The 235547-nt window shown below is 43.1% G+C and overlaps 3 protein-coding genes across 10 annotated transcripts; 1 reads left to right on the top strand and 2 right to left on the bottom strand.

The window, feature by feature from the left end:
- Positions 1-12743: 12743 nt before the first annotated feature.
- On the top strand, positions 12744-51217 carry HDLBP (high density lipoprotein binding protein). 2 transcript variants are annotated; one of them, XM_078873218.1, is made up of 28 exons: positions 12744-12854; positions 21648-21723; positions 23505-23625; positions 25524-25666; positions 26205-26429; positions 28013-28219; positions 28996-29211; positions 29647-29853; positions 30743-30850; positions 31490-31594; positions 33031-33109; positions 33826-33965; positions 35571-35675; positions 37771-37884; positions 39114-39200; positions 40152-40283; positions 40640-40858; positions 41587-41808; positions 42213-42431; positions 43114-43330; positions 43651-43820; positions 45606-45710; positions 46329-46463; positions 46786-46929; positions 47397-47576; positions 48491-48607; positions 50044-50172; positions 50341-51217. In XM_078873218.1, exons 3-28 carry the CDS (start codon positions 23541-23543, stop codon positions 50431-50433), a joined length of 3903 nt encoding a protein of 1300 aa, XP_078729344.1. In that variant the 5' UTR covers positions 12744-12854; positions 21648-21723; positions 23505-23540; the 3' UTR covers positions 50434-51217. The 2 variants fall into 2 exon arrangements, with proteins under 2 accessions (XP_078729344.1, XP_078729345.1); XM_078873219.1 differs by lacking the exon at positions 12744-12854 and adding an exon at positions 12858-12946.
- A 3215-nt stretch (positions 51218-54432) lies between these two features.
- ANO7 (anoctamin 7) lies at positions 54433-107486 on the bottom strand. 4 transcript variants are annotated; one of them, XM_078873214.1, is made up of 23 exons: positions 107196-107486; positions 102294-102384; positions 98106-98293; positions 95313-95420; positions 93551-93687; positions 92854-92911; positions 89940-90050; positions 88851-89016; positions 84349-84439; positions 80820-80916; positions 78450-78593; positions 76920-77057; positions 74887-75174; positions 73775-73877; positions 72442-72553; positions 70960-71014; positions 69838-69935; positions 68770-68906; positions 64536-64741; positions 63733-63875; positions 62917-63007; positions 61638-61769; positions 54433-58016 (listed from the first exon to the last, which is right to left on the bottom strand). In XM_078873214.1, the coding sequence occupies exons 2-23, from the start codon at positions 102361-102363 to the stop codon at positions 57990-57992; spliced, it is 2700 nt and encodes an 899-aa protein (XP_078729340.1). In that variant the 5' UTR covers positions 102364-102384; positions 107196-107486; the 3' UTR covers positions 54433-57989. The 4 variants fall into 4 exon arrangements, with proteins under 4 accessions (XP_078729340.1, XP_078729339.1, XP_078729342.1 ...); XM_078873213.1 differs by having other exon boundaries at positions 61635-61769; positions 107196-107485; XM_078873216.1 differs by having other exon boundaries at positions 61635-61769; positions 75076-75174; positions 107196-107484.
- Positions 107487-113000: 5514 nt separating this feature from the next.
- On the bottom strand, positions 113001-163444 carry IFT140 (intraflagellar transport 140). 4 transcript variants are annotated; one of them, XM_078873208.1, is made up of 31 exons: positions 163404-163444; positions 160957-161120; positions 159804-160022; positions 159345-159466; positions 158597-158742; positions 157156-157331; positions 153763-153854; positions 152695-152801; positions 151450-151598; positions 150537-150740; positions 148627-148699; positions 148165-148256; positions 146816-146943; positions 142690-142807; positions 141612-141748; positions 140083-140230; positions 139206-139337; positions 135521-135556; positions 134821-135029; positions 131276-131453; positions 130390-130580; positions 128400-128495; positions 125857-125989; positions 125084-125227; positions 124796-124924; positions 122252-122434; positions 119210-119416; positions 118296-118508; positions 117395-117561; positions 114862-115003; positions 113001-114065 (listed from the first exon to the last, which is right to left on the bottom strand). In XM_078873208.1, the coding sequence occupies exons 2-31, from the start codon at positions 161095-161097 to the stop codon at positions 113877-113879; spliced, it is 4401 nt and encodes a 1466-aa protein (XP_078729334.1). In that variant the 5' UTR covers positions 161098-161120; positions 163404-163444; the 3' UTR covers positions 113001-113876. The 4 variants fall into 4 exon arrangements, with proteins under 4 accessions (XP_078729334.1, XP_078729335.1, XP_078729337.1 ...); XM_078873209.1 differs by lacking the exon at positions 163404-163444 and adding an exon at positions 162979-163048; XM_078873211.1 differs by lacking the exon at positions 135521-135556.
- Positions 163445-235547: the final 72103 nt, after the last annotated feature.

Raw genomic sequence — 235547 nt, 5'->3', positions numbered from 1 at the left:
ACCACATATCTCGGGCCGACATGGCACAGTGAAATAACGGACAAGCTATTTTTATCCAACGCAGAAATACGCAGTGTTGTACTATACTTCAATGCTGCCACGTAGAGCATATGCCTTCAAGGCTGCCACATCTATGCCTACACAAAGCCGCACTTATCAGCACGGTGCAAGTATGGTCAAACAACCCCAATGACCCCCACGGTGTGGAGAGGCCCTCATCCAGCAGTGGATTGACAAAATGGGCTGTACATGCACATTTAATTAATCACAATGCACGTGCTCCCCAGATTATATATATAGATAAACCTCGACATATTCGTAAATTATATTGCACAGTCCAATATATAAATATATTGTACTTCACTCTTTGGTTCTTTCGGTAAAGTCACGTATAAAGATAAAATAATAAATTAAATACTAGCATACGACGTTTAGATTGCAACACAAGCAATCATCATCAGGTATAAGTGAAATAGCAACAAAAATCTAACCAGAAAACTATAGACAGACATATAAGCAGACAGATATCACCAAGATACATAGAGAGAGTAACACAGGCACAGAGAGGGGTGATCGTCTCTGTGGGGTGGCCTTAAATAGACAGAGGGGGGGCGGAGGCAGAGAGAGGGAGGGGTTAGAGAAAAATTAACATGTCAATGAGTGCGGTGACGCGTGGCCAATTACGCAAGCTTGAACATTATTCACATTATACTGCAGGTAGAAAATGCGGTTTGTTATTTTCACTCATTTTCATTGCAAGTTCAGCGATACAATATTTACCCTGTAAATATACCGCAGCTTTGTATTGCTGCACCTGCTTGCCAGCCCCATAGCGTGACCTCGCTTCATACATAAACTGAAGGCGGGGGGACACGACAGTCAGTGTCAAACAGAGTGAGTGATGATACGATCTGCCGACGTCGATCGTGCATCGTGTTCCAGCTCGCACCAACTATGTATTCAGGTTAAGGCTGTCGCGTCCGTTGCTCGATTATACCGACGTTTGCGCTTTGTCAAACCCCTTCCGTGTATTGCAGGCAAATTTCAATCCGATTGAAGTTTGCAAAAATAAAATAAAACCCTAATTTATGTAAAAGTCACCACTATAATCAGCGGCTACGTATTTGGTGGTTTTATCACTTTAGTGGTTCGGAAACTAAACGTTTTATTTTACCAGATAAGACCAACTGAGCCATACTGGAAAGCTCTTTTTTAGTAGTGACCTGTCTACAAATGATAGCTCAACGAAGTGGCTTATAATGTGGAAATTTATAGCAGCCAAATACTCTAAACGCATGATTTTAAATGTGGAGGGAAAATCGGAGGACCAACAGACAAATCCACTGGGAGAACACACAAACTCCAAATATACAGGGGTCAGGGTCGGGATCGTTACCACGGCCTCCTGTATACCAGGCGAGGGATTTGACATCTCACCACCGTATTAGCACTGGCTGATCGTTGTGTGGTTTCAGTGGATTGGTGCGACTAGAATTCAAGAATAGATTCTTTGCCTCGTTTATTTGTTTTACTAATTTCGCTTGTATCGTTCCTCGTATCTTCCATCAGGTTTCTACAGTAATTTTCGCTCTATTCGCCTAAATGAAACAGATTGATTTGCATGTGATTTTCACGCATCGTAAATCATTGATTGTGACTCGTACTATTATATTTATGTATTCTGAGCACAATAATGAATTGTCGTAGCATTGTATGCCTACTCAGTGGTATTTAACGGGTTTAAGTATTTAACTCGTATCGCTAAAAAAATATACCCACACCATCGCTAGTCTTTATATAATTGTGTAAAGAACTATCCCAATGGCTATGGCCAATAGCATCTGTCAACTTGACGACATTTATTCAACGAGCCTGAAACTGCTGACAAGACTGAGAAATGTGAAACTATCCCAGAGTTTTCTTGCAAAGACAAATACTGCGACTGCTGCAGCAGCAGTCCATTAGCCTATTGTCTGTAAAGTCTCTAAAGCCAATAGGCGAATGGACTGTAAACGAAAATATATTATTTACGTGGGGCGATGGCCTTTGTTTAATTATTTAACCATTACCCGTGTTCTCAATTGTAGCGTGTTTTGTGATATTAGCTGGGCTACACAATGCAATCATAAAAGAATCATGGTTTTGTGTTGATATTTGTTCCACCCTCAAGGGTTTCACACGTTATATATACAGTGTTGGTGGAGAGACACTGAATCCATCATTTGAACAGTTGAAAAAACACCACCGTTTCAATTTGTAGCGATAGAGGCCTGTCAAAAAAAAATGTTGTAAATACCAACTCTTTAACCGTTGGCTAAAGCTTGCATGCAGTTCTGAGACGTAAACGTTTCTGTTTGATTGACAAGTGACAAACACTTTTTGTCAGGGCATATGCAATGTGCGGTGCCAGATGTAGAGCCCTATTGAAGTGATTTCACTCGTAGTTCTTCGGCACAGGGTGATGCACTACTAGCTGCAGAAATCTAAAGCATTATACCGACAGCACAATTGGAAACATGTAGAGAATAGTATATTTGTTATGCCAATTCTAACGAATATCATTCAGAACACATTTCTTCAGTGAGTCAGGAAGCGTTGTTTAACACTGGGTAATAGAGGCATCTTTGTAGCAATTCAAAAAAATATATATACTATTCTGCATTGTGATGTTATGTTCCGAAACAAACTTGTTATAATAAAAACTTTGTTTCCCGAGGCACTTTTGCAAATAGGGTTTCGTTAATTTATGGCATTGATTGAGAGCATAATCGGGATCGACGCACCCACGGAATTTCCACGTTTGGAACTTCCACAGTGGAATGTTCGATTACGGCATGCAGAAGGATGCACCATGGAAATGTTTCAGAAATCCGTAAAAGTTTACTTTGTCATCAACTCGAGATGCCCTGGCTCGAGATGCATGTTGCCACATCGAAGCCCAACCCATTTTTTGAATTCTCAGAACTGAAACTTAGTAAATAAATAAATGACACCATCAAACTCAGGGCACTTGAGATCCAGGTGAATTGCACGTGGGCATAGCTCAGATCAAATCCAGAATATCAGCAGTGCCATCTCAGCGCTTGGAACCCCTTGCAATCCGCACCACACAGGGTACAACTTGATCAGTCTCTTGAACACACCATTTTAAAAAACATGTGTGTCATGAAGAAGGGTCGTTGTTGAAAATATCACCCATTACATATATTTTTTACTTTTAATTAAGTGTTCGTGATGAATGTGTTGATCTTCTTTTTGTCATTTTGTACCTTTAAACCACTGCCAATGCAGTCGTAGCACCAAACAATGCGTTTACTTTTCAAGGAGGAGTTAATGATAAATAATGCATAAAATTTATGAAGTGCCTCTCTAATAGGTACGCAAGGCCCTTGTACACCAAACAAAAACAAGTATAGGCCACGGGGGACCGAAAGCAAGAGACAATCTATGCATCTTGAAGCGGGGGGGTTTAAAACCCCACCTTCAATAAGCACGACTAACTGCGTACGGTGCGAAAGAAGTTCAAGTTCAGTTCACCGATGTGCTTGTCTCAACAATCGTAAACAACGCTTGGCAAGGTGGCTCGTTCCACAGCGGGAGGGGAATATCAGCGCAACGGAAGGCACGGAGACGCGTCCGAGGAGTTCGTGTCTACTTTCCAGAGGCTCACGGGGTCAAGAGGAGAATCCTAAACTCCAACGTGTAACAATAAACCCTTTGTGGAAGCCATAACCGGACTAATACGTTCTCACGCCGGGACTCGGATTCGATACGATTCTTGCAGCCGAACTCTGGACGCATTGCAATTGTACCCAGGACCTGGGCTTGGGTTCACTCCAATGTCCCCCGTGAACGTTGCTATGCGAGCTGGCCCCGGCTGGAGCATGCCGTTCACATTGCGTCGTGACTGCCACGCGGTTTAGTCATCACCGACACGCACGAGGAAGTGCGCGTCATTTGTTACCACGTCTGCAACATGTGTAATTCTCAAAACGCGGCGAATATATATATTTGATTGCCGTTTCACATATCTTGTGAGAATAATAAAATAAAAACATAATAAAATTCTCACGAGGTTTCGGCTTGCGTTGTGGCCGAAACGTCGTGAGAATTTAATTGTTTGATTTTTATTATTTTATTATTTCCCTTCTACGTGACTTTACCGAAAGAACCAAGAATATGAATCGCTGCGGTCACGAAAGCTTTAAATCGAAACTTGTGGGAAAAGAACCTCTCTTGTGAGCATCTCTTCAGGGTTATTCTGATGTATTCCACCGATAACAGACAAGCATGCAGCCATACACATTCGACGCTCACATGACGGACAGCAGTTGGTCGACATTCTTCCCAGTTTGCATTAGGGGCCGTCCATAAATGACGTCACGCACCTGGGGGGGGGGGGTCAGACATTTGTGACGATGTGTGACGAGGGGGGGCGGGGTTTGAGAAATGTGACGTCACGCCAAAATGCGCAACTTTAAATAAATATAGACAGCACGTTCTACTTAATAAAATAGACGTTTTAATACATGTTTTCTCCTACAACATCAGAGTGCAGCGCCACATTAAATACGCACTACAATGACAATAGTTTAAAGCGATTTGAAGCATGTTTTTTTTTGGGGGGGGGGGGGGGGCAGAGCTTTGTGACGTCATATTTAAGGGGGGGGGGGTCCAAAAATCGTCCAAACTCGCGTGACGTCATTTATGGACGGCCCCTTACCCGACCACACGCGACCTGTCGACTAACTGTGCACAGAGGCGGTGGGAGATCATTGAACAGGCCACCTCAGAATTGCCAGTCTGCTGTGCTGACCAATAAACCAAGACGGTTCGTGTGGCACGTGCTACACTAGAACCCATTGGTGGAACAATAATTGGTGTTGGATTCATCTTCTTGGTTCTTTCGGTAAAGTCACGTAGAAGGGAAGTAATAAAATAATAAAAATAAAACATAATAAAATAATTCTCACGACGTTTCGGCCACAACGCAAGCAGCCGTCCTCAGGTGAAACCAGGTCTGTCGAGGCGACAGCGTCTGAATGTTGGATTGTTTAAGCTCGCAATACTCTATGCACATTCAATCACTGCATAAGAGTCTAGATGTTAATCTTACATTTAGGATAATGGGGCAATGAAAACTCATATAATTAGACAATACATAATATTTACGTTTAAAAATATATATTATAATAGTCTTAAAGCGAGGCAAATATGAAAAACACGGGATCAACATCACTTCTGTCGAATTTCTGGGAGTGGGGTGAACCACGACACCCACAATTCGTATGCAGTCACTAGAGGCGCTACCATTCAGCACATTGCTCAAATCATCAATTCCTCAATGGAATAGGAGATCATTTCATATTGCTCGTGGTGGACCGGTCGAGTACCGCTGTAAACCCGACAAGGCAGTGGATGGGAGGTTGGCAGCAGACGTGATCGGAACGTTTAACGTCATCGCTGAACGCTCTCAAAACGCAGCACTGACTTTCGAGACCCTCCGTGGACTTGCCCCTATATCCCTGCTACTGTACAGTACCCTCCTTCCACTCGAGCAACCATAATTGCGTCCTATTGATTTACCTATTCGAACTCTCTGATCGAGTTTTTTTTAGACAGATCGCGTAACTATAAATGTGTCATATTCTTGGTTCTTTCGGTAAAGTCACGTAGAAGGGAAATAATAAAATAAAATAATATTAATAACATATTAACAACATATTAATAAAATAATATTAATATTATTTTATTGTTTCCCTTCTACGTGACTTTACCGAAAGAACCAAGAATATCAATCCCTGCAGTCACGGAAGCTTTAAATCAAAATATAAATGTGTCGTTAAACCCGTCAACACTCGACACAGCCAATTAGTAAGGTTTGTCACGTAAAACAAAACATGGCAATTCGTTACTAGTTCAGCACACCGGTGTGTTGGAGAGTAAACCCACAACATTTATAATTCGAGTGCCGTGACGTTTCGCCGGTAATTATTCCAACAACCAGCATCATCAGGCGACAGCCAAAGCCGTGGAGAAATCCTCCTGTTTCGGTCTTACATGGAGGGATAAACGTGATATCGTCACTTGCGAGCCAACCAGGCGTGAAGAAGAAGAGGAGGGGCGGTTAAAGTATTCATACATTTACGCAGGGCCGGCCCGAGGCATAAGCGAACTAAGCGGCTGCTTGGGGCCCCCTGGCCACCAGGGGGCCCCCGAATCGTTTTTTTTTTACAATTAAATAACTTAAACAAGTGATATAAATGAATTAATGAATGAATGAATAAATGATTCAAGACAAGAAAATTCTGTCGACAACTGCTGCTTTGTCACGGCTCACGGATGTCACGGGAACAATGTGAGCTTCTTGGGGAAAAACTCTCTTGTGGAGAGGAGGCTGATATTGATGGTAGCGCACTGGCAGTAGAGATAGAGAGTCTTCCTGAACTTCCCCAAACTATGATGACTGCCTTTGAGCTTCTCACATACCTCTCACAAAATGAGATGTGTGAGCTTTACCCAAATCTTTGGGTAGCTCTCAGGATAGCCTGCACTCTGCCTGTGTCAGTTGCCTCAGCAGAGAGGAGCTTTTCCAAGCTCAAATTGATAAAAACATATTTGAGATCATCAATGGCCCAGGAAAGACTAAGTGGACTTGCAGTCATTAGTATTAATAACAAAGTTGGCCAAGCAATACCATACAATGATGTCATTAGTGACTTTGCCTCCAGAAAAGCTAGGAAGGAACGATTTTGAGGTCATTGTTGTACAGTTGACATTGTTGAACCCTTGCTGTTCTTATGTTTGCTTTCATTATTTAAGTATCTTTTTTTTGTAACATTCTATTTTTGATTAGATTAATGTTTGTCTATTTTGGTTTTATTTAAAAGATTGCACATTTAATGCACATTTGCAAATAATTTATTTAATATGTTTTTTGTGACCGTTTGTATTCAGAAGTTTTAATAAAAGAGTGAAGTATTTTAAGTGTTGTTTTTATTTTTTATTAATACATAACCTCACTGTATTCGTTTATAATATTCGCTATAACATTATAGTGTGACATTTGTGTCAATAATCTTCTAGCACAGATGAGTCTGCGTGGTGGGAGGGGGGCCCCCAAATCAAATTCTGCTTAGGGCCCCCAAGAGGCTCGGGCCGGCACTGCATTTACGCGATTCTAACCCAAAAACCTGTATATTCTGCATAATATCGGTCGCGAAAGCCGACGTGCTAAACCGGGAGGTGCTTTTTTCCTTCTCTGCTACTGCCCCCTTGCGTCTTGCCGCCTGCACTGCCGAGAGAGAACCCGTCACTGCCATTCATTACCCCCATTGCACATGACCCAAAGGCACCTAAACCGCATGCGGCTCTTTGGCTTCCCCCTTGCAGACAGCCGGTTGAAAAAAAACAAACGTAAAGATAATTCCATTGGACTCTCATTTGCCAGTAAAAAAATATGATAATAGTTGTTTTGCCCTTCTATCTGGCAACAAAACTGACACCTTTTTTACAAGTAAAAAACCAATTATCATATTTTTTTACTGGCAAATGAGGTTCCAATGGTGTAAATGCTTACCCCGAGCTCTCATACTCTGATGGTGCATTGTCTTTGAGTTGTGCGCCTTTTGGCGTCATCTGGTCCAACCCATGTGAGACTAGGCTCTAAGGAAAGCTGTCTCGGGTGTGGACCAATCAACTTCAAGGACAGTGCATACATTATCAGAGTTATGTTTTTTGTTTGCATTATGACTGCAGGTATTGTGGTCTATGCAAACATGACTCCTTGTAAAAAAGGTGTCAGTTTTGTTGCCAGATAGAAGGGTAAAAAAACTATTATCGTAAAGGTAATTGATTAAATATGGCTGGGAATGGGTCACTGGTGGGATTTTCCTCCTCTTCCGAAGGGACGCATGAACAGGGCGAAGTGGCAGACTCCTTCACAACTGTGCTCCTCGCAGAGTCAACTAGCGACTTTGCTCGGAAAGTTAAACGTTATACCCGTGTCCTCCATGCATCCACATTGATTGAGAAAATGTCTGTGTGCAAATAAACGGTTGTTCATGTTTTTGTTTTTTTGTTTGTTGCGGTTGCACCCGATTCAAGAGCCGAATGGCTCACAGGGCTATACCGAATAAATGAACTTGAACTTGTCTTGGTGACAACAAAATGTACAGTCAAACTGTATTGTTAAAGAACAACTAAGTGGGGGAAATAAACTAAATAGACGCAGTTTATTCCATCACCTATTTTGTTTATTTAATTCAGAATGTGTTTGTCATTTGCTGTATTTGTAGACAAGTAGCTCTACGTGTGATGCGGCTTTCGAAATATTTTGGTCAAAGACAAAAAAAACTAATCAAAATGTCTCTTCTTCTTCTTTGAAAGGTTGCCCAATGACTTGACCGTCCCTTCCTTTCATCAGAAAATGAATTTGCACCTTCCACACACGGTGACTCAGCACCTGGCCTGCAAACTAGTTAGTCTGCCAATAAGGGGACGATGATTGCTCTGTGTCATACAGTTTGTGTATTGTGTGGGTAATTTTCGAATTTGGAAAATGTGGAACATGACCTCGGTTAATGACGTTGGGCTTTGTAGCAAAACGTTACCATATTGCCTGTAGCACGGTTGTATCAGTTGTGTGTTCATATAGATTAGATAACTATTTAGAAGGAACATTTTGTCAGGGTCCTGCAACGATGTACGATAATAACGAGGAAAGTTAAGTTGTTTGCTCCGAGTGGGAAGCCAATGTTTATTAAATTTAGAAACTAAAGACAAATTAGTGTAAAGGCAAGATTGTTTTCATGATATGTACACACTTACCTGTACTCTGTATTTGCATGTGTGTGAGCTGTGTGTTTCTGAGACAGCAGAGAGCAACAGAATCAGCGGAAGCGAGATCGGTCTGAGAGTCAAATATTAGTTTGACTGTCTTGCTGCTGATGTTTCCCTCTTTAGCAAGGTGGCTGGGAAAGTGCTGCTACGTTCTGTGTTGATCAGATCAGGTGTCACTTGAAGGGCTTTCAGAAGTTCTGTGACATCCACTTCTGTGGGCCGCTGTGGCAATCGTTTTTTCTACTCTTGATTCAGAATCGCTGGTGGAAGACTGGATACCTAGGATATAGTTGTGTGTCTCTGTGCACGTGAGTTTGTACATGTGTGTATATGATTGTGTGTATGCAGACTCAAATGAGTTCCTGGTGCGGTGTGTAAACATCACCACTCAGGAGACAAAGGCGGTCGGGCGTGGTGCTGGCTATCCACCCACTTCGTGCCCCGTGCCAGCCTTCATAGGTGCTCGCTAACAGCACTTGCCCCAACCGCCTGTTAAGACTATACGGGGGATCTTTGTCTTTGTATGTGGCAGCTTGCATCCACTTCCGTTGGCTTGGACTTGCATGTGCTGAGGAGGGGGGAAAGGGTGCCCCTAGCAGAGGTCGCAACCGGGTACCCGATACTCGTACCCCACCCGATACCCGGCTACCCGTACCCGGCCGGGTACGGGTACCCGTTTGCGACCCTGGTGCGGCCGGGTACGGGTACGGGTAGGCCGTGAGTCACTGGTGAGTCACCGTTTGTCACTCATTTCGGGTAGGGTACGGGTAAGGAATCAAAACCCGCTTGCGACCTCTGGCCCCTAGCCTGGCACAAACACCATGATGACACCTCAAGCCACTTAGTAGGAAACCTACGGCTATTCACATTTGCAGGCATCTGCATGTCACATGGAAGAATGGGAAGAAGTGGCAGCAGTGTGCGTCCCAGACCTGTTGGCCGGATTTGCAACTGCTGATGGAGAGAGAGGAGGGTAACCTGTACGTGTCGTCGGAATTGCTGCTTGTCCGTTTGCAAGCATACGCATTTGGGTGAATGTACTAAATGGATGGCCCCTTAAGGACTGCTTAGTGACGTTATTTATTCAAGACCATCTCGTATTCCCATGCATTGTGGCTCTTGATAGATTGAGTTTCTTACCGAATTCGAAAAATATGGCCGCTCTTGTTATTTTGGTTGCCGACACCTGATCCATTTGGATTTGTGCCCGTGTCTTTGTGGGTGATACTGGCCGTTCGGAATGCCAGATTCCTTAAGTTCCTGGTCTTTCTTGTTTTTCCTTTGATATTCTCAGCATTTTTTTTGCGTCTGGTAGAATTTTTCTTATCCACGCCTTAGCCGAAGGGATCATTTTTCTGAAAATGTTTAAAACGCCAATGTCAATTTGAAAAAAATAAAATCCATGAGACAAATTTCATGAAAAAAAGTGCCTTCACGTAGTTGTCATTCATTAATAATTATATCACGAGGCTTCCCAATGATAAAACGTTTTAGTTCCACAAAATATTAAAATAAAATGGATGAAATGTAACTCTCCTTTTCAAATAAATAGGAAATGTAATGCCATGAGTAAATAATAATTACTATTTTCATTTTGGACGTGTACGACTGTACGCTACCATTTCAGAGACACTGCCACGATGTAATGGTTAGCACACTGGAAACCCACCTCGACCTCTTGGAGTGGCATTTGAAACAAATGGAAAAGTTTATTTTCTTAAGGCCCCTCCCTCTGTCCACCCAGCAGTACAGTATATAAATGGGGCACAACCACAGCCAATCGCCATGTGGAGTGTGGTGTGTAATTCCAACCTCTTCCAAGATGTCTAGCCACTGGAACAATAGGTCTTACAGGGTGGCCCATATATATTGTGACCCCTATTTAATTCTAAAAAAATGTTGGAATGTTTTTTTTAAAAGTAAGGTTGATTTAAAACAGACATGAATGTGTAAAGGAAACAAAACAGGTAGGGGTCGGTCATTTGGGAGTCACGTGGCATCTGGATCACGCTGTAGAGTGGCTCTCTAGAACTCCCTCTAGTGGAGGCCTTTCCACCAGCAGTATATAGACAATGGCTCATGATGATGATGATGACATTTCGGATGAAGGTCTCTCCATGCCGTTTCAGTCACGGGGTGACCATACTTCACCGCACAGCTCAGTGCGGGTTAGTGTAAGCAATAGATACATGTAAAGTGACCAGGTGAAAATGTCCTTCACCTTTGGCCAGCTGTATTAACAATTGAAAAAAAAGCACTCATTGTGCGGTATTGGAAACCATGAGTCCTCATAAAATAAACAGACTTCAGCTCCACGGAGTTATACGCTGGTGGAACAGAGGCTCACTTTAGTAACTTTATTAAAGGATGTCGTGTTTGGTATCTCCTGCTTGCAACGATCCGAGTCCCACCCCCAGCAATGCAATGGCCAAAGCAGAAGCGGAGTTTCAGTTTTATTTATTAGGTATAGCCCTGTGAGCCATTCGGCTCTTGAATCGGGTGCAGCCGCAACAAACAAAAATCAAAAACATGAACAAGAAAACAATTTAAAGTGACTACGCGCAAACAGAAAAATCCAGCAAAAAACAGCAAAGTCTTCCAGAAAAAGCACCGTACACCAACGCTGCGTGCAAAAAATCCCAGTGTGATGCAAGTCAAACAATAACAACCACAAGACAATTAATATTAAAATTATCAGTCTAACTCTGTACTACAACACACACATATGGCGAGGTGGGGTGCCACCTCGGACAGAGTGGCAGCCAAAGAGTTTGGAGCCATCGACAGCAGAGACGGAGCAATGAAAGTCGAGCTCGTGAGCTATTGCCTTGTGGATTGAATCAGAATATTGATCTATATGATCTATGATCATTTTATATTGTATATTATAGCTATTGTATATTTTAGATTGTATTTTATTCAATTTTTACATACTTTAGCTCCTTAGTATTAGTTAGACTTGTACCTTTAGTATAGTTAGACTTGTAAACCACTTATTTAAGATTTAAGATTCCTAAATGTTGAATTTATGCACCTTCCAGCCAAAGTAAATTCCTTGTCTGTGCGAACTTTCATGGCGAATAAAACCCTTTCTGATTCTGATGATCTCTGCAGGAATCCGATGATATATAAAGCTCTTTTTAACAGATGTCCAGTAGTTGCACAGATGTCCAGCGGTTACAATACAAGGCCGTGAGAGATGGTGATAGCTTTGGTGGGCGAGTAGGATGTATTGATCCAGCAGTGGGTAGATAATGGCTCATGATGACTCAGCTGGTATATCTTCAGTGGTACTAATTTGTTGCAAATAACCAAATTATGTAACAAAGAATTCCTTTGAGGTTAGCCCATCTTAATTCGCTTGTATTGGCCGCTCAACAAACTGGGAATGATAAAAGTTTGGCGACGATTCACCTCCCCCTGAAATTCGATTCAATAATCAATTTTATTTATTCGCTTTTGTACCGTTTAAAATGTTACATATCATTTGCATCGTGTGTAACATGCGAGCCATCCAATTTGTATACGATTATAATAATCGATCAGCGCATTCTAGATTCCAATAATCGGTTTTAATAGTCGAATCGATACATCGTACCACGCCATGCCACGCCATGTGGGGTAATAATTAATTATATTATTAGAGGTACCCCCCTCCCCCCTTTAGCGCCGGATAGATTCGATTCCTTAAATCCGCACGCCGTTTGCTGAATCGATTCAGACCACGCCCCTCCCCCTTTTTCAAATCCCTCCCCGCGTCTCCCTCACCCCCTTGCACGACCGCTCCGGCCCCCACCCCCCTCCCTCCCAAAAGCGTAACCACGTGGTACTGCAACTCGCGCTCTCGTTGGTCGAGAGGTGCCACGCGCGCACGAGTCCCCCCCCCCACCAACCAACCCCCCCCCACATCCCGGAGGCTGAAATCCCTCCGCGCCGTGACGCGGTCTCTGCCCGAGTGGTGAAGCGGCTCCGACCGACACGGACGGCGTTGCCGCACTTGTTTCGCCTACGTGGTGAGTTTTTTTTTGAGGAGATGAAGCGTCGTTTGAATTTATTACGCGATAACTTTTTACGAAAAAAATTGTGTACATAACGAAGAACCGTGGTAATAACACGGCGGGTGACGTTATGCGCTGTGGTTTGAGTTGAGCGAACGGTGTCGTTTAAATGGATGGGGACGGGGGGAGCGTGGGCATGCGAGAGGATTTCGCGGCCTTGCTCCATGTGTTCGTTTCTATGTGCGGCTGTATGTGTCGCGTGAGTCTTACAGGCTCACACAGTCTTGTGTGTGAGACTCACAGTCTTGTGTGTAAGACTCGAGGCGGGGTGAGTCTTGAGTCTACGTAAGCCTGCGGCTCTGCGCGACTCGTGTGAGTCTGGGACTATCGAAAAGCGACTCCCCTTCTCTGTCCACATGTCTCCATTGTCCTGTCTGCCTACGTCTGTGTCTCTACGTGTTATATATCGCCTGTCGATCTGCCTATTTTGGCCTATATCTGTCTCCGTCTATGTATGTGTGTCCCACCTCTGCCTGGTTTATACTGTGTATAGTATATCTGTTGCTGGGTGTACGTGTCTGTCTGTCTCGGTCTGTGGTGTCTACTTGGCTGTCTATGTCTTTAACCCCCCTCCTTCTCTCCCCAGCCATCTTCGTCTCACTCATTCTCTGCGAATGTGGTCATCCTCTCCGCCCATATCTCTGCTGCTTCTCTCCCTTTTTTTTCTTAAGTCGTTAACATTCCTACGCACCGGCCGCTTGGCTTCCTTTCGCCGTCTTCTTCTCGCTCCTGTATTTTGGGTGCTTCTCTGTGCCTGCCTGTGTCTGCCATCAGTCCGCATGTGTGTGTGTCTCTCTCTCGAGTCGGTCATTGCTCCGTCAGCCTTTCTCTTCCTCAACCCGTGCCTCCTCGCGTCGTCGCTACGTGACGCCGATGGATGGTGAAGTGGTGGTGTGGTGGTGGTGAAGTGGTGGTGTGGTGGTGGTGAAGTGGTGGTGTGGTGGTGGTGAAGTGGTGGTGTGGTGGTGGTGAAGTGCTGGTGTGGTGGTGGTGAAGTGCTGGTGTGGTGGTGGTGAAGTGCTGGTGTGGTGGTGGTGAAGTGCTGCTGTGGTGGGTGGTGAAGTGCTGGTGTGGTGGTGGTGAAGTGCTGGTCTGGTGGGTGGTGAAGTGCTGGTCTGGTGGGTGGTGAAGTGCTGGTCTGGTGGGTGGTGAAGTGCTGGTCTGGTGGGTGGTGAAGTGCTGGTCTGGTGGGTGGTGAAGTGCTGGTCTGGTGGGTGGTGAAGTGCTGGTCTGGTGGTGGTGGTGTGGTGGTGGTGTGGTGGTGGTGAGGTTCTGGTGTGGTGGTGGTGAAGTTCTGGTGTGGTGGTGGTGAAGTGGTGGTGTGTGTCGTCGTTCAACAAGCGATGGTGGTGTGTGATGTTGAGTGAACTCTCTCTCTTGACGGGCCAGGCACCCGAGGCTGCTGACGTGGTGGTTGTTGCTGCTGCTGGGAGGTTGATGTGTGATGGTTGTGGTGTGTGTGGTGGCATTGATTACTGTTGGTGGTGGTGTTATTCGAAGGTATTGAGGTGGTGGTTCCTACCTGTGATGTGTGTGATGGTAGTTGTGACTGCTGGGATGGTTGTGGTGTGTGTGGTGGCATTGATTACTGTTGGTGGTGGTGATGTTATTCGAAGGTATTGACGTGATGATTCCTGCTTGTGATGTGTGTGATAGTAGTGGTTAATGATTATGGTGGTGGTAGTCGTGCTGACGTGGTTGTTGGTCCTGGGCTGTGATAATGATGGTATTGGTGGTGATGGTTGTGGAGGCTGCTGTGACATGGTGGTGGTAGTGATGTGCGAGATGGTGGTGTTTTTGGTTGGGTGTGTGAGTGTTTTATTTTTAGTGGTTGTGGTGGTCTTGGTTGGTGATGGGTGAGTATTGGAGGCTGCTGACGTAGTGGGAGTGATGTGTGTGTGATTGTTATGTTTTGGTGGTGATGGGTGAGCGTCGTGATGTGGGTGGTGGTTGTGGTGGATTTGGTGGTGATGGGTGAGGGTAGTGATGTGTGTGGTTGTGGTGGTGTTGGGTGAGGGTAGTGATGTGTGTGGTGGTGGTGGGTGAGGGTAGTGATGTGTGTGGTGGTTGTGGTGGGTTTGGTGGTGGTGGGTGAGGGTAGTGATGTGTGTGATGGTTGTGGTGGTGTTGGGTGATTATAGTGATGTGTGGTGGTGGTGGGTTTGGTGGTGATGGGTGAGGGTAGTGATGTGTGTGATGGTAGTGATGTGTGTGATGGTTGTGGTGGTGGTGGGTGAGGGTAGTGATGTGTGATGGTTGTGGTGGTGGTGGGTGATGATAGTGATGTTTGTGGTGGTGGTGGGTGAGGGTAGTGGTGGAGGCTGCTGACGTGGTGGTTGCGAGGCTGTGAAGACGTGGCGCAGCTTCGAGCTCCGCTCCCCCGCCCCGCACTCCACTCCCATCACACGTGCGCCGCCTGCCACCCACTGTACGATGCGCGCACTGTACGCACTCTCTCGCAGTTAACTCTACACCGTGCACGGTGTACACGTGGCACATGTGCAGGGTGCAGTGCACTGCGCGTTGTGTGTACTGCTCATTGTGTGTACTGCACTGTGTACACGTGCAGTACACTGCGTGTTGTGTGTACTGTACTGCACTGTGTACACGTGGCACATGTGCAGGGTGCAGTGCACCGCGCGTTGTGTGTACTGCTCATTGTGTGTACTGCACTGTACTGCACTGTGTACACGTGTGCAGTGCACTGCGTGTTGTGTGTACTGCACTGTACTGCACTGTGTACACGTGGCACAAGTGCAGTGTGCATTGTGTGTACTCCACGGTGTACATGGGCAGTGTGCTGTGATCGGCGTGTACCGGACTGCACGTGGTACATGTGCAATGTGTGTACTGCGTTTACTGTGCTCTGATCGCACTACTTGTGAATTATACATTGCGTGCATTGTACTTTCAGCAATACACACGTGAAGTGTAATTCGTATCATGTACATAAACGTGTACTTTGTGTAATGAAGTAGTGTACCATATGCATTGCGGATATTGTATTGTGTACATACACATGCGTGTGTACTGAGCAGTACGCAACATGCAGTACAACGGACACACGTACAAAAGTACACTTCACCCGGATGTGTGTGTGCTTGCCAGATTAATGTTTGTGTAGTAACGCTTATGACTCGTTCACACCTGCATGAGTAGGTGCATTGTACTTTCGCACACACTAATCGATGGGCCTCGGGTTCCATCTCTGAACATTTGCATCAGCTGCAGTGACGTGTTCGCGGTTGGCCCGTGTATTTTCTTAAGCGGGCATTGAGTGGTGCTCCTCATATTCCACTTGATTCAGAGGTAGGGAATGCAAATTGCATTATTTCTATGGCAAGACCATGCGTTCGACAGTACAAGTTGCACAGCAACAGTCGAATAAGCAGTGCGTTAGATGCGTTTTTGGAATGTCCGCAGTACCCATGAACCTTTCTAGCATTACCACAGCTGACTTCCTACAAAGTGGTAGTTTTTTTCTATCTTGGAGGGATGATGGTGAACCCTTGAACCCCCATCGCAAGTTTTAGTTTGGAAACTTCAGTGCTTTCATGCTGAACACTTTGTACTGTACATGCATATAGGATTTATGCTGTTGTCACCCCCCATAGCCTCGATTCTTGTTCAAGAATGTTCCGCATTGAGATGTTTGGCCAATTCCATTTTAAAGAGGGAGGAAATTGAGGAATGAAGAAAACTTCGGATTTCCAGGGGAGTAACGTTAAAAACTCTGCACAGATAGATTCAGCAATGCCTTGCAGTGCTACCGTCTGGATACCTCTGCCAAGAAGAGCAAGCACTGTATGCTATACTCCCTTCCACTGTTTTAAACACAGCCATTTTCATTGCTAATGAATGAAGCGTATACTGTAATGAACATGCTGTGTATGATGAACTTGCATTCATAAGACTATATACCATCTAACACGTGTGCAGGGTAGAACATATAAAATGCATTATGCGTTTGTAGATATCCTGTGTATCGGTTAAATTCACTGAATCTCAATGAGACAAACTTCGATAAATGTATCTACACGGCACAGTGCTGAGAGATGCACAACGTGATCATCCACGATCTCTCTGCTATTGGATGAAAGCTATTTCCCAAGCTGTCGCCATCTATCGCAGTCTTGAGATGATGGTGATGCAACAATCAATCTAAAACCACACGGCTCGCGGTATAAATTCACACGGCTCCCCGATTGCGTATGCAGTAGCATACAATGCGGGTGTGATGCCCACGCTCTTTTGTTGGCAGAGCGGCATTTTTAAAGTGTGGATTTGTTTCGATTTAAAGCTTTCGTGACTGCAGGGATTCATCTTCTTGGTTCTTTCTGTAAAGTCACGTAGAAGGGAAATAATAAAATAATAAAAATAAAACATAATAAAATACAATTCTCACGACGTTTCGGCCACAACGCAAGCAGCCGTCCTCAGGTGTCTCCCAGACAGACCTGGTCTTCGCCTGAGGACGGCTGCTTGCGTTGTGGCCGAAACGTCGTGAGAATTATTTTATTATGTTTTATTTGTATTATTTTATTATATTATTATTTCCCTTCTACGTGACTTTACCGAAAGAACCAAGAAGATGTGGATTTGTTGTTTTATTGGGGTGTCTGGGCACGAGGTTATGCTGTTAAGAGGCAGCGCTAAGCAGAGAGCCTCTGTTCGGCGTTCACACGGGAGGGAAATGCGGAGGGGGGGGGGTCGTTGGGAGGCTCTGTCTTTGGTTGCGTGGCACATGGCCCAGCAGAAAGTGCCACGTCGCCTGGCTGGAGCCCTATGGGCGATGAGCTGTAATGCAAACAACTGAGGGGTCGATCCTGCGCCATTGCTAAAGAATGGACCCCCCCCCCCTACACTCGAACTTGAGTGCCTACTTAACCCTAAATGGCTCCTGCAGTGTTTATTCGTAGGTGCTAAAATGTGGCACGAAATATCATCATCCATTGTCTATTCCCTGCTTGATGAAGACCTCCTCCCTAAGCTGCTTGCATCTCTCACAATCCTAGAACACTTGCCCACCGTCTATCACGACGTAATAATCCACCCAGCATCAGCAAACGAGCTGATTGTATTGCTCCATCTCTCTGGTGAACGTGCTCACGGATGCATGCAATTCCTTGGCTGCCGTTTTCTTATTGTTCTTGATAATCGGTTTCCGTTTAGAGATGTGTATATTTTATATATACAGTATACGAGATCTAACCCAAAAACCTCTATATAATATTGCTCGCGAAAGCCTACGTGTTAAACAGATGTGGCTTGATGTGAAAAGCTATTTTGGTAATTATTTAAGATGATTAGTTAATAGCATTGTGAAAGAATAGACCATCCCTATCATTCACGTCATACTAGAGTATGTTATAGCAAACAAAGTTCTGCTGCCTGGCATATCGATGGGCCAATGCACTATGGTGACGTCACCCCACGTCTGTGTGATGACATCACCCGCATCCCACAGCGTTGAGCCAGGTTCGTGCGTTGCGTTCCCTCCACCATGGCCTTGTATCCCACGCAAATGTGTGGGCATTGGCAATTTAAACTCTAGCTCACTTCACCAGTGCCAAAGTTAGAATGTGATTGTGTTTGAATTGTATGCCATTGTGAATCTATGGTATTGTTACAGGAGACTAGCCCTAAAATTATCTAATAAAACAGGCAATATGGCAGAAATGTGTATTGTTGACAAATGATGTGCATTCTGGCCTGTAGCCATTCCACAGTGGCAAATGATGACAACAGTTAAAATAATTTGATGCAAAAGATAATGGAGTAAAAGAAAATTACTTCTTATACATTAGCAAATGGTAATCCTCATTGTGAAATAAATTAGGTGATGCCAATTAGTGACCTGGTGAATGGTAATGCAACCTGTCAACCCCTTATCAGTGCCAACCTTATTACAGACTAATTCAGTCCTTATTGGTCACCCCGCACCCTTATACATCTCAGCGTTCATCCTACAAAGTCCCATCACAAGGTAGAAACACAAACAAATGGACAAAAATAATGTTTTTTTTGCCCGTATTCAAACGGCTGTACGCCGTATGGACCTAAACTCAATGTCCCTGTGCAAGAATACGTGTAAACCGTATGGGTTGATGGATATGGTAATGCATTATAATGGTCTGTGAAACAAATGGGCCACTTGTATGGTTTTTGACCTATTCCCCATGGTAAGGAGCAGACCCCAAAACCATTCAACTAACTTTAGAGATAAGCCAGTGCCCTTGGTAAAGAATGGGGCTGTTTTCCTGGATCACTTTTCCACATGGGGGTCACTTTTAGCATTCCAGCACTGCCAAGCGGCATCATGTCTCCCGGAAACGCTGCTTCCTCCCTCCAATTCTGCAAGATGATACCGCACCGAGCGGCATTAAATACTGCAATATACACGCAAGGTTAAATTGAGTTGCATTTCATGGGGTGACTGAATAGAAGGGCATGCATACAATGTACGTTTAACCGTTTTCTTCATTTACTTGGGACAAGTTGGAACATTTTCCCCTTTTTGAGCGAGGTATGCATTCTATATTTTTATTCGGATAGGAAATTGTCATGGCTGCATGACTAGTGCCTTGTTTTGAGATCCACGTTTTTCTTTTTTAAAAGATAAAGGAATACAATAAATCGGTAAGTATTTGATGCTTTGAATATTACATAACTTGCGCATTTTTTTCCGCGTATTTTGCGTTAAACTAAAAATGCATTGGCTCGTTGATTTTAATCTTATGCTACATGCATCAATTTGTGGTCGGTAGTATTTATTATACTAACCCCCCTGCTCCCATTAGAAGCCGCTGCATCCAATTGTGAACTCTGGTTGCTGGGTTTGCGGTGCCACGCGCTAACCGCTGCACTACCGCTCCCCTTATGCCACCCACTCATTACAGTGCCATGGTGGGATCCCCTTTCCCCACACGGCCAAACACGCGCCCCCTGCTGCTACAGGATGGATATTTATAGATCGGGTTCCACTCGTTAAGCAAACAATTAGCCGGTTTTGTGAACAAATGGGTCTCTAATCGAGATGCACCTGTAGAAACATCTGTTAGAGAGGTTTCGGCCATATAATGCAATGGTCCAACCACAATATTTTGGTCATGCTACTACTCGTATATGTATGTGTAGTGGGTTCAACTGAGTCACAGACGCATTTCTTGGAGGCAATACATTTATTAAAACCAACGCACGGGGTACTACCCCCTAACAAGATAACCTATGGTGGTGGGACCACCAGGATAACTACACTAATTACACTGGAACTAGCTACAACGGACCGGACCCCAGCTTGGGTCCAGGTCCACATGTTGGTGACTCTTGTAGGACGTAGATTCTTCAGGATGAACAACAGTAGCCGGGTCCCTCCTCAGGGACCCGGCTTATATTCTCTGTGGCGTGGCTGGCTCCGCCCTTAGCCACGACCACCTTCTCGAACCCCCCGAGCAGGATCTTGACCCTGACACGTGACCACCCCTAGCCCCCACTTGGGGCCCCTGTGTAGACTTTACCAATCACGTGTCCTCAGGTCAACCAGAGTGCTATGGCCCTTAGTAACCCCATTACCTTGGCCAGCATCCTGACACCCCATCCTGTAGGGGTCAGCACTGCAAGTCGCAGCAGACATCGTGCTGCTCGCAGCAGACATCAGCGGCTATTGTGATTTTCGCCTGAAGACGGGCGCTTGTTGCGTTCGAAACGTCATGATTTATTTTGTTTTGTTTCTACCTACGTGACTTTACCGAAATAACCAAAGAGTATGGATTCCTGCAGTCACGAAAGCTTCAAATTAAGGTTTAATGATCCGTGGGAAAAAATCATTTTCCATGACTGTTGATAATAGGATTAGTAAATTGTTTTATTTCAGTTGTTTGTTTTAAAAGATAAAGAACATCGTCTTGTGTTCATCTTTCTAATCTTAAGTCTGCTTAGGCACAATCTACAGCATGTATTTATCTCGTGAATTTCTGAGCACGTTGGAGCTGTGGGTGCCTTCTTACCACCTCTGCATCGTCATGGAAAGATGTCTCCTTAGATCTGGGCTATCTGCGGCTATCCGCTTATCTGTTGATGCATTGAATAATAGGAAAGTTCTTTAATGCCGTTTATGGCTCTTAACTGGCTACATCTATTTGTGAACTAATGGATAAGAGAAAAGGGCAGTCTGCTGATTATGGAAATAAAAGCATATTAGCCCAAGTCGTGTATTTAAATCGTTTATTTTTTCACCCCTGCTCATAAAACGTAATTGGTTTAATGGCAATCTATACATACATATTTCAGACCTCTGAATAAGCTATATTTTTTGTCACATCCACAAAAGTACCAATGAAAAGTGGGCTTCTGGTACGGAGTATCAAGCCACTGACCCTAAAACAAACTGGCTGCATAATTAATCCGTTGCAGTCTACTCTTGGTCTTAAGCCTCACCTTACCATATTAATAAAAAGGTGTGCCGTTCCTGGCCCTTCCCCCCTCAACCATTATATATACGGGGTAGTATTTCTTGTGATCTCTCATTTACTTGATACAGCTGTCGTGGCTGTGACGGTTCCACCTGAAGACGGAGGCTTGTGTTGCTTCCGAAACGTCGTGAATTGTTTAATTTGTTTTATTTTACTTTTATTAATTAACATTTTTTTTACCTACGTGACTTTACCGAAAAAACCTAAGAGTATGAATCCTTGCAGTCACGAAAGCTTCAAATCTAGAATTAATCTGTTTGTTTCTTTTGTCTTACAGGGCAGACAAACCAGCCACACTGAAGCCCATAAGGTAGCTGAAACCGGACGGACTCTCTGGCAACAGTAACCATTTTGTAAGTATGACTTGTACATTTTATTTATCGTTGAGAAATATGTTCTTAAGGTAGCATATGATGTGAAACGATAGCCTAGGGAACAGGATATTTGCCTCCGAGTTTCCACAACCACCCAGTGATTTCTGTGGGGAATTATCCAGTGCATGGTTCTGTGGCTGTGAAGCGGGGAGTAAAATCCATGTGACATCATTGTTTGGAAATGTAGGCCTTTATGCACCGCAGCGGTAATCCGGAATCAAAGTTTGGAAATTACGCCCAACTAAACCGCTGCTTTCAAGAGTTTCACCTTGATGTTAGAACATAACTTCCTTTTTATGCCAGAATTTCAGCTAACGCTGAAAGTTTGGACAGCCTGAGAGTTGAATTGATGCGACATGGCTTGCATTTCGTTGCTTGGGGACTGCTTTTCATTTTAAATATTAATTCAATTATTTAACAAATTTAACATAGCAGCGCCCATGCCCGAGGACAAGAGAATTTCACGTGGAAGATATTTCTGGTTGGACTTGAACAAAACAAAAATCCCAGTTATTTTTGTATTTTTACACATGATTGTCAATCCGTTGTTTAACATTCTCAGGGCTGCAATTAAGCCACATCAAGTGGAAAAACCAACTCTTGTGTTTTTTTTGTATGCCCCTTGGTTGGGAACGGGTTGAGACGAATCCACTTGCTGCAGGAGGCTGTCGGGATTTAAACTCCCGGAGCTCAGCAAGTGCCAGCTCAGTGCCCTGACCTCTTGAGCAAATCCAGCGACCTTGGTATAAGGAGCACGTTTTTTGAAGCCCTTCCCTTCAGAGTTTCTCTTGTTTCATTTGTGTTCTCAATTCAACGTTAATCCAAGTAAATTGGAAACGCGCTCGCACGTCTAGACAAAATACCGAATAATGTGCCAGGACAGACCAACACGCTGCGTGCCTTATTTTGGCATGCCAAGTGCGTACCACACCACATTTCTCTTTTTGCAACTCTTAACATTCCAAAGATTGATTAACCTTTTCATTTTTGACACACCAAACACAAAAAGAAGCACAATTATTATAAACACTGCCTTTTTACTGAAATAAATGTTAAACGGCTGGACTCAGAATTAGGGCTATTGTCCAGAAGATTAGCCGATGATATGTATATTTATGTTAATAAAGCAGTGTTATAAATGTGGTTTTGTGCGATTCACGATTGTGCGCCAATGCAGTTAATTTAAATACCAACAAGCAGTTTAATTGGCATTGTGTTAGATATTGTGCTATTTAAAAAGATTTACAGCTGGAGATGGTCGTATGGCTTAGAGGTCAGAGCACGGAGATGGAACCACGCTTTTCTAGTGCCTAGGTTCAAATCGAGGTGACTGTGATTAAACTGGGTTCAAGCGTTGCTATTGATGGTTTCAGCTGGGTCGGCAATGAATGCACAAAAGCCAATGACTCCACAAAAATACGTCGCATTAAACGTTTTGCATTTTATTTGGATGATTTCCACCTCACGACTCTTGGGAAACATTACTCTGTAGCAAGGGGGCAAGGAAAATGCTGCCCTCTACTGTGTAGACTAGAGGTCGCTTGAAGGGACCTCGGGAGCAATTCTGTGGACCATCCTCTTCCACAAAGGGCTGCACTAATGTGCGATTTATCCAAATGGCTTCCTTGTCGCAAGGCATGACTGATGGCATGCAAATGCATTTGTTGCCTCTTGACAAGACTCCGATGGCACAATCGAAATATAAAAAAGACTTTCCAAATGCTGTTCTGTTGAGTGTTGGTTTTTTTGTATTTTGCCAGTGGTGTACTGTACGACTTTGCAACCGGATATCGACTATGAGTTCGGACGCAGTGTTAGCACCTGAAGGCTTCACCGAACAGAATGGCAACATTAGCAGCCCGGAGTTGGGAGTCACTAAAGGTTAGTAGCTTGCACACACTGACATGCACTGGTTTCATCGTTGTGGCGTGCATCAGCTTGTACGTGTAAATGTTATATGTTTGCTTAAAAAAAAAACACTCGGGTGTTTAAACATTTTGATGCGTAGGTGAACTTGATGTTCGGACAGAAATTAATTGTCATTTTTCTAAATTATGAACATTTAAATGCAAAATCATCTCGACGATACGACAAAAAGGAGGACATGGGAGTTGTAAGCATGGTATAGATTTGTTTTGCTGGTTGTGCTTAGGTAAATTCGATTCGATTTTTAGGAGTATAAAAAAATAAAGATTGCACTCTGTTAATTTTTCATCCTTAATGTTCGGAATGTTTAATGGTTTTTTCAACTTCCTAATTGGCACAACTTCTAAAAAGGCAGTTTTATAATCAAATTAATTTATGCCGTAATAAAGGTATTTTAGCCTTAAGTGGTGAGGAGACAAGTGTGTAATATCACTTCATGCCTTAGTACGTAACAAATGGGAATGCTGATTTCCAAGTGTAAATGTTTAAAATGGTGCTTGTTTCAAACGTTGAAATATTAACCCTTCGCAAAACCCTTGTGTTCAAATACTCCTAATGTCTTATCCAAATTGCCGGTTCAAAAATATTGTGTTGTTTTTAATAAATTACATTCGGCACCAGGTCGCATCCTTATCTACTCCCAGCATGCGTGCATTGTTTACGAATTTTATTAATGTAAAACATTACCATTACGTACAAAAGGGGTAAACTTACAATACAACGCTGCCAAAAAAAGTCACTGTACAACCAAATGTGCGATCTAAATTTAGTGCACAGAATTTTAAAACGGTTGCGCACATACACACAGTTGCACATACGGCATGTTCTTTAAGTTGGAATTTGAACATTAAGGGTCTGTCGGCCATCCCAGAAGCTTGGAAGTAATGCATTCCACATTTTGTGACCTGCAAGTGCAAAAGCAGCTTTTTGCCAGAAGGCTGTTTTGTGCATGGAATGTCAACGAGGCATTGAATTGTACCCCCAAAGGTCAATCTTCAGAGCGGCAAGTCAGAAAAGCTAAGCCACGTCAAGTCTTGGTGGCCATAAGCTACATTCCACGTTTAATTCCTTGCCAGAAAGCTGGAAGGCTTGTAGTAGGAATGGCACAGCATGAAAATGCGTCCCCTCACAAATTTAATATTTCTTCATAATTCATCGTTCAGGGGATGTTTATTTTTCCGAACCCGTGAAAAGGTGCAGTTTTTAAATGTGGGCCAATATCCGACTAATGACACGTGCTAATATAACTCCTCTTATTAATGCCTGTCGTTGATGCTACTAATATGATGAATTCGTCATGCAACTCCTCTGAACTGTACTAAACAAAGTTACTTAGTAGGTTTTCACGGTTGTGATGTATAGCTCTCCGCTGTTATTTTTGCATTATACTTTGTGTTGTTTGGCATGACCATTTCACTCCATGTGCTGAATATTGAGTTGCTGGAGTAAATGTCGAACGTCATGCCGCACAGCATGTGGTACAGCACAAAAATGCACTGGAGAGCTGTAATATAAAATAATTAACAGGAAGGTCTTGTTTTGTGCATGTGCCATTGCAAAATATTCTGACCTACCTAGAAAAAGATAGTTTTTTGTTTAAAACTAGTTAGTGGGATTGAGGGCCGGTCTGTTTTGCAATGCCCATTTAAGAAAGAAAAAAAATGCGATCGGTTTGCCTGTGCTTAATTCAAAAGCTTGTGCAAAGTTCAGTTTAGCTTAGGGTAAGCAATAACATAGTTTGTCACTTTTTAATTTTACAGCGGTGCGATAATTTAAAAGCGTTTAGAAATGACAGTGACGTGCGTGGAATGTTTGTGTGTGCGCGCGCGGCACGAACCGCGTGGTCGCCGCAGGAGGGCTTGATGACGAAGCGTACATCCCGACCTACTTTGAGGCCTTCCCTCCTCTGCCGGAGAAGAACCAAGCTGATATGCCTACAGCCCCAATCGGGGCTTGGAATAAGATCCGCCCACTGCGCTCGTCTGTCATTACTCAGGTGCTGGGAGCGTTCGGTCTGTTACAGCTGTCTGTTGGCGGAGTGGGGGAAGGGGATCGTTGTTAACGTTGGCTGTAAACTTACATCGGCACTGCATTTAATCATGAGTTGCTTGTTCATAATAAAGGTGTTTGGGTCCAGTCGCGTAAATATAACCCACCACCACCACCCATCGCAGCCAATTAGTAAGGTTTGTCACGTTAACAAAACTTGCCTATTGGCTATTACTTCACATCGGTGTGATGGCGAGTAAAGCCACAACGTTTGCAATCGAGTACAACGTTTATCATTCGTTGTTTGGCCCTCCCATTTAACGTTACCTGTTTACATCATGCGTGTCACATTTTGCCTCCGTGTTTCACAAAGCTCATTCTTTATCCTTGCCGGTTGGCATTAGAATATATGGTTCTGTATATTTTACAGAGGTGGATTTGATTTACGACACCTCGCACACTCCTAATTTATTACTGTAAATGAAATATGCCAGTGTAACCAAGCGGTCATCTGAGAGGCTTGCACTCTGCTCCGATTTTTTTAGGTGTTCCATGTACCGCTTGAGGAGCGTAAGTTCAAGGAAATGAATCAGACCCAGTTCGGAGAGGGGGGAGAGCAGGGCAAGATCTGCTTGGACATCATGCAGAAGACCGGCGCGCATATTGAGCTCTCTCTCGCCAAAGACCAAGGCCTCTCCATCATGGTTACCGGGAAGCACGAGTTTGTCATGAAGGCTCGCAAGGAGATTTTCGCCAAACTGCAGACCCAGGTACACGTTGGTGACTGGATTGCAGTCGGGAGTGTTGTGCAATCCGCAGTGAAGGGTGGAATGGTTCACGACTTTCCCCGTTTCTCATTGACATTGAAAACTTCTAAATGTTTCAAGTGAGTCTGCTATTAAGATTTGACATTAGTAACGATGATAATGATACCGATATGACCCATGAATGCCTCCACTGAGTCTCGCAGACCTGTTCAGGAAAAGTCCTGCATTGAAATGTTTGAAATGGCCATTGGTGAATGTTTGACATGTGGGAGGACACTGGGAGTACCCACGGAAAACCCACACACATGCGGGCGGTGACACCTTTCACGACCATCTCCTGGCCTCCCCATAGTGCCACTCTTATAACAGCTGGCAAGCCCTGGTGGTCACCGATCCAAAGTACCAAGGAGGTTGAACTCTACTTCGATCTGATAGGCTTGGTCATTTGGTTGTATTTTTGATTGTAACATTGCAGTTTGAGAATTTGGCATTAACGAATGCTACCGACTCCTTGAAGCTATCTCCTTATGTCTACGGCATTAACACTGAGCCAAAAATGCCGATAACTTCTTGTCCGACTCTCTTGGCCTTGGGAATAAAACTGAACCACAAACATTTTTAAGATTCTTAAGTCTGGCTGTGAGCCTCAGGCGTTGACACTGAGCCAATAATGATACCCATCTATACGAGGGACATACGTCTGCCGTCTGGGAGAATAGAAACCGCACCGGTGCGGCCTGTGACCCAAAAGCAAATGGCGTATGTTTACAATATGTTTAAAGCTCCACATGGTGTTTTTCACACAACCTCCAGATAATGGCACATATAGAAGGACGTTTTCACAAAAGAGGAACAAAGTCAGCTGCCATTGTAAACATGTGCAACATTTCCCAGTCAAATAGCAGTTCTGTCCCAAGATACTATTTAGACTGATAGCTTTTGTAAAGAAGGCGATTGTGCATATTTTTTCTGTAGAAGAACCAGAGTAATACAGGCCGATCCATTTTAAGATACCCCACGAGTTTCTCACGACCCTCTTCTCAATGGGTGATTGAATATACGGTGAAAGTGACAGCTCCATATCTCACACAGGAACATTGAAAGATATGATGACTTGAGATTGGTGGAATGCGTGTAGAAGCTTTGAAATTAAGTGTCGTTTTCTCAAATTTTCACCTACTGCTTTCGTGGGGTATTAATATAATGTATTGCCCTGTGCTTGTACCTATGTAATGTTCAATAAAAGATCTTTCGAAAGTAGTTCCGTGAGATTTCTATTTGCAGGATATTCTCGAAAAATTGGTGGTTCATTGTTCTCCGGCAGTAACCAATCAAAACGGTTAATTTCACGGCTGGATGTTGATAGCACGATTTGGAACAAGCTTAATTTTAAGAAATATACAATTGGTAAAACTTGTAGGATTTAAACCGTAGTTCTCTGAACTTCAACCCAAGTTGTAAGATTTGAGTCTGGGTTCTTACAGGTATAGGTTCACTGCTCCGAAATGGCTGTGAATTTGGTAATAAGATGACGAAAAGATGACCAGTGACAACTGGAGCCTAATTGATGCTGCTCTTGAACGCAGGCAACTGCAATGGTGGCCATCCCCAAGGAGCATCATCGCTACATCATCGGACGCAACGGAGAGAAGCTGCAGGATCTGGAGCTTAGAACGGCAACCAAGATTCAGATCCCCCGACCTGACGATACCAGCAACCAGATTAAGATCACCGGCACCAAGGAAGGCATCGAGAAAGCCCGGCATGAGATTCAGCTAACTTCGGCAGAGCAGGTATTCACATCGCTGCACATGTATGGGCTCACCTGGAACCAGTGGTGTGTGGTGGTTTCGATGCATTTAACAATGTATTGATTTAAATCTTGACTTAAAGCTTTCGTGACTGCAGGAATTTATATTCTTTGGGTCTTTCGGTAAAGCCACGTATATAGAAAAAATAATTAAAAAGAAATTGCTTTTTTCACCTGATGACGATTGCTTGTGTTGCGATCGAAACGTCGTGATGTTTTAATTATTTTTTTCTATCTACTTTGCTTTACTGAAAGACCCAAAGAAAATGTATTGATTTGTTGATTTTAACATCTATTCTTCCACTTGTACATCTATAGACTCATTTGTGTGTATGATACTACTTGTATTTCTATCTCTAAGACACCAGACTGTACCGAATGGTGTTAGAACTACACGTGGGAGGTGTAGCTAACTTCATCCATAAGCAGGCGATCAATGAGTTGCCTAACTGTAACTGCAGTGAAGTGAACTCCATTACTCAAGATCCCAGATGCCATCAAATGGCATCTTCAAACTCAACATGCAGTTATCAACTAATCCGTTGCTTTTCAAAGTCGTATGGAAGAATAATAATGTTTTAATCGTATACGTTCTATATGATTGGTTTCACGTGACTCAAGATCTTGAGTCTGCTGCCATTTTTAAAGGTACCCACGGTAATTAATCATAAAAAGTAGCCGATTACAATATTGAGCCAATTTAACCGACTGATCGTCCCAGGGGTAATTGTGACAATGGTGGCGGCGTTGTGCGTCCAGGACAAACGCGCTGTCGAGCGCATCAGCATCGACAAGGTGTTCCATCCGTTCATCTCGGGGCCGCACAGCCGGATAGTGACCGAGCTGATGCAGGAGACGGGAGCCCGTGTCAACATCCCCCCTCCGAGCGTCAACAAGGACGAGATCGTCATAACCGGCGAGAAGGAGGCCGTGGCTCAGGCCGCCGCGAGGATCCGTGACATTTACGAGGAGAAGGTGAACTTTTTAAGGACCTAATTTTTTTAATCGCGGCGTTGCATTCACGGTTCATTTATCATGGCACGAAAGAGCACATTAGGTCTCGCTTGTATAAGAAGTGGAATGTGTGGTGTGATAAAATACAAAAAAAACACCTGTTGTTGTTTTAGACAAGAGTACGCAACCCTGGTTGTACATCTACCCTCTGTCAATCCACTGCTCGATGAGGGCCTCCCCGCGCCGTGCGGGGTCGGTGTTATTTGACCGTTCTAACACCACACCGGTCAGTGTGGATTGGCGAAGGCGGGATGAGCATATTACAGCACAACAGTGGATTTTGCTGCACCGTCCTCCGCACTGCCCCACGACGACAATCATTGTGGAGCAATCGAAAGGAACGAACGCGAGTGGTTCTTCGAAGCTCGACTTAATCTCTTTGCAACCCGTGTGCAGAAGCGCAAGACTACCACCATTTCCGTGGAGGTGAAGAAGTCCCAGCACAAGTACATCATCGGGCCGCGTGGCAACACGCTGCAGGAGATCTTGGACCTGACAGGCGTGTCTGTGGAGATGCCCTCGGTGGAAAGCAACTCCGAGACCATCATCCTGCGCGGCGAGCAGGAGAAGCTCGGCCCGGCTCTCACGCAGGTCTACGCCAAGGTGCGGGTTTGAGGCTTAACGCTCGTGGTCAGCGGTTAGTGATGGTGCTAAATGTACTCTGGTGACCTACCGCTCCCCTCTTACCTCCATTCTACTCCCCTCCACGCACTCTCCTTACTCTCACCTCCCTTTTCCTCTTTGCACACCGAGCTCTCACCCTCAATGTACTCTGCTCAATGTACTTTGCTACCTCTCCTCTCTCCCCTTACTGTGTTCCCCTCGATGCACTCTACTACCTCTCCACTGTCACCTTACCATATTCCCATCTGTGCTCTCCTTACCCCCTCTCCACTCACTATGCTCCCCTCTGTGAATTCTCTTCCCTGCCCCATCGCATCTTCCACCTTCCATAAGTGAAACAAATATTACTCGAATGCTACGAGAGTATGCATCGTTTATAAGTGCTGCAATTACCAACTGGTGTATATGGCACAATAGACTGGGGATTGTTATTATTCACCTCGTATGTTGGTTACGAAAATTACAGTGGTATTACATTTTTGATGGTGTTTAATAAAGCATTAGTATTTAATAATGAACACTTGCTTTCTCAAAATTTCTAACAGTGATATAAATTATTGGCAGAATTCTTCTCCATCCTCTGCAACGCTGATAACATTTCACTGCAACGAGACAAGTCGACTATCAGATGGGTCGCAGCTGCTTAATGCGTCCTAACTGGTAGTTCATATGTCATTTACATTTTTCGATCATTTTCTTGGGCACAAGACATTCAAGTATGCTTTAGGTTATTTCAATATATGCCTTTTATTAAGCTGTGGTACATTATTTAATGCTTTGTTCAGTAGCACTGTTTCTAATGTGATTTGAGTAACAAGAGATGTGTTCATGTACCGTGCTTGTGGTATTTCCCGTTGTTGTGGCCCAGGCGAGCAGTGTGGCCTGCATGGATGTGTTTGCCCCAGCCTGGCTCCATCGCTTCATCATTGGAAAGAAGGGGCAGAACATCAGCCGCATCAGTCAGAACCTACCCAAGGTAAGTGTTGCCTCCCCTAGAGGATATACATCAATACCTTTTTTTCCCCCCACTGTACAACCGGAACCATGCTGGGGTTGTGCTGAATCAGCCCAGCTGCTGACATCTCACGGAGTGAACAGGAACAAGAAGCATATAGATAACGCATTGATGCTGTGTCAGAGTTGTTACCGAGCGTGACATCACACACGGAAAGAAACGTGTCATTGGCCCAGCCGCCTCTGGCCCTTCATGGAGCCAATGTGTATCGGTTTGGTTCTATAACTCGGCTCCACAAACGACTAGTGAAATACCACTCGGACCGTGAGGGCCTGTGTAGGCAAACTGATCTACCAGTTGTAAAGGGGTACAACTTGCACCAACTTGCACAGCTGGTTTCTCCTGCGACAAGTGCGTTGTGCACAACTTTTAATATTTGTACAACCATAAACAAGCGTCTCATCGCATAATCTTAATGCAACCCCCTGGCTGCTATTTGTCTTCCCACCAAATAAAGGTTACGAGGTGGGTCGTAATTTGAGCAATTCCCAGAGTATTTGTATGCCAAGTCGACCCTGATTTAGGGGTGAGAACTAGCTATCGGACTCCCACCTCTGCTGACCACGTGATGTTGTTTTCCCCACTGTTGCGTTGTATCAGGTGCACATTGAGTTCACGGATGGCGAAGATAAGATCACCATCGAGGGACCAACAGAGGAGGTGCATCAGGCTCAGGCTCAGATGGAGGAGATCATTAAAGACCTGGTGAGGCCCTAAGGGTTACTGGGAAACCAATGGAAGTTATCTTTTACATGGATATCTAAGCTGGAAACTTTACGTGAAAACTAACAATGAAGATAACCTTGGCTCACAACTGAAGTGGAGAGCGGTGTTTAAAAATAGTGGTGATTTTTAGCAAAACATTGATTTGCGCTATGACCGTGTGTGTGGTTATTACACATGTACAGATTTGCCCCATCCGTGGGCGATTTGATGGATTTCTCTTGGTTCCCGATCCCCAATCTGTCGAGGGATTATTTTTTCTCTTGCTTTTATAATTTTCTTTTGTTTGTCTTATTTGTACATACATTGTTTGTTGTTGTTGCTCTTATATCTTAAATGTAGCAGCATAGAATTTGCATAGTTTTTTATGAATAATTGATTCTTGCACACCCGATTCTGTGCATGTTTTGCGAGCGTAAGAATACATTTTGATTAATAAATCGATGCATTGTTCATGATGAGTAATGATTAATCGAAGGAGTAGTACATGTTTTTGCCTTGATAGAATTAATTCAAATATTGTTAAGATATGAATATATTTGTCATCAAATTGATCAAAATTGGTCAATTGTGAACTTTTCTGATGGGTGTAACTTAATATTCTTTATCCGTCAACATAGTTGTAGAATTTTAAAGATTGTTAAATTGTTACGTATCATCACGTTACCCTTGTTTGATTGTTTGGCCATTTATTAAGTGACATAGTCCTGTCATATAATTGGTAATTTATTGATTTATAACACAGTCCACATTTAAAATTTTGGTCCTAAATAGCCTTGCGCAGCTTTAGAAGGTTTACTAGATTAGATATATTTTTTATGTTCTACTACAGTCACAGACTAAATTAACCTTGGTGACAAAAAAAAAACGTTTACCATAATTACAATTGGACTACAACTGAAATGCAATTTTTTACAAATTATTTGTTATAAGGGCAAGCTGTAGCTAAACAACCAGGTGTCTATATCTTAGTGTTGGTCTGATGTACGTTTTACCGACTCCTGAGACTGCTACAGTGCAGACGACAGGCGCCATGAGAGGTCACAGAGAAAGAAACGCAATCCCCCAAAGGGTTCGTGGCAGTGCTGTGAAATTGGCACGCAAAGAAAGGGGACTTTTTAAAAGCTTTGGTTTAGTGGGAAAAAAATATTCGTAAAATCCGGACCAAGCAGGGTTGTGATATAATGTGTATGGAACAAAGGGAAAAACGCATGCAGCATGAAGCTCATTCATTTCATACAGCCGATGTTATTTAATTAGTGCGCACTGCCAATATGTCCTTTTGTCCTCTTTCGGTGCACTGACTAATGTTCTTTAAAACCGTTGTTCCTAAGCAGTTTTTCACACCTGACTATGAAATTGATTGGTTGGTTGGGTGTGAGCCAAGACACCAAGCATTTTCATTTTTGTTTTCTCAGTGTGGCCGTATGGATTTCACGGAGATTACAGTCGATCAAAAGTTTCATCGCCATCTCATAGGAAAGAGTGGTTCAAACAGTAAGTGCTTCACATTGGCAGGGAATGTAACAGGGTTTGAGTTAAATTGCATACGTAATGTTTTTTTCTTTAAATTACCTTGCCTAACTGTAGCGTATTGGTGCCTGGGTGTGTGGGTGTGGATGATAAGTGGGGAGCAGTGGCACACAGTTGATGGTGCACTACACTGTAAACCTCGTAACCCCGGTTCGATTCCCTGCCACGGCTAACATCATTGGCATTATAGCTGAACCAGTGCTGGGTCTCCCTTGGGTTGATGCCATCTTAAATAAGTACCTGGTGTGGAACCAAAGGCACTCAGTTGGGTATGGTGCTGGTCATCTTGCCCCCTTACTGAACTCAATGGGTGCTCGCTAACAGCATTTGCGCCCATCGTATATAAGGCTATACTGGTGATCTTGTCTTTTATGCATGGTGTATATTAGCAATGCAATATGTGGCCATGCATTGCAATTGTATTGATATTATATATGGCAGCAAGGTTTTTACAGTTCAATCACAAAGCTGAGTTGTGTATACATCATGTTTACCAAACTGCTGGTGTTCTTATCACCATCATATGCTACAATGGAACATATATGCGAAAACAAGCCTTTTTCTACAAACATAATACCTAACCTTTGCAATAATTTATTCTCCTGGTGGGGTCAGTTGTGTTACCATGTTAAATTCCATGCAACCCTTCTGTGAACACGTGTGTGTGTGTATCCTTCAAGTTAACCGCATAAAGGACCTTTACAAGGTGCTGGTGCGAATCCCACCGGACCATGACAAGAACAACTTGATTCGTATCGAGGGAGACCCGCAGGGGGTGCATCTGGCTGCCAAGGAGCTGCTGGAGATGGCCACGCGTATGGTAAGGGGCTCTATGGAAAAAAAGGATATTCTAGATTTGAAGCTTTCGTGACTGCAAGGATTCATACTCTTAGGTTTTTTTTCCGGTAAAGTCATGTAGGTGAAATAAATAAAAAATAAAAAATTTCTTACTAATAATAGAAATAAAATAATAAATCACGACGTTTCGGAGGCAACACAAGTCTCCGTCATCAGGTGGAACCGTCACAGCTAAATTTATTGCATCAAGTGAATTAAATTTAGCTGTGACGGTCCCACCTGATGACGGAGACTTGTGTTGCCTCCGAAACGTCGTGATTTATTATTTTATTTCTATTTTTATTTCTTTTATTTTTTATTTTTTACCTACGTGACTTTACCGAAAATACCTAAAAAAGTATATGTGTACACCAAATCATTATTATATTCTCATGGCACAAGGCTATCATAAAGGTGCTTTATTTCAGACAATTATAATCTGCAGTAGATTCACATTAGGGGGCAATGTTGCCTGTGTTGTGGCTTTACCCAATTTGAATTATTTGTTAACTTTGTGGGTAAATTTCGAATTTGGCCAATTTGGACCATGATGTCAGGACACGTGGCTTACTCTTTGAAATAACGCCACAGGATCTTTTGACATCCGCTGTGAAGCTGACGGCGCATTTTCTTTGGTTTAATGCACCCGCAGTATTAACCAGGGCATCCACTGGGTCCGAACCACGAACATTGCCAGCTTGTCCGCAAACACACCACTCCTTGACCTTGTTATCTCCCTCCATAATAAGCACACTTCACATGGGAGAGAGGGGCTTTTTTACATTACGTGTCGGTGCCTGTGATGCTATTTCTGGAAATGTGCCCGATTTTCGAATCTTGAAAGCCAAGCAGGTTTGAGCCTGCATTGGCTGATTACCATGCATTACACTGGTGTCATAGGCTGCTGCAGGGCTATGTTGACAGTGCAGCAAACGCCATAGTAATACTGTACGTCTATGCTTTCCACCTTGAACTCTCACGCAGACGAGCTCAGTGAAGCATAGATCTTATGACCCCCACCATCCGGACGGCGTGGGGAGGCCATCATCCAGCAGTTGATAAACAGCCCTTTGTTAATCTGCTGTGGGATGAACGCCTCCCCACTCGGTATGAGGTTATCTGACCCTACTTCACCTTGCTGGTCAGTGCAGGTTGTTGAAGTGAGACGAGGCTAGAAACCGTTCAGATATTAACATCCACGGAGGTCGGTCGTAGCCAGGAAGTCCATTTTCTGTCGACAGGTTTTTTTTTGTTTAGTCTGCTAACCAGTGCGCCACCGCAACCTTCTTAATGCATCTCATCCGCAGGTCCACATTTAAATTGTATGTTTAGTGACAGTACTGTTCCTGAACTTGGTCGGGTAGTGACAGTGATGTATGGTTTAATTTAGCAAGTGGATTTTTATAACTCTCATTCGTTACCTGGGTTGGTGCATTTAATCAGCATTTTGTATCGTGTTCCCTTAATCTGTCTCTGAGGACGCATACTGTAGGGAAAGTTAAGCAGGTATAGTTTTACTCATCTGGAAATGTATCGTGTAAAAAAAAACGTGTTCTAACCATCATTGCACGTCTCTGTTTCTCAACAGGAAAATGAACGCACCAAGGACCTAATTATTGAGCACAAATTGCACCGTGCCATCATTGGCCAAAAGGGAGAGAGAATCAAGGAAGTCCGTGAGAAATTCCTTGAGGTCAGTGCTGAAATGTAAAGGTGATGGCGTACAATTAATTTCCGTGGTACAATTGCATCGCCTAGGTCAGGGGTCGGCAACCTACGGCTCCGGAGCCGCATGCGGCTCTTTACGGGCTGCTTCTTGACAATATGTACGTATGTACAGTATGTACACAGATGCATTGCGGCTCTTGAAATACTGAATTTTGTACCGAATTGGAAAGAAATGGCTCTTCTTGTTATTTTGGTTGCCGACCCCTGGCCTAGGTGGTCTCTCCGTTGTACCCACACTTTACCCCATCGCATGCGACCTGCCGACTGTGGTGCCCCCATTTATACCCGTTGGGTGGACAGTGGCGGAGGGGATTTAAGAAACCTTGCACTGTTTGTTTCAACTGCTGCACAGGGAAATCGAACTGGTAACCTCTGAATTGCAAGTCCAGTGTGCTGACATTTATACCGTGGCGGCATTCTCGGCTTGACTTTACCAACGTTTTATTTTGCGCTGTCAAATGTTTGGTGTGTTTTTAAAGGGTTTGCTTGCCATGTGTTGTGTGAAGTCCCCTCTGAGTCGACACCATTTGATACGCAGTACCGTATTATTCATCTCGCACCCATATGAATACATTTTCTTCAGTTGCCCCTTTGTGTGCGTTTCTGCTCTTGGCTATCATCTAAATCCGTTAGATTATTGGAGGTTGGTATTTCTTCTGGGAGTGTTCTATGCATAACTATTAATGTCCTCTGCAATGTGTCAAAATAAGTATTGGCTCATTTGCCTGTTTCTCTCTTGGTTAACTTAAGCATGCACCAGTTTTTTACATATATAAAATAAATGGAGACATTAAGATTAGCTGAAAAATAAGCGGAAACGTACATTCACCAACATGTTAATTAAACCTTTATTTTCAACATGAAAAGTTCCCTTGTATATATTTTCATCTTGACTTGTAATCTCTATATTTTCCCTGTGTTCTTCCAAGTGTTGGGCAGCACTCCCTCTCATTTTTCATTCTGAGCTCGATGTTGGAAAAAATCCATACTCTCCTTGTTCCTTTATCATTGCCCAGGCTTTCCCGTGATGTAGCCTTTGTTAACGTCCCAATAAGAGGGGTCTGTTCCAAGAGGTGTACGCATTGTAAAGACCTAAGAGGGATAACATTGTGGCTGAGCTGCCCCCTTAATGAGATTCTCACGACGAACAAGCTCACTTTTTCTATCGACTGCCGTCATCAGGGTCATTAACACGGCGTAATTCGGTCACGTAAATGCACCTCGACTGTATTTCTAATCGGTTTACGACCTTTGGCTTAGAAGCAGGTTTAAAGCCCTCATTAGACAAAAAAATGTCCGTTCCAGGGGAGAGATCACGGAAACGTGGTGTTCTGTTTTTTTTGCCAAATCCCATGATACATCATGGACTATTATAATCCCCTTTTATGATTGTAAACATCTTTCACATTTTCTCATTCAAGTAAAACATTTTTTTAGTCGTGTTACATGTACATTTATCTATTCAATAGGTCAGTTTCTGTTTATTGCATTACTTTTTTGTGCAAAGAAGACCTCTGCGAGCTTCGTGTGTGAGGACACAAAGCTCGACAAATTTATCCATAACACTGCCCTGAAAGTGGAATACTGGACAAGCATTTTAATAAAGCTGCTTCGGTCAATGGACCGATTTAATATCGGCTTTGAAAGGGCCATTGCCAGAAATGGCCTGTTAAGGGTAGTGTTATTGATGAGTGTGTGTGTTTTTGTTATATGCGCTTAAGTACCACTGCCAACGTTGTTATCTCACTTCTTTCAGTTTAATGTGCATGAGGGGACTGTTATTATTTGTATTTGACTGGTGTCCAGAGGCCATAATATTGACACGCACATAAAGGCCTACATTTGTGAATGTTGCTGGTCTTATGTCAACTGTGCAGCTGTTGTGGCATGCTTTGGTAATTGGTTGCACGAATGTTCAGGCATTTGCAAGCCGTTAAAACTGTTGATTCGAGTACAAAGTCGCGAGTGTGCCGATATTGCGATGCTGTTCACACATGCACGGTTTAAACCGCAGCGGAGAATCGCCTCTCACTTAAAGTGATTCTCTTCTGTTTTTCTAGGTCATCATAAACTTCCCAGATCCAGCGCAAAAGAGTGACATTGTGCAACTGCGGGGCCCCAAGAACGAAGTGGAGAAGTGTGCCAAGTTCATGGCAAAACTGGTTGCCGAGTTGGTGAGGATCTTTTGGCAAATAGATTTTGAAGTATTGGTAGTTACAGCGCTGAAAATTGTAAATATCTTGTATAACCACAATTCAATATTTGGCCAAGGAATAAGACATTGTAATGAGCCGTAGTTGACTGGTTCTCGCAACTGCGCTGTCTACCGATAACCTGGCCACGAATAACATCGGTGTCTCGTGGTATCTGAACCTGTCCTACGGCTCGCCTTGGTCGGCTTCTTGTTAAACAACGACTGGATGTGCCGTGTAAACTTTAGCACTGGCAATACAAAGGCATGGTCCCGGCCAGACCATCCTGTCATGTGGCTTGTCGGCCTCAATAGATCTGCAATAGGCGGACCAGTGCCCCCATCTGTTACGAACGCCAATTATGAAACACAAGTTGTTTAACACGTAGGCTTTCGCGACCAATATCATCCAGAAGAGGTTTTTTGGGTTACATCGCGTAAGTATATAAAAGTGTCGTTAAAACCTGCCACCACCCGACACAGCCAATTCGTCACAAATCTGGCTGTCGCCTGATGAAGCTAGTTGTAATTACTGGCGAAACGTCGTAATCGGATTGTAAATGTTGTGGCTTGGCTCTCCAACACACCGGTGTGCTGTACTAGTGACGAATTGGCCACGTTCTGTTTACGTGACAACCCTTACTAGTTGGCTGTGTCGGGTGGTGGCGGGTTTTAACGACACGTTTATATATTTACGTGATCTAACCCAAAAAAAACTATTATGGAACATAAGTTGTGTTGTATTTTTGTGAATGTCCTAAGAGACAGGGGATCCACATGGTATAATTTATTTTTGTTTAAAGCCACTATTCAACATTTTAGCAATGCTATTAACAAAATATGTGATGTATCTCTATGGTACCCTTTTTTGCCAGTATCATGAAGAAATGAGAAGAATAGGCTTTTTATGTATGTTGAACTTCTTTCTGGCAATGACACAGGTGTTAAGATGTTCAACCACCAAATGGATACCTATTGCATGGCATCAAGTCTGTATTAACCGCACATACTGGTGGCAAAATATGCCACAAGTGTTATTGCCAGAAAGAGTAAAGCCTATTCTTCTTTCATCATGCGACATGATGCAACCGCAGATCTGTGCTTGTATTATTAGATTGTTTAATCGAACCGTGCAGGTAATATGTAAGATTAATAAAATGACGTGCTATCTTTTTATGCTAATGTGCGCAACATCTGACCGTTTGATTGCAGATTGAGAACAACTACTCCATCAGCGTGCCCATATTCAAACAATTTCACAAAAATATTATTGGGAAAGGTGGTGCCAACATTAAGAAGGTAAGATGCAATAAATTCTGGACAGCATCATGATTTGTTAAATCCACTCAAAATGAAATGTAATCCATAAAAACATTAGTTAAGTAGACAATTCTGTAATTTGAATAATTTAGCGGCGTTAGTTTTACAAAAACACTTGAGCCATATGAACGAACGTCAGCATTAAAAAATTAACGTTAATTGTTGGAACATATTACAGTGCTTACAGTATGCATGTTTTGTTGATGTACGATATTCGAAGAAAAATTTTAATTAAGGGGTTAATGATTACATAATGCTAAGTTATTGGTAAGCTTGATTTCCTAACTATTATGCATAATATTATATTGATTTCAAAGAACGTAGAAATGATTTTCTTAGTTATTTCAGTAAAGTCATGTAGAAAAAAATTCAAATAAAAGCAAAAAACCTACGACGTTTCAATCGCAACACAAGCGGTCTTCATCAGGCGGAGAAGACCGCTTGTGTTGCGATCGGAACGTCGTGGGTTTTTTGCTTTTATTTTTATTGAATTTTTTTATTCTCTATCTACATGACTTTACCGAAAGATCAAAAAATATGAATTCCTGCAGTCATGAAAGTTTTAAGTCAAAATTTTACTTGGAAATGTGGTCGATTTTTTTCACCAGGTGTCGTTTTGATGTAATCCTATTATCTTACGTAGACAGTGCTAGTTAATTGTGTGAAAGTCACTTTTGCTTTGTAAATTTCTGAGAAAGGTGCAATGCAAGATCAGTTCATAAAGCTTATTTTGGATGACTGCTTAAGCCCCTCAAAGTGTAATGGTGCTAGGTATCAGCAATGTGTATTTGGTTCAAATAGTAATTAATAGGGGGGTTAAACTTTTTGGTATACATCGTTAATTTAGCTGTTGCCTTGTCAGTCTGTTATCTTGCTTGCCAAACCAAACGCTCAAGTCAATGTTTTTTTGCTGCGACCATTCCCTTGCAGATTCGCGAGGAAACCAACACCAAGATTGACCTGCCGACCGAAAACAGCAACTCTGAGATGATCGTCATCACTGGGAAGAAGGCTCACTGCGAGGCGGCTCGTGAAAAAGTCCTGGCCATTCAGAAGGAACTGGTAAGGAATAGGGATGTGCCATTTGTTGGTCACGCAGTGTCATTCAAGCGGTTACAAGTGTCGCTTATATTGTCGGAGATGTTACGATGAGAGTAATTCTTTTCGTAAGCTTTCAATGTTTCACGAAAACTGTTTTTAAATCCTGCATTAGCTATTCTACAACCAAGACTTGTCTATTCATATGGCTGTCTGTAGTGTTTTGCAAGTGACTTTTCAAAAGGCGAGCCATTTTTCAAATGAAAGTTGTACACTTTTACACAGTGACTTGGTCGCACGAAGGGCCTCGGGCTTGCGAATTTCCACGCGTGTTTTTACGTTTTTAACGCCCGCCCTTCTTTCTCTCTCTGCGCTCTCAGGCCAACATCAAGGAGGCTGACGTGACCATCCCGGCCAAGCTGCACAACTCTCTGATCGGAGCCAAGGGCCGCCTGGTTCGCGCCATCATGGAGGAGTGCGGTGGCGTGCACATCCACTTCCCGTCCGAGGGGTCCGGCAGCGACAAGGTCACAATCCGCGGGCCGCAGCCGGAGGTGGACCGCGCGTGCAAGCAGCTGATGCAGCTTGCCGAGGAGAAGGTACCGGCGCTAATGTCCCGCAGGCTTTTTAACTCCTCGCTTTCGTCATTCTTACCTTGGTGCCTTCCCGTCCCGTGCAGCACACCGGCCAACGCAGCTTGGCCACAACTTGTGGTGTTCAGCCAGCTCCAGCTACGTCGCTCCAGGATAATTCGATGACCGCCCGTACTTGGACATCGGTGAAAAATAGCTTTGTAGCTCATTGGATTTCTGCCAGGATAAATAACGATTCTGATTCTGACCTTTTTAAAATCGTTGTTGGGCATGGTGCGTCTCAAGTTCTTTCTTCGTAACCCTCTTTTCCGTTGTGTTTTCTCTGTTGCATTTCATTACCTGCCTTATGATACAGATCCCCAAACCATCTCTTTCATCATCTTGCTCGTCATCATTATTTAAAATGAGGCAATCGGGCCATTCCTGTTCAGACCAAGGTTGTCTTTTGCTTTGAAGATGAGGAATCGAACTCCGGTCACAGAGTTCATTGTACTATGTTAACTCCTATTCTACTCTTCCCCTCTGCCATTACATTAATTTGTATTCATAACTTTGCCTCCATTCCAACTTCCTAATCCTTGGCACTATACTGTTGACCAAATTCCAGTGACTCAACCTCAACAGCTGCCACATCAGTGCCTGTAAATATCGTAAAGTTTGGCTGCTGTTAAAAATAGAAAACGCCGAGTGATCCAGTGTCCTCACGGGAGGAATTTGTGCTGTGTGCGTTGCAGCAAGTGAACAGCTTTACGATTGAGGTGCGTGCCAAACCCGAGTACCACCGCTTCCTGATCGGACGTGGCGGCGCCAACATCCGTAAGGTCCGAGACAAGACCGGCGCTCGCATCGTGTTCCCGGCTTCCGACGACAAGGATCAGGAGCTCATCACCATCATCGGCAAGGAGGACGCGGTGAAGGATGCGGAGAAGGAGCTCACGGCTCTCATCAAAAATCTGGTGATTAACAGAGCGGTAGAGTGCTCCTTGAAAAATGTAACGTGGATTTTTAGTCTCTGAAATGGAATTTATTGGTGTCTTGCGTGACTTGGGAAGCTGGTTTTGGCATGGGTTGGGACAATCTAGCTAGCATTGTGTTACAGCGTTGGGTTCGAATCTCAGGTTCCTACCTGTGGTGAAATCAGTTGCCTTACAGATAACATTCTGGTCTTGAATACCCAGTAAATATATGCTAGGTACGTATGTTGAACTTCTTTCGCACCGTACGTAGCCAACCGTGCTATTTGGAGGTGTGGGAAATGAAGGCACTCCCTAGCAAGTATGAGCGGCAAAATAGATAATGGCATACCTCGCAGTATACCGAAGTTTGTGTTTTTTTTATCAAAATGTCTCGCCGGTGCCAGGATGACGTGGTGGAGGACTCGATGACCGTGGACGTGAAGCACCACCGCCACTTTGTGGCCCGCCGCTGCCAAGTCCTGCGCGACCTTGCCGACGAGTACGGCGGTGTCACCGTGAGCCTGCCGCGCACCGGCGTCAAGAGCGACAAGGTGGTGCTCAAGGGAGCCAAGGAGTGCGTGGAGGGGGCCAAGAAACGTATCCTGGAAATCGTGGATGATCTGGTAAAAGCTCGCATTTTACAATTTGAATGTGTACGTGTACAGCACATGGCCCAAAAGCTTGGTAATGGCCCAGGGGTGCTACGGTGGCGAGATGTTAACTACCTCGCCTGGTATACAGGAGCTCTTGGGCTTGATCGCGACCCTGTGACACCTGCTGTATATTTGGAGTTTGCGTGTTGTCCTCGTGGTCGCGTGGATTTTTCTCTGGGTCCTCTAGTGTTTTCTCTCCACATTTAGAAACATGCGTCTCGAACATTTGGCTGCCCATAAATGTCCACGTGATAAGCTGCTTCGTCCATGCTATCATTTGTGGCCAGATCGTTTCTGAAAAAGAGCTATATAGCTCTGTGGCCCTTCCCTGGCAATAATAGAAATAATTTAAAATTGAATGGAGGGAATTTTACTTGGTCTCATAATGTCACTTAATTCACAGCAAGGAATGGCTGTGGAAGAGACTGGTCACCGCACTTAATTCTGAAACAAACCTTAAAGTTGCCTTTTTCTACTTTATACGTTAGCGGGGCACATTTTTGCACAATATAGCTTATTCGTGATGGTGCTTATTTGTTATTTATGTTCTGTTTATTACGATATTTAGCTTGCGTATTTCTTGACTAACTGTACAGCTACCTATTCTACTGTTCCTAATCAACCTATTTTTCCACACATGCCGCGTGTGCAGGAGTCTCAGGTGACCATCGAGTGTGTGATCGCTCAGAAATATCACCGCACGGTCATGGGAGCCAAGGGCTCCAAAGTGCAGCAGGTAACCAAGGACTACGACGTGCAGATCAAGTTCCCAGAGCGGGAGGACCTGCAGCAGCAGCATCAGCAGCAGCATCAGCAGCAGCATCAGCAGCAGCATCAGCAGCAACAACAGCAGCAACAGCAGCAGCAGGGTATGTTGAGATCTTAACATAAGCTTTCTGCTCTCCGTTTAAATGATGAACGTTGAGTTCATGTAACATGGGTCAGACCATTTACCCGCCACATTCTAGGCCGCCAGCGTATTTTCTACTGCAACTTATTTTAACGTTAGCATATGAAGTGCTTAAGCGACAATCAATTTTGAACAGATTTTTTGTGAAATGCCTACTATTGTCACTGTTACGAGTGATGTTACATGTGGCCTTGGCTTCACTGGATGAAGCCATGCATCCGACGTTTACCATAGACAGTGGCTCGGTTTTGTGCGCTGCGCTCGTTGTTGTGGGTACAGAAGTCGCGGAACAGCAGCCGCTGCCGCCGCCTCCACATTCGGAGCAGGAAAACGGCGACGTTAACGGAGAAGCGGCCACCATCACCGACCCGGCGACTCTGAGACGCAGGGACGTGATCCTCATCACTGGCCGCCAAGAGAAGTGCGAGGGCGCGCGTGATGCCCTGCTGGTGAGGCCTGGCGTGCCCACACACACACCCAGAATCAGACTATGAATTGATACTGAAGGAATCCGATGAGCTATCGAGCTGTTTTTTTCACAGATGTCCAGTAGGGGGGCAGGTAATAACGTGAAAACGACAATACAAAAACATGGTAGTAGTGCTAAGTACAAGAAAGGTAAACAAATCACCGAAATGTATACAAATAAAGCTAAGCCATCCTCATCCTACCAGGCAAAGCCAGTGCAGCACAATCACTCCCACCACAGGGCTTTCTGCATTTACCCAGTGTTATTTAAATTGTCCTATTAGCGTCATGTCATGTAATGAGGTATGTCCCGGGGGTGTACAAGTCTGGTCCTCAAGGGGCCCCCCACGGCATCTTCTGATTGTCGTTCCAACTGGGCTCTCTGATTTCATGTAACACTTAATAGAACCTGTTAATTAGCTCAATCAGACCATTGTTTTTAGCTGCTCCGCACTTGGAGATTTCAAGCTGCCCATAAAACGTTCAAGATTGTGGACCGTTGCGTGCCGGAGTTTTGTGCACCGCTGATAAATCCATTATGGAATTTGCAAAGTAGTCAATATGTAATGTCCCGTTGAAGATGATACCACACAAGTACTTTTCTAATTTTTCTTCAAGTGACCCCCGATTTCACACCATAAGGCTGCACTTTCACACCTGCCTTGCTCCAGATAATTTTTATTTTATTTTCTATTCATGACGTGTAAAGTTTTTGCACATTACATAATTTTATAACAAAATTAATGTGTTTTTTTTTTTGTACATTCATTGGAGACTGGGCTAAAAACCATCAACTCAATGCACTTGAGAACCATTTTACTCGCGTGCAGCTAAACTCGCAATGATAGCTTTAATTATCAGCCAAACAGGAGCCATGTGCCACAGAAAGGCATTGACTCTTGGGGTTTTGTTTGTGGTACACGTGGGAAGCTCGCTCATCACGGAGCCATTTGCTCTGTTGACGGTACAACTCACTCCCTGTGGCCATCTGGTAATTTCATGTGGGGATTACCACGGCATGCATCATGCTTAAAAATCGGCATTAAAAATGTCACATCATTTGCAAGAATGTAATATTCTGCCAGCATTTTAGAAAAAAAAAAATATTCCTTAACTGACTGAAAACTGCCCCTTTCTGTAAATATCCTCATAAATATAACTCGTATAACAAGTGCTGACCAACATTACTCTTTAGTCCGACTATATTTGGTGGTTGGTCTTATGATGGTAAATCGTTCCTAACATTGGAATAAAATGAATTTATCAGACTTGCCAATGACAATGAGTGCCACCCCTGTGCTTATTTAAACAGGAAGACCTACTTTTTGCTTTATTTATGAAAAAGCACAGTCGTGGTTTTTTGTAGAAATTTTCTTTTTTATATTTTGCCATATTTATGCCAGTACATTGGTCATTTGTCTATTTTAGCAGCTTCATTAATGATTTACACCAGTATTTGTCAGCGGAGGTCAAACGTTTAGTTGTCTCTGTGTGGTGTCGTGTGTGTGTGTGGTGTTAGCAGTGCAGTCATTAGCGCGCTGTGATATAAACCCGGTGACTGAAGTTCGATCTCCGGCAATGACCACAATAACAGCAGTGAATATTTAACAGGTCCTATGCATCCCCGAGATGAGTCGCCGGTGTTGCCTGTAAACGCCACCCCCTCCATGTGCCATGCTGGCCGCCTTCATAGGTGCTTGCAAACAGGACTTGTCCAACAGTTTGTTAAAGGATATACGTGCATTCTTTGTGTGGGTTGTGTGCAGGCTCTGGTACCCATTGTTGTGGAGGTGGAGGTTCCCTATGACTTCCATCGTTACATCATTGGGCAGAAGGGTACTGGAATTCGCAAAATGATGGAAGAGTACGAGGTGAGCATTGCAAATTAATGCATTTTGTATACTTTATTTATAACCAGTTGAAAGCCCATTGAGTCTCTCTAATTGGCTAATTTTTTTTTCATTCTACTTTTTGTAAATAGGTCAGAGCCTTTTGAGACTAACCTTCTCTTCATTTAACTCAGTTATTCAAGTAATTTATTTATAAACTGGTGAAAGCCAATTAAAGGAGAATCTAGATTAAACAAGGCAATCGAATAACCATATAATAAAAAGAAACTACAATGTGCAGCATCTTCTTGGTTCTTTCGGTAAAGTCACGTAGAATGGAAATAATAAAATAATACAAATGAAACATAATAAAATAATTTCTCATGACGTTTCGGCCACAACGCATTATTTTATTATGTTTTATTTTTATTATTTTGTTATTTCCATTCTACGTGACTTTACCGAAAGAACCAAGAAGATGAATCCCTGCAGTCACGAAAGCTTTAAATCGAAATGTGCAGCATCTTCATTAATAAAACGCGTAGGTACACAGTTGCAATGCTTGGTGCTTGGCTGAATTGATGTGTATTTTGTACATATACATCAACTGTATTGACATTGTTAACTGAATCTGAATGTTCTCTCCTGCCCCACCTACAGGTTAACATTGCTATTCCACCATCGGATATGCAATCGGATGTGATCAAGGTGACTGGGCTGTTGCCCAATGCTGAGCGTGCAAAAGCCGGGCTTCTGAGTCGGGCTAAGGAGCTTCTGGCAGAGCAGGAAGATCGGGTGAGCATTCTTGGATGAAGACATTTTTCTTCTTGGTTCTTTCAGTAAAGTCACGTAGAAGGGAAATAATAAAATAATAAAAAGAAAAAATAATAAAATACAATTCTCACTAAGAGAATTGTATTTTCTTATGTTTTATTTTATTTCATTGCAGTAGTATTCGCAAGCATCAAAATCCCTTATTCTTGTTTTGGGTCTGGGTTGGTACAACCGTAATCTTTGTTCATGTCACGAAAGTCACCGTCTCATTGTGCACAAGTCTTTGAGGCTCTCATTCTTTTGGTTGAGCTTCACCCAACAAAGTGACTTCCCGCTCTCCTAGGCTCTGCGTGGTTTCAAGCTGACGGTGTCTGTCGACTCAAAGTACCACCCCAAGATCATTGGACGCAAGGGGGCCGTTATCTCCCAGGTCCGCAAAGACTACGATGTCAACATCCAGTTCCCGGAGAAAGACGGCGAAAACCAGGTGACCCGTGCATTGTCTTTGTGCTGGTGGCCTTTTGCCATTCTCTGGTCTGACATTGTTTGAGACTAGGCTCAAAAGAAAGCTGTCTCTGGTGTGGACCAATCCGTAAAAAATATTCTGGTGTCACTTATGGAATGATGTTGAATTGGCGAGTGGTCCCATTTGGCAGGATAATCTGCATGAGATTGAATAACCATGTCGGTTCTCAGTATCATTAATCTTTATTACGAGGACGTGCCAGTGGTGGAATGAGTTGGCCGTACCTCCGTGCTAATCGGAGATGTCTGGGAAGGACAACAAACTAAACAATTAAAGCAGTTATGATGAAATTAGTTTTAATACTAGATTTAAAAGTGCGCAGCTCCAGTGGGTTCCTAATATTGGAAGGAAGAACGTTCCAGACGGCCACAGTAGCGCATCTGAAAGCGCGTGCAATTCGGTGACCGTTTGCACCGTTTTTTCCACAGGATGCCATCACCATCACTGGCTATGAGCGCAATGCGGAGTCTGCGCGTGAAGCCATCCTGAAGATCGTGGGCGAGTTTGAGGAGATGGTCAACAGGGATGTTACGCTGGACCGCCGTGTACACTCGCGCCTCATCGGAGCACGCGGCAAGGCGATCCGCAAGATCATGGACGAGTACAAGGTGCCCTCGCGAGCAATGACTTCCTGGGGCGCCACTGTGGCGAGATGTTAACTATTTTGCCTGGTATACAGGCAGTTGTGGATTCGATCCCAACTCTGATGCCTGTATTTGCTGTTTGCACGTTCTTCCCATGATTGCATGGATTTCTCATCCGGGTCTTCCGGTTTTTCCCTCCACATTTAGAAACATGCGTTTAGAGTATTTGGCTGATATAAAGTTCTACAAGATAAGCCACTTCGTTGAGCGAATTTTTGGCCAGGTGACGTAGACCAGTGGGTCGTACCTGTTAAAATAAAAAATACTTTAGAGTTCAATCGTTTTTTTATAGTTTCTACTTTGTTTGCCGCTCATTGAGCTCGACTATCCTATAATTTAAGGAATTGATTGCTCTCCTGACTATCGTTTTGATTACTCGAATAATTGGATAAGACACAGGGGTTAGGGGGGGGTGGGAAATAAGTCTCACCTATGTCCCCAAGTGCGCCGCTGTTGGTGACGTTATTCGTACCAGAGGCAACATCATGCTCGCCTGTGGATTGTTAGGGTTGTTTCCCGCACTCAATATTCAACACCAAAAGAAATTCGTCAAAGGAGCGATCGTGCTTAAGCAGGACAACCACCATAGGGAGCGAGTGATGATTATTCAGAATCAGAATCTTTATTTTACCTGGAGGAATCAGATGACCAATGTCCAGTTGGGGCGGGTCTGCGAGTTACAATTCCTTATGCTGTGGTTGGATGTATTGCAGCATTGCAAGTACTGTGAAGGGTTTGGAAGCCATCATCCAGCAGTGGATAGAAAAGGCTGATGATGTAATGCGGTTACTGCGTCATTAAAATGCACGACCAATGCATTTGGTGCGCTGTTGTTTCCCGTGATGACCAAACCTGAACGCTGCCCTTGGCCTGCGCAGGTGGAGATTCACTTCCCGCAACCAACTTCCGATGACCCAGACCTTGTGACTGTGACCGGTCTGCCTGAGAACGTCGACAACGCCGTGGACTACCTACTCAACCTCGAGGAGGAGTATGTAAGTCCTCGCATGAAGGTCCACGCGTCGCAAACGTCTCTTGGGGCAGGAAGAACCGTCGGGTATTTATTGTCAACGTTTAACGTTAACATTTTGATTGTGTTGTTGTTCCCCCCCTTCCCCGTGTCCGACAGTGCTGAATGATTATATTGTATTTCTAACATTTATATCCGAGCTGGCATGTGGCTGAACCGTGCGGGGATGTCCTATTGTTGTATCTCATCAGGACGTTTGGGTGAATGGTCTCCACCATAGGGATGCGGAGGTTTTACGCAACTTTAGTTTAGCAGTGCCAACAGATAATGAGCATCGGGAATGGTGGTTAATATTCGAAGTTGAAGCATTTGTAGAGCAGTGCTTAATTGGCTCTACTGAATTTGCGATGGAGTGATGATGGTTGTTAAATTACATTGATGAGGGTTACTTCCAAAGCACAGTGACTGAATATTAAACTTAGAAGTGTGCTGGCTCAGAAAATATTTTACGACAAGCATTCCTCTCCTAGAGTTGGTGCCAACAAGTTGGATGAAAACAGACCATTTCTAGCAACAAAGTCATTTGTCAACACAAGGAAAAAAAAACTTTGACCATAAATATTTCTGAGACTCATATTTAGTTTAGCTATAAAAAAAACCTGACCCCTTTTATGTGGATATTTAATACAAATTATGCGTACATTAGATTCGATTGTATTCAATAAATGCCTGTATAGTCTGAATTGTTAACACGGGTTAACTAAATTAAACGTCACCAACATGAAAGAGAACTGTACATGGATACTCATCCAGAATAAGTCTAAACCATTGAGCATTGGTGGCTATAATTTACAAAGAGTACTGATGTATTCTAATAATAATGAAACTGGTCTATTTGTCTAACACTGCATCACTGCTGCCTGTCACTCAATCACATTTGCTCAAATTTATTGCAATGGTGACACGACACGAGGACCACAATGCACCTCATCATAAAATGGTGTTATTCTTTGGGTTTTTTTTCCGGTAAAGTCACGTAGGTAAGAAATCAAATCAATTAATGAAAATAACTACATTTTCATTTATTTTATTAGATTTTTTACCTACGTGACTTTCCCGAAGAAAAAAAAACCAAAGAGTATGAATCCTTGCAGTCACGAAAGCTTCAAATCTAGAATTAATGGTATTATTTTTGCATGAAGCTCAGAAGCAGAGTGCTTTTTGTTACATTTTTTCGTGTGTTCGAAACCATTATTGATAAATTCGTTGGCTCTCCATCCATCGTGCTTTCAGGATAGATAAAATCAGGGACCAGTTTTGTAAGATGTCTTTTGAGCCAGAATATTTAACCTGAACCACCCTGTAGCTAAGAAGTTATCGCAGTCCCCGCGTGGGCTTGTGATTCGGGAAGTTTTTTTGGACGAGTGCTGACTTAGAATATTCGCTGCGTGTCGTTCTCAGCTGATGGATGTCTCGGAGAGTGAAGAGGCGCAGTCTTACGTGAAGCCATCTCGCCACGTCGAGGCCCCCAAGCCTCCTGCCAAGGGCTTCGTGGTGCGAGATGCCCCGTGGGACCAGTCGGCCTCACAGGTCAGTGTTTTGCACATATGGCCCCATTCTGCTGCTTGTTGTTTTTTTTTTAAAAACACTTACTGATAAAACCCAATGACATTGATCCTTCGTAGAGAAAGTGACCACTGAAAACTGTTTTCGTCATTCGCTGACTTGTGGTGGGCATGTTGTGGTGTGTGGCTTTAGGCTCCTGACATGACCAGTTCCGAAGAGTTCCCAAGCTTTGGTGCCGCCATCGCTCCCCCCAAGTCTACTGTGTGGGGACCAAAAAAATTCTAAACATTGAGATTGCTTGTGGCAACTCTCACAGTCAGCCATTGTCGTGTTTCACCCCCCCCTCCATCCCCCAGTTCCCTGCCTCCCCCCCTCCCTATCCTCTACCATTTGCTTGGGGACTAGCTTATTCCTTTAAAGACCCCTCTTACGATTGCTTAAATCTTGAACAATTGATTGGTTGGCAGACACATGAAATAACTCTCTTTACCCCCGTTTGACCAGTTTCTTGATCGCCTTGCCCCAGTTGGCATATCTATTCAATTGGCCGAAAAGTTGGTTCTGTTTTATTTTCAAAAACGAGAAGCAAGGCCATTCACTGCCACAGTGTGTGGGTGTACCTTGTGAGCGTAGCATGTTTTGAGCCTATGATCTTCCATCTTCCCATTACCCCCATTCCCAACCGAGTGTTTACTCTCAGTGCGTAATTTACCCTCACTACTGCGATTAAAGCAGAACGGCTACAGCAGACACGTCTTATGACGGAAGACGAAGTGAAAAAGATAAATCATGCGGAGTGAGTGGGCACAACACTAAAAGCAAAAGTTGCAATCATGTCAATGTCCTTTCATTGAAATGTATTTTGGGATTATGTGAATGTTTTGTCCTTTTACTTATAAAAAAAAAACATGTAATGTAAGGAGAAGAACATAAATTCCAGTAGCCTTAAACCTGAAGTGAGACGTTGTTGGAAATATGCACAATAATAAAAAAAAAGCTAAAAAAATTAAAAAGTATTTCTGTATGAAAAAATACTTCAAAATACTATTAAAAGTACAATTAGAGAAGCGCTTGTGTCTTGTCATCAGTGCCTTGCCACTATACATGAACACACACACACACACACGTTAAGATGTTTAAAATATATTTGATATTCCTACAGCTTGGTGATTAGTGGCAATTGCCACTAATTTGTGCATGGGGTGTGTGGTGAGCTCGATAACCAGGACTTATTCGAGTATTGCTGTATTTTTTATTTTTCTGGAATTGGATGTGTCTGACCATCAAAATAGAAAACGGCTGTTTCCACCATAATACGTGTGCCTCATCTCATTGGATGAGAACTCGTGCTGTCCATGATGCCAGCCAGTTCAGATTGTAACTTGAGCAGGTTACCAGCGGACAACTTAACCCTACTTGTGTTGGCAGTTCAGAGTTGGGGGCCCCAATTCCAAGTGGCATCAAAGCCTCACCATTTGGCTGCCTTTTGGTGAAACGTGTCAACTTCCATAAAGCACACTCAACTCCTCTTAGCCCGCACAGACATGGGGTACATCTTCACATTTTCTTTCTCATTTGTGCGAAGGAGGGAAGAAAAATTATTTGCTATGCTGAATTTGCAACCACTTCTAGGTCCATTTCATCTCATAACAATAGTTTTTACCCTTTCTGGCAATCAAACAGGTGTTAAGATGTTTAAACACCAAACAATCCATTGTTCAAGGAATCTTGTCTGCATTAACCACACGTGCTTGTGAGTTGTGAACATGCAAACAAAAAATACGCTATAATATGCATTGACTGATAATATACATAATAGCATATGTTATTCATATATATATGTATGCATATATTATCAGAGCATGTGTTTTGTACGCATGTTCAAAAACATGCTTTTACAATATATGCATTGTCTGATAATGATATGCATAATATATAAATATATTATCAGAGCATGTTTTTTGTTTGCATGTTCGCCACAAGTACGTGTGGGTAATGCAGACGGATTCCGTTCAAGTAGATTCTGTTTGGTGTTTTAACTTCTTCACACCTGTATTATTGCCAGAAAGGGGTCAAACCTATTGTTATATTTTGCGGGCAAGCATGGCCGATAAAAATTGGCGTGTGTTGTGTGATAATTGTGGAAGCCACTGGAGCTCTATGCACTTTCACATTTTGATTAAAAACCTCATTTCTTTAGAACTTTATTTTTGTGTTTAGCTTGTCCCCCCACCCCTCACCTCCAATTAACATGGTTGGCTACGTACGGTGCAAAAGAAGTTCACCGTACACAAGGTTAAGCCCTAAAGACTGCAATGCTGGTGTCTAGATAAACTTAACAATGGAACATGGTTCATAACATGGCCACGTGCACACTCCACATGCTTGGAAATTACAATTCGTCATTAGATCAGAAGTTGCCCAGCAAATACTAAGGCTGGAGCCTATACAAGATAATTCAAATATAAGCTTCAACAAGCGATGTATGTAGTAGGGCGAATGCATGAATAACTAAATCAAAGGCCGAGGGTAATATGTCATCGCATAATAGTCTTAAAAATAGTTCAAAGCAAAGGCGCAAAGATAAGGTATTCATTTTTTCAAATCTAGGTTGAAGGAATCTAGGCAATGGATGTGGAGAAGCCTAAATTATGAAATTAACTGAAATTGAATTTGATACTAGCAGGTGGTCTTACAGGTATCGTTGAACAACAAAAAAACAACACTGATATGCGCGGACACTTTAAACATCGTAACATTGCATTTATTTCATGCACACACAAGGCAATTATCAAAGCGTTGTAAAATTGTGGTTTTACATGTCAAACATGCGTATGTTAGTTACAATGCCGCCGTATGCAAACCGCCCTTTTTGATAATTTGCATCGCGTTAGAAACTAAAAAGTGCTTTTTGTTGCTGACCATCGCGGATTTATGTCAGAAGCTTCAAGATAAAAAAAAACACCAGTGATCTACTATAATAACTTGGCCAATTTACATTGCATCAATGTTTTGCATGCTTATAGGAAACGGCCGTTCTTTAAAATGTACATATCGCGGATATTACGTAGCAATTTACAGTCGCGTATTATTCAACAGAGTAAACGTTTCGCTGTGCACATTCCGTATGATGGCGCTAATGCGAACGTGCCCAAAAATGAGAAATGTGTGTGTCCAACATTTAGTCCGTCTCGTGCGAAAGGTCCTGATTGTTGCCCATCTCCATACCTAATATTACAAAGCATAAAAAACACGATTTCATCATTTAAGTTCTCCGACGACGTCCGTTATTTACGTCGTAACTCCGGTTAGTGCATGTCTTTTGTTATTGCAGCATTCGTTTTGCGCACGTGCAATTTAGAATGATGACCAGCATGCCTCTTGCATAGATATCCCAGCATTCTTCCATGTTCGAATTTGTATATATACAAGTGTACTGCGCGATGACGCGCCTTCTGCGTCTGTCCTCACGAGGCTAACACTCGTTGCTGTGCACATTGCCCCGTTATTTCGCTGCGTAGATTATGGATTGTTCTACCTCCTTGAGAGGTGATGCATGCATGGAAAGGGCATGGGGGGCGGGCTAGGTTTGGTTGCCGAACCTTTCGTGTGCTTGTCACTGAATCAAGTTGCCCACAAGTGTGATTCCGTTTCAACTTGGCAAGATCGGGAGGCCGTTAAAGAAGAATTGTTGGCTTTTCTGACGTGAAATGGACGTTGATGTTCCCTTGCAACTTAGTCTGAACGCGAAGACCGTCGTTTGCCCAGAATAATAACCACAAACTCAACATGGTAAATTACCTGCAGTTAAGTTGCGTAAAAAGCTAATATTTTAGAATACATATTGATGTTAACGTCTCCTTTACAAAATATAGTGAATCTCAATGACCGTGCAACCTGGTTAACATTTCGTAAAAGATACCAGGGAAACCTGATGTTGCATAGTCCTGCATTTTGCCAACCCTTGTAAGCCACCACAAAAATAAATTGTCATACTTGGTAAGTTAGGAGGAAGAGTGAAATGTCTTTAAAGATCCTTAAGTGAATTTCATTGTTTTGATTATTCGTTTCGTTACAGCAGGAATTAGTTTACAAATGTGGGCTTTCTTACTGACATCTTATGCATCATTATAATTGCTATAAACTATAAGCTAAATAAAAAAATACCGGGTAAGGCCCACTGAACTATATAGCTCTTTTTCAAAAGCGACCTAGCCACATGATAGTCGAAGTGCCTTATGTGGAAATGTATAACAGCCACAAACTCTGAACGCATGTTGATTCTAAATGGGGGGGGGGGGGGGGACTGGAGGACCCGGAGAAAAAAAATCCACATGACCACGGGGAAAACCAACATGCAAACTCCAAATATACAGCAGGCATCGGGATCGAACCCACAACCTCCTGTATACCAGGCGAGGCAGTTAACATCTCGCCACCGCGGCCGACCACTTTTAATTTGATTGGTGTCTACAGGCTAGATCGTAAAGAAAATGTTCAATTCATGTATCGTAAGCTGAAGAATCTATCAACTGACAAATCGATAAATAGTTCCACTCCTAATTAATCATGACCATCCACCCCCCTTCTCAAATACCCTATATGGGTCCAGATTGTTTGGATAAGGCGTTTCGACTTGTGATTCTGCAGCGTGGTCCGTGTGTTTCCTTCTTGAGTGTCCTTCCCTCCGTGGCTGTTGGTCAAACATCACAAAGCATCATGGGGAAAAAATAGCGTTGATGTTCAGTGAAGCCCTTTGTGAACCCTAATTATATTATTCAACACAATTAACTATTGATGGAAAGTGCAGCCAAACCTTAATTACTTCTATTACATATAATTGTTTTCTCACGTTACCCGTTGTTCATAGTACATTTCTACAGGTTTTATTATCTTAACATTTAAAATGCACACAACTTCATATTAATGTATTGCACCATCATAAACTGCGTTAATGCGATTCAGAGTACAGGGTATTAACACTGCTTGCCTCGCAACAGACAAAAAACACTTTCAGAATATACCACGCAGGCTCTGTAGCTCTTATACACCTGGTGTGCTCCCTGCACAGGGTTCCTTCGTTGAATGCGGTAGATGCGTTTTAAAAAAGATGGGGCGCACAAAGCGGAAATCGCATAGCATAGACCACAGTCACTCAACCCACAATGCACCGCACGAGACAGCTGCCTGCCGAGTACACACACAATGTTGTCCTACCACATCCGACCCACGTAGCTGCATAACGAGTGAATTCAATCCGCACGAAGTGAGTTTTGGGTCTACGTTGGTTGGCCGCATTTACGCGAAATCGCACAAACCGAACCCGGATAAAGCAAAGGAAAACTCTTTCGGTAAAGTCACGTAGGTTTATATATATATCTACGTGACTTTACCGAAAGATGGATTCCTGCAGTCACGAAAGCTTCAAATCAAAAAGTAAAACCTGTATGTGACCTCATCTTAACCTCGGATGCTTTTTCCGAGTCCGTTTGTTGTTGTAATTTCCGCCCGAAATGTTGTTTATCCCGATTGTGCTATGAGCCTCATCATGTCCCGAGAAGAATTATATTTTCATATCCCTCGCAGAGCAGTGCAACTGTTCGTGTGGGATTACGGCCCGTGGAAGTGGGTCTCACAGAGTTACCTCTGAGATCTCTTCGAGTGACCTCCGGTCCACACAGTAGGGGCACCACTTCCCACCTGCTCGGCAAACGAGGAACGATGTTCGTAGCGTGACGGTAAAAAAGTGACGGTAAAAAAACTATATTTTAATTCCGAGAGCTGGAATTTGGCCAAATTGAAGTGCAAAGCCAAATTGAATGTCGTGATGGGGTTTTTTGTGTGCAGTCATTTGGTGGCCGGGTTGAGAACATCAACTCGCTACACTTGAGGACCCAGTTTAATCACACACAGGTAGCTGCCTGGAATCGAACCCAGACTAAGGTGGCAGTTTTGCACTCTGACCTCTGAGTGACCTCTTTTTTTTGTAATAGTAATAGCCTCCACCACACACAGACTTCCACTCTTTTACTTTCACAATGGCTTTCCATGCACTCGCTATATATTTGTAAAATATAGAATTAAAAAATATCCATAGGAATTTATCCTGAAATGACCATGTGGATAATCCACAAAGTGAGTCGCTCCTGTACACATCTCTCATATAATTATGCTAATTGAAGTATATTCCTGCTGCAAGTCTTGATTTATTGTGACCCCCCCCATCAGTTTGTTTTTAGTGACATTGTAATGTTTAGCGTGTAAGAGGAGGCCAGGTACTCTCTCTCAGGGCTCTCTCTCTCAAGCTCCTTTAAGTGGGGGAGGGCCCCTTGCGTCAGAAGCGGGTGCGAGCAAGCCATTTCAGGGCTGCGCCTTAATCTTCACCGAATGTACAACAGTGCAATTGACTTGTACACGTGGGGAAATGCCAAGCATTACATTCCATCACTTCCTCGTTTGTCGTAGCAGGAAGGTACAATGAAGGAATTCCCATTCCATTTGTTTTCGGGTTGTACCACGTGTTGCTTGGCATGACGCCTAAACTTTCTCGCTCCACGTGCTGGGAGCTTCTTCAGGCACTGAAAGAGTTCCGATTGGCTGCTGAAGAAGCGCCCGGAACGTGCAGCGAAACGTCGGACATGCCGAATGACGCGCAGGTACGACCTGAAAACACGTAGAAGAGATGCGGAGCACAACCGTGACAAACTATGCAGCGGTAAGAGACAAATGTGATCGTGTTTAAAATCGACCCATAGAGCTTAACATTCACGAACCCACCTGTGTAAACGTAACGCGCACCCATTGCATCTTGACGACAATACGGACGGGTGCCTTAAACATTTGAGTGCAACGGGAGAAGACGACCACTCGAAGCAACGGCTGCGTCCGGCGAAATGTTAAATCGGCGGAGTGCGTATCGAGCGTGACCGACAAACATCGGCAAAAAATGTGGCGATCCTCGCGCTGCGTTTGCGTCCCTATCCACCATCGAAGGAACCTAACTCGAGATTTAAAATAAAAAAATTTTCAACGGTTTTACTTAACTTGATTCCTCTGTTTGTCGTGGTCAAATCTTGTCGTCAAAATTTCGTCCACTTCCCGTTGTCCAATCAATTACCACATTTTGCACACGTACTCCGATCCGGTGACAATGCGTGCCTGTATTAAAATCGGCATTAATTCATCAATTAATTGCCTCCTTTCAAGCAATTTAAATTTTTGTATGGACGCCTTATTAATTATATAAATTTGTGTCGGTCAAAAACGCCGCGGTCTCTAAACTGTAGAATCGGCTCACAAAACGCATTCGCCGCGTGTCTCAGGCGCAATTCACGCACTTTATCGACTGCGAGTTAAACCAAGTTGTTAATAAAACCGTTTAAAATTTTTTTTTTTTAAAACGAGTATATTTAGAACTGCTTTTTTTGCGTTGAGTTTGTCCTTCCCTCCGCACCTCCGATTAGCCATGGTTGCCTACGTAAGTCGCAAAAGAAGTTCAACATACAGATATATCCTCTACAGCGTGCGCGTAGTGTCCGGGAGAACGTTGCTGCTGCTGCTGCTCGTCGTCGTTTTCGTAGCTGTGCTCGGTCATTCGCAGTGCGGCAGCGTGGAGAAGTAGGAGAGGGGGGTGGTGGACAACGTTCGCCAAGGTCAAGAACGCTGCGCTGTTCACGGGGATCTCCGTTTGGCTTGGGAGCCGTGCGGTGGAGCCGAGGACACTTCACGGCAGCGAGAGAAGGGGGGGAGAGATGGACGTTCGCTCCACATGTGTATGCAATTTGCCAGAGAGCAGAGGGAGGGAGCTGTGCAACCGCTTTGATTAGCTTCGTTCCACTCGCTCATGCAGCTGGGTGGAGAAGGCCATGCTGCAAGAGAGAGAGAGAAGAGCGAGGCAAGAAAAAATATAAAAATGTTAATTGCCTAACGACGACACAACACAGCACAATGTTTTCGTGTTACTAGGCACCTGGACACTCGGGCGGGATTAACAATTCTCTCGTCCACCGATCTGACCGAAAGTTACCCGCCTTGTCCTGGTTTCCCCAGGATCATCCTCTTTCGTAGCTACCCTGGGATATCTCACAAGTTCTCCCGGCACATTGGCAGTCGCGCAATAATAGACCGGCTCGAGACGATGCATTGACATGAAGTTCACCCCCTCGTATTTGACCCCCCCTCCCCCTCGTCACACGGCATCACAAAAAGTCAGACCCCCCCCCTCTCAAATATGACGTCATAAAGCTCTGCCCCCCCAAAATATATTATGCTTCAAATCGCTTTAAATTATTGTCATTGTAGTGCGTATTTCATGTGGTGCTGCACTCTGATGTTGTAGGGAAAAACATAGAAAAGTCTATTTAATTAAGTAGAACGTGTTGTCTATATTCATTTCAAGTTGCGCATTTTGATGTGACGTCACATTTCTCAAACCCCCCCCCCCCTCGTCACACATCGTCACAAATGTCTGACCCCCCCCCCCTTAGGTGCGTGACGTCATTTATGGACGGCCTCTTAAGAGATACCCTTCATCCCACGATATGTCCCGGTTTTTTGGAGCTCACGAGTGGCACGATTCAGGTTTGATTCAACTCAAGAATCCATTCCTCCTAACGTGTCAGCAAGTGGTCTCGCTTCCCCGTGAACCCGAACTCACGTATTCATCTACGAGTATAAAAAACCAGTGTCATGGGAAGCTTGTATCTGGAGCTGAGAGAACTCGCATAACTCCATGCAGCTTGCGTTGCTTTCCACCTATACTATATAGCAGTCATTATTAACCTGTACATTTGGAGTTTGCATGTTCAACCCTTGGTCGCGTGGATTGTTTTTGCTACTTTAAACTATTAAACTATTTCAAAATAGTTTCGCATCTGCGGTGTCTCCTCGGCCCTGCTCCGGGGCCCCACTCCCTGGCTCTCAGCCCCCCCCACCTCTGCCCCCCAACTCAAAATGCAAGACATCCGTTCCGTACAGGCAGCTGTAGGAAATTACAGACACGAAGACTATCATTGCATTGCCCGAAAGCACGGTGGAAATGCCACTGGCGTATCGGGTTTCCAGCACTCCGCTGTAAGTTATTCAGTGCGGTGGTGGTTGGGGGGGGTGGCAGCTCAGTGGTCAGAGCACTGAGCCGGTACTGCTGAGACCCTGGGTTTGAATGCAGCAGGGGAGGGCAAGACACGAAGCACTGAGATCCATTCCGGTGGCCCTGTCAATAGGCTCCGGCGACACACCACAAAGCTATGGCCAACAACTAGCCGAATTTTAACCCTGTAATGCCCAAGCATTTTTTTTTTATGTGGGAAACCAACTTTATTTATGCGACTTCATCTATTTTAAATTCATAATAATTCCTCGTAAAGGTTTTTGGGTTAGATCGCGTTATTTATAAATGTGTCGTAACCCTCCACACGGCCAAACAGAGCGCCTTCACTCGAGGCGCTTGGACGTAGCTTAGAAAACGATGACGCAAATGCTCCAAGCTCGTGTGCTGTTTCATTCAGGCGCTGTCTCCCCGACAGACCTGGTTTTCACCTGAGGACGGCTGCTTGCGTTGTGGCCGAAACGTCGTGAGAATTATTTTATTATGTTTTATTTTTATTATTTTATTACTTCCCTTCTACGTGACTTTACCGAAAGAACCAAGAAGATGAATCCCTGCAGTCACGAAAGCTTTAAATCGAAATGGAACGACGTAGTTGCCAGTGGCGGACAAGGATTGAGGAATGAGTGACACCGATAGAGGGGTAACGTGTACTTCGGGATCACGAGAGGCTAGGGGAAGGATGGGAAGGAGTGGAGTGGGCAAGGGGAGATTTTTACGTTTTTTCTACAAAGCACGGCTTTTCTGCTGCCCTGCCGCAGTGTAGCACGTGTGGACCACTTTGAATTCGGAGGCTGCGTTTTTGAAATAATAATATGGAGGGGTGGCTCAACATTTTACTGTTATCATATTTGCTACAGGTCTATACGATACTTATCGCCATCTAGCGGTAGACGCTGTTACATTTTGAATTCATGAAATATCAGGGATTTTTATTGACCGTCAGCCGTAACGAGAGGTTGTTGGCTGCTTTTGTTAGGGTTTGTTCCGATTTGTCCTGAGATCAACCAACATTCCTTAGCGACACACGGGTGGATCGCGACCCACGCCTTGGCCACTGCTGGAACACTGATGGCCGTCTGTGCATAAACCGGGTTCTTCAGCACAGGCAGTCCTTGATTTACGAACAACTCGACTTACGAACGGGACAGGAATAGAGCTCGTTCGTAAGTCGAGGACCGCATGTACAGGAATGGATGGTCTCAGCCCAGTCACCAGTGTGGGTCAGAGGTCGCAAACGGGTTTTGATTCCTTACCCGTACCCGTACCCGGCCGCACCAGGGTCGCACACGGGTAGCCGTACTCGGCCGTACCCGTACCCTACCCGTTCCCGGCCGGGTATGGGTAGGGTACGGTTATCGGGTACCTGATTGCGACCTCTGGGATGAAGCCACGTTGCAGGCGCGGGTGGGTTGATTCTAGGAACTTGAATTGTGAGAAGAGACAAGACGTTGGGAAATGAGTGACAAACAGTTACTCACCAGTGACTCACGGTCTACCCGTACCCGGCCGCACCAGGGTCGCAAACGGGTACCCGTACCCGTACCCGGCCGGGTAGCCGGGTATCGGGTAGGGTACGGGTATTGGGTACCCGTTTGCGACCTCTGGTGTGGATGGGGGAAGTACTGCCCCCTGTGGACCAGAAGTGACTAGGAAAGCATCTCAGAAGTAGTTCTTTAACATCCACCTCCACTGGCCGTTATCTAAAACCCGGGGGTGTGTTTCTCGATTTTCTACGAGAGATCCGAATGGTTATTTTGTATAATGACAGGATGCCGATACATCAATCTGGGTAGCAAAAAAGATGATAATAAAAGTTATTCACTGCACGGCACTTTTTTTTGAGTCCTCGTACGGATCAGGGGAATGATTCATGAATGCAGAGGATTTCCCAGAAGGCTAATGATTGCTGCCCTGCCTCTTGGTGCATTAGGCATTCAGGCACGCGGAGAATGATCTATAACACCATCGTGATGTCCACTTGTAAAACTAAAAGTTTAGATTCCTTTTGTGCCGGATGCCATAACATGTTTTGTTTTATCTCGCCGCCTTCCTCTCATGTGACCTTGATAAAAACGAATTTAAACATCACGCACCGTCCGGCCGTTTCATTGGTTGTCATCTGGGTCCTGATCCATTAAGTAATTCGTGATGGCTGAGCTAGTGTGGTTAGAATCATCAACTCCCCTGGGAAAAAAAATCACAAGGATGTTATTCATTGATCAATGGATTTATCTGTTAAGTCTCACGCTCTCAACGTCACTTCTCCTTTTGTACGACCGCATTCGCGTGCAGAAATTAATCCTCTTTGTTGCTCCATTGCCGCAGGGAAATAAGTGTAATGAGATGCGTGTGTGGGAGATTCATTAACGAGGCCTACCACCAGAAGTTTTTCCTGATTGTCGGCCAGGGCCTGCTTGGCAAGGTAACGCTCCCTCTTCATCTTGATCTCCAGAGACTCGGGAACATCGGGCACCAGCCAGTCGATCATGCGGGAGATGAAGAACACTACATGCTTGACAAAGACAAAGATCCCCCCGGAGAGCCTTAACAGACTTTTTGGGGCAAGTGCTGTTAGCGAGCACCTATGAAGGCCCGCATGGCACACGATTGGGTGGGTGGCAAGCACCACACCCGAACGCCTTTATTTCCCCAGTGAAGATGTTCATACATCATACCAGCTACTCGTTTAAGACGGAGTCATGATGATTGTTAGTCATTTCATTTTTTTTGTTACAAATATTTTACTTCCGGGCAAAATATTTATGAAATTCCAAATTCAATCGTTGGGCGTAGATAGCTATTGTCTATTAAATTAATGCTTTGCAAAAAGTGATTAATGGCGTGGCTAGCGTGGCTATTATATGTCATACTCGTTGACTGCAATGCATTTGTTTTTTCATTATTTTATTTATTGACCAGTTGAGTAGCTACGTCAGTTGTTGGTACCACTCATGCTCGTATAACGTTGCGTATTTTGACGATAGTTCACAGTGAAATTCTGCATCCATTTTGATGTGGGAGGAGCAGTGCCGGATTATCCTAGTAGCAAAAGTAGCATATGCTACGGGCCCCGCGCTAAACGCTTTCAAGCTATCAATTTCGGTTAAGTGATTCTGCACTTGCTCTATTACTATAGTACTATACTGCCTTCAACTTTTATGAACGACTGGGTGTTTAAGGTGAACGATTTGTCGTATTATCTGGCTGTATAGCAAATGCTAAAAATACGATTACTTTACTATGCACGTAAAAAAATATTTATTTAATATTTATGTGTTTTTTTTTTAATTTAGTGTCCCTTTATAACATATGTTGCAGGCCTCGCACTAGCTTAATCCGGCACTGGGGAGGGAGCACTCGCAACAAAGCCTATTACGCGTGTTTGTCTGCATCAGTGACCCCTTTCATGTGCATAGTAAAGCAGGTTGATGAATACATGTAATAGGATCAAGCTGTCACCATTGACGAGTCACTGCAATTATCCCATAAATGGTAATTGTGAGAATATGAGGAACACTTGCTGTTGCGGATCGATTCGGGTACGGGGATAACAGGCGGAACGGACGATAGGTAGAAGCACAGGAGGAGTTTCGCCATGTCGACAAAAAAATCCACGTCGGATTAGCGTCGCGATCAGTGGTGTGAAGGAGACGCTATACCTCAAACGCGATGATGAACCCCAGGCGTATGGCGAGCAGCTTCCAGTAAAAGAGGGTGTGCTTTCCATCCTGGTCTCGATAGTCCTTGTACCTTAAACAGCACACAGCACACGGCCAGCACCATCACTTCACCTTTATATATAGAGCCATACAAAACGTTAAGTCGCGGTTAGTGCAGTGCTGTACGACACCACTGACTTGAGATGTTAACTACCTTGCCTGGTATACAGGAGGTCGTGGGTTTGATCCCGACACTGATGCCTGTATATTTGGGGTTCGCATGTTCTCCCCGTGGTCGTGTGTATTTTTCTCTGGGTTCTACGGTTTTTCCATTCACGTTTAGAATCAACATTCGTTTAGAGGATTTGACTGCTATACATTTCCACGTGATAAGCCACTTCGTTGCGCTATTATGCGTGGCCAGGTCGTTTCTGAAAAGGAGATGTATAGCTCGGTGGGCCTTACCTGGTAAAATGAAAATAGTTTAGCTTAGTTTTAATTCCCGATCGTGGCGAACATCAGTGGTGAGTGACATCTTTATCTTGATTAGATGTTTGTTGCACACAGGAACATAGGCCCGTAACAGAACGCTGGGTGACAAAAAAAATCATACGTGGATATCTTCCAGGCCTACATACCCGACGCGTTCTGTTTGATCAAGGGGGGGGGGGGGAGGGGCAAGTCTCTTTTTTTTAAGTCTACAGACTCAGAGATCCCAACATCTCATGGGCGAGCATTCCAGCTCGGCTTCCAATTCGCTCCCAGCGGTGACGTTGACCACGCAGCTGCTGGAAGCTGCAAGGGCCCGGGCATCACCTGCAGTGTGTGTAGTTGTTGACAACGTAGTCGTCGGGAGCGTACGACAGCGTGAAGTTGATGTACCCTCGCAGGTTCCTGTCGTACGTGTACTGGTAGAGCAGCTTTGGCAAGAAGTTGGACGTGAACGCGATGAGGAAAGCCTGCGCGACACACGGCAGGTTGTCAGTTGTGGCCAAGCGAGAGTGCGTAATGTGTCACATGCATTGGGCCTGCATGGCGACGGCAGGCGCTGTCGCCTTCTCAAATGGAAAATAAAAATAATCGCCCAAATGCCACTATGGCGCACGGCAATAGTGGGATGAATCGTGAGTTCGTGTCGTGTCCACTGTGAGACTATGGGTCTCTGTGTTAGTTTATAGGCCTCAGTCTGAGCCTATTGGTATCTGTATTGGTTTAAGTGCCTCTGTGTGAGCCTATGGATCTCTGTGTGATCCTTTGAGTCGTCTTTGAGCATTCCCTGAGGGCAGGAGCAGAATTCACCCATTGTGCCTGGAAACCAGCAGCTGGATTTCCAATTACACGGATTTATGGTCGCTACTTCAATTGTACCCATGGTATCCCCAGTGCCAATGGACATCTCCAATGCCAATGGACAATAAAGGTGTGAAAATAACAGTACCAAAGTTGCGGTAAAATAATCTCGTGACAATCTTCATACCGTGAACTTTGCCATCGTACCATATTGCATCGCGAGCTACGATGTCGCACCTACGATTGGCGCTTTTGGCTACGTACGGTGCGAAAGAAGTTCAACATACATACACACACATGAGCCTAGTGATCCGGGAACACCGACTCACGTTGATGATGACGGAGATGTTCACGAGGGCGTCGAGGATGTTGAACCAGACCCCGATGTCCTGAGCCCTCTCGGCCACCGGGCGCCGGTACTCGCACACAAACTTCTGGGCGTCCAGACGCAGCTCGACCCAGTTGTTGAGCAGCGCGAAGAGCGGCGCGAGGGGGAACGCCGCCACGAAGATCGTGATGAAGCCAAACTGCAGCACTGGGCCGGGAGGGACACGAGACGGAGATGGCTCTATATATATGTAGGGGTGTCAGGGGAAGGATCCCCACCAATAGGAGGGTTAGTGGGAGGGATAATCGAGGAGATATAAGGAAAGAACGGGTGGGAAGAAGGGGCCTTTGGCGGGAACGAGATTGGGACGGCTGGGGACAGGTGTGGATGGGAAAGAAGGATTAAAAGACGAACCCCCTGCAACCTTGTGTCGGCTCTCCTTTACATATATAAAAAAAACCTATAACTATAATTTATTTTTTATTTTACTAGGTAAGACCTACTTAGCTCTATATCTCTTTTTGAGAAGTGACCTGGCCACAAATGATAGCTCAACGAAGTTGCTTATCGCGTGGAAATTTATCGCGGCTAAATACTCTAAAACAAATGCTTCTACATGTGGAGGGAAAAACCGGAGGACATGGAGAAAAATCCACGCGATCACGGGGAGAACACGCAAACTCCAGATCGGTCGAGACGGTGGTGGTGGTGGTGAGTGGCCAGATATCTGAGTCAGGCAACCCATGGCACCTGGGTCTGACCCGTGACCTCCTGCCAGCTAGTTTTCGACACTTCACGTGGTTTTAAAGTGCACCTCTGGGCCTGGCACAAGCGCAATGGAGAAGTCACCGCCACTTAGTGGCAAATGGCGGTTGTTATTGTTGTTGATGAGTGGCAACCCAAAATGGTCAGTGCTACGCGGACTTTAAACAAATTGTTTGGTAATGCTGCTGCTGCTATGGCAGTGGTGCATAAGGACAATTAACATCAACAAATTCAACACACTTGTCAAAATCACTGCAATTTTTTAAGAAATAAAAAATATATTGTTGATATTTTGGACAAACCTTCAAATAATTGTAAAGTATCACGAGATAAACAATGTAAATAATATAAAAAATATGGAAAAATGTTGATGGCACATTGCGTTACGGGAGGATGAGGCACAATCCACCTAATAATGTGTTCCTGGGCCCAATCACGATTTCAATGAAATGATTTTAACTGCCCTAATTTCCGAATACACTTGAGGCCTTTTAGTAATATTATGTTTCGTGGTTGTTCTCTACACGTTTCTCAGACTTTTCTGCCTCAGAAATACAGGACAGTTACATTCCTTTTGCAATGGCGATTGGGACCAGGAATGCCCTGCTAGGTGGATTGTACCTCGTCCTCCCACAATGCAATGTTCCAGCAACATTTAATAAATTTGCTCTTAATATAAATGTAGTTTATTTCGTAGTAATATATTTTTTTATTATTGAAGGGTTTGTCTGCTACTCAAAAGCTACGATTAGGTCAATATTGATATGCCTATTTAAAAAAACCTGGTTATTAGAAAACGTTTAAAATGTAACTTTCATCAGGCTCCATGGTGTTAAGTGCAGTCTGCAAACATTATTAACTCTGCCTATGGCACCGGCAGTGGTGTGCCATGAAGAAGGTCATTACCCAAAACGGCACCAATCTTTTTTTATAAAAATACTTTTTTCGTTATTTTAGGGGCACAGTGTTATTGGTGGATGTTGTTGAGTTTTTGTTTTAGCTGAAGTAACGTTGTAAATGGTCTGTAGGCTGCACGCTGCCTGCCCTCCTTTGAAGATTACCAACCAATCTTGATTTGAAGATTTCGTGACTGCAGGAATCCATATTCTTTGGTTCTTTCGGTAAATTCACGTAGGTAGAAAAATAAAACAAAAATAATATGTCACGACGTTTCGATCGCAACACAAGCGGTCGTCCTCAGGCGTAAAAAACATATAATCCAGCAGTGGAACTGCTGAACCAGCGAGAAAGATGTTACAACAATAGGTTATTTATGTGGCGATGGGTAAGAAAGTTAGCCAGTTCGCCTCAACAATCCCACACAAGTGGGTCGACAGGGTTCAGGAGTTGCATGAGGTGGGGTTCGACACTGACACGACAAGTCTTTCATCTACAAAAGGTCAGTAATGCAACAATGGTGGCTATATTGCTCGATATGTTGTAACTGTCGCTCCTGTAACACTATGCTGTCATGTACTTACCATGAATACACGACAGAGCCCTATGGTCAGTGTTTGTCCTCACAATAGGCCCTGGCAGGGGCCAGTCAATGCGCCAAATATATTAAATGTAAAAAAATGGTACCAACTACACTGGCAGTAAAACTGGTCATTGGTATGTGATGTAAAACGCTGTATGAAACTATTTAATGGCTAGGCGTGCGACAGGGGTGTGTGCAAGGGCATCGCAAGTCGTTCGCTGTCAACAGACTTCCCCACGAGTTGTTTGAAATGACTTTCCAGCAAGCTCTACACCGTAAAGAAGAGGTCCAATTCTGCACGCGCGCACGCACGTGTGTGTGTGTAGCAGCCAGCGCGCTGCACTACGAACCCAGCCGCCCGAGTTCGATTCCCGATCACGGCCAATAATCAGTGACGATTATCCGAACCGGTCCTGGGCCTCCTCTAGGTCGACTCAGCCTCAAATGAGTACCTAGTGAGGTGTAAGCATCACCAATGGGGAGACAAAGGCGGACGGGCGTGGTGCTGGCCACGCACGCCCTCGTGTGCCATTCTTGGTTTTTCGCTAACAGAACATGCCCCATTAGCCTTTGAAGCCTGTACGGGGGATCTTTGTGTTTGTATTTGCTGATAATGCTCTCTGGGCCTGTGTAGGATCAAAATATATGAAAGCACATTTTTCCCAATTTCATGTCATTGGTTAACCGGCCTGGCAGTGCTTCCAACTCACGCCAGAACAAAGCCTGTTTAATATCGGACGTGACCTCGGGCTTAAAACCACCATCTCGGGCAGTGCTGACCTTGCTGCTTCCCATGTGCTTCGGGCCCTCTGGCATGTCAAGGCACATCACAAATCAACGCTCAAAAAAACAACTCTGAAATGTTATAGTCGAGTGATTACAGGGGGTCCCCAACTGTCACAGTGGGTGCCAATAAAAATGCAAAACTTGTTTCATCTGCCAAGCTTTAGTGTTCCACAATACACTGCATCCCCATGAATTATTAAAGACATTGTTACGGCGATGCTGCGTTGCCAGCGATGCGCAAGCACAAATATATATAAAGTTATAAACATTTTAACACTTTGGTCAAAAAACACTGCCTTAAAAGGAAAAATTCTAAACATCAATAAAATATGAATTTTCGTGGTCTCAAAGGGTGAGTGAGGAGTGATCGCCAAAATCGCCACCCATTTCCCCCCCTGCATCTACCACCGCTATCCCGACTCAACTCCGCGTTGAGCTCCCACGGTCTGACACAGTGGCGTGGTCGCTACATTATCGGCTCAGCGGTGTGCGGCAATCAGTCAATGTTTCATCGGTCTCGCACGATTGCACCTCGGCTTTTGTATATCGCGGCTCATCTTGCCTACCAATCACATCATCACGTTCACGGCCTCGAACATTTCACGCTGTGGGGCCGCTCCGTCTTCGCTAAAATGCAGCCACTACAGCTCCGTCGTAGCTTTTTTGCAATATCCCCTTACCGCTCCGATGAAATAGAAATAAAACGTGGGAACGTAAAGGAAATACATTTTCACGAAGATAAATTTGAACCGCTTTTTAAATAAATGTTTGTTGTTTCACAATGTTGAAAGCGTTGTTGTCTTGGAGGGCCCCCAACTCGTAGTGTTGGCCACCAATTGGGGGCGGGGGGGGGGCAAGGCACCCCCTCTCCCCACACGGTAAGTTACGCTACTGGTCTAACAATATTCTTTCGGTCTTTCGGTAAAGCCACGTAGATAGAAAAAAATCAAACAAATATCACGACGTTTCGATCACAACGCAAGCAATCGTCATCAGGTGAAAAAAACCCTATTTTTTTAAATTATTTTTTCTATATACGTGGCTTTACTGAAAGACTCAACGAATATTAATTCCTGCAGTCACGAAAGCTTTAAGTCAAGATGGTCTGACGATATCGGGAAAGCGGTCGGGGGCGTGGGATAGTTCGGACTGGAGGAGGTGGCGGGTAGCGGTGAGAGTGGAGCCGCGATCGCCGGCGGCTCACCCATCTCGAGGTACTCCTCAAAGAGGCCCTCGCACGGGATGAGTTCGTAGTCCTCCTCCCAGCGGCTTGACTCCGGCGCCACGTGCGAGCCACGCAGCGCGGCCAGCTTGCGCTTCTGCAGCCACGCCTTGATCTTCCTGCGGCAGGGACGCGGGGGGCGCGCGAGCCAAACAACTGATTTCTTTTAGAACTGCTTTGTTGTCAATTTAACACGTAGGCTTTCGCGACCAATATTATTCATAATATAGGTTTGTTGTGTTTAAGTTTGTTGTCCTTCCGCTCCCCTCACCCCGCACCTCGTCCGATTAGCGCGTTCGGCTACGTACGGTGCGAAAGAAGTTCGACACACATGCATCGTACCACACGTGCGAAAATCGAAAATAGAATAACTACGCAGATTATATGAAAATGACATAAAAGGGATAAGGTAGAGAAGCAGCCATGCAATCAGTTGCTTACACCACTGCTGACGGAAGGGACTCCACTGCAGGATAGTCTCGGCAGCCCCACTAGAAGGTGTTACTAGAGGCTATGTTGGGACAATCTTCCACGCTGGACAGACGTTTGGCAGACGTGGGAGCACCCGCACTTTACCCCGCCACGCGCAATCTGCCAATCGACTAACTGAGGTGCCCCCACTTGCGCTGCTGTTGGCCGTCGCGTATGATCGACGGTGACTGACTCAGCGACGGCTAGTCATGGTCATGATTATTATTATATCCATGCGTCTTCGCGTGGCTCAGTGGAGCGACTGCGGACCTCGCACGCGGAACATTGAAGAGGTGGCTCACTGACCCATTTACGCTGCCGGGTGGACAAAGGTGGTTTGGGTGCTTCCATAAGGAACTTGCACCATTGTTTAATGGTGCCGCGCCAGGACAAAATTATCTGTTTTAGCGTTAGGCTAATGGAGCGGGGACAAAACCGTTTGGACAACGAGGGGGGACATGTGAGAAAACGATACAAACGGAGGGCGAGGGTAACGGATGCACTTAGCCAACGACGGGGATCGCAATCTCGAGCCGGCTAAGCCGGTAGCCGGGGACGGGGCGGGAATGCGCTACTCACGGGAATACGAACTCCTGGATATTGTTGATCACCTGCTTCCCCACCATAATGATGATGAGCTGCTGCGCCAGCTCAATGAGGCATCCTCCAGGCCCGCACTGCGGCGGCACAGACGACGGGCACACGCGTGTCCACACGCCACGCGGTAACGGGAGAACATCAAACGCACCACTCTGTGCTTACACTGGGCTCTCCTCGGGAACTCTGGCTTCTGTGTGAACTCATGTCCTCTTTGAGCATTCTCTGAGGGCACAAGCGGGATTCGCCCATTGTGCCTGGAAGCCAGCGGCTGGATTTACAATTACACAAATTGCGTACTCGGGTTTTCCTTCGTATTCACGACTCGCGAGCTTTCCTCAGGTACTCAGTACTCCTGTCAGTGGCCAACATCGGCCCGCCGTTGTTAATAATAATAACAATTTGAAGTTGTAACATGCACAGTATTTTCTCACTTTGGAAAAGCGGGAACGACTCGGAGACACGAGGAATCACAGACGAGCAGTCGGCGGCAAATTCCCTTCCCCCTAAGCTCTGTGGTCCTCCATATATGAAGGTGTTATCAGTCAATTAAGAAAACCAGAGAACCCAGAGGAAAGCCACGTGTATGAGGAGGAAACACTATCCCATGCAGACGAAACAGATTGTAAATGTTGTGGCTTGGCTCTCCAACACACCGGTGTGCTGTACTAGTGACGAATTGGCCACGTTCTGTTTACATGACAATCCTTACTAATTAGCTGTGTCGGGTGGTGGCGGGTTTTAATGACACATTTATATATTTACGGGATCTAGCCCAAAAAACCCCATCTATTATGGAAACAGGTAGAGTCCACATCATTGGTGTACCGCCTTCTGGCGAGCCAGGGTATGGCACCTCAACATCCAGGCGCAGGGAATTTCGTAACATTTGTGCGATTCACCAATCCTCGCCTCCACCAGTGCTGGACAATCCATGAAAAGAGTTTCATAGCTCATCGGATTCCTCCAGTCTAAATAAACACTCTGATTCTGATTCGGTGCCGATTACAGGTGTGCGTAGCCACCACCCGGCAGTGTTTGTTGACGAGCGTGATGAGTTGTTGTTTTCGTGAGCGGCCGAACAGAGAGGTGCAAGGAACGTACGTCCTCATTCCTGGTGCCCAGCAGCTTCTTGTAGTGGCCAGGGTAACCCACAAACCTGTGCAAGGGCCACATGTCACCATCATCGGAACAATTAAGAAAAGTTGAACAAGTATTCATTTAACACGAGGCCCAGCCACCGGTTGCACTTCTTCTTCTTTTGTATGTCACGTGGGTGGGGGAGGGCGAATCAACAGTTTGTATTGACGATGTCATAGTTAAATGTTAAGGTCCTTCAACCAATCCAAGGCAGCAGTAGAAGCGGCATGGATTGCAGCGATAACGTCAGGGTGTGCGTGGATGGCGCACTTGTCGGTGATGCGTTTGATGGTTTGTGCACGTGCCCTGACCAGTGACAACACAATACTTAAGCCCGTCATCTCAATACTTTACATTTGGTCAACCGGCGCGGAAAAATCTATCTAAAAAGCAGAATTGTCTACGCGTGTGATCATTTGAAATGTATTAATTTTAACCTTTCCACAATTATGATGACAACTGTGCTACTGGTCGGATATCAAGTGACAAAGTCTCCATCTGGAACTCCTGTACAGCAGTCGTCCTCTGCAGGGATGAGCCTTTGCCAAGGCAATGTTGAATGTCCACACTTGGCTCAGTGCGACAAGATGAGTACTGGCCTATTGCACATTTTGTGGGGAGTCACTTTGACTTGGCCTTGGCTGGCAAGAAAATGCATTTCATTATTGTTCCTTTTCACAACAAATGTCTAAAGGCAAAGGTGCAGCCCTGCAATTGCTCACTCACTCCACTGCTGGCAGAAGGACCTCTACTAGAAGGAGCTCTAGACAGACCATCTAGAGCAGTGTTCTTCACTCATTTTCAGTGGGGAGCCGATAAGACATCAGCGTGTGAGGGCTGCCACATATTTGAAACCAATGGGTTTGACAGCACGATGATGATGGGATGTTTTCACATTTGTGTACTGTCGGGGGCCGCAAGTCAGGGGCCGCACTGAAGGTCACCACGGCCGTCAGTGGCCCGCGGGCCTTGCAATGAAGAACACTGAGATATAAGTAGTTTGGCCTACACTACCACGCTGGCCAGACGTCTTGGAATAGGTGGGGGTACCCACACTTTACCTCACCACGTGCAAAATACCGATCAACTAACTACAGTGGCACCTATTTTCTGTACACTGCTGGTTCAACAATGGTGGGTTAACTGAAGAAACTTGCGCCAATTGTTTCAACCGCCAAGCCAAGAGGTCGAATCGAACCGGCGAACTTCTGGATTGGAAGTCCAATGTGCCACACGTTTGCACCACGGCCGTTATCCCAACGAGCGAGCGCTCGTGTTGAAACGGTTTCAGAGAAGTGGGTATGGCGGATTTACATCGCTGGACACAAGGACGCTACACAGTAAGTATGATGAACTTCCTTCGCACCGGTACGTATCCCCACCCACGCTAATCAGGAGGTGCTAGCCACGATGAGCGGTGGGACGCTGTTGCACGGTTCCACGTACCGGCCCTTGAAGAAGGCCACATAGAACGGAGAGGAGTAAAAGTTGACGAATTGGAAGACGAAAACCTTGAAGGTGAAGGCATCCTCGTACTGCGTCTGTGTTCGGTGCATTTCTGGTGGGCAGGCAGAGGGACACTCGGATTAGAGAACGTATGACGGTTAATGACAACGTTCAATTTGTGTTTTTGTTTTTCTTGTGACTAAACAGGAGCCCAGTACAAAGCACCGGTCACAATAAACTTTAAAAATACACTTAACTTTACCAGGTAAGGCCCACTGAGCTCTTTTGCAGAAGCGACCTGGCCACAAATGATAGCTCAACGAAGGGGCTTTTGATGTGGAAACTTATAGTAGCAAAAATACTCTAAACGCGTGTTGATTCTAAATGTGGAGGGAAAAAACCGGAGGACCCAGATAAAAATCCACGTGACTACAGAAGAGAGAGATACCACAAACTCCAAATATTCAGCAGGCGTCATCAGGGTCGGAATCGAACCCACGACCTCCTGTATACCAGGCGAGGTAGTTAACATTTCAACACCGCGGCCCGGTGGCAACATGTTAACTCGCTGTCAGGGACAGAAACTCTGTGAGAAAGTGTGGACCGCAAGTGGGAAAACAATGAAAGTTTACATGGGGAGGGAAGGATGAGGGGAAAAATAACTAACACAGTGAGGGTAGAGAAGGGCGCAGGAGGCGTGTGATGCTCGTCTCTCAAACGGCGTACCGATGTAATGTGAGGATATATCCGGCTCACCGACGTATCACAACTCGTCATGATGATTGGCTCTGCCGGTCCTGGTCTATAGCTAATGGGGGGAAGCCTAGGGGCGTGGCCCTGACGTAATGGAAAGGTGACAGCTGTAAGTAGAGGATTGGTTCTGCTGGCTTTGGCCACAGCCAATGGGGAGATGAGTCGGGGGCGTGGTCCCGGGAGCCTACGAGGGAGTCTGGAATATTCCATGGAGGCTAACCAGGATTAGTGGAAACATACTACGTGACCCGGGTATTGAATAGGTGTGGAAACGAACGACACGTGGTCAGAAGGGGAACGAACGGAGGAGGGGGCCACGCGTGAGCGGGGCTCCAGGTTGCCACGTGGCGGCGCGTCTCTCTCTCTATCCCTCTCACGCTGCCTGTCAGCAGCGTGAAGGAAAGCTGTAATGCAAAGTGAATAACAGACCGGATTCCAGAAGTCGCCTCAACGACCTTTATTACACTAGATTGCCACTCGTTACTTTGATAACGTGTGGCTGCCCGCCAACGGTAATTCAGCGTTCCATTCAGCCCCCCGGTTAAAGGAGAGGGTGTCCCGACCGCTGGCGCGAACGTACCCCACTTGGTGAGCTGCTCGGCGAGAGACGAGTAAACTTGGCCCATCACCAGGATGAGGATCAGGTTCACCATCGAGCTGCTGATGTTGGCGATGTTCGCTGCCTGCAAAAAAAACACATCAGTAATGTGCACTTTCCATTACTTATAAAATATAAACGGATCCTTAAGCCAAAGTAAAACTTCATTCGTCAGTGGGTCAGTCAGTCATGGGACTTCAGGAATATTTGTTGTAGACATAGACATGAGACAGGTGGCATCGTCACAGCAAAATTACTGCCCCCACTTGATACAGTAATTTTGCTGTGACGGTGCCACCTGAAGACGGAAGCTTGCGTTGCCTTCGAAACGTCGTGATTTAATTTCTTTTTATTAAATATTTTACCTACGTGACTTTACCGAAAAAACTAAAGAGTATGGACCCTTGCAGTCACGAAAACTTCAAATCTAGAGACATTACGACGCTTCGATCACAACACAAGCGATCCTGATGACCATCACCTGTGTTGTGATCGCAACCTCGTAGTTTTATTGTTATTTTTTGTTATTTTCTTTTAACCTATCTATGTGATTTTACCGAAAGACCCAAAGAATATGAATTCCTGCGATCACGAAAGCTTTAAGTCAAGATTTAACATTTGATTTACGCTGCAAGAAACCAACGAACAACTTCTACGTGGGCACCGGTTTAATCACGAGCTACTCCTCACTCGTCGAGGGTCGGTGACACAGTTCCTGCAAGACTGCCCCCACGTCACCAAGTAAACCGGTGATAACAAAAATAACACGACGCATTCTATGTGTTTATCCCCATCATACGCTGGTGAAAAATAAATACACTCTATATCCTGATTAACATACGTTTTGCATAATCTGTATTTTTGTTTCTGCCAAGCCTCACCTCACCTCCCTCCCACCATAACTCCGGATAATCGAGGGTTAACTGCCGCTGTTGGGGTTGTGCTCCGTTGTAAACGTTCACAAGCTCAGCACTTGATGTACAATTATCGACCTAACAATGTCACAGCCGCTCGTCGTACAAGTGCGGGTTTTGTTGAGTTGGGCGTCGACCGTCTCCTTTCTCAAAGCTTTCGCCACGCACAACTGCGGGCACCTTCGGGAGTTGAACCGCGACCGCCCGGCGACCCACGACCTCGTTCAACTCCTGCAGTTGTCCGCAGTGGCGTGCGGCGAGACCTCGAGACGAGAAAGGCTTTAACACGCGGCCCAATTGGAAATGCCACACGCGGACGTCGTCATCGTTTTGCCGGTCGGTCAAATGGAGAAGGGAAATGCGACACACCTGGGTCATGAGCACCGCATTTCCCGTCTTGTACATGACCACGCTGACGATTCCACGATACATAATCACCGTGACCAAGAAAATCATCACCACCGAGAGCTGCAGGCAAAGAAAACGGTGAAAGGTCAGTGACGGGTTTGTATGTCAGCACAACTATACTATGATTTAAATAAAAACTGTTAAATATCCAACAGTTAGGCAGATGATTTATTATTTCATCTCCCATTATAATTCACAAACGGTGCATAATAATGGTCCATGACTGTTGTAGCTAAGTAAACGAGTGAGCTTGAAATTACCATCGTAGTTAAGACATCAATACTAAGCTGCCTACATATTGATAGAAACTTGAATATTGTGACTAATCGTCCTGGATTGGCCAGGACAGTCCCGGTTTCAAAACGAATGTCCCGGTGTCGATTTGGAGAAATAAAGATTTCAGATTTTTTTTTCTTCTTCCTGGGTTAAAATGTTTCTGGCCTCATGCTTGACCCTTACCTACCTCATATTCTTGGTTCTTTTGGTAAAGTCACGTAGAAGGGAAATAATAAAATAATAAAAAATAATTGTATTTTATTATGTTTTATTTTTATTATTTTAAAAATAAAACATAATAAAATGAGAATTATTTTATCATGTTTTATTTTATTATTTTATTACTTCCCTTCTACGTGACTTTACCGAAAGAACCAAGAAGATGAATCCCTGCAGTCACGAAAGCTTTAAATCGAAATTCCTACCTACCTAATTAGTGGGCATGCCTGGCAGAGTTGTAGGCATGGTCTATGAACAGTAGGCGTGGCTAGCATCAGAGCGAGGCCACTCCCCTCGTGTGGGCGGCACTAGCGACTGAGTGGGCGTCTCTAGATTCAAGTGGGCAGCACTAGCGACTGAGTGGGCGTCTCTAGATTCAAGTGGGCGGCACTAGCGACTGAGTGGGCGTCTCTAGATCCAAGTGGGCGGCACTAGCGACTGAGTGGGCGTCTCTAGATCCAAGTGGGCGGCACTAGCAACTGAGTGGGCGTCTCTAGATTCAAGTGGGCGGCACTAGCGACTGAGTGGGCGTCTCTAGATTCAAGTGGGCGGCACTAGTGACTGAGTGGGCGTCTCTAGATTCAAGTGGGCGGCACTAGCGACTGAGTGGGCGTCTCTAGATTCAAGTGGGCGGCACTAGCGACTGAGTGGGCGTCTCTAGATTCAAGTGGGCGGCACTAGTGACTGAGTGGGCGTCTCTAGATTCAAGTGGGCGGCACTAGCGACTGAGTGGGCGTCTCTAGATTCAAGTGGGCGGCACTAGCGACTGAGTGGGCGTCTCTAGATCCAAGTGGGCGGCACTAGCAACTGAGTGGGCGTCTCTAGATTCAAGTGGGCGGGGCCGAAAGACTGAGGGACGGGCCGTCAGCGCAATGTGGTCCTGGTTCACCCCCCCAGAAATCCGGCGGCCTTCACGTTGCAAACGTTTTTTTTCCCCCCTCCACATTTAGAAACATGAATTGAGGTTATTTCGATTATTTGGCGACAGCTATAAATTTACACATCAGCCACTTTGTTGCGCTATCATTTGTAGCCAAGTTGCTTCTGAAAAATGAAAGAATACCTCAGTAGGCTTTACTTGGTAAAAACATTTTTTGTTTTATTTGTATATTTTTAAGTGATTTGTTTATCTTTTCCCTATACTTTGCACTCCTATCGTGTTTTTTGTATTGTTCGTTGTTGCAACGTTCTGACCCGCCCCGACTGGACATGCGTAAAAAAGAGCTTTATAGCTCATCAGATTCCCCCACTATAAATATTCTCATTCTGACGCGGGTTAAACCACGAGGCGGACGCTGTGCTGCCCTGACCATGAGTATGATGACCATGGTGCCCGTGATGATGCGGGAGAGGCGGTCTCGCTCGGGGAAGTATGGCTCCTTGACCCCCGTGATGGGATTCCGCTCCATGCTCGGCGCCATCGCTGCAAACTCCGGCCGAGGCCTCTCCTAGGTCGGGGAACACGGCCACACCAACGCCAGCAGTGTGGTGGTGGTGGTGGTGGGCGAGGGGGCTCACGGCAGAGGTCGCAAACGGGTTTTGATTCCTTATCCGTACCCGGCCGCACCAGGGTCGCAAATGGGTACCCGTTCCCGGCCGGCCGGGTACGGGTACCCGTTCCCTACCCGTACCCGTACCCTACCCGAAATGAGTGACAAACGGTGACTCACCAGTGACTCACGGCCTACCCGTACCCGTACCCGGCTGCACCAGGGTCGCAAACAGCTACCCGTACCCGGCTGGGTACGGGTAGCCGGATATCGGGTAGGGTACGGGTATCGGGTAGGGTACGGGTATCGGGTACCCGGTTGCGACCTCTGGCCCACGGGGTCATGCTATTTGCCGTCATGGATGCTGCACCAGGCCACCGCAAAGGAGCAGCTAGAAGGGGCAGCTCTCAGAGGCAGCTGGGGGGGACGGGTGGTGACGTGGCCCAGCAGTTGGGAGTTCAAAGCTTGTTGCAGAGGCGCATAGTTCTAATCCAGCAGTAATAACCACGATAATACGTACACAACTACGTGTGTTGAGCTTCTTTCGCACCGTATGTAGCCAACTGTGCTAATCGGAGGTGCGCGAGGGGGAAGGCCAACAAACTTAACACACAAAGCAGTTATAAAGAAATCAGTTTTCGTTATACCACACGAGAAATCTGCTTCACAGTGGACGTTAAAGATCCCCCGTGACGTCCATCGTTTGTCGGCGTCATGATCAAAATTTGCCAACCTTCAAAATCGCCCACAAATAACTCGGTCGGGGGGTTCACACGTGTCGACCACCACCCCCAACTGGCAGACTAAAGCATGCTGTTGCAGGCTTGTATCCAGCGTCCAGGCACAACCCCTCCTTAAAACCCCCCTCCCTTCTGTTCCTCTCTTAAAGCCTCGCCTCTTCTCCACTGCCCATTCCCTTCCTCTTACCTCCCCTCTTAATTTCTTCCCCCCCCCTCCCCTTTCGTAACCCCTCGGTAACACCGCTCTATCGTGTCCACCAACTCCTCACCCCTTACACGCCCCTGCCATCCAGATCACTTCTTGCTAACACCGTTTAAAAAAAGTTATGTTTTGCGCCGTGATGAAAAGCGATCTAGAAATAAACAAAAAAACATTCAAGAATCCATTGCTGGTCCTGTCACCTGACGGCAATGTGCTGACACCTGTCAGCAGTATGTTGACTTCACCTTCTATTCCCTAAACACGCAATCACTAAGCAGCCTGCTCAGCGTGTTGTCCTTCCCACCTCCAATTAGCACGGTTGGCTACGTAGGGTGTAGAGGAAGTTCAAGCTACACATCAAGATCTGATAGGATTAGGCAGAGGCTTTGCACCGCATGGGAGGTGTACCTCCTCCTCTTCAAAGTCCATGCAGTCCCAGTGGTGAGCGAGGATGGCGTTTTTTCTCTTCCAGTACTCGAGGAAGGTGACGGCCCAGAAGGACATGAAGACGCTGAAGAAGACCGTGCCGGGGTGGTCGAAGAGGTAGCCCAGCTGTGGCAGAAGATTCACGATCAAAGGGCTCGTTTTTATTAAATCCTTTATATTAAGTTCGCTTGCTTGCTTAGGACCGTGCAAATCTTTCGGTCGTTTTTTAACCCACTTCCCGTGATCCAATCGAGCTGACATTTTGCACACAGACTCGTTGTGCGTGACAATGCATTTTCGTGAAAAAAAAATTCCTAAATTTTACACTGTTTAGGGAAATTATTTTTAAATATTTAATTACCAATTGTTTAATGCTGCCAGACAATCATCTGACCCATAGGTGGCAGCCATCTCAAGCCAGAGGACGAGAGGACTCTAGCCGCCACGCATATAAAGGATTTATAGTGAAAAACTTTGTTTTTACGGGTTATACTTGTTTTTCTACCTACGTGACTTTACCGAAAGAACCAAAGAGTATGGAATAACGCATTTTTTTTTTAAGATATAACTTTTTTTGACGGTTGCTGAGCACAGGCCCCCAAAGGCCCAAAACGCCAAGCGACCAGCAACAAACAGCACTACCGAATGCGTAATAGACGAGTTTATAGATTTCCTGAATTGAGCAACGTTGTGAGGACTTGGTCCAAGAGGGAATTCTTATGGGAGGGAATTACAACGTTGGGGTTATCACATAGCAAGGTTTATCGTGGGCAGCAGAGGACAGAGAGCAGAGGGCAGTGTAGCAAATATATGATCGTAGTGCTCCATGCTCCCATATTTGATGCTCCCTGCATTCAGCAGCCTTGCAGGGATCAGTTTGGTCAAATAATTTCCCCTCGCCTGGAAGCGGGATTGACAATAGAGCTGGTCGCAGGCCTCCCCTGGCGTCACGAGCCTGTGATCGGAGGCGCGTCGCACCATAGGGCTCTGATGCAATGGGATTCTCAGGTGGAGTCTGGACACGATTGCACGAGGACATGGGCTGGACGGGGGTTGGGAGAGGGTGAAGCAGAGGCGGGGAGACGCGGCGAGACGGTGGCTCTCGCAGCCACAGCCAGCGAAGCCTCCCAGGTGCGATTTGTACTCTCTACATTGAGTGGCGAATTCACCCTTTCCCATTCCGATGGCGTACGTGCACGTTAAGGTGGCAGCACTCACACTTTACGCCATTAGTTTATTGAGAAAAAATAATAATAACATTACGTATTTTTGGTTCTTTCGGTAAAGTCACGAAGAAGGGAAACGATAAAATAATAAAAATATAAGACAATCAAATTATCTCGACGTTTCGACTGCAACACAAGCAATTATCATCGGGTGTGAAATCCACAGCAAGAAATTTTGAAAAAAGTTTAAATTTGATTGTCTTATCTTTTTATTATTTTATCGCTTCCCTTCTACGTGACTTTACTGAAAGAACCAAGAATATGAATCCCTGCAGTCACGAAAGCTTTAAATAAAAAAATAACATTACGGTTTAAATTGGGAAGAAATAATTACGTACTAAGTGGCAAAAAAAAAAATATCCAAAAGTTTGTATTGCCTACTTGACTCATTATACCCACACTGGAATCAATGCCTAAATGACCAAATCATTGCACGCAATGCGTCCGGTCTCATCAAGTCTCGTTATAGTGATGACGCTAACGCCAATGCTCACGTGGTGCAATCGTTAACGGCTCAAAGGTCATCGGCTCCACCTCGCGGCGCGGCAGTTGAAGAAACGGCGCGTGGATTTTTCCGCGGGTCCTCCGGGTTTTACCCCCACATTTAGAATCGACACGCGTTTAGAATATTTAGCTGGTATAAATTTCCACTTGATAAGCCACTTCGTTGAGCTATCATTTGTGGGCAGCTCACTTATGACAAAGAGCTGTATAGCTCGGTGGGCCTTCCTTACCTGCTAAAATAAAAATAGTTTAGTACATTAGCACGGTTGGCTACGTACGGTTGCGAAAGAAGTTCAACGTACACACGCACGTCACGGCGGTCGATCGGCAGGTCGCGTGTGGCAGGGTCAAGCGTGGGTACTCTCGCCTCTTTCAAAGACGTCTAGCCAGCGTGGAAGAGTAGGACAATTACCCAGCCGCTACAGCTTCTCTCTCTTGAGAGAGAGAGAGAAAGAGCTCCCTGCAGTGGAGCTGAGGCCCTTCCGCCAGTGGTGGCGTGCGCAACTAATTGCGGGGTGTTGGCCCCTTGACCTGAACCGTCGCGGCCCCTACGCCTGCGACCGCTGCTATCGCCGTGGTCGCCGCTAGCGCCCTAGCGAGAGGGATTTTTCGCGCCTCGCACCTTGGCCATGGGGCAAATGTCGGAGAGCTTCCACACGGTGCACGCGTCGCACAGCGGGCACATGAGGAACTTGTGTCCACTGCTGCAGATCTCCTCCCTATGGGTGGGGACGTAGGGGGGGGGGGCAGGGGAGGTGGAGGGGAGAGGGATGACTGCGATGCACGTTTTGTCAGAGGCGGACGCAGCTGTGTCCCCGCGGGGCAGGGATGAGTAATGTCTGCCCTGCGCACAGTATGGGCGATACAAAACAACGTGGATTTATGTTGTGCGGTGGCGATTTTAAAAAATTGAAAAGGTTTGGAGGGCTGGACATTCGTTTCCATCATCTGTACGTTGATTGAGTGTCGCCCTCCCTCCGATGCGTGGGTTGTTTTTTTGGGTACTCTGGTTTCCTCCCACACTCATTAAGAGAGTTAGCCAAACATCTCAATATAGGGCGACAGAGCTTGGGCAATGATTGGTGCTGGTTCTGGCTGCCTTCCCACTCGTCTGTGGTTGACTGAAATGCAATATGTTCTTGTCTACTAGACCAAAACTAAATGCGGACTAATTAACACTGAAATAGCATCCATATTCCACTGCGTCCCAGGACGCTGCTGCGCAGAAACAATGTGCATGCTTATTTTACAGACCGGCAATCTGTTACAGGCAGGGGGGGGACACAACAGCTTGAACTTGGGCAGGGAGTCGACAGTGCAGATGGCTGGATGAAGGAAGTTCCAGGCTTTGCGAGTCGCTCGGGAGAATGAGGAGCCTCACACTGAATAAGACATCGGGTCAGATCGACCCCACTGTGGCTGGGTGGTCACGTTGCTTAGCGATGGGGCAGAGCACCTTCGCCATTTCTGTTTAGGAGCTTGGCTGCCTCTACCACAGTTGAAGGCACCCACACTTTAGCCCACCGTGAGTTTATGCACCGATCTATTTCCTGCAATGTAACCAAGTTACCGTTCAATCTTGATTTGAAGCTTTCGTGACTGCAGGAATCCATACTCTTTGGTTCTTTCGGTAAAGTCACGTAGTTAGAAATAAAATCAAATGAAACAAATCACAATTTACCGTTACTTACCATGAGTTGCTGTTGTAACCACATTGCCTAGTCGAAGGGTGGGTAGTTAATAATAATACTTTCATTTTATATAGCGCCATTCATGCTAATAGCATCTCATAACGCTGTACATTAATCACACACAAGGATGAAATCTCATATACAGCCAATTTTTCTAGATCAATTCTCCAGCTCACGTTAGGTGCGCTGGATAGTGTGGGGGACTCGTACGTAATTGGGTTAAGGTGACCTCTTGCAACCACCAGTGTCTGATATATTTTACCGCAAGGTTTAAAAAAAAAACGAATGCTCTTGAATGGAATAGCGGCCCTGAAACCGTGAACAATTCGTCAACTCGCTGCAGACGTCGGTCGTTGGGACCCTAGCTGATAGCGAAGGTTGAAAATGTTTAACTAGAATTGATTCAGAGCACGAAAAAAAATCTTTACAAGTTAGGTTATGGAGTAAATTGCATATATGGTAGGACATGGGGAAGGGAACAGCGACTAGTTTGTGCAATCAAAATCGGTGACCATATATGGGGATGGGGGAAAAATTAGTTTTTTATACAACTGTTCTAAACGTTTAAACTTTAATCTTCCCATGATCATTATTAATCGATTCTAGGGTGAGAAAAATTATAATTGGCAAGATGCTCAACGTGCTTTTTTTTTGTTTCAGTAAGAAGTTCAACGTGGAGTGCTCATTGTGACACACCAAGGGCGTCCAATCGATACGTTCCGAGGTTTTAACAAAACCGGACGGATTGTACGGACACTTGGCGATGACACCTTGGGCATTTGAGTGATTTTGCAAAAATACGGCTCCCGCGGAGAGAAAGTAGTTCCGAAAATCTCACCGCGGTGCTTTTTTCTCTCTCGGAAGAACACAAATCCAAGCTTAAAACGAGTAAAAAACACTCCTGAAAAATTGAATTATCCCCCTCCTCCTCCACCCGCGGGAAACAATATAAAAGCATAGGCTGAAAATATCTGAACTTCCACAAACCTGCAAAACTCTGATCTAACGTCCGTTACCTGCGACCAACGGTTTCCTAAAATAGCACAGAAGAGCCCCTGCTGCGCATGACGCGCGTGACGCGCACACTCGGGGCGCTCGCTCGTGAACGGCACATCCCAACCCCAGCCTCTGCAAGTCGCTGCCGATCAATTTGAGCGGAGCCTCGTGAACTTCAGCCGCGAGACCCCCGAATTGCCACGGTGGCGTACAGCAAACGGCTCTTCAACGATACTTCCTGGCAGGCCACATGGTGACAGCAGCCTGCGCCGGCGGGGTGTCGTACAATACGTGGACAAACACTAACTCGCATGGCGACGTGAGGTCATAATGCTTGTACATGTGACCACTCATTTATAACCTCTTGTCTGAAGGTCTCTCATCTCCTCTCTTGTTTATCTCTCTCATCATGTTAATTGTTGTTTAATGCCCACAGCTCTCTCGTATATATATGTATGTTGAACTTCTTTCGCACCGTACGTAGCCGACCATGCTAATCGGAGGTGCAGAGGACAACAAACTGAACACAAAAAGCAGTTCTCAAGAAATTAGTTTTCAATCTAGATTGAAAAGTGGCTTCCTAATATCGGAAGGAAGAGCATTCCAGACGGCCGCAGAAGCGCATCTCTCAATCTCCACCTCTTGTTCATCTCTCCTTTCATTCCACAAATCTTTATCTTTTGGCGAGCCGTATTTCGGCCACTTCTGGGCTGCGGACTGTCAGTTGAAGATCACAACGATCTCGGTGTAACAGAGAATGCACATGAAGAGTTAAATTTGGGCCGCGGATGAGAAGAATTAATTTGGTGGCTAACGCGAGCTGCCACAAGCAGATCTCAGACACCAGCAAATAAATTCTGCATCACCGCCCACTCTTTTTGAATGTTGACGTCGCAGGTTCAAGAGAGTTCCACCGTGCCATTACGATTTAGCAACAGTCAAACGCCATATCCTGCAGGACGCGATTCGCTAAAGATTGTGGGATTACACGGCGAGACGCAGGACGACGGGTTCAGGGCAGACGGGAGGCTTTGCTGAGTCCGATGTAATCCCACAAATTGAAGGCATTTGTTCTGCCGCTGCTTCATCTGACTTCAAAAAGTGAAATTCGCCAATAATCTGATCAAATCTGGCTGTCACCTCATCAAGCTAGTTGTAATTACTTGCGAAACGTCATATTCAGATTGTGTGCTGTACTAGTAACGAATTGGCATGTTCTGTTTACGGGACAAACCTTACTAATTAGCTGTGTCGGGTGGTGGCGGGTTTAACGACACATTTATTTACGCGATCTAACCCACAAAAACCTGTATTATGAACTTTCATGTGTCCGTTCAGCATTAAATATACAACCTCCGACTAGCACGGTCGGCTACGTTCGGTGCGAAAGAAGTTCAAAATACGTACATAAGCATACAACGCACGTAACGATACGCGCGGGCAGCATCCGTCCCACGGACTCACGCGGGAGTGTTGGTGCTCATGGACATGAGGCCGGTGAGGAAGACGAGCGTGCCCACTACGGCCGCGGGCAGCAGCCAGCCGGTGTAGAAGCCTGGTGGCGACAAGCAGCAACACAGACAAAGATCCCCCTCCACCACCCCCCGTGTAGCCTTTAACAGACTGTTGGGGCAAGTGCTGTTCGCGAGTGGCACCTATAAAGGCCGGCTTGGCCCACGGAGTGGGTGGTGGGTGGTTAGCAAGCACCACGCCCGGCCGCCTTTGTTTCCCTAGTGGTGAAGTTTACACATTTGAGGCTGGGTCTACCTAGGGGAGGCCCAGGACCGGTTCAGATAATCGTCACTGGCGGTGTTGGCCGTGAGCGAAAATCGAACTCGGGTCGCCGGGTTCATAGCGCGCTGTGCTCACCGCTACACTACCATACCGAACCACACACACAGAGGTTAGGGCAACACAGTACGGTAGGTATGTGTGTTGAACTTCGTTCGCACCGTACATCGCTAACCGTGCTAATCCGAGGTGCGGGGGAAGGACAACAAACTAAACACACGGAAAAGTACTGTCACACAGGCATGTGAGGATTGTGAGAAATTTACATGAAAGCATAACCAAGGTGGGCCAAAAGTCTGGATATATATTTATTATAACACTTGCATTAAAACATTTTTAGTTTTTTAAGTCAGAATTTTACATTTTTATTGTTTATTCTTTAATTAAATATTTTTTTCTATTATCATTATTCACATTTATTTTTCGTATTCGTTTCAGATGACATTTAAAATAATGGAATTAACCACCCTGTTATAAGCAGAATTTCATTGTCTCTCCACACGCTAGAAAAAGAAAACTGCTTCTATTCCATCGGCCTATTGGCTTTGAGAGACCCAATATTTCCCATCAACATTTGTTTCAAACAAGCGTATGGACTTGAGCGTGCATTGACGTTCATCTGGAAGTCGCGATTCAATCTGAGAACCCCTTTTGTTATCGTTTGGTGTTCGCTGCGTGTTATTTGTGCCGCCAAACAGCATTGCAGGTGTGCCACTGGGAATCTGTCAGAAAGAGCTTCATAGCTCGTCGGATTCTCGTTCTTACACCGTCGTGACTAACTTCTGTCGTGTTTGTACCGCATAATTCGCGATACTTTTACCTAAATTTAATATCACTGATACGGATTTAATGATTCGCGTTTGATAAAGATCAGAATGGCAATTAAATTATCATTGCATGTTGACCTGAATGTAAATAGGAGGGAAAATATTTCAAGATTTTGCATCGATTGAGCGTTTAAATGCGACTGTGTCACGATAATAATTCAGAAACAATTTGCATGAGCAGTGATTATTTCTACATGCACCATTTCATTCGTGCATCGTCAGCGTATAAATCTACATTAGTCTACGAATCGCGTTGTGCACCGTAATATTAAGCCTCCGAAATAAGGCAATGCACAACGCACTAACCAGATACACGCAGCATACGCATTAATTAATTCAAGACACACCACGATTTAAAAGACTATCAGCCATTAAAACCTCTTAAATTTATCATCAATTGCGTGCAGCCTTGCGCTCTATCACATTTTAATATGTTCATTTATATGTTGGGTACGTTTTTTTCCCTCACCAATAATTTATGCCTTTCCCATTGGCTACAAGAGTGTGTTTACTGACCTTAATGAGAATATATATACAGTACGTACATGTAGAAACCATTTACTCTGTTTGCTTGCGAGCATTGCAGTTGAATGCTTCCCAGTAGGCTTCGATCAAACAAGACAACCGAGAACTGGCTTCAACTTTGCAGAGCTTGTTAAGCAACAAACCAAAAGACTAATTTTCTTTCATAATTTCATTATCATCATCCATGATCAATCCACCGCTGGATGAAGGCCTCCCAAACTCTTCGCCATCTCTCATGCTTCTGCGATATATAATAAATGCACCCGGCACCCGCACACGAGTTGATTTCATTGCTCCTTCTTCTTCGGTGGACTGGCTCTCAATATGCGTTTCATCCCAAACCATTTGCCGGTACACACAATGTTTCCAATTTTTTTTCTCTTCTCAAGTAATTTTATAACCTCATGTACGAATGAGTGTAACATTGATGCGGTAAACTAAGCCAGCAACATGGCCATGAAAAGAACAACGGCCGCTTTGACATTTCCCAACATTTTCAATGTCACTTGAAAGCATTTGTCATTGTGCTACATTTGAATGTCGTATTTTAATATAATAGAACTGCAGTGTTAACCGGCAATATTAATGACGCTACGTGAAAATAACATATTCGCTGCTGGTCTTGCGGCATGCGCCAGGGAGCAAATGATCTATAAGTGTGACTGAGTGGCGAGCGAGCGAGACGTCAACGTACACTCGTAATGGTACAGGTGGTGGCCCGGTTTGGGGTTAATGCTAATGGCTGTGTCAGGGCAGTGAGCCAGCACTCACGACATCTAAAGCCAAACATCAGGTGACAGGCCGAGGATAGATTCGTTTTTATTACGCCCTCCGATGTGTTTTCCTGGCTGGATGATGTCCAACGTTTCACTCCACGTGGTGGGAGCTTCTGGTGGAACTGAAGTAACCAGTTGAACAAAAATTAAGTGAAAAAAATCTTTGTCACATATGACCGCGCAAAAAATCCCTCCCCTGCGTCGCTGAACGTTTCGTCATTGCTCATGTGCATCGTCGAGTGAGCTGTAAGGGATAAAACCTGGCAGGCTGTCACAATATCCTTCAGGGTCTCCTGAAGGTTATAGGATGAAGGCCAATAACTATTCCACTGTATGTGTGGCCATGTCTATAATTGATTCGGGAATGGTGTCAAACTGCGCTTTGTTCTTTTCCTTGATACTCAGCACGTGACGGCTCGTCAATTCGTCAATTAAAAAAATATGTTTTACGCTCACGATACGCACACCAAATTGCGTGTCACTATCGATTATTATTCTACAATTTATTCCGATTAAATGCTGATGTTACATGGAGGCTATTGGAGCAGACGTCAGCTGTATGAGAAACAGAAATAAATTATAATCAATACAAACGAGACGGGGTGGGGGGTGGGGGAAGAGGTAAAAATGTATCGATTTCTGAATCAAATTGTGACCCTAAATCGTGACGATTCATCGCATCACTGGAAGAGGTGAATTTTACACGCATACGTGGCACTGATCACCGACAACCAGTGGACAATTATAATAAAAAAAACATATATACAACTCTAAAATGTGCTGTATTGTATTTAAGCACATGAGGTATGACACTATTACACATAATCGCGAGTAACGGCACTAATTGTGAGAATTATGAATTTGCTGTGGGTAACTGCCCCCAATATGAGAGATAAGGTCACGTGAGGTGCCCTGGGGGGAGGGTTCGTGGCTGAGAGGGCACAGGAATTGGATCCCCGACCCTGACGCCTGCTGCTGTATATTTGGAGTTTGCGTTTCTATCTCTCATCATCATCATCACGGTGTCTAGGAGATGTTAACTACCTCGCCTGGTATGCAGGAGGTCGTGGGTTCGATCCCGACCCTGACGCCCGCTGCTGTATATTTGGAGTTTGTGGTGTCCCTCTCCCTGTGGTTGTGTGGCTCGATCTCAGGGACCTCCAGTTTTTCCCTCCACATTTAGAATCAACATCACACATTTAGAGCATTTCGCTGCTATAAATGTCCACGTGATAAGCCACTTCGTTGAGCTGTCGTTTGTGATAGCGAGGCCGCTTCTGAAGAAGAGCTGCATAGCTCAGTGGGCCTTACCTGGTAAAATAAAAATGTGTTGCTGGGGGGGACCAGGGCACAGCGGGGAGCAGGGAAAATTGTAGAAGGCGAGCGGCAACAGCTTTCACACAATCCCGAGTTAGCTTCACTCTCGTATAATGGACAACTTTACTGCTCCGGCGTAAGTAATAACAGGACACAATAATAATAATATCTCATGATACCGGAGCAGAGGATAACTATGCCTAAAAGCTAGGACCCATATTGTAAAGAGAAGCTAACCCCAGCCTGGAGCATCCGAAAGTTTACCAGCATTGTTTCAGGTGAGCCTGACTCTGCTGGTGAGACACTGCGACTCAAAACCGGTCTGGAGTTTGCTTGTGTTGTGAGTCGATGCTGCTATAATTGCGTACCCTGGATTGTGTAAAAAATACTTTCATTTTTGTTGACATCGAAAGACGAAAATATATTGGAGACGCAGTTCCGGTTAATGCATTTTGTTCCATGTAAACGCATAGTCTTTGGAGTTCGAGTTATTACACAACCAACAACAACAACAACAACAAAACCGGGACGCTGAATGTCACGGGGAAGACTCACACGTCCCATGGGAAGATGCCTCAACAAGAGGGAGAGATCTGGAGAGAGCCAGGACAGGTGGCAACCCCCACTCACATTTGCATGCGTGCGGGTTGATCGCGTTTTCAGGTGACAGCTGGGAAATTCTTACCGCGTTTGTTGATTGTTGTTTGCGTTTTAAAAAGTGCACACGTACCCAGCCAGGAGAAGTAGATGGCGATCTTTTCGCCGAAATAGGATCGGATGTGGTCCAGCGGCTGGTACTTGTACCAGCAGCCCCAGCGTGCCCAGTACAAGAACAGAATCTGGCGCGGGTTGAGCTGCTCGGGCGACGTGGCATGGTTTGGCTTCTCGAAGACGCCCTGAGCAACCGGGAGACAAGTCAGGGATGCCGTGCCGTGCCATGGCTGTGTAAACAATGCGGGTAAAGGGTTGTTGGTTCGTCTTTCTGCGTTTACCAAGTTTACTAACCATTCAAATACAAATTAGCTCGTTCCACGCCGTACGAGCCCTACGATTGTTCAGCACGTGGCACGTGATGCGCTAAGAGAGTGACGAGTGTGATCTCAGTGTGTGTGTGTGTGTGAGTGTACACGAATCCTGGTTGTTGGTTGACTCAGTCCATCATCCCTCTGGGGTCGATTAAAATTGTTCAGCACATCGCACGTGACGCGCTAAGACATTAACGCTGTCTGCGTTGATAGAGAGTGATGAGTGTGATCTCAGTGTGTGTGTGTGAGTGTACACGAATCCTGGTTGTTGGTTGACTCAGTCCATCATCCCTCTGGGGTCGATTAAAATTGTTCAGCACATCGCACGTGACGCGCTAAGACATTAACGCTGTCTGCGTTGATAGAGAGTGATGAGTGTGATCTCAGTGTGTGTGTGTGTGTGAGTGTACACGAATCCTGGTTGTTGGTTGACTCAGTCCATCATCCCTCTGGGGTCGATTAAAATTGTTCAGCACATCGCACGTGACGCGCTAAGACATTAACGCTGTCTGCGTTGATAGAGAGTGATGAGTGTGATCTCAGTGTGTGTGTTTGTGTGTGAGTGTACACAAATCCTGGTTGTTGGTTGACTCAGTCCATCATCCCTCTGGGGTCGATAAAAATTAATACCACTTTGTGGGGAAGTCAACAGTGGTTATCCTACGGGTAGACTCACCCCCCGTCAAAGCAACAGGGCTGTTGACAGGAGATGAGAACCTCCTGAACTCTCACTTGAGCAGGAAATCATTTCGGCTATTCGGCCCTCGGTTCAGAAGAGGTCACCCATCGCTGACCTCGTGCAGGGGGAAGGCTGCGCTGTAGACGTCCTCGCTAAGCAGTCGGTCGATGCCAATTTCCGCCCTCTTGCGCTTGCCATAGGCCGTCCGTGCCAGGATCTCGTACATCTGCCGAAAGGGCCGCAGGGCAAGGACGATAGTTGATAATAAAAAAAGCAACTAGCTGACCCATTGATATATTTGCACGGTTGGCTACGTGTTGTGCGAAAGAAGTTCAACATGCATACAGATATACATACAAAGACCCCCCCAGTATAACCTTTAATAGGCTGTTGGGGCAAGTGCTGATAGCGAGCACCTATGAAGGCCGTCACGGCACACGAGGGGGTGGGTGGCCAGCACGATTCCCGACTGCCTTTGTCTCCCCAGTGGCGATGTTTACACACCGCACCAGGTACTCATTTGAGGCTAAGTGGACCCTGGTGTTGGCCCTTGAGCGGGAATCGAACCCCGAGTCGCCGGGTTCGTAGCGCAGCGTAGCGCTGACCGCAACACTTTGATCATCTGGTCAAGGAGCATAAACCACCACGCAGACTGCGGTCATCCTCGCAGTAGCCTTTGTCTCGACATTGTATCGGGCGATTCTGTAGCCGTCTGGAACGCCCTTCCTTTCGATATTACGAGTCATGCACTTTTAAATCTAGATTCGCAACTAATTTCTTGAGAACTGCTTTTGGTGTTTCGTTTGTTGTACTTCCCCACACCTCCGATTTAGCATGGTTAGCGACGTACAGTGTGAAAGAAGTTCAACATACGTACATTGAACTAACCTTGAGACTGACTGAGGCTTTTCCGGATGAATGAAATGCATTTATATTGTCGCAGCAGCTAAAGCCAAATTCACTTCGATTCCCTTAAACGTAAAAAGGTACGAAATGATTTAGGTCCATATTCACTTTCGCGAATAGAAGTCTGGCAGAGCTGTCCTAATTCCTCAACAGCTGTTGACTCATGTTTATAAATGAATGCAGCGTCAACTCATTTGTAATCCCATTATGCCCACCGACAAGTCCAATTAAGCCACTCTCCATGGGGGGCGGGGGGGCATGCATAGCAGCGGCACACCGAGAGCTGTCTCCACTCACAAACACGCGCTCCGACAGCAGCACCACAGAATCATCTCTCGCGTGCCTCGAGCACTGCACATGTTGACATTTCAGCTCTTTAACCACCACCGCCGTGGGCCATGATTTATCCGCTGCTGGAGGAAAAGACTCCCCAAAGCATCGCCATCTCGCTCGGTGTTGAGACACAACGCCGTCACCTCCCCAACCCCCCCCCCCAACAGCTGATTCTGTTTCTCTCTCCCTTTAGGAGGAAATCCTCTTCATCCAGTGTGTGTGCAATGCTCCCGTTTTACGTGCGTGTGTGTGTGTGCGTGCTGTGAGGAACAGAGTCTGCTCATTACGTTCGTGCTGTCCAATGTCGTGCTTGCACTGGAAGTTGACGTGAAGGATTTGTTTGTTCGTCACGAGATCGTCCCGGGAGTGAGTGCACTTTACGAATCAGGGGGTGGGGTGGGGGGACGTGCAGTGGCGAAGGGACGTAGGGCAACGCACGTTCGCTCCTCTCGCTGTGCCCATGTTTTGTCATCGGTCTCAGTGACGGATTAAGCTAGTGCGGGGCCTGTAGCATATGTTATTAAGGGGCCCTAAATAAACATAAATATGAAAACGCATTTTTTTTACTTGCGTAGTAAAGTAATTGTCTTTTTTCATTTGCTATACAGCCAGATAATACGACAAATCGCTAACCTTAAACACCCCATCGTTCATAAAAGTTGAAGGTGGTATAGTACTATAGTAATAAAGCAAGTGCAGAATCACTGAACCGGAATTGATAGCTTTAAAGCATTTAGCGCGGGGCCCTTGAAAGTGCGGGGCCCGTAGCTACTACGTGTAGCTACTACACGTGCAGCTACTACACGTGTAGCTACTACACGTGCTACTAGGATAATCCGGCACTGATCAGTCCTCTATCTATCCGCAATCACCGCTTCAAGCGACGCTGCCCTTTGCACCGATCTCGAATGTAGTTTTCCTAACAGGGCAAGTCGCTGAAGAGGAATGGTGGCCGGGCCTACTGATGGAACGGCGGCCGAACGACAGAAGACGTCCACCGCCAAACTAAACACCAAAACAAGGTGAAGCGATGGAATGAATCCCCTCCCCCCGACCCGTGCAGGCACTGGGCGTATTTGAATCACGGTGGCTTATTCTTCTGGCGGAATATTTCTTGTGTCGCTTTGTGGACTGGAGTCCGTGTGTTGAACTTCTTCGGCACCGTACGTACGTAGCCAACCGTGCTAATCGGAGGTGCCGGGGAAGGACAACAAAAATAAACACGCAAGAAAACAAGGTGCTGGCACGTGACTAGAAGCAGCCGCAGCCAGAGCGAGGGGGTATACTGGATGTGGTGTGCCGGGTGAGGAAATATTGTCTGGCTCGCTGGCCCTGGGACCGACCCAGCTCTGGTTAGCATTGCAAAATAATGAGAGATGGATGGATGGTGAGGGCATGGGGAGGTCTTCATCCAGCAGTGGATATACAAGACACGGCACATAAACGTGTGTACATATATACAGCGTAGAAATGGGATTCGAAAAATAAAGGGGGAGGGGGGGGAATCAACCCTTGCTATGCGAAACTATAAGTAAAAAAAACGGTTCGACTAGCAGAATACATTTTACAATGGAGCATAACACGTCGATAAAATCAGGTGAGGTAAGAGGTAACACTCAAAAGCACTTATATCCATATTGTACAAAGCTACTCAGTCAATGTCCTATTCTCGAGACGTGTATCCATCAATACAGGAGCATTTACAGACGCCATGGATGTCTTGAATGTAAAAAAAAAAAACCGTTAATACCGTATAATATAAAAGATCACCTTTTAAAATTTCCACTTACAATGCGTTGACGCTGAGTGTTGGTGAAATACGTGTCGTGATTCTCGCTCCCTAGAAACCTGAGTGAGACACGGAGCGGTGGCACAGCCCATGATCAGTCACTTAGAGAGCGGAATTGCCAACGCAAGGCGTGCGATCCGTGGCTTCTATCCTTTGAATTGAGTGCACAAGGGGCTGGGAGGTAGTCAGGAGATGGTAGAAGAGCCTTTTCATTTTGAACTGACATTTAAAAAAATAAAGTTCATACAAATCCCTGCACACAACCGATTAATTACATCCCGAGTTCCATTACTGCCCAATCAGGACAGAAAATGTTGCTTCTAACCATCATTAAACCGAGAGCGCTGCAGTTGTTTGGGCACATCAATAGATCCAAAAATGGTCCCCATTAGTTAGAACTGCTCAACCCGAGCTGCACAGACCATGGCAGTAGATGCGGACACCTGATGCACAAATGGAAACTCAAAATATCTCCAGTAGTGAGCGACTGTGGTCATCCGGCACAGAGATCCTATCAAGGTAATAACGACGCAATGGCCGATCCACAAATACGAAGGAGACATCGCAGCGATCACACGCTAGTCCTGTCGTGGTTATCCGGGCATGACCACCTGAATGTGAAATTGTAAATTGTTGCTCTGCATCTACATCAGCGGCCGTACGAAAGAAGAATAAGAAGAAGACTGATGAGCGCCTACCTGCTGAGTTTTGACTTGCGGAACTGGCAGGTGTAGTAACCCAGGGGGCGGTTGGGGACGTCCTCTTGCATAATGTTTGGGATTTTCAGACGCCCAAGCAACCGCTCAGACCAATTCTCAATCGTGTTTGGGCTTCCCTTGAATCGACAGGACACGACACGGCACAGACACGAGACACGACGAGCCACCTACGATTCGCACGGTTGGCTATGTGCCGCGGGAAAGAAGTTCAACATACGTACAGGCAACACTTGTCGTTGGTTTCCTTCCGAGAAGACCACATCTCGCGGCATTCGGTAATATTTTTTACTCCGACCGGCGGTCAAACCGTTGCATTGCTTTAAAAAACACAACGGACGGGTGGATGCAGCATTGAAAACAAACGAGGAAGACAAACCACGCGTGCTGTGGATGCAAGGCTTCCGCAATGCTTTACGACGACGTGCGGTTCTTCTCGGAGTTGTTTCAAGAGCGATAACGACGTTCCGGTTCCGTGGCGCACGACGAGATCGTGTCGCACGACGTTTCAGGGGATGACCATCGGCACTCGATTTTCATCGCTAAGTTTTTTGGGCAACCCTTTGATCAAAGTGGCCGGTTTTCAATGGCGTAAGTCTTTGATAGCAAGACAACTTTACGCTGAAGTTTCATTAAAATTGGATTGAATTTACAGGGGCCCCTTTTATAGGCACAGATAGGCAGACCTACGGATGGTCATGAACCACTACGACTAATTTTTTTATTTGACCAGGTAAGGCCCACTGAGCTATGTAGCTCTTTTTCAGAAGTGCTGGACACAAATTAATACCCCAACGAAGTGGCTTATCACGTGGAAATGCATAGCAGCCAAATAATTAAACACGTGATGTTGATTCTAAACGTGGAGAGAAAACCCGGATGACCTGGAGTAAAATCCACGCCACCACGGGGAGAGAGACACGCAAACTCAGAATATACAGCATGTGTCAGGGTTGGGATTGAACCCACGACCTCCTGTATACCAGGTGAGGTAATTCACATCTCATACCACCGCCACCCACTCCACCCCCTTAGATGCGGCACGGCACTGAAACAACACCACCAACATTTCAACAAAAGCACCAGTCACCATGTATACACATCTCGTGTTGAAGCAAGTGGCATCGTTCGTACTGTGGATCTATTCACCAAGAAGGCCCAAGTCGTCTGCATCAATTGGACGGCAAAGATCCCATGACGTCATTGGGAAAAAGAGCAGGCCACTGTGTGCCGGAATTACGGTCGAAATTTGACAAATTCCTCGAAGTTTTATAAATGTGTCGTTAAACCCGCCACCACCCGACGCATCCAATTAGCAAGGTTTCTCATGTAAACGGAACGTGCCAATTCGTTACTAGTGCAGCACACCAGTGTGTTGGAGAGCAAAGCCACAACATTTACAATCTGAAGTACGGCGTATCGCCAGTAACTACAACTAGCTTCATCAGGCGACAGACAGATTTGTGGAGAAATCCTCCTGGAACAAACACCCCCCCCCGCCCCCTGTATTATGGATGATATTGGTCACGAAAGCCTACGTGTTATACTCGGAAGATTCCTTACGTATGTATGTTGAACTTCTTTCGCACCGTACGTAGCCAACCGTGCGACGAAACCAGCACCGCCGCTTATTGGCAGAATAACGGGCCGGCGGCTGGACAGCCGTCACTGGGCGGGGGGGGGGAGTCCCCCCACCAGTGCAGGGTGCGGTATAAGCAACGTTGGTGTGCGGGATGATGCCAACCTGCAGGGGCGCCCGCATGCACAGCTCCTCGGCGTAGTAGACAAGGACGTCCCAAGGGGCACTCAGCTTCATGTAGTGAATGTTCTTCCTTTCGCTCACCGTCACCTCCTGCAGACACGCGCAGGAAAAGGCAAACGCCACTGTAGCTGCCTGCCTGCCTCCTCGCGATGGCCCGGGCGGCGAGCGGGGTGGCCCTCTGCACGACGGCGCTTGAGCGTAACGTGTCTCTGTGTGTGTGTGAGATTGTTTTTGCTTTTGGAGAAAGTGTTCACTTGGGTTCGTGTTTTAACCCTCCGTCAACGAGCGAACCTACCTGTGCTAAATCTTGACACGGTGTCCTAATGCAAAGAAGACTAAGTGTTTGCGACGACATAAGGAACACGTTTACGACTAAGACTTCGAAGGGGAGATTTGTTTTTTCGTCCATCCGTTTTATATTTGTTTGAAACTTTTGGGTTTTCCAGCCGGCATCAATATTCTGTTCGCAGTGGGTTTTCCTCATCATTTACAGATTTTATATTTCAGTTCTATCGCTGTGGGAAAAAAAATTGGGTAGACCATGCAGAGATCATGACTGCAGTCAACTCCTGGAGTTGAAGGCCAACAAAAAAGACGTGACTGTCATTTTCAGTGGCTTCAAGAAAAAAAAAACTCACGCAATGCGTCACACTCGCCGAAGACGACAGGGAAAAGGACACTGAATCATGATTTTACTGGGTGCAGGAGCTCTCCTTGATGGCCGTGAGAGAAAGGGGAAAATGCCGTTTGACTCCTCATAATATTTGCGCGTGTACTGTCAGGCGCTATCAAGATAAATATTGGGCCTTGGTAGATAACGCTTGGTTGGGGGTACCCGTCATGTATAATTTAGAAATAAATGTGTTCTAAAACTGGGGGTTTTGGGCTACGTTACAGTTTAACAGTTATATTCCCTGTCTCCCCCCCCCCCTCTTGCCTTCGATTAGCACGGATGGCTACGTACGGTGCGAGAGAAGTTCAACATACATCCACACTCTCATCAGGCCCGTGTACAGTAGGTAGGAATTTTGTTATTATTTGTGGCAAATGACCTTTCTTTTTTTTTATAATCCTGTAGAAGGGTCCCCACTGAGTTCGACTGATTTAGTGCTTAGCGGGTGGTTTGGGGCCGTGCCCTGTGGGAACGTTTGAGAAAGAAAACGGGGTCAGGCAGCAGGCAATGAAATTGCCAAAAACAACAAAAAAACGCCACCACTTGAAAGGCCTCTCTGTAGTGTTGTTGAGGCTGTTTGAACTCTGGATAACAAAAAAATAAAATAAACAATATCTGTGAATTCATAGTACGAGATCAGTAGCATTTACTGAGCATGTTCATGAAATATGCAACACCAGTTGTTTGTTTCCAGGCCAGTAGAAACTGTGAAATGGGATTTTAACGAGAAAATAATGATTAATGAATCTATCTGTATTTCATCAAAGCAATGTTGTGCAGAGAGGATAACGGCAATGATTTTTGATGTGACCATCTGGGGTTGAGCTTTAAAATAACGCAATTAAAATTTCAGTAAAAAGTTTAAAATAAATAAATAATGAACATGGAACAATTTACAGCCCTTTGTCAATCCACTGCTAGATGAAAGCCTCACCACATCATGTTGATCACGATGGTTGTTTGACCATACTTCACCGTGCTGTTCAGTGCGGGTTGAAAAAAACGGATGAGGGTGACCCAGGACCGATTCAGATATCACTCGCCACAGATATTAGCCTCGACCCACAATCTAATTCTGGTTGCCGGGTTCATAGGGCAGTTGCACGAACCAGCGTGCCTCTTTTCTGCCCCAAAACAATAAAACATATTCGTAGCTGGCCTACATTTACAGTTCGATTGCAAACGTAACTGGGACATACATACACAAAGCCACATCCGGTTGGCTACGTACGATGCAAATGAAGTTCAACATCCATTCATACATCCATCCACCCCCTGTCATTTGCAATTAAAACTATATTGCCATGTATATGCACTTTGGGACACGTAAAAGGGAATGGCCATCGCCTGAATATAGTGCAGTGTTAAATAAAATGAAGTCCTCTTTTAAGACGATGCATATTTGCTTTCAACTGGGCTGTATACAGGGCACAGGATAGGCAAGTTATTTTCGACACACGCACGACGTTCCCATCTTTGCAGTTGCTCCTGGCATCTTTGCCTTTCATGATGATGATTTTAACAAATATTTTATTGACGTGATCTGACCCAAAAACATACATTACACTGGTCAACACACTTTTTCTGGCATAAGGTATTCCAACGGTCTTAATGTAATTTTGGGGTGCTGATTCCAAATCTGGCATCAGTTTTTGTCTATCACATCAGGTTTTTGAGATATCAAATATTGCATTTTCAATAAAAACTGCAGAATATTAAAAAAAATGTGGATATCTACATAAAATGATATTATAAACACACTATCCTAAAAATACAGCACCATATTTTAACACTAAAGCAGTCACTGACTCGCATCAACTTGCAATCATAAGTGACAGTTAATTTCGGGTAAAATCAATGAAAATGAGGTATGCCGATAGCATAACAATGAGATGTGATAGAGCAAATCTGAGATCAGATCTGGAATCAGAACCCTGAAATTTGTCTAAAACAGCTGCAAAAGTCCATGCCAGAATTTAATTTTTTTGTTGACCGTGTGTTATTAATCGTAATAATGGTGAAGGAAAGGCTCTTAACTGTTCAATGTAATAGCCCACCTCTTTCTGTCGTACGAATTGGCGATGGGGGGTGAGTGGCCTCACCTCCTCCATGAGTAAGCCCGACTTCTCCAGGTTGGTCAGGAACTTGGTGCGCCACCGTCCCTGCTTGTCCTGGCCACTGCCGCGCTCCATCTGCCTCTCGATGTCCTGCCGCTCCATCTCGTGGTACCGCCGGCTCCCCCTTCGCTTCCTCGCCTCACCCACCTTCTCCTCCCACACCAGGATAAAATCTGCGGCGGGGAGGGAGAGCGTCGTCGCAGTGGTTCGGCAAAGGGTTGCCTTTGGTGTTTCCATAATCAACGTTTTCGGGTTTAGATCGCGTTATTTATAAATGTGTCGTAACCCTCCACCACCCGACACGGCCAATTAGTAAAAAAAACGCGATCTAAACCCAAAAACGTTGATTATGAATAATATTGGTCGCGAAAGCCTACGTGTTAAACTTTGGTGTTCCCGCAACGGCTCATCATTCGAGGCTATCGCGAAGACGACGTTTCACAGACGGCTACAACCTGACCCTAGGCGGCGATGCTGCTGTGTGGGGTTTACCTTATTCAATGATTTGCGAGTGCTTTTAATGAACTTACAGAATGTGGACTGTGATGGCGGCACACATGGTCTCCTCTGAGAGGACTGATGGGGCTGAGCGAGCTCGTGTGTGATTGAGACGATTCGTCCATGAGCCAAGGGCACCACCGCGGCAAGATGTTAACTCCCTCGCCTGGTATGCAGGAGATCGTGGGGTCAATACAAATCCTAATGTCAGTATATTTAGAGTTTGCGTGTATCTCTCTTCGTGGTTGCATGGATTTTTTTCCAGGTGCGACGGTTTGTCCCTCCACATTTAGAAACACGCGTTCAGATTATTTTGATGCAATACATTTCCACACGATAAGCCATTTCGTTGAGCTATCATTTGGGGCCAGATCGCTTCTGTAAAAGAGATATATAGCTTAGTAGGCCTTACCTGGTATGTTTCGCTTTTCGGTACCACGTGAAGTAGCATGACTTCAATAGTTCCAATTTATTTATGTGTCCAATGCATTATGCGATGACCATTTGAAATTAGTGGGTTTCCAAGTAATTTAATTTTGTTATTAACCATCTAACTAAACCAGTAGGGAATTCTGATTCGGCCCATGGACTAGATGGTGGGGCTGATGGGGCTGAGAGAACACGACACCAGCCACACGGGGTTAACCGAGGACGTGGCAAATTCATTGCCAAGGGAGGAGGCGACAGTGATGGGAACGGAGGTCGTACGAGGCTCGAGGGCCATTAGAGGGCAAGGCAATGGGACCGGTGGCTGTTGGTGGAGTATCGGGTAAAATATAGTAATTATACTAATAAAAATGTAACTGTGGATTTAAAAAAATATATAACGAATGCACACACACTTCCTGCAAGTAGTGTTCTGTTAATTAATTACTGGAATAATCGAATGGAAGCCAGGAATGGGAGAATAATTAACAAGATTGATCATGGCTTTGGCCAGATGTAAAAAGGCCGTGGAGAAAGTGTCCATTTTATGTAGAGCACTTATAAACTCAGCACAATGTAACTGCAATACTGCTGTCGTGTGCTGTCATGGCTATCACGCTGGACTTGCAATCCAGAGGTCACCTATTCGGTGAGAACGTATGTATGTTGAACTTAGATTTGAAGTTTTCGTGACTGCAAGGATCCATACTCTTTGGTTTTTTCGGTAAAGTCACGTAGGTGAAAACAAAATAAAAATGAAAACAACTAAATTAGATCACGACGTTTCGGAAGCAACACAAGCCTCCGTCAACAGGTGTGACTGCTCCATCAAAATTACTGAAAAAAATAAAGAGTATGTTGAACATATTTTGCACTGTACATATAGCCAACCGTGTTCATCTGAGTGTGCGGGGAAAGGACAACAAACCAAACACAAAAATCAGTTCTAAAGAAATTACTTTTCAATGTCAATTTAAAAGTGCATAGCTCCAGTGGCTTCCTAATATCGAAAGTAAGAGCATTCCAGACGGCCGCAGAAGCTCATCTGAAAGCGCGCGATATGCAGTGACCGTCTTTGTTCGATGCGTGCCAAAAGCCGCTGAGAGGATGACCGGAGTTCGCGTGGTCGTTGATGCTCCTTGTCGAGATCACGGTGTTGTGGTTAATTTGTGGCAAGTACTTTGTGTGTAATGAATGCCATCCTATGATGCATTCATTCATTCGGCAACCGACAGTCAATGCAGCTAAGCGAGTCGTGGATGGACATGGTCGGATCTTGCAGCAGTTAAAACAACGGGCACGTTTATTAAATCCGCCACCACTAACCACCCAGCAATGTACATTCGTTAATTTCGTGTCCAATCAGACCAACTTAGATCAACGACGACCAATTGTGGGGGGCAGGGGGGTGGGGTGTCACAGGCCCACGCGCGCACCACGGTCAGGAGCGGTGATCACGCCGTCGGCTGTGCACAGCTCCCTCCTCTGACAGAGACGACACACCGGAGCTGAGTGAGCGATGAAGCATCGTTTGCTCTTTGCCGCAGATGCAGTTCGCGTTCGGGGGGGGGGGGGGGGGGGTGCAGGGGCGGTTTCTTCATTAGGGCGATTGGGCGACGCACCACCAATGTCATTCAACCACAGAGTCACGCTAGCCGTCACTGTGCCTCTGGATATAGTCCAATCAGCGTCATGCTACGTTCTGTGGAGTACCGCCTCTTTTTGGGCGATTTCACTCCGGCTGAGAATCGCCCCGAGTGGTCCCATAGACTTACATTCAAAGATGTTTTTTTTCGAACGGGGGGCGCTGCAATGCATTCTCTATGGCTTCCGGGAGGGCTCGCACTAACGTGCTTACGTCATCATACGTAAGCACGTTTCATCCAACAAAATTATTTATCGCCACCTAGTGAAATCTTTAATAAAAGAAACTTGAGTGGATTGTATTAATAGTGAGTATAGAAACAAACAAGATGTATTGTAAGAGTCACTTTATTTTTCATTAATATTAAAGAAGTGAAGTTGCCTTTACATGCTTAAGCTGTTAATTTATCCTTTGCATGGGTGGACCTTATCCTTATAAATCATCCAGACATTTGCCCCCCTTGAGAGATTTTGCAGGAGCCGCCACTGGGGGGGCGTGAGAGTGGCCTGGTTCAGACGGCCCCACACGCCCGTTGAGGTTCGCTCTGCAGTGGTGGCCGGTGCGGTGCTAGCGTCGCCACATTTGCCCGTGGTTCTTCCGACCCCGTCATGGGCGGAGTGCCCCTTTGCTCACAAAACCTCATCCTTCGGAGCCGCCAGTGTCGCCCGAAGTCGTGCGTTCCACATTCGGAGCTGCGTGCTCTCCGGAGATGAACCAAGAGGTTTCCGTGGGGCTGTGTAAAATTCCCCGTGCGACGCGAGGCTACTATCAGCGAGTAAAGGATTTGATTTTAAACTAAACTATTTTTATTTTATTTTACCAGGTAAGGCCCACTGAGCTATATAGGTATTTTTGAGAAGCTACTTGGCTGTCACAAATGATAGCTAAACGAAGTGGCTTATCGTGTGGACATTTATAGCAGCCAAATACTCTAAACGCAGGAGGACCCGGATAAAAAAACCCACATGCCACGGGAAGAGCATGCAAACTCCAAATATACAGCAGGCGTCATGAGCCAGAATCGAATCCACGATCTCCTGCATACCAGGCGGAGTAGTTAACATCTCGCCAACATGGCAGGCTATGTTACTGGCAGCAGATTTGTGAATTAATTCTACTGGCAGCAGCTATGGAATTTGTGGCTACTGGCAGTAGACATCTGCTGGTAGAGCGGATGCCTTGGGTCCGTAGTCTGGCACGAGCGTTTTGTGTGGCTGGCCACAATTCAAAGTGTGTAATGTCTCCACCGCGATCAATCAGCAGGTCACGTGTCGTGTGGTATAAAGTGTGGGAACCTCTTCCAGCACGTCTGGCCAGTGTGAAAGAGTAGGCCAAAATACCCGATCTAGAGCTCCCTCTAGAGTGGAGGCCCTTCTGCCAGCAGAGGCATGAGCGAACAATTTGCAGGGCTGCACTTTTCCCCTTTATGCAGTCCGAACGTGCGACCTTTATACTGAAACTCCAGTGTGCCAATTTAGACGTCATCGCCAAGAAAATCAAGTAAGGGCAACGGTAATTTGTTTAGTTAATGGTTCTGCTCGTGTGTACAATGGGAATACCACGCCATACACCTCAATTAATGAACCCATCACCGGTTCACTTACCAATTTTTGTCCTCCCATCGTGGAAGTAGTTTCCCTTGGGCGGCTGCTGTGGCGTGCCCGTGGAATCCATCGGATGCTCTTCCCCCCCATCCTGCAATGAAGGGAATGGTAAAATCCACCCAAGGCACGTACGTATGTTCCGCTCGTGACGAGCCCGAGGCACCCAGGACTGACCAACGCACCCCTATACTCAACATTAATTTAATAGGAATGGCGGTGCTTTGAAACCAGAGGATTTTGGTGAGCTGAAATGTGCACGAATTTCCATGCAACGCAGTAGCAGCACATTCTGCGGATTTTAAGACACTCCGGAAAGTAAAAAGCACCCCAATTTTCACAAATCTTGTCACACGCACAGTCACCCATTGGGTTATGGGACGCATTCACAACTTGTGTTTTAAAATACGAGGGGAAACAGTGCGTCTTATAATCCGAAGAATAGGGTCATCATTTACAGACCTTCATCAATCCACTGCTGGATGAAGGCCTCCTCATTGCTGGTTATGTGGATTGTTTTCCAATACTTGACTCTGTTGGTCAGTGTGCATTGGGGAAGTCGGAGGGGGTTGGTTACAGGACTGAGTCAGATGTCACTTGCCACTTATATTCGCTGTGACCGGGAATATAATTCAGGTCGCAGTATCATCCCCGTACATCCAAGAGTGCACACCTCTACACTATGGGGCTCGCTAGATTGGCTAATGCCAACAAAAAAATCTAATCTGTAAATTTCGAGACAACCCCATCATCATCATCATGACAGAACAAACAGCGCAGGCCGGGAAAGCCGTGAGTTTCAAACAGCACACAGGAACGTGCACATAAAGCTCTGAGTGTATTAAATTTCGATTTAAAGCTTTCGTGACTGCAGGGATTCATCTTCTTGGTTCTTTCGGTAAAGTCACGTAGAATGGAAATAATAAAATAAAAAAATACAAATATTATAATATTATTGTATTATGTTTTAGTTTTATTATTTTATTATTTCCATTCTACGTGACTTTACCGAAAGAGTGTATTGTTTGCAGAGGCTCGACTTTGCAGCAGTTATCATCGGTGACTATGCAGTGCTGATGAGTCCTAAGAGTGACGAAACCAGTCTGCGGTTGTCTCTTTCTTGCTGCCATCTGTTGGTCGGTCACATTTGCTCAAACTTCTTTGGCGGTGACTGAAGTAAGACAAGAGGGATGACATTGCAGTTCATCACGAACTGTTTATGGTTTTTCTAACAATGCACAAATGCCCGAGTGCTCTTCGTCCATGTCTCTGTGTGTTTTGTGAAACTTTTCCCCCCCCCCTAATATATTCATAATAAAGGTTTTTGGGTTAGATCGCGTAAGTATAACTATTGTGTCGTAACCCTCCACCACCTAACACAGCCAATTAGTAAGGGATTTGTCACGTAAATACAACGCCAATTAGTTACTACTTGAGCCCACTGGTGTGTGGGAGAGTACACAACATTTACACAACACTTACACGATCTAACGCAAAAAAAACCTTTATTATGAATAATATTGGTCGCGAAAGCCTACGTGTTCCACTTGTTTTTCCGGTCGGTACTGTTTATGTTTTCCTCTTATGAATGGGTTGTCTCTTTGTCTACAGATTTAATGTGTGAACAGCATTTTGCTTTAGAATATATTTGATCCCAATTAATGAAATAACATTTTACAGCGCCCACACGCACTGTTGGCAAGGATTAATTATACTAATTGGTAAGCATATGAATGATCTTAATTGCGTTATCAAATTAACGTGCACTTTTCCCGTCTGATTTCTGGAAGTCTTGCAATTAAACACTCGTGACAATTACCACCCTCTAACTTGCATATCGTTTGGAAATAATGCGACTAATAAGGCAACAAATTGGAAGAAAATGTAGATTTTTTTTGTTATATCCAGTTTAACACGTAGGCTTTCGCGACCAATATCATCCAAAATATAGTTTTTTTTGGGTTAGATCGCATATATGTCCAAATGCGTCGTTAAACCTGCCACAAATCTGCACAAATCTGGCTGTCGGCCTGATGAAGCTAGTTGTAATTACTAACGAAACGTCGTACTCAGATTGTAAATGTCGTGGCTTGGCTCTCCAACACACCGGTTCGCTGCACTAATGTCGAATTGGCACGTTCTGCTTACATAACAACCCTTACCGTTTGGCTGTAATGGGTGGTGGCGATCGAATGCAAAACAACCTCTATACAGTTGCTCTGCACAGGTTATCAGGGGGCAGTAATCGCTATGGCCTCCTTCTTGTTCATCTTCGCCCGTGTCTCCTGTCCAACCTCGACACGGTGGTCTTTTCCCAATATTCTGCACAGGCCACCGCTGCTGGTGTCGGCATTGCCAAAGGTTGAGGAGTGGCATTGTGGTGCTGCGGGGCATCTCAGGAGATACTCCACTGTTTCCTTCTCCTGACAAGCACCATTGGTCGGTTGTGCAGAAGCCCCCCCGCCCCCCACGATTTCATGAGAGAGTTGCATTTTCCGAAACCCACTCTCAGTCCAACTCCGCCATATGAGCCATTTGGAATTGTAGCCAGATGCGAGCTCCTCGCTGTGGGGAATTCCTGGCAGTTTCCAGTGATGTGGTCAAGTGGTACAGTGGAGCACAATCACCTTTTTGTTACTCTCGATGAGAGACGACGGTGGTGCTGGCTGATGGGCCATGTCGTGTTAAAACGCAAATGACGCCATTGACAGAACCCTCGTCAAAAGTGACCCATGCCATCACGGCATCTGTGGGACTGCACGTTGGCTAATGCCACCATCACTTACAGTTGAAGAGTTCAAGCTGGCAAATAACGTGCCCTCTGCTGAGACATTGTAATCGCACGCGAGTGCGTAGCCCGCTCTGTCAATCCGCCGCTGGATGAAGGCCTATCCGTGCATTTTGGCTTGGTGGAGGTATGTTTGACCATACTTCACCAAGTTGGTCAGTGCGGTTTTGTGGAGGGGGCAAGGTGGCATAGAGGGGGGGGGGGGATATTGTTGCATTGCCATCTACTGCTCACGAATGTATACTACACCTCTGCCAATAACGCATGGTTGTTACCCCAGCAAGCTCTATCCAGCAGGCTTAAAAAAATCCCTGCTTAGCCGCCGATGTTAAATGGGATCGAGCGAACACCCGCGGTTTGGTCACCGGCTGTAAACAACATCGCGCTTATTCTTAGGTTCTTTCGGTAGAGTCACGTAGGTAATTTTTTTTTTAAATTAATAAAAGTAAAATAAAATAAAAATCACGACGTTTCGGAGGCAACACAAGCTTCCGTCTTCAGGTGGAACCGTCACAGCCCGACAGCTGTATCGTTTCGTCGTTCTGTGGAATTTACCGAGATGTGCTGAGAAGACTCGAGAGAACGAGAGACACAAATACACATGTCCACGCATTCTGTTTATATGTTGAACTTCTTTCGCGCCGTACGTAGATAACCGTGCTTCGTCAGCACACGCGTCCACACATTCTGACACATACACACAAAGTAACGTCCACACAATCTCACACACAACCACGCACACATTCTCGAACGTATACACACATACACACACATGTCCACACAATCTCACACACTTCCACGCACACATATCCTCAAACGTATCCACACATACACACGCCCACACAATCTCACACACATCCACACAAATATTCGCGTATACACACACACACGTCCACACAATCTCACACACATCCACACGCATATCCTCAAACGTATCCACACACACACACGTCCACATTAACAAACACATAGACATTTACATCCTCAAATATATCCACACACACATTCTTACACGAATCCAAAACAAATCCAAACATATTCACTTTCTCACGTATCCACACATTATCACACATATCCACACACACACATTATTAAACACATCCAAACATACCCACACATATCCAGACACACACACAGAGCCGTACATTTTCACACAAACATCTGCACACACTTCCTCTAACATATCCACGCAAAGACAAATCATATACACACACACAGCCTCAAACAAAGACAAAGACCAGACACACACATCCACAAAGCTACCCCCGCATAATCCTGCTATGAACAGCACTTGCCCCAACAGTCTATGCAGGCTATCACAGTATCACGCATCCACAAAGGCAAAGATTCTCCCGTATAGCCTTGACAGACTGCAGGGGCAAGTGCTGTTAGCGAGTAGCGTCTATGAAGGTCGGCACGGCAAACGAGGCGGTGGGTGGCCAGCACCACGCCCGGCCGCCTTTGTCTCCCGAGTAGAGACGTCTACACGCCATGCACCAGGTACCCAATTGAGGCCGAGTCGACCTAGGGGAGGCCAGGGACCGGTTCAGATAATCGTAACCCGGTGGTGGTGGCCGTGAGCGGCAATCGACCGGGTTCGCAGCGCAGCGCTCAACCACGCTACGCTAACCGCTGTCCCACCGCTCGCAATTAAAAGCCCGGCAGCGGTAAGCAGCAAGCATCGGGCTAGAACTCGAGCCCTCCGCTAACGTTACAGCGAAATTAAACAGAGGACGCACTTACTTTTCGGCAGGCATTCGCCGCCCGGTAGCGCATATTTGCGTGTTGTATCTCTCTCTCCCTGTGTGTGTGTGTCTCCGTGTCTGCCCAGCTAGTTAGCTAGCCGGGCGTTCAGACTGTCGGCCAAAAGCGAACCAAAACGGCGCTCGCGGGATGAATGGACGGAGGAGGGAGGCTGCCTTCTCCGATCAGCAGTTAACGAGCGCGGCTCTGCGCAAAAAAAAAAACACTCGAAGCATCATCGCGGAGAGGAGAGAGAGAGGGAGCGGGCTAAGAATCTGCCAGTCTCGATTTCGTGTAAACGCTCCCTTAGTTGAAACCCCCCCCTCCCAACACACACATAACACAATCGCAAGCCCTCCACCGTCCCGGCTTACCGACTACAGAGCGCAGGGTGGCCTTAATAGCAGCGGAGGAATGTTGTAGCAGCGCTGAGGCATCTCGGCCGCCGCCGTTACCGCCGTCGGTGATGCATATTCATTCAGACGCGCATGCACAACCCCCAACGCGCACGCACGCTCTCACACACACGCACGCACGCTCACACACACACGCACGCACGCTCACACACGCGCGCACATCGTTGCATGTGCGCGCGTGCGCGTGTCGCTGCTGCTGCTGCTCGCTGCTCGCTTGCGTAACTACGGCCGGAATCTCCAAGTGAGCCCACCTACTCGCACACACATAACCCACCCCAATCCCCATCTCTCTCCTCCTCCTGCACCCGATCAACCCCCATCCCTTTAACCAACCCACCCACCCACTCCATCCACCCCGATGCGCAAAAAGCCCACCGAGAGCGTGCGTTACTCACGGCTGCTTACTGCTGCTGCTGCAGGTTATCATCTGGCAGGACGCACTGCGGAACGCAGGCAAGCTGTCTTACTAGGCTGGGAGAAACGAGCAGCTCGTGTCCCGGCACATACGTGGGCGATTGTGGAATTCACGGGTTACTTCTGGCAATGGCAATGCGGGATTCATTTCAGCCGGAAGCAGTCTGGAACGCTCTCGCGTGGGAATTATGTTGGCTTGTTTTGTATTTTTTGTGTTCTTTTTTGTACATTATATTCGGTTAACATGCTCATAGGATCACAGGAATATATGATACAGTAATATAGGATTATTATGAATAGGCGTAATGCATGCATACTGGTACTCTCGTGCTCGTGCCTTAAGCCAATAATCAATACTCCAAGCAAGCCTCTCAGTGTCGGAAAATATCGTGAGACATTAATCTTTAATAATAATTAATGATACGTAGTATATGCATACAGCCGTGTGTCAGTAGACTACTGGATGGTCTCTTCACGTCGTGTTGGTCATTGGGGTTGTTAGACCATACTTCACCACGCTGGTCCCAGGACAAGTTCGAGGTTTCGGATATCACTCGCCACTGATGTTATCCGTGTCCAGTAATTGAAGCCGGGTTCTTAGCGCGGTGTGCTAACCACTACACGGACCATTACAGTATGATACATAATTTTAATGATGACTAATAACGGCATAGATTTACCCAGGAAAGCCTCAACGACTCCCAAGTCATTTTCAGGAGGACCCCGCTATATATACACACACACATATACTGGAATGTTTGCTCAATTTCATTTCATGGGTGTTTGGCTTCATGTGGGGAAAAAAACCCAGAGCGACAGGAGAGCAAATGATCTCTCACACAATCAAGCTGGCACTATCCGTCCTAATTACAACCCTGATGACAATTTGTTAATATGTTTTCGATTGTTGCCTTTGTGTGCGTGTTACCGACTTGTATTATACACCTAATTGACAGTTACACAACGCCCACTTGGTAAAATGATCGCTTTGCAGGCCGTCGCAATGCACTGACGGAGATGTTTTACAACATCTTTGGGAGGTGGTGGCGGCGTGGTTGTTAGAGCCATCGCATTACATCCCCCGTCTACCTTAGCTCGATGCCGGGCCTTGGCTACCATCAGTGGCGAGTGATATATGGAGTGTTCAAACCCGCACTTCGCCAGCGTGGTGAAGTATGTTCAAACAAATCCCATGACACCCGTGACCAACACGGCCATGAACTCGTGGTGAATTTACAGAGGGCTGGTTTTATAGAAATATATTTTAAATGTCAGTAATATACGACCGCCTCTCCTCCCTTCACCAACCCTCACAAAGCGAACCCCATGACCGACAATGACGTGGGGAGGCCCATTCTCCAGGGGTGGATTGATACGAGGGCCCCTGAAATATGGTCAAGTATCATACGGAGGTATGGGCTTCCACGAAGTTGTTTCTCGTTGCAAATGCGTGCGGGCGGCACGTTCGAGTTTGGAGGCGAGCAGACTTGCTATGAAAGAAGTTAATAGCTCAGTGGTCTTCACCTGGTTGAATAAAAACAGTTTAGTTTTGTTAGATTTTTTGTGTGATTTTCTTACTTTTCTTATGGTTTGCACTCCTACATATGTACAGTATGTATGTTGAACTTCTTTCGCAACGTACGTAGCCAACCGTGCTGTTTTTGTATTGTAACGTTCTGATCCGCCCCTACTGGACGCATGTGGAAACGAGCTTTGTAGTTCATCGGATTCCTCCAGTATAAATAAATATTCTGATTCTGCTGTTAATGGAGCAGTGAGATAGCTTGCAGGAGACGGGATCATTGACCCAATCTGAGGATCTTTCTTGATTTGAAGCTTTCGTGACTGCAGGAATCTATACTCTTTGGCTCTTTCGGTAAAGTCACGTAGTTAGAAAAAAAATAAAAAAAATCACGACGTTTCGATTGCAACACAAGCAACCTTCATCAGGTGTGACAACCACAGCGAGAAAAAAATTGCTGGTGGAGTTTCTGCGGGTAAGTACCCTGGTTTCGGCTCACACACCAAACACGGATTAAATAATGGGATTGGTCACGCATCACAATGCAAAAACCTCATGAAGAGAGGCTTAAGAGTCGGTGAGGATTTCCTGAATTAAGGTTCATTATTTTTTGTTCATGTTAATCGCCACATATTCAATTGCCTCGTGATACTGGAACAAGATATTGATCAATTGTACTGCAGGATGACGATTGTCCTCTAGGATGTCATCAATATTCTCTCCGGATTATTCCCAGATTTCAAACAATCAAATGGAATTGGCTAATCATCCCAATAAATGGGGATGCTTATTAGGTGTTATTATTACTATTATTGAAAAACATTGCAAAATACTCCGTAATGGAACTGGCTAAACATATCAATACAGCACCATCCTGGAAACGTCGTACGCCTCACTGAATGCATTCCTAGGAATTAATTTTTAAACACAAATCTTACTTGGGTATGCATAGATATTTGGCATGTCAATGCGCCATGCCTGCATTGTTTTCATTACACAACACTTCACAGATCAATGTTATTACAGCTGTGATGTACGTGGATCATACATAATTAAAAGCATTACCGTACAGTAACACGAAACATTGCATACAGATTAAGCCAATATTGTAGAATACCATCTAAACCATCACGATCACTTAAACACAAGTCGGCGAAATATTGCCTAAATATAGAATAATGCCACGTAACGTGTAGATGCCAGATACGTATATCTGTGTAGGAACGTCAGTGAAACAAATGAAAGGTAATGCAAATTTTTTTTATTCTATACATATATGTAAAAAAAACAACACATCAGCAGATTGCGTTTTTGTTTTTTCTCTTGGTGCCGCTATTTTATTCGCTGAAGCAGCAGTTGTGAGCTTAAAGAAAGGCCCACGGTTTCAAAGGTGGGTGGGATCTTGCGTCTGCCGTCCAGAAATAGTCTGCGGTAACTCTGACAAACTGTCACTGGCTGGCTTCAAGACTGCTGAGAGGACGCAATTGTTTCAACGTCTGAGATTAAAACACATGGCACGAGTGGTCATGTTCCCCGTGATTAAACATCTCATTACAGCCCCTTTACGGTGCTAGATTTTACATCGACGCAGCTGTCATACACTCTTGAATATTGTTTTACTGATTCATATGGCTCCAACGTAGCTCTTAGCCATATGACAACACGAGGCTGTCCAGTGATCATGTTTTGCCCAAGAGACTCAACTTGAAACAGTTTTTTCTGACGTTGAATAAATTGCTAGTGGGAAAGAGTGATCTCAAAGGCCCAAAAGTCGAGAGATCCAAACATACTATTTGGGGAAACAAAAACATACTTTGAAGTTGATGGTGTATACGTATAAAATATTTGCAATTGCAGAAATGTACAAAAACATGTAAACCATTGTACTCTATTAGCACTCGTAACTAATCATCACACATGTGGGTTGTGCGTTCTATCGCACGATTTAAAGAAAAAAATTTAAACGTGTAATCTCGGTTTTCTTATGACATTTCTTGAATAATTTTGCACATTTAGATATTTCTTAAGATCTCCCTTCAATGTGATACATTTGGTATTGATAGGTTCTGACCTGATCATAACTGTTATCATATCAGTATTTTCTATTTTTAATTCGCATTTCACATTTAATTGTGACGTACATTTCCTAATGTTAAATGAGCCATTTTGGCATTTTACTTTTCAATATTAAACACTCCATAGATTCCCTGGCTCGTGGACATTTTGCCATGTTACTTTTTACACGTGATTTTGTTTTGTATTATTACCTGCATTCATGCAAAGGATACTGTCCTAATACGCTCTCACATATTAAAGGTACACATTCATTCAAATGAAATAATATTCTACCTGAAAATTATTTTCTATACGCAGCCAACTCAGATTCTACGTCAATTATGCGTAATTGTTCACAAGTCGGTATATAACACTGCCAATTCCCACTTTGATATGGTAAAATACAACATTCTATCAAACACAATGTAGATTTGTTGAAATGGTAGTGCCTGAAATTACGTATGTTCGTTCAGCTGTTGCTCTCCACACGGTAGCAGGGCCACTTACTTTCCTCGACTGTTTTACCACTATCCATGCAAGATGCCAAACCACTCTACTGTTATTCACCGTGGTTACATCAGTCCTAGCTTGTAAATGTGTTACAAAGTGTCAATTCTAATCAAATTTAAAACGAATACAACTAATTTAATTACAGATATGTAACTGCCAGAAATACACGCGAGTGATGTTATGGATTTATGAAGTTATATTATTTTCAACCATTAAGTTATATCTATTCTTTGACGGTTCCTAAAAATCCGAATCTCTGAGCTGCATCCCCTGAAGCCCCCCCCTAGTTAACTTGGCTTTGCATAACACTTAAGTGAATTCTATGCAGAATGAGATAACGTGCAAACTGTACAGACTCACGTATCGGTGGCGTAATGCAGCCCCGTACGATTCGCCGGAGCAAGGAGACCGCGCACTGCCACCAAATGGGATGAGCAATTGCGTGTCAATGAAATCCACATCGCCGGTGTCTTCATGTCGCATATCCCTCACTCGATTCAAGAACCACACAGAGACCTCTGAGAGTGCAATTGGAAATAAAATGTGAACCCAAGGAGACTCGGATGTACCCACGCCGATTTAGAAGATTCCATGCAGCTGAATGAATATACTAGTACGGGGACATCCGGACTGTCAACAGAATAGCGGCCAGTCCAGAGTGCATCAGAGAAATGCGTTTACGGGGAAATACATATTAGCGATTGCTGTTGTGGTCAATGTGCACTAAACAAGGCGAGCTTGTGAATAATAGAAGAGGGTGAGCACTCAGCCTTTCTGGGCAGCGGCTGATGATGCCTCTACAAAAAGGAGCCACGAACTCAGAACGTGCGTCATTGCACAAGTTCTGTGATCCAGATGTGTTTTGTTCGATGACAGGACGGTGAGAACGACTACAGCCTTGCCACACCGAAGTGGGACTTTTAATGCCGAGTCATGTAGAGCATTTTAGGACTACACAAACCTCCAAACCAACCTCAAACCTTAGCTTGTACTGCCCATTCTCCTGAACACCTTGTAAAAAGTATGCTTTATATTGGGTCAGTAAAAAATGTTCAATCAAAGGATGGTCAGAACAGCTGTGGTTGCAGCCTTGCAGTCTGTAATGGGATTTAAAACTACAAGTGTGCAAACATGCACAGTATAGCATTGTATACATATACATACCTCCCACCCAACTACCCATACCTTGAACTTCACCATTTTCCTTACCATCTTGGGTGAATACATGACTTACGGACATAGACCAGTATAAAATACATTGACATATTTATTTTAACTTTTAATATACAGAAATGCCAATCAATAACATCAGTTTACATCCATTCCAGAGAAACATAATTTCTGCATTTAATGGCACATCTTGTGCTGTGTTTAGTCAATCATTAAACACAAATAATAAATAGCGAATGTTTGCAATGAGACAGATGTCTACATGTCAATGTGTTAACAGCAACATAGCGAAGGATAAACAAAAATCATTTATGGGAGTTGTTATAAGACAACACAAGGGTTCTGTTACCCATGTTGTCCTGTTATGCATGCACAATTTATGTTATTCAATTGCGATTGTTTTAAGTTTGTATTGAAAAACGCAACAGAAAATTGTAGAGGCTTTTTTATTTACATTTCAGCAACTACAAATGAAGATTTATATTTTTTATTTGCACAGTAGTAGGTGGATGATTGATTGAATTGTGTGTCAGGTCCAAGATTACCTGTTACAGGATTGTCAATACATTGCATTTCAGAGTACAATACCTTCCAACTAATGTTTAAACATACACATGTACAGTATCTAAGTTTGTACACGTGAATTTTTAAACATTATGTAATTTCGTTCTGTATATCCATTGTACAAATCATACAAAAATAATTTTAAAATTACACATTTTCTTACGTAAGATAATTTCACAAAAACAAAGAGGCTGCAACTTTGAATAATACGTTTATGCTGTAAATAATTAAAATGACGTAGATAGTAATTTATTCACTGATTAGTTTTCATACACACAACCCCATATTTTGCTGACAATACTGTACTATCGTACACATGTTTCTGGGGGAGCAAAGGGAAGTCTATCTACATACATAAGTGTAATAATAGAAATGTGGTAGCCAGCCATTAAACTTTACCGCGTTCAACTTTCATCTTCCACATCCTCGTCCACGGCATCTGCCTCGCCCTCGTCGGGCTTTGGAGCGTCGGCCAAGCGTCTGATGGGACGGCCGAGGGCACGGTGTACTCGTTCGATCGTCTGCGCATTCACAAAGTACTGCAGGCTCACGCCCGTGCATTTCTTCGACAGCGCTTCCATCAGACGGTACGCCTGCGTTGTTAACAAGAAAACACACACACAAGATTACATACGGGCACATCGAGGTCGAAAAAAATGGTTGAGGCAAGGCTTTTTGATTTTGTTAGTCCGTTACGTGTACGTAAATGCGTTTCATAATCGTAGGCGATGATAGGTATGCTTAATGCACGAATTGAACAACTGTAAAATGCGTGACATTTTTATGAAGCTAAGCGATCGTTGTACGTTCACTGCACATTAAGTAAATTTCGTGACGCAATTAATTAGTTTCATATTCATGATATATGAACGTGGACACAAGGCAAAGCGATTTGGTTGTCGTACCGTTTATTTAACCCGGAGATGATATAAACCCATTGTTATGCATTAAATAGTATTGCCTCTTTTTGCATAGCAATGCATCTGTTATATACTTAATGATTTTTGTAACTCCAATACAACATTAAAATGAGCACAAAACGAATCCTAACTATCTAATAATTTAGGCAGTAGAAAAAAATCTAATTGCACCAGACAGGATGAAATAGGCAATCTAATGACAAAATTTACATACGTGCCTACAATAGCTTCAACATAGAATGACTCAGAGGTGAATGCTCTTATATATATAAAAATCGCATTATTCACTTCCCATTGTGAAGCAGCATACAATAATCCAAGGATAACATTTGCACAATTTTAATGAGAACGTCCTGAACTTCTATCTAGCTTTTTTCCTTTTTTTTTTACTATGAAAGACTGACATGTCCCATTGTCATCTCAATATCACACGCTCTGTAACTGTGCGCGTGCGAGGCGTTCCGTTTACCGTTTGGTAATTCTCTTGGCGTGCGTAGTGCTCTATCATCATGCCGTACACATCACCCAAGCGCACGGCCTGATCCAAGTCGGGCTCCTCAACCAGCACCTCGCACAATTTCATGGCTTCCAGTGCGTCTTCCTGATACACACTGCAAAAAAGTAACACATTCACTTAAGCATACGGCCACGACGCCTCCACGTGAACTCAACACAATGTGGTGCAATACTACACTTAAAATGTATACGTGCAACGACGCATCTCGAATTGGAGGTTACGATGGTTTGTAAAAATGGAAGTGGAGGTATTTGGGGCAGTAGGTTGGAACATTGGTAACACTTGTGCCTCACAGCGATAAGGGCCTGCGATCTATTGCTGACTCAGGTGCCTTTCAGCGTGGAGTTTGCATGTTCTCTTCTGCATGGATTTCCTCACAATGTAACTGGTGTTGAAGCATCCCAAAGCTGAAATATTACCTACACAATTACTCAACTGGTATTACACAAAGCAGCGAAAACTTGGCAGGATCCTGCTGAAAAAGAGTCATCAGACTCAATGAGGCTTTCAGGATAAAGAAGTCAAAGTAATAATTTTAAACCCTTGCTTAAATTAATAACTATTGACTTGCTTTCCTTAGTAATTGATGACACACATTTTGTCAATATTCTGAAAAAAATACACTTTTAATATATTATAGTCTCAACACTTAGTCCATCCACTGGAATTATTGGGGGAGTACATTTAAGAAAAAAAAAATCATTTTGATCCCTACATATCCCACTTAAACCTCTTGCCTCAAATGCTCTCCAGATCATCCTTCATTGTATCTTCCCTTTAAAGTTACTCATCAAAAAAGCTCCTTTAAAAGAAATTGTTTATACTCTTTGGTTCTTTCGGTAAAGTCACGTAGGTAGAAAAAATAATCGATCACGACGTTTCGATCGCAACAACAAGCGACCGTCTTCAGGTGAGAGAATCAGACTGGGGAGGGAGGGGGGGGTTGCCGCATGGGACAAGAGGGTGGGGCCAGCGATTGTGAGAGATGGCATGTAGGGCATGTGAGCATGAGAGTGCAATCTAAAGGATATGTGAGCATGAGAGTGCAATCCAAAGGATATGGGAGCATGAGAAGGGCAATCTCAAGGACATGTGAGCAGTAAGAGATGGACTGTAGGGACATTTGAGCATAAGAGTGCAATCCAAAGGATATGTGAGCACTGCTCACATGCCGTTTGGATTGCAAATTAATCTCTGATGAATCTCTGGAACATAAATTGATAAACTGAAGTGTGACATAGTGTGACATTCTGTCGAACATCGAGTGTGCCATACCAGAAAGTATGGGTCTCCCCACAATCTGATACCACATATCAAAAAGGAGATATTCAGGCTCATTTCAATTCTCTCACACAGTCAGACACACACACGGGAAATTCTGTGAGACAGCCTCCCGTGCCCCGGCGACATCAGTTGCAGATAAATGGGGTGCCTTAAATCATGAACGTCTTTTTTTTAGCAGGAATCACTGCGATAAAGATGCGATGTCCATATTGTGTCACGTCTCACGTATGATGTGTTACACGACAGGAACAGTACCACCGGAAGCACCCAGGATTCATCGTGTATCTTTACAAAGATATAAGAGATTAGGCGAGTGGGTCCATGTGCCGGGGTTATGTTGGTAAGGAAATTAGTCTGTCCTTTTTTTAATGATAAATTATACGTATTGAAGGGACCTTTGATTATTTTCAACATGTTTGCGTATACATTTGTTGTCAAAGGAAAACTGGAAAGGCAATGCTTTACTCGACGTGAATAATTTTTTCAGACTTTTAGAAACGGTTTAAATTAGTTTTTTTTTTACTGCAGAATGTCACCAACGCACATTCTGTACTCCCACTTCATTTCATCATCTTCACATTCGTACGATGGCAAAAAGCAGCTGTGCACAGCATGCCTGGTGCATGATGATCAGACCTTTCAAGATACATGCTTATTTATGCACAAGTATAGATACCATTCAGAGGATTTAATGCCTGGAGGACCCAAGTAGCTTGATAAGTACATTTTTGTAAGCATACACATTCATTGCCCTTGGTAATGTTCCAAAAAGCCATCGGCAACTTATTTGTTAAAATAGCAAACTGTAGGGCACACAAATCTATTCACTCTGATTCATCCCTCTCACTCTCGCTCATCTCATTCACTCTGGTTCATCCCTTTCACTCTGGTTCCACCTACTCCCACTTTCCTTACTCTCCCCGCTCTTTTGTGCTCTTCCACAAGCTCTCCCTCCTCCTCCACCCCATTCCACTTATCTATAACGGTTTTAAATCCAGTAACCTTGAGTAACTACCAAAGTGCTGATATGGTTATCTTAAACTCTTTCTATATACTCTTTGGCTCTTCGGGTAAAGTCACGTAGGTGAAAATAAAAAATAACTAAAATAAATCGTGACGTTTCGGGCGCAACACAAGCGTCCGTCATCAGGTGGGGACATTTTTGAAAAAGCGGTGTCAGAGCAAGCAGAATTGTACATACCGTCGAACGTGAACAAACTTTTTCACGAAGTTAATTTTGTTCTGAATGAGGGACAGCTTCTCTTGTTGCTCTTCACTGCTGCGTACCTTGGCTTTACTCATGCACTTGTATCCTTCAGTCAGAGCTCCTAGGGCCTTTTCATAATTCTGATACTCATCAATTTCCACCTGTACATACACAGATGTATAAACAAAAAGGGTTTGTTCGTGCCCAGTAAAGGATATTTTATGCATGCTGAAATACATTATGACCAAGTCATCTGGAATGCACCCAACCTTGTCAGACCTTTGAAGCTAACGATGGTTGAGGATAGTGTCTGGATGCGTGATCACCACGTACAACAGGGGCTATGTGGTGGGCAGCAATGGGTGGCGAGGCAACATATATTGTTATACTGTGCTCTTATGTTCCCACGTCTCATGATTTACACCTCCATTGGCCCGCAATGACCGGTGTGAAAAAGCACGGTCAAATAAACCCCACGACCCACACAGCATGGGGAGGCGTTCATCCAGCTGTTGATTGAAAAAGGGCTGTAATTGCGACACGCATACGAAATACATTTTAATAAGGGCTCGCTAAATATGAATTTAAATAAATAAGGGGTAATATCAAACCAAATGCCCATCGCATGCATTGGGCTTAACATGGATGAGCACTGACACAAAGGTAATTTAAAACCAATTTGACAACAGACGTATAATTTCCACGCGGCTAAACCCCAAAAGCATTCTCTTCATGTCGTCAAGAAAATTCAATAACACCGGATTTGTTCCCAGTGAGTCAGATGTTCTAAACTTCAACTTTTTAATGTGCATATGTGGGTGTGCATACATAAGTGTACGAGTGCATGTCTACCCCTTGTCATGGTATAAATATAAAAAAAAAAAACACATTGTACCTGTGCACAAGCATCATAAAATCCAGCCAGTAGGTCCAAGGCTCTTCCTTTTGTGTAAAAACTGATAATATTTTTCATAATCTCAGGATCCTTCTGCCAGTCTAGGGACTGTAAGTAGTTTGCTGCCATTATGTATATTTCCTTCTGCTTAGAAACACCGGCGAAGAAGATGATTTTTTCCGTGTCCCCAGATTTCAGCAAGGCCCTCATCGCCTGCAGAAACAGCAGAATGTAAAACAAATTTACACAACATCCCTACTAGACACAATACTAGTATAAACATTCCATTATAGTCAGAGGTAAACGGTTAACACAACTGGACTTGCAATCCAGAGATTGCCAGTTCAATCGGCTCTTTCTATACAGTGTTTGAAACAATGGACACGTTTTTTACAAATTTTATTCCATCATCGATGTCCACCCAGCAGTATAAGTGGGCACACCAGTCGATCGGTATGTTGTGTATGGTGGGGTAAAGTGCGTGGTGGGGTAAAGTGCGCTGTACACCCATCTCTAACAAGAGATCTGACCAGCGTGAGAAGAGTAGGCCAATAACCCTCTCAGAGGGAATCTCTAGAACTCCATCGAGTGCAAGTACTTCTGCCAGTGTTGGCATGAGAATGAAATTGCAGAGTTGAACTTTCACCTCTTATATCTATATACTTTTAATAAGGTCACAATGCACTTGCAACGTAGACATGGTCAAACAAAGTAGTTTGATATGAGCAAGGGATTTCTGTGATGACTACCGTTTCTTGACAGTGAAATTGGTAAACATTTGGTAATATTTGAAGCTTGCTCTGAAAGCTTTTCAGTCAATAAAAATAAGTAAATTGCTTAATAGTGTGGAGAGCTCAGCACAACCACAATGTAAGCACTCTGTCTATCGTCGAGTAGTTCGTAGTCGGACTTGCCTTGATCTTGTTTCCGGCTTGTGTGTATTTCTTAGTTGCCAGATGGTAATTGCCCTGCCGCATGCAGCAGTCAGCAATGCTTTCCAGAATTTCACGCCGGAAATCATCCTGGTATTGTTTGGAGTCTTTGGGAAGAGTCATCTTCTCTGCAAGTTCCTCAGTAATCATCAAGTCGTGTTGTAGACACAACTTCAGTGCCTCGTGGAACTGAGAATAAAAGACACCCTCAATATGAGGCTAATATTTAATAACTCACAGCTTAGAAATAAGGTCACATTTTTTTCAATATAACTAGCACTTCCTGTCCATTAATGCGGGGTACATGGCTGGGTTGGAGAGGTGGGTGGAGGGGGAGGTGTGATGTTAGCGCAACGGACGAACACGGCTCAACGCTGCGGGATGTGGGAAATTTCATCACACGGATGTGTGTGATGCCGTTACCACCATGCGCACTTGCCCGCCCGCCCGCCCACGTGCCAGCCAACCAGCCAGCAAAACTTTTTTTAGAAATGTATATAATATAGTGTGATTATGCTTGCAGATGACCAGCCTATTTGTTAATCCACTTCCATTCACTGCAGGTCAAAGGTGAGGGCAGTACTGAACAAATACATATTTTGCTGCACTGCCCTCTACTGCTTACAACACCCGTTTAAATTAATGTCGTCACCTATCAAAGTGCTATCGAGGCTTAATCCTGCGAATCTTCTGATGTCTGACAGGATCGGGGGCATATTTTGAGACAAACCTTCATATCGCTGCCTACATTTATAGTATTTGGCAAAAATGACAAAGTACTGTATGCCTTATCGAAGCCTAAAATGTAAGGTGACAACAAAAGAATCCTACTTTAAAAATTGTAGTTAAAACATTTTCCAAAGCTTTTAAATAATTCCGATGAATGTCGTCAAATGGCAAGTTTTACAGTAAATCAACATACATCACAATACAGGGTGTTTCAAAAGATGGACCCGATTTGAAATCGCTTTATCTCTGCAACCACGAACCGCCCATGAATGAAACTCTTACCACTTGAAAGGGCGGGGTATAGAGTTGCAAATCATTACCGCTAGATGCCTCTCCCAGCACACAAACAGCCCCTAGCCTCAGTCATTCGTAAGACACACTACCTCAACGTTGGATAGGTCGCATGGGACCCCAAGACTTGGCGCTACAATCTTGGCCCCAAAGATTCCCAGACATCACACCCTGCGACTTTTTATTGTGGGGATACGTCAAAGACCGTGTTTTTGTGCCACCATTAGCGACTAATCTGGATGACCTCAACAAAAGAATCACAGCAGCGGTGACTTCAGTGGAAGAAGACACTTTTGAGAGGCGTTTGGGACGAATTCAACTATCGTCTCGATGTTGTCCGTACAGCAGGTGGAGGGCACTTAGAGCATTTATAAAATGGTTAGTAAAACTTGATAACTCATTAAAACGTTTGTAACTTTTTGTGTAATTGTAACATGTTGCCATTGTGAAATATACTGCTTTGAAATTGTGTCCATCTTTTTGAAACACCCTGTACTATGGGATTTTCTATACCTATTGGGGTTAAAATGGTAGAAATGGACAGCTAAAGAAGGGGAATTTGTATACTGGCAGAGAATGTGGTGTGACGGTGGTGTTTAAAAGATCGGTACACATCTAATTAGATGTCATGCTTCGTGCGGTAAATATTTCACTGGGTAATCCATGATACCACCCTCTTCTTCCCCCATGTCCATATGAAGGGCACCCAAGGAATTGGTGGAGGTGAAGATAAAAAAAATCTCAATTTGTTCTCCATTTTTTTAAAATTCTAAAACAAAGTCAATAACATTTGTTTGGCTCAGACAGCCACAGTTACTAAAATTATTATCTACAGTAAAACATTATGAAACATATGTAATAGCACACAGCATCAACAAACACATTGAAACATATGGAAAAATTCATACATTTTCCAATAAAATCGCTCCAATCCTTTCACAACAAACATTTTAAATACATTGTTTAATTACACACATTTATTCTGTACCCCAGCACATACGCACACACACAAGCAGCGGGTGTCACACACAGATGTCACTCACAGCAGGTATCAAAACCCACAGTAATCGTTCAACTTCCTGTGTGTGTGTGTGTGCAGAGTTGACAGTGATCCTGGTGGCTGTTCTGGAGGCGCAGCCGAGTTCAGTAATTGATCAGCACAGACACGTCCACCGACACACGCCGGTGGTGGACATTGTGAGATGTTCGGCCGTTGCCGCTTTTGCGGGGGGAATGTCTGGGTGGTGTACTCAATCACCCTCAAGTGTGCACACATTTGAATAAGTTCAGAATAACGATTCTGATTTGTAAATGCGGAGTGCACCACCGTGGGATGTAATCCGGTTGGGCTTTATCGCCATCACCTCGCTGGGATATGGGGTAATAATCCAAAGCAACCTCCACTCTTCATCATAACAAGACTGTTTTCCAATACCTGCAAAGCTGATGTTTTTTTTAAAAAAATCTAGTCAGGTTGTTAAATATCTGGACAGGGACACATTTTCACCACTAGACAGTACCCTACCTTTCCAGATAATTAAAGAGTGTGTTTTTAACTTGCCTTTATAATACAATTGCTAATTATAACCGATTATGTAAGTTGTGTCAATTACATAATCGTTATTATTTTTATAAAGATACAGAAACAAGGAGGTTTACAATAAGGGGAAAGGAGAATGATCTTTTGTTCACATTTGAACAAAAATCCATAAAAAACCCATAAATCATCTATAAAACTCATATTGCCCAAATGACATTGAAGCCACTGTAACCCAATAATGAAAATTGCGAATGTAAAGGTATGAAATATATAATGTACAAATGATGAAACCTACATGCAGGCTTTTGCCTTGTGGCTCATAGTTTTAATAACCCTGGATTATTAATTATCTGCTCCATGGTCATGCTGAGGATAGCAGAATTAAAACAGCAAAGCAGCAAAATTCATAAACACTACGTTAAGAACACATCTCAGGTGGCATGTATTAAAAGAAAATGCAGTACCTTCTTGGCTGCCACTAAAAGTTCAACAGCCTTGCTGTAATGCTGGTGTTGGATAAAGAAGTCGGAGCATCGGGCCAGCAGAGCTGGATCAGACTTTTCATCCAACTCCTCTGCAATCAGCTGCAAAGCACCAAACTGTTGCGTGGCAAATGCCAGCTCCAGTGCCTTTGAGAAGTGACCAGCCTGCATAAAAGTGGGATTTACTTTCACCATTCCATAAAATAAACACAACATATAGCTTTGTCCCAGTCACTGGGGTAATAATTTTAACTTACTATCTTAAAAATTGCTTCAGTGAAGTTCATAAACATTCAACAAAAAATTATAGGTTTGAAAATTAAAATTTACAGCCATTTGTCAATCAACTTCTGGATGAAGGCCTCCCCACACTGTGTTCATCATGGGAAGTTGGTTTGACCATACTTCACCACTCTGGTCAGTAGGGGTTGGTGTAAGGGGAGGGGAGGCCCAAGACCAGATCAGATATTGCTTGCCACTGTTGTTAGCCATGGCCAGAATTTTGGCCAGGTAACCAGGATCATAACACTGCTGCACCACTCCCTTAAAGGTTTTCATTGAATCTTCTAAATGATTTAGCATGACAGGCTTAAAACAAAGGTATAATGGGCAAAATGCAGGCTGGGAGACGCAGCATGGAATAATATCCATTTCCCATGACAATGACTCCCTTCATGTTGGCCAAAAAATATGGCAGTATTTTTCTATCATATCTTCCATTATAAAATAAAATTTTATGGTACATTTTCATGTTTTGTGAACAAAATTTAAGCAGCCAATTTGTTATACAACTAATGACTACAGATGATCAGTTATGGTAAGAATGTTAAGATACAGAATTATAACTCAGTTTAATTTAAAAGGTTATTAATCTGCTAGGGTGTTAAGTTATGTTCATACATTCTTAGCTTGCTGACATCACCACCTATGTTTCTGAGCATCAGCAATACCATGGGCTTTATAGGAACTTTAATGTCACCTTCAGGGTTTAACGTTTACGAGCCGCGCTCGGCATTGGGTCTGTTTGTTATTGCTCAATATACAGTACAGCCGACTCTCATATCACCCGCATCTGTCTAGAAAAAATCATTGCAAGGATAACACATTTTGCAGACACAAAAAAATAATAATCAGGACCAATATTAGAAAATAATGGCAAATGCATGATGGATGAAAGCGATGCAAACAAAAGTTAATGTTACATGACACACAAAACAACAAGCCTAGCGGGGATCAAGGGATTTAAAAGCCATTTGTGCACAGTTGTAATAAAACAGAATTAAAGGCCAAATACCATTTACAGCCAGAATCATGGCTATATGTATTTGTATGGTGGCGAGGTGATGCTCATAGTTGTGTAGCAGTTTAACCCTTGTTTGTGTTCATCTGCCCAGTAAAGTGTGCATAGTGAGTTTACCTTGATGCCACAATGTGAACATGCACGAAGCATCCGAAGAATCCCCCACCCCAGAAATGTAACCGTCAGTAATTCGATTAATTAGCCTAACAGTCACATTATTTGAATAAACAATAAACAACAGATTCTCATGCACATGATTTGACGCACACATCATGAGCATAAGAATCAATTTTAATTACAACTTCATTACATGCCTGACATGCATGGCTTCTCTAAGCCAGCCCAAATACATCTAAACTCAACAGTTAAAATTGACATTAATTAACCAGGAGAGGCTAGGGGAGGGGTGCCGAAAGGAATTGTTGTGGTGCAGGCAAAGGAGATTATGCGAGTATTAGAGACTTTGGTAGGATTCTGTACACTTATGAACAATCACATAAGCATGAATAGAAACTGCATTAAAAGTGTTAAGTCTGATCAGAGCCAATGCAGAAAACATGAAATGATGGCCATGGCAGAGATGGAGCAATTATATCAACTCATGTGCAGTAGCAAGATGGTGTGTGGCATCCAGCACAGGATAGTGTGGGACGATGACTCATTGAGAAGGCCTTGATCTAGCAGTGGATGATCTTGGTTGATTAAGATGATCACATGTACGAATGACTAAACATGGTTGATAGTCTCCGAGTATGGCTTCGTACATGTGACTTTTTAATTGTTTCATAGAAAGCTAAAGCTTTATTCGGCATATTTGCCATTAAGTCTGGGTGCAAGGATTGGATTATTGAATTTCCACAGCCTCCTGGTAACTTTAGAAGCACATGGCCAAAATATCATTCATTTTAAATTAGGTTTTGGGTTGTGAGTGTAACACACAATGGCATATGCTTGAGAATGCTGTCACAGCAGAATGAATGTTCAGCCTGCAACATATATGGGGGAAACATAGCAAGAATAAAACTGTCAAAGATGTGCAAAAATAGTGTTACATTATTGTCAAACATTGTAAAGGTATGATACAGATATGTCTCAGGTCGCATCTGTATAATGGCAGCTACATGTGAAAGCATAAAACTGATTTTTATATTGCTGAAACAACAAAGATATAGCATGTTTGTTTTATAAATGAGCACATGTAAAGGTGAGTCGATTTTAATGACCACCTTATGGTAAAGCATCACAGCACGGTCCATTTGATTGCCATTTTCCTCGTAATACTGTGCAGTATCCATCATGTCCTCAGGAGTGCTGAGCAATGCCAGATTCATCAACTGGTCATCCAGTTTGTGTTCCTGCAAAGACAAATAATGAAAATGGTCCTTGTTTTAACGAAATCTGCATAACACATCACGCAATTATCAGCCTTACCATATCTGTATTTCTTCATAGAGGGTTTTGCATTGGAAAGGTACGATAGTGTAAATCTCTTACGTCAATGACACATATAGTACCTTACAAAGACGAATTGCGTTGTTGAAAGCTTGGGCTCTTGTATAAAAATTAATGGCTTGTTTAAAGTCATCCTGCGCCTCGTACTGGCGCGCCAAATGGTAAGACGCAGCTTTGTTTCCGGTCTCACTTGCAATTTCGCTTGCCTGAAAATACACACAATAGTTGCACTTTACATCAACACTTCACATTTAGAAATTGCCGAATAGGACAATTACAATCGTAAGGATAATTAAAAATTATTCATTTTATGTAATGTCATTGATGCAAACTGCATCCCAAAACGCCGAACATCACAGACCACCAACCATCAAAAACTGCTGGGAGAACACCGCACAGAAACAAAACGAACGCAATCAAAGGTACGGAGGTAAGCACGTTGACCAGGTGTAGTGACAGTAAACACTTCAGCTCCTTACATCAGCGAAAGTCCACAGAATAATACACAGTCACTTGACCTGCCGATCAAGTGACTGTGGTGAACCCATTTATACTGCTGGGTGGACAGATGTGGGGGGGGATTTACGAAACTTGTCCCCATTGTTTCAACTGCTATGCCAGGAGATCGAACCAGTAACCTCTGCATTATAATTCAAGTGAACTAACCCCATTACAACATGGACATTATATCCATTGTAATGGATATCATGGGAACAAAAATGTAAATAAAATTTTTATTTTAGTGTCAATATTCACATCAACATTAGGTAGTCAAAACATACCATGCAATTGAAATGTCAAAACGGGTAAATGTAACTTATTGTTTGCTTCATACCTTCTGAGTGTTTCCTAGGAAGCAGTAGACCCGGACTAAAGACAGATAGTCATGGGCAGACTCGTAAGCCTTAAGCGCTGCGTCCATTGCTCCAGTACTTTCCAGATATTGAGCCCACCATTTCAGTAGGCTCCTGCACAGCACAATGAACCAGATTAAGCCATGATTTTTCACAAATTAAAATAACAAATCAATTGGCAATAAGTCAACCATAAATTGCTTTTAGTAATTCAGCTAAACTGAACTTATTTCATGGATTGATAACATTCATAAACCTAACAGGCCTTTTTTGACAAGGACAAGAATTGAAAACTTTGAAAAGCCAAACAAACTACCAATGTTTTGATTTAAAGCTTTCGTGACTGCAGGGATTCATATTCTTGGTTCTTTGGGTAAAGTCACGTAGAAGGGAAACAATAAAATAATAACAATTAAATTCTCACGACGTTTTGACTGCAACACAAGCAATAATCATCAGGTGTGAAAACCACAGCAAGAAAATTTGAAAGAACCAAGAATATAAACTACCAATGTTAAATTTTTGTCAAAAAAACATGGTGTTTTTGGAATAACAGTTATTTTTCTAAATGGCATCTGATTATCAGTACAAACAAGGAACTGTGTTCATGACAGACACAAAATAACGGTAGTATAGTAACTAATACTAAATCCTCAAAATACTTTGGTACCTTCGTCTAGGTCTAAAAGAAACTCAAGAATAAATCCAGAACAAAAAACCATGCAAGTGCATTTGTTTCTGAGCTCAAGTGATGAATCAAACATTGTTACACATGGTGATCCCATTATAAATACGCCACTCAAATAAAAGGGAGACATTAATATTTAATATGAAAGCTGCTACATGTCACCCATCAATCTCAATACCCTTATGACATCCTTCAACAATCTCCCCTGTATGACATATATTGCAATTTTCGCAACATTCAATCACCTGTAATATAAAAAAAATCAGTGCAGTATCTACAAAAACGGATCACCATTAATTATTATCATGATGGCTGTTTACTCATGAAACCATCATCGAGTCCCATGACTTTATCAGGAGGGTACTGCCCAAGTCTTTCTGCACTAGGTCGCTACGTATACTTCTATTCGAGCAATGTGCCTCTTATCCAGTGATGGAAATGTTCATGCTTTCCAGCATAGCACATGCATTTTCTTGTTGTTCACATCGCCTACACAAATGTGAACGTGGGGAGGGGAGGAGATGCCTCATTGCTCTTGTTGGTGGGATAATTTAATGCGGTGCGTTGTGAGGGAGGGGGATTTTAGAACACATCGTGCCTCAGTAGACTCACCCGACAGCACACACTGTCTTGTCTCCGTAAATCAAATTCTAGTTACCTGGATTCATAGCCACATATGCCTTGGCTTAATAATGCCATGCAGGGCATGGTTTAAAAATTGGGATGCAGGACCATTCACCCAAACAATTGGGAATGCACCATCAATTTAGAGCAGTTGGCAGCAATAACAAGTATCATTTGTATTATTGTCATTGCTTCTTTGTACAATAATCTAAAAGCAGCATATGTTTGTATATTGGAAATGAGGTTTCCCTTACACAAGGTCAATTGCATATCACTAACTAATTATAGGATACGAAACCCCAAAAATAATTGGTGTCATCAAGATGTTTGATGTGACCTCCAAGCCTTTGTCCATAAGAAAACATATACTCTTTGGTTCTTTCGGTAAAGTCACATAGGTGTAAAGTAAATTAAATTCTCACGTTTCGATTGCAACACAAGCAATCACCATCAGGTGGGAAAACCACAGCAATAATTATATTTTTTGCTTAAGTGGGAGAGAATTTTTTTTCTTGCTGTGGTTTTCCCACCTGATGATGATTGCTTGTGTTGCAATCGAAACGTCGTGATTTAATTTATTTTATACTTACGTGACTTTAGTGAAAGAACCAAAGAGTATGAATCCCTGCAGTCCGAAAACTTCAAATCTCGATTGAAGAAAACATATCTTAAAGTGCCTTAAGGGAGCACACCAATGATGTCACTAGATCGTGGTTAAGTGAGGGAATCCAGTTTCAGATAAGAAATGTATTAATTCTGTTATCCGTGGGGAAAACCCTCTGCTTATCCATCCTCTATTATAATCTGATAATCACGTATAAAATAATGAAAATACCATGTGACTCCTCTAGACAAATTGCCTTATCCACACATGCCAAAAATATAACTAAAGTTTCTGTTTCTACCAGTGGCTTCTTTGCAGATAATGGCAATAATCACAAACTGTACTGACCTAATAAAAAAATGTGTTATGGATGGCCACAGTTAAGAGGAGTCTCATTATAAAATAACTAAAATGTGATGCAGGGAAAAACATCCTACTTTGATATGGTTGTTGGCTATATGTGAGACTGAAAAATGGAAAAGAATAGAGAGCCGAAGGATTAAACACTTTTACAAACAGCCCAATATTTGATTTCTGATGATATATTGGTCCCTCCTCATTTAATGTAGTGAGTACTGCTTGATAAAGGTTGACATGAAGCAACTTACGCATCTTTATTTTTATTGATATAGTTTTCCAAGGCATGTTGATCTTCAAATAACATCCTGGGAACTTCAAACTTATGTGTTTCAGACTTCTCATAGCTGAAGAATAAACATTAAAATAATTGAAAATATAGCATATAGAGCAACACATCACGTCATCTTTAAAAAAGACTTTGTATATGTTCTTATGCGTGATATTTGCTTGTAACAATTTGGATCAAAACAACATTTCCTAAACCAGTACAAAATATACATTCAATCATATATAATATTATTTGTCAAAACAGATTGTTACCTTTTCCAATTATGTTGGTGTTAAAACATTTTTAAATGCAATACATTATTAATTAAGAAGTACCATGTCAAATTTAATTATTATTCAGACATCAATTTGTATCATGAAAGTATTCCACAAACATAAGGCTCCACTTAAGGAATCCTGTTAAACACCAGTATGTATTTGCCATTTGTGAGATAATTAAAATGGTATGCATAAGCAACATATGAGAAGCATATAAAATAAAATCTTAGAGTAGGACCATGATACGCATTACAATGTCATATAGTTGAACATATCAGTTGTGCGAATAAAACAAATAAACAATTACTCACTGAAAACTGAACAAATGAAACTGGGATATATAAAAAATCAAGACCTACTTTATTTGACTATAAAATGCTGAGGGCAGTGATTTACGGCATTGAATGTACTTCAGAAACGTAAAAAGAAAACACATTCCTGCGGAGGGAGCTGGTAGGAACGTTGGGTTGCTCGGTCAATGGCCAGGGTCAACGGCGGCGTGGTGTATTCCGCAAATATGGCCGACAGTGAGGGCGGGCACAAGTCGGCGTGAGTAGGTTAAACGTTGAGTTTTATAAGGGCACCACGGGGTGACCAGCCCCACCCCTCCCACCCCCCACTCAGCCCTACCCTCCCTACCCAGCCCCTCCCCACCATCCCCTCCCCACCCAACCCCTCCCCACCCAGCCCCTCCCCACCCTCCCCTCTCCACCCCTCCCATTTTTGGATGCACGATAGACGGACACAATAATCATTATTTGGTTCTTTCGGTTAAGTCACGTCTAAAGATAAAATAATAAATTAAATTAAATAATAGAATACGACGTTTCGATTGCAACACAAGCAATCATCATCAGGTATAATGAAATAGCGACATAAAATCTAACCAGAAAACTATAGACAGACATATTAGCAGACAGATATCACCAAGATACATAGCGGGAGCAACACAGGTAACAGAGAGGGGTGATCGTCTCTGTGGGGTGGCCTTAAATAGACAGGGGGGGGGCGGAGGCAGAGAGAAGGAAGGGGGTTTAGAGAAAATTTTTTGCATATCAATGAGTGGTCAACAGACGTGGTGCTGCACGGCAAGTAAGCCTGAAAATCAGGAGGACACACTAAAATTCAATAACCTAGTAAAATATCGAAATGTAATGTAATACAACACAGAGGGTCTTACATTATATTTCGATATTTTACTAGGTTATTGAATTTTAGTGTGTCCTCCTGATTTTCAGGCTTACTTGCCGTGCAGCACCACGTCTGTTGACCACTCATTGATATGCAAAATTTTTTCTCTAACCCCCCTTCCTTCTCTCTGCCTCCGCCCCCCCCCTGTCTATTTAAGGCCACCCCACAGAGACGATCACCCCTCTCTGTTACCTGTGTTGCTCCCGCTATGTATCTTGGTGATATCTGTCTGCTAATATGTCTGTCTATAGTTTTCTGGTTAGATTTTATGTCGCTATTTCATTATACCTGATGATGATTGCTTGTGTTGCAATCGAAACGTCGTATTCTATTATTTAATTTAATTTATTATTTTATCTTTAGACGTGACTTAACCGAAAGAACCAAATAATAATTCCTGCAGTCACGAAAGTTCTAAAATTAAGATTGGACACAATAATCCCCTGTGGGCTGGTGGAACCAGGTGGTTCCTACCAGTATAACACAACAGTGACTACTTACTATGTGATGGCCGCATCAAAGTCCCCTGTTTCCTCGAGATATTTGGCCTTGTTGAAGTAGGTGGTACGAAGGTGGACTCGGTCATTTGTCTCTGCTGTCTCCACGGCTTTCTGCCATTGCCCTGTTGCCTGGTAGAACTGGTTGAGGAGGTCATATCGCTTGCAGCTTTTATACAGTTGTTCAGCTTCATCCTGCAATGGCAACATTTATATTTTACAACAATGATCAGTTAGCTTTTTGCTACTTTCATGGCTTTTTGCGCCAAATATTGACTTTTAAAGTACTTTTTTGGTTATCATTCTTGAGGCTCTGGAGAGGTGTATGCAAATAATTGCACTGAAATGTAGGAAGAGGAACACATGAATCAGAGTGCAAGTGCAAATTAGAGACATCAGATGTATTGTTCAGGACTGCAAGTGGCTTGGGAAGGACATTTTGCACAAAAGGAATGATGGTGGATAGAGGAGACTACTGATCGAATGTCAGCCGAAGGTGAACCATGCCCGAGAGGATGACCACTGTGGAGATATAGCCTAGAGATCAGCTCATACGCAAGCGCCAGATGGACTGTGGTAGGATCATGAGGGATAGAAACAATGTGGAAGGCCTTCATCCAGCAGATAGCACGGCTGTTGTCATGATAATGATGTTCTTGGTTCTTTCGGTAAAGTCACGTAGAAGGAAAAAAAAACAATAAAATCCTCTGCAGTCCTGGATGTCACACCTGATGATGATTGCTTGTGTTGCAGTCGAAACGTCGTGAGAATTTAATCGTTTGATATTTTTATTATTTTATTATTTCCCTCCTACGTGACTTTACCGAAAGAACCAAGAATATGAATCCCTGCAGTCACGAAAGCTTTAAATAAAAATTATGATGATTTACCTTTAGGCCAAGTTGGAGGGCCAGCATAGCTACTTGTGCCTCCAGTTCAGGCTCTTTTTGCGCTTCGCGCAAGGCTTTTGCGCCCCTGGCATGCCCCATATTGCCCAAACACACGCGGGCAACGTCAAGCCTTTGTGTCTTGACGCACATACGTGCCATGTTTTCCCAGACCACCTCACTGAGAAAATACAGAAATGCATCAGCGGAACCTTGTCACAGCATGGACATTATCATCGCACAGTGACATTTTTCAGTCATTTTGCATTGCCATATATTTTGCCTTTTAATTATATTTTTCTACGTGCCCTCATTTTCAGAAGACAGTGCCAAGAGGACAAGGGCATTAAAAAATGCATGAATGGAAAGTAGTTCACCACTAACCACGGTACAGTGCAGATAAAAACTAGCTGCTTAAAATACGGCATGTGAATTGGATCGTGTCCTAAAAGTGTGATCGAATAATTCATGCTGTGCTTGTTTCATATTCCAGATATTACTTAAAAATATATATTTTCAAAACAATGTCTAGAGCACATTCTGTCCTACTGACATTAAGCAAGTGGGGAAAAAAAAGAGGTGACCAGTGAATAAAAAAACAAAAACATTGTGTTGGGCACTAAGAGCTCCTCTGAGATCCTGAATTCAATCAATGAATGGAATAAGTGTAACATTTTAATTGTACTCTTCAGGCGAAAACTATCTAAATGTTCACCGCGTTATTTTGACTTATGGCAAATAAAAAATAGGTATATAAACAATTGTTCATTTTTACATGCAGCAAAAAGGTAAACTTCTGGCAAATACTATGAGACATCTCCTTTACCAGTGGCAAAATATAGTAATAGGTTTTTACCCTTTCAACTGGTACAAAATATGATACCTTTATACAAGGGATTATGTTTGCAATAACCACAACACAAGCAGTCAAAAATGATTTTTGTTTGCATTTTGACTGCTTGTGTTGTGGTTATTGCAAACATGATCCCTTGTATAAAGATATCAGTTGTTGTACCAGTTGAAAGGGTAAAAACCTATTACTATATTCTGGCAAATAATGAGCAAAACAAATGGCATAAGGTGAATTAACTGAGCCACCCAAAGTTATGTACTATGTTTGAACAACGCTATTCCTGGTAAATACTGTTCATGAGATTTCCAATAACTAAATGTGCTTCACTTGGTACTGTACTAGACACCAATAACATGTCATAAGTAAAATTAAGTTTAAACATGTAGAACTATAAAAATACCCCGACGAAACAAAATTATGAACCAAAGATACAACTCGAAAAGCAAAACTCTATTCCTGTGGATACGTGGCTATGGTGTGGAATCGTCTGATGTCCGACACAAATGTTATACTTTGTTCATGAGAAAGACCTGAAAGTGATTAATTACGCCAATAAAGCACACACTAGTGATGGCACTGATTTGACAATGTGTTAAAATGTACGGGGGCAATGTCACACTGACACCATTAACGTTGCTTAACTTTAACTTTGAAGTCCTTTTCCTCATTAATTAAACTTCAAATTTGTATCAGAAAGCAAGGGACGCATGCATAGCCTTTGTACATGTCTATAGATAAGAGATGTTAGTTTTTTAGGTGACAGCTTTTAATAAAATGAAAACGCTAATATTTTAACATTGAGAAATGAAAATGTTGACATATCACACTTCATCAAAAATATATACTTTCTATGAGAAATGAACGATTGGAAAAACAAGGTACAGTTATTATCAAAAGGTTGTGTGATTAAAAAAGATATATTAAAAGAGTCAATGCACAATGTTGGTATTTACAAGCCTTTATTACTAGCTTACTAAAACTCTCCAAAAACTGCTATTTTTTAAATTTAATAAAAACAGTAAAACATTTATTTCTGAAACTATGTGGATATATTATCCACAAATATCATAAGATCCTTCACTGGCAGCTGCTGTTATCTGAAAATTGGAAAACGACGGACTTAACCTTCAGACATCATATTCACAACTGGCACATTTATTGCGTCTATAATGTCATTGACAAGACAAAGCAGCCCAAGGATCTCAGACAAGATAAATTGCCCCAGACATTTTTTCATCTACAGTGATCTGGTTCATCTTATCTGTGGCAATCCATTGGCGAGATGAAATATGAACTATATATATAAAAAAAACTTCCCAATAATTAATTAAAAGAGCAATTTTTTCCATTTTTTATGATGGTGAATTGGTCATTAAATATATCCCATAAACGATCACTTTTTAAAGATTACTTATGTTAGGGTTTTATATTCCAACATAAAATGTAAAACTTGCAGATTAACTGCATTAAGAGCTATAAAGCAACCCTTGAAATTATTGTTAAAGCCAAGATTTCTAAAAAAGTATTTTGCATAAGCACTTTCCCATAATATTGTGTGCAGTGAAATATTGTGTGCAGTGCATCACGAGTCACGCGCAGTGCACACAATATGCGATAATTTGCATCGAAGCCAATCACAGACCACATTCCTGCGGAGGGAGCTGGTAGGAACGTTGGGTTGCTCGGTCAATGGCCAGGGTCAACGGCGGCGTGGTGTATTCCGCAAATATGCCCGACTGTGAGGGCGGGCACAAGCCGGCGTGAGTAGGTTAAACTTTGAGTTTTATAAGGGCACCACGGGGTGACCAGCCCCTCCTCACCCAGCCCCACCCCCCACCCAGCCCCTCCACACCCTCCCCACCCAGCCCCTCCCCACCCAGCCGCACCCTCCCCACCCAGCCCCTCCCCACCCAGCCCCTCCCTCCCCACCCAGCCCCTCCCCACCCAGCCCCTCCCTGCACGACGGACACAATACTCCTCTGTGGGCTGGTGTAACCAGGAGGTTCCTACCAGTATAAGAGGTGTCTAGATCAAGAACTCATCTTGGCCAATGCTACCACATCACACCACCACTTCTTTCCATCTGCCAGATCCCACAACTGATTTACAGTTAACACCCAACCCCCAAGGTGTGCTCATATAGACCACCATCTGGCTTAAGCACGATCGATTTACAGTGTAACAAAAATACAATTTGAATCTGTTATTCGTTTTTCTATAATGAATAGAGTAACCGTTTTACTAGTTGTATGTTGTCATACAATACCGTATTGTAGATGAGGGATTTTTTTAATTAACAAGATGATCAAATGTTCTCACTTTGCCTTCCCTCTTTTCATAGCAGAAACGAGACTTTCACTAAAATACTCTGCAACATTGTTATTCTATGTTTCATTGAAGCATATGAAACTGATGAGTTAAAGCACATCATGTGGAAATGGTGTATGAAATTACGTTGGATGAGTTCTGCAAAAGAGAATAAAAATTGAATTGGAGAATGCCTTGAAAACTTACAAATGGTAGGAAGTCTCATGTTGCAATCTTATTGGAAAAAAAACATCCACTCTCCTAATGTACCCTTTTCAGAGAGCAGTAACATAATCTCTATTGCGTAAGGGTCATGAACACAGCCTTGCGTAAATGCCCGCAAGTGTAGAGTGCTGACATAGTTAATTCATTATATATTGCGTGATACCTTTTGATAAGTTTGATGGATTTGAAGGCCTCGTCCATGTTCCCTGTGGTGAGGTAGTAGCTGAAGTTGAGCATGGCTTCACGCGTTTGTTTATCGCATTCTTCCAGCCCCACAAAGTCACGCATCGGCCTGCAGGCAACCATTCTGGGCAGATTAGAAGGTGCTTGGCTGCCTTCTGCCTCCTCAACATCATCTTCAGATTTACCAGCCTAGAAGTAAAGCAAACATTTTGTAACCATTCACGGCAATAACCAATGCAACAGGGATATTGCACCAATTTTCTCAATTTCTCATTTGCTATTTTTACGTTTGCAGGCATGGAACAACGCAACAACCCTGACTGATTCGATACATTGTAATGATTCGGGCTCTGATTTTATTCAATGATTTTTTTTTAAACATTGTTTTTATGATCTCACTTGTATGTTTGTTCATCTGTGTGGACGTTAATAATACAACAAAATAGCCACTCGCACCATGTTGGGTTTGGAGAATTACTCACTATTACTAAACATCATGTTCCAAATGTCCTGTACAAATTCCCTGCCGGATACTCATGCTATAATACAGACTATGTCGGCCATAGCTCCTCTAAGGCAACACTTTGCATGACAATGAGTCTGTGCGTGACACAGGTGTGCGCAATATCATAAAAAAACAAGTTTAAACAAATCAGAAACAAAACACTATCAGTACTTACAAGAGGCTTGAAGAGAAAACCTCTCCGAAAGAGTAACTGAACATACAAATGAAAAAGGACAGAAAAGGTTAAATAAAATAATGACACTCTAGAGGCATGGAAATGGTTAAAGGAAATAAGTAAGGGAAAATGATTATTGACTGAAAGGGTAAGAGGAGAAATTAAACAGTGGATAGCGATGTTGAACTTCTTTCGCACCGTACGTAACCACTCGTGCTAATTGGAGGTGCGGGGGAAACACAACAAACCCAACAAAAATATAGCAGTTCTAAAGAAATTAGTTTTCAATCTAGATTTTAAAGTGCATAGCTCCAGTGGCATCCTAATATCGGAAGGAAGAGCATTCTAGATGGCCACAGAAGCACATCTGAAAGCACGCGATACAGTGACCGTCTTTGATGGTTAGCCAAACGTCGCTGCGAGGATGACCAGAGTTTGCGTGATGGTTTATGCTCCTTGATACGAATATACAGGCACAGTGAGTAAATGCCAGTGTGGTCTCAACAGTTAAAATGCAATCAAATCACCTATTTGCGAAATATGTTATGAGAAAATATACTACAGCATGTTATTGCTCAGTGCTGATGGCGCTCAATTGTTTATTTCCCCAGAGAGCTCTTGTCATGTAAGCTAAGGTGGTCGTTTGATGTTATTAAGTCACGTTCATGGAAGGGGTAAGAAGAGGGAGGAAGGATTGCTATGTGACTAATGATGCATGTGGGCCATCGGTCAGTGACATTTGCACTTGTGTCACAAGGCCTGGCCGCAAGACCCTTGAACCACCACATCAAAACTTAATGTTACATTCATTTTACATGGCACTGTGTCAAAAAATTAATAAATATAAATGTAGCGTTGGTACATTTTCATAATAAATTTAATCCTGCAGGGTCAAAGTGTTATAAAGATATTGTAAGAAAGAGCGAGAGCAAAATATTACATATATAAAAGGTAAAAGCATACAGCTAACGCTACAGATGTTGGCATGTCCCCTTCTTTTCTGAGTTATAAATCTGCATATGCAAACTTACCTTTGCAGAGGCAAAGAGAGAGTGAGGCAAAGAGTTAATGTTAGTTTATGAACGCCTCCATAATTAATCAAAACACTCGTATTGAATTCACATCTTTCAATGTGTCCACAAAGCCAATCTATATTAAAGCTGATTGTAAGTATAATAATGTACAGCTCTTTGTCAATCCACTGCTGGATATAGGCCTCCCCCATACTGTGTTGTAAGGCATGGGGATAGAATAACCAAACTTCACCATACTGAATCTAGATTTGAAGAGTATTCACCATACTGGTCAGAGCAGGATGATGAAGGGAAGAAGGACTGGCTCAGGTATCACTCACCACTCACGTTAGCCATGGCCATGTCCAACTGGACATCTGTGAAAAACAGCTTCATAGCTCATCAGATTCCTGATGAGCAGTCTAAATAAATATTCTGATTCTGGCCAGGAGTCAAACTTAGATTGCTGGGCTCACAGCATAGTGCAATTAACAACTGAGTAAGTAACTCACATTAATTATGACACTGTTCGCAATACACTATAGCCATGCAAGTATGTACCTTGTAACTTTTCCCCGTTTCTGTTTGAAATAAAACAAAAATTACAAAAAAACCTGATTCACAAGACTACCGAAAAGGTCACACTGAAATTTTAAAGCAATTCTATTCGAAAGGTTTTGTGCGATCATGTTGCCCACTAACATTTTTTTCAGAAATGACTGCTAGAATAATGAATTATTAATTACTTGATATTCATTAACCGTGAGAGGGTACATAAGCTCAAGATTGCTATAAACTTTTTTTATTTGATATTTTACAGTAATTGGTTTAACATTTTATAATGGAGTTTACATTTCATCCTTGATCACAAAGAACCGGACAGAGTGGGGGGGTCATTTTAGAGGTCAATGGGTGAAGTAGTGGACGCCTGCAATTTAGAACTTTGGAGGCAATGGTTTGTGATTACTGATATTTGCGCTACTCTCAAAAGCCACAGGGCTACAAGGTCGGCTAGATTTGGCTGTACAACATATGATTTCTTGAAATCAATTGCGTGGAGTGTTATCCTCTCGCATGTGAGAGGGCTTTTCCAGGTAACCGCCCACAAGCAGTACACTAAATCATGGAATTGGTCAAATAGCTTAATCTGCCTTCTCCCTCCAACTTCATGCAGTTCCTTTAATGTCCAACCAACCTCTCTCCATGTACAAATTCTCCTTCTCGCTAACCAGCCACATAACATATTTCATATCTCTGTTTCTGCACATTGTCTATTAAATCCTTGTTTCACAGGACAAAAAAAAACCTTTCTTGAGCATTAGAATACCACCCTGTCTCACATGCTGAATCACCTTGCCTCTCCGAGGATTTATCATTATTCTCAAACCTCATCGGTTCCCTGGAATATAAATTGCTCACTGTAAACAAAAAAATTGTATATCGCAGACTGAAGAGACAATGGAAGAAAATCGGTTTGTAAATTCATCAGATATTGACTGAGAGCTCCTGCCGGGTCCGAATCAGACCTCTACTATGTTATGCAACCAAACAGTTCATAAATCCAAATTGTATCGCATTATATAGAGTCCGAACACCCACGTGCCTATAGGTATATTAACTGCGACACTTCAGACATAACTAGGCAGGACAAGATCTTGACTCACAGCATTACTGTGGTTGTGATTTCAGTCATAACAAACTTTACAATGCATCAATGCTAATCTGTGAATCTTCTTGGTTCTTTCGGTAAAGTCACGTAGAAGGGAAGTAATACAATAATACAAATAAAACATAATAAAATAATTCTCACGACGTTTCGGCCACAACGCAAGCAGCCGTCTTCAGGTGGAGAACAGGTCTGTCAAGTAGACAGAGTCTGAATTATTTTATTATGTTTTATTTTTATTATTTTATTACTTCCCTTCTACGTGACTTTACCGAAAGAACCAAGAAGATGAATCCCTGCAGTCACGAAAGATTTAAATCGAAATTTAATCTGTGAATCTCCACAGATCTCTTGACTCCTACAGTTTTCTGGATTTATGGATGACAGATAGACATTGATTGTACTTTGGATCATAAAATGTAGGTTTTTGTAATGGAGTATCATATCGGTAATTTTGCTTATTATTTGTGTGTGTCTTAACCTGTTAAACCTTATTATTTTTGTAAAACAATTATAGAAACCAAATAGATAAGTGGACAATGTGTCCTCCATATAGCTGTTCATCCACATAAAAAAAGTAGTTTCCCCTTCAATCCCACAGCCTTCTGGTAGTTAATATTTTCAGCAGCATTAATTCAGTACTATCTGGACGTGTTCGACATTCAAGGTTTTGTATGCTGAATCAGGCTTGCTTAAAATATGCTTATTTTTTCTACGTAGAAAATCATATAATATTAAGGAGACATTAGCCACAATGAAGCTAATGAATATTTTGAGCAATATAGAAACCTGCTCATGTTGACCTTTACAAAATGAAATAATGTAAACCTAACATTGAAACAATAAAAGGACTGCATTAGCAGAGGTTTGTGTACCTTTGCTCTTGCACAAATAAAATATCTCACCACATTCCCGATTAACAATGCCTTTAAGCAAAATATTCACTTATATAAAGTATGATTTAGCGTTTATACATTCCAAAAATGTTTGTGAATACGAATCTCACCTTACGAGTGAAGTAGTAGTAAGGCACCTGCATACCTAGTAGAGCCTCGTGAGCTTCAGCACGTGCAAAGCTGTCTTGCAGGAGAATGCCGTGCTCCTGACTACAAAACAGAGTCACTACCACTACCTCTGGCTGCTCACATTCACAAGCACAAATGAAAACACACACACACATGACCAGCGAGAAGGGCTGGTGAACTTGGTAATTTCAAAACCATTAATGATAAAAACATCCAAAATAATTTTAATATATTACAACCAGTCATAATGAAGGTACTACTAAATCATACTACTATTGATTCATTCGCAAGGTGTTTGTCATTCTGCTAAAAACTCAACGAAAAAGGTACAGGGATATATGCTAAACACCATAAATCATTGAAAACTGTAAGCTTTATTTGAGGTGGTGTGACCTGACCTTGGGAGTGGACAACGTTTTCTAATGGTGGTTGGTTGTGAACTCTCGCTAGAAACTCCTCTTGACTGATGGTTTCATTACAAATATTCATCACACCACTACTGATTTACTTAAAGCTTTTGTTTTCATTACCGTACAACCTCTTGTGTATTGAAACACGTTTGCTTGTAATTCCATTTTCAAACACATATACACAGCCTTCCTGTGTATATGACTGCAGTGGCTAAAACAGTGCCAAAGTCACCACTAATGCTAGTTGAATATAATGGTAAGCAATCAACATTATACTTTCTTTGGAGAATGGATATTACTTAAAATTATGGGTTCAAAAACCATCTCCAGATGTATCTGCAGAACTAGCCATACATCTACATTCTATAACACATCTGAAAGAGAAAATAGTAATAATCGTGACCATTGTTTCAATTCGTATACAGCACTAAAAAGCTTTACTACTCACCAATGGTTCCAGATTGGCATCTTTATTATTTGGGCCAGAAGCTGCAGCAGGCAATGCAGCCTCACACACAAATAACCTTGGTTCCATCTGATCCCAGTACTGGTTGACTGGGTAGCGCCCAAGTATGTACTTCTCTTCACAACGCTTTCTGCACCGGGACACACAGAAGTACTTACTCGGCAATGTGTGCAGAAATTTTACCAAACTAATTTGTGGTTTCACGCTTCAACACACCGGTGGGCTAAAGCAGTGAACTATTTGTCTTTTGTCAACGTGACACTTTTTTACTGATTGGCAGTGTCGGGTGGTGGAGGGTTACGACACATTTATAAATAACGCGATCTAAACCCAAAAACGTTGATTATGAATAATATTGGTCGCGAAAGCCTACGTGTTAAACTAATTTGAAAAATGTAACACATTCCTGTTGGTAGAAATGAATGACTTATGGGTGAAGTAATTAGTCTGAATATTAATAGCTAGTGTTTAACGGGGTAATCCTAGCATTGTACATACTGAGGTTACATACTGAGGTTTTAAAGCGAATTTTCCAAAACAAATCTGAATTTGAGAATGGGCCTTCTATACCTTTATTGCAGGTATCAGCTTGAAATAATGTGGAGGGAGTACTTTTAAGCGGTAATGTGAATAGTACAAGAGGTTAAGAGGTCATTGAACATATCCTGTTAACAGAGTGGTATCTGATGGAAAAAATAAACAACTTTCATAGAGAAAAGAGCTCACCTTTATTGTTAAGACAGGTAACTCACTGATGCAGGGTCAGAAAGCTGTATTTTAACAAACTTAAAAAAATAATCTCATGGCGTTTTGAGTATTGGGGCATTTTAATGCTAGGAATTGCACAAAGGGTTAGAGCAAGCACTTTCTTATCTTATCTTAGGACAAAGCAATAAAGCATTGAAGATGTAATTAGGACAGGAGATTTAAAAGCGTGGCGAACATGTGCTTTGGAGTGGTCGAGAGGTCAGAAGCCATAACTAGATGATAGTAAGGTTAAGACCGATAACTAGATGACCCTTAGAGGTAGGATGTTGAGAACACAACTGCAGCATCGAAGAGAAAGAAGCTAATGGCATGGTGTGGTGACTTCATTGGCTGTGAAGACATCTGGACTTTGGGCGACTAGGCAACGACACGTGTCTTCTGCAACATTACCATGAAACATACTTTCATGAGAAGATGAAAGTTATGAAAGTTGAGTCTGGTAAATGTCTCGGCCGGTCTGCACTTGCTAGACGGAGCACCAAAGCAAAAAAACCCATAAAATATGAAGATAGTTATGATGAAGAACCAATGCTCACCTAAAGAGTTGTCATGATATAATGGGCAGCATGTGAAAACTTAGTTTGTAATTGTCAATCTTTTTTTTAACAAATAGTCTTTGTGACGTGGTAAGATTAGATCCTTGATGCCATATTGTTGTGCAGTACAAATGTAATAGTAAATAATAGAGTACTGTATTGTAATGTATCTATATGATATTTAATCACAAAGGTGCCATAGGTTACCTGTTAAGGCTCCCTTCTTCATCCTGAAGTATTTCATCATTCTCCGTGTCAGACCGACCATTACTCAAGTCATAGTGGTGCAAAGTGTCCATCTCCACGTCGTAAAAGTAAATCCGTGGATCCAACGAGCCATCAGCCTGGTGGAGGCATTTTAAATGTCAGCAATTATAATCTATAAATGTAGTATATTCCTTATTCTTTGGTTCTTTCGGTAAAGTCATGTAGGTGAAAATAAAAAATAAAAATAACTAAATTAAATCACGACGTTTCGGAGGCAACACAAGCTTTCGTCATCAGGTGGGACAACCACAGCAACAAATACCAGAATTACTGTAGTGGGAAGCTTGTGTTGCCTCCGAAACGTCGTGATTTAATTTAGTTATTTTTATCTTCACCTACGTGACTTTACCAAAAGAACCAAAGAGTATGGATCCTTGCAGTCACGAAAACTTCAAATCTAGAATTAGTATATTCCTATCAAGTTCAAAGGCAGTTGCACGAATAGAGCTTTCAAACTGGCATTTAAAAAGAAAAAATAATACACTGGAGTTTAAAATAAATACAATGTTAAGCCTGCATTGTTTTGTGATTAAATTCAGTCATTTTAAACGCTTATATAATACAGAATTGTATGTGTACAGCATGTATGACATGATTTAATACCGTTATACTCCACAGTCAGTGCTACCACGATTAATTGAAAACATGGCACACATCTCTGTTAACAATCCTGAACTCGAGGTGGACGTTTCACATTCTTCTGGAATGAATCAGCGTACCCTATTAATAGCACTGAAAATGTCTCAATGCACACAAAAGTACTGGGCTGTACTCTTCCGCATTAGTCACCATGAGGCAGCATGGTGACAAAGGAAAGATGGGTTGTCTCAAATCCCACTTTGGATTAACTCAAGGAGCCATCAGCTTACCGATTGCGAGTTGTGTCCTCTGCCAGTCAACTGGCCATATTAGAAATTGTACGACAATCATTATATATTTTTTGCAGGACTACTGATATAAGTACGGAGTGGTTAAATGCTCTCATATGTAATTTTTCTGTGCAATGAACTGGGCTTACCTTGTTGACCATGATGCTGACATGACTCCCTGTGTAATTAACCTTCACTGATGTGACGGTTGTGAGGCCAGGAATCACATCTGCCAGGTTTTTAGCTCCACACTGCTGCTTAGCCTCCCTTTAAAAGAACCATACAGAAATGAAATAGTTTAATTGCAAAAGCATTAAACAGACTCAATGAAATTACAAAGGCGAGCATTGTAATTGTCGCCATCGCAACAGGAGTTCCTACTGTCATAACAATATTCGTGAATTGAAGCGATGTATGTACATTTTCAATAACGTATCTTTGTTTAGTGATACTGCATTGCAAATGGTGTATAAGCCCAAACAACATAACATAGTATTCGTTAATAACACTGCTCTGAAAGGAAAAAAATACATCATAACATTTTTCTGGTGTTTAGAAGGACCACTGCATGAAATATATCATATTTACAGATTTTCCTTTTAGGCCAGTGTTATTGCCAAATATGTTGAGCTTTTCAATAATATAAAACGTTATTTATGAAATACAGATTTTTTTTGGTTTTACCAATTTGCATACAAGTTGAAAGAGAAGAATTTCTTACGTCGTTTTTCCTTTCATTAGCACTGGATAAAATTTCTGACAGTTTTTATGAATATTTAATTTCTCCCTTTGCATTATAAAGATCAACCAGGTTTTTATTCGTGGCTGATAAAATTCAACTTTAATGACCTCCACAAGTAGGTGCTTTCATTATCAAGTGGTTATAAGGTTTTTGAGTGGTAAAGGTCACTATTCACCAAGGGACAATTAAGCAGTTACTGCTGAGCATGGGATTGAAGGTCGATCGTGCAACGTGGCCAGCAAATAATAGTATGAATGATTGGAGAGCTGCTATGAACTATCTTGTCTCTTAAATTGAGTATGGTTATAGGGACATCAGAAAAGAGACAATGGGAGTGAATTCCCAAGTCGAGCAGGTTATATTTGGCATTTAACCAACTCCTGGGTTAAAGTGATGAGAAGGCACTCCTTGATGTCTTTTTCATTATTTTCTGGCAGTCACCATAATTAGAGGCCATCCATATTTTCTGCATTTACTTTCTTTGACTGTCCTAGAGTAATAACCCTCACACGGATGAAAGCTGATGAGTGTGAGAATTAAGCCTATTTTACTTCAATGTTTTGGAAATAAATTATAAGAAACAAACCAAAGGGCCACAACAATTTTATATTAAATGTGTACTCTCACATTATTTGCCTCACACATCACAATGTCATTCAATATTCTTGGCGGCTAAACATAAACTGCAGTCATGAATAAGCCGCAGTGCGATTATGGCGACGGAACCAAAACTATGGACCAGAAAGTTGTCTTCATTTGGAGGAATAGTAAACCCACACAAATTCTCTCCCAAAGCCCTCTCAAGCTATCAGACGTCGACATTGGCGTTTAGCTCCTGAACTTATTGCCATGGAATAGTCATGTATAAATAATGTTTTCATACTCAAAGCTGCTGGACATCTGTGAGCCAGTTCGCTAGAGGGCATCTGCCTTGTCGTTTCTACAGGGAATTATTGAGGTGCACCCTCAGCTGTAATGTGGAAGTTAGAGACGAAGAAAATGTCACCCACTAAATCGTCTAAATATGATCCAACCTCAAGATGCTTTACACAGTAATTGTCGTGTAAAGGTAAATTACAAAAATACTACATTTGGGCTTTTGTCTGCAAAATGAAAATGTAATTCAAGTGTATTGCTAAAATAATTGTGTGCTATGGAAATCATTAGTCGCTATTTCATTGCACCAATAGCTAGTCGACAATCTCTGTAACGTAAAATAATTGTATTGGTAGCCTCTGCTTGTATCAATAACAAAATGCCTTATGGGTGCAACATATGTGAATAAAAGCTTCGGCTCAGCCATTGGTATAGTATGTAAAAATCTACTTAACAGAATTTTGAATTCATAATACACACACAGGTATTTAAAGATAGGTTTATAGAAGGATGAGAGTCAGTTAAAAAGCAATGCTCACTTGAATTCTGGCTATTGATGTTATACAATCATGAAAGGAGGAGTTGAAAAGGTTATACATAATTAACGTAAGCTACACCACATGTCTTGTAAACACGGCTATTCTCTTTTATTAAGGAATGCATATTTTAGGTGCACCATGTCTGACGCACACTGCACACGCCAATGATCATTTGTCAAAATTGATCATTGGTGGAAAAAAACTGTAAGTTGCATTCATCATTGTGAATGAAACACGTGGGAGAGGTGTTAGTGACAACTCCACAGGGGGTCATTAAGCACAAGCCCCATACACATAGCACAACATAATCATTAGCATCCTTGTGGAGGAAATACTGACAAAATAGATAATCCGACGATACGTCTTCCTTTATACATCTTTCTCTCCACGTCAAATAAAAGTATTTTTTTACGCAACCATCAGCAACACGGCCTTTCTGGGTGTGCATCATTTCAGCAGCATAGATTTAATACAAGCGAACTTGGGACCTGTCTGACACACAGTGTCTCATCAAGAGTCAGGTTTGCTTGAATCAACGCTGGTGAACTGCCAGATGTTATAGGCAAGGTCACTTTCTTTAAGATGTGACAGTCCTAGTTCGAAGCAAAATATTGGTTGCTTATTTTGAATCAATGCTGCTGAAACGATATACTCCCAGAAATCTGTGAAACTGATGTTTTATATAACATTACAGTAATACCTTGGATTGTGAGCAGAATTCGTTCCGGAAACGTGTTTGTAATCCAAAGCACTCGTATATCAGTTGTGATCACGTGACGCTCGGCAGACAAAGCGTATACACGTACTACTCGTATTGCAAGACCTCGCTCGTTTATCAAATTAATATTTATTTAAAAAATTTGCTCGTCTTGCAAAACACTCGCAGACCAAGTTACTCGCAATCCAAGGTTTTACTGTACTTATATTTTCTTGGTGGAAAGACTGGTATAAGAAGGAAGCGTATTGTCTGCTCTTATCCATTTTGTTCCTCATCTATGTGATTATCTTGTGTTGCGACTGATACAATCATGTACTAAGTGTAAACGTTACTGAATGGGGACCTTCATAGTATATGTGATATTACTAAAGAGGTGGTAATTAGTCATATGTTAGTCACGCATTCAGAAATTTTCCAAAAAAAATGCACAGCTCAAGTGAAGACAAATAATGCAGGAGATTGCACTGCTTAAATCCTTCTGTGTGAAAATTTTTATTTTTTGACTTACGTAACTCATTAGTCAGAATTAAAATTACCATGAAGTGAATGATGAAATCAACTGTCATCTATATCTAAATTGGTTGTTCAGATTAGACCCAGTGCAAGGCTATGCTTATTGTTGCTGAGATTTCCATGGGGGTGTTCATGATTCATTGTGTTTCCGCAGCTCAACTGGATCAGTCAATATAGAGTGCTGCAAAACGATCTTTCAGAAAATGCTTTAACCAGCCAACTTACATTCGTAATGTGCCCATAATGTAACAAACGTATAGGAGCACATAATAACACTGGAGGAGCAGGAGGTAACGGGAGAGACAGAGCAAGGGAAGGAGATAAAGGAAACAATTATGGAGTATGAAGAACACGGTTGAATAGCAATGTTTTGGAGGGAGACTGGGAGTCAGAGAGGGTACCAGATGGAGTTGTCTTTGGAGGGAGTTCCAGAGGATGGGGGCGTATTGGCTAAAAGAGTAGCGTATATCCGTGACTTTTGTGTTATTTTGCAGTACAATCCAAGTTCTTGTGGGAATGTTGTACCTAGTTTACTGTATGAATTTGGATCGTATTTTCTTGCTCAGAAATCCTGCATTGCAGATATAAGTCTGACAATTATCTAATGTTTTTTGTTCTGAAGAAACACTGGCACACTCGGGTTTGTGACCTAAAACTTACGTCAGTCAAGGGCAATTGTGTGTGCCATTCATAAGTTACCACAGCACAGGCAATCAGCGATTGCTGTAAATGTAGACAACATCGTGTGGAGTTCTTAAATTGTAGGTTTGTTAGACAAATCATTTGTAATACAGCAGCCTGCATTACTTTTTATACTGACCCTAATGTTCAAAATAAAATAGAGAGGTCAGTTAAGAAACCTTTAAAATGTGTGGTGAGCACAGTACCTTCGAGAAAGGTCGTACACTTTAATGTGTGCAGTGTCTGTTCCAACTGCCAGGAAGCTGCCACATATGTCTAAAAATACAGGGTTTCCCTCCACTTCACTAAACTGCAGCAGTTGCTTGACCGTACCCTGGAAGAACAAAAATCATAAAGTCAACCAATGTGAACATATTAAATTTTGGCATCTGAAACATTCATATTGATGGATATTTTGGAAAGCCTACTGTGGTAACAATATTTTCATCATAATGATAATCATTTATGTTAAGCGCATCTGACATCCTCCCAACTTCTAGAATTTATATATTTTTCATTAATTGGAGGTAAGAATATAATGAGAACAATGTGTACAATAACTGGCAAAAATTAGGACTAGTTCATGCATCTACACTAGGGTGCCACTGAAAATGCACCCTCTCAATGTATTACTTTTGGTGTAAAAGTCAAATTCAGAAAATGTATTTTCATCTGTTAATATTTACAGGTTGCTCAAGATCCCCTCCTCTCTGCATTCATGCCTAGATTATATGTATTGACTAGAATTCATGATACAAGCCCTTTGTGTAACCAGTCAATTTTGAGTAATTGTCTTTAAGCTAACGCATAAAACAGGGAGGCATATCCAAGAAAATAACAAGCTTTAATTCTGAGTGGCATCCTAAACCACACCCATGATACTAGTCGAGCTTTCATCTTTATATTCTTCAGGGACAATAGGAATTAGTGGGAAGGATATAAACAATTATTCCACAATATACACAGCCTTTCATTCAGCTGGGATATATTATACTTTATAGAGATCTGTATGAAATTTGTAAAAATTCTGTTATGTTTTATGGTTACATATTTATCCGCAATAGCGATTTGAGATCCTTGATGAATGTGCTTTACAAATATAAAACATAATATTTATGAGTTGTTGTCTTCTGATTTATTTTCTCATTATTTTATTAATAAAATAACAGTTATACTAATATAAGTTCGGTTTGACATTTTCATCGTGAATTTAGATATTTTTTCCCCTACTTTCAGAAAACTGTCTATTACTATCCTCGTGATTTCATTGTGCATATATCTTAAGAATAAAAACGATTTTCAGATGAAGAGTAGGAAATTCTAGATGTCACACTTAATGAAGTAAACACTGTACTTTAGAGTAGGAAAAGAGGGAAAGCCCCTGAACCAGATGGAATAATTGTGGCGATTCAGCCATAAAATCAGCTCATGTGCAGGAGCTACATGGATTTTTGCACCACAAAACTTTGAGAGAAGGAGATATTAAGGAGGCCTTCATCCAGCAGATCATGAATGGTGATGATGACCATCACCCAGCAGAATTTAGCTTGCTTACCTGTAATGTTCGAACCTGTACCCTGTTTGGTTCCAGCGTATAAACGTTTTGTTCAACCACAGCAACAACTGACGACTCGGAGAAGAATGATCCTTTGGTGAGACAACACATCTTTAAAAACCATTGAAATCAATTAAAATGTTCAAATTTAAAGAGCTTTAAAAGTATAACACAACATTACGATGTAAATACGATGATAAACGTACAGGGCATTCATGAGGTATCATCCGTTATTAATATTAATTTAGACTTGTACGCGCAGTCTAATTTAACACGTTATGGTTTATTGGAAAAGTTCTCTTTTGTAGTTTCTAGGATTAAGAACATTGATGACATTACACCATTCATCATTACTTTTTTTTAAACATTAAGCTGTATGTAGTCCCCATCAGTAAATTATTTTACGTACTGAACACCAAGTGGTATGTGATGTATGCAGTTCTCTACGGTAACTTTACTTACCAGTATTCTGAAGGATTGCTCCAGAAAGTTGATAAATAGTTATCTGACTTCCATTCCAAACAGTTATCAGATCCTGGGAACATAAAGTAGACAAGTTAAAATCCTGGTCGGGACTTACTCAACCCTTTGGGGTCAACGAGTACGACATTGTGAGAACCCAACGGTGCTGGTCAAACATGACAACTACCTTTGACTATGAATGATTCTATTTTAATATTTTTCAGGTTTTATAAAACACTAGAAGGCAGCCCGTCCTTGGGATGAGTTGACACTTTACATGATCTTCTTGGTTCTTTCGGTAAAGTCACGTAGAAGGGAAATAATAAAATAATAAAAATTAAACATAATAAAATAATTCTCACGACGTTCCGGCCACAACGCAAGCAGCCGTCCCCCAGCTTAAATATACACTCCAAGCATGGTGGTGTTTCATTCAGATGCTGTCTTCCCGACAGACCTGTTCTTCACTTGAGGACGGCTGCTTGCGTTGTGGCCGAAACGTCGTGAGAATTATTTTATTGGTTTATTTTTATTATTTTATTATTTCCCTTCTACGTGACTTTACCGAAAGAACCAAGATGAATCCCTGCAGTCACGAAAGCTTTAAATCGAAACTTTACATGATATTCACCTGACCTCTTCAGGCATTCACCATTCACCTGACCCTCACCACTGTCTATACGATATCGTGGGTAGCTCATTGAAATGCAATGGCTCACTCCATCCCGGTATGCACCTCTCCCCAACAGCAGAAGCCATATGATTTTCCGTTGTAGAATTTTTAAACGAGATTCTGGCACTCCCGTTACATATTGGGTCATTGGAAATTGTCGAGTGGCTTAAAACTCCTCATAGGTTAAAATATTTTCAGAATTTCGACCTTGCTCATGTAAACCACGTAAGCTTCAAACAGGGGTGTTCATTCTTGACTTAAAGCTTTCGTGACTGCAGGAATTCATACTCTTTGGGTCTTTCGGTAAAGTCACGTAGATAGAAAAATAATAAAATATACCTCGACTATTGTATTGCTAGAGATTAGCATGTCAATCTGTAAGGTAACCCCACAGATTGCTAATCTCTAGCAATACAATGGCCGAGGTATACCTAGCTATGCGATCTTACATTTACTTGCAAATTCCATCTCTAGCCCCACCCACTTACCCTTGGGTTGTACCCATCTCAAACCTTCATTACCTTTGGCTGCAGTAGCTCTCTGGCTATATTTCTTCCTGCCTCAGCAGTCCGCCTGCTGTATTTTTTCACCTGAAGACGATTGCTCGTGTTGCGATCCAAACGTCGTGATTTTTATTTATTTTCCTATCTACGTGACTTTACCGAAAGACCCAAAAAGTAGGGGTGTTAATTGCTTAACATTATATTCTTGGGTCCAAGAATATGAAATCTTGCAGATTATGAATTCCTGCAGTCACGAAGATTTAAGTCATTGCTTAACATTGTCAAAGTATAAAATATGAATGATTTTGCTAAACATTATAGCGCCACCTAAAGCACGTGTCTAGCAGTGCATGCACGTGGACATGAGGAGGCCACATTTTGTAGCTGCGTGTTGCTTCGTGTAGGCCCTATCTCTCTATAGCCCCATCTCTCTTGCTTTTTTTCTCTCCATTTTGTATCTCCTTCACTCAACGTTGTCTCCATTACTTTATTCAACTGTGTTACCCCCCGAATCAATCCTGACTTGCATTGGGGGGGTGGAGCTAAAAAGGAAAATGGAGGGGGCTATGCTGTAAAGGGAGTGACAAGACACACTTTATCCACGCCAGATATGTATTTGTTGCACAACCGCTTGCTCAGATGTGGACAAAGCAGTTGCAGGCGGTTAAGTTGTGTGATTTCGAGAACAGTTTGATCATGCGTCTGACTGGACTCGGCTTTGGATATGAAGTCACCTGTGTGACGTAAATGCCCCGGATGTGAAAGTCGGTCTTCAGGCTATGCGGGGTTGACGACAAGTAGAAGTAGATGGAGAGGTGGGTCGGGGCCACCTGCACAGCTGCTACTTGTTGGTTGAAGTGTGAGGACATAACTTGTTCACTGAGGATAGCCACATACTGCACAGCATTCACAGCCAACAGGTTTTTTCTTGAGCCCCACTGTGAAGGCACAAAGGGTGACACGCATACGATGGATGCACCACCGATTAGCACAGTTGGCTACGTACAGTGCGAAAGAAGTTCAACATACATACGTATGTACATACATGGGTAAATAAGGTAAAGGTGCAGCCCTGAAATGACTTGTTCATGCCACTGCTGGCCTCCACTAAAGGAAGCTCTCAAAAGCCCATCTAGAGGGTATTTGGCCTATTTTTCCATGCTGACCAGATATCTTGGGAGAGGTGGGATACCCACACTTTATCCCACCATACACAACCTACTGATTGTCTCTGATGTACTCATTTATACTGCTGTGTGGACAGAGGTGAACATTAAGAATTAGGGGCATCACTAAAACGAATTACCACAAAGTATGTCTCAACCATGCAAGCCAGAATTAAGGTAAACACATATAAAATATGTATGGTCTGATGAGGTTTCCTTGATTTATATATGTCCTGCTCCTCCTTCCACATACTTGATAAGAGGCACCCTGATAAAATGCACCAAATAAAAATTATCATACACATTTCTGCGGATTTAAAAAACAAGCCTAATTTTAGATTCACATAAAATATTTGAGCATCTTTTTCAAAGCCAAAAGTAACTTGAATTTAATTATGAAGGCAAACTTACTTGGTTCTATGTTTCATCTCACATAATATTATAAAGTTGATTTACTTAATATGCCCGGACCCTATATTACCTTAATCTGGATGAGGTTTCCTGTCAGTTCTGTAGGGGTTTGCAGTTTCCATTTGTCTGAACTCTCAACATTTTCTGAAAAACGGGATCCCGGTTGTATTTTCTTCCACATAGATATTCGGCCTTTGTTTGTTCCACCAGCAAGCATGCCTGACGTTAAATTGAGCGCAGTTAAAAAGAAGCTTTACAACAAAATGAGAAACTCACAATATGCATGCTATATAATACACAGCTTTAGATACTCAAAAGCTTATTCTACAAGTACAAAGGCATTAAATTAGAAAGTAAATACACCTTCACAAAATATGGTACCAACTGAGCCTATTCATATGGATTTTTTGTAAACATCCCCCATCCTCATGCCTGAGAACCCACTCCAGATTTAGTCCCGACCTCGGGTTATTAAAATTGTTTTTGTATTTTTTTCCAATTTTATTCCAATATCATTATCGACGTAATTTCATGAGATGAAGTATCCATTTGGAGGGCGTGCAGAACAGTGCAACCCAGTGTGTTAGAGAATGCTGCATGGAATGGGATTTTCACAGAACTACTTGACATCCATTGAAGTGACATTTTTCTCAACACGTTCGAGGGTGCAATTTGATAGAGGACTCCCTACGCTGTTACAGCCAAACATACTTTACTGCATTACAAAACAGATATTTGTTCATTCTTAAGAGCCGTAATTAAGTAAAAATGTGAAAAACGTAGCTCATGGCTTTTTCTGTTACTACCACAAACTTACTACATTTGAGAACTTGGAATAATCACAAATAGCTTAGTATGCCACGGTGGCGAGAAGGTCATGGGTTCAATCCCAACCTCGACGACCTGTATCGAGTTTGCATGTTCTCCCTGTGGTCGCGTGGATTTTTATCCAGGCACTCCGGTGTTTTCCCTCCACAATTAGAAACATGCGTTTGGAGTATTTGGCTACTATAAATTTCCACATGATATAACACTTCGTCGAGATATCATTTGTGAACAGGTTGCTTCTGACAGAGACGTATATAGCTCAGCGTGCCTTACCTGTTAAAATAATTTTTTTTTGTTTATCTGTCCCATCTCTGTGGTCTAACCTTCGAGCCACCTGGCCACTTCCCAAGCATTTTTATTATTGGCTATTTCTTATATTCTTTAACGAAGCTTTTATTAGGCACTATATCCTGTGTATACGTGATTCATATATGCACATTTAACCACAAATATACATTTCCAGATATGCACATATATGCAGCATTACCTTTCGAAGGACAGTAAGATACACAGTTGATTGTTTCCCCTGGCTCAAATCCCACTGCCTCATCAAGTGCCAACACGTAGTTCTCATCTCTCTCGAGGTCCCACAACCTGCCAAATTTAAATGACAAAACAGTACTTGATTTTAAGTAACAATTAGCTACCATATTATTGCTATCTCCATCAATATGAAAATATAAAGGAATACCTCGATAAACAATCATCATGAGATATATATAAGGCACTGTTAAAACACGATATGGTTAAATACACATCAAAAAGATTTGAAGCTTTTATGACTGCAGGAATCCATACTCTTTGGTTCTTTCGGTAGTCACGTAGGTAGAAATAAAACCAAATAAACCACGGCGTTTCGGGCGCAATACAAGCGTCCGTCATCAGGTGGGAAAGCTTGTGTTTTGCGCCCGAAACGTCGTGATTTATTTTATTTTATACCTACGTGACTTTACCGAAATAACCAAAGAGTACACATCATGTAATTATGATGATGCAAATACTATAACATGATCAATTTCAATCTACAATTATTTCCAATTAAATATATCTATTGTGTTTCTACAACCAAATCTGCTAAACGATGAGGACACAAATCATATACAATGCAGTGCCCTAAATACAAAAAAATAAGAACTTGAGCAATAATGAAAGCACTTATGGAACCTTTCATTAGGCTTTAATTTACGCTTTTACAATGACTGCTCACAAAGGGATAGCTTCAGACATCTGCGATGCATATGGAACCATACCGACCTTTTTGCAAACTCGTACAATGAAATTACATTAAAGATGAGAAAAGCTGAGACATGGTATGTTGTTTCTCCAGGATAGCACACCAGTTTACAAGGTCAATGTTACTTTGGCTGCCAATTACCAGACGTTTGTGTATTTATTTGAGTTTCTTTGTTACACGGATGCTCCCTTATGTTTGTATTTTAAGTTGCATGAATATGTATTACCTGCATGTGTTTAATATTATATATGTAATGCATGTGTACATGTATGATGCAATATTCATGTGAAAAATCCAACATGTGTAGTATATTGAGTATACCTTATGACAATTTCTCCAGTTGCTGTAACGAGCAATCCATGGTCTGCCCAAACTATGTCAGCTGAATGCCCAGCTTTCCCACTTAACTTCACCTACAAAAAACAAATAAATGTTTTAATGAATAAAAGCATTCGCATCATTTATTCACACAAAATACATTTTCTTTAAATATTTAGACAGAGACAGCTGTAAAATATTAATAGGCTATTTGAGAGAAAATAAACTTTCCATTATGCTAGTGGTTTAACTTTCTGGCATGTGAAAGTGATTGTTGTAGAGATACAATACAGACTTGTTCTATTTTTGATGAGCAAACGGAGCCAAATGAAGCTTATCACCCTAAAACGCATAAACAATCACAACACCTCAAGACACTTGCTCCATTTTTTATCTTCAATAATACTGTAATAGCCCAGCTTACGTTGGGGGATGCGTTCCTGAAAGGTACGATGACAAGTATCAAAACGACGTGAAGAAAAACAATTTTCACGGTAGGCGGAGGCGAAGGTTGAGGCGACGGATACAAGAAAGGACGGATGATGCTCTCAGTGACTTAAGTGAGGGCTGCGGTGGCGCAAATCAGGTAGTGGTGTTAATAAAGTGACGATGTATTTGCCAAACGACGTAAAAGGGAGGGACGTAAATCGGGGTATTATTAGTCTCCCACAGGTGTATCGTTGTCTTCGATTATATTTGTAGTTTCACTGTAAATTAAAGGTATTCCCTTTTACCAGACCTTCCAAATTGTACGTCAAGTGACCCAAAAACAATTCCAAGTGGCCCTATCATGAACAATTCATAGATTTGCCTCCTCGTTAATTATTGAAGAGCACACAACCTGCACATCATGCCTAAATCAAATCAGATGGCAACATGAAATGGTGATATATGCGAGCTGGGCCAGTGAATGGGAGATGCCTGCCACAAGCTAATTAAAATGATTTAAACCACGTGTAAATAAAATAATTAATGGAATGTCCAAACACAGTTCTTTGTATAAACAGTATTCCCGAGGTGTATTTATTACAATTTCTGCTTCACTTGTATACAAAATATATATTAATGCACACATTATTCATTAAATGATAATTATATTCCGATGGTAACAAGCACTTGCACAACATTATAGCTAGGATTATTAGGGTTTAGTGGAATATCCAAGACAAAACGTGTTTATTTTCAACATTCGGGTCAGTATAAAAAGTAATTAGAACTCTACAATGTCGTCTCTAATTTGACGTCTCTAATTGTCTTTATTGTGGTAACTTCTGAATGCCACACACAATTGCTGTTGACTTACATGAGTTTCAGGTCACAAACCTCAGTGCGCTAGTGTTTCCTTCAGAACCAAAAACATATAACTGTCAGCCTCATATCTCTGCAATGAAGGATGGCTGAGCAATATTTTCCATCCAAATTAATACCGGAGACAAGGTACAACAGTCCCACAAGACCTTGGATTGTACTGCGAAATAGCACAAGAGTCACGGATATACGCTGCTCTTTTAGCCACTACGCCCCCACCCCTCTGTATCTCCCTCCCAAGGTAGCTCCATCTGGTGCCCTCTCTGATTTCCAGTCTCTCTTCAATACATTGCTATTCGTGTTCTTCGTACTCCTTCATTATTTCCTTTCTCTCTTTTCTTGCTCCTTCTGTTACCTCCTGCTTTTCCAATATAATTGTTTGGCTCCGACACGTTTGTTACATTAACACATTCCTGCGGAGGGAGCTGGTAGGAACGTTGGGTTGCTCGGTCAATGGCCAGGGTCTACGGCGGCGTGGTGTATTCCGCAAATATGCTCGACTGTGAGGGCGGGCACAAGCCGGCGTGAGTAGGTTAAACGTTGAGATTTATCAGGGCACCACGGGGTGACCAGCCCCTCCCTACCCAGCCCCACCCCTCCCACCCAGCCCCACCCAGCCCCACCCTCCCCACCCAGCCCCTTCCCACCCTCCCCACCCAACCCCTCCCCACCCTCCCCACCCAGCCCCTCCCTCCCCACCCAGCCCCTCCCTCCCCACCCAGCCCCTCCCTGCACGATGGACAGACGGACATAAAAATCCCCTGTGGGCTGGTGTAACCAGGAGGTTCCTACCAGTATAAATGTAAGTTGGATTGTTAAAGCATTTTCTAAGAGATAATTTAGCATCACTCAACAGTGGTGGTCCAGATGTCTTGTGACCCACATTTAATTCTCTAAAACTTTATATTTTTACAAGGTGTATTTAAAACACTAATGAATATGCACAGGATAAATATGTTAGCGGCAAATTAATTGGGGGCAACAACACATCTGGACCACCCTGTATCTTGACTGTACCAGTTGAGCTGTGGAAACACGATGAATAATAACCACCCCATGGAAATCTCAGGAACAATGAGCAAAGCCTTGCAGTTTGGATACGTGACAGTTTATCTCATCATTCACCGCATGCTAATTTTTATTATGGCTCATAACTCCTAATCCATGTTCCGCACCTCCGATTAGCATGGTTGGCTAGGTATGGTACAAAATACATCCATACAGACAAGTGGGGGCATACTTCGATTGCTCAAATTTAAATTGTCATTGTGAAAGAATAAGGCAAACAAATGTTATTTATTCAGTTTAAAGATAAAAATGACACTCTCAAAGTTGATAGAATTCCCATTTCAGTGGATATTCCTCAGACCCCTGAGGGTTAGGGGAAACCTTCCAACTCGTCACCATTACAGTGGCATGGGGTCACCAACTTTAATACAGATGAGATACCCTATGATTGCCAAACGAGGATGACCTAACTGGCAGGTGAACAATGCTTCCGCTGGATTAACTCGTATTAACAGCTTGGTTTCCAGATGTATAACATTATTGACGTTTGACGTGCTTGCTCTTAATTGGATGTTTGTGCACATGCCAGCCCCATTCCACAGCTATCAATTGCATGACACCCAGAAGCTCCATTGAAAGTACAATGGTAGTTTGATTAAACTGTTTTGAGTTTGCGGAGGTGGAACGAGCTGAAAAAGATTGCTGAAGCTGATGCAAGCTGCCCAATATACTTGTGTAAAGTCCATAGTGTGTATGTAAGGAGATATTGGAAGTTAATACAAAGTTTGGTCAGGCCAATAAACAAAGTGACTGCTGTGTTTATTCAGTAACTTGTGATAGAGAACTCTAAGGCACTTTAAAACCCAAACGTTCGCAATATTCTGCTTGCTGTGGAAGCCTCAGACTCAACAAGCCAATCTAAGGTAAGCTACAGACAACTTATAAATTGGCAGGAAAATTGTTCCATACGAATGTCACGTGTTTAACTTCTTTCGCACCATACGAAGCCCACCGTGCTGATCGGAGGTATGATAAACTTGCACGTGTACATATGCCCTGTTCAATTTTTCAAAGTCTTACCTTCATTATTTCTTGGACAGAACCATCAGAGTTCACGCAGTACTGGGAAAGAACAAGTGATTCTGTAATAATAACCAGTACATCCTTTCCCTCTGCAAACATCATTTTTCTTATCGGGCCATCGCATGATAACACTTGGGAGTGATTTCCACTGTCATCGATGTAATACACCAAACCTGTACACAGTGACACGAACGCATAGCAGTCATCTCAAATTAAATTAAGCATGTGTTTAAAAACGAGTGTGAACCCCCCCCACCCCAAATTATTCACTTAAATTTAAACATCCCAGGAATACATGAAAGGCACTTGCTCCATATACGAATTTCAATTGTAGTAAATGTAATATCTGTTGCTGAAATACATTGTGCTAATCATCAACCAATCAACCACAAGTTAATAACTGTACACCTTGAGAGTATGGTTAAGGCTCTTGAAACCATATAGTGTGAGCTGCTTTTTGCATAATGCTGTATTAGTAGTGGTCCTGAAAGTTACTTTTTGGAGATGGTTGGGTGGCTTGTATTCGCAGACTACAGAGATAGTATCATTACCCTTAAACGGTGCAATTGCTGATGCCTGATCTGGCAGAAGTTGGTGTGGGGAGATCAGCAATGTTCATGATGACCTCTTTATACTTGATGCCTGTTTATAATGCTGACATAGTTTAAAGTTGCCAATTTTTTTTACCTAATCTGTACTGTTAAGATTTTTAAATGTTTCAAATTTTTGTTGAGAAGTGTAGTTTTCATCTAGCAGTCTCCTTTTTTAAGGGAAACTTTAGCTTGAATATATTGCAAATCTCTTCAATAGCTCTTATGTCACAAACTACATGAGTACATTGCTGTAATGTAAGTTGGAGTATTAAGCAGATGTTTAACAGAAAAACAGGAGTCTGGAACAGAAAAACATGGAGATTCCCAAATTCCACGTGTATGTGTGTAGAGGTGTAGTGGGTGACATCACGTCACGCTCGCCCTCGGAGAGAGTGGCGTCGCAGAACGTGACGTCAGGCGGGCCGTGGGGGATGGTGACGTCATGCCCCTAGGGGGGTATTTAAAGGGGGACCCGGGATGTAACCGGGGGGCGTCAGGGGTGTAGGAGTGGGGACTCGGGTAGTTGATCCTCACACGAGGCTAGGGGAGGCTACTCCTCCCGACCAGCCGAGGTTGGGGGTGGTCCCAGGCCAGGGTAGGGAGGAGAGCCGAGCTAGCCGGGGTGTAGGGATCCCAGTCCCCTGTCCCCTGGGGAGTTATCGGCTAGGGGGGTTTTTGGTTCGGCGTAAGCTCTTAACAAACCTGGCGTAAGCCCTTAAAAAACGTGGCGTGAGCCCCTAACAGCAACCTGCCTCGGAGTCGTGAATTGCGCTACAACATATGTAAGACAGAACTGCCCCCTGGTGGCGGAGAGGGATTGGGTTTTACATAGTGTTTTATATTACCATCAGCTGAACTGAGAAAAAACGCAATTCCTTCTTGAGAGTTGATCGACGCGGCTGATCCAGGCTTGTTTGACTTATTCCAGTTGAACATGTCCAAGGCACTTTCATCGCCGTTTACAGCTGCTCGAGCAAACCGAGCCAAGTCACTGGCAAAACGGGCACATCAGTCAAACAGGTCTGTCATCCTTCTCGAATAGACATGAGGCGGTGATTATCTCTGCTTGTCGCCCCCGATGTGGGGACAAAAAATTCCACATTCGTTTTTGTGGATCTGGGGGCAGTTTTAGCACAGGATAACCACTACATAACCACAAATAGATGACTGAGCCAATTTATTAAGTCAAATACTCAGACATTTTGTTATCTGTCGTGATTGATTATCTTGTGATATAGTTTCCCAAATAATTAACTTGCCTCATTTCAGTTGCTAATACTGTACGAAAACATTTAAAATGTGAAATACACAACCGCTTCTCAGAGTGCATTTCAGATTGGTGGTAACTTTTACCAGGACATTTTTAAAAGTTAAAACAACTTTTGCGTATGTTTTGCAAATTTCGAATGTTTATTTTCAGCTTCACAATCGGAAAACGTTTGTCGCAGTTGACATAAGTAACTCTCCATTTTACAAAATATACATTGTGCTATCTTGTCTGAATAAATTAAATTTTTAATCCTCCCCCCCTGTGAAAAGAACCCCGTTTAATTCAATCAAACAATGTGGTGAAACATGCACCATAATACTTACTCTTCAGATTTCCCTGGCCTGAAAACACAATGCGAGAGAGCCTTTTCCAACTCGAGTTTGAAAAAAATATTTCCATGAAATTTCCCTCGCTGGTCGACTCTCCAACAAATGACAAGTCCATCCTGTTAAAAAATAAGTAAAACGATGTTACTGTTGCTGTAACTACACATTACAAGACGGTATCTTTTTCATTGTAAATTGATAGCCATAAGCCAAATGTGTAGATGTTATTTCAAACAGTATTATCCAATATAAAAAAATCTATATATTTGGTATATAGATCTAGTAGTCACCTTTTTTTGGGTTAAATGCATCCATATTCATGATCTATTTCAAGTACACATCACCAAACTCTAGTAATGAAGCCAATGTAAGGACAACTATAAGTCAAAGCAATACAGTAATTACAACCGTGTGAATGTACTTCATTTTTAACCCGAAAAGGTGTTGCCACATTACCCTGTCTGCAGAAATCAGGCGAGTTCCATTGCTGCTCCATTGCAGCAGAGCGATGTCAGCACTGTGCAGTGCTTGAGCCTTTTGCGTTTCTTTGTCGAGCTCGTGATACACAAAGACCTCTCCAGTCTCCCAACCCACAGCAAGCAGCGGTCGACTTGGGTGCCAGGCCAAAGCCGTCGGCAAAAAGGCTCGTGAAATAACATCTCCTGAGCACTCTCCCTGAACGTGAAAGGAAATCGGTCAAACAGCACGATTGTTTAGTGGTAGTGGAAACAACAGGCTTGCACTTTAAACATTATAAGGAAGGTACTCGCAAAGTCTCACAACATATCGCTTTATAAGATAGTTTGTATCTGTCTTGACTTCATTAAAGTCTGAGCAATGTAATTAGAACAAAAGAACGAGACATTGTAGTGGTACTCGAGTCAATGACGTGAGCAACAACACTAAATGTGAGCAACACTAAATGAAAAAGCAAATGCAGAAGAGAAATGCAAGCTGTAAATGTATCTGCGATTATTTTAACACCTGCATTCGGATCCATAATTTTGTACATCACGGAATGCAGACTGTTACATTTATATTCCTCATGCTTTTGTCATAACTCTTATTAGTAGGCAAATAAAACCACTCTATTCACGTTATCGCACATTAGAGACATTTAAAAATCAGATGTACTCATTTGACAGCATTCTTATCCTTTTTGAATTCAAACTTTCATGACTGCAGGAATTCATATTCTTTGGTTCTTTCGGTAAAGTCACGTAGATAGAAAAAATAAAAGTAAATAAAATAAAAACTACGTATCAATCGCTTGTGTTGTGATCGTAACGTCAGTTTTTATTTTTTCTATCTACGTGACTTTACCGAAAGAACCAAATAACATTCTTATCTTTCGATTTAAAGCTTTCGTGACTGCAGGGATTCATCTTCTTGGTTCTTTCGGTAAAGTCACGTAGAAGGGAAGTATTTGTGTTTTATTTTTATTATTTTATTACTTCCCTTCTACGTGACTTTACCAAAAGAACCAAGAAGAACATTCTTATCCTGTTTGGCTTAATAGAAACGTGCCCTTGATAATATTTTATAAACTTAACAAACGTATTTGCAAAAGAGCAATGCATTACATTTATAGTATGCGAAATAAACATACCTCTTGGGTAAAAACCGCTACGCTTCCTCCATTGCCAACAGACGTAACAGCTAGCAGGGGATTGATGTTGTGCCAAGATATCTGAGATGGCGTTTGTGTCTCATCATGAAGCTTGATCTTTTGATCAAAATATACCGCCATGGAGAAAAACTATCATTCGTATGCTGCGAATAAAATGAGAACAGTTACTTTCGGCTCATTAAAACTCTCAACTCCATAGCAAAACAAGTCGCCCACAAAACCTGCACACACACTCGCGTACACAAGTCTTATTTTTCGCTCCGCTTTTTGTTCAACCTTCCTTCAATCTGTACATTTACTTAGATTTCAGGGTGCAATTACGTTACTTCCAATTAAGCATGTGGTTTTTGATGGTCTGGGGCTATATCAGATTTAATGATTTACAACATTGAGGGTTGTTGCGTGAATTATAACTTGTCTGGCAAGAGGGCCCACCATGATTAATATTGCTCTCTTAAATTTTAACAGGGATGCGTGCACATTTAAATAAAACCATTGTGTAGCAAACGTAGGCCACAAAACAAGAATTAACAAGCTTGGAATGATTATTTTTGGTTTTATTTGGGATTTGGAAACAAACGTGGATTACTGAATTCTATCATAAGGGCCTTGACATCAAGTTAAAATTGCAGAGCAATGCTGTGCAAATTTTCAACAGAAGTTGCCTGCAGGAATTGGTCTATTAACTCCATGCAGGGCATTATACTGGAGTAATCTTACCAAGTTTCTTAAAACATTTCAAAAAGTCTACCTTTCTCTCCTGCCAGTACCCACAGTTTTTTCTCTCCCATGGCAAGTTCACTTTTCCCAGTGAAAGGCTCCAATCATGTGACGTTGTGAACAGAGGTCCATTTGTGGTTTGCTTAAATGTGTGCATACAATGTTTAACCTGGGTAGACACTACTGGGCTATTCACAAAATGCGTTTCTCGCTTGTAAGTGAAAATAAATGACTTAAAAAAACACACCGAGATGAATAATACATATAGCCAGGCATGGTTACGTAACATTGTGCACGGGGCTTCCATCCACTGGCATTTGTAGCTATTCGGAGACTCCACTACAGCAAATGGTAGACGGGGTGGTATTTTCTCTAGCTACATTGATTTTTTCACACGCAAAATACCAACACTGGACCCTCATACTGAAATGTTAAAACTTACTTGATAAATGAAACTTATACTTTTGATTTAAAGCTTTCGTGACTGCAGGGATTCATATTATTGGTTCTTTCGGTAAAGTCACGCAGAAGGAAATAAATTAATATTTTCATTTCTCTTCTAAAAAAAGCAATATTTATTATTTTATTATTTCCCTTCTACGTGACTTTACAGAAAGAACCAAGAATATTCAAGTCATACTCTTTGATTTTTCAGTTACACTACTAGAGCATACGTCAGGTATCATTAGCCACGATTTATCCACTGGTGGATGAGGACATTCAAACGTACACAATGCGGGTCGCGTTATTTAAAGATACTTTTGACCGCGCCGGTCAGGGTGAGTTTGTGAATGGGGGTGTGTAGCAAATACGTGGATAACAACAGTACACCATTGGAACCTCCTTTGCCAGTAGCAAAATATGATAATTGTTTTTTTTTACCCTTTTATCTGCCAACAAAACTTACACCTTTTTTTACAAGGAGTCATGTTTGCATTGACCACAATACCTGCGGTCGGAATGCAAACAAAAAAACACAACTCTGATAATGTATGCAAAAACACAACTCTGATAATGTATGCACTGGTCTTGACATTGATTGGTCCACACCCGAGACAGATTTTCTTCTGTTGTTTGCATTCCGACCGCAGGTATTCTGGTCAATGCAAATGTCTCCTTGTAAGAAAGGTGTCAGTTTTGTTGCCAGATAAAAGGGTAAAAAAAAACAATTAACAACAGTACAGTACAACAATGAATGTTGCTTGACTGCCCTTTGCTTGCCCACAACGTAGCCCCCCCGTAGCCGTCTATAACATGCATTGTGCGAGATGATCGCCTCACCTATCCAGGTTAAATGTCTACTTTGCTTCCGAGCGATGTGATTGTAGCCAGCTCTATACACACAGGCGCCCTGCACAACGCAACAAATACACTACCGTGAAGCCCATCAAATGCATTTGTTGCGGACAATTTTCAAGACGCGGTTTGCTATTTAGACGCTACATTAAATAGAACAATGCGTGTTGTTTTAAGTCTAATCTACGTAACATTTAATTTGGCTTCAAGGCTACGCTGAAGCCTATAGCGCAGGCCGCAAACAGCGAACCGCGTTCATATGCAGCTCAATCTCTCACGTCGCGCCACGTCAAATACATAAAAGAGAATAAGCACAACCGAGCCTCCCCCCTCTTCTTCACACACTTGCATCTTAACAATTCGTGTTTAAATGAAGAAAGGGAACTTGTGTGGCAGAGACCCGCACTCACTCTGCGCGTTGTACGCCGGTGGCGGTTGCCGTGGTAACGGCACCCTAGCGTTTTACGGAAATTGCCGAACGGCTTCGGCTCGGGAGGTTTCGATGATGGTTACGGAAATTGCCGAACGACCTCGGCGAGGGAGGTTTCGATGTTGGTTACGGAAATTGCCGGACGGTCTCGGCTAGGTAGGTTTCGATGATGGTTACGGAAATTGCCGAACGGCCTCGGCGAGGGAGGTTTCGATGATGGTTACGGAAATTGCCGAACGGACTCTGTTCGCGAGGTTTCTTCACCGTTTGAACTAAATTTTGATTTAAAACTTTCGTGACTGCAGGGATTCATATTCTTGGTTCTTTCGGTAAAGTCATGTAGAAGGGAAATAATACGTAAAAAAATGTGTTGTTTTATATTTTTATTATTTTATTATTTCCCTTCTACGTGACTTTACCGAAAGAACCAAGAATACGTTTGAACTAAATCATGTTATTGACCTACCTTTATCTACTCCGTGTGTCCCTCTATCTCCAATGAATTCCAAGTGCAGTATCTCGAATACATTCTTTAAATACGAACTTTTCAGTTCCTTTTTCATTTTTATAAACGTCTCCAACCGAGTTTTTTCGGTTTATATACAGAGATCGGCATCACGAAGACTGTCATAGAGAGATGATCCAGTATAATTGCACGCGTATTGTTAACGTGTTTGCTATATTCTTGGTTATTTCGCTAAAGTCACGTAGAAGGGAAATAATAATAAAATAAAATATTTAAAATCATAAAATATTTTTTTATTATTTTTTTATTTTCCTTCTTCGTGACTTTACCGAAAGAACCAAGAATATGAATCCCTGCAGTCACGAAAGCTTTAAATCAAAATTTAACGTGTCTGCTGTTATATACAGAGATATACCCTGTACAAATCCCACCACATTTATCAAATAATTGGCCAAAACCTGGCGAAAGATAACGTCCGTGTTTGTGATCCATTTGTCTATGGCAGGCTGTATGTACGTATTTAAAGAAAAACACACTTTGCTGGCCAAACATGTTTTGAATGCGCTACAGAACCCATGCGTATGCATGATTATTATTCCTCATTTATTTGTTCAGCCTTTCTGGCCCTTCAGACAGCTGGCAACCCCTAAATGTACAGATAGCACATTTCAATTGCTTCACATTTAGTGGTAGATCCAAGAGGAGAGGGGGTGGGGGCGATTAATCTCCCCCACCCCCCCCGTTTAGATCCTGAATGTTGGTATTTTATTTATATTTACCGGACAAAATACATAGAAAAATGTTTGTAGGGCCCGGTTAAAACAAAATCTGGACGTCTCCTGTCTCTGGGAGGTTTATATATCAGCCTCCGTGTAAATGTAAAACTATACTACTTTACACCGTCATATGTGCAACAATTCAAGTTCAATTGAGTGGATCACTTGCCGCAAGGTGAGGTGTTAATCACTCGAAAGGTACCGGTAACGTCAATGGCAACAGATTTATTGTCATTTCTAGAGTTTGTCCGCCAGAGGGGGCCACAACTCATTACAGTATGTGCAATGCCAGTTCTAAACCACCAGGCAACGCACCAGCGTGTAAATCATCATAATTAGACATTGGAACACATTCCTGCGGAGGGAGCTGGTAGGAACGTTGGGTTGCTCGGTCAATGGCCAGGGTCAACAGCGGCGTGGTGTATTTCGCAAATATGCCCGACTGTGAGGGCGGGCACAAGCCGGCATGAGTAGGTTAAACGTTGAGTTTTATCAGGGCACCACGGGGTGACCCGCCCCTCCCTACCCAGCCCCTTTCCACCCAGCCCCACCCTACCCTCCCCACCCAGCCCCACCCCACCCTCCCCTCCCCACCCAGCCCCACCCAGCCCCTCCCTCCCCACCCAGCCCCTCCCTGCACGACAGACGGACACAATAATCCCCTGTGGGCTGGTGGAACCAGGAGGTTCCTACCAGTATAAAGGCTTCCATAAGACATAATATTCAGGTGGTCATTGCAGGGAGCAATACATTCAAAGTTTAATCGATACAATTGCGACTCAACCACATTGAGCCATAGCAAAAATGAGTGACTAAGAGCCAGGTGTTTTTGTCAATTAAAGTTCAGTCATTTGTCAACATCCACTGAGTAAGTCCTCCCCAGATCGTATCGGTCACCGAAGTTGTTTGACTATAAATTCACCGTGCTGTTCGGTGTGGATTGTTGAGGCTGCAGGGGTGCCCAGAATCGATTCACATGTCACACGCCACTAATATTGGAGGGCACATGCATGGGTGAGATTGGAGGAGAGATGGAGGCACGGAAGAATCCGTGGAGGATCGAAAATTGTGAGGGTAAATAGCTTGGAGCCAATGGAGGGATATCAATATTGAAGCCATGTGGTGTTTACAAATGATAGCGTTAAATTTATTTTACATTTGATATCTTTGCAGAGTTTCATTTTTACATTGTAGACATTTTGGAGTTTTGCTAAATGACCGGTCGGCAAAGCCCTTACCAATCTGCGTTTCTCTACCTCGTTTAATTTTATGCGTAATCCGCTCTTGGTCCGTCCATCAGCATGTGTCATCCATTTAGCATCATGGCTATGGAGGACAATGAGCTGAAGTTGAATTCAATAGGCAAACTTTGCTAAATGGAGTAAAACATGAGCAAGGAGATGGTAAAAAGGGATCGACTATGCATAACACCTGTCTGAGAAAAAGACCAGGTAATCAGAGTGCAGAATGTATTCCAACCATTGTAGCAATGATGTACCTTCTGTTCATGATAAAATGCCTTGAAATGGCAACTAAATAAGGGGAATATTGCGTGTGGACATGACTACTGTGGAGTTGACCATAACTGATAACAAAAAAAGTACATTTGTTAAGAATGTTGTCAACATCACTTATATCATCGACTGGCTTATACCCACCCTGTGATGTTATTCCGGCCATGTTGGATGGTGCATTGGGAGAAGATGATGTTTAACGGCTCCTTACGCGAATTACGTATAACTAAAACTGCTTCGATTACTCTGACCTATGAGCCACTTTCTGTTACCACATTTATGTGTCTCAGTAACTTGCCAGAAATTTAGAGATAATTTCCTGTTCTCAGCCTCCAGGTGCTGCTGGCTTGGTACAACCTGATGAAGTAATAATAATTTGTATGATATTCAACTATTATGGTACTTAGTGATATTGAGTTTGCATTCTTAAATCTGACAGGACGGCCTCGTGAGGTGTGAAAAAAAGTTTTTTTTAATCAAATGTGATAATTATTTGGTTGTACTGTATATATTGCTCATGAGTCGTGGATAACAAACGTAGCATTGCATGTTTTTTTTGGTGTGAGAAAACACGATCACGCATTGCAGACACACTTCCACAGGTGGCTTATCTCCCACGCTCTAGCAATGGGAGGTCTGATTACTTATGTCACTGCAACGTTTTTTTTTGCAGCTAAGAGTTTCAAATGATCGCATCTGAAGGACTGCAGATATAGCACTACAAATGTGCACAGACTAAGACCAACAAGGGCAACAATGAGTACATTCTAGATTTGAAGTTTTCGTGACCGCAGGGATCCATACTCTTTGGTTCTTTCGGTAAAGTAAATAAATGCATTTTATTTTATACCTACGTGACTTTACCGAAAGAACCAAAGAGTAATGAGTACATTGCCCTCAAAGCTGTATGGTTTCGCTTTTTGAACAATGTAATTCCACTTGCTGTGGTGCAATAATGGTACACTGGACTTGCAATCCATGGGTCGCTGGTTCATTCTCCCAGCACAGCAGTTGACAAACGGGCAGGTGTGTGTGGTGGGAAAAATTGTAGGGGACGCCTACCTCATTTAAAGATATCTGACCAATGTTGAAGAGTAGATCGAATACCATCTCTAGAATTCCACCTACAAGTGATTGGGAGACCCTTCTGCCAGCAGTGATTTTGAGCAAGTAATAAACATGGCTGCACATGAAACGTTTTACTCGCATAAAACGGATGTTGCTTAACAAAGAGGTGCCGTTTCTCTGTTAATTTTTTATTGGGTATCTAATTCACAATCAAGTAAAAAGGGTGTGCCTTTTGAGTAATGTAGTACGTGTGGAATACAGTCGTTGTGTTTTAGGCCCGTGTGAGCCTTCACAGGGACTCCCCACCTCCTCGGCTAGGGAAACATGGCTGGCATGCGGAGGACTGGCACAGGAAGCAGTAGATACTAAAGTAGGGATCGGAGGTCAAATCTGTTTAAAATACAAGAGAGAGAAAACATGAAAACAACATTACAGTACTTTTTAAAAAAATTGTCAACAAGATTTTCTAATCTGCTCGAATTACCAGCAAGTTCGTGAATTACGAAGTGTCATCACCGATAACATTGTTTTAATTGTGCTGGATAACATGGATACTTGTTTTTTGTGTCCCTGAAGAAGCTCCCCAGCACTTGCACAGAAACGTCGGACATCGTGCTGAACAACACGCAGTAACATCCAAAATACACGAGAACTACATTGTTTCGGCGATTCTGAGCAATGTAGACTATGGCAAGTATTTTACACAAAATCTGACACAATGGAACATTTATTAATTTAGGAACATCGCCTTAAAAAGTAATTACTGACTGACAATATCTGGAAGTGTCCTTGCAATTTACTAACACCAATGTAGTATATACAGTGGCTGTCTATGACCCTTAAATACGAACCAACATTTTCAGTAATTGCAACCAACTTCCCGTTTGAGTATGCTGTGTGTGTGTATATATGCAACGTATATCGCGGCATATGCATTTCTACATCGCTAGCCATTGTCTATCAACTGCAGGATGAAGGCCTGTCCACGCTGTCACCATCCTGCACGGTATTGCATATTCTCCATAACCAGTCTGGACCATCGGCCATCATCTGTTCTCGTAATGCATTGTCCCCAGCCAATTTCTAAACTGATCTACAAGGTCATCTTTCTGTATTTTGAATGTAGCTCCAAACATTCGTCTCCCCTACGCTTCTTTGTGAACGTTTGAGCTTTTTTTCTGGGTCCAATTTCTTTCTCAGTCCCCAGGCTACTGATGCTATTGTCCACATACCATTCAATATGCACTCATTGAAACATTTCATCAGCCACCAAATGTTATATTGCTTTTCATTGTGGAATTTTGTTGTCCAAAAGCACTCCAAATTGACTGTTTTTCAACTTGGTTTGTTTATTTCATCGGGTTTTTTTAAATCTCGATCCACCTTCAAGAACGAAGGAGCTGATATGGTGTCATGGTTAGCATAGTGGACTTGCAATCAAGAGTTCGCTGGTTTGATGCGAAACTCCTGGTGCGGAAGTTTAAAATAATGGGCAGGGTTATTATATTTCTTGACCTTTAGGAAGGTGTCATCGATTCTCAAACTATTACGGTACAAGTTGACACAGATTGCTTAGCAATGTTCGTTGTCGTGATCCATATCGTCGGAACATTCACACAGTGTTTCAAAAATCACAATGTGGTGACGTTGGATATAAATAAAGTATCTTTTATATACTGTAAGTCAAATGACTGACGTTCACTTATACGTTTAGAATTAGTACAGAACAAGAGTTATGTTTGTCGCAAACAACATTTGATTTTAAACTAAAAGATTGTATTTCCTGTTACTTCAATTCGCCACAATTAACTTTATTGTGTGAAGCAACATTGATGCAAATGCACGCCTTCTAAAAATAACGAGAATTGCACATGTAGTTAGTAGTAGTATTTTTAGTCGACGGTTGTGCAGTGTTACTACTCGAGATGGCAACACGTGGTACCCTATTATCTGGATTCTAAGATGCACTTTGACACTCAGAGCCGGCCCAGCCACTAAGCGACCCTTGCAATTGCAAAGGGCCCCGTGGCCAGCAGAGGGCCCCCTTGAGTCACTGCTAGCTCGTGGGTGAAAAAAATCATACATCAAAGGGGCCTCCAACCAAATTTTGCTTAGGGCCCCCAAAGGTCTAGGGCCGGCTCTGTTGACACTGACCAGCATGCTGAAACTTGGTCTAACAACTCCCATGACTGATACGCAATGGGGAGAACTTCATCCAGCAGTGGATTGACGAAGGCTGATAGCTGGTGGGCTTTTGTCATACTCTCCCAGATAAGACACTTTCCCCACTGTATTTTAAAACCAAAATGTTGGGTTCGTCTTACAATCCAGTCGTGTGTGTGTGGCCAGATTTGTCTAACTTATTAACACCGGCCACAGCTTTCGGGACGAGTCTTACTTTCCAGAGCGTCTTAAAATCCACAGAATAAGGTACCAAAAACAGGGCACGTGAAGGCGTGTACAGCGTGAAAAATGGCAAGTTCTTCACCTCTTATTTTGATGAAGACAAATTTGCTCATTTGTGGATAGTTTTGACAAAGAGGGTGAAACGTCTGCGGCAACTTAGAATGGTGGCAGAGGGTAGACAGAGAATTGTCATCAAGCTCTTCCTCTTCCATAATCCCAGACAGCTGCATGACCTGCGTGAGTGGAAAGCTCCATTGCCCAACCTGCAGAAAATAAGGACGTACAATTTCACTTCACCAGAAAGAGAAATGTTAAATGGTAATATGTAATATATATGTAAATAATAATAATTGACAGCTCTTTTGCCCATCTATTGTTAGATGAAGGCCTCCCCATGCCCGTATCAGCAGCAATAGGGAGTTTGATGATATTTCACCTGACGAGTTATTCCTCATTAGTGAATGCGAGGATCGGGAACAGTTCTGACTCATGCTATCCGTAGCCAGGAATCGAATGAAGAATATTTGTCGGGTTACCAGGTTCATTTCAGTGTGCGAACTGCTGAAACTATCGCTGTGCAACACGGCACATTGCGCTATAAGAAAGGCGCTAATACCAAATGCACCCGCATCAGTAATTGACGAAGGGGGTGTCCACTGATGTTAGTCGTGGGTGGGAATTGAACTCGGATCGCCGGCTGCATCATGCGCCATTTTCACCCCACCCAAAGGAGAATTGGATAACAACATTTCACAACGTCACAAGTTTTATTATTTCAATTCCATAAACAAAATAATGTACGTCTATACTCTTGGACGCCAATGACCAACTCAGCCAGAAAGTGCCCGATTTCGTCAACTTGAGAGTTAAAAAATTAACCCGTAAAAACAAAGTTTTTCACTATAAATCCTTTATATGCGTGGCGGCTAGAGTCCTCTCGTCCTCTGGCTTGAGATGGCTGCCACCTATGGGTCAGATGATTGCATTGCACCATTAAGCAATTGGTAATTTAATATAATATTTTTGTCCTAAAAAGTGTAACATTTTGGAAAAAAATTTTCACGAACATTAATTGTCACGCACAACGAGTCTGTGTGGAAAATGTCAGCTCGATTGGATCACGGAAAGTGGGTTAAAAACGACCGAAAGATTTGCACGGTCGTAAGCAAGCAAGCAAGCACGCAAGCAAGCAAGCACACTTAATATAAAGGATTTAAAAAGAGTTGAGCCTGGGTATAGCCGACATGAGTGACCACGATGCACGAGCAGGTTGTCATAGGCTGCTGTTTTGGGACTCTATGGTGGGCAGTAGAGGGCAGTGCAGCACACTCATTGTTGTGCTGCCTTCTCGAAACTTGCGCCCAGTGGCTCGATTAAAGTAGAGTAAGATGAAAAATAACCTGCAGGGGATGCATCCAACAGTGGATTTAGGAAGGCAATATAAGCACATGTACATTATTTGTGAGTATTTCATTCCGAAATATACAACGTGGGTGAACTTGTTTTGTATCCGTTAAACATCATTGTGCATGGTTTTTGTTGCTCATTTGGATATTGTGAAATTATCCTTGACCTTAAACAGAGAAAATTACATCAGTCTTAAACTCAATATTGTTATCGACACACGACGGAGAAGTCACGAGTGTTATATGGATGAGGAACTTGCGCTTAAACCTGTGGAGCTGTTGAACGTTTAGTAGCAACAGAGAACATGGAAATACATTGTTAATGCTTCATTTCGTCAGGTTTATAAACAAAATTAAAATATACTCTTTGGCCCATTCAAAAATTCTGTGCACACTGTTGGCCAATCGGCCTTCCTGAAGCATATTAGGCCTTGGTTTTGTTAGAAGGCCTGTCAACTAATCGAATTTAGGGTATTCTCAGGATGAAAATGACTTTTTTAAAAGTTTTTTTTCCTGCCTTTTGCTTGCTCTTAAAGTACAACAGCTACCAACTACGACAATAACTGTTGTCAAGTCTGCATTGTCGATACACACTCGAGCAATTGTCCTTGTACTCTATGTGTTCAACTTCTTCTTTTGCACCCTACGTAGCCAACCGTGCGAATCGGAGATGTTGCGGGGGAAGGACAACACAACATCCCGTTTTGGAGGGGGGGGGGGGCTGCCTTTCCTCTCAGCATCAATGAGAAAACCCGGTGTAAACGGGGAGCCCATGAGAATTTGCACATGCATATGTTGACGGCACAACGTGTGCTCTGACCTGTGTGACCCCCCCACCCCCTCCCACCCCTTCCCAACATTTGCCTGCTGTCAATTCCACACGATGTCAACATTTTGGGATATTGCGTCATCGCCGATTTATGTGGTGATATTGTGTGCATGGACTTGGATGAAAGAACAACATTTGGCAACGAGACATCGGCTGATATGTTGTGTCCAGGGGGGGGGGGGTGTGGGTGGGGGGGAACCCCCACTATTTTGCACACATAATAGTAGGACTGTGCGTGCATACCAATTTTATCATGGAAATGCACAGAGGTTATTTATTTGTCATGACTAATGTGTTTTACTCATTTGAGGGGAATTTCAGATGGTGTAATCTCATTATAGACATTCCCTCTTGGTGTGTTTTCCTCTTCACTCGGGACACATTTTCCAAGTGTCTGATTCTTACTCAATTTACAATAATACCTGATTTTAATGTTTTCCCATGTCTAACATCCAGTATGGATGCTCCTTTGAAAATGTTTTGAGCATGAGTGTGTACTCGATAGTTATAATCCAACAGATGCGACCTAACATTTGTGAGGCCGAAATAATTTAAATAGAAGGTAAAGGTGCAGCCCTGCAATGTCTTGCTCACACTACGAGTCGTGCAAAGCCTTTGTGGCCTACTCTTCTACCGCTCGCAAGACATCTTGGAAGAAGTGAGAGTACTCACACTTTACCACACCAAATACAATGACCTGAAAATCGACGAACTTTTCTATTGATGGGTGAACAGAGAAACTTATGAAAGGTGCACCATTATTTCTACGAATGCACCAGGAGATGAACCGGTGACCTCTGCATTGCAACTCCAGTGTGCTAACCAGTGCCCCACTGTAGCATTCCCATAAACCATTCAAGCAGCAGATAATAGAAGTTCCCACTGTGCTGGCTTCGCAATCTTTCACGGGCAACGTACGTGCAACAGTTTAGACATTCAGAGCCGTTTGTTATAATCGTCATAATCTGCAACACAAAAGCCAGCTTGTTAAAAAACACACTATCATGCGTTCATCTGACAAAGTGAAGCTGCGTAGTGTTGTATTGTAGGTGTAAATTGTATGGAAAATACAGTTTCATTTAACATGCATTTCGATAATAATGATAATTACAATGCTATTTGTAAGTGCACAATATTTCACGGACAGTATCCCCCCCCCCCCCCACTTCCCACATAGAAAAGTACAACATTACATTAAATTTGAATTATAATTGTTCTATTTTGTATTCTCTTGTTAGAATAATTAGTTTCAACACTAAGATGAAATCGGTTTCCTTTGCCAATTGCTGCAACAGTCGCGGTCAGTATTTCTTAAAACGTGAAATAGACAAGCAATGTGTGTTCTAGATTTTAAACTTCATAAAGAATCTTGTCTTGTGATAAATAGCCTTTTTTTCAACACTCCTCCAAACATGGTATTATTAATGTATCGAATTGAAATCGGTATGATACTATTTGAGTGAGAACAGCAACATAGCTGAATTATTTAATGTTAACAATTAATAACAATGATAGCCCTTAGCTGATACACTGCTGCATGTAAAACCTCCCCAAATCGAGTTGGTAATGGGGGATGTTTGACCATACTTCACTATTCTGTGTCGTGCAGGATTGTGAAGGGGATCTCCCGGGTACGTTCAGCATAATGGCAAATACAAATACTCGAATCTATTGATAACGTTTCATTCATGAATAAGATTAATCCTCGGCGACACAATGATGTGTAACTTTATCTAACAATGTCAAGTAATTTGGCTTTTCGCGTGCAGATTAATCTCGCATACACGAAGTGCGTAACATATGTTTCTGAAGAAGAAAAATAATGAATAAAATCACGTGAACGATATGAAAGCACTCACAGGTGCTACAGCGCAGGTGTACGCGGCAGTGCTGTCTGGCTCTCTGGGTCGTGCCGCGTGTTGTACGGCACGAGGTCCGACGTTTCGCCCCACGTGCTGCAAGCTTCTTCAAGAGCTCGGTCGGAGCGACGGCGCTCCCAGCACGCGGAGCGAAACGTCGGAAATAATGCCGAACGCAACCCCAGGTAGAGCCCGAGAAGACGTTGTTGCTGGATTCGGCACTCCGTCCGATTGTGTCCCGCCGACGTGCTGAAATGGAACGACGCCTCCTTAAGGAACTCCCCCAACAACAGCACGTGGAGTGAAACGTTGGACATCGGTGCCCTCTCACAACTCGTGGGCAACGACTATAGCACTGCAACAACCACCGCAACCAAACACAACAACAAACGTCGGCGACCTTGCGTGAGTTGGCGATGGGGACTCACCCTAACGAGGGGTTCTTTCATGGCTTTTTCGTACAGATTCGCGCACGATGCTCCGTGCAGCGTCAACAGAGCCCCGGCGAGACACAAGACGATGATAAACACGTTGGCCCCCATTGCGTTTTCTTCTTCTTCTGAAAGTTGAGTTGGCAGCTGGCGAGTTTCTCCCTTTTTTAAGCTCTTGGCACCCGCAAATCCTTATCGGTGGAAGAAGGTTAACGTTTACATTCTATATATATACACGCGGGGTGATGACATTGAGCTTGTTAATCTATGCACGGGTTATAAAGTGAGAATGGCATCGATTTTAATAGCGCATTCACGAGCAGATTGTTTTATGGTACCGAAGAATGGTGATTGCAGTGTTATTTTTTTGTCTAGCCTTAACCCTTGACACTGCATGTTGACAGTAACTTGAGTATTATTATCTAAGCAGCCTACCTTCCTACTTGAAGGCTGAGCGAGGTAGTGCATAATGTGATATAGATGGAGAGTTGTTGCTATTTCAGAGGGGTAAATTTGCAAGTTGTTTTGTACCGTATCTTTCGCAACTTATTTTTTTTTATCAACAGCCATTTAAAGTGACCATGTTTAAATTCATGTTTAGATATCCTTTAAATTAAGGAAATTATGACACGTGAAATGGACACGTTACATAATAAATGCTGTAGGATAATCTGTGCGGATATATTACACAGCCTGGGATGTGCAATTTGATTTAAGTTATTACTCTACTGATTATCACTTAATTGATTAATTGGATAACACGAAAATAGTCATATTTCTTTACCTGGTAAATTGGTATTACAATTTAGTCAATATTTCACTCTTTAGATTTTCCTTTATTGCATACTTTGCAAGTGTTCTGCTTGTATGACTAGAATATGAATTTACTTACAACTGGTCTTTTTGAGTTTCATGGTTTTTTTGTCCATCAGCTTTCATGTTAAACGACAAAGCAGGTAAGTTACTTGGGTTGCTGACGGGTTACTCGTATATATTTAAATGTTTAGCACGTGACTTAAAGCAATTTCGGACTTTAGACGGACTCTTGCCTGCCCGATGAGTTAGATCAACTAACCTCTGGGTCAGAGTTTAATTTAGAAAGTTTTTTGTTTCAGATTATTCTAGCCATAGGCATAGACTCAGCTTTAGTTGCACAAAGCTACTCATTTACTCATTATATGTCTGTCTATATGTCTATATCCTGAGTAATTAATTAGATTTGGAACAATTTATATTAGTAACCTTTGATTTTTGTAATTAGATACTTTTGGAAGTGTTTATGATGTATCCACCAATCGAATACTAAAATGCAATTGTGACATCAATATGGTTTTCAAAATGCAATTTTACTGTGCTGTATTCATACAAGCAAAGACAAATGGGAAACAATAACATTTCCATGCGAATGTGTTTTTGCGCTTGGAATAATGATGTGTAAAGTGAAGACGAACGACTGGGTGCCAGCCAAAGAAGGGCAGTCGTCTACTGTGGAGGTGGAGCGATTTTAGGTCTGCTCGTGTACATTAGGGTGCCACGATGGCTAAATGTTAACTACCTCGCTTGGTACGCAGGAGGTTGTGGGTTCGATCCCGTCCTTGACGCCTGTACATTTGGAGTTTGGATGTTCTCCCTGTGGTCGCGTGGATTTTTCTCCAGGCCCTCCGGTTTTCCCCTCCACATTTAGAAACATGTGTTTCGAGTATTTGGCTGCTTTAAATGTCCACACGATAAGCCACTTCGTTGAGCTATAATTTATGGCCAAGTTGCTTCTGGAAAAAAGAGCTATACGGCTTGGTGGGCCTTCTCTGGTAAAATAAAAACATGGATACATCGCGACACCACGAGCTGGCAAGAGTTGACGAATTCACCCACCTGTATGCGGTGAATATGGCCTATTTTACAAAAGCAACTGTGTAAATGTGTGTGGGAATGTGCACATCTGCGAACGTCGTCCCCCTCCCCCTCCCCCCCACAAAAGGGGCACGTTTCCCATGGTGGTTACTCCAGTGCAATCTGCAAATGTTTAGCGACGTCTATAAGGCATTCAGTGTTAACATGCATAAATACGGATGTTTCTTTTGTAGACGGTTGTCATAAAGAGAAGACCAACACTTCAGGGACTAATAATACGGGACCTTTCTTGCATGTAATCAAAATATAAGAAAGAAAGAAAGAACCAAAAAACCAAAGAGTAATTCCTGCAGTCACGAAAGCTCCAAATTAAGTTTAATAAAACAGGTGTTAAGATGTTAAAACACCAAACAGAAATCTTTTGCAAGAAATTCTGCAGCTTTCTGTGTGCCTATGTGTGTGTCTCTCTCTCTCTGTCTCTGTGTGAGTCTCTCTCTGCTTGTGTGTCTGTCTGTGTGTCTCTGTGTCTATGTTTTGTCTCTCAAATTTAGCAACCTTTGGAAGAACGTATTCAACAAGGTGGGGTGTTGACGGTTTTGTTGGCCGACTCTGTGTTGTATTGCATTATATTTTCAAGTTTACTATGATTGTTTTTTTCTTCTTGGTTCTTTCGGTAAAGTCACGTAGAAGGGAAATAATAAAAGAATGTAATGTTTGATTTTTATTATTTTATTATTTCCCTTCTACGTGACTTTACCGAAGGAACCAAGAAGATGAATCCCTGTAGTCACGAAAGCTTTAAATCGAAAAATATTATTGTTTTCTCATTAATTTGTACCCGATGATGGTTGCTTGTGTTGCAATCGAAACGTCGCATTCTATTATTATTTAATTTAATTTCTTTCTACGTGACTTTACCGAAATAACCAAAGAGTAAATCCTGTCTGCTTTAACCACGCGTATTTGTGGTGCACGTGCAAACGAAAACATGCTGTGATAATATATTATTCCTTGCAAAAGGTTTCTGTTTGGCGTTTTAACATTTTAACGCCTGTTTTATTGCCAGAAAGGGTAACACCTGTTCTTATATTTATACTTCAGGGACTGGTGTCTGGTATTGCAACTGGAAAAAAAACTGTTCACGTTTCTTTCTGCAGCCCTTTGTCAATCCACTGCTGGATGAAGGCCTTCCTATGTTGCGTCAGTCATGGTAGTTGTTGGACCACACTTGACCATGCTGGTCAGTTTGGGCTGGTGAAGGGGAGGCCCCGCGACTGGTTCCGCTATCACCCACCGCTGATATTAGCACGAAAATTATCACATTTTCGGATATAATGCAATTAATATGAATCTGTAAAAAAAGTGTGAAGTTGTCCTTAAAAAAATCCCTAAATATTTTAACCTGAAACTTATCTCTGCATAATATTTTTAATTGTTTAAAAACCATGGGACACCCAGTTTGGCACAATATAATTACGGAGGGGCCTGAGAATCATGGCAGAGTGAAGGAAAGAATGATGTAAAGGGAAGCAGAAACATATTGCAACCATTAGCATTTAGCACTGACCTAAAACCTGTAAAATATATTCGACATTTCCGTTGGGAAGGGGCCCCATTTCAAGCAAAGCTTAAAAGCAGATGCTCGTGAAATATATATTTTAGAAAACCATTTTACATGGAGATGCTTAATAAAAAAAATTGTCACACAGTATGAGCAGTTTTCCATGAGCAAATATGTCAAAACAAATCTATATATAAAAAAAAAATTATCTTCGATAAATCAGCTTTGAATCAACTGCTGGATAACGGCTTCCTCAAGCTGTCGCCATCTCGCGGTTCTGGAATGCAACGACCCACCGAGCCCTAATAGACAAGCTGCCACTCCGCCACTAGTCTTGATCGTGGCCATAAATCCGTTATCGTGAGTGGCGTGTCCTGAGAAAGCCTACTTAACTGTTTAAATGACCTGTCTTTTACCTCTATATGTTGCCTTATCCATGTAAAACATTTCATTTAAGATGATGAACCAAAATCAACTCCTGTTCTGTTCTATATACACTGAATAAAAACACTTTTTTTATCATGAATAATACTTTATTGCCAAGTAATAATTCGTACTCCGGAGGTTTTAAGAGGGTGCATATTCAGCAGATGTATCGCATGAGGTCAACACATTCGCGTTGACTTCATACACCACTTTGGAAGATGGTTGGGTGAGGCAGGAGTATTGCCTGTGTTCCTGTACTATTTGGAGACAAACTTAAACAAACGAGCGAGAGATACACTGGAAGAGGAAGAATCTGCATCTGAAGGAAGGCACGGCTAATTATGGACTGCAACGCTGGGAACCAATCGCATTCACAATTTTTATGGGTGTAACAATGCGTCGTTTCATTGCACCGTGCCGTGTTTTGTTGGCGCACGGGCCATGCATCATACACGTATGATGTTTCATCAGGCTGTCGCCTGTTGCCTGATGAAGCTATTTGTATGAACTGGCGAAACGTACTCGGATTGTGAATGTTGTGGCTTGGCACTCCAACACACTGTGGTGCTGTAACTCGTGACGAATTGGCACGTTCTGTTTACGTGACAAACCTTACTAATTGGCTGTGTCGGGTGGACCAGTTTAACGACACATTTATATTTAAGCGATTTAACGTAAAAAAAAACCTGTATTATGGATATTGGTCGCGAAAGCCATGACGTGTTAAACATACACGCACGTTTGAGTGCTTCGTGTGACCCCTTTAGCTTCTAGTCACTGATACAGTCCTGTGGAGCTGCGATGTGCTCATGGAGCCCATTCACCTTTTCTTCGTAAGCTTCCGCCCAACCTCGGGCTGCGAATTGATGTGGGAGACCACGTGGCGGATTCGGTAGTCCGTGGTGCACTGAGGAGGTTGGAAACGTAATAACGCCATTGCGGTGCTCTAAGGATTATGGAAGGAAAGAGTCGGACGCTTCCAATCACCCTGCAACTCGTGTGACTCGCGGTTAAATTATTCAGTGATTACGTTTGTGGATTAAACATTTTCTAAGACCTAAACGGCGCAAATCTGTCATACGGGTCTACGTTAAAGGATTTTTTTTGCATTCATTTGGACTTAATTTACAAGCCCCCAAAAAAAAAAAACATGCAACATTTTTAGTTCATACCGAATTAAATGACATCGACGCAGCGAGTCTGTGCAGATGCAAAACAAAGAACAAAATTGCAACAACAAAACATCTCATCTCCGTTGTTTCCCAGCCGTTTGGTTCATGCAGCTCCGCAGAAGCCCTGCTGCCACCTTCTACAGATCCCAGTTTGAGGGGGTGGTGCGGGGTCTGTGAAAAATGTTTTCAATCGTCCACGGATTACGGGAGGAGTTGCGACCCGCCCCAATAAGTCGCGGGGATTCGCAGATGTATTTGATACGCGGATTATTGGAGTTATGTTTTACACCACAGCGTCTTTCTTAACGAGTCGCTTGTGGCACAAACCCTCCCCCCCCGTGGTGGAGGTTTGCCTCTTGGCCCTTGAATGTTCCACCTTCACAGCTGAGCGACTAAAATATGTGAATTCTGTTCCTTTGGATTAATACGGAAACTAACTTTTAAAAATAAAATTTACTAACTTAAGCAATTGAAAAATCAGTGAGGAATACTGCAATTTCTAATTTCAAAAAGAATGAAATTCAAATTGCTTAGGAATCCAATCATTTTGTTTGACACAGTGCTTTGATTCGTTAGATTATTTTTGCTCCCCATTTAAAGATTCATCTATTTTTTTTTCTGCTTCCAAAGTGCCATCGAAAATGAGGCAATTGTTGTGAAATTATATATCAGCATACCCTCATTGCTTGCCTCCACTTAACTCTCAATAAAACAACTTGAATAAAACCAATTTTAGCGAGGCAATGCGCAGTGTGTGTCACCTATTCGCATGCCGTTTGAGTATTTACAGCGAGGGTACCAGCAGTACAAATGCATACCCCCGGTTAGTCAATTGATAGGTTTTGCGCAATGGGATAATGTGTGGGTATGTCCACCTATTTTCCAAGAAGTCTTTTCCATCTTCTTGGTTCTTTCGGTAAAGTCACGTAGAAGGGAAATAATAAAATAATACAAATACAACATAACATTTTTTTTATTTTTATTATTTTATTACTTCTCTTCTACGTGACTTTACCCAAATAACCAAGAAGATGAATCCCTGCAGTCACGAAATCTTTAAATCGAAATTTAAGTCTTTTCCAGCCTGAAAGAGTAACTTTAATATCCCGCAAAGGGGCGCTGTGGAGCACTCTTTCACCAGCAGTGGCGTGGAACTTGAAATTGCAGGTCTGCACCGTCTACCCTCGCCTTCGTTAAGCTTTTGGCTAAATCAAGTTCAAGTTCATTTATTAGGTATAGCCCTGTGAGCCATTTGGCTCTTGAATCGGGTGCAACCGCAACAAACAAAAAACATGAACAAAAAACATCTTAAAGTGAATATGTGACTAAGTGCAAACAGAAAATCCAAGAAAAGACAGCAAAATATTGCAGAAAAAACACCGTAAATGAACGCGTGCATCTGAATGTTATTAACCATGACATCTCTTTATTAATGCTGCTTTAAGAGATTGTTGCGAAGTTGCCCTACACTCACTCCGACTGCGCCTGCCCACCACTATACTCTGGCCCGCCCCCCTGCTCCCCCCACCTTTTCGACAAATCCCCAACACTGCCGTAAGCCAGTTTCCACGCCCCTGTGCGTCCAGAGGAAGCAACGGAGCCTCAAGCGGCACGAGGCGTTGCTGAAAGAAGGGGTGGGGCTTAAAAAGGAAAGGTTGCAGAGCCTTCATCAGGAATGGGGTTTAAGGTATTTAGAAGAGACAATTAAAAACGTGCAGCAGGCAGAACTGCATTAATGCAGCCACACGGCCCAGATCTAGTTTTGTGTGATACAGAATGCATCTATAATATGGCATTTTACACCTTCGTCGAGAATAATAAACTGCGTGCTTTTTAAATCACACACGGTTTCCGAGTGCTGAGCTACATGTAAAAAATTAACCCGTAAAAACAAAGTTTTTCACTCTAAATCCTTTATATGCGTGGCGGCTAGAGTCCTCTCGTCCACCTATGGGTCAGATGATTGTCTGCCTGCATTAAGCAATTGGTAATTAAATATTAAAAAATTTTCCCTAAACAGTGTAAAATTTTGGAAAAATGTTTTCACGAAAATGTATTGTCACGCACAACGAGTCTGTGTGCAAAATGTCAGCTCGATTGGATCACGGGAAGTGGGTTAAAAAACGACCGAAAGATTTGCATGGTCGTAAGCAAGCAAGCACGCAAGCACGCAAGCAAGCAAGCAAGCGAACTTAGTATAAAGGATTTAAAAAATGTGGCTTTATTGCCAAAGTAAAACCTCCTTGAGTCCTGCAGTGGCATGTTTGAATGTCCCTAATGAGTGGTTTGGCTTATTGACTGAAATGAGAGTACCTGGAGAAATCCCACTTGGCAAGCCTCAGCAGTTTGCTGGCTTATGGCCAAAGATTATCATTCGATGTCGGCGTATGTATGTTGAACTTCTTTCGGACCGTACGTAGCCAACCGTGTTAATCAGAGGTGCAGGAGTAATGGGATCTGATCTAATATTTGGTGTGATCGCGGTCCGAATATGATTTTGAGTAGAACGAATCCAATGTGGGATTTCTCGGATCGCTCCGCAGCAAAATCTGATCCCGATTTGGTTGATCAACTGATCCGGATCCCATTTTAATCGTTGAAAAAAAGTAAGTAATTTTTTTTTTGCTCAAATGAGCATTGAGGTAGTGGCGCTTCTCTCCCGTTTACAGCACCCTGAGCCAGTGGTATAATTTCAACATTCCTATCGCCAAAGCACATCACCATAGGAAAACCACTGTTGACTTCTCCACTCAGCGGTGCTAATTTTTTTTGTATTGAGCCCAGAGGGATGATGGGCTGAGTCAAACCCCCGACCAGGATTTAAGCTCCCAACCTTCAGATTGCAACCCACTCGCTCGCACACCGAGCCACATGGCCGGTTTTGATTATTGCTGAATAGAATAATATGCAATTTTGTATAAGTTGAATACCAATAGAATGTTTTTGTTACTTCTGTAATTTAAACACAAGTGTCAGCTACACATTTTTTTTGGCCAATATAAATGCTTCACGTAGTTCAGGGGCTTTTGTGCCCTCACTGTTGGATTACAATTTCCCAGCTTTGAATCCAAATGGGTGTGTGCCTTGCACAGCCATTATCATCGTCAACCCTTGCTGGATGAAGGCTCATCACCAAGCTGTCGAATAATTATCCATCCAGCTCGAGTAACTAATAATAACAGCAATGCAATCTGCTGGACATCGTGATTTTCATGCATTCTGTTGACTTTGTCGACAGATGCAATGTAAATTAATGCAGCGTTCGTCCTATTTCTGTCCCAGCGTTGAGGGCTATGGTCCTGTTGTTAAGTCTCCTGTGAGGCTGATGTCACACCAGGGAGCTCTCTCTTCACACCTGGCCATCACAAGGGTGCAACCGAAAGGGATCACAATAAAACTCTTGCCTCAAAGACGAAGATCCCCCGCGTAGCCTACACATGCTGTTGGGGCAAGTGCTGTTAGCAACCACCAAATTAAGGCTGGCGTGGCACACGAGGGGGTGGGTGGCTAGTACCAGGCCCGGCTACCGTCGTCTCCCAAGTGCTGATGTTTTACACACAGAACCAGATCTTCCTTCAAGGCTGAGTTGATCTCGGGGAGGCCCACGATATATTTAAAAAATCACTACCGATCTTTGCTGTGGCCTGGGGTCTAATCGTTTAACGCGTGCCACAGTTGGTAGCGCAGTGCGTTTAACCGCCGCTCCAATCCCTTTCTCTCATCTCACTCCTCGACTAAAGTCGAGGGAGTTGACGAGTTACATGGGGGTGAGATTTCCCGCGGTTGGGCTGTCCATGGCTTCAGCGAAGGCTAAGTCTGTTTTGGGTTATAATACACACGAGGGACCATGACAAATATTGCACTGCTCAGCGAGATCGAAGAGCTGTGAATCGTGCTTTAGAGCCATGGGACATCAATCTCTCGACATCTGGGCTATTGTGAACCCAAATATCAAATTTTAAATTGGCCTAAAACCTAGTTGCATCTGCAGTGTAGAAAACTCTTTGTAAAATGGTTCCCATGAAGCTCATTTGATTCTCACTTTATGTACGAAAATATGAAACTGCTCAACCAAAGCAGAATAGATATGAAATAAATCCTATTAATTTAATAGCCAATTTAGGCTGCAATTTGTATTTATCTGATATTTATAATTCTCATCCCCTTTGAATTTGTGTTAATTGTAAGCGTTTTTCACTTAACTTTCTTGTGAAAATTTATTTTATCTTTTTTTTTCAGTTTGCCTTCGTAAGCAAGGTCTTCCTTGAAAGAGACTTGCAGCACCTGGTTGGAATTTTAATTTGCACATTTAATGCATTATTGTTTAATGCACATTAAACCAATACAATTAAGAGCCTAAAAGCTAGTAGTTTTTACCTATTGATATTTTGGTTTCAATCATTGTCCAAATACCATCTTAAGGGTCTGTCTAGGGTGCCCTTTAGTAGAAACCCATCCAACAGCAGAGGTGTGAGCAAGTATTTTCAGGGCTGCACCTTTACCTTTCCTCCCAATGAAATTATAATAAATTCAGTGTACACTCCCAGGAATGGAAGGAACAAACAGATGGTGCCTTTCAGCCGTTTTTTGAACAATAATCGCAGCGCCATTGGTCACGGTAATTTATAATTAGGAGTCGTACCAAGGCAAGATTCATGCTGCTCAAAAAGGTCAAGTTCATGGGAAACCCTCGACCTGGTGCCTCGTGGGAACCCAGTTTATTTTTGTAAAAAATCTTAGAGGAAAATGTTTACATTTCTTTTTTATTACTGTTGCATTGTCCTCCGGGCTCACTTGCCTATAGGAAAAGCATTTGAGCAGCCTGTCAGCAATGGAAATGGGAATTCAAGTCAACAACCGTTTTGGCTTGCGGGAAAAAATTGGATAGAGTATGCAAACTCTCGGGCTGTATGTTAAGATTGACTCTGACGTCGTCATCCATGACAGATGGTTCTTTATTTTGTGCCTCTTAATAAACCAGGCACAAATATAATTTGTGCACGGGAGCATGGAGGGCCCGAAAAACGTGATGGAAATAATAAACGAGCTTGCCACGTTATGCTAATTAAACCTAAACAACAAAAATGTTTGAAAAGATAATGCTGCATTTCCTCCTAAAGAGGGAGAAATAGAAACATCGATTTCTCTGCTACAAAAAATGGCAATTGTCCAAAACGTTGCGTAATATATCGTTTCCTCTTCAGGATAGCATGAGTTGCTAATGCATTGAGTTTTTGTTGTTTGAGTTTGTGCACCACTGCCAATGCAGTATCTCACTTTTTGTTTGGTATTGTTCAAGTTTATATACAAAATAAATAAATCTGCATGCCCTTAATGACTGCTACGATCCTGTCTTGCATGTTTTAACCGTAACAACCTTTGAACAACATTTCATCAGTAGAAATAAGACTAATGGCTTTGCAATGGGACGTGGTTGAGACACTTTAATAAGTTTACTCATGGTGAATGCCTCATTTGAGATGTGTGAGCATGCACGTCTGAGCACTTTGAGGCAATTAAGAGAGATCGCTCATGCGCTTAATTGCAGACGCCAGCGAAGTCCAATTGGAGCAAAAGGGTGGACAAAATAAAAGCTTGGTAAAACGTTCGCAAGTTTTTTTTCGCGTGTTCTATTGCATCTACGTTGGCCTTGAAAGACCTGTGGTATACACTGGGTCAGGGGTCGACAAATCAAAATAACATGAAGAGCCATTCTTTTCTAAATTCGGTCGAAAAATCTATTTTTTTTCAGAGCCGCAATGCATGTGAATACGGGACGGCGGTCCTTCATAAATAATGTCACGATGCAGTCCTTGAATGGCAGCATGTGGCTTCAGAGCGGCAGGTTGCCGAACCCTGCACTAGATGGAGTTTGTTGCCCTCTATCTGGATAAAGCTGCCTTTCACAGTACTGTACTACTATCGACGCACATCAACGCACTTTATTGCGAAAAGAGTTGCCCAGTCTCGCCGCGCTTTCATCTGGTTAAATAAAGAACCTTGATGAACAAAACAAATGCTGTGCTCCAGTAATTGAACCTGAAGGAATCCCCTCATCTGAGTGTCCAATTTTAGAATGGCTCGCTGGATTTCCGCACGTGAATTTCAGTGCCTCACGCTCTTGCGATTCACCATTTCATGGAGTCCACCTGTACGCGAGCTGATTTCATCTCCAATGCTGTGTTGGATGTCCCCTCTTGAGTGTTCCTTCCCTTGGCTGACACTTCATCACTGATTCCGACCACTGCCTGTCATCTCTTCTAGCGACGTGTCTAGCCTAAGCCAACTTTACTTAACAGTAAAAATTACGTCTTTGAACATGTGCACATTCTCTAATCCATGTGTTACCTTCTCTGTCTCTTTTAATGTAATTCCACTCATGCAGTTCTCCATCACGTATGAGGGAAGACAACTCATTTTATGCTCAAGGTTTATAAGGTCACCCCATAGCACTCGGTATACATTTATTTAAGCATGTGAGAATTCATTCGGATCAACACGTCTTTCAAGGGAGGCCAATTTACATATAAGAGCGATACGTGTAATAACAAACCCCTTGGCAATTTACTGAATCGTCATGATTCGGATCACAATTCGATTCAAGAAAATATTTTCTGCCGTTAAGGTTGTGGTGAAAATATTGGTCGACTGGTGGCTGCAAGAATCGCGCAAACCCATTACTTTTTACACAATTTAATATATGGTAATCTGCATTATTAAACCCAAAACAATTGCTGTATATGAGTACACCTATTTCTGCCAATCAGAAATTGTTTTGGGTCCCACAGGACAAGGTTAATGAGCATTTTAATGAATTCACCATGACCACATTTCTTAGGTGATTGAGTGAGCGGGTGGGTAATGCAAAAATGCAAATAATACGTGCTCTTGCAAATAATTATCAGTCTTTTTTTAGCAGTCATTTTAAAGCAGGACGGCATGCTTGGTCAATTTCTACCAAAAATTCCTCTGTGGCTTGCAGTATTTATACCGCTGACGCTGCACAAATTGACCCAATGGCAAACAATAAACGCAAAACCATTTACCTGCCTCATTGAAATATATTGCAACGTGCACCAAAATAAATAAATAAATAACCAACTTTGCTCGGTTGAATAAAAGAAACTGGTATTTCTGCCAACGGGCTTTTTTTTTTTAAACGAATTAATTCCAACGAGCAATTACTGCAGTTTAAAGGTATTATTTGATGCGAGCACGAAGTTCAAAGGGTGCCGTGTTTTTTTCGTTGCAGTTGCGCCACAGGGCTCCATGAGTCATCGCCACGAGCCTCCTTGGTTGGATGGCATTTGGTCAGAATTTTTCAGAACAAATTACGTTCCGACGGTACGGCTGGATTTATCTGCCGCAGATGTTTTCCTGAGGCAGCCACACACACCACACGGCATGATCTCACGGAGGCTTTTCCATTACGAAGGAGTAATAATAATGAGAATAAATGTACAAAAAAATCTTAAGGATGTGCATGATGGGTAAATGTGTGTATTTTAAAAAGATGTTTTCCACTTTCAAAATTAAATCATGTCTATCTACAGCCCTTAATCAACCCATTGCTGAATGAAAGCCTTCCCATGCCATGTCAGTCATGAAGGCTATTTGACCATACTTCACCACACTAGTCGGTGTGGATTGAAGGGGATGCCCAGGGTCGGTTCAGTTAATGTTCGCCACTGTCTTTAGTCATGGGATTCGCACTTGGGTCACTGGGTTCATAGTGCAATGTGCCAACCACTACATGCCCCCAATATATCATATTGCTAGACATCATTTATATACAATACAGATTATACAGGTAGGAACCTCCTGTTTACACCGGCCCACAGGAGATTAGTGTCCGTCCGTCGTGCAGGGAGGGCTGGGTGGGGCTGGGTGGGGAGGGGAGGGTGGGGAGGAGCTGGGTGGGGAGGGTGGGGCTGGGTGGGGAGGGTGGGGAGGGGCTGGTTGGGGAGGGGCTGGTCACCCCGTGGTGCCCTTGTGAAACTCAACGTTTAACCTACTCACGCCGGCTTGTGCCCGCCCTCACAGTCGGGCATATTTGCGGAATACACCACGCCGCCGTTGACCCTGGCCATTGACCGAGCAACCCAACGTTCCTACCAGCTCCCTCCGCAGGAATGTGTTGATGAAAGTTCTTACCCCCTTTGTTCTCAGGAATAAAACATGTGCTTCTATTTGCGTGTGTGTTTTTTTTTAGCACAAGTGTAGTGGCACCCACGGAGACACACACTAAAACTTGGAGGCAACACAACACATTTATTACAACACCCCGACAGGGTAACTACATGAACGTACGGGATAACGACATAGGCGGTAGATAACTTCCACTAGCGACTAAACCACAACGGGCAACTACATAACCGGGTCAGGTCAGTAACGTACTGCCTGACCCACGATGCTGAACGTGACGACCGAAGTTCGAGGAGACGTAGCACGGCGGGTTGATTCCAGAAGACAGCCCGGATCGGCGCTCGGGACTTCCCTTTTATGCCCCTTCTAGATCCTACTAGAGGGTTCTGGGCCTTATGTCAAGTGTCCCTCTCGTCACCCCTTGGCCCCCCTCGCTACCCTCTCTTGGTCACGTGCCCTCTCGGGTTCACCCAGACTGTCATGTTCTGAAGTGCCCTCTCTCTGGCCGCTTCTATGCCATGCACCCTGTGGTGACAGAGAGAGAGACGCTAACATGCACAGTACCACTCTTGTTCCAATAGCTAGCGCTAGACGCCATAGTGACTTAATATACATCACTACACAAGTAGTGGATGCGTCCTTTATCTGGCGTGTGGCCTCTTGTCACCACGGCCAATTTCACCATCACACGTATGTGCTGCCACCACAGCCAATTTCACCATCACACGTGTGTAACAGGATTACAATTTACTTTTGACACAAGATGCAGTCGACAACTTTATGGACACCACACAGTCACCTCCTTTCCGAGTGTCTGCTGTATATTTCTCAATTTTAACACTTTCATTTCCAAAAGTTACGTTTTCCGGGATTTAACGTGTTTATTTTTTTTACAAGGATGTCACGGTGCTTTGTGAATCACTTTCAGAAGCATCTTATAAGAATATGGTAATTCATCAAAACTAACCGAAACCCCGCTCCCCCCCCCCCCCCCTATAATTTTCATTAATTAGTTAGGTGTTTCCTTTAATGTACGAGACGATGACAGCGAAATATATTTTTTTACTTTCAGAGTGAGAATTTTGCCAAATTAAGTGCGCAAGCGGTCGTGAACTGATGGATATATTTTGCGTAAGTCATTCACGATGTGTTGGGTGGCTTCTGTCGCGCCATTAGTGCGAGCACCTACACGTAGGGGGGGGGGCTGTACAAAACTACGGAAGAGAAGATTGGTCAAACAAGCGCCGTCTCTACTTGTCTGTCTTGCAAGAAAAATACGGTTTTCTTGGAATTTCTCTCACTTGATACAGCTATCGTGCTGCGACTGTTCCACCTGAAGACGGAAGCTTGTGTTGCCTCCGAAACGTCGTGATTTTTATTTTATTTTTATTTAACTTTTATTAATTTTATTTTTTTACCTACGTGACTTTACCGATAAAAACCTAAGAATATGTCTTGCAAGACTTCGAGCATTTGGTACGAATCCCACGTCGGCAGGAGAAACCACTCCAGCAACACGGAAAGCACGATCGCCCAAACCTTGGTATTTGGCCAACATTTCGTCTCTTGTCAGTTTGCCGACCACATCCTGATGATGCCGATGGCAGCGTGGCTCCTTTGGTGACCCAGGGTTGAGATCATCAACTCCTCCATTGCATATTATTTGGTTCTTTCGGTGAAGTCACGTAGATGGAAAATAATAAAATAAAAATGTTAAAGAATAAAAAATTCATAAAAATCTAAAACTCGCGACGTTTCGATCGTGACCGCTTGTGTTGCGATCAAAATGTCGAAAATGTGTTTTTTATGCATTTCTTTATTATTTTTATTTGATTATTTTCTATCTACGTGACTTTACCGAAAGAACCAAATAATATGAATTCCTGCAGTCACGAAAGTTTGAAGTCAAAATTCCTCCTTTGCACTTGATCAGACTGTTTTTTTTTTAAAGCATGGGTGGCTTCCTCGATTTAAACCCTAGGATCTTAGCAAGCCAGGCTTAGCTGTCTAGTTCCTGAGCCATGCGGTTTCCTCTCCGGTGCCTGATCTTTGGAGAATAAGGGCTGTTTTTTTTACAGTTGATGCCATAAGTATCCACGTTACCAGCTCCCATAATTCATTAAAATGTCCCAAATGCTTGTTTTTTTTAGTGAAGGATGAGAACATTGCTTCTGCACGCTTATGCTAAACTTGATTAGTATTCTACACAGCCGTTAAAAACAATCGGGAGCAACGTTTTAATGTTGCAGTTTAACATGATTGCATTTCACGTTAAAAGCTCACGTTTGTTACATCATATATGCCTGCTATTGAGAAGGCTCATTGCCTGAAACGTCACCTATTTTAGTCCTCTTAATATATCTATAAAGTTGCATTTCAAATGCTCGGTTCTTTTTGAAAACTGGATTTAAATCTGGAAGTTTAAATATTTTAAGTATTTTTTTCTTTCCAAAAATGATTCGTTTCGGGATTCTAAGTCAAAATGAAGTATATCGCAATGAAATGTGCTCATGCATTCGAGTGAGTGACTGTTAAAATGTTTACACCAATTAAAATCCAGTTTCGGTGGTACGTAGTAAATAAATCACAGCATTATTAAGTGTGTTTATACTCAGAGGTCACAACTGTGTACGAGACATTGCGTGCCAAAATAAAAGCAATATCCTTTTAATATACATTTTATTATTAAATTACCACCACGAAGGAACTGTTTTCCAATTATGTCTGGCGCTAAATAGGTTACATATGCCATGTTAATAGGATAACATTACATAAATTGTCACTCACAGATTCACAAACGAGTTTTTTTTTCATGGTGACCCACACGTGAAAATGTATTTAATTAAAATGATTTAGGCGCGAATGTAATTTTTTTTGTATGCATCGCGGTGAAGTCGAAACAATTTACACCTTCAATTTTGATTTAAAGCTTTCGTGACTGCAGGGATTCATATTATTGGTTATTTCGGTAAAGTCACGTAGAAGGGAAATAATAAAATAATACAAATATAAAACAATAAAATTCTCAAATTTTCTGGCTGTGGATGTCACACCTGATGACGATTGCTTGTGTTGCAGTCGAAACGTCGTGAGAATTTTATTATTTTATATTTTTCTTATTTTATTGTTTCCCTTTTACGTGACTTTACTGAAAGAACCAAGAATATCATTTACACCTTGTTCTGGTACACTTTTGGAGGTGGTGGTCAGACACTTGTGGAGGTGGCGAGGGTGTGGTGGTGGACCACACAAATATTGTTGCAAAACGCCCCTTTCCGTGGCCGTTGAGTAGCTGACATACCTTCTCTCGCCAGGACAATGCAGCACAGCAAGCGGGCGGCCGTTTCCGCCGTCCGTTTCCTACTGAATGGCGGTGGAGTGTTGCTCGTTTTCACGGGCGTGGAGGTGTTCTCCGGTTGCTCGGGTTTCCTCCCACTTGTATGAACTGCATAGGTTGGCTGAAAACATCCATGAAGTAACAAATACAACCCAATGCGGCAGGACCCCTATGGAAAAAAATAGTCCTTGGACTTTGTGTGGCTTACCCTGGATAAGTAAATAACATCCGTGTCTATTATTAAAACTCAAAGCAGGACTCTGCAATTGTTTTTAACAATGTAACAATCATGATGCACGTCGAGGAGCGAACATCCATTTTCCACTATAACATTTTTCAAAGTAGATCGTTTACATTTTCATGGATTTTTATGATGGGGTGGGTGGTGCAGGTGTTAGCGTACTTCCCTAGCCTTGCAGCGGCGGCTTTTGGCTCGCTATCGAACAAAGACGGTCACTGCATCGCGTGCTTTCGGGTGCGCTTCTGTGGCCGTCTGGAACGTTCCTCCTTTCGGTATTAGGAGGCCACTGAAGCTATGCACTTTTAAATATAGATTGAACACTCATTTCTTTAGAACTGTTTTTTTGTATTCAGTTTGTCCTTCCCCCGCACCTCCGATTTTAGCACGGTTGGCTACGTACAGCGCAAAAGAAGTTCATACATAGACGGCAAAGGTCAGTGACGATTGATATCTGAACTGCCCCGTGCCCCTCCACCTACCTCTCGTCTTCACCAAACTGCACTAACCTGCATGGGGAAGTATGGTCAAAAAAACCCTCGTAACAAACACGTTACGGTGAGCCCTTCACCCAATCGTGGATAGACAAAGGGCTGTACATCTTTATCAGATTTGACTTCAATCATCATTTAACAATAAAATATGAAGGGTAACCTTCGCCATAATTTAAATTCCCTGTTCTTAAAACTTTTGTTTTTAATCTCCACTCATATCCATTCATATCCAGCGTGAGGTTTTTTTTTGCGTCGTTAATTTGCTGCCCAATGTGTTGAATCGTGTGAAATTGACTTGAGCCACCTGTTTTTTTCTGTATTTGTTTCAGCGATTTAAACGAGGATGTTTTACTTAATTACACGGAGAGAAACAAAATGAGCACGTGTGTTATCGGTTACATTTGGTCATGAATTGTAAACTGCAGCGACGAACTCTAATTATGTACGATTAATTATAAGTGGAAGAGGATTGAAATGAGCGTTAAGCTTACTTATTCAATTGCTTTACGGACTTTGCAAAAAACCTAGGAAAATAGCTTTCCACTTTTCCATGCTTCAACTTCTGTAATCCATCTAAGTAGAAAAAATATGACTACATCCTTTAATTTATGAGAAATCCTAAACGACGTAAAGTTACTGTCAGAATAATAAGTGCATTGTCCAACGTGGAAATTGTGCTGGGAACATGATGCACACAATTGCTATTAACTGTGCAACTGCCACACCGGGTATCGTGCAATGTTCCATTGGGAATGGAATGCATCCCAAATTACGTCCATCCAGAAAGGTATAATGATGGAATCGCTGTGTGCGCTTAGTGGATTATTACGATCACAGGATTGTAATTGATAGAAATGGCTTGGGTGGGGGTGGGGGGAGGCATCCCTCTAAGCAGTGGATCGACCAAGGAAGATAACGATGATTCTGCGATGTAGCACGTAGCTATACAGTCGTGCACTGCACGCACATAAAGACAGATGGTCCTACAATCAAACCTCGCTTTCAAGAGGGCCCATCGACACGACTCCCAGCCCAAGATTCATCATCTCATCGTGGCTTTGCATGGGGAAGGTGTCGGTGAGTATTTGACTGCTCCATAGAGAAGCTGTGGATAATGATGCCCTCCAACAGCATTACAGGAGCGCTGAGTCTGCTACCTAGAAAGTGTGGGATTTTAAACGTCGATCGTAGCTTGCGGGCAGCAAACTTGCTTCACTGGACCAGCCACATGTGGGTGTTTTTATTTTTTGTTGTTGAGCTACTTGCAACCACGTCTGCATGCCAACATCCAACACCGCTTGGGGTCCTAACTCGCTGAGTTCGCGGCCATGCGTTGCCACACTCCGAACACTTTTTGTTGTTGAATACCACTGGCCGTTGGCAAAGCTGGGCGTCAGCTAGCCAATTGGGTAGGTGGTCTGTTTAAAAAAATATACACGGGCGGTGAGATCCCCCTCGTGCTTGGAATTATACTGACAGACAGAAACGGATAACGTCTGCAACGAGGGAACAAACACAGGTTGTGGAAACTGTTAAGATAAGTAAGGGTGGGCCTGGGCAGGACGCCGTTGTTAGAAAGGGATGATGATCGCCTACGGTCGAAGTTGATGATGGAGAGTGGCAGCCAGGGAATGGAACGTCTCCAAGAAGGATGTCCACTGAGGAGATACAGTGATGAAATTATCTAGATCGGCACTTGCTGGGTGGATTATTACATTGCATGGTCTTGAGAGGTGTAGGCAGTTGATTGAGGCCTTCATCCAGCAGTGGATTGACCATGGCTATTAATGAGATCCCTTAAAAAAAAACTTTGTCGAGGAAAAAAAAATCCTTGTTACATTCATAGTCAACAATTCCTTGGAAATAAATGCGGAATGTGTTCCATAGGATTGCTTAGGATTGTGTTCCTGATTGGAAATGTTTGCTGAGTGATCAAAAACTGTGACGTCACGTCTGTCTGCTTTGAAGAATTTCCGTTGTCAAAAACCTCGCCTGCCAACGGAGTTATTCCTCTTGGGGAGCAGCGTTATTGAGGAATGTGTTTGAGTTCATGACATGAATATTGTATTCTTCTTCAGGCAATGTGGCCTTTCTACTATGATCAGAATTGACAGTGCACCCTGAAGAAAGGGTCATTGCCTTAAATGTAAAACTTGTTACATATATTTCTGTAATAAGGCCTCGTTAATGATTTAATGTGGCATTCATTTAAGTGATATCGCTGGGGCAGTCCAAGTGTTAAATCTTTATGCGGTCGCACAAGCTATTGCCTCATTTGTCATTTATGAACACTTTAATATCACGCGTCTTTAAATTTGCTTTAGTTTGAACACTAAACGCATTAAGTGACGAAGGCTTCATGAAGGTTAATGGTATTAACAGTTTTGAATTGTTCATCACCGTGGCTGTGTGTACACAAACTGTGGCTGGCGTCGTCCTAGGCAGTGAACAAACACTGGGCACAGATTGCGTCCTTCATGTACCCTACAATCGCTGCTTGAAAAATTGGTTTCCCGCCTTATGCCACTGTCACGAAAGGACATAACTTACTGGCCATTTGTCACTGTCGACAGAGACCTGCCTGATTTATAGAATATCACACGCGCACTGGCAACATTTATGCGGGGGCAACACCTCGCATTATTACCTGCCTAAATACGACTGCCGTATGTGAATGTATGCTTCGCCAATTGGGCCTTTTTTTTATCCGTGCGTGTACCAGAGGTCGCAAACGGGTTTTGATTTCTTACCCGTACCCGTACCCGGCCGCACCAGGGTCGAAAACGAGTACCCGTACCCTACCCGATACCCGGCTACCCGTACCCGGCCGGGTATCGGGTAGGGTACGGGTACCCGATTGCGACCTCTGGGATGAAGCCATGTTGCAGGCGCGGGTGGGTTGATTCTAGGATCTTGAATTGTGAGAAGAGACAAGACGTTGGGAAATGAGTGACAAACAGTTACTCACCAGTGACTCACGGCCTACCCGTACCCGGCCGCACCAGGGTTGCAAACGGCTACCCGTACCCGGCCGGGTACGGGTAGCCGGGTATCGGGTAGGGTACAGGTATCGAGTACCCGGTTGCGACCTCTGGCATGTACCCAGAGTTTATATATATAAATTTAATTTTGGTAAAGGTGCAGCCCTGCAATTACTTTGCTCATGCCACGGAAAAAACAAAACCCTTCCTTAAGAGAGGCCTTACCTTAGAGGGTGTTTTGTCCTATTCTTCTATGGACCAGTCTCCGACGTCTTGGAAGAGGTGGAAGTATCCACGTGATATATCCCTACCCACACGCTCGACCAACTGTAATTTAATAACGCTACGGCAATTTTACTGGAGCATCTTCTTGGTTCTTTCGGTAAAGTCACGTAGAAGGGAAATAATAAAATAATAAAAATAATAAAAATAAAACATAATAAAATAATTCTCTCCGTGAGAATTATAAAATATAAAAAATAAAACATAATAAAATAATTCTCTCCGTGAGAATTATTTTATTATGTTTTATTTTTATTATTTTATTATTTCCCTTCTACGTGACTATACCGAAAGAACCAAGAAGATGAATCCCTGCAGTCACGAAAGCTTTAAATCGAAATTTACTGGAGCAGTTACACCTGATGACGGAGGCTTGTGTTGCCTCCGAAACGTCGTGAGTTAATTTATTTTAATTTCTTACCTACGTGACTTTACCGAAAAAAACAAAGAGTATCAACTGTAATTTGTTTTTTGAGTTGAACGTTACAGTTACATTTTACTTGATACGTGACATTAGAGTGACTAGGTCATTTACCCAAGAAGAAAATGAGTGATTAGAAAATATGTAGAGTAAGATACCCATTTGATCCTCTTATTCACAAGTCGTGTTCGCTTGTTATACGAAATTAAAGCTACAATTAAGCCCATTATTATCAGCTCATTACTTGAGTTGACGAATCCTGCAATCAAAGTGTATTCAAGTAATTTTCCTCAGACACAAATTACTTTCATTCCTATAATATCGTAAATTAAAAACGAAAAATGTGGAATACATTAATGCAATTATCTTTTGGTGTTATGAGAGGAGAGCTCAAATTATTTAAATTTATTGCAAAACATTCACACTGATTAGTCTCAATTACTACAGCAGAACTTCTAAGGCTCCTCTGAAGTGGTTTAAAGTTGTACCATGCGGTGGGCACTTGTTCGACGTTTTTGCTCATTGAGCTGGGATCTTCTTCAGGAATTTAATTAAATAAGTTCCCAGCACCAAGCGAAACAAAGTGCATCCTGTGTTTTTCTGGTCATACCGTGTGTGGTTCAGCACGATGTGTCCAACGTTTTGCTCCACGTGCTCAGGACCTTCTGCAGGAACTGCATTGAATTGCTCTGAATTGTTCCCGAAGTTCTTAAATAAGCTTTCAAGCACTTGGCGCAAAACGTTGGACATCGTGGTACGGCCAGAAAACACACCGTAGAATACAGCACAACCACGAAAATGTAGACAGTAGTAGTAATATAATTCCGATTATCTATGACGTTGGGGTAGGTTCCGACGGATAAGATAATGGCCAATGTCCTCCCTTTAAAAGCAGCATCCTTGTGCGTGATGTCCTCATGTACCACATGATTCCCATGGCGTGGCGCATCCCTGCACAATGCAAATGAAAACATCGTTAGCATTGTACGCTTTCGGGCTGTGCCTCTCAAGCATATAAGTGCAATCTCATGGTATCCTCTGCACATTTCCACGGAGGATAAAGCTGGAATGATGACAACTTGCGGTTTGACGGTGATATAGGCTCCCTATACGCGATGTGGCAATTTCACAAAATGATAAATCTGCGATGCAACAAGCGTCAGTAAGTGTGGGAGCTCTGTTTGGTTAGTGGTTGTGCTGATGATAGTTGGTTATAAGTGGGATAATTCATCTTTCCAATGGAAATGCACGTGAAATATGTGATGAGGTTGCCCTCCGTGCCCAGCTGTTATTACCCACAGAAGGATTTTTATCGTATGTTCAATTAATATTTTTTTATCGATTGTATTCCAATTGAGCTGTTGTTGCCATGTTATTATATGAAGAAAATGGGTGTAACTCGTTTGTGGATAACCCTGTGTTCGAAGCATAGCCTGTGGAAGGAGAAATCACACACAACTAGTGATATTCCTTCAAGTGACTTATTAGCCGCACTATAGGGAATTACATTTTCCAACATGTCCTGCCTTAGAGATGTTATTTTTAATAAATTTAACATTTTATTTGTACTATTCAGACCATGAGATGAACTTTCGTAAACATTGTTTTGTTGCATCACAGATTTATCTTCAAGATTTCATAGTTGTAATTTCGGCAGATTAAATGTGAAAGCCAATGTGACGTGCTTTTTTGGTGTGCGTTCAGTTATTGGTAGACAAGGCTGAGACCACCCCAACTATGGCTACACGTGATAGCCTAGTTTAATCACAGGTGCCTTCGTGGATTCCAACCCAGGATCTCTGAAATGTTTGCTTATTGCTCCAACTCCCGAGCCACCTGGTCACCTCCAATTAAAAATATTTTTTTGCCCTAATAAATGTCAGCCCAGTAAGCAAGCCTTGAAATTCTCAGTTTTCAAGTTTCAAGTTTTATTTATTAGGTATAGCCCTGTGAGCCATGCGGCTCTTGAGTCGGGTGCAACCGCAACAAACAAAATATGAACAGAGAACATCTTAAAGAGACGACGCGCAACAGAAACATCCTGGATAAACCAGCAAATCTTCCAAAAAAAAAAGTTTCCCGGTGTCACGAACCACAGTGAGATTGTTTTCTTGTATGGGTGATGAGATAACGCCAATAGATCCCGGTGTTTTTAATTGTTTTTTTTTATTATGCCCCAAGCAATGGGTGTGTGTCATGTGTAATTTTGGCAGTGTAATAGGGCACAGCTGGTGCATCTGCCAGTCATCTCAGTCGGTCAACCCATGGCACCTGGGTCTGTCGCCGTGACCTCCTGTCACGCGAGCCCTTCAACACTTGACGTGGCCTCAAAAGTGCACCTAGCATGGCACAGGCGCCGTGGTGACGTCACCGCCAATTAGTGGCGAATTGCGGCTGTTATTGTCACGTGTCATGCAGCATCGATATCGCCAGAAAATACACCAACGAAAAACCGGGACCCATGTCACAGCATGGAAATGTCATCACGGTCGCATTAAAGCTTTAAAAAAAAAGTTATTTGTGGATACTCTGATGGTTCATGGTGAAGAGAAAGAATTATGGATCTATTGGCCCTTCACAGATAGTGTCAGTGGTGGATAAGAGGCCGATGACTGCGTAGAAGCCACACTGTGATTTTATAATTTGCGATACAGTGTACTTGACTTTTACAGATTGCAGAGAAATAAAAAAAAATCGGCTATTGTGCAGCAATACACGTACTGCTGTTACGGTGAGTATTTTCGTCTTCAAAAAAAAACCCCAAACCCGATGGCACTTTGATAATCGTATCTAAAAAGCGACACGCTGTCGACTGAGACGAGCCTCGTGCTCACAATCTCTTCCAGGCAAGAGGATCACGGTTGGCCGCCACTTTTGAAAGGGGATCCCCCGAGTTTAATCGGCCACAGCGAAAGGTAAGTCGATTTGCAAGTATAATAACAATTTCATTAATTTAATCGACGAATCCTGACTTCTGCCTGCATCCTCTGGGAATTTACGGGGGGGGGGGGGGGGAAATGCATCTCTTCACTGCTTGTGAAATGGTCTTCCCTTGGAAACCATAAAGAGCCTGCCCCTTGGGCTGCCTTGAAAACATGAGGCTGAAAACGCATTTACTCATTCTTGAAGGTTTATGGCCAATTCACTTCTGCATTGACTGTTTTTGATTCTGCCTTTCCTCGGGTCTGTATTTTCATACAAACAGTGCTTTTATGCATTACTTTTCGAGTCACTCTCAGTGAGTTTATATTTTACAGGAACGAGCATTTTTTTTAACCTTCTGAAGTACATCGTGGCTTTTTTACACACACGCAACTGTAAATGCGTTTCCTGGGGGTTAGGCATTTGGGCCCGTGTCGTGGGAATTGTTCATTTATAAATACAGATTACGATAATTAAATCTCCGATGAAAACCCCCATGGCACGTGCGGGGAGTGCCGTTCTCTATCACAGCCCACATTTTTCTATCCCACCGCACATGATCTGCCGGTCGACTGAACGAATCTCCAAAGCAGTCTTGGCATATTGAAAAGGTGGTAAAGAAAATGGTGCTGCCGTTATCTTTACCACATAGCAGTGGCTTGCTCACGCCACTGCTATGTATGTGTGTTGAACTTCGTTCGCACCGTACGTAGCCAACCGTGCCAACAGGAGGTGTGAGCGGAAGGACAACAAACGTAACACAAAAAGCAATTGTTCGGAACTGCTAGCAGAAGGGCACCTACTCGAGGCTAACTCTAAAGTGACCCTCTGGGGAGTCGTTTGGTCCACTATACCACACCGCCTCGACATGCTGGAAGAGGTGGACGTGTCAACAGTTTAGCCCACCACGCACGGGACCTACCGATCGACCGAGGTGCACCCATTGACACTGCTGGGTGGACAGAGGGCGGGGTGGAGATTTAAGAAGCTTGTCACGTTATTTTCATTGGCTGGGGTGGTGGGGGTCGAATCTTATCAGAGACCTTTAGATTGCAACTCCATTGAGTTAAGCATTTCACCACCACAACCGCAGCTATGATCTGACCCAATGTCATTGCCGTAGTGCACTCGGCCGTTCTAATCGGTCCATACTTTTGGGAATCTGGGGAAGCCTTGAAAACACAACATGTCTGTACACCGCGTGCCCTAATTTTTCAAGAGTCGTATAGAGGGTAATGGCATTGTAAAGAGTGCTCCTTCCCAAGTGTAATTGCTGCCAAGTTTTAATAGGGCGTAAATTGCGTTGTACCATATTACAACATTATCAAGGAAACCTCTGAATATCCCCACACTTCAATTAAGATTCTCCTAATGGGATAGCATTTAATCGGTTTTTTTCCCCCAGATAAACTCGTTTGTTTTATGTCATGTTAATGGTGCCAAAAAATATAAGCAATGTTTTTCGATGATGTAATTTAATATTAATGTTAATTACGATGCGCGGAAATATAAATCAGTCCGCTAAAGTGATCAATGTACACACGTGACTTGTCTCACGGGGGCTTTGTGGGTGGGTTGTGGGGGGATGGGGGGGGTGGGGGGGGCTGGAGCTTCTCTTTGGCTCTTGCTCGCATATTTACACGTGGCTCTTCAATTATGCATAATGAAAGCAGGATAATCGCATTTTGCTGTTGCTATATTTGTGGTACGCTCGTCGGGAATGAAAAGGCACGGCGAGCAATTCGGCTGTTCCGGGGGGTGTGGGGGGGAGTATGGGCGGGGGGGGGAAGTCTCTTCATTTCATTATAATAACAAGTGATAGATGGAGTCATCAATGGATATTGTGTAGCCAATGGCTCCCCGAAGACGCTAAAGCTGTGAGAAATCCAATTAAAGAGTCTGAAGCGAATAGCGGCTGAAATATTAGTGCAGCTTGATGGTTCTGCACATGCCATGAGGTTTGTACCATATGTGTGTGCGCGCGCATGCCGAGTACAAAACGCAAAGGTGGAGGCCTGCAATTACTTGCTCGCGCTACTGTTGGTTGAAGGGCCTCCACTAGAAGGAGTGCTAAAGAGCCCCCTCTAGAGAGTGTTTGGCCTACTTTTTTGTTCGAAATGTGTAGCGTGGAAGTCCCCAAACTTGAATCCTCCTTGCTCCAAAAAGCTTCACCTGAGTGAGTCTCAAGGCTATTGTCCAGGAGGATCCTGAATTGAGACGTTTGGCATGTTTGAATTGTGGGTGAACGACAACAAACTGAACTGATTTTTGTGTTTATTTTGTTGTCCTACCCCCGCACCTTCGATATTAGCACGGTTGGCTACGTACGGTGCGAAACACGTTAAAGACATTTTTCGATTTAAAGCTTTCGTGACTGCGGGGATTCATCTTCTTGGTTCTTTCGGTAAAGTCACGTAGAAGGGAAATAATAAAATAATAAAAATAAAACATTATTGTATTTTATTGAAAATTGTATTTTATTATGTTTTATTTATATTTTTATAATTATTTCCTTTCTACGTGACTTTACCGAAAGAACCAAGAAGACGTTAAAGACACACAACGCAACATTGACAAGCGGATTGAGTAACAAACGAATAAACTATGTTTAATTTTACCAGGTAAGGCCCACTGAGCTATGTAGCTCTTTTTCAGCAGTGACCTGGCCACAAATGATAGCTCAACGAAGTGGTTTATCACGTGGAAATGTATAGCAGCCAAATACTCGAAACGCATGTTTCTAAACGTGGAGGAAAAAAAACCGGAGTATCTGGAGAAAAATTCACGTGACCACGGGGAGAAAATTCAAACTCCAAATATACAGCAGGTGTCAGGGTCGGAATCGAACCCAAGACCTTTCTGCATATCTGGTTAAAATCTCGCCACTGTGGCGAGATATAACACGAGGGAATAAGCCTGATTACCAAGAGAAAATACACAAACTAAAATTCATAGGAGGGGTAAACATTCTGCACATATTTCATATTCCAAACTGCACTTTCAATCCCCATCCTCCTGTCTCTTATTTACCAATACAAGTCTCCAACATGATTTTTTTTCACAGGTTCTGCAATGGGGATGACTTGTCATTTCCATTACTGAGTGGCATGGACGACGAATTGCATGCACGCGAGGGGGTTAACAAAGCTCCTTGCAGAGATTCGAGAAGCCACTGCTGTGTAGGCATCTCTTGGCCACCTCCATAGCCTGACCCTGTAACACCTGATTTGTCCAGGCTGTATATCGTATTGTACATTTTCTGAACTTTCCCCCGATTTTTCATTCTTAAGATTGCAAGGCTATCATGAAGGCGCTAGCTTTAACATCGCCGGACAGTATAAGCTGGCAGTAGGGGGCGACGTTTCTATTTGAATTTTAACTGCAATATTTAGCAAGAATTTGTTTTCAAATTTGGCAAATTTGGACTCTGACCTATTTTTTTTTTAACGCTCGACGTTTTAACGTTCACTGCTACGTAGATGGCGTGTGTTTGCGGTCAACGCCGCAGTGTTAACTAGGGCGACCGCCCAGGGCTGGAACCGCGAATCTCCCGCAACGAGTGGAAAAATGTGCCACTGCTTGGCCGTAATAATAATCATTGCAGAACGAGCGCGTGAGGCAAACCTTGACTCCTGTATGAAATGCTCCCTGGCCGTAGGGCTCTCAAACGAGGCAGTTAATCTCACACCGCACCAGGGATCCCAACTGCCAGACTTGCGCAGTTATGTTGATCACTGGCTCTGCAGCCCCGTGGCAACTTCCTTGACGTGATGTTACAGTTCACGTTTGGTAATTGTAATTTTGATTTGAACGGGTTGATACGTATATTTGTGGCTTTTGAATGATTTGGAGATCGCTGCGTGTCAATTCAAATCGGTTAATTTATCTAAAATTTGCCCTAGTTTTCTCAGTGTAAAGTTAATTATTACCACGTCAGTCAATATCTCTTCCTTCTTTTTCTCATTGCCGTTGCCCAAATTAACGGCTCGCTCTGTATTTCTCCGGCACAATCCTGATCAGCCATGGTCGATTCGCTGCTGGATGAAGGCCTCCGCCCAGGTCGTCGCTACCTCTGGTTGATCCTGCAATGTAACAAACCGCCTCGCAACTGCGCAACACAACACTGACTTCACCGCTCCATCTCAATGGTGGCAATCCTTTCGGGTGTATTCCGTCCCTGACATGCAACATCGCCACGCTGGCTGGTGGGTTCGCGAAGATGGGCGCGGTATAATCCTTTGGGGTTTGCACAGGCAACTTGGTGGTGCGCAGGAGGCCGTGGGGTTCAATCCAGGAGCTTGACTGCGCCTGTTGGATATTTGGAGTTTGTGTGTTCTCTCTCTCTGTGTGGTGGTCACGTGGCTTTTTCCCCAAGTTCCTACGGGTTTTTCCTGCTCCACATTTACAAATTCCCACATGATACGAGCCACTTCTATAAAGCCATCATGTGCGGCCAGGTAGCAACCTGAAGAAGAGCTTGTAGCTCGGTTGAACACATAGTAGGCTTTCGCGACCAATATTATCCATAAGAGGTTTGTTGGGTTAGATCACATAAATAAAAATGTGTCGTTAAACCCGCCACCACCCGACAAAATCAATTAATAAGGTTTATCACGTAGACAGAACATGCCAATTCGTTACTAGTACAGCACACCGCTGTGTTGGACAGTAAATGGAGTAAGATTGTAAATGATGTGGATTTACTCTCCAACACACCGGTGTGCTGTACTAGTCACGAATTGGCATGTTCTGTTCACGTGACAAACCTTATTAATTGACTGTGTCGGGTGGTGGCGGATTTAACGACACATATTTACGTGATCTAACCCAAACAAAATCCTATATTATAGCTTATAGCTCGCTGGGCTTTAGCTGGTAAAATAAAAGTTTAGTTTAGTTTTCTGCACTGCCATTCGCTGCTCACCACGTCATCCTCGGAGCACCGTGACAAGATGTTTTTTTTAGAATGGCGGTTACCCATCCAAGCTATACCTCCGATTTTGCACGGTTGGCAATGTTTGGTGTGAAAAAAGTTCAACATACGTACGTTTCTAGGCCCAATCCTGCTGTGACATGTTTCTTTACGTTATGAGCGCGTTACAAGTGGCAGCACCGTCGCTGTCGTTGCTCAGCGTCCGAGGTCTCATGAGACTGGGCACATTTCCTGTTCACGCGCCTAGATGCTACGCATAGGTCCCCTGTTTGAGGTGTCGCTTAAAAAAGGGTAATGATGCATTTTCTTAGGTGTCGTATGCAATGGGTTCACGTGACCTTGGCAATCAAAAGCGGCCATTCCTGTCAACTCTCATGGCAACGACACCTCCACAACATTACATCCGTAACGCCTCTCTCACGTTGACTCGTGACCCTGAGTGGCGATGTTGTCCATTGAATTGCAAGCGAGGAAAGTCGCCGTACCCCCTTGCACTGCCGTCACCAGTGATGGAAATAGACCGGGACGCCCCGGAACGCCGTGGTGGGAGTGATAATTTGAACCCGACTGCGTTCCGGAAGGAATAAAGAATTGATCTTTTATTTATTTGACTCACAAATAGACCCACAGACACGCACAGAGACCCATAGTCGAGCACACAGAGACCCACAGACATGCACAGAGACCTCCTCTCCCTCCTCAGATCCAGTGTATGGTCCAGATCTAGTGGGGGGTTGGAGGGAATAATTTATGATTCGATTATGATTCCCCCAGTCATGTATTCCTATTTCCAGCCCTGGCTATCACAGGAGTACGGTGGAATGAGGGGACCTGGTGTTTTTTTCACTTCGGTAGCAAATGTTCATATTTTTGGCGGTTGTGAGTTGTTGTTGTTGATCCAGAGATATACGAGTAGGGTAGAGTTTGATTGACTTCCATCAACCGCTCTGGAAGAGAGAGAGGGGAGGTCAGCCATGGTGTTGAGGCATTTGAGGCAGCGGTAATGTCTTGCAACGTGTCGTGTGTGGTGTACGTAATGGGGTCACGTGGCCTCTCAAGCCACTAGTGTCCACTACATTTACGGCGATGTTTAAAGAGAATTGATTTCTTGAATTAAAATCGTGACCTTGTTTTCATGACAATTCATCTGATCGCTGGTGTGGTGACGAATCATTACACGTCTCGTATTAATAAATTTAAAAAATAACTATACGTCACCTATATGTTTTTATCTTTAAGTGCAAATATTTTGAGAAAGATTGTCTTCACAGTCACACTCCCATTGGCCATTCAATGTGAATCACGCTCTTTTGCCGAGGAAGCGAAAGTACACGACCTGGTAAAGATGAATTGGCAACTGAGGGAATTGTAATCAAAATACTTTTAACTGTTTAAATTTGAGACAAACATTGGCGGGGATGTGGGGGGGGGGACCATCACACGAAATGAAATTTCCAATCAAATAATTTTAAAGGAAAAATGCTAAACGTATGAAGCCAATTAACATACAGCGGCTGCGTGATGTGTGCAGTTTACTTGCTGCCCTGCGCAGAGTTGAGAGTTTCAAGCGCCATTCATTGTCTGCCTGCCCCGAAAAATATCGATTAAAATTTGCAGAGCTCACATTTTTGAAAGTCAAAAACCAGGGGGATGGTGGTGGTGCTTTTTCGGGGACGGGCGAAACTTACAATTTTTGTTTTATTATGTAAGGTTGATGAAGCCAAAGATTACAGCGGATGGACGGGGCAGCCCTCCTTTTGATGCTGTAACCTAAAGCTGCGTTTCCAAGATAACCGGTTGCCATCAATCATGAACCTCCCATGTGCTCAATCATTCCTGACACTCTTGGCTAGACCTTCGGGCCAAAGCGAGGGTGGAGAAGAGATGGGGAGGGTTGTTTTTTTCCCCTTTTGTTGTTGGTGTTGTTGCAAGAAAAACATAACGCAGCTTCAGTTCGCTCACTTTTCCCACAAACCCCCTTCCCTGCTGTGCCACTCAACAAATTGCCAAGGTCACACTGGCCGCGCGATTGTGCTATCACGTGTGATGATCATAATCAAAAAATATAAAACTCTTTTTCACAGATGTCCGGTAGGGGCGGGGTAAGAACGTTGCAACAATAAACAATACAAACAGATGATACTAGTGCACAGTATAAGAAAGGTAAACAAATCACCCTAACATACAAATTAAACTATACCATCCCTATCCAATGAGACAAAGCCCACTGAGGTATTAACTCATTTTTCAGAAGCGACCTGGCCACAAATGATAGCTCAACGAAGTGGCCTTATCATTTAGACATTTATATCAGCAAATGCATTTGAATAATCTCAATGCATGTTTCTAAATGTGATGATGACCAACGGCCAACAGGAAGAATGTCCAATCTACATTTCTACTCTAGCAGGTGGAATAACCAACCGTCTTCTTCATCAATGTCGCATGCAAATATCGCATACAAATGCGCGTTGTGATGCTTGACCATTCGTCACCGTGCTGTCCAGTGTGGGTTGATAGAGGACTCGTTCAAATATAATTCGCCATCGATGTGAGCCGTGACCAGGAATCAGACTTAAGTCGCTGGATTCATAGCGTGGTGGCGAATGCCGATGCGCCAAACTGCTCACACAATCAATATTTACTTGTACGTGTACAGAGACAGGCTAACATGTAAATATAGTTAATTAATAATACCCAGTAATTATCCGGGAAATTATCAGTGAGTCTCAGGACGTTTTGAAGAGGGTCCCACACTGAGACGTTCTGCAAATTATACGTTAAGGAGTGTTCAGCATCTTGGAAGGAGCTGGAATATGTACTCTTTAAAACCCATGCACATAAGGGGATAACGCTCAGAACTCTGCACAGATGGATTTAAGATCCGTATATGTACCGTACTGCAATATCTTAGCCCAGTGGTTCTTAACCTGGGGTGCACGCATCACCGGGGATGCGAGATGCCCTCTCTGAAAACCAAAGGGGTGCTGGCTGCAGTGAAGGTGAAGAACCACTGTCTTAGCCACTTCGTAGCTAAAACCTACAACACGTGGCCTACCCAGGCAAGTACTAAGCAGTCTCATCCTGCCTGGCTTCTGAGATTTGAAGATCTTGAGAGTATTCAGGATGATCTAGTCAGACACGCATAAACAGATAAGCGTGCGTATAGAACAAGGGGTCTCTGAGTCCGTACCCATTTGAAACGCGCCTACCACCAAGTCGGTGGCATTTCAATGAATGGTGGAGGTACGGAGAGATCAATGTTTGAGGCACGCCACTCAACTATTATGGAGAAATGTTTAATCGTGGGACCTCCCTTGCCAGTATCAATAATTAAGAATATGTTTTACCCTTTCTGGCAATACAACAGGTGTTAAGATGTTAAAACACCTAACTGAAACCTTTTGCAAGAAATCGTGTCTGCATTAGCCATGTATTCTTAGAAATGTTTCAATTGGATAATGAGTGAAGGTGATAATGAGTGAAGGTGGTTAAGCAGCTCCAATTAGCACGGTTGGCTACGTATGGTGGGAAATAACTTCTACATTCAATCATACACATTTAATCCTGGACACACATCACACTCTCTTCAGCTCTTAAAGTCGTCGCTTGTTTTACTTTCCGTGTTTTCAAATCGAAAGCCGTGTCACAGAATTTGCGAAACGAATTGAAAATGGCGAATGACGGATCCGTATCTCCCATCCATGCTCCAAACCTTCCTGCTCTGCAAGATATGGAAGCTGTCGCTGTCACAATACCCTATCACCTGTTGAGAAGAGAGTCTGAAAGAGGAGTATTAGAAACGTTCGCGTGGTGTTCTGTAAATGGATTTCCCCGTACATCAAGTCAGTCCTCCCTTGAACAATATACTTGTCGTGTCAGTGGGCAGCATGCAGAACACCCTGATAACGGTTTAAACAACAAATACACTGCCACTCGCCTACTCTGTCTCCCTCCCCCTCCTCGCATTTCCAACCCCCCTCGCCTCCCCCTTTGACCTCTCACCCCTCCCTCCGGTTCTTCTCACAATCTGCCACCTCTCGACCCTCTCCTCGTGTGTCCGTCCAGTCTTCTCCCATTGCGTGCGATCGGTCAGCCCGACCCTCGTTGCGAATTCTACACGCGCAGAGGCCCTGTAGGTAGGGGTCACCGTGTACATAGAGGTCACGCCAATGTAGCTGGAGGTTCTGCCCCTTCATTCGAGCATTTGACCTCCTTCAATTGTGGAGCATAGGCCAACAGGTCTGTAAAGTAGAGCATCACGTATATATCTGACCGTCATGTATCCACCGCGACCATTTAACCATCTGCACCCAGTATGTGTGGCGTAACTGTGGCTTTCTATGGACTGCTCTCCAATGCTTTGTCGGGTTGTACTGTGTATATGTGTGGCGAGATGTTAACTACCTCCCCTGGTATGTAGGAGGTCGTGGGTTCGATCCCAATCCTGACACCTGTACATTTGGAGTTTGCATGTACACCCCGTGGTGGCACGGATTTTTCTCAGGGTCCTCCGTTATTTCCCTTCACATTTAGAAACATGCGCTCGGAGTATTTCGCTGCTATAAATTTCCACGTGATAAGCTACTTCGTTGAGCAATCATTTGTGGCCAGGTCGTTTCTGAAAAAGAGCTGCATAGCTGAGTGCGCCTTACCTGGTAATAATACAAAATAAATAGTAAAAATAATTACATAGTTGCTAAGCATGATATTGTTTATTTTTCTATATACATGTTTATAGAGTTGTCGTTCATGCAAATCGCAGGTAAAAAAATCGCCGAGGGACCACATACGAGCTTTGAAGGCAGCCAGGTGGTGAGCCGGCACCAACGAACGCCCAAGCTCTGCGGTCCTCTATATATTAAGATGTTTTCAGACAATTGAATGCGTGTTTACACACGTGGGAAGAAAGCGAAGCACCTGGAGAGATCCCACGCCTGTGAGGGGACACCACTGTATCACGTACAGAAGGAACAGACGATATCACAGGCGTACCCCGAGTTACATGTTAATTCGATTTAGAATGATTTGTTTTCACGTTTGTCATCGATTAGCACCTCTTAAAACCTCTCCAAAGTGTCACCTCACACGACGAGCACCACCGTTTCTGGTTGGTAAATTACAGTTTACAGTATTTGCTTTCAATTCCTGGTCATGTTATTGTTTGCCTTGTTTATGCATGAAAATATCTTAGTTGTGTTGAAAAGTGTGATTTTGAGTAGGTTTTGGATCAACATTTTTTCTTAGGAATAGGTTTTACAATGGGAGCTTATGGGAAATTACGTTTTGATCTACAGTAGGATTGTACAACTTACGTTCAGGTTTGCAATAACGCAACCCAAACGTGTGTATCGAGGGTATGCAGGTAGTCCGCATTGTGCTGCGCACTGCCTATTCTTGGTGGTGGAAATAATGGTGGTCGATGTTTCGTTTTCATGTGTGTTTCGCTCCTGAAGAAGCTCCCGATTGGCACGATTGGCCATGTACGGTGCCAAAAATGTTTCAACGTGAATACGTACATACATACTCCCGGCACATGGAGCGAAACGTCAGACACCATGGCAAACAACCAGAAAACCCACCTGGGAGCTTTACAGCACAACCACGACAACCTACGCTGGGGCGTATTCCAGAAGATATTCACACATCTGGCGTGCTCCTCCATTTCTCTGTTGAGTGAGCCCTTTTTTCGAGGCAGTATCCAAAATCAAATGGCCAAAAAAGTTTCTCAACGCAGGGAGCTACGCACAGCCTCCACGAACTCAACCAGACGTCGGTATCTAAATAGTTTCTTTGTGGTTGATGAAACAATAGCCATAACAATGGTGACATCTGTTTTCGAATCTGATCAAAGTATTCACGGTGATAGCTTCATTTGAATGAGCAACGGGGAGTATTTAGACTGCAGGAATTTGTGGGGAATCTATAGACGGTGTACCACATAAAGCACAATACTTTATTATGAGCTCCCAAGAGGATGAGTTTCTTAACCTCCTTTGTTCTTCAAGTCCTCGGTCTAACGAGAGGTGACAGTGTTTATAAAATAAATACCTTGCTACATTAAATTTGTATTTGAAAACTGCTCCCTCGTATGAACTTTGTGAGAGGCAAGGGCACCATGAAATATTAATGCTAATGGAACTGGAGAATGCCTCCTCTGTGTATCCCCACGCGCATCAGTGTACACAAACCGCCTCGCTCGCATTCATTTGCACCTTGTGTTTGCGCCCCACCTTCGTCGGCATATTACGGTAAACAAAAATCTCTATTTTGCGGATCTCCGCGATGAAGGTCCATTGCCTGAAACGTCAACTATGTATATTTTGTTCTTCACTTTTAGGGCAAGGTTACGAACGACTGAGTTGTTTTGGCATTCGTGTTTGTGCACCACTGCCAAGGCCGCATCACAACGTATTTGGGAAATTTCGATGGTTTCTGGTGGTCGCAAGCCTCTTAAAATATACATGTGTAGTGACGTAAATGGAGTCACTATGGCGTTTAGCGCCAGCGACCGTCACAAGAGTGGAGCTGTGTGTCTTGGGCCTCTCTCTGGCACCAGAGTAGGTATGCCGTGGAAGCGGGCGCTAGGGAGCAGAGTCCTTGGTGACAGTGAGAGAGAGGTCGAGTAAGGACATGACAGTCTGGGTGACCGTGACCGGACGAGGTGGCAAGGGGGGCCCAAAAGGAGGGGAGAGGGACACGTGATGTAGGGGCCCAGAGTCTTCGGGAAAGACCTAGAAAGGGGCGTGGTCAAGGGCGGAGCTCGGCCACGCCCATAATGGCCGAGTCCCAAGTCCCGATCGGGGCTGTTCTCTGGAATCAACCCTCTGTGCTACGTCTCTTCGATCTTCGGTCTTCGCTCGGCATCGTGGGTCAGTCAGAATGTTACTGACTGAAACCGGTTATGTAGTTACCCCGTTGGGGTCGAGTTAACTGTTGTAACGTTTAAGTAGTAGCCCGGTTGTTGCCGTGTAATTAACGTGTTGCCTCCAAGGTGAAGTGTGTGCCTCCGTGAAGAACACTACACATGCGTGTGCTTGTACAGATAACTTGGTGATGACTGCTTTGGCTCGAAGGAAACCGTCACAATTATGGAGTCAAAAGACTTTGAGGCTTTAAAAAAATAGTTTTTTGGCTTGACATCATTTTATTTCCGATGTGCTATCATTGTCATGCCGCGGGATATATGATCCGTTTGGAAATCTTGTAGAGCATTGCAACCCTGCGTTGTCGCAGAGAATATTTGTGCACTAGGCGGCGAACAACTGTGAGATGTTTGTTGCATGACAGTCCAACTGATATATGAAGTGAAAACCCAAATTTTCTGACAGTTGGTAGAATGTGCCCTGAACGCTCCATTCCTTTTAGTGATCAAAACATATCTTGTTCTATTTTCAGTTAACCTATTGTTGTCTCTGATGTGGTAAAACAAAGATATGTTTTCAATTAAATTACGACAATGCAAGGTACTTATTTTCTATAGTAATAATTTATACAACTTTTTTTCTTGTGTGGGTACTTGAGCCTCTTCCAAGATGTTTGGCCAGTGTGGGAGAATCTGATGATTTTGGCCTGATCGCCAATGGACACAAAAAAAAAATCCATCACATTTAAATTTGCTTCTGGACTTCATCTGTCGAATTTCCACCTCCCTGAGACGTATAAGTCCCAGACCGATTTACATAAAAAAAAACATAGCAGCGCAACTATTAAAATACATAAAATACAAGACATTTTGTAATAAAATATCAACAAAGCAAAATCCCCTAAAAGACCTAAAGATCGTTTCACGAAAACCAGCCAAATAGTTTTGCACCTGAAGCTGTGACCTGAAACATGAAAGAGAAACGCGGCAGAGATTCGAGAGTCTGATAATGAAAGTCAATGAGTTCAGTGACTCGTGTGCGGTGGATAAAGCCACCGCACCTACAGCCGCTTCTCTAAAAACACGACAGAGGACATTGGTGGTTCATCAGGTAAGGAAGCGGTTTGCATGAATGGACAACCGTTTGGTAGCAATGACGTGTTTTGCCAACCAAGACGGCTTCATTCTTCATCGTCGAGGTAATGACAGAATGTATCAATTGTCCGGTCATTGTAAACTACTCGGTGCCATGCAGAATCACCTATTTTTTCGGTAAAGTCACGTAGGTAAAATAATAATAATAAAATAAAATAATAATAAATGAAAATAACTAAATTAAATCACGACGTTTCGGAGGCAACACAAATCTCTGTCTTCAGGTGGGACCGTCACAGCCAAATTTACTGTACTTGATATTATTATTTTTTACCTACGTGACTTTACCGAAAACAACCTAAGAGTATGAATCTTTGCAGTCACGAAAGCTTCAAATCTAGAATTAATCACCTATTTCTAAAGAATTTTTTTTTTAACTAAGAACATTTGTAAACTTCTCTGGCTCTTCAGTTCACTCACAAAGAGCAAGTTCTGAAAGCTATTGACTTCAAAATCATGATGAAGATTCCACATTAGGGCTATTGCTGTAGGACATTCCACCAGAGAATGTAATATTGCAGCGTCTCGTTAATGTAGTGCCTGATGCTTGTGTGCCCATCAAACCGAAGTGTCCGTCTAAATCCTATAACAGCTGCCATCCCCTCGTCAACTCATACAAGTACTCGCCAGGTTTTTTTTATCCTGCTTAGATTACCAGATACGGCGAAATTGAGCACTTTCAGGATAATGTGTTCAAGCAGTTTAAAAAAAAAATATTAGTAAATATTCACCCATGATTCTAGACATTAAAAAAATTACAAAAACACGTCCAAAACAACTATGAAGTGGCAGCCAACTATTAGAACACGCTCGCAAGGACGTTCACCAGGGAGATGGAGCGACGAAACAAGCATCGTGTGCAATGAGCTCGGTGGATCAGTACCTCACAGGACCGTGAGCAACGGCTTTGTCAGAGAGCCCTTCATTCAGCAGTGGATAGATCATGGCTGACACTCATGACCTATTTCATTATTCCGAGCTCCGTGTCTTCTAACTAGTTGTAATTACTGGCGAAACGTCGTACTCAGAATGTTGTGGATTTGCTCTCCAACACACACGGGTGTGCTGTACTAGTGGCGAATTGGCCACGTTCTGTTTACGTGACAAACTTTACTAGTTGGCCGTGTCGGGTGGTGGCGGATTTAGCGACACATTTACGCGATCTAACCCCAAAAAAACCTAGATTATGGTCTTCTAACTGTTGCTTTGGTGATTGCTTTGACAGTGCACCTCACGTTGCTGGATGAGAGCGGTTTTTTTCGCTTTAAATGCAGATGAAATGGCTGCGAGCACTTTTCAGCCTCTTGTCAAAGGTTGCGAGGCCTGTCTGAGCATTTAACCTCTCGCTGCTGCGGGGTGACGTTTGTCAAGGATCGGATCTCAGGAATTACCCGAGGCTGTCTCGTCGGCTCAACTTTCACGCTAATGTAGCGAAATTGCTGAAACAAGTCAATCACACAAACTCAACGCATTGTCTTCTCTTTGAAAGTCTCACCGGTCAGAATTGCATCTATGAAAATCACTAAACGGCTATTATTGGTCGTTACTACTACACAACCCTTTTTTCGATTTAAAGCTTTCGTGACTACAGGAATTCATCTTATTGGTTCTTTCGGTAAAGTCACGTAAAAGGGAAATAATACAATAATAAAAATAAAACATAATAATATAATTCTCACGACGTTTCGGCCACAACGCAAGCAGCCGTCCTTGCGTTGTGGCCGAAACGTCGTGAGAATGATTTTATTATGTTGTATTTTTATTATTTTATTATTTCCCTTCTACGTGACTTTACCGAAATAACCAAGAAGATGAACTCTTTTTTTTATTTTACCAGGTATGGCCAACTGAGCTACATAGCTCTTTTTCAGAAGAGACCTGGCCACAAATGATAGCTCAACAAAGTGGCTTATCATGTGGACGTTTATTGCAGCCAAATACTCTCTAAACCCATGTTGATTCTAAATGTGGAGGGGAAATCCAGAGGACTCGGAGAAAAATCCACGCGACCACGGGGAGAACATGCAAGCTCCAAATATACAAGGTCGGGATTGAACCCACGACCCCCTGTATACCAGGCGAGGTAGTTAACATTTCGCCACCGTGTTGACCCCGTTAATCAAGCAGGGCGTCATATAAGCTCTTTCCACGTTGCAGGATCATTATTGTTTCCCGCCGGTGTTGTGTGGAGCTGCTGTCACGGAATTCCGTTATCTGTTGTGTGAAGTTATCTTCTGTTTACTCCCCTAAGTGGGCTCTAGGTAGGACACTCCGCAAGAAGAGATGACGGGCTGGTGGGTGAGACTCGCGATTGAGTAGCGCAGCTAAGAGAGGGAACGTGCCAGGAGAGTGTACCCTCTAGACAATGAAATCTGCTCGTGTGCAGGTGCAAGATGAATTGTTAATGTGAGCATGTGGGATCTGGGGGGAGGGGGGGACGGGGGGGGGTCTGCTTCATCCAGCAGTGTAGTGATCTTGACTACTGAGTATTCAGCTGCAACCAAAGGTTCTTATCCTCGATGGCACTCGAAGGGCGCAGCATGTTTTTTTGACTGGCATAACTTGGGTTGGTTTCAACTGCACATTGTAGATTCCACTTAGCGGTGTAGCCTTCCAAATGTCATATCGGTGAGGCGTGAAGCTGTTCAACGGATCAGCTTCCATCTGTCGGTCTATTCATCAGCTTCCTTACAGACAAGGAGATTTATCAGCGGTCCCTTTTGTGCAAAGGATATGGCAGACGTCTTGCGTGTCACGTTACGGTGGCTCACGGCACCTTGCCTTCGGCAGTGTTTAAAAGAGATGATTCCAGGCTCCTAATCGCCGTGTTTTTCAACGTTTCAAAGAAGTTGGCCCTAACTTTGGCAGGGTTAATAGGTATTGGAGTTACATTTGAATAGTGAAGATGCAGCCTTGCCAGAGAGCTATGCACTTTTAAACTCACTGGAGCTACGCACTTCCGAATCTAGATTTAAAACTAATTTCTTAAAGGAATTATTTTTGTCTTTTCGTTTGTTGTCCTTCCCCCCACACCTCCGATTTCGCATGGTTGACTACGTTACGGTGCAAAACAAGTTCAACATACGTACATACAGGGGCGTGTTTGTCCTTCTGCACGTTGAACAGCCGTCTTAGAAGTGGTGAGGGTAGCCACACGTTACCACACTTTACGTGACCTGCCGATTAGCTGCTAGCTGTGCTGTGCCCACTGCTGGGTGGACAGAGGCAGGGAAGATGTAATTAACTTGTACCACTGTTTCAACGTCTGTACCACGAGGATGGACTGGTGACCTCTGGATGGAAATTCCAGTTTACGGACCATCACATCATGATATCATAATCGTCTAATATATACATAATATTTAATACGATTTACGACAGTAGTTCCATATTTAGTGGGGTTTTTTAAATTTTATTTGAATGTATTCATAATCAACGTTTTTTGGTTAGGATCGCGTTATTTATAAATGTGTCGTAACCCTTCACCACCCGACACGGCCAATCAGTAAAAAGTGTCATGTTGACAAAAGACAAATAGTTCACTGCTTTAGCCCACCGGTGTATTGAAGCGTAAAACCACAACATTTACAAATTTTTTTTAAATGTTGTGGTTTCACGCTTCAACACACCGGTGGGCTAAAGCAGTTAACTATTTGTCTGTTGTCAACGTGACACTTTTTACTGATTGGCCGTGTCGGGTGGTGGAGGGTTACGACACATTTATAAATAACGTGGTCTAAACCCAAAAACTTGATTATGAATAATATTGGTCGTGAAAGCCTACTTGTTAAATTTGAAATGTGAATGTGCTGAAGTTACTTATCGTATTGATGTAACCGCAGACGTAGGGTATCGAACGTCGTTTGGTGTTCAAAAAATACAAAATTAAATTAAAATTTCAGATATCGACCGGTGGAGCGATGTGGGCAGTTTTCGACAGGACCCCTCCGCAAGAAACGTTGACGATCGTGATTGGTGGAAATGAGGGCTCAATTTTGCACTCTTTCCCTGAACGCTGCTAGGCTTGGCTTTGAAGAGGGATTATAATCGGCGTAAGGCACTACCACTAGAGTACAATGTACACCTATTCATAATAATCCTATAATATTGTATCCAATATTGCTATTATCATGAACAGGTTTAGGATAAAATAAGGTGGCATTACACGTGAAGTGCCAATATAATTGCCGGAACAATGTTCTGGTAGAACCTAAGCATTGGTGGATAGCATCTTTCATGAAAATCAACGATGGCTTTGTGGTAAACAAAATTAGGTTTTTTGAAGCACACACTTTTATTTGCACTCTAAAGTAGAAAATTAATTACTTTGATGCCAGAAATAATCAAATTCGCTGTGCTGAATAAAATTGGGTGGCTTGCATAAAGATAATTAAACATATCTAAGGGATTTAAATAACATTGTATTCTTATAAAAAATAATTTAATTATGTACATATTCATTCTAAGATCTCAATCCAGACAATAACAATGGTTCATTATTGTCTGGATAATTCTAATATATTTTAAATGGTGCAATAAAAAATGAAGTAAAAACCACAAGTAAGTAATTAAGAACATTTTATATTGGGCGCTTTTTTGAGTCCACTCCATAACGAATACGCATTGATGACACGATACAAAGAGGCCACGGGATTGGTCCGACCTGGATTTTTTTTTTTAAATCGTGAATTGTCACGCGAGAAGACGAATCCGTGTACAAAATTTCGAAGATCCGAAGGTTATTAAGCGTCAACGTTTTGAAAGAATATAAACAGACAACAGGGCAATTTAAATAAAAGTGCGTAAAAAAATTAACCCGTAAAAAACAAAGTTTTTCACTATAAATCCTTTATATGCGTGGCATCGGTTTAATTTTATTATTCATTTCTGTTTTTCTTGAGTAAGAGTTTCATTTTTATCACATTGTATTTTAAATTAAATATTAATTTTTTTTCCCCTAAAAAGTGGAAAATTTTGGGAAAAAAATTTCACGAAAATAAATTGTCACGCACAACGAGTCTGTGTGCAAAATGTCAGCTCGATTGGATCACGGGAAGTGGGTTAAAAAACGACCGAAAGATTTGCACGGTCGTAAGCGCGCAAGCAAGCAAGCAAGTGAACTTAATATAAAGGAATTAAAAAGTGCTACCCCTACCGTTGTAAAGGATCTAAAGTTCACATGCGAGATTATTTGGGAGCCCTATGCAAAATATCTTCGGCCCAGCCATCCTCTGCCACGGGCCACGTTGTGCTGTCTGCGATTTCCGAATGGATTCTTCATGACACGACACAACGGCTGACAGTACGACTGGAATAAATTGGGTGGGGGAAAATGAGACTAAATTAATAAAAAAAAAATGCTGAATCCAGAAGCAAACCTGAAATTTTCATCCTTAAGGGCACAATAATACGGTTTGTATAACTTTTTGACAGCAAATGTCAACAAGTAGAATTCCTTTAACTGCTGACGTATCATACGCTTTGCTGGGTCAGCATTGCTGCCCTTGGCTACTGCTGCTGTTTCATCGCCGCTCCCCGCACATCTCTCGATGTACCACTTGCAGAGTTAAACCCCACAAGTTGCCTTCAGGGAGAAGGGGAAAATGCTGTATTCAGTGTTATCTTGCCGTGCTTTCAAGGCGGTACGGGCATTTTCATAATGCCGGGTTAAGCCCGTGAAAAGTTCGTCCAGTCATGTACAGATACCACTTTTACTGCGAAAAAAAAAAAACCTTGGCTCAGAGAAATGTTGTTGAAATTGCCTCTCTATGTAGCACGTGGCGGGGGGGGGTGTTGGGAGGGAAGCGTGGGTGTCATTTTTATATTTATTGTTGTATTTCTTAAAAAAAAAATAGCACAACCAACAACATTATCAAACCGATTTGAGTTCTATCATTTCCGGATGCCCGTGATTTATATGCCAGGTGTGCGGCAAACGAAGAAGCATATTTCGAAGGGAATAAATAAAAAAAACGAGAACAAGTTGGAGACATCGCCGTGTAATGGCAGCACTCCTGGGTCCTCTGCGCGTCTCTGAAAGGAAAACAAATCCCACATACGATGGTATTCTTGACCTTGAAATAAAATAACTTCTCTAAATCCCACACAACCCTCATGCATGGGTAAATATATCTGACATTTTGCAATAAAATTGTAGGCGAATTAACGTTGCCATGTTTGTTTCCAAGGCTGCCTGAATTTCATGAGTATCTTGACAAGACGCGGGCCACAACGGTGATGTCAGTGTTTCAGTGACATACGGTAAACGACATTTAATTTATATTATTGGTTCTTTCGGTAAAGTCACGTAGAAGGGAAATAATAAAATAATATACATATTAAACAAGAAAAAATTCTCACGACGTTTCGACTGCAACACAAGCAATCATCCTCATCAGGTGTGATGAATGAGAATTTTTCACATCTGATGATCATTGCTTGTGTTGCAGTCGAAACGTCGTGATAATTTTATTCATTGTTTTATATTTTTATTATTTTATTATTTCCATTCTACATAACTTTACCAAAAGAACCAAGAATATGAATCCCTGTAGTCACGAAAGCTTTAAATCGACATTTAATTCGTTGTTAACCTGAATATTAAGGTATACATTGATTTTGTAGGATAAGCTGTACACTCTTCTTATTGATGATGTTTAACAGGCCCACTTTTTAATATAATCAGTCTGATTACTGACGTATTCATCCTATATTATCCATTCCTCTTAACATTTTCATTGTAACACCATCTCATTACAGAACGTGTATTTTATAGGATATTTCATATTTCCACTCTGAATAAAACACGGCAATAGTCTTGGTATGGCAGATGCATCGTTAAATCTATTCGTCACCAATTCATGTGTCTGACTTGGTTTGTACATTAATCTTACGTCATCAAAACAGGGTGCATATAAGTGGATAAGCCTACATGCATTCTACAGCATGTGAATACATTGGCTAATTCGAAATATTCTCGTGCACATGAGATGTTTATTATTAGCTTGCCAGTGAGTGGCCAATAAAATTGGCTTGAATACAATTACATCTCGATTTAAAGCTTTCGTGACTGCAGGGATTCATCTTCTTGGTTCTTTCGGTAAAGTCACGTAGAGGGGAAGTAATAAAATAATAAAAAGAAAACATAATAAAATAATTCTCACGACGTTTTGGCCACAACACAAGCAGGCGTCCTCAGGTGAAGAACAGGTCTGTCGAGGCGACAGCGTCTAAATGAAACACCACCACGCTTGGAGCGTCTATTTAAGCTTAAATATTGTTTTATTATGTTTTATTTTTATTATTTTATTACTTCCCTTCTACGTGACTTTACCGAAATAACCAAGAAGAGGTACAATTACATCTTTCAAAGGGGGAGCATCTTCATACGGAAGAAAAATACGTTTTAGAATGACATCATCAGCCATGATTTATCCACTGTTGGAAGGCCTCGTCAAGTCGACACCACCTATCACGGTGCCACAATTCCACAATCCATCTCATTGCTCCATCTCCATGGAGCACTTCCCCTCGGATGTGATCCCTTCTTTGGCTGCCATTCCATCACCAGCCTCCACTATCAGAAATTGCCTTTTCTTAGCAGTCAAGAAGACGATGTCTATAATTTATATTTGTTCCCTGTGTTTCCGTTTCGATCTCTCGGTGTCATTCCAAACCTGCACCTCGCCATGCTTCGGCGCGTACTTAGCAGCTTCAATTGTATTTTATAGTCATATGTTTCTGATCTGTCATAGCAAGTCATACGCACTGACTGAAAACTCTCCTTTATTCAAATTGGTATGTTGCCTGTGGGCGGTGAAACATTCGAAGAGGGTTTGCTTCCTGATGTTTCTAGTTGTAAAAATAAACTTGAGTATATTTGCAACAAAAATGTCAGATTTATAGGCCTTCTACAACCTCCTTAGAATTGACATCACTCAGTCTCACTCACCAACGATGTAATAGATTGAAGTGGCACGCATTCCAAACCATTAATGCATTATACCCTACTATGCATTCTTTTCGTGCGTATGATGGCAGTCTGTTTAGGAGTAAAACGCCAATATCGGTTTGCTAGCCATGACGAGAGGGCTTAACGAGAGAGTTCGTGTAGTTTTGCTGTTCATCCACTGAAGAGAACGCAGGCTACAGTGGTTCACTACGCAGTCCATAGTTTGGGCTGCATGGCCACACGCGCACTACTGTGGCTTGTCTTTAATCTTCCATTGGTGAAGGAGATGTGGACATCGGCCTGTTGGTGTTCTGAAGTGGTTTATGGTTACACCGCGTCTTTTCGGAGGAATGTCAAATCACAGGAGGTTTGTAATGTTTGGGTCTCGAACGATGTATACATTTTCTGCATCCACGACGTCTCACTCGCTCCGTTCCACCCTGCTATGCATCGTCGCACTCACGACGCGTCGGATTGTTTCATGAACACTTCGCAGGAATTACATCTGCACACACTGGGGGTGGCGGATACACGTGACTTATACAGAAGCAATTACAGTTTCGTTTTGAATATTGATTGATGCATATACATGTATATTTGTACATTTTAAACCGTCGCACACACCCCCAACGCCTCCACACATTTATTTGGCCGCCCTTAGAAGAGTCGGACACCAAATCGGCATTTGTGGAACACCACGCTGCGCCTTCTTTTGTCAGCGGAGTCTGCATCAGGTTTTGAAACGTATTACTATTCGGCATGACTCACGCGGCTATTGTAATCACCTGCTGCTATTCATAATTAAAGTTCATAGCGCTGAACAAAAAAAAACAACTCCTGGAAATGATGAGGAACCGCGGGCGTGTAATTTCACACATGGCAATCGTCACGTTTTGCACGCTTTTGAGTTTCTTCTTCCCACGTTGATGGATAAATTTAAAGTAACTTGTAAAAAAAAAGAGGAGATTATGGCGTGTTAAAAATGTATATTATCCATGAAATTGTATAGTAAATTGCATTTACCAATAAATAATATACTGCGAATCACACCACTTGGAGGAAAGGCCAGGTGTGCTTGTATTAGAAGTTGTCATTTGCCTGCCCCCCACCTCCCCCTACAAATCTCATGCAGATGCGTGTTGCTTATACGACAACTGTGCTTTAGCTAAAGCCTGCTTCTATCCGGATTACTGCCGCATTCGAACGTGGTTTATGGTGTTAGCTTCGCTTCTGCATCTATGCCAATTTTCTAACTGGCAAAAAGAGAGACTCACCTCCACCATGATCATAACCACAATTTGCAGCCCCTTATCAATCTACTGATGGATGAAGGCCTCCCCAAATGGTATTGAAAGTGTAACTACCATCACACGTCGTTGTACATTCATATTCAGAGCGTCATTCAAAGAAACATATATACCATTAGTTCAATAAAATATAAATTAGACTTTATGGACACCCCGTACAGTTGTTCACATGTTAAAACACCATATAGACACCTATTGCAATGCATCAAGTCTGCATAAATCACAAATGCCTGTGGTAAAAAAAAATGCAAACAAACATGCTTTTATAACGTATGCGTTTGTGCTTGAAACTGATTGGCCTACACCAGAAACAGCCTCCTTCATTGCCTTCTTCCTAAAGGGTCAAACATATTTATTTTTCTTGAGCCAGAAGATGGTAGTGTTGGGTCTTGTTGCCGTGGAACGCGTGGGTTTTTTTCTTCCATTTATTGAAGTTTCACTCCCGCAGGCCAAACATCCAAATGCAGGACTCTCCTAATAGCCTTGAAACTCACTGAGACTTTCTTGGTTAAATGATGGACATTTCGAATATTGAATGTCGTAGTTGAATATTGCTGATTGAATGCGACGTTCAAGTGAAAATAGCACAGGACATGTTCTTTTCACCATGAGCAGACACGTATTAAGCTTAAACATTGGCAGTCTCAGCAGCGCATTGAGAGAGAGAAAACAATAAACCTATAATCTTTTTTAGAACATCTGCATAACCATTTAAATAGCTGGTAACACGATTTTGATTTTACTTGTTTATTTTGTAATTAATTTTCCATTTTGTGTTGTTCTCATGAGAGTTTGGGGAACATCTTGTAAACATATCAAGCTGTTTAATAAATTATGCGCTGTGTTTAAATTTCATTTCACAGCGCTTGTAAGTAAGTTATTACTTTGGCAAATGTTTGTAAGTAAGAACATCCTTCATTATTTACATTTTACAAGTCATCGCGCCTTTAAGAAATATGTTTGAAACTGATTAGCTTGCTTTAAACATTTTTGTTATTTCACACAATAATATTACTTATCATTCAATCAAAATAATGCGACACACTCATTGTGTTGGGCCGAGGAGAATTATGGGTAAAACGACATAATCCGAACTTAATTCTGCATCTCCACGTATGAATTAGCATTATATTTCGATTTAAAGCTTTCGTGACTGCAGGGATTCATCTTCTTGGTTCTTTCGGTAAAGTCACGTAGAAGGGAAGTAATAAAATAATAAAAATAAAACATAATAAAATAAAATAAGAAGAATAAGCATTATGTTGGAGTCCATTGGCCTATTGGCTTTCCAGACCAATATCAAGCAAAATTTCTCAAAGCAAAAAAAACCCGGTGGACTACTTTGAATATTTTCTTATCCAGGGTAAGCCACACAAAGTCCAAAGACTATTTTTTTCCATAGGGGTCCTGCCGCATTGGGTTGTATTTGTTACTTCATGGATGTTTTCAGCCAACCTATGCAGTTCATACAAGTGGGAGGAAACCCGAGCAACCGGAGAACACCTCCACGCCCGTGAAAACGAGCAACACTCCACCGCCATTCAGTAGGAAACGGACGGCGGAAACGGCCGCCCGCTTGCTGTGCTGCATTGTCCTGGTGAGGGAGGGTATGTCAGCTACTCAACGGCCACGGAAAGGGGCGTTTTGCAACAATATTTGTGTGGTCCACCACCACACCCTCGCCACCTCCACAAGTGTCTGACCACCACCTCCAAAAGTGTACCAGAACAAGGTGTAAATGATATTCTTGGTTCTTTCAGTAAAGTCACGTAGAAGGGAAATAATAAAGTATACAAATAATAAAATCTACATTTTATTATTTTAATAAAATAACAAAATATACATTTTATTATTTTATTATTTCCCTTCTACGTAACTTTACCGAAAGAACCAAGAAGATGAATCCCTGCAGTCACGAAAGCTTCAAATTGAAATTTACTTTGAATATTTGAGGTCTCATGAGTAGAGTCAGGTTTGTTAAACCAATTCTGCTGAATCAGTTTAATTCATCTTGGTTCTTTCGGTAAAGTCACGTAGAAGGGAAATAATAAAATAATAAAAATAAAACATAATTAAATAATTCTCACGACGTTTCGGCCACAACGCAAGCAGCCGTCCTCAAGCAGCCGTCCTCAGGTGAAGACCTGAGGACGGCTGCTTGCGTTGTGGCCGAAACGTCGTGAGAATTATTTTATTATGTTTTGATGAATCCCTGCAGTCACGAAAGCTTTTAAACGAAATTCAGTTTAATTCAGTTTCATTCAGCAGAATTCAGCATTGCCGGATGTTGTTGGCGAGAGTCTAACATGGAAACCGGTTCAGCGTTCGCTGTCTTTAACAATTGCTGCTTGATAATATTGGTCTGGAAAAGCAATAGGCTGATAATTAAACCATTATTCGTACTCAGATTGTAAATGTTGTTGCTTGGCTCTCCAACACACCGGTGTGCTGTATTAGTGACGAATTGATCCACGTTCTGTTTACGTGACAACCCTTACTAGTTGGCTGTGTCGGGTGGTGGCGGGTTTAACGACACATTTATATATTTACGCGATCTAACCCAAAAACCTCTATGTTGAAAGTCGTTATCGATAAATCATTATCATTATTTCAAATCAGTCTTTCATGTTTCTACTTATTGTCTTTAATGCCATAATTCTACTTGCACTTTAAACTTTCTCCGTATATTTGCTTTTCAGGTCACCTTTGTCTACTGTACCTCTGTCATCTATTGAACACGGCTGTGGTGGACTAAGCATCGCATTACTCTACACACAGTGTCATTTCTTTCCATTTGAAATCAATGTTCTATTGGCAATAAGTTATACACCTCAGCTTCCAATTAGTTTTTATTGACTGGGACTGTCTATATTTGAATTATCTTCTTAAGATGGAAGATACATGAAGGACCATTAACTGGGTGAACTTTTCAACCTTTCAAGGTTGCATTCACAAAACTTTAGTGAAGGTGACCACTTGGAACATGGGAACAATTTCGGGACCACCTCGGGCAGCTTGTACGTGTGTTTTTTGTGTGTGTTGGGGTATTTATCCAAGCGTGGGGGTGCAGCGATTTTATTTTTGGGAGCAGTTGATGCATAGCGCTGCGAACCCAGCGACTTGAGCTTGATTCCCAGCCAAGACTAACATCGGAAGCTCGCGACAGCTGAACTGGCCCTGGGTCGGCCCCGCACCTCACCAACCCGCACTCATCATGCCCAACACGGATTCAAGTTCAAGTTTCAAGTTTATTTATTAGGTATAGCCCTGTGAGCATTCGGCTCTTGAATCGGGTGCAACCGCAACAAACAAAAAACAAAAACATGAACAAAAAACATCTTAAAGTGAATATGTGACTAAGTGCAAACAGAAAATCCAAGAAAAGACAGCAAAATATTGCAGAAAAAAACACCGTACACCAACGCTGTGTGCAAAAATCCCGGTGTGGTGATGTCTTTATCTGGCAGTGGCTTCACAAAGGGTGCTTTACACTTACATTATATATGTAAAAAAAACACATCACTATAGTGCAAATTGCACATTCAGAACACGACGTAGTAATGTGTCAAGGCCTTAAATATCATCATACTAGAGGTCATCGACAGGTGGAGCACAACTACCAGCAAAGGTTAACCGTGACACCAGAGCAAAGGGTCTGCTGCACTCCATGGGGTCCATGAGATTCGGGCTGGGGTCATGTTGCCCTACCCAACCTTTGCATTATTTTTGGTTATAGCCGTGCGCAAATCGTCATTATCGTTTATCATCGTTCATTATTGTGGCTTTATTATTTTATGTTGTTTGTTGTGCTGTGACGCCCCGCCATGTGGGGTCGAAAGGTTGCGCAGTGGTTTAGCGCACTGCGCTATTGGGCATCCTCCAGAATCAGAATATTTTCTTGCAATGTAGGAATCCGATAAGCTGTAAAGTTATTTTTCGGAGATCTCTAGTAGGCGGTGGGTAAGAACGTTACAACAACAAACAATACAAAAAATGAGGATAGTGCGCAGTATAAGAAAGGTAAACAAATAACCCAAACATACAAATGAAACTAAACCATCTACATCCGACCAGCCCACTGTGGCAGTAACCTATTTATCAGAAGCGACCTGGCCACTAATGATAGCTCAATAAGGTGGCTTTTCATCGCATGGACATTTATAGCAGCTTATATAAGTGGCGAGCGACATCAGAACTGGCCCTGTGAAACCGCTTTTACCCACTCCACACTGCCAAGCGTGGTGAAGTAAGGACAAACAGCCCTCGTCTTTCCGACAGACCTGTTCTTCACCTGAGGACGGCTGCTTGCGTTGTGGCCGAAACGTCGTGAGAATTATTTTATTATGTTTTATTTTTATTATTTTATTATGTTTTATTTGTATTATTTTATTATTTCCCTTCTACGTGACTTTACTGAAAGAACCAAGAAGATGAAGCCCTCGGTAGCCAACACTACTGTGGCAAGGCCTCTTGTCCAGCAGTGGATTTACCCAGAGCTCGATGTTGATGCACTGACATGGTGTAGAAGAGAGGGCACTTGCCAATGACATCTGGTCAACCGGCCGTGTTTACATGATACGATCCAGGAGGTCGATCTGGTCCAGAGTTTGGGTGCTGTAACACGGACTGGAAGGCCAAAAGGGGAGGGAGTAAAGTTAAAACATTTCGTTTTAACGTTGAGATCTGGAAATATAATTGTATTTATTTAATTTATTGCTTTTTGTGTTCTTTATTAATAAAGGTAATTATGTATTCTACTTTGGTTAAATATATATAGTTATAAATTCTAATTCATGGCACGTGCACATCATTTGCACGTGTAAGAATCGATTACATATAATGTACGAAAATCCTGTTGAGATTATATGCTCATGTTACATTTAGGCCAATGGTAGGCACAAAATGTACACTCAAAAGTGAGAAACAATACCGTGAAAAGAAAATGATTCGACAAATTATTGGATTGTTGAAATAAACTGTGGCTCTGTGTGATGGTCAGGGGTGTATTGTCACATCATGCTTTGTTAATTAAGCCTTTATTTAACCCGCAGTATCATATGTCGACATAAACCAAAACAAAACATGATATTTTTGTTGCAATAATTTTTTCACAAATTTTTATCCCAAATCATGCATTAGCTGTCATGGTCACGAAAATAAGTTTCCATCCAAATCTCTCACAGAGCCGCGGGAACCCCTCTATGTTAGAGAATGGCCCACAGAAGTGGACATGGCAGAGCTACTGTACCTCCTGAGATCTCTGGATCTCTGGCCCACACAGGAGAGGGCTGCGCTTTCTCCCACCCACTTCGGCATACGAGAGTAGCGTTCGTTGCATGACAGTCAAACCAACAAAAATAACATCCAAAAGTCCGTGTTGATATGGAAGTACCTACTCGAAGGTTCTAGAATCTGCAGCACACCGCGGAGATTAATTGTGTAATCCGAAGGAAAAAAAGTAAACTTTACGCCTGCATGGTGTGTCACGGATTATATGGGGAAATAGCAGTGCAACTCCGCAGGCCACAGGGGAAGCATGGCGTGTTAATTCGTGAAAAATGTGCACATAATGGCAAAGAGAGCTTCACACTCACCTGTCTGGGCACGTGAGGTTTCGCTGAGGAGAGTGCTTTTTCTTTTCTTTCAAAAGGGCAACCGGCGGTAGCAGCTCCTTTTGAAGGTCTGCGAGCTTTAAAAAAAAAAGTCAGCACTGCGCACTTCTAAAAAAGTAAAAAAAAAATCTAATCCCCAGTGCGGTACACCGCAGATTATGAGAGGAAGGAGCCGCTCCCAGAAGAGATTCGAAATTCCGTGAAAAAACGCGGATTTTAGGGGATCTCCGTCTCACGCAGATGATGTGAGCAATCATGAACCGTGGAGGGGGAGTGATAGGATTCGTGGCTTTTTGGAGTACAAGATTTTGGAGTGGTAATCCTATGACTTGGAGTTCAGCGAAATGAAATGCGTTGCCAAATTTAAAGACCATTAACTCTCGATTTAAAGCTTTCGTGACTGCAGGGATTCATCTTCTTGGTTCTTTCGGTAAAGTCACGTAGAAGGGAAGTAATAAAATAATAAAAATAAAACATAATAAAATAAAATAATTCTCACGACGTTTCGGCTACAATGCAAGCAGCCGTCTTCACCTGAAGACGTTTTATTTTTATTATTTTATTACTTCCCTTCTACGTGACTTTACCGAAAGAACCAAGAAGACCATTAACTCACGACACTTGAGAAGCTAGTTTGAGAATGGGCAGCTTGCATGGAATCGAACACACCATCTGAGCGGTGCGAGCTCGGCGCATCTGACCCAGGTGCCGCGGGAATTCATCATCTTAAAGCACTGCTTTTTGGCACCGGGGACAGGATGAAATGTCTCGCGTGTCATAGGCCGGGTGGAGGCGTTTTTGATCTCCTTTCGGACTGAAGTTAATTAATCATCATCGCTGCTGAGGCAGCGACGGTGTAATGGTTCGTGCACGAGACAATCCAAAGGTCGCCGGTTTGATTTGACCTCTTGGCGCAGCAGTCGCAACAATGGTGCAGGTTTCTTAAAACTCCCGCTGCCTCTGTCCGCCCAGCACCTTAAATGAGTACACCTCACTGACGGAAGGTTGCGTGTGTGGTGGGGTAAAGCGTTGGTACACGTACCTCTTCTAACACGTGCGGACATTGTGGAGTCGTAGGCCACGCTCTCCTCTGGAGGAGCTCTTCCCTCCAATGGGACTGCCTTTTGCGAGCGGTGGTGTGATTAAGCATTTGCAAGGCTGCGCCACCTTTGCCATCTGCCAAGATTGCTTAGATCATAAATGAGCCAACGTAACTGGTAGCAGCTGTGCCCATCCATCATTCTACATCAAATTATAATCTTTTTTTTTACTCTACCACAACACAGGCGACCCGCCGATCGACTAACTCTGGTGTGCCCGTTCATACTTGCTGGGCAGACAGAGGCAAGCTGGGGGGAGGTTGATTCAACAATATTTCACTGTTGTTTTAACTGCCGCATCAGGAAATCAAACTAGTGATCTCTGGATTGCAAGCTCAAAGTGCTAACTGTTTTTGCAGGATGGCAGAAAAGCTATATTCGGACCTGGCCGAAATGTCCTCGGGGAATATTTAATGGTTAGAAATAGAGCCGACAGTATTTCTTGAGAGCCACGCTCAATGCCAACCTTGAACAGCTAATCCAATCGCGCTGGCAAATAAATGTAGCAGGTGGTAAGAGGAAGGCATTCATCCAAAGGTGTTTATCTTTTTCTACTCAATTGCTGCCAACTTAACATTTCATGCTCTTATAAAAGCCGTCCATAAGTTCAAGTTAGTCACCCTTCACAGTTTACCGGGTGGCTTTATATCAATGTTGCAGGGCACCCGTGTTTAGAGGTACACACGTGGACTGTTAGAGATACTATTTGCAAATGCTTCTTATTGATGATCGTATTGTAAATCAATCCGTCTCTGTGGTGCTTGGCAGAATGCTTCACAGATAGAAAACTGTCAGTTCAATTCCTGCTCTGGGGTTCCTATAATCATTCCTCCCTCCATATTGGTGCTTCAGGTAACTCGGAGAATGAATAACGAGTTCAGTAAAATAACGCCAAGGTTTATTTTCCGTCACTGGTAGATGACATAAATAGGTAATTATAATTCTTCTTTCACTCTTCTATTGGCCTGTAAACCAGGCACATTTAAAATACACTCGGCCAACAGACAGATGCAGTGGCTCTTTATGCTCTTTGGAGACTAACAATTAGTGAAGCGTTGCAGCTACCTAAATGAGGATGCTTGACTTGATGAAAGTCAATGCCAATTTACTGCGGCAATCCACTGCTGGACAAAGTACCTCCCTGGGAGTCACCCACACTTTGCTCCACGGCATGCAACCTGCCGATCGATTAACTGTGGTGTACACCTTCTTGGTTCTTTCGGTAAAGTCACGTAGAAGGGAAGTAATAAAATAATAAAAATAAAACATAATAAAATAAATATTTTATTGGTTCTTTCGGTAAAGTCACGTAGAAGGGAAGTAATAAAATAATAAAAATAAAACATAATAAAATAAATATTTTATTGGTTCTTTCGGTAAAGTCACGTAGAAGGGAAGTAATAAAATAATAAAAATAAAACATAATTAAACATAATAAAATAAATATTTAATTATTTTTATTTTTATTATTTTATTACTTCCCTTCTACGTGACTTTACCGAAAGAACCAAGAAGATGAATCTCTGCAGTCACGAAAGCTTTAAATCGAAATTTGTGGTGTACACGATATGTACCGCTGGATAGGGGGGGACTTCTGGATCGCAAGTCCAGTGTGCTTCCGCATTACACAATGGCAGCCAACAAAGAGAACATTTTAATATTTGTATATATACATAAAAAAAAACTGTTTATGTGCTGTTGTGTGGAGCATTGTAGGAAGTTAAATAATTGCATCATTCCTCATTTTTCACCACAGCGATTGAATCGCAGGTTATTTCCTTCAGTTCAGCCCCACAAGCTGTTTTTCCATCTCTTCACTGTCACTGTGAAATTAATCTGCAGTTTTGCTACCCCATTGTTTAATGGTTTTCCACAATTTTTTCTGATAGTGCCATGAAATTCGATTTCTTGCTGTATTTTTTTTATTGATTTATGACATTAAAAAGGACATCACCATTCAAAGCTTGGCATTCCGGTGGAAAGCCGACAAAACTTGTTTTCCTGCCCTCTTCAATAATATTAATTTCTTCAAAAACAAATGATCTTTAGGAGCTCTCTAAACACCACAAGCATCAGAAGCCTGCCCTGCAAGTTAATCTGTTTTCAAGGCTGTGCTGTTACCTTTGATGCCACTTGCAGAGAAGTGTAAAGCATGTCTTTTTTTTAAAGAGCCGTAAAAGGGGACACTCCTGAATGAATTAATAGTTAACATGTTTACATGTTGACGTTATTTTCGCGTGGCCGTATACATATAGCAATGCTTTCCTTTCGTCTTGACACATTGCTAAGTTTTTCAAAGGATTTCTTACGTGACAGCTCCCTCTCATCCAACACAATATCGCAGCTAAAGGTTAAATAGCCGCAAAGAAGCCCTACAAAGAAAGAGTAAATAACTGTCGGCAGCCATGCGTGGTGCTACGTGGATCGTATGTCAAGTCCATGCCAGTTTGCGGCTGGCAGTGAGAAAGACGGACAATCATAGCTTAATGCGGATGAGAATGATGATTTATGTTTTTGTGGAAAGATGCCAGCCAAGTCATTATCTCAACGTAGCGTGTCATCTGACGTGGAGGCACGATGTGTTCAGAATGTCTGCGTCGCTCGTTACGTGTTTGGTTGGGCTCTTGTGTTTACAGTTACACATCCATGTCGCGACAAGTCTGAGCGCACAATTATTCGAGACATTTTATTTTTGCCTACGACGTGCACTCCGTTTCAGGAGCTGAATGCCAATGTCGTAGCCTGCCGGGACACAACGAGAGGGGCTTCAGGAGAGAATTCGTGTCGTTTTGCTGTTCCTCCGTTGAAGGTTTTTTGAGACACGAATAATGCGAAGAGATTGCACAAAGTGGCACGTTCATCCTTGAAGTGTCTATTAGCAGTGCGCAGATACCATGCTCTTGTAAATACCACAGTTAGTCGACGGGCACGCCTATTGCGGTGTGGGTACTGCCGCCTCTTCTGAGATTCATGTATTTATGTTGAACTTCTTTCGCACCGTAGGTAGCCAACCGTGCTAGTCGGAGGTGCCTGGCCAGTGTGCAGGAATCGTTCAAAGTACCCTCAAAAGGGGCTCTAGAGCTATCTCTCTCTCTCGCCAATGGAAGCCCTTCTGCTAGCAGCAGCAGCAGTGGCATGAGCAAGTATTTTCAGAGTTGCACCTTTCACATTTACAGACTGATTTAATTGAAGAAGTGTATTTTGGGGAAGACGAGGAGAACCAATCGTGTGTTTGGTAGCGTTACTCCACTGAAGAGCCATTTTATGGGGAAGAACACCGCCATCTCGCATGATCTTATCCGCTGTTGAAATGGAGGCTTCCACAAGCCATGCCTCCTCGCGTTTAAGCCATACCTTGGCTGAAAATTATTACACGCCACCGAGTTGTAAACAAAGGGTGCAACTGGGTAGGTTTCCGCAGTTGTGCTGTACGGTTGGGCTGTACCCGCGCATTGTTTGGCCATGACGTGCGTTGTTTCACTTCGAGTGCTGCAAGCTTCTGCAGGAATGTGGAGCGAAATGTTGGACATCGTGCCGAACGACACGCGTCACAACCCCAAAACACTTTGGAGTTCGAATAAATGCGGTTTATGGTTTCTACCGGTGAATGAAAACACGTGACACATTACACTTGTACAGGTTAAGGGGAAATTAATAAACATCTCTGTTTTTATATTAACCTAGGCTGTCATCTACTGTGTGGGTTTTGTGAACTGAGTAACCTCTTTTTGCCATATCAACATGTGCACACATGCATAATTAATGTTTCGGCATGGGACAATGGTTTCCAATTTTACACACACACGCAAACTATTAACGTCTCGCACAATAAATCCTTGATGTTATTCTCAGGTTTTTTGTGTTGCCTCCGAAACGTCGTGATTTTTATTTTATTTCTATTTTACTTTTATTAATTTTAATCTTTTACCTACGTGACTTTACCGAAAAAAACCTGAGTCACGAAACCTTCAAATCTAGAAATCCTTGATGGCCAGGCATCCCCGATGGATCTCGTGCTCTCTGAAATTGCACGTTAGGGGGTGACCAGCATCGCCTTGTCAGTGGATTCGAGAGCAGGTGACACATTTGGAGAAAATCCTCCGTACAGTGCGTTCATATTTCCCGCACCTCTGATTAGCATGGTTGGCTATGTATGGCGCGAAAGAAGTCCTATGTACACCCCTACGTAATATTACGGTTTTACGATGCAGTGGACAAAGGCGATGCTGCTGTGGTGTATTGGTCAGCATGCTGGACTTTATACTCTTTGGTTCTTTCGGTAAAGTCACGTAGGTATAAAATAAATAAAATCACGACGTTTCGATTGCAACACAAGAAATCGAAACGTCGTAATTTAATTTATTTTATACCTACGTGACTTTACCGAAAGAACCAAAGAGTATGGATTCGTGCAGTCACGAAAACATCAAATCTGTATTGAATGCTGGACTTTCACTCTGGGCTCTATTCGACCTCGCGGTGAGGCAGTTGAAATCATGATGCAAGTTTGGTCATCCCACCCCCCCCCCACCATGTGTCTACCTAGCACGATAAAGGGGTACAATCACAGTTAGTTGATCGGCGGGTAACGTGTGCTGGGGTAAAGTGTGGGTAATTCCAACCTCTTTCAAGATGTATAGCCAGTGCAGAAGAGTAGGCCAAACACCACATAGAGTGGCTCTCCAGATCTTCCCTCCTCCAGCAGTGGCGTGAGTATAGAAATTGCAGGGCTGCACCTTTTGTATAATTCCCATTCCAATTCGTTGGCCTCTCTGGGCATGCAAGATTCCAGTGGCTAGTTTCTCTTGGTGCAACCCGCATGTCCAGCCAATGCATTAGCTCCCTCCACTCCCCCTCAAAAAAAGAGGGCAAAACATAGAGATGGCAATAAACCATTGAATAGGTGGAATTATTTGATACAAAGAACTTTGAGTGAAGTGAACATACGTCTGTCTGTCTTCGCGCAAGGTCAAGAGCAGGGAGAAGCGGGCCTGTGAATGATGCAACTGGGCAAGCTGGCAGCGGTCACCCATCGGTAATGACATGGGGTGCGGACGCTTGCAACGACGATCAGAATGTCAAGTAGCTGAGACACGTAAAAAGGAGACGTTCAAGGACTTAAGGGGTAAGTTTAAATTCTAGTCGCCGTTGCTCGCAATCCACGAAGTCTGCATTTATATCAATCTCGCAAGTTTACTTCGGTGAGAATTTGCCAAGATTTGGCGCGGTTTCAAGTTTATTACGTTTGAACTGCTGAGACCAGAATACTCTCATTTACATGAGTAACCTGGGGAAATAGTTTGCTCAGACGGGGTTATAAATGCTGCTATGTGTAATCTTAATTGAGTAATGTGCGGGTAATATTTAGGCAAATTTGGACACCTGATGTTGGCACACAATGGCCTCCTCTTGCGAATAGCGTCAGGGGATCTTTTAACCTTCACGGCTATCACAGCCACAGTAATAATAATGGGGCGGCCGTTGGAATCGAACCGTGAGCCTCTGCAACAAGTGGGGAACTTTGTACAGCTGGGCCACCTCACCACCACCCAAATTCGATAGTCATCTCAGAATCAGGATCTTTATTTATAGTCGAGGAATCCGATGAGTAAATAAAGCTATTTTTTCACATATGTCCAGTAGGGGTGGGTCAAAAAGTTATAACAACAAACAATACAAAAAGACGATCAGGTAAAGGCTTCTATTTTTCAGAAGCGACCTGACCACAAATGATAGCTCAACAACGTGGCTTATCACGTGGCAATTTTTCGCAGCCAAATAATCTAAATAATCTGAACGTACCTTTCAAAACATTCGTTTAGAAACATCTCTCCCTCTCTCTGTTGCCAATCCACGGCTGGATGAAGACCAACTCGCATTCGTGATGGGGGTTGTTTGACCATAGTGGTCTGTCCAGGCTTGGTGAAGGTAGGGGGGAGGTTGCACAGTGACCGGCGCGAGCTATTGTGCATCACTGATGTTAGCCGTGGCTGGGAATCGAACTCGGGTCTAGCTGGGCTCATAATGCAGTACTCTAACTACTGAGCCACCACTGTAACTCAGGTGGACTATAGGTGCAGTTCAGACAGATAGGCACAACAGGTTCCACACTGCCCACCAGGGATTATTTGTCTGTCTGTCGTGCATATTTGTCTGTCGTGCACGAATGCACTGTCCAACCAAGTTCCTACATGCCCACTCCGAAGGAACGTGTTTTCTGTTGTACACTTGAGCAGAGACCGTTTTAGCAATCTCAGATATTTTCTGACGATGTAGTCGTTATAATATAGTCATTTGGGAATGTATTACAGGAAGTGATTGAAGGTCTGCAATGAAGAAGTGTGCGAGTGAGTTTAGTGATAGTCTCCTAACAGCAACGGCAAGTATTGAATCGTGACCACAAGTTTGATTAACAAAATAGGATTATTGTTGGAGGGAAAGACATTGAAAACAAGGCGGAATATGTTTATCTTGAACAATTAATAATGTGCATTGGGAACGAAATGAAGAAAATACAAGAAGGTAAAAATAAAAGGATGAAGCCCTTTGTAAATCGGAGAGACCTATGTTTATTTATTGAACATAGTTGCTGAGCACAGGCCCAAAGGCCCCCAAACATCAAGCGGCCACCAACAAATTACACTGTTTGGAATACTGTTCACGAAAATCAGCAAACATTTCTGATGAACGTCTTGCGATGAATGCAAATGTACCTGCTGTTACATGTGGGATCGATGGACAGTGTGTATGTTGAACTCCTTTCGCGCTGTACGTAGCCAACCATGCTAAGCGACACTGACAAAAAAACTGGGACAAACTCTGAAAAGTGTGCAAAGAAACGTGGAGAGAGCAGTGCATGCATGAGAGAATACAGTAAATGCAAAGCGTCGAATTCAAGAAAAGTAAGTGAGTTTGGACAGGACACGATCGGTTGTAATTTGCTAATTGCCGGCGACAAAATGGCCACCGTAAGGAGGCAGCCATTGCCAGAGAGGATGACCATCATGGAGATGGAGAGATGAGATGAGCACGTGGGTACGAGTGAAATGGATCGTGGCCATCGTGTGACTATGGAGCAGTAGGAACAATGTATGGAGCAGAGGTCGCAACCGGGTACACGATACCCGTACCCTACCCGATACCCGGCTACCCGTACCTGGCCGGGTACGGGTACCCGTTTGCGACCCTGGTGCGGCCGGGTACGGGTACGGGTATGCCGTGAGTCACTGGTGAGTAACCGTTTGTCACTCATTTCCCAACGTCTTGTCTCTTCTCACAATTCAAGTTCCTCGAATCAACCCACCTGTGCCTGCAACATGGCTTCATCCCAGAGATCGCAATAGGGTACCCGATACCCGTACCCTACCCGTACCCGGCCGGGTATGGGTAGGGTACGCGTTTGTGACCCTGGTGCGGCCGGGTACGGGTACGGGTAAGGAATCAAAACCCGTTTGCGACCTCTGGTGTGGAGGCCTTCATCGAGCAGTGGATGGTGATGATTGGATAATATGCTTGCACATTTTATTTTACATTTAAAGTTATAATTCGCTTCACAGCATCCAAAATCTACAATTACTGATCACAAATAAGCATGGAACGCAGATATTTTTACCACATTGAAAGTCATCCGCTTACGAGCATGACACCTGCTTGGTGAAAAAATGAAAAAACACATCAAACGAATGTCATTTCTGTTTCAGCACCGCTAAAAATTTGCACAACTAATCTGTGGTTTGGGGCTATGCTGTGTGAGGTCTTGCAAAACAAATCACTGCTCTAATAAATGTGTCTTTATGGCATATTAATAATGCTGAAATGGCAGGCACCTCTAATTCTAAAAGCAATTTTCAATTTGTCATTCTTCATTTCAACTTGAGAGGTGCCAATGTTGACCCGCCGGCTTGTCATTTTGCTGTCAAGCAGCAAAGCCTGATGGGAATAATGAGAGCTTTAACCTTTACTGTGCGCATTCCAGTTACTCCTTCATAAATTCATCATATAAAGGCACTTTATGGTTATATAGTACTGTGTTTTCCGTTCGCATGAGTGTAAAAAAGTGGAATTTGATAAAAACACATTTTAATGGCAGCAGCCGTGCTAGTTATTTACGCATTTTTTTTATTTGGTTGGTAAATTATATTGCACAAGATATTGTTTGCCAAACGCAGGCGCTGAGCTCTAGGGAGTGGATTAGAAATTACGCTTTACTGTTTTGCAAATATAACCTGCATGAAGCATTCACACCTGTTCCTTAGAACTGTTTGCCAATTTATTGTTATATTGAACAAGGCAGAAAAATCACGCATATGCATGGATTCATTGACACTTTCCAACATGCGCTTGTCCTCCATACGTATTTAACCGGTAGTATAGAAGTTATGGATAGGTTGGCATGTTACACGACGTTTGCAGGGTGATTTTTGCTTTGTTCTGCAACTAAGAGGTTTGGTTAATGCTCTGATAAATTTGGCAGGTCATCAATGGGGTAAGTCTTCAACAGCAACACAACTGTAAACTGTTTAATTCGTACTGGATCATGTTTACAAGAGTTATTGTGACCCGATGTGACAGAATTCACGCATAACCTCCTTTCAGCCTGCTTTTGGAAAGCATTAC

Source organism: Lampetra fluviatilis, chromosome 36 (assembly GCF_964198595.1).
Source record: "Lampetra fluviatilis chromosome 36, kcLamFluv1.1, whole genome shotgun sequence".
NCBI classification, from domain to species: Eukaryota; Metazoa; Chordata; class Hyperoartia; order Petromyzontiformes; family Petromyzontidae; genus Lampetra; species Lampetra fluviatilis.
Note: the sequence above shows the minus strand (reverse complement) of the source record. Positions and strands in the feature narration are given on the sequence as shown.

Excerpts from the sequence above, each read along its gene's own strand:
- IFT140 (XM_078873208.1), bottom strand. The coding sequence starts at position 161,097 with ATGGCGGTATATTTTGATCAAAAGATCAAGCTTCATGATGAGACACAA. Across the intron at positions 146,944-148,164 it reads TACAGGTTCGAACATTACAG|GGTACGGTCAAGCAACTGCT; the intron begins GTAAGCAAGCTA and ends TTGTTCTTCCAG. Across the intron at positions 119,417-122,251 it reads TTTTAGTGGCAGCCAAGAAG|TTCCACGAGGCACTGAAGTT; the intron begins GTACTGCATTTT and ends TTTTATTCTCAG.
- HDLBP (XM_078873218.1), top strand. The coding sequence starts at position 23,541 with ATGAGTTCGGACGCAGTGTTAGCACCTGAAGGCTTCACCGAACAGAAT. Across the intron at positions 33,110-33,825 it reads AGGAAAGAGTGGTTCAAACA|TTAACCGCATAAAGGACCTT; the intron begins GTAAGTGCTTCA and ends GTATCCTTCAAG. Across the intron at positions 37,885-39,113 it reads CAAAACTGGTTGCCGAGTTG|ATTGAGAACAACTACTCCAT; the intron begins GTGAGGATCTTT and ends GTTTGATTGCAG.
- ANO7 (XM_078873213.1), bottom strand. The coding sequence starts at position 102,363 with ATGGATTCCACGGGCACGCCACAGCAGCCGCCCAAGGGAAACTACTTC. Across the intron at positions 75,175-76,919 it reads CCATGGTCATCATACTCATG|CTCTCGGTGGTGATGATTTT; the intron begins GTCAGGGCAGCA and ends CTTTGCCTGCAG. Across the intron at positions 61,770-62,916 it reads GGTTCATCATCGCGTTTGAG|CATGTAGTGTTCTTCATCTC; the intron begins GTATAGCGTCTC and ends GTCTTTGTCAAG.